The sequence below is a fragment of the Oncorhynchus clarkii genome, chromosome 16 (assembly GCF_045791955.1).
Source record: "Oncorhynchus clarkii lewisi isolate Uvic-CL-2024 chromosome 16, UVic_Ocla_1.0, whole genome shotgun sequence".
Lineage (NCBI taxonomy): Eukaryota > Metazoa > Chordata > Actinopteri > Salmoniformes > Salmonidae > Oncorhynchus > Oncorhynchus clarkii.
In genome coordinates, this window is record NC_092162.1 from 34,067,361 (window position 1) to 34,355,718 (window position 288,358).

At 42.7% G+C, this 288,358-nt stretch overlaps 3 protein-coding genes across 3 annotated transcripts; all 3 read right to left on the reverse strand.

Annotated features, from left to right (window-relative positions):
- Positions 1-21,782: 21,782 nt before the first annotated feature.
- Positions 21,783-36,262, reverse strand: LOC139368341 (zinc finger, CCCH-type with G patch domain). Its single transcript, XM_071107104.1, has 7 exons — positions 36,104-36,262; positions 34,935-35,581; positions 33,525-33,658; positions 29,570-29,734; positions 26,536-26,658; positions 25,519-25,960; positions 21,783-25,124 (listed from the first exon to the last, which is right to left on the reverse strand). Exons 2-7 carry the CDS (start codon positions 35,528-35,530, stop codon positions 24,986-24,988), a joined length of 1,599 nt encoding a protein of 532 aa, XP_070963205.1. The 5' UTR covers positions 35,531-35,581; positions 36,104-36,262; the 3' UTR covers positions 21,783-24,985.
- Positions 36,263-51,772: 15,510 nt separating this feature from the next.
- LOC139367571 (tumor necrosis factor receptor superfamily member 6B-like) lies at positions 51,773-53,659 on the reverse strand. Its single transcript, XM_071105825.1, has 4 exons — positions 53,541-53,659; positions 52,937-53,336; positions 52,600-52,782; positions 51,773-52,289 (listed from the first exon to the last, which is right to left on the reverse strand). The coding sequence occupies exons 1-4, from the start codon at positions 53,547-53,549 to the stop codon at positions 52,018-52,020; spliced, it is 864 nt and encodes a 287-aa protein (XP_070961926.1). The 5' UTR covers positions 53,550-53,659; the 3' UTR covers positions 51,773-52,017.
- A 47,391-nt stretch (positions 53,660-101,050) lies between these two features.
- On the reverse strand, positions 101,051-242,322 carry LOC139368344 (phosphatidylinositol 3,4,5-trisphosphate-dependent Rac exchanger 1 protein-like). Its single transcript, XM_071107108.1, has 40 exons — positions 241,833-242,322; positions 210,807-210,872; positions 210,437-210,559; positions 197,137-197,241; positions 195,239-195,340; positions 186,252-186,413; positions 178,581-178,714; positions 178,129-178,244; positions 176,475-176,624; positions 173,760-173,907; positions 168,704-168,804; positions 160,186-160,289; positions 159,641-159,690; positions 156,195-156,270; positions 155,975-156,047; positions 152,694-152,839; positions 140,934-141,026; positions 139,700-139,848; positions 137,658-137,743; positions 136,363-136,502; positions 134,046-134,160; positions 133,697-133,881; positions 130,275-130,436; positions 129,837-130,047; positions 127,058-127,337; positions 122,364-122,570; positions 119,224-119,312; positions 119,013-119,095; positions 118,408-118,498; positions 118,112-118,237; positions 117,921-117,962; positions 115,867-116,084; positions 114,282-114,384; positions 113,211-113,354; positions 105,666-105,780; positions 104,292-104,358; positions 103,972-104,147; positions 103,636-103,738; positions 103,060-103,127; positions 101,051-102,273 (listed from the first exon to the last, which is right to left on the reverse strand). The coding sequence occupies exons 1-40, from the start codon at positions 241,968-241,970 to the stop codon at positions 102,231-102,233; spliced, it is 4,890 nt and encodes a 1,629-aa protein (XP_070963209.1). The 5' UTR covers positions 241,971-242,322; the 3' UTR covers positions 101,051-102,230.
- Between the last annotated feature and the right edge of the window lie 46,036 nt (positions 242,323-288,358).

Below are 288,358 nucleotides of genomic sequence, written 5' to 3' on the forward strand. Positions count from 1 at the left end.
TGATACATTTATTACATCAATTTTCCATTATTGAAGTGGCTAGAGTTGAGTCAGTATGTTGGCAGCAGCCACTCAATGTTAGTGAAGGCTGTTTAACAGTCTGTTGGCCTTGAGATAGAAGCTGTTTTTCAGTCTCTCGGTCCTAGCTTTGATGCACCTGTACTGACCTCGCCTTCTGGATGATAGCGGGGTGAACAGGCAGAGGCTCGCGTTATTGTTGTTGTCCTTGATGATCTTTTTGGCCTTCCTGTGACATCGGATGCTGTAGGTGTCCTGGAGGGCAGGTATTTTGCCCCCGGTAATGCGTTGTCCAGACCTCACTACCCTCTGGAGAGCCTTACGGTTGTGGGCGTAGCAGTTGCTGTACCAGGCGGTGATACAGCCCGACAGGATGCTCTCGATTGTGCATCTGTAAAAGTCCTGACACCATACTCCGAGGGACCTCACCTCCTTCCTGTAGGCCGTCTCGTCGTTGTTGGTAATCAAGCCTACCACTGTAGTGTCATCTGCAAACTTGATGATTGGGTTGGAGGCGTGCATGGCCACACAGTCATGGGTGAACAGGGAGTACAGGAGAGGGCTGAGAACGCACCCTTGTGGGGCCCTAGTTTTGAGGATCAGCGGGGTGGAGATGTTGTTACCTACCCTCACCACCTGGGGGCGGCCCGTCAGGAAGTCCAGGACCCAGTTGCACAGGGCGGGGTCGAGACCCAGGGTCTCAAGCTTGATGACGAGTTTGGAGGGTACTATGGTGTTAAATGCTGAGCTGTAGTCGATGCAACTTGGCTAGCTAGCGAGCTAGTTCCAGTTAGTTTTCTCATCATGAATGTAAACAAATTTTAATTGTCACATGCTTCGTAAACAGCAGGTGGTCACCAAACAGTGAAATGCTTACTTATGGGCCCTTCCCAATAATGCAGAAAGATCCTGCAGATCCTCTCAAACTCTGTCAGGTTGGATGGGAGCTTTGCTGCACAGCTATTTTTAGATCTCTCCAGAGAGGTTTGGGCTCTGGCTGGGACACTCTAGGACATTCAGAGACTTGTCCCAAAGCCACTCCTGTGTTGTCTTGGCTGTGTACTTAGTGTTGTTGTCTGGTTGGAATTTGAACCTTCAACCCCAGTCGGAGGTCCTGAGTGCTCTGGAGCAGGTTTTCATCAAGGATCTCTCTGTTGTCGTGGAAAATTACATAATTAGTCATGCTATCCGTGTTTTACTGCTTAAAGAATAGTCTCTTATATGCTAGTGTCTTTTCTAACCTGATACAAACTCCTATTTGTGTGACTTAGTCATAAGACTGGGCGTATAGCTAAGATCCGTTTAGGTGTGATCGCAGCATGTGAGACATTACTATCTGCAGGAAGTCAGCTGTGTGGAACCTTGCTGGAAGCAGCACATTATAGTGTGAACTGTGACAAAACACAGCTATATGGTTGAGCCCTCGTGCTATCAACCTCGGGCTATCTGCACAGACAAACCAATCACCTTTTACACTATGTTCCACTCCTGTTTCCACACATCAGTTAAACTGCCACGTAAACTAAATACGTTGTACTTTTTCTATAAAAGCAGAGACCCAGAGTTTGTCAACTCTGAACCATTCTTGGTGATGGTTCATGGCTTCATTTTTGCAAATCTTATAAAAATGTTGTTTGAAAGAATCTGCAGTCTCTCTTCCTATAGATTTTCTTTGACAATTTGGCGACAAGGTTGGGATGCTACCTCCGCTTGCTGATTGCTCCCAGGGAGACTGAGGTTAACTGTGTGCAGGCTGCTGTGTTAAACGTGGCAGGGAGCCCCACTCTCCGACTAAGTGGAGCAGAAAAGGGACCCACCTTGGTTCAGTGAGTGGATATGTCATTCTGAACAGACACAATAAATTAAGAGTGAGACTGATTCTTTTAAACGTCATAGAAAATACTATTCTATAAACAGGTTGTGCACATTAGGTATTTTGTTGGAGCAGAAGAGACCCGTAGTTAGAAACTAGAGTCATGTCTGATTAGGGGCAGTCCTAGAATCTTTCATTAGGAAATCTTATAAAACAGACATCTTTAATTAAATACATAATTATAGGGTGACACTTTAGGAGCAGGGACATCTCCAATTGGGATCTTTTTGTTGAAATAAAAGTATCCTGGTCGGAGCAGAGGTTGTGTTTCTCTGTTGAAGTGGAAAAGCAGCCATGGGATGATATGACATGGTTATGAGTTATGTGATCCCTGGGCACAATCCTGAGCTATTCCTGATTAGAGTCTCTGATATTTATTAAAATACAAGGGGCAGGCAATAGGCAGGTTGAGGACAGGCAGACGTTTGTTAACCAGGTCAGTGTCTGAAAGGTATAGGGGGGCAGCCAGGCTCGAGGTCAGGGTAGGCAGAACCGGTCGGAAACCGGGTGGGCTAGAAAATAGAGCCTAGGAAAACCAGGAACGCAATAACACATGCTGGTGGGCTTGACAAGACAAGACAAACTGGCAACAGACAGTGGGTGCATACCTGGTTGACCGGGGTGCCGGCAGTGGAACTCGTCGATGAGGGCCAGGTCCAGAATGTCCTTAGTGGGGATCCAGCAGCTCGGGCCATATGCCTCCCAGCCAACCAGGTACTGGAAACCCCTGCCCGAGATGATAGAGGGGAGCCTGAGTCCGGTGGTGGTCCTCTTGTCGACGATACCAGGAGGCGGACGAACATCTGGGCAAAGGGTATGTTGACCTCTTCTTCTTGCTCTAGGAAGAGCGGGCTGATAACCCATGGAGCACTCAAAAGGCGAGAGCCCAGTGGCCAAGCAGGGAAGAGTGTTCTGGGCGTACTCCACCCATACAAGTTGCTTGCTCCAGGTGGCGGGGTTGGTCGAGACGAGGCACCTAAACGCATTCTCCAGTTCTACTGTTAGGATAGTGGTGTTGCCATCAGACGAAGGAAGCCAAGTGACAAAATCCAGGGATATATGTGACCAGGGACGATGAGGAACAGGGAGTGGCTGAAGGAGGCCATCCGGAGCTTGCTGCGGAGTCTTATTCTGAGCACACACCGTGCATGCGGTGAAGAATCCTGAGATGTCAGGAACCATACTGGGCCACCAAAACTGTTGTCGGAGGAATGCCAGGGTTCGACGGGAGCCGGGATGGCAGGTGAGCTTGGTGGAATGAGCCCATTCCAGGACCTGAGATTGGGCCCGAATCAGGGACAAACATTCGGTTTGACAGGAAGGGAATGGAAGGCACAAGGATGCAGCTTTTGGTCCTGGGCAGACCGCTGGGACAGGACGGCCCCCACTCAAACGTTAGAAGCATCGATCTCAACCACGAACTGATGGGACAGATCCGGATGGGGGCTGTAGTAAACTGACGCTTGAGGTCCAAAAACGCCCTGTCAGCAGCTGGCGACCATGTGAACGGCACCTTGGGAGAAGTGAGTGCTGAGAGGGAAGCCGCCAGGGTGCTGTATTCCCGAATGAAGAGACGTTAGAAATGAGCAAATCCCAGGAAATATTGCAGCTGCACTCTGGATGTGGATTGGGGCCAATCCCCCACCACCCTCACCTTTTCAAGATCTATCTGAACACTCCATTCAGCGATGACGTATCCCAGAAAGGAGATAGTGGAGCGGTGGAATTCACACTTCTCAGCTTTCACGAACAACTGGTTCTCTAGGAGGTGCTGAAGGACTTGTTGGACATAGAGGACGTGTTTTTGAGCAGAACTGGAGAAAACAAGGATGTCGTTGAGAACACAAATCTGTTCAACATGTCACGGAACACATCGTTGACCAGGGCCTGGAACATTGCGGAAGCGTTGGTGAGTCCAAACGGCATGACCAGGTACTCATCATGTTCACTAGCTGTGTTGAAGGCCATCTTCCACTCGTCTTCTTTGCATTTGGTAGATATTCCGAAGGTTCAACTTGGAAGAGATGGTTTCCCCCTGGATAGGTTCGAAAGTTGAGGAGAGGAGTGGTAGAGGGTAGCGATTCTTCACCATGATGCCATTGAGGCCTTGGTAGTCGATACATGGACGCAGGGTCTTGTCCTTTCTTTCCACAAAGAAGAACCCTGCGCCGGCAGGGGAAGCAGAAGGACGAATGTGCCGAGCAGCCAGAGAGTCCTCAATGTACTCCTCCATGGCCTTGGTCTCAGGGCCAGACAGGGAACATAGCCGCCCACGAGGCGGTGTGGTGCCCATGAGGAGATCAATAGCGCAATCGTAGGGACGATGCAGAGGGAGGTGGCACGAGCCTTGCTGAACATGCTCTAGTAATGTCTTGAAACCATGGTCAGGGCATCTCGACAGTGTATGGAGACCTTCCATAAGGCTCTGAAGTAGCTACTCATGTTCTTCAATGGTGACTCCCTGCAGGGAGACAGCGTTGCTGAACCGGTTCGAGTCTGCTGGGCCAGTCATGGCCAGTTTGTACTATAACGACACAGGGCGAGACCCAGATGCAGACACAGGTGGCAGATGGTTTGAGTGTCTAATATTTATTAAAATACAAGGGGCAGGCAATAGGCAGGCCGAGGACAGGCAGAAGTTCATTAACCAGGTCAGAGTCCGAAAGGTACAATGGGGCAGGCAGGCTCAAGGTCAGGGCACGCTGAATGGTCAGGCAGGCTCAGTGTCAGGGCAGGCAGAACAGGTCGGGAACCGGCAGGGCTAGAAAACAGAGACTAGGAAAAGATCATGGTGGAGGGAGACAAGCACAAAGACAGCTGAAACAAATCAGGGTGTGACACCTGCAGTAAAAGATAATAATAATAATAATAATAAACATCTTAAAAGAAAATGAATTAGTCAGTGCACTGATAAAATAGTTGGTTATTATTGGGAAACCAGCTATAAATTTAAACTCTACACGGAAATGTACATAGGAACTACCATGTGGGTACAACATTTTAAATTACATAGAGTAAATAAAAAATGTTTTGATGGAGACGAAATTACTAATTTTAAATTACAAGAAAGGAAGATGCTCCCAACCAAATAATTGTTTGTTTGGTGTGTTTGTTTTTGTTTCCTGCGTGTGTGTATTGATGAGAGATTTACATTATGGACAAACGATTGACCATATTTTGGTAATGTGTGTTGTCAACACATGATAGTGGTATAAGACATTAGGTCTCCCATATTCTCCAGTAGTAAATTGGCAGAGCTTCAGTATTGGTTCTAATACAAGGTATCAGGTGTCGTGACCAATTAAAAGGCACAAATACCATACCCACTTCCCTGGAGAGTAGTTATCGCTACCTTTGATTTTTTTTTCAATTGGCACATATTAAAACCATGAGAGAGGAAATCTAAACTGGACATTGTTGAGAAAGGAGCAGAAATAACCATCATACAAGAGGAAAACATTTATCAAAGCCATAGAGGCACTAAAAGAGCATTCTACCAATTCGGCTCGAATGTGGGAAAAAAATCTAATCATGGATAAAATTGGGCAGCATTTCCCTGCTGACGGAAAATTGCAATCTAATAAAGAATTCAGAGATGCTATAGTGAATTGGCACAATGACATGAAAGAACAATCAAAATGTCAATAAATCAGCATTTTGATGTTAGCGTTCTGTCAATAGAAAAGCAAAACTGATAAAACCAAGATTAGTATTTCACTCAGCATAAACACACTAACCGTAATATTTGTGAAGTAAATTGAGTATGTAGTGTGCTTATTTTTCTTAAGATACAAATTCATGAATTTAATTAATTATGACAAATGTTAAGACAATTTTGAGCAATGTTATTAAGTAATGACTTTTCAAATAAGTTACATTATACATTATATTGGTAGACAGTTTGTTAGTTACGCTATCCTTATGAACCTCAAAGCATATCATTAGAGCAGTATTAACCGGTAATACATGTTAGCTAGCTAACGTTAGTCGGCTACTAATACATTGAATATAGAGTTAAAGTCAGAAGTTTACATATTATTATGTTGGAGTCATTAAAACTTGTTTTTCAACTACTCCACAAATGTCTTGTTAACAATCAATAGTTTTGGCAAGACGGTTAGGACATCTACTTTGTGCATGACACAAGTCATTTTTCCAACAATTGGGGGGGGGGGGGGAGTAATTAAATTGTTGCCAGCAGCACAGTTAGTTATCCAAAGCATTGGTGACATGAAAAAAGCCTAACCAAGTCTGCTAGGGTGAGTAAAATGGTCAGAGTGAGGTGTTCTCTTACTTGTGTCTGGAAGTCTTGGGTGGTTGACTGCCTTTGTGAGGTCAGAACGCTTGGATCAAACCCTGCTCCTTGGCCAGAGAGGGCAGTGTTCGCTCTGACCAGTCTGAATTTCCAAACACTCAAATTCGTTAAATGTTGAACTAGTATTTTGTTATGATAGCAAGAGGCTGCATAGCAACAGCATCAACTTCTGGTAGACATGCACAGCTCAACTGAAAGGTTACTATTCGTTTACAGTATACTAAAATGAACTAATAGCATATAGTATGTAGTATATCCTCGTTAAGTATGTAGTATACAGTATATTAGTATAGGTATTCGAACACAGCTTGGGTATGTGAGTATGTTGGTAAAATGTGAACGTACAGTGGTTCCTCCTTTAAAAGTTGTGTCATACCGCGGTACACCTTGCGGTCTGCTGCAGCATTCTGTGGCACCTTATCTATTTATCAACCATGTTTTCTGTTAATGCAAGTTATTGCTAGTTCGACCACCAGGGGGCATCTTTGAGAAGCATTTAATAGTCTTCTATATTGGCATTACCAGATAATTTTTTTGTAGATGATGAGCGATCAGCAAAGGCATCATGGCACAACTGCTGGCATCACGGCACAACATCAACATCAGTCTAATTACAGTCAGAAGACAGTTGAATAAACTTGCGCAGACTTATCTTCTTTGGGACAGGGGGCAGCATTTTCACTTTTGGATGAATAGCTTGCCCAGAGTAAACTACCTCCTACTCAGTCCCAGATGCTAATATATGCATATTATTATTAGCACTGGATAGAAAACTCTGAAGTTTCTAAAACTGTTTGAATGATGTCTGTGAGTATAACAGAACTCATATGGCATGTAAAAACCTGAGAAAAAATCCAAACAGGAAGTGGGAAATCTGATTTTTGTAGTTTTTTAACTCAGCCCCTATCGAATATACAGTGGGACATGGGTTATGTTGCACTTCCTAAGGCTTCCACTAGATGTCAACCGTCTTTAGAACGGTGTTTCAGGCTGCTCCTGTGAAGGGGGGCCGGATGAGAGCTGTTTGACTAAGGGGTCTGGCAGCAGCCTCGTTCTCAGTCACGCGCATTTCACATGAGAGGTAGCTCTCTTTCCATTGCTTTTCTAAAGATTGAATTCTCCGGTTGGAACATTATTGAACATTTATGATAAAAACATCCTAATGATTGATTCTATACTTAGTTTGACAAGTTTCTTCAACCTGTAATACAACTTTTTGAACTTTTCGTCTTTTTGGACCTGAAAGTGTGTTTGGATTTGTTTACCAAATGCCCTCACAAAAGAAGCTATTTGGACATAAATTCTGTACATTATCGAACAAAACAAACATTGTGGAACTGCAATTCCTGGGAGTGCATTCTGATGAAGATCATCAAAGGTAAGTGAATATTTATAATGCTATTTTTGACTAATGCACTAATGCTAGTACTGCATCCCTGGGTTCGATCCCAGGCTGTGTTACAGCCGGCCATGACCGGGAGACCCATGGGACGGCGCACAATTGTCCCAGCGTCGTCCGGTTTAGGGGAGGGTTTGGCCGGCCGGGATGTCCTTGTCTCATCGTGCTCTAGCGACTCCTTGTGGCGTTCCGGTCAATCGAATTCAGTCATCAGTTCGACAGTGTTTCCTCCGTCACATTGGTGCAGCTGGATTCCGGGTTAAGTGAGCAGTATGTCAAGAAGCAGTGCGGCTTGGCTCTCGATCGTCGCCGAGTCCGTATGGGAAATGCAGCGATGAGATAAGATCGTAACTACTAATTGGATATCACGAAAAAGGGAGTAACTCCATGGTCCAAAATACATTTAATATATTGGCCATGCTGTCCATCCAGCATGACTTCTGCCGTGTTTAAAAAAAACTGGAAACTCAGATCTGGGAAATCTCAGATTTCAGTGAGTTCAAGACAACTGAGAACTCGGATAAAACTAACTCCGACTGGGAAAATACGGAAAATAATTTTGAACTGTCATCCAACTCTTTTTAGAGCCCAGATGAAGGACTGCTGCGCTATCTTCCTATTCAAGTGAGCACAGCACAACAAGGTGAGTTCAAAAATGTATTGTATGTAGCTAAAAAAGTAATACTAAGTATATGTTGTGTAATGAGTTAGTAGCTCATGTGCCTCACCCTAAAAAAATTATCCCTTTTCACCTCCTAACTTAGCCTACTGTTCTGCACATTTAGCCTATAACTTGTTTTAGATAAATGCCATCATCGAATACTGTAAGAGCTTTCCATGTCTGCTTATATTCCCACTTTATTTATCTTACAGTTCTGACTTGATGTACAGGGTGGAATACTGTAAAAACGGCCCATGTTCTGAATTCTGTCGCTGTACATTTCAAAAGTGCTCAACAAATATTGACTATGTCCGTCCTAGCTTGCTCGTTAATGTTTTAATTGAAATTACAGATCGCCTCTTCTACGCTCGTCGCTGCCAGACAAGACTCTGCTGATAGCCAGGTGTAGCAGTGGTAAGGGTTTGGGAATGCTGTTGGGATAGCTTTATGTAGGCCCTAACAGTTTGTCACCGTTATACTGCAATTAATGTATTGTTTAGTGTTGTGTAGTTTATTTGTGGTATGCATCTAAAAAAATGTTTTTGCATTTGCTCCACCAAGATTTACATGCTAAAATTGCCACTGCACAACCATGAGTCAATGCATGTTAGAAACACCTTTGGCAGGGATTAAGCTCTCTAAAGAGCTTTGCACACCTGGATTGTACAATATTTGCATTTTTTTATTTTTTATTCTTCAAGGCCAAATTGGTTGTTGATCATTGCTAGACAAACATTTTCAAATCGGGCCATATATTTTCAAACGTATTTAAGTCAAAACTGTAACTAGGTCACTCAGGAACATTCAATGTTATGTTGGTAAGCAACTCCAGTGTATAGTTTGTCTTTTAGGTTTTAGGTTATTGTCCTGCTGAAAGGTGAATTTGTCTCCCAGTATCTGTTGGGAAGCATACTGAACCAGGTTTTCCTCTAGGATGTTGCCTGTGCTTAGCTCTATTCCTGTTTTTTTTCTATCCACAAAAACTCCCTCGGCTTTGCCGATGACAAGCATACCCATAACATGATGCAACCAGCACCATGCTTGAAAATATGAAGAGTGGTACAAGAGTGTTGTGTTGGATTTGCCCCAAGCATAATGCTTTCTATTAAGGACATAAAGTTAATTTCTTAGCCAACATTTTAGCAATTTTACTTTAGTGTTTTTATTCTGTACAGGCTTTCTTCTTTTCACTCTGTCAATTAGGTTAGTTTTGTGGAGTAACTACAATGTTGTTGATCCACCCTCAATTTTCTCCTATCACAGCCATTAAAATCTGTAACTGTTTTAAGAATCCTTAAGAGTATATTGACACACCTGTGCGTCAATTTAATTAACACACTAAAACAATCTGTGTTAAGAAGTTGGCGGCCAGGCGGGTCATGTTTTGGAGGACGCATGTTTTGACCTTCGCCTTTCCCGAGCCCATCAAGGATTTGCAGCAATGATACAAGGTCATAACAAGCAATGGCAGAAAATGGGGTAAATAATATCAAAACAAAACAAAATATTTGGATACGCTACACCACTAGATGGCCCCATATCACACCATATCACAGATGGCCCCATATCACACCAGGGTTATAAGAACTGAACCCATGGTGTTCAGTTCATGGGGCCCTGAAATTTGGTATTTAAATGTCCTTAGCAGCTGTAAGTATCCTGTGCTCCGCAATCTGTGTTCAATGGTGTGTATTCTGCAGTGTATGTCTTATTTTATGTTTGGTAAGGGTGTGTGAGCCATGGGGTGCGTTCACCAGCACCTGACTCAAAGTATTTGTATTTATTATGGATCCCTCTACTCTTCCTGGGGTCCAGCAAAACTAAGGCAGTTTATACAATTTTAAAACATAACAATACATTCCCAGATTTCACAATACTCTGTGTGCCCTCAGGCCCCTACTCCACCACTACCACACATCTACAGTACTAAATCCATGTGTATTTTTAGTGTGTGTGTGTGTGTGTGTGTGTGTGTGTGTGTGTGTGTGTGTGTGTGTGTGTGTGTGTGTGTGTGTGTGTGTGTGTGTGTGTGTGTGTGTGTGTGTGTGCCTTGTTGATAGTGTTGTTAAGAAGGCTTTACTATAGACAGACTAGAAATTCTGGCTTTACTCAAAGTCAGTGGAATGTCGTTAGTAAAAATGGAAAAAATTCAAGGGGCCTAAACAGCTACACGGGGGAATTCCTGATTCTACCTGGATTATGTTTGATAGGCTTCCATTAAATAACACCCTCAATCATTTTATCTTCCATTTCTCTCAGCCAATCATCAGTCATTTGTGTAAGTGCTGTGCTTGTTGAGTGTCCTTCCCTATAAACGTGCTGAAAGTCTGTTGTCAAACCCTATTTTTTCCAGAAGTTTTCTAAGGGTTGGTAACAGGGTGATTGGTCAGCTATTTGAGCCAGTAAAGGGTGCTTTACAATTCTTGGGTAGCGGAATGACTTTAGCTTCCAAAATAGGAGTGGCAATATCATCCGCTATTATCCTCAGTAATTTTCCACCCAGATTGTCAGACCCCAGTGGCTTGTCATTGTTGATAGACAACAATAATTTTTTCACCTCTTCCACACTGACTTTACGGATTTCAAAAGTACAATTCTTGTTATTCATAATTTGGTCAGATATACTTGGATGTGTAGTGTCAGTGTTTGTTGCTGGCATGTCATCCCTTAGTTTGCTTATCTTGCCAATGAAGAAGTCATTAAAGTAGTTTGCAATATCAGTGGGTTTTTCCCCAAAATGTCATTTAAGGTGCCCCAAAGCTTTTTACTATCATTCTTTATATAATTTATCTTTGTTTCATAGTGTAGTTTCTTTTTCTTTAGTTTAGTCACCTGATTCCTTAATTTGCAGTACGTTTGCCAATCAGTTGTGCTGCCAGACTTAATTGCCATACCTTTTGCCTCATCCCTCTCAACCATACAATTTTTCAATTCCTCATCAATCCAAGGGGATTTAACAGTTTTTACCGTCATTTTCTTAATGAGTGCGTGCTTATTAGTAACTGGAAAATGTAGTTTCATAAATGCGTCAAGTACAGCGTCTGGTTGCTCCTCATTGCACACCACAGACCAGCAAATATTGTTTACATCATCAACACATGAAGTGCTGCTCAGTTGTGTTTTAAGAAACTTATGCCAGCCTACACATTGTAAATGAAAGACATCCTATGCTATAGTATTTTACAGCAGTAGTTCTCAACCCTGGGGGTCCGTGTGTGAAAGTGGTAATGTCAGCATTTCTTGAAGGAGTCATCCAAGCACTTGTGTTGAAAAACCTTGTCAATGGGATTTGAGGATGCCTCTCTGCAGTCACAGGTTCCGTTACAGAATACTAACAAGCCAATCTAACACATTCCATGATTACGTCCCAATAATCTCCCCATCCTCCTGAAGTGTGCACTTGTTCACCACAATTCCACACATTTAAAAGCATTGGATTAGTGTTGATGTGGGATAGAAGAAGTTTCCATATACTAGTCATTTCCTTTCAAATCCATGATTTGTACACACTTTAGGAGAAAGAGAAGATAATTCGGACGCACCCCATGACTGCCTGCAGGAGCCTGAGCATTCCACACATGGATTGTGCAACCTTTGCCCATTGTTCTTTTCAAAATTCTTCAAGCTCTGTCAAATTGGTTGTTGATCATTGCTAGACAACCATGTTCAGGTCTTGCCATAGATTTCAAGCAGATTTAAGTTAAAACTGTAACTCGGTCACTCAGGAACATTCACTGTTTTCTTGGTAAGCAACTCCAGTGTCTTTTTTATCCTTAACAACCCCATTCCTTAATAATTACAAGCATACCCATAACATGATGCAGCCACCCCTATTCTTGAAAATATGGAGAGTGGTTCTCACTGTTGTATTGGATTTGCCCCAAACATAACACTTTGTATTCAGGACAAAAAGTTAATTGCTTTGCCACATGTTTTGCACTATTACTTTAATGCCTTGTTGCAAACAGGATGCATGTTTTGTAATGTTTGTATGCTGTACTGGATTCCTTCTTTTCACTCTGTCAATTAGGTTAGTATTGTGGAGTAACTACAATGTTGTTGATCCATCCTCAATTTTCTCCTATCACAACCATTAAACTCTGTAACAGTTTTAAAGTCACCATTGGCCTCATGGTGAAATCCTTGAGCGGTTTCCTTCCTCTCCAGCAACTGAGTTAGGAAGGACGCCTGTATCTTTGTAGTGACTGGGTATATTGATACACCATCTAAGTGTAATTAATAACTTTACCATGCTTGAGTGGATATTTTATTTTTACCCAGCTACCAATATATGCCCTTTTTTGCAAGGCATTGGAAAACCTCGCCGGTCTTTAAAGTTGAATCTTTGTTTGAAATTCACTGCTCGACTGAGGGACCTTATAGATACTTGTATGTGTGGGGTACAGAGATGAGGTAGTCATTCAAAAATAATGTTAAACACTATTATTGCCCACAGAGTGAGTACAGGCACCTTATTCTGTGACTTGTTAATTAAGAAAATGTGTAGGCTTGTCACAACAAAGGGGCTGAACAGTAATTGACTCAATTGACTCAATTGTCATTTTTTATTAATTATTTTTTTTTTAATTGAGAAACATAATTCCACTTTGACGTGATGGGGTATTGTTTTTGGGCCAGTAACCCCCCCCCCCCCCCCCCAAAAAAAAAAAAAAAAATTATCTCAATTTAATCCATTTTAAATTCAGGCTGTAACGCAACCAAATGTTGAAAAAGTCAAGGGGTACAAATACTTTCTGAAGGTACTGTATCTCAATCAAATTATAACAAGTGTATTTATAAAGCCCTTTGTACATCAGTAGATGTCATAAAGTGCTATACAGAATCCCAGCCTAAAACCACAAACAGCAAGCAATGCAGATTTAGAAGCACTGTGGCTAGGGAAAACTCGCTAGAAAGGAAGGAACCTAGGAGGAAACCTAGGCTCTGAGGGGTGGCCAGTCCTCTTCTTGCTGTGTCGGGTGGAGATTATCAGAGTACATGGCCATTAAGACCAGATTTTTCTTCAAGATGTTCAAACGTTCATAGATGACCAGCAGGGTCAAATATTAATCATAGTGGTTGTAGAGGGTGCAACAGATCAGTACCTCAGGAGTAAATGTCAGTTAGCTTTTCAAAGCAGAACATTCAGAAGTCAAGACTGCAGGTGTAGTAGAGAGAGCGAGAAAGAGAGAGAATCGAAAACAGCAGGTCCGGGACAAGGTAGCATGTTCGGTGAACCGGTCAGAGTTCCATATCCGCAGGCAGAACAGTTAAAACTGGAGCAGAAGCATGATCAGGTCGACTGGGGACAACCAGGAGTCATCAGGCCAGGTAGTCCTGAGGCATGGTCCTAGGGCTTAGGTCCTCCGGGAGGGGAGGAAGAGAGAGAGAATTAGAGGGAGCCTACTTAAATTCACACAGGACACCAGATAAGACAGAAAAATTACACCAGATATAACAGACTGACCCTAGCCCCCCGGCACATAGACTATTGCAGCATAGATACTGGAAGCTGAAACAGGGGCGGTTGGGGGGGTACTGTGGCCCCGTCCGACGATACCCCCGGACAGGGCCAACCAGGCAGGATATAACCCCACCCATTTTGCCAAAGCACAGCCCCCACACCACTAGATGTATCAACAGACCACCAACTTACTACCCCGAGACAAGGCTGAGTACAGCCCACAAAGATCTTCTCCACCGCATGAGCCCGAAGGGGCACAAAAACGTACAGGAAGATCACGTACAGTGGCTTGCGAAAGTATTCACCCCCCTTGGCATTTTTCCTATTTTTTTGCCTTACAACCTGGAATTAAAATGGATTACATTTGATTTACACAACATGCCTACCACTTTGAAGATTAAAAATATTTTTTATTGTGAAACAAAGAAGAAATATGACCAAAAAAAACAGAAAACTTGAGCGTGTATAACTATTCACCCCTCCAAAGTTAATACTTTGTAGAGCCACCTTTTGCAGTAATTACAGCTGCAAGTCTCTTAGGGTATGTCTCTATAAGCTTGGCACATCTAGCCACTGGGATTTTTGCCCATTCTTCAAGGCAAAACTGCTCCAGCTCCTGCAAGTTGGATGGGTTCCTCTGGTGTACAGCAATCTTTAAGTCATACAGCAGATTTTCAATTAGATTGAGGTCTGGGCTTTGACTAGGCCATTCCAAGACATGTAAATGTTTCCCCTTAAACCACTCGAGTGTTGCCTTAGCAGTATGCTTAGGGCCACTGTCCTGCTGGAAGGTGAACGTCCGTCCCAGTCTCAAATCTCTGGAAGTATGAAACAGGTTTCCCTCAAGAATTTCCCTGTATTTAGCGCCATCCATCATTCCTTCAATTCTGACCAGTTTCCCAGTCCTTGGGGATGTTAGTCTCGGGGTGATGAGAGGTGTTGGGTATGCGCCAGACATAGCGTTTTCCTTGATGGCCAGAGTACCTTCTTCCATATGTTTGGGGAGTTTCCCACATGCCTTTTGGTGAACACCACTTGTGTTTGATTTTTTTTTCTTTAAGTAATGGCTTTTTTTCTGGTCACTCTTCCATAATGCCCAGCTCTGTGGAGTGTATGGCTTAAAGTGGTCCTATGGACAGATACTCCAATCTCCACTGTGGAGCTTTTCAGCTCCTTCAGGGTTATCTTTGGTCTTTGGTGGGTGGGCGGCCCTCTCTTGGCAGGTTTGTTGTGGTGCCATATTCTTTTCATTTTTTAAATAATGGATTTAATGGTGCTCCGTGGGTTGTTCAAAGTTTCTGATATTTTTTTATAACCCAATCCTGATCTGTACTTCTCTACAACTTTGTCCCTGACCTGTTTGGAGAGCTCATTGGTCTTCATGGTGCCACTTGCTTGGTGCTGCCCCTTGCTTAGTGGTGTTGCAGACTCTGGGGCCTTTCAGAACAGGTGTAAATTTACTGAGATCATGTAACGGATCATGTGACACTTAGATTGCACACAGGTGGACTCTATTTAACTAATTATGTGACTTCTGAAGGCAATTGGTTGCACCAGATCTTATTTAAGGGCTTCATAGCAAAGGGGGTGAATTCATATGCACGCACCGCTTTTCCATTTAGATTTTTTAAATAATCTTTGAAGCAAGTTATTTTTTTTATTTCACTTCACCAATTTGGACTATTTTGTGTACATCCATTACATGAAAATCCATTTAAATTACAGGTTGTAATGCAACAAAATAGGAAAAAACGCCAAGGGGGATGAATACTTTTGCAAGGCACTGTATGTAACTCAACCCACTCAAGTGAGAGATGGCATGGAGATAGCATGGAGAAGCACTAGTAAGACAGTGTCTCAGCCACATAATAGGGTCAGAGGCACAGAATTCCAGTGGAGAGAGGGGAGCCGGCCAGGCAGAGACAGCAAGGGCGGTTCGTCGCTCCAGTGCCTTGCCGTTCACCTTCGCACCCCTGGGCCAGACTACACTCAATCATAGGACCTAATGAAGAGATGAGCCTTCAATAAAGACTTAAAGGTCGAGACCTGAGTCTGTGTCTCTCACATGGATAGGCAGACGATTCCGTAAAAATGTATCTCTATAGGAGAAAGCCTATATTTGCTTAGAAATTCTAGGGACAATAAAGAGGCCTGCGTCTTATGACCATAGCGTACGTGTAGGCATGCACGGCTGGACCCAATCGGAAAGTATCTGTGCCTGAAATCTATATGGAATCACTTTTGTTTAAGCAAAAGCATGCGGCTGAGATGATGGGAAAGAGAAAGAGAGAGAAGAAGAAGAGAAGGAGAAGTGTCTGCACATGCACTTGCCCCCAGACATTCAGTATTTCACATATTTCGCAGTTCTATTAAGGAGGAAATCCTGCTAAGACTTCTTAGTCTCAGCAGTTTTCCTCCATCCTCTCGTTAAAGTTTCAAGTTGCCCCTAGTTATGGGTCTAGGATCAGTTTTCCCTACCCAAATCCTAACCTTTAACCATTAGTGGAGGAAATGTAAAACTGACCCAAGACCAATGTCTAGGGGAAACTTCATCCTACTCCCTATACAACACTGGAGCTGAGCTGCTTTTTAAATGCTGCCAGGAAAAAGCAGAGGATTGTGGGTGCAGCTATGCATACACCTCTCAGATGCACACTTAAAGAGAAGGCACATTCCGGACCATGAGGCTGGGCAAAACCAGCAACTGGAGTAATCTCAGTTTTGCCCGGTCATGTGCTGAATGTTTAAGGTGTGCTGTCAACTTCTACACTCCTCTTCCTCCATCCATTTGCATGTGTGTGGACACCGCACAGACACACAAAGTTAAACTACACTTACAGGTAGCCGAGTGGAGTGGCAGGTGGTTAGAGCGTTGGGCCAGTAACCGAAAGGTTGCTAGATTGAATCCCTGAGCTGACAAGGTAAAAATCTGTCGTTCTTAACCGACTTGCCTAGTTAAATAAAGGTTAAATAAAAATATATATACACACCTTTAACACATACAGTATGCTCACACCAGAGTTTGGCTCAATTTGATTTGAAGGCAGTCAATTCAGGAAGTAAACAAAAATTACAATTCGATACTGTAAAAAAAATTGCATTTATTTCAATGACTTCTCAATAAAACATTTCGGAAATCACTTCCTGAATTGACTGCCTTCAATTCGAATTGTGTTTGTTGTCAGGTACTATTTAATGAAGCCACCACAGGAGTGATGGTTGCTGATAATGGGCCTCTGTGCGCCTATGTAGGTAGATATTCCATTCAAAATCTGCCGTTTCCAGCTACAGTCATCATTTACAACATTAATAATGTCTACACTGTATTTCGGATCAATTTGATGTTATTTTAATGGACAAAAAATGTGCTTTTCTTTCAAAAACACGGACATTTCTAAGTGACAGCAAACTCTTGAACGGTAGTGTATGTCCCAGAGACATCCAACTGTCCCAAATATCTGGTTTTAATGCTCATTCTAGAATGCCCTTCTAGCCAATTAGAAAGAGTATTCAGCAATGCTGTGGTATAAATCCATCATGTAATGCTGCTATATACCAAGGTGCGGATTATGTCTACGGTGTATGATGCTGTCTATGGTGCTGAATCTGCATGATGGAGAAAAAGGGTTTTGATTCTATGGTGCATTGTATGGTACTGTTCATGGTGCTGAATCTGCGTTGTGTACTTCCCTCTGGCCCTGAATGTGGATCTGTCTGATACTGATCCGTTGTGCTTCTGACTCCTGATTTGGACTGTTGAACTAATTCCCTCTGTCAGTAAAGCCATGGCCCTGATTTGAAAAGTTCCATGAAGGGGAATTCAAGGGAAGCAATATAGTCTATTCTTCTACCTGAGCCCCCCAAATACACACACAACGCACGCAGGCAGACACACACACATCGCTTTTTTTGGTGAATATTTGGGGAGTAAAAAGGTATTCCCATTCAAAATCCTATTTTCCCTTACCCCTAACACTAACTCTCAACCTTAACTCCAAACCACTAACCCTAACCCTAAACCTAACTCCTAAACCTAACCCTAAAATGAACCCTACCCCTTAACCCTAGCCTTAACCCCAAACCATAAACCTAACCCTTTAACCTACAATAATTTTAACAAATTCAGGGCATGACAAAAGTCCTGTTCAAAAAATGTCTTATTTTCCTACCTCGTCAGGACATTCTGTTGACTTGTACACACACGCACGCACACACACACACACACACACACACACACACACACACACACACACACACACACACACACACACACACAACAAATCAAGTCTATGATCCAACGCAACCCCTATAAACGATTGGCTTCACTGTTAGCTAAGAGGAGAACTGTGGCACAGTTTCAGGAAAAGGAAAAACAATTACTATTTTACTGTATCCCCCATCCCCATAAATGTGCAAAAAGCCCCCCTACTACAGTAGTGCAATATTATCTCCTCCAATAGCACTGCCCGGATAACTGGGTGCTGCTAGGAAATTACAGTAGGTTGAGGCCCTCCATATTTCATGTTAATGCTTCCAGGTTAAATCGTAATATGATTTATCCTTTGGCTCACCAGCAGCCCCCCTCTCACCCCTCTCTCTCCCTCCCTCAAGCTGTTATTATCAAATCAAATCAAATTGTATTGGTCACATACACATGGTTAGCAGATGTTAATGCGAATGTAGCGAAATGCTTGTGCTTCTAGTTCCGACCGTGCAGTCATATCTAACAAGCAATAGACAATTTCACAACAACTACCTTATACACACAAGTGTAAATGAATGAATAAGAATATGTACATATAAATATAAACATTATGTAAACATTCCTGTGACATCGGGTGCTGTAGGTGTCCTGGAGGGCAGGTAGTTTGCCCCCGGTGATGCGTTGTGCAGACCTCACTACCCTCAGGAGAGCCTTACGGTTGTGGGCAGAGCAGTTGCTGTACCAGGTGGTGATACAGCCCGACAGGATGCTCTCGATTGTGCATCTGTAAAAGTTTGTGAGTGTTTTTGGTGACAAGCCAAATTTCTTCATTCTCCTGAGGTTAAACACGCTGTCTGTGTGGGTGGACCATTTCAGTTTGTCCGTGATGTGTACGCCGAGGAACTTAAAACTTTCCACCTTCTCCACTGCTGTCCCTTCGATGTGGATAGGGGGGTGCTCCCTATTTCCTGAAGTCCACAATCATCTCCTTTGTTTTGTTGACGTTGAGTGTGAGGTTATTTTCCTGACACCACACTCCGAGGGCCCTCACCTCCTCCCTGTAGGCCGTCTCGTCATTGTTGGTAATCAAGCCTACCACTGTACTGTTATCTGCAAACTTGATGATTGAGTTGGAGGCGTGCATGGCCACGCAGTCATGGGTGAACAGGGAGTACAGGAGGGGGGTAAGAACGCATCCTTGTGGGGCCCCAGTGTTGAGGATAAGCGGGGTGGAGATGTTGTTTCCTACCCTCACCACCTGGGGGCGGCCCTTCAGAAAGTCCAGTGTCTCGAGCTTAATGACCAGTTTGGAGGGTACTATGGTATTAAATGCTGAGCTGTAATCGATGAACAGCATTCTTACATAGGTTTTCCTCTTGTCCGGATGGGTTAGGGCAGTGTGCAGTGTGATTGCGTCGCCTGTGGACCTATTGGGGCGGTAAGCAAATTTGAGTGGGTCTAGGGTGTCAGGTAGGGTGGAGGTGATATGATCCTTGACTAGTCTCTCAAAGCACTTCATGATGTCGGAAGTGAGTGCTATAGTCGTTTAGCTCAGTTACCTTAGCTTTCTTGGGAACAGGAACAATGGTGGCCTTCTTGAAGCATGTGGGAACAGCAGACTGGGATAGGGATTGATTGAATATGTCCGTAAACACACCAGCCAGCTTGCTCTGAGGGCGTGGCTAGGGGCTAGGGGTGCAGTCTGGGCCGGCAGCCTTGCGAGGGTTAACACGTTTAAATGTTTTACTCACGTTGGCTGCGGTGAAGGAGAGCCCACAGGTTTTGGTAGCGGGCCGTGTCAGTGGCACTGTATCGTCCTCAAAGTGAGTGAAGAAGTTGTTTAGCTTGTCTGGGAGCAAGACGTTGGTGTCCGCAACAGGGCTGGTTTTCTTTTTGTAATCCGTGAATGACTGTAGACCCTGCCACATACGTCTCGTGTCTGAGCCGTTGAAATGCGACTCTACTTTGTCTCTATTCTGACGCTTCGCTCGTTTGATTGCCTTGCGGAGGGAATAGCTACACTGTTTGTATTCATGTTTCCAGTCGCCTTGCCATGATTAAAAGCAGTGGTTCGCGCTTTCAGTTTTGCGCGAATGCTGCCATCAATCCACGGTTTCTGGTTGGGGAAGGTTTTAATAGTCACCGTGGGTACAACATCACCTATGCACTTGCTAATAAACTCACTCACCGAATCAGCGTATTCATCAATATTGTTGTTCGACGCTATGCGGAACAAATCCCAGTCCACGTGATCGAAGCAATCTTTGGGAAACCGGGCCCAGGTCTTCACCTGCATATAATGAATGGATGGGCTTGACATGCACATATGCAGACACACTCAGAGGGGACATTGAAGGAGTTATTAGCTTGAAATGTTGAATATAGGTTCCTGAATTGGGCAGGTTAATAATAATAGAACAATGGAACCGTATGCAGCTCTGTCACCTACTACCCTAACAAAACATGTCAAAACCCATGTACCAAAAATTACTTATGGTCATCTTAGTACAGAAACTCTTCATATCCAAAGAAAATCCTCCTATAAGAACAGAAAGGGATGTGGTCAGGATAACGTAGAAAACCTGGATCTTTGCTAGGGGAGTGTTCAGTTTCAATATCAATGTAGGGAAATATCAGAAAACAGCCATTTGTGGTTCATCATGAAAAATCACATCCCTAAGACCTAATCATTATATTGATGTTTGTCCATCTGAAATTTGATTTGGCCTGATGACATATGCTCACAATCCTGAACAATTATCATGATCAGCAATAGGCATTCAAAGATAATTATGAAGTTCACAAATGTATTTTACAACCTGATGAATCACCACGAAATCTTAATTTCTGGTTACCAGTGTTTGGGTGATGAGTGAAATTGATTCTCAATTACATTTCAGGGGCAAGATTTTAATGACCTCTATTTAAAGTCTCAGCTGTTAGATATTGATTTTGATGATGGAACAAAAGTCATTTATCAATGAAAAGAGAACTTTGTTATATCAAAGTCTCTTTTTGATTAACAGAAAATAAAACATGGACAAGAGTTTTACAATTAAACTCTTGGATGGGCCTCCCGAGTGGCGCAGCGGTCTAAGGCACTGCATTGCAGTACTTGAGGCGTCACTACAGACCTGGCTGTGTCGCAGCCGGCCGCGACCGGAAGACCATTGAGGCGTCGCACAATTGGCCCAGCATTGTCCGGGTTAGGAGTTTGGCCGGCCGGGATATCCTTGTCCCATCGCGCTGTAGCGACTCCTTGTGGTGGGCCGAGCGCATACATGCTGACTTCGGTCGCCTGTGGTACGGTGTTTCCACCGTCCCACAGACACATTAGTGCAGCTGGCTTCCAGGATAATTGAGCAGTGTGTCAAGAAGCAGTGTGGCTTGGCAGGATCATGTTTCGGAGGACATATGGTTCTTGACCTCTCCCAAGGCCGTAGGTGAGTTGCAGTGATGTGACAAAACTGTAACTACCAATTGAATATCACATAAAAGGGGTACAAAAGAAATAAACAGTTCTGAAGATCTGTAATTGTAACGCTGCTATTCAAATGGGAATCTATTTAATAAATTCTGCAAACTTTCTAGTTGTTAAAATTGGATTTGAAACCACTGTGAATTTGATGAACACATTACGGGTTACCAGTAGTCTTATCAAAGCCTGTATGTCCATAGTACTCTGTCATACAAAAAACAACAGTGATAGAAGTACCAACGTAGTGATAGAAGTACCACTGGTGCTGAAACGCACAAGCCATCTGTTCATGTAATACTGTACTGTGAATTGTATGGAGTTCATCGTGCTGCTCAAATGTTCATCCACAAAACAACAAAATGCAAAACTCTGGAGTGCATTTAGATTTTTATTCAACTGTATGCTTGTGTGATGTTTTCATATATAGCTGATATGTCACATTACTTTGAGACTTATTTGTGTTATCATTACAGATATTAGTTATATTCAAATTCTAACATTGGATTTATTAGACTTCTATTTAAAGAAAATAAATTGTTTTAAAGTTGCCAATTTGTTTATTTCAGTCTAAACAGTCCATGTACATCAATTAAACACAAGAAACATCTTTGATACCTTTAGATTCGTGACTTTTGAATAAACAACTCTTCCATACCAAACTGCAGACAGAATGAATAAGTTAGATTTATTTTTTCAAAGCCCCCTGCTGTTGGACATCAATGATAGTATCTAATGTTACACCTGAAGGCCTGGACAGATGACCTCAAACCTGACCTAAGTACAACGACTGGATTTCCACTGCCTCAGCACAGGAACTAGCATTGATCTTTGTATAGAAAAACACAGACAGAAAAAAAACAGCCATTAAACACGAAATGGAAACGCACATTGTCTTTCAGGGTACTTCTGCTGACTGAAATAATAAAATCATTATTTATTTTTTGCTGTTGATACACAATATAGGGTAGAATGTGATTTCTTGATGGAATAATGATGGTCTCGATGAAAGCAAAATGTTAATTTCCATTACCAGAAAAGACACATATAGCATTTGAGTAAGACTATGTTCTGCATAATTGAAATAGTAAATGCTCATGCTATCTTAAATTATCAATGTCTTTTTAAAAGTGTGATATTATCAATCTCCTCTTCGTTGGTTTGCACTGTGATATTTAAATTGGTGGAAACACAAAAAGCAATAAGACTAAATAACTTAATTACCACTAAATGTCAGGTTATTTAATTAATCTTTGAGGAAAGAACAGACCTTCACTGTTAATAAACGTTGCGATTTTTCTTCCATCTTGATTTTCAAACGCTTTGATAAGTGATTAAGAATATCAGTTAAATGTGTCTGACGTTGAGTTGAATCTGATTAGACTAATAGATACTGGGTACAAGAGTATATCTGTGAAACCAGCGCAATGTTCTAACTCAAAACACCTGAACAAATGCAGTGAGCTTCGTTGCAGTCAATTATCTGCTGGGCTACTTACAGCCCCGTTCCCATTCATCACCTTCAAGCAATTAAATCCAGTCAAATCAGTTGTCACCAGAGCTACAGTGCTTTCAGAAAGAATTCAGACCCCTTGACTTTTCCCACAATTTGGTAGGTTACAGCCTTATTCTAAAATGGATTAAATCGTTTTTCACCATTAATCTACACACAATACTCCATAATGACAAAGCAAAAATAAGAATTTAGACATTTTTGCTCATTTATATATATATTTTTAAACATTCACATTTACATAAGTATACAAGCTTGGCACACCTGTATTCTCAATCTCTGTCAGGTTGGATGGGGAGCATTGCTGCACAGCTATTTTCAGGTCTCTCCAGAGATGTTCGATTGGGTTCAAGTCTGGGCTCTGGCTTGGCCACTCAAGGACATTCAGAGACTTGTCTCGAAGCCACTCCTGCGTTGTCCTGTTAGAAGGTGAACCTTCGCCCCAGTCTGAGATCCTGAGAGCTCTGGAGCAGGTTTTCAACAAGGATCTCTCTGTACTTTGCTCTGTTAATCTTTCCCTCGATCCTGACTAGTCTCCCAGTCCCTGCCCGCTGAAAAACACCCCCACAGCATGCTGCCACCACCATGATTTATCATGAGGATGGTGCCAGGTTTCCTCCAGAAGTGACACATGGCATTCAGGACAAAGTGTTCAATCTTGATTTCATCAGACCTGAGAATCTTGCTTCTCATGGTCTGAGAGTCTTTAGGTGCCTTTTGGCAACTCCAAGCGGGCTGTCATGTGCCTTTTACTGAGGATTGGCATCCGTCTGGCCACTTTACCGTAAAGGCCTGATTGGTGAAGTGTTGCAGAGATGATTGTCCTTCTGGAAGGTTCTCCCATCTCCACAGAAGAACTCTAAAGCTCTGTCAGAGTGACCATCAAGTTCCTGGTCACCTCCCTGACCAAGGCCCTTCTCGATTGCTCCGTTTGGCCAGGCGGCCACCTATAGGAAGAGCTCTTCCATTTAATAATGATGGAGGCCACTGTGTTCTTGGGGACCTTCAATGCGGCAGAAATGTTTTGGTACCCTTCCCCAGATCTGAGCCTCGACACAATCCTGTCTCGGAGCTGTCATTAAGGGGTATGGTATGTAGATTGCTGAGGATTTTAACACTCGAAAGGTCTCTGAACTCAAGGTTTCAATCCCCAAGTCAGTCAAAAATCTGAGGTGGGCGAGAGATCAATGCTGGCACCGGCATCTGTTCTAAATAATTCAAATTTCTTCTGACAAACCTGTCAAAGGTGCCATAAGAATAACAATATGAACACACAAGCATTTCTTGGGATACATTTTTTTTTATATCACGCTTAGGTTATGCATGAGGTTTATATTTACAAAGAATGGAAAATGTACAGTGAGTTCTGAAAACATTGGCAAAATAATAAAAATATTTATTTAAAGAAAGCTGTCCACTCCAAACTATATAACATAAGAAAATGGTTAGTTACATTGGTGGGACTTTTTATTTGATTTAACCTTAATTTAACTCGGCAAGTCAGTTAAGAACAAATTCTTATTTACAATGACGGCCTAGGAACAGTGGGTTAACTGTTTTGTTCAGAGGCAGAACGACAGATGTTTACCTTGTCAGCTCGGGGATTCAACCTAGAAACCTTTCGGTTACTGGCCCAACACTCTAACCACTAGGCTACCAGCCGCCCCAACTTGAAAAACAACATAAGAGAATTATGGACCTAAAACCAAAATCTGTCATATCCACTTATATGTAGCCGTCTCATCCATGATAAACAGTTTATCCAAGTGTGTCATGGCTCATCCTTTAACAACAAGAGGTTCATCAGCAACTGACCAACACTTAAAATCTCCACCACTGCAACCCATGTCGACATTTCATAAACAGAAAAGGACCGATATTAACAGAAATAACTCATGCATGGAGCCAGTTGACGACTCCAAAAAAAGGCAAAAGTCCAACAACCAGAGGCCTTAAGACAATCCAAAGTCTTTAGAGTCAAATGGATGAAATAAGCTTAAGGAGGCACCTCTCTCAGTTGACAAAAATTGTTTGTGGGTTCTAATCACTGGAGGACTGTGTGGTCAAAACTCTGTCATTTTCTTGTGAGTGTCAGCCTTCCTGTTCTCCCTCTGGGCCGAGAGCTCCTGGGCCTTCTGCTGGACCAGCAGGCTGCGGGCTGCAGACAGCTTCTCTTCCAGGTGAGTCACCATGGAAGAATCCCTGTGGGGACACAGAGGGAACAGTGGTTTAATAAGATCTACATAGACATGGGGGGGGGGGGAGTTGCTTTACAGACTTACACTGTAGAAGTTCATCTACAGAAGCAAAGTTGCTACAGAGGAAGAAAACTAAAGAGATCTAAGAGAGGGAGAGGCTGCATTGGGAGAATAGGGACCTACTAGATTTGTGATTTGCTGCAAATCCTAAACCCATCTCTAGTCAGCAAAGATCAAACTATCATTGACATGAGTTTAGACAACATTGTTTAACAACTACAGTATACTGCCATTCACATCTGATGGCCGGTGAAGTGCTCCTGTATGGCTGTTGGGCATCCATCTTATGATATGAGAGACGAGGTTAGTTGAGTTCCCAGGGTCCCTCCTTTCCTTACCTCCCAGTCCGTCGGCTCAGGGACTCTGTGAGTCTCTGGATCTCCCTCTCCGTCTGGGTCACCCTCTCTGCCGCCTGGAACAGCTTCACGTTCAGGTTTCTCTTGGTGCTCTTCCCCCCCTTGTAAGCCTCCACTCCGGCCCCTTGAGACGATGGAGTATGTGAGGGAGGCGGGCCACAAGTGCCTCCTGCCTCAGGGTTGGCGTCCCCGTTGCCCAGCTTGCGGTTCAGGAAGTCAAAGACGTTGTGGCACCCACCAGTGTTATGTGCACGAGCCTTTCTCGTTCTCTTATTGCGGCTCACCTTCTGCCCATCTTTGCCTTTGGCCACTTTGCTCTGCGTCTTCCTCGCAGTGAGCTCAGCACACTGGTCCAGAGATTTACCTTTGGGCAGGACCACCGCCAGCACTGGCTCCACCCGACCCTCTGACGTTTTACCCAGACCTGTAGAGGCACAGACGCATCTACTATGGGCTTGCTGGGAGCGGCAAATTGTGGCTTGTATCTCGAAAAGCAATTAAACTGAAAGCCTAAAACAATGGCCATTTGTGTGATGCTTTAAAGTGGATTTTAGGGTGTCAACTTGAAATGACCACAGTAAAATTGCTTTAAACTTACAGTACAAGTTGTATGGGACATTGCTTTTACTAATCCACACATTTCACAAATCTAGGGGGAGACTTAAGAGGGAGAGGCCCAAAACAACATTGCAGAGAACAATCAAGACTGAGCTCCATCAACACCAGCAGAGCTGGGGCATGGTGAAGAAGATGACCCGAGACTGACTGACAGAAGTGGAGACTGTTGCTGCACCTATGTGCCAGAGTGTTTCACTAATCCTTGACTGTGAACTAACCTTATAAATTGACAATTTCATTCACCAGAAAATATGTGCCACAAGGCAATATGAATTTGATTTTAGAGTAGCCCAACATTTTTCATTACATTGTGTTTTACAGTAAAGTATTACTTATCTGCATTGTCTCCATGTTTGTTGACTGATAATCACTTGTGTTTACCTTTCCCATATTCGTATCCCATTTTGAGCATGAGCTTGGAGCCTATGCCTCTTGTGTGTGCCTCCCAGCCACCAAAGGCAGAAGAACTTCCCGACAGCGCCCAATCCTCCTCTTGGGTTAAAACTGATGGGTCAATGAGAAGACAAACTCAATACTTTAGCTACATGCAGGGCATCTGTACAAAGAAACATTCAGCCAAGTTACTGTGTAAGTAGGTGTCATGTTATCCACTAATGTTTGTGGTTAGAGCGAAAGGAAAAACATAGATTCAAATGGGAAGCAAATTACAAATCAATAACATCCTCTATTTCTACATTAGGGTCGATTCCATGCCAGCATGCCCCAAAATATTTTTGGCATCTCAGATTGTTTATCGAAACGTTTAGGCCATTTCTTTGATCCGTGAACCGTACATGATACAAACACCACCTTGGAGTACAATGAGGGGGGCATGTATAGCTCTCAAAAGGGCCTAAAATGGACACTTTCATCATGCAAACACAGGGGTTATAAAAAAAAAACTATACCCCCTTTACTCCACTCACAGAGACGCGTACAAAGCTTTCCCTCTCCCCCCAAAAAAATGTTTGACACAAATGTAAAAATCATTTTAAACCTCCAACCTTCCAACAAAGTTATTTTGTGAGATTTGTCAAAACAATCTGTTATAACCAAAATAATTTCTGGCCATGCTGGGGTAGAGTCATCCATAACAATGTCTTTAAGGTAGCTGCATACCATTACATGGAAATCCTCAAGACAAAGCTGGGTCTACACCATAGAAACAGAATCCGGAGTCTATTCATACTGAACATACAGATGAAGTCAGAAGTTTACATACACCTTTGCCAAATACATTTAAACTCAGTTTTTCACAATTCCTGGCTTTTAATCCTAGTAAAAATTCTTAGGTATGCGAGCAAGGAGGCCTACAAACCTGACTCCGTTACACCAGCTCTGGCAGGAGAAAATGGGCCAAAATTCACCCAACTTATTGTGGGAAGCTTGTAGAAGGCTACCCGGAATGTTTGACCCAAGTTAAACAATTTAAAGGCAATACTACCAAATACTAATTGAGTGTATGTAAACTTCTGACCCACTGGGAATGTGATGAAAGAAATTTTAAAAAATCTACTATTGTGACATTTCACATTCTTAAAATAAAGTGGTGATCCTAACTGACATAAGACAGGGAATTTTTACTAGGATTAAATGTCAGGAATTGTGAAACAATTTGTTTAAATGTATTTGGCTAAGGTGTATGTAAACTTCCGACTTCAACTGTACGTTCGGTCACCGCACTAATTGATGAAACAGGTGACTGATGTGGTGTACTCCTCAATGCCATTGGATGAATCCTGGAACATATTCCAGTCTGTGCTAGCAAACCAGTACTGTAACTGAGCATCAGACCACTTCTGCATTGAGCGAGTCACTGGTACTTCCTGCTGTAGTTCTTGCTTTTAAGCAGGAGGATAGAATTTGCCAAATGGGGGGGGCGAGGGAAAGCTTTGTACGCGTCTCTGTGTGGAGTAAAGGGGTTATATATATCTATTTTTTTTATAACCCCCGTGTTTGCAAGTGACATGCTGGTCAAAATGAGGTAAAACGGATTAAGTTCAGGCATTAAAGTCCCCGGCCACTAGGAGCGCCGCTTCTGGGTGAGCATTCTCGTTTGCTTATGGCCTTAGTGCCTGCATCAGTTTGTGGTGGCAAATAGACATACTAAAAATAGATACATTCTCTAGGTGAATAGTGTGGTCTACAGCTTATCATGAGGTACTCTACCTCAGGCGAGCAAAACCGCAACACTTCTTTAATATTAGAGATCGCACACTAGCTCTTGTTGACAAATAGACACAGACCACCACCCCTTACCAGAGGTTGCTGTTCCGTCTTTCCGATGCACGGAAAACCCAGCCAACTGTATATTATCCATTAACTCGTTCAGCCACGACTCGTTGAAACATAAGAGATTTGTTTTTAATGTCCCGTCAGTAGGACAGTCTCAAACGGAGCTCATCCAGTTTACGGCAGCCACACCCTCCGGCTCCATTTGTAACGACAGCAGACCTCCACCCGAGGGATCATCTGAAACCATTCACCCGGACAGCTGATGAAACTGTGGGCACAGACTGCCAGAAACCTTCTCAGGGAAGCTCAACTGAGTGCTCGTCGTCCTCACCAGGGTCTTGACTTGACTGCAGTTCACCGTTGTAACCGACTTCAGTGGACAAATGCTCACCTTTGATGGCCATTGGTACGCTGGAGAAGTGTGTTCTTCACACTTTTCAACTGTACCGGCAAGATGGCAGACTGCATGTATGGCGTCGTGTGGGGGAGCGGTTTGCTGATGTCAATGTTGTGAACAGAGTGCCCCATGGTGGCGGTTGGGTTATGGTATGGGCAGACATAAGCTACGGACAATGAACGCAATTGCATTTTATCGATAGCAATTTGAATGCTCAAAGATACCTTGACGAGATCCTGAGGCCCATTGTCATGCCATTCATCCGCCACCATCACCTCATGTTTCAGAAGGATCTGTACACAATTACTGGAGGCTGAAAATGCCCCAATTCATTCACGGCCTGCATAATCACCAGACATATCACCCATTGAGCATGTTTGGGATGCTCTGGATTGACGTGTACGACAATGCGTTCCAGTTCCATATCCAGCAACTTCACACAGACATTGAAGAGGAGTGGGACAACATTCCACAATCAACAGCCTGATCAACTCTATGTGAAGGAGATGTGTCACGCTGCATGAGGCAAATGGTGGTAACACCAGATACTGACTGGTTTGCTGATCCACTCCCCTACATTTTTTAAAAGGCATCTGTGACCAACAAATGTATATCTGTATTCCCAGTCATGTGAAATCCATAGATTAGGGCCTAATTAATGTATTTAAACTGACTGATTTCCTTGTATGAACTTTTACTCAGTAAAAACTGACATTTTTGCAAGTTGCGTTTATATTTTTGTTCAGTGAATATGGTCTACAAATTGTTGAAAAAGGTACCTACCTATGGGGAACGCTGCTTCGCCCTCTCCGTTGTCATCATCCTCCGAGTCAGAGCAGGAGGGCAGGTCATCTTCTCTCAACGGTGGGATGACCCCGTCAGCCTCCACCATGACGTTCTTCAGCAAGGCCGAGTCGAACTTCACCGTGTAGAAATCATTGTCGATGTCTACTCAGACAGACAAGAGCATTTCAATCACCTTGGTTAGTGGAACACAGTAATATGAGCTGATCAGATGTTAATCTTGTCTACTACAAAACATTGACATGACACCCAACATGATGTAACTAATTTGGGACTCAATAGGCTACATCTCTAGTAGTGGGTAAAATTGAATGGGTTTGAGAAAGGCAATGCTTGTTATGCTGTATGTCAGCCATACTCAACAGGTGGGCCACAGTCCAGATCTGGACCCAGAACAGGGTCAATATAGATCACTGGGCATGACTTACAAAATAAGAAACAGTGCCTTCAGAAAGTACTCATACTCCTTGACTTATTCCAAGTTGTTGTATTACAACCTGAATTCAAAAAGGATCACCTATCTACACACACACACAAAATGACAGTGTTTTTTTTTTTTTTTTTTTATGTTAGCAAATTCATTCAAAATGAAATAAATAAATAATTTACACAAGTATTCACACCCGAGTCAAAACTTTTTAGAAGCACCTTTGTCTGCCATTACAGCTTTTGGCTTGTCAGTATCAGCTTTGCACAACTGGATTTGGGGATTTCCCATTCTTCTTTGCAGATTTTCTTAAGCTCTTAAATTGGACGGTGGTGAACAGCATTCAAGTCTTTCCACACATTTTCAATGGGATTCAAGTCTGGGCTTTGGCTGGGCCACTCAAGAACTTACACATTCTGGTTCTGAAGCCATTCCAGCGTTGCTTTAGCTGTATGCTTGGGGTCATTGTCCTGTTGGAATGTACATTTTCACCCCAGTCTAAGGTCGTTTGCACTCTGGATTAGGTTCTCGTCAAGGATTTGCTTGTACTTGGCTCCATTCATTGTTCCCTATCCTCACCAATCTCACAGTCCCTGCCACTGAAAAGCATCCTTATAGCATGATGCTACTGCACCCATGCTTCACAGTAGGGATGGTGTTAGATGGGTGATGAGCTGTGCTTGGTTTTCTCCAGACATAGTGCTTTGCATTCAGGCCAAAGAATTACATTTTTGTTTAATCTATCCACAGAAACTTTTGCCTTGTGCTCTGTCTTTCACGTGCCTTTTGGCAAACTCCAGTCATGCGTATTTTTCTCAGGACTTGCTTCCATATGGCCACTTATCAAATCAAATGTATTTAGAAAGCCCTTACGACCTCATCAGGTCTCAAAGTGCTGTACAGAACCCAGCCTAAAACCCAAAAGAGCAGGCAACACAGCTGTAGAAACATAGTGGCTAGGAAAAACTTCCCAGAAAAGGCCGGAACCTAGGAAGAAACCAGGCTCTGAGGGGTGGCCAGTCCTCTTTTGGCTGTGCTGGGGGAAGATATGAGTACAGGACATTAAGGCCAGATTGTTCTTCAAGATGTTCAAACGTTTATTATTTTGACCCTGCTTGTCATTTATAATCACAGGGGTTGCAACAGAGGTCAGCACCTCAGGAGTAAATGTCAGTTAGCTTTTCATAGCCGAGCATTCAGAGGTCGAAACAGCAGGTGAGAGAGAGCGTGAGCGAGTGAGACGAAAACAGCACTTCCATAAAGCCCAGATTGGTGAAATGCTGTAGAGACTATGGTCCTTTAGGCAGGTTGTCTCATCTCAGCCAAGGAACTCTGTAGTTCTGTCAGTGGTCATTGGGTTCATGGTCACCTCCCTGACCAAGGTCCTTCTTGTCCGGTTGTTCAGTTTGGCCAGTTCCATATTTTTTTTGACATTTCCTAATGACGGAGACAAGTGTGCTCTTGGACATTTTCATTACTCTAGAAATGGTTTTATACCCTCCCCAGATATGTCTCAACACAATTTTATCTCAGAGATCTACAAACAGTTCCTTATAGTTTCTGCTCTGACATGCACTGTCAGCTGTGGGACCTTATACAGACAGGTATGTTTCTTTCAAAATCATGTCCAAACAATTTAATTGGCCACAGGTGGTCTCCAATCAAGTTGCAGCAACACATCAAGAATGATCAGAGGAAATTGGATGCACCTGAACTCAATTTGGAGAGCTGTGAGTAATTGTAAATTACATCTGCATTTTATTTTCAATACATTTGGAGAAAACAAAATACAAAAACATGTTCACTTTGTCATTATGTGGTATTGTGTGAGGTAAAAATATATATTTAATCCATATTGAATTCAGGCTGTAACAACAAAATGTGGAACAAGTCAAGGGGTATGAATACTTTCTGAAGGCACTGAACAAAAAAAATAAACTCAACATGTTAGAGCTGAAATAAGACACCGTACCATACGCACAATTTTTTTATTTCTCTCAAATTGTGCCGAAATTTGTTTACGTCCCTGTTAGTGAGCATTTCTCCTTTGCCAAGATAATCCATTTACCTGACAAGTGTGGCATATCAATAAGCTAATTAAACAGCATGATCATTACACAGGTGCACCTTGTGCTGGGGACCATAAAAAGGTCACTAAAATGTGCAGTTGTGTCACACAACACAATGCCACAGATGTATCAAGTTGAGGGAGCGTGCAATTGGCATGCTGACTGCATGAATGTCCACCAGAGCTGTTGCCTGAGAATTTCTCTACCAACATAATTATAGAGAACTTGGCAGTATGTCCAACTGGCCTCACAAGCGCATGGGGTTATGATATGGGCAGGCATAAGATACGGACAATGAACCTAATTGCATTTTATCGATAGCAATTTCAATGCACAGAGATATAGTGATGAGATCCTGTGGCCTGCCCATTGTTGTGCCATTCATCCACCACCATTATCATGATAATGCATGGCCCCAGGTCGTAAGGATCTGTACACAATTCCTGAAAGATGAAAATGTCCCAGTTCTTCCATGGTCACCTATTAAGCATGTTTGGGATGCTCTAGATCGCCGTGTCTATCAGTGAGTTCCAGTTCCCGCAACTTCGTACCGCCATGGAAGAGGAGTGGGACAACATTCGAGAAGCCACAATCAACAGCCTGATCAACTCTATGACAAGGAGATGTGTCACGCTGCACGAGGCAAATGGTGGTCACACTGTTTTCTGATCCCCGCCCCTACTTTTTTTAAGGTATCTTTGACCAACAGATGCATATCTGTATTCCTAGTCATGTGAAATCCATAGATTAGGGCCTAATTAATTTATTTAAATTGACTGATTTCCTTGTATGAACTAACGCAGTAAAATCGCTGAAATTGTTGCATATTGCGGTTCAATTTTTTTGTTCAGTGTAAATGTTGCAGTTATCATGGCCAGGAGCCCTGACCCCCATTGATTTTGTTTAGTCCCTCAGGTATCATACCTTGTCGTGCTGCTACTCCAGTTTCTGCTGTTCTGCCTGTGGCTATGGAACCCTGACCTGTTCATCAAATGCTACCTTGTCCCAGACCTGTGGTTGTCCACTCCCCCTCTCTCTCTGCTATGAGAAGTTTTTCCTAGCCATCGTGTGACTACGTCTGCATTGCTTGCTCTTTGGGGTTTTAGGCTGGGTTCTGTATAAAGGTACTTTGTGACATCTGTGGATGTAAAAAGGGCTTTATAATACGATTGATTGATTGATATGAACACACATAAGACATGGCAAAATGTGTAGAATTGTGGGAAATTATCTTTAAAAAATTGCAACACTCTCTCTCGGCCAACAAGAGGGGTGCAAACAGTTTGGGGTTGCATAGGTTGCAAGGTGGGTGTTTGTTCCTATGCCGATAAATGACAATATCCATCCAGACATTTGTCACATAGAAAGCGTGTGACCGGACCTCCTCAAATAGTAGTTGAGTACCCCTGCTGTAGGTGATGGACAGTCAGTGACACACCTGTTATTTTGCCCGAGTACCAGATGCCGTCGTCTTGCCTGGCCAAGCAGGAGGAGCCCTCTTGAAGGTTAGTGAGGTTCGACTCCAGGAACTCTCTGAGCTCTGACACATACACCACCTCGCCATGGGAGAACCTACAGCACCAGAACAGGGGTCAGACGAGGGTCCTTACTGAGACGGCGTATCATAGCCAGGCAAAATAACATTGGGGAGAGTCGTCAAAAAGGGTTTCAATTGAACCGAAAATAATGTACAAAAGACTGCATGAAAGCTCAACACTTCAAACATTTTATGGCAATTAAAATGAAGTGTAAAATCACGTGGGGGTTGAGGAAAAATAAGGGGGTAACGTTATAATTTGAATGACAAAACAATAATGTTATTACTTCATCAGTTACAAAGGAAATGTGTGTTCTGCTTTCCTTCCAACCCTGTAAAAAGATATCCGTGTGAGATCATAGATAGGTTTTCCGTTAAAACGATAAGAAAAATGTATACAATTTGATGTGAATTAACAATGCAGCTGCGCTGAGCCAGCAACAGTTTAGGTCTCACGGTGCATCCCTTTCAGATGGTTAAGCATTGCACCTGAATTGCCGTACCTCAATTCTACCTCTCAAAGTTAGCATTTCCTTCTCATTTAACTTCTTAAAGTATTGCCATTCAAGACTTCGCTGCTGTCGCTTGCCTTTCTGCCATTTTTCCAATTGTTAATAATGACGACATAGTGGTGGAGAGTGGACTCCAAAATCATTTCTGAGTGTCAAGATTCCTTAGATTGAGTATTTTTGGAAGGGAGGAAACTGATTAGTTGCTGTACTTCCGAGAACATTCATATCTTTCATAGCGAGGGACAGTAAGAGGGGGGGGGCACTACGGCCATCCATCTCAATTTCTGGGCTTGCAATGTCTTGCAACATCAGTAAAACAGGGACTACCATCAGTGAATAGGGTAGGATATTCTACACGCAATAGAGCAAAAACTGAACACTCTCGCGTCATCAGTGAAGAGAAAGAGCAGGGGTGTAATCATTAGTCCAAACAGTTGCAAAACGTAACGTTCCGGTTTGCAACTAAAACTAGAGTTTTAAGAAACATTTGGAGAAATAATTGGCGTAATGAACAAGGCCCAGGCGAGCCAGCGCAAAGGAAAGAGAGGAGGGGGCAGGCTGAAAAAAAATGTGATGCACATTTCGCAAATTCACCAAAGTAGCCTAAAGTTTGCCTGTCCCCTCTGGTTTTATTTCAATTACATAACATTTCCCAGGCCTATCGTCTACTTCGGCTATCACATGGAAATTAACATGTTTTGTGATAACTGCAATGCGATTTGAATTTGGTTCCTGATTTTTCTTAACGTTAAGGATCACAATTTCATTTAAATGTTCACCCCTTAATAAAACCCTATACCTGCAGTTGTCTGCGAAGCGACACTTGTCCTCCAGGAAGAATGGGCAGGGCTTCATGGACTTCTGTGTGGGATGGACATACAGCACCCTCACCTGGGCCTCATTTCTGTCACAACTCTCTGTCCCCACGATCATTGCATTGTGGTACTCCAAAGTCCCCCAAGAGGTGCGGTAGGGTGCTCGCACTTTGGTGCCACTTAGCGCATCTACCTCTCCCTCCACCTCGCCATCATCCTCCACCTCGCCATCATCCTCCTCCATCTCATCTTCCCTATCTCTCATGTCTGAGCTACTTCCGGAAACCTCCCCCACTTCCGAGTAGAAGGCAGCAAACTCATTGTCCAAGCCACCGTTAGCTGGTGTGCCTGTGGCTAGCGACTGGAGCCCGTCGTCCTCTTCGAGAGTGGCTAGGAGCCGACTCTTCTTGACCGACACTAGGCTAGCTTCTGTGAGTTCTATCAGCTGAGAGAGGTCTTCTTTCAGTTTTAGCAGGTCAGCCTGCTGCGAGGGGTCCAGGCCGGCCAATAGGGCACTTTCCACCTGCTGCAGCTGGGCGCTGTAGGCCGTAATGGCTGTCTCCAGGGTTCCTTCGTCCATACTGGCCTGGGTGGGCAGCAACCACTGGTCAACATCTAGTTATGAAAGAGACTGTGGCACAAGAAAAGCTCATGAATAGGTGTGTCTGTGTCCATCATTAACATGTTGCATAACTAGGTCTGGATGTGCATCCATCAGCTAACTGACTTGCTAGGCTATGGCTAGAATAGTTAGCTATCATGCTTAGCTATAAAAACACCATGACATGAGCTCATCGGTGATACTGACAACAACGATTAGCTGAAGAACACTGAACTCCGTTCTCTTATATCGAAAGCAGATATAGCTAGGAGAAGAGTTGAGCGTTCCTCAGTTAGCGAATATGTCTACCTAGCTAACTAAATGAGCTAGTTAGCTAAATGAATCATGGGGGATAGCTAGCTAAGGTTACCTAGCCATATAACATTCAAAGTAAATGGCAAATCGTCAATTAGGAAGCTATCACAAATAATGCTGCTAGTTAGCAACACAATTAGCTAATGCAATGATAATCTAGCTAACAATTTATGCTATCTAGATGTTAAGTACCAGTAGCCAGCAGGCTAGCAATTCAATTAGAAACGTTATACTTACTTCGTGACATTCAACCCCTTTTCTACAAAAATGCCTATTGGGGGGAGAACTTTAAAGTCATGTTGCAAGAGAACACATAACAACAATAGAGGAAATTACAAGCAGGCCGCCGAAGATGTCCGTGCGAATGAAACGTAACCCGGAAGTAATTCATTTCCCACTGCGTCTTCACGAAATACAAGTATTTTGAAAGTATTATTATGGAATCATTAAACAGTGAAGAATTGGCAGAAAATATCAATTTATATAGGTTGACAATACGTTTTCTTCCATTTAGCAGATTTTATTTCAAGATACATATATTAAACAATCTTGACCGTTTCAAAAAGTGCTTCAACATAATGGATATGTGTAACTAATGTGTGTGTGTGATCAATCATGAGGACCCTATTTCCTGTAGCGCAATAAATCAATAAATGGACAAAATAAAGTAGTGTATCTCAGACTGTGTGATACTTTGGGTGCGTTAGTAAATGCACTACTTTCCCCAATGCTACACATTCCTTTGTCTCATGCCTTTCTGCACACTTCTCACACCTAGGAACCTCCTTCCTACACACTGCTGCTACATGCCCATAAGCTTGACACCTGTAACAACGTAATGTATTCGGCACAAAAGCTTGTCAAGGATAACTTAAAAATACTAACATCACTTTGTTGGTCAAAGACTCAACATCAAAAGTCAAAAGAACAGATAATAACTCTTCTATTTCACCACTCATGCCACCCTGTCTGCATCGCATCAAACGACGAGAATCACAAACACCGTGAATCTTTTTCTTCTGTTGGAGCACCTTCTCCCTCTGACCAGCAGAAACATAAACAATTATCACAAGACCACTTCTGGTTACCCTCACTGATTCCACAGCACCCAACTCTGTGTTCACCCACCCTGAAACCCCAAATAGATCAGCCAAAAGGCAAGGGTCCACTTTTTCCAAAAACTTCACTCATACTGTCACAGACTCATCTTTATCCTGACCCTCGATGCAGGCCTCGGGCTCCGAGAACTTTACCACACTTACCACCTCCGATACTTCACCCTCATTCACTACCATTTCCCCTCGTCTTCAGCTCACTCTGCTTACACTTTCTACCATTCTTCTTTAACAAACTCTGCCATTTTTAACTGACTCAAGCTCACCCTCTACCTCCCTCTCTCAAGACCTCCTCGGTCTCTCTTTTTCACTCCATTCCTCCTCCGTATTCCAATTATGAATCTCCTTATGCTAATACTGCACTTCTCCTGACATATTCCCTTCTCAAGGGATGCCATTTAACCGGCTGTCACAATCTCAGTAGAATCAAATCAAATCAAATTGTATTTGTCACATGCGCCGAATACAAAATACCTTAGAGTGAAATGCTTACTTACAAGCCCTTAACCAACAATGCAGTTTTAAGAAAAATAAGTGTTAAGTAAAAAATAGATAAGTACAAAATAAAACATTTAAAATGAAAGTAACAAATACTTAAAGAGCAGCAATAAAATATCAATAGCGAGGATGTATACAGAGGATGTATACAGGGGTACAGGTACAGAGTCAATGTGCGGGGGCACCGGTTAGTTGAGGTAATTGAGGTAATATGTACATGTAGAGTTTTTTTTCCACCTTTATTTAACCAGGTAAGGTAGTTAAGAACAAGTTCTCATTTGCAACTACGACCTGGCCAAGATAAAGCATATCAGTTCGACACATACAACAACACAGAGTTACACATGGAATGAACAAAACATACAGTAGAAAAAAAGAAAACAAAGTCTATATACAGTGAGTGCAAATTAGGTCAAATAAGTTAAGGCAATAAATAGGCCATGGTGGCGAAGTAATTACAATATGGCAATTAAACACTGGAATGGTAGATGTGCAAAAGATGGATGTGCAAGTAGAGATACTGTGGTGCAAAAGGAGCAAAATAAATAAATACAGTATGGGGATGAGGTAGATAGATGGGCTGTATACAGATGGGTTATGAACAGGTGCAGTGATCTGTGAGCTGCTCTGACAGCTGGTTCTTAAAGCTAGTGAGGGAGATAGGAATCTCCTGCTTCAGTGATTTTTGCAGTTCGTTCCAGGCAGTGGCTGCAGAGAACTGGAAGGAAAGGCGACCAGGAAGGAATTGACTTTGGGGGTGACCAGTGAGATATACCTGCTGGAGCGCGTGCTACGAGTGGGTGCTGCTATGGTGACCAGCGAGCTGAGATAGGGCAGGGCTTTACCTAGCAGAGACTTGTAGATAACCTGTAGCCAGTGGGTTTGGCAATGAGTATGAAGCGAGGGCCAGCCAACGAGAGTGTATAGGTCGCAGTGGTGAGTAGTGTATGGGGCTTTGGTGGCAAAACGGATGGCACTGTGATAGACTACATCCAGTTTGCTGAGTAGAGTGTTGGAGGCTATTTTATAGATGACATCGCCGAAGTCAAGGAGCGGTAGGATGGTCAGTTTTACAAGGGTATGTTTGGCAGCATGAGCAAAGGAAGCGTAGTTGCGAAATTGGAAGCTGATTCTAGATTTAATTGGAGATGCTTAATGTGAGTCTGGAAGGAGAGTTTACAGTCTAGCCAGACACCTAGATATTTGTAGTTATCCACATATTCTAAGTCAGAGCCGTCCAGAGTAGTGATGCTGGATGGGCGGGCAGGTGCAGCAATGATCGGTTGAATAGCATGCATTTAGTTTTATTTGCGTTTTAGAGCAGTTGGAGGCCACGGAAGGAGAGTTGTATGGCATTGAAGCTCGTCTGGAGATTAGTTAACACAGTGTCCAAAGAAGGGCCAGAAGTATACAGAATGGTGTCGTCTGCGTAGAGGTGGATCAGAGAATCACCAGCAGCAAGAGCAAGCAAGACATCATTGATGTATACAGAGAAGAGAGTTGGCCCGACAATTGAACCCTGTGGCACCCCCATAGAGACTGCCAGAGGTCCGGACAACAGGCCCTCCGATTTGACACACTGAGCTCTATCAGATAAGTAGTTGGTGAACCAGGCGAGGCAATAATTTGAGAAACCAAGGCTGTTGAGTCTGCCAATAAGAATGTGGTGATTGACAGTCGAAAGCCTTGGCCAGTTCGGTGAATACAGCTGCACAGTAATGTCTCTTATCGATGGCGGTTATGATATCGTTATGGACCTTGAGCGTGGCTGAGGTGCACCCATGACCAGCTCTGAAACCAGATTGCATAGCGGAGAAGGTACGATGTGATTCAAAATGGTCAGTAATCTGTTTGTTAACTTGGCTTTCGAAGACCTTAGAGATGCAGGGTAGGATAGATATAGGTCTGTAGCAGTTTGGGTCTAGAGTGTCTCCCCATTTGAAGAGGGGGATGACCGCGGCAGCTTTCCAATCTTTGGGAATCTCAGAAAGAGAGGTTGAACAGGCTAGTAATAGGGGTTGCAACAATTTCGGCAGATCATTTTAGAAAGAGAGGGTCCAGATTGTCTAGCCCGGCTGATTTGTAGGGTCCAGATTTTGCAGCTCTTTCAGAACATCAGCTGTCTGGATATGGGTGAAGGAGAAATGGTGGGGGCTTGGGCGGGTTGCTGTGGAGGGTGCCGGGCAGTTGACCGGCGTAGGGGTAGCCAGGTGGAAAGCATGGCCAGCCGTAGAGAAATGCTTATTGAAATTCTCAATTATAGTGGATTTGTCGGTTGTAACAGTGTTTCCTAGCCTCAGAGCAGTGGGTAGCTGGGAGGAGGTGCTCTTATTCTCCATGGACTTTACAATGTCTCAGAACTTTTTTGAGTTTGTACTGCAGGATGCAAATTTCTGTTTAAAAAAGCTAGCCTTTGCTTTCCTAACTTCCTGTGTATATTGGTTCCTAACTTCCCTGAAAAGTTGCATATCACGGGGCTATTCGATGCTAATGCAGAACGCCACAGTATGTTTTTGTGCTGGTCAAGGGCAGACAGGTCTGGAGTGAACCAAGGGCTATATCTATTCCTGGTTCTACATTTTTTGAATGGGGCATGCCTATTTAAGATGGTGAGGAAGGCACTTTTAAAGAATAACCAGGCATCCTCTACTGTCGGGATGAGGTCAATGTCATTCCAGGATACCCCGGCCAGGTCGATTAGAAAGCCCTGCTCGCAGAAGTGCTTTAGGGAGTGTTTGACAGTGATGAGGGGTGGTCGTTTGCTCGCAGACCCATTACGGATGCAGGCAATGAGGCAGTGATCGCTGAGATCTTGGTTGAAAACAGCAGAGGTGTATTTGGAGGGTGAGTTAGTTAGGATATCTATGAGGGTGCCCGTGTTTACAGATTTGGGGTTATATCTGGTAGGTTCATTGATAAATTGTGTGAGATTGACGGCATGAAGCTTAGATTGTAGGATGGCCGGGGTGTTAAGCATGTCCCAGTTTAGGTCACCTAGCAGCATGAGTTCAGAAGATAGATGGGGGGCAATCAAATCACATATGGTGCCGAGGGCACAGCTGGGGGCAGACGGTGGTCTATAGCAAGCGGCAACGGTGAGAGACTTGTTTCTGTAAAGGTACATTTTTAGAAGTAGAAGCTCAAATTGTTTGGGTACAGACCTGGATAGTAAGACAGAACTCTGCAGGTTATCTTTGCAGTAAATTGCAACACCGCCCCCTTTGGCAGTTCTATCTTGTTGGAAAATGTTATAGTTAGGAATGGAAATTTCAAGGTTTTTGGTGGTCTTCCTAAGCCAGGATTCAGACACGGCTAGGAAATCCGGATTGGTGGAGTGTGCGGTAGATACTGCAGTGGAGGTAGACACTGCAGGGCCTGGATTAACCTCTACATCACCAGAGGAACATAGGAGGAGTAGGATAAGGGTACGGCTAAAGGCTAATAGAACTGGACGCCTAGTACGTTCAGAACAGAGAGTAAAAGGAGCAGATTGCTGGGCACGGTAGAATACATTCAAGGCATAATGTACAGACAAAGGTTTAGTAGGATGTGAATACAGTGGGGGTAAACCTGTGCATATAGTGATAATGAAAGAGATATTGTCTCTAGAAATAGCATTTAAACCAGGTGATGTCACTGCGGGTGTGGGAGGTGGAACTGAATTGTTAGCCGAGGCGTGTTGAGCAGTGCTAGAGGCAATACAGTGAAATAAAACAATAGTTACAAACCAGAACAGCAATCGACACAGCATGGTGACGTTAGGGAAAGGCATGCGTAGCCGGGTGATCATACAAGTCCAGTGTGTGGCTTCAGGCAGCTAGGGGCATGGAGCTAGCAGGCTAACAGAAAGGCCTTAGAGGGATGACGCGACGGAGGAAAGTCTGTTGTGGCCCCCTCGTGCAGTTACATCAGCGGACGGATCAGCAGGGCTCCGTGTAGTAAATCAGGCCAATTGGCAAAATATGTATAGTGGCCGAAGAAATATGTCAGAAGGGCCTCTTAAGCCAGCAGTCCAATGTGCTTTAGATAGCTAGCAGGCCGCAGATTAGCGGCTGTGCATTCAGGGGTCGTTAGCTGCTATTATTCCAAGTGGATTTTTTTTTTATCGTAATAAAAATGTAAAAAAATTAATTAAAAAAAATAGGTTCAGAGCTTGCGGTAGGAATCCGGAGATATGGAGAAGAATAAGTCCGACTAGCTCTGATTTGAGTCGCACTGTACAGACTGGCGAGAGTTGTCCGGGATAAAGGTAGCTGATGACCGCTTGCAAAGGATAGCTAACTGCTAGCTAGTGGCTTCGGAATGTTTTCGATGCGCCTCGTAAGCCAACAGTCCTTTGTGCTCTAGACAGCTAGCATTCAGGGGACGTTAGCTGCGAAGGTCGGAAGGTGAGAAGGTTCAGAGCTTGTGATAGGAAAGCGGGGATATGGAGAGAAAAATAGGTCCGGTATGCTCTGATTGAATCGCGTTGTACAAACTGGCGAGAGCTTTCTGAGCTAGAGGTTAGCTGATGACCGTTTGCTGGCTAGTTAGCTGGCTGGTTTATGTTGGAGAGATTCTAGTATTAGAGCATCAAAGTTAAAGTGACTATGCAGAGATAATAAACAGAGAGAGGCAGCAGCGTAAAATAGGCAGGGCGGGGGGGGCAATGCAAATAGTCTGGGTAGCCATTTGATTAGCTGTTCAGGAGTCTTTTGGCTTGGGGGTAGAACTGGTTAAGAAGTCTTTTGAACCTAGACTTGGCGTTCCGGTACCTCTTGCTGTGCGGTATCAGAGATAACAGTCTAAAACTAGGGTGGCTGGAGCATCTGACAATTTTTAGGGCCTTCCTCTGACACAGCCTGGTATAGAGGTCCTGGCTGGCAGGAAGCTTGGCCGTATGCACTACCCTCTCTAGTGCCTTGCAGTTGGAGGCTGAGCAGTTGAAAAACCAGGTACTGATGCAACCAGTGAGGATGCTCTCAGTGGTGCAGCTGTATAATTTTTGAGGATCTGAGGACCCATGCCAAATCTTTTCAGTCTCCTGAGGGGGAATAGGCTTTGTCGTGCCCTCTTCACAACTGTCTTGGTGTGTTTGGTGCATGATAGTTTGTTGTTGTTCTGGACACCAAGGAACTTGAAGCTCTCAACCTGCTCAGCTAAACCCCCGTTGATGAGAATCGAGGCGTGCTCGGACCTCCTTTTCCTGTAGTCCACAATCCTCTAATTTGCCTTGATTACGTTGAGGGAGAGGTTGTTGTCCTGGCACCACACAGCTAGGTCTCTGACCTCCTCCCTAAAGGCTGTCTTATCATTGTAAATGATCAGGCCTACTACTGTTGTGTCATCGGCAAACTTGATGATGGTGTTGGAGTCGTGCCTGGCCATATAGTCATGAGTGAAAAGGGAGTACAGGAGAGGACTGAGCACGCACCCTTGAGGGGCCCCCGTGTTGAGGATCAGCGTAGCGGATGTGTTGTGACCTACCCTTATCACCTGGGGGCGGCCTGTCAGGAAGTCCAGCGTCCAGTTGCAGAGGGAGGTGTTTAGTCACAGGGTCCTTAGCTTAGTGATGAGCTTCGTGGGTTCCTTTTGTCCAGGTGGAAAAGAGCAGTGTGGAGTGCTTTTGAGATTGGAGCGCCACTTCTGAATGAGCATTTTCCTGTTTGCTTATGGCCTTATAGAGTTGCTTGAGTGTGGTCTTAGTGCCAGCATCGGCCTGTGGTGGTAAATAGACGGCTACGAATAATAAAGATGAGAACTCTCTTGGTAGATAGTATGGTCTACAGCTTATCATAAGGTACTCTACCTCAGGCGAGCAATACCACGAGACTTCTTTAATATTATACATTGCGCAACAGCTGATATTGACAAAAAGACACACCCTCACCCCTCGTCTTACCCTCGACGGTATTTCTCTGTTTTCCCGGTGAATTGAAAATCCCTCCAGCTATATAGTATCCGTGTCATCGTTCAGCCACAACTCGGTGAAACATAAGATGCTACAGATCTTAATGTCTGGGTGGTAGAATAATCGTAATCGTAGGTCATCCATTTTATTTTCCAATGATTGGATGTTAGCAAGTAGAATTGATGGCAGTGGGAGTTTACTCATTCGCCTACGGATTTTCAAAAGGCAGACTGATCTGCGTCCTCTTTTCCTCCGTCTTTTCTTCACGCAATGACAGGAATCTGGGCCTGTTCCCAGGAGAGCATAATATCTTTCTTGTCAGACTCATTAAAGGAAAAAGCTTCTTCCAGTTCGTGATGAGTAATCCCAGGTCTGATTTGGTGAAGTTATTTCCAGTCATTTTGTCAAAAATAATGTTCTTCCTACTTAGTAAAACAAATTTATATTTTACTACTAATGAACAAGGGGCAAACTAAAGACAAGACAACAAATATTAGATTTTACAATAATTGATTGTTGGTTATTGACAAGTATGTATATTGTTATTTACATGACCTTCAGTGAGTGGGCGAATCACTCTTGCATGTCTAGAAACCCTCGAGAGAAAATGTTGCATATCAAGAGATTGTCCATGTCGTGAGGATTCTCAGGTGTATTTGAATAAAATCTGTGCTTCTGAAATAGTCCATTGAAAGAGGGTATCTGTTTGTGTCACTGTGTGGGTTAAGACTTTTGTATATTGTGAGGATAATGTGCGCTATCAAGATTATCTTGATTAATGATAGTCCCACCTGGTTTCATGACCACACATGCGTGCAAAGATAAAAAGACAGCAGTGGCTGCTGTCAGTGACGTAACAAAGTAAATAAGTGAATAGGTTTTGTGTGGGCAGACAAAGCATGGAGCCCGGTGATGTGTATGTAATTTGCAGGGGTGACTACTAGTGATCCAAATTCCATTTTGTCCCAACCCCGATCCTATCAATCCAACCCTGAGTTAACTTTCAGTATCACTTTCAAAATAACTTGCATTACCTTCCAGTTTCTCCATAAAAATTTTCACCATTCCATTTTCATCCAAGCCCTAACCACATTATTAAACCTATCAATCCAACCCTGAGTTTACTTTCAGTATCACTTTCAAAATAACTGTCATTACCTTCCAGTTTCTCCATAAACATTTTCTCCATTCCATTTTCATCCAAGCCCTAACTACAGTATTAAACCTATCAATCCAACCCTGAGTTAACTTTCAGTATCACTTTCAAAATAACTGTCATTACCTTCCAGTTTCTCCATAAACGTAATAAACTAGAAAGTGAAAAAGAACACACAATAATATGCCAAGAAACATGCTGGATGTCTGGGAAAGAATACACACCATTAACCAGAATAGCACGAATCTGCAACATCCTAGAGTAACACTTTCCATAATAAACCACTTATGAGGTATTTCTAAACCGTTTGCTCACCATTTATTAATCACTACTCCCACATTTGTAAGCTAGTTATTCACACATGTATATATATTTCCTTGAACATCCTGTGTTCTGTGCTTGTTCTTTTGCCAGGTACAGCAGGAATGTCTACCAATGGCATGCTCATCTTTATTTTTTAGAAATTACACTGGTCACTCAAAACCTATATATATAAGTATTCATAAAGTATAAATAGTACTGACTTTAGATTACGGACTGCAAAAAGACTGGTTTATTCATGTGCTGAACACACAATGTATACATGCCTTAGGAATGGTTTATGACAGACGTTGAAATGTTTTACTTCCTAGATGTGAATGAATAAACACATTATTAGACAAAGAAGAAAATCACTGAGTAAATGCCTTAGATGAGCATTGGCTTACAATAATACATTATAGCCTAACTACATATTTCGAATTAGTTCATTTCAACTGTTCCCCCCTACACACTTTAGATAAGAGTGTAAATATTAGGCTACATGTAATTCAATTGAAGAAAACAGAGAGAAAAGGAGAGAGAGTGACTGCCAGTTCATTGATATTTTGCCTGTAGCCAATGGCTACATTAAGGAATTGGTGGTCTCTTTCATCCTCTCTCTCTGTTTTCTTCTACTGAATTCAATATACAACATTCTGTGTTTGTCAAAGAACAATGCTGAGACTATTTTATGTGGATATGGGTAGATTTCCAGTGCTGTGCTCCGCTTGACAGTGTTGTGTATGCGTATCTTTCTGCCAAAAATGCGGGAGAAGGTGGGCTTTTCCACTCTTCAGTGCATTGGCTATATGTAATGTAATCTGACATTAGAAGCGAATTAACATTGATAAAACAATGAAAATGCACAGACAGTCCCCTAATTCACCTTTATTGTTATACTTAAAGAGTTAATAAAATAATTGTATAAATGTCAAGTAGATGGATATTGCCTAACCTATGTAAGCCAATCTAACAACTTGATAGGCTATATTACAAGTAGCCTCGTGTCTAAATATTCATCCGAATCCCCCTTCCCTAATTAGCATACTATAGTAGGGATGAGTGCTGTGTTTGTGAGAAATTACAGATCATCTGCTGTGGTGCAGTCGAGGTAGGAAGAAAACAGAGAACGACTCTGACATGGATCATATACTACTGACAGTTATTTTGTCTGTATATTGTATAAGTCGGTACATTTAGCAGCATCGGCCTCAAGAGCCCTTTTTTGTTCTTTAACTTTTTCTTTTTGTTTTTCTGTTTTGACTGAGTGACTGACAGATTCAGAGCAGGTCTCATTCTCTTTTGTGATGCGCGTTTGACTTTAAATGTGAATTTGTGGCACAGCTCAGCCAATCAAAAAACAGGGCCCACTGGTCAACCTATAAATAATTCATATTATTATTATTTTGTCAGTTTCGACCAGCTCACCCTAATAAAAGATAGTCCGGCCAAAATTGCTAGACGGCCAATCTGTAAAGGCTGCGTACTGGTGGCAGGGAAGTCAGGCGCAGGAGAGTGAACTTGGTATAAACGGAGCAGTTTAATGAATATACAAAAACTCAGAATACCAAAATATACAATATAAAATAAGAGGGTGCAAAAACCGTGGCACACCAGAATGTAACTTGCACCAACACATACAACAAACAATCACCGACATGAACATGAGGGGAAACAGAGGGTTAAATACACAACATGCATTTGATGGGATTGGAACCAGGTGTGATGGAAGACCAGACAAAACCAATGGAAAATGAAAAATGGATCAGCGATAGCTAGAAGCGACCGCCCAACACCGCCCGAACAAGGAGAGGGACCGACTTCGGCGGAAACCGTGACACAATCTGCCCATTGTTCCTACTGGCTTCAACAGCAGAGATGAATGCTATTTCAACAGTTTTAAATGGTGTATGAAATTCTTCCTGGAAAATTACCATCTTGTGTAAGAAAATTGTCTTGGAAAATTACCATATTACTTTTCTATAATGACATCATAATGAAACTGAAATGTTGACCTTTGATGTTATGTCAAAGTTATAATTGAGATGATTAGGCTTCGAGTGTGTTTGATCAGTTTTCATGGGCACACTCTTTGTCACCGTCACACAGAGCCTTCGGAAAGTATTCAGACCCCTTAACTTTTTCCACATTTTTTTAGGTTACAGCCCTATTCTGAAATTGATTACATTGTTTTTTCCCTCAACAATCTACACATAAAACCCCGTAATGACAAATAATATATTTTTTAAAATGTTTGCTAATTTATTTAAAGTTTAAAAATATATATTGCATTTACATACAGTTGAAGTCAGAAGTTTACATACACCATAGCCAAATACATTTAAACTCAGTTTTTCACAATTCCTGACATTAAAACCTAGTAAAGAATTCCCTGCCTCAGGTCAGTTAGGATCACCACTTTATTTTCAGAATATGAAACGTCAGAATAATAGTAGAGAGAATTATTTATTTCAGCATTTATTTCCTTCATCATATTCCCAGTGGGTCAGAGGTTTACATTAGTATTTGGTAGGATTGCTTTTAATTGTTGAACTTCGATCAAATGTTTTGGTTAGCCTTCCTCAAGCTTCCCACAATAGGTTGGGTGAATTTTGGCCCATTCATACTGACGGAGGTGATATAACTGAGTCAGGTTCATCTGTCACTTCCTGATCAATGTCTTGAGATGTTGCTTCAATATTTCCACATCATTTTGTTCCTCATGAAGCCATCTATTTTGTGACGTGCACCAGTCCCTCCTGCAGCAAAGCACCCCCACAACATGATGCTGCCACCCACGTGCTTCAAGGTTGGGATGGTGTTCTTCAGCTTTCAAGCATCCCACTTTTTCCTCCAAACATAACGATGGTCATTATGGCCAAACAGTTCTATTTTTGTTTCATCAGACCAGAGGACATTTCTCCAAAAAGTATGATCTTTGTCCCCATGTGCAGTTGCAAACCGTAGTCTGGCCTTTTTATGCCGGTTTTGGAGCAGTGGCTTCTTCCTTGCTGAGCGGCCTTTCAGGTTATGCCAATATATGACTTGTTTTACTGTGGATATATATACTTTTGTACCTGATCCCAAGGATGAACCAAACTTGTGGAGGTCTACAATTTTTTTTGAGGTCTTGACTGATTTATTTTGATTTTCCCATGATGTCAAGCAAAGAGGCACTGAGTTTGAAGGTAGTACATCCACAGGTACACCTCCAATTGACTCAAATTATGTCAATTAGCCTTTCAGAGGCTTCTAAAGCCATGACATAATTTTCTGGATTTTTCCAAACTGTTTAAAGGCACAGTCGACTTAGTGTATGTAAACTTCTGACCCACTGGAATTGTGATACAGTGAAGTGAAATAATCTGACTGTGAACAATTGTTTGAAAAATTACTTGTGTCATGCACAAAGTAGATGTCCTAACCGACTTGCAAAACTATAGTTTGTTAAAAAGAAATTTGTGGAGTGGTTGAAAAATGAGTTTTAATGACTCCAACTTATGTGTATGTAAACTAACTTCAACTGTAAGTATTCAGACCTTTTACTCAGTACTTTGTTGAAGCACCTTTGGCAGCGATTACAGCCTCGAGTCTTCTTGGATATGACGCTACATGCTTGGCACACCTGTATTTGGGGAGTTTCTACCGTTCTTCTCTGCATTTCCCCTCAAGCTCTGTCAGGATGGATGGGGAGCGTTGCTGCACAGCTATTTTCAGGTCTGTCCAGAGATGTTAGATCGGGTTCAAGTCCAGGCTCTGGCTGGGACACTCAAGGACATTGAGAGACTTGTTCCAAAGCCACTCCTGCATTGGCTTGGCTGTGTGCTTAGGGTGTTTGTCCTGTTGGAAAGTGAACCTTCCCCCCAATCTGAGGTCCTGAGCGTTCTGGAGCAGGTTTTCATCAAGGATCTCTCTGTACATTGCTGCGTTCATCTTTCCCTCGATCCTGACTAGGCTCCCAGTCCCTGTCACTGAAAAACATCCCCACAGCATCCCCACAACATGATGCTGCCACCACCATGCTTCACCGTAGGGCCATCCCTGATAGGTTTCTTCCAGACGTGATGCTTGACATTTAGGCCAAGGAGTTGAATATTGGTTTCATCAGACATGAGAATCTTGTTTCTCATGGTCTGAGAGTCTTTAGGTGCCTTTTGGCGAACTCCACGCTGGCTGTCATGTACCTTTTACTGAGGGGCGGCTTCTGTCTTGGCCACTCTACCATAAAGGCCTGATTGGTGGAGTGCTGCAGAGATGGTAGTCCTTCTGGAAGTTTCTCCCATCTCCAGAGAGGGACTATAGAGCTCTGTGACCATCGGGTTCTTGGTCACCTCCCTGACCAAGGCCCTTCTCACCCAGTGGTTCTTAACTTTATAAACATAAGAATGATGCAGGCCACTGTGTTCTTGGGCACCTTCAATGCTGCAGAAATGTTTTGGAACCCTTCCCCAGAACTGTGCCTTGGCACAATTCTGTCTCAGTGTCACGTTCTGACCTTAGTTCCTTTGTTATGTCTTTGTTTTAGTTTGGTCAGGGCATGCGTTGGGGTGGGTAGTCTATGTTATTTTTTCTATGTTGTGGTTTTGTGTTTGGCCTGGTATGGTTCTCAATCATAGGCAGGTGTCGTTCGTTGTCTCTGAATGAGAATCATACTTAGGAGCTCTATGGACACTCAGAGCTCTATGGACAATTACTTCGACCTTGTGGCTCGGGTTTTTACTCTGACATGCACTGTCAACTCTGGGACCTTATATAGACATTTGTGTGACTTTGTCCAATCATTTGAATGTACCACAGGTGGACTCCAATCAAGTTGCAGAAACATCTCAAGGATGATCAATGGAAACAGGATGCACCTGAGATTAATTTCAAGTCTCAGCAAAGGGTTTGAATATTTATGTAAATAAGGTATCAGTTTTTTATTCGTAATAATATTTGCAAAAATGTCAAAAAAGCTGTTTTCACATAACATTATGGGTTATTATGTCTAGATTGCTGAGGATTTGTATTTATTTAATCCATTTAATATTAAGGCTGTAGTGTAACAAAATGTGGAAAAAGTCAAGGGGTCTGAATACCTTCCGAATGCACTGTATGTGTTCTGAGAGACTCTGCTTTTGATGGTGGAGTCATAATACCCAAACCATTCGGCTACAGACTGAAGTTGACACATCGGCGGTACCAACTTCAGGCTGTGTAAGGGCTTTTTGACCCGACCTTAACTCAATTGAGATGGTTTGGGATGAGTTGGACCGCAGAGTGAAGGAAAAGCAGCCAACAAGTTCTCAGCATATGCGGGAACTCCTTCAAGACTGTTGGAAAAGCATTCCAGGTTTTGGTTACTACATGATTCAATGTGTTATTTCATCGTTTTGATGTCTTCACTATTATTCTACAATGTAGAAAACAGTTAAAAAAAAAAAGAAAAACCCTTGAATGAGTAGGTGTGTCCAAACATTTGACTGGTACTGTACGTGTTCGTGAGAGTCGCTGCTTTCGATGGTGGGATCATATCCGTTTGGACGCTACAGACATTTTTGTGAGAAGACTGTAGCTCGGGCATCACTAGTTAACACAGCCACAAAGTATTAATCATGGCTAAACCCTGCCCATTTCTACAATTTATTTTGTTATTATAAACCTAACCCTAACATTAACCCCAACCACACTGCTAACCTTATGCCTAACCCTAACCTTAAATTAAGATCCAAAAGTTAAATGTTTTTGCCAATTTCGTCTTTGTGGCTGTGTTATCAAATGTAAACAGACATATTGTGATGGGGATGTATTTATCATGCTACTTAAATATATAGACTCTGTGGGTTAAAAAATACCATACTTGCCCAGAGGAACCAGGGTGACCACCTTTTGCAGGGTGAGTAAGTTTCAACATAGTTATATGTAATTACCAAGAGTTCCAAGTCAAGTCAGTACATGCCACTGGGATAGGAAAGGACTAACTCTGGACTTTGACAGCCACATAAGTGGATTGAAATGTTTGAGCATTTGAGTTGTAGGCTGCAGTTGATTTGTCCTACTGCTGATTCTTAGCATTAGCAGTGGCTACCAGATGCCATTTAACAGCAGATTTCATGGATTTGTGGATTCAAATGTCTAAGAACTTTCTGTTGGAGGTGCCAGTGCATTTGACCTACTACTTATAGGCTAGTGTTGATATTTAGTAGCAGTGGCTAATGTAATGCATGGAGACAATTTTTTATTTAACTAGGCAAGGCATTAAGAACAAATCCTTATTTACATTGACAGCCTAGGGAGAGTGGGTTTAACGTCCTTGTTTAGGTGCAGAATGACAGATTTGTACCTTGTCAGGTCAGGGATTAGATCGAGCAACCTTTCGGTTACAGGCCCAACGCTCTAAACACTATGCATGGCGCACAACATAATGATAAAACTACTGTTGTTAAATGTTTATTTCAATGCCAGGTGATAAGGTCATAGATGGAGAGTATCTGGAGGCTCATTTATAAAAAAAAATGTTTTATATCAAATAAAGTTGTTTCATTTTCATTTAGAGATCGCACAATTTCATGCAAAATCTAGGTAAATTGCAATTTTCTTTTTACATCAAGTTCAAGATTCATAAATCACATTGCTGCTGTGGATTTCATTGTAGGCACAATTTATAATCAAATCTGTGTTTACGATGGTTTTACAAATGAGGCCCTGCAGGTCTGTATGTTTTTATCAGGTGATGATGGGTCTTCGTCAGAGTAGGTAGTTTAGGACTGGAGGATTATTTTGGTACCAGTGACATGCATTGCCATTTGAAGTGCAGCATGACCTTTGATGGAACATCAACACCTACACCTAGAGTTCACCAACACCTACAGAGTTCACCAACACCTACAGAGTTCACCTACACCTACTGAGTTCACCAACACCAACAGAGTTCACCTACAGAGCTCAATGCACTTGACACACATGTATGATGTTTTGAGTGTTTATTTGTTTTAAAGGACAGGTTCACAATATTATGGACAGTTTCACAATAGGTTGTTTTTAATCTTTGACATATTTCTGAAAAAGACAGACCTCACATCAGCAGGAACTGAATAAATATACCTGTAATATATAGATACATATATATATACACACACATATATATATAAATACAGTATATATACACACATATATAGGCTTAAATAAAAATACATTTTACAATATATTAGTCCTATAAAGTCATATGAGGAAACCATTTTTTGACTTTACGTCTTAAATGGAGCAGCCCGTCTGTGTCCAGGATATCATGCATTCGATTCGCAAAAGGTTTGTTGTTGCTAGGTTTGTTCTTAATAGTTGTGAGAAGGTCTAGGACAGTTGACTTTTCTGTGAAGTTTTTCCCTGCACTCCTCCTGAGCACAGTCATCAGTCTTTTGTGCTTTCTTGATGTGAGGATCTGCAATCCCAGGAATTCCATCAACTCTCCATCACAGATAGCTTCATCTGAGTGATTGAGAGAGAGTGATAGAGAGAGTGTGAGTGAAGGAGTGAGAGAGAGAAAAGAGAGCAACCAAGACCATAATAATTGACTGTATTTCAATAAATGAGACCACCATTTGTGATAAACAAAAAGGCTTTTCAGTCAGTTTTAGTAGGTAAGAAGGTGACAACAACATACAATTCTTAAACTAGTCATTCAATACATGTTTTTTTTTATGTGTATCCAAAAGACTAAACAACTGCATGGACAGAATCTTCAAACGTTCAACATTTATTGTGGATTATACTGTTCAAAGTAACATCAATCTCTCACCTTCCTGTGTTATCGAACCACTCTTACAGGCTGAGCAGTAAACATCATGCCTGTCGTCGCCAGGTATAGTGGTGCGATCTGGAGTACACACAGTGAACTTCTGACATGATTTCCTGCTGGAGGAATCTGCAGAGAAGAAGCCCCCTCGGCAAGGTTCACATGTCACATCAGAGTATGCTGTTCCTGGAAAATAAGAATGTTGATCGTATAGCCTACATGGTGTATCATCCGCAAACCACAATAAAGGAAAACCCTGGTGGTGTGCAGAGTCAATTGGAAACATAGGGGTGGAAAAGGCATCTTTATTATGAAAGCCTAACATTATATTATCACTTACCATTAGAGAGCACCCCTTCGCCGGGCAGACACCTGCTGTGCCTTGAACATGATCCATGTCTCATGTAAAACCCGTCCTTGCACTCGCACTTTCGGTTGTGAAATTGGGTGCACTGCACGCTGACAAACTGATCATCCGTGCAAAAAATATTGCAGTATTGACACCGCTCGATGTAGTTCCAGATTTCTGTGTAGTGGGACTTTGGGCAAGGTTCGCATTCTGTCTTGCTGTCCTTCGTGCAACGCATCCGTAAGTGTGTTCCGGGAGGACATTTGTCGCATGTAAAGGAAACTCCTGTCACGTCATCTCTCCAGATGTAGGTCGGTGTAAGTGCGCCTGGCTCTGGCTCGTTGCCGCCACAGAGCGTGAATACCAGGAGCGGCAGAAAAAAATCGATCAGCTATTGGAAGAAAGAGCAGTGTTATAATTTAGAATCAATCATAACTTTTATGTAGGCTAGGTTACGTCTCATAGTATGGCTGTCCAATGCCATCAAATTACTATTTCATATGAGGCTATTCAGCTTCAAGAGTTACGGTATAATATACATTCATTCCTACAGGCACTGAAGAGGCCGGTATATTTGAGTAGAGAAATAACTCACCAGATACATTTCCCTCTCTAGTCAGCTAGCAACTGGTTTGTTCACCGTCTTTCGAGTGGATAAATAGGGATGATGACTCATTTCTCATGCTCAGTTCTCAAAAACATCCTGCCTTTTCGATAGTCTGGAACATATCACATGGTGTTGTCATTGCGTGCAACGAAATCATGTCGGTTGATTCAACTCAAGAGACCACATAGGTCACATATGTCAGAGTCAAGGCCCGCGGGCCACATCCGGCCCGCAAGAAGGTTTTTTACGGCCCCTGGGATGATCTTGATTTATTATTAGAACCGGCCCGCAGCAAGCCGGCAGCCCGCAGATCTTTTACACGCACCAATACTACATTTCCCACAATGCAAAGGTGACGCACCGAGCAGTAGGCTGCTTCATTTCAATATTTATTGGCACAGCAGTCGTCAGCATCACAGTAAAATTAACTTTCAGATACCCATCAAAAATGGCAAAACGGAAGGTGGATACTGAGAACCGGGGGTTTCAAACAAGGTGGGAGTCGGAGTATATGTTCACAAAGGTAGCTGGAAAACCTGTGTGTCTTCTGTGTGGAGAAAGTGTGGCGGTCCTGAAAGAGTATAATCTGAGACGACATTATGAAACGAAACACGCGGACACACACGCGGACGCAACTGTCAAGGCCAGTTTTATTTTGGCAGAAGAGATCGCTAAATCAGCCCGGCCATTTACGGAGGGGGATTTCATCAAAAACTGCATGATTAAAGTTTGTGACGAAGTTTGCCCAGAAAAAAGGCAACTCTTTTTAAATGTGAGTCTGAGCAGAAACACCATTGCCGAGAGAGTAGACCAGTTGTCCATCAATCTAAAAGAGCAGCTTGTGAAAAAGGGAAAAGATTTTATTGCATATTCCTTGGCTGTGGATGAGAGCACCGACATTTCTGACATTGCCCAGTTGTCAATTTTCATCCGCGGAGTGGACTCCAACCTAAGCGTGACAGAGGAGTTTTTGGCTTTACGTCCTATGCATGGCACAACTACGGGGCATGATTTGTATGAAGAGGTGTCAAGATGTGTAAATGAGATGGAGCTGCCTTGGGAAAAACTCGTGGGTTTGACAACCGACGGAGCACCTGCGATGTGTGGACACAGGAGCGGACTGGTGGCGAAGATACGGGAAAAGATGCAAGAGGAAAACGCGACAGGTGAGCTGACAGCTTATCATTGTATCATACACCAGGAAGCGTTGTGCGGTAAAGCCTTGAAAATGGAGCATGTAATGAGCATCATCACGCGCACAGTTAACTTTATCAGAGCCAAAGGTTTGAATCACCGCCAGTTCAAGGCATTTCTGACGGAGTTAGAAACGGAGCATGGTGATTTGCCTTATCACACAGAGGTGCGATGGCTAAGCCAGGGAAAGGTGCTTCAAAGATGTTTCGAGCTTCGTGAGGAGATTTGTCTGTTCTTGGACAGCAAAGGGAAAGACACAACACAACTCCGAGACGAAATGTTTCTGTGTGAAATGGCTTTTCTGTGTGACATTACGAGTCATCTGAATGCAATAAACTTGCAGCTGCAGGGTCGGGATCGTGTCATCTCTGATATGTACAGTACAGTGAAGGCATTTAAAACCAAACTGACTCTGTGGGAGACGCAGATGCGGAAAGAAAATTTGAGCCACTTTCCCAGCTGCCAGACCATGAAAGAGAAGCTCTCTACCAGTGCGTTCCCGAGCACACAGTTGGCTGATAAAATAGGTATGCTTGCCGCTGACTTTCGACGCCGATTTGCTGACTTTGAAGCACAAAAAAGCAGGTTGGAACTGCTCGGTAACCCATTTGCTGTTGACGTGGAAAGCTCACCACCAAACCTCCAAATGGAGTTGATTGACCTCCAATGCAATGATGCACTGAGGGCAAAATATGCGGCAGTGGGTGCTGCGGAGTTCGCCCGTTTCCTCCCCGGCACAATGCCCCAGCTGCGCATCCAGGCTGCTCAAACGTTGTCTATGTTTGGCAGCACATACCTGTGTGAACAACTGTTTTCTTTGATGAACCTGAACAAAACATCACACAGAAGTCGACTTACTGCTGAACACCTCCACTCAATTCTGAGGATTTCTTCAGCTCAGAGCCTTACCCCGAACATTGATGAACTTGTGGAAAAGATGGGACACCACCAAGTATCACCCTCAACCTCAAACAAGTGAACATTACTGTGCAATCACATATTTAGAGTTTTTACTCAGTTCAAGTTTAAAAGTTAAAATTTAATATTTGTTTTCACTGCATGTTACTTCTCCTTAAACAAAGTGTTGTTTTTGATTAATAGATTTTTGCACTTTATTTTTTTGTATTTCAATCCAATTATATTTTAAAAATATTTCAGTTGAGTGGATGATAGAAAATTGCTATTATTGTTTTTTCTTTGAAGTAAATTTAGCCCACTTTTGCTAAAATAGAAAATATAGTCTACTGATGGTGCCTTGAATACCGGTTTCTTTCATTTAATGTTCATGTTATGGGGATATTTATATAAAGGAAATTTGTCTTTTGTGTCTGTTGAAAATTAAAGATTACTGACAGAGCCATAAGAAAATATTGCTTTATTTATCTGATCATATTGTAATATATTTGTTAGGTTTTCAGTAGGTTCAATTAGGTTCACTAGACTATATGCGTCATTTAAAAAATTTTCAATGAACATTCGAACAGTCCGGCCCTCGTCTTGTAGCTGATTTTTTTATTTGGCCCTCCGTCCATTTGACTTTGACACCCCTGACATAGGTCATGTTTGCGTACCAACAATTGTCATCTTTCTTCCTAATCCACATGCACCCTATTCTCCACAAGGGCCTGCCATCATTTACTTTGAACTGGACTGTTTTTACAGGCAGTAGTGCCTGTCGTCATTCACTTTGAACTGGACTGTGTGTTTACAGGCAGTAGGGCCTGCCGTCATTCACTTTGAACTGGACTGTGTGTTTACAGGCAGTAGGGCCTGCCATCATTCACTTTGAACTGGACTGTGTGTTTACAGGCAGTAGGGCCTGTCATCATTCACTTTGAACTGGACTGTGTTTACAGGCAGTAGGGCCTGTCGTCATTCACTTTGAACTGGACTGTGTTTACAGGCAGTAGGGCCTGCCATCATTCACTTTGAACTGGACTGTGTTTACAGACAGTAGGGCCTGTCGTCATTCACTTGGAACTGGACTGTGTGTTGACAAGCAGTAGGGCCTACAGTCATTCACTTTGAGCTGGACTGTGTGTTTACAGGCAGTAGGGCCTGCCGTCATTCACTTGGAACTGGACTGTGTGTTGACAAGCAGTAGGGCCTACAGTCATTCACTTTGAGCTGGACTGTGTGTTGACAAGCAGTAGGGCCTACAGTCATTCACTTTGAGCTGGACTGTGTGTTGACAAGCAGTAGGGCCTACAGTCATTCACTTTGAGCTGGACTGTGTGTTTACAGGCAATTGAGGGTGTTCAAATGGTGACAACCTCTTCCTGTGGAATCCCTGAACTACACTCACACTCCAGAACTCCAGGGTCTTGTCCATCACAAGGTAAAAGAGGAAGAACACCGGCAAACCATGAGGGACCACACAGCCCAGATGCACAGCAGAAAGAAAAGGTCAAGAATAAGAATTAGGGTAATTTAGAAGAATATGTTGTGTAGTCCATATTGAAATGAAACAGACTGGCCGATCTGAGGAGCATCAGAGCCATGCAGTCTCTTGAATTCCAGGTAAGAGCCAGAGAATTCAGGGGCAAGTACATGGGTTGTTTTGAAATGCGGTGGCATTTGGGCATGGCATTTTGGATAAAAAAAAGCATTTTTGAAAAAATGATTCTAGGCTTTTTTGGGTACATCTTCCCATACTAAATCAACTAATATGACAGCTTAATTACTTTAAATATTTTTTTTACCACTATAAAACATTGTGCCAACAGTAGGACTAGTAACACCAATTAAACCTTTTAGGTTATTGAGGATTTTCTTAAATGAAGGCGGCAGATGCTCAAATCTAACCCTTTAAAAATGATGAATAATTTAAACACACCAAATTATCATAGACTCCTCAAATTTATGACATACTAAAAGGGTGGGATTAGCCTGCGCCTGACTTCTCTGCCGCCAGTACGCACTCATTACAACAAGTTCTCATTTGCAACTGCGACCTGGCCAAGACAAAGCAAAGCAGTTACGACACATAAAGCAACACAGAGTTACACATGGAATAAACAAACATACACTCAATAATACAGTAGAAAAAGTCTATATACAGCATGTGCAAATGAGGTAGGATAAGGGAGGTAAAGGTAATAAATAGGCCTGGTGGCGAAGTAATTACAGTACACACAGTGAGTGAAGATGAAATGTCAATCAAAGAGTTGAACGCTGATGAACTGTTTATTGATTCAGTGACACAGAAAAGTCAAATATCAGAGACAGAGCAAGCCTTTGTTGACAATGAGATAGGAACACAAGGCACAAAGCTAAAGTTCAAACTAGTGGTGCACAAGTAAACATTATTCCTCTGAATAAATACAGCAGCTTGTAGTACTGCATTTTATTATTTTGTACAAAGTGTGCAAAACAAGACAATTGGCAGCAGAGAACTGGAAGGAGAGGCGGCCAAAGGAAGAATTGGCTTTGGGGGTGACCAGTGAGATATACCTGCTGGAGTGCGTGCTACGGGTGGGTGCTGCTATGGTGACCAGTGAGCTGAGATAAGGGGGGCTTTACCTAGCAGAGACTTGTAGATGACCTGGAGCCAGTGGGTTTGGCGACGAGTATGAAGCGAGGGCCAGCCAACGAGAGCGTACAGGTCGCAGTGGTGGGTAGTATATGGGGCTTTGGTGACAAAACGGATGACACTGTGATAGACTGTATCCAATTTGTTGAGTAGAGTGTTGGAGGCTATTTTGTAAATGACATCGCTGAAGTTGAGGATCGGTAGGATGGTCAGTTTTACAAGTGTATGTTTGGCAGAATGAGTGAAGGATGCTTTGTTGCAAAATAGGAAGCCAATTCTAGATTTAATTTTGGATTGGAGATGTTTAATGTGAGTCTGGAAGGAGAGTTTCAGTCTAACCAGACACCTAGAATATGTGGACAACTACAAATACCTAAGTCAGAACCGTCCAGAGTAGTGATGCTGGACGGGCGGGCGGGTGCGGGCAGCGATCAGTTGAAGAGCATGCATTTAGTTTTACTTGCATTTAAGAGCAGTTGGAGGCCATGAAAGGAGAGTTGTATGGCATTGAAGCTCGTCTGGAGGTTAGTTAACACAGTGTCCAAAGCAGGGCCAGAGCGACATCATTGATGTACACAGAGAAGAGAGTCGGCCCGGGATTTGAACCCTGTGGCACCCCCATAGAGACTTCCAGAGGTCCGGACAACAATCCCTCCGATTTGGCACACTGAACTCTATCAGAGAAGTAATTGGTGAACAAAGCGAGGCAGTCATTTGAGAAACCAAGGATTTTGAGTCTGCCAATAAGAATGTGGTGATTGACAGAGTCGAAAGCCTTGGCCAGGTCGATGAATACAGCTGCACAGTAATGTCTCTTGTCGATGGCGGTTATAATATCGTTTAGGACCTTGAGCGTGGCTGAGGTGCACCCATGACCAACTCTGAAACCAGATTGCATTGCAGAGAAGGTATGGTGGGATTCGAAATGGTCGGTAATCTGTTTGTTAACTTGGTTTTCGAAAACCTTAGAAAGGCAGGGTAGGATAGCTATAGGTCTGTAGCAGTTTGGGTCTCGAGTGTCTCCCCCTTTGAAGAGGGGGATGACCGCGGCAGCTTTCCAATCTATGGGAATCAAATCAAATCAAATGTATTTATATAGCCCTTCGTACATCAGCTGATATCTCAAAGTGCTGTACAGAAACCCAGCCTAAAACCCCAAACAGCAAGCAATGCAGGTGTTGAAGCACGTTGGCTAGGAAAAACTCCCTAGAAAGGCCAAAACCTAGGAAGAAACCTAGAGAGGAACCAGGCTATGAGGGGTGGCCAGTCCTCTTCTGGCTGTGCCGGGTGGAGATTATAACAGAACATGGCCAAGATGTTCTAATGTTCATAAATGACCAGCATGGTCAAATAATAGATCTGGGACAGGTGAACAGGTCAGGATTCCATAGCCGCAGGCAGAACAGTTGAAACTGGAGCAGCAGCACGGCCAGGTGGACTGGGGACAGCAAGGAGTCATCATGCCAGGTAGTCCTGAGGCATGGTCCAAGGGCTCAGGTCCTCCGAGAGAGAGAAAGAAAGAGAGAGAGAATTAGAGAGAGCATGCTTAAATTCACACAGGACACCGGATAAGACAGGATAAGTACTCCAGATATAACAAACTGACCCTAGCCCCCCGACACAAACTACTGCAGCATAAATACTGGAGGTTGAGACAGGAGGGGTCAGGAGACATTGTGGCCCCATCCGATGATACCCCCGGACAGGGCCAAACAGGAAGGATATAACCCCACCCACTTTGCCAAAGCACCGTCCCCACACCACTAGAGGGATATCTTCAACCAACAACTTACCATCCTGAGACAAGGCCGAGTATAGACCACAAAGATCTTGGCCACGGCACAACCCAAGGGGGTTGTGAGGCAATACTAAAGAGAGTTTGAACAGGCTAGTAATAGGGGTTGCAACATTTTCAGCAGATACTTTTAGAAAGAGAGGGTCCAGCTTGTTTGTAGGGGACAAGATTTTGCAGCTCTTTCAGAACATCTGCTATCTGGATTTGTGTGAAGTAGAAATGGGGGAGGCTTGGGCGAGTTGCTGTGGGGAGTGGAGGGCTGTTTTTTGGCGCATACCGATATCCAATAATTTCCTTGGCAAAAAAAACCTGATACCGATACCCAATATTAAAATTTTTAGCGGCCATTTAAGCATTCTAGTATAGTTAAATAGTTAACACACACACGGACGCAGCGGTCTAAGACACTGCATCTCAGTGCAAGAAGCGTCACTACAGTCCCTGGTTTGAATCCAGGCTGTGTGAAGAATCAACAACAAGTGGGACACAATCATGAAGTGGAATGACATTTATTGGATATTTCAAACTTTTTTAACAAATCAAAAACTGAAAAATTGGGCGTGCAAAATTATTCAGCCCCTTTACTTTCAGTGCAGCAAACTCTCTCCAGAAGTTCAGTGAGGATCTCTGAATGATCCAATGTTGACCTAAATGACTAATGATGATAAATACAATCCACCTGTGTGTAATCAAGTCTCCGTATAAATGCACCTGCACTGTGATAGTCTCAGAGGTCCGTTAAAAGCGCAGAGAGCATCATGAAGAACAAGGAACACACCAGGCAGGTCCGAGATACTGTTGTGAAGAAGTTTAAAGCCGGATTTGGATACAAAAAGATTTCCCAAGCTTTAAACATCCCAAGGAGCACTGTGCAAGCGATAATATTGAAATGGAAGGAGTATCAGACCACTGCAAATCTACCAATTCCTGGCCGTCCCTCTAAACTTTCAGCTCATACAAGGAGAAGACTGATCAGAGATGCAGCCAAGAGGCCCATGATCACTCTGGATGAACTGCAGAGATCTACAGCTGAGGTGGGAGACTCTGTCCATAGGACAACAATCAGTCGTATATTGCACAAATCTGGCCTTTATGGAAGAGTGGCAAGAAGAAAGCCATTTCTTAAAGATATCCATAAAAAGTGTTGTTTAAAGTTTGCCACAAGCCACCTGGGAGACACACCAAACATGTGGAAGAAGGTGCTCTGGTCAGATGAAACCAAAATTGAACTTTTTGGCAACAATGCCATCACCCTGAACACACCATGACCACTGTCAAACATGGTGGTGGCAGCATCATGGTTTGGCCCTGCTTTTCTTCAGCAGGGACAGGGAAGATGGTTAAAATTGATGGGAAGATGGATGGAGCCAAATACAGGACCATTCTGGAAGAAAACCTGATGGAGTCTGCAAAAGACCTGAGACTGGGACGGAGATTTGTCTTCCAACAAGACAATGATCCAAAACATAAAGCAAAATCTACAATGGAATGGTTCAAAAATAAACATATCCAGGTGTTAGAATGGCCAAGTCAAAGTCCAGACCTGAATCCAATCGAGAATCTGTGGAAAGAACTGAAAACTGCTGTTCACAAATGCTCTCCATCCAACCTCACTGAGCTCGAGCTGTTTTGCAAGGAGGAATGGGAAAAAATTTCAGTCTCTCGATGTGCAAAACTGATCGAGACATACCCCAAGCGACTTACAGCTGTAATCGCAGCAAAAGGTGGCGCTACAAAGTATTAACTTAAGGGGACTGAATAATTTTGCACGCCCAATTTTTCAGTTTTTGATTTGTTAAAAAAGTTTGAAATATCCAATAAATGTCGTTCCACTTCATGATTGTGTCCCACTTGTTGTTGATTCTTCACAAAAAAATACAGTTTTTTATGTTTATGTTTGAAGCCTGAAATGTGGCAAAAGGTCGCAAAGTTCAAGGGGGCCGAATACTTTCGCAAGGCACTGTACCATGGCTAAGGGCTGTATCCAGGCACTCCGCTTTGCGTCGTGATAAGAACAGCCCTTAGCCGTGGTATATTGGCCATATACCACACCCCATCATGCTTTATTGCTTAAATATAAGTCATACAGGACAGGACTTGCAGTATACAGGACTTGCATTGCTTTATTATTGATAAACTAACTATGTAATTTTAAAGTATTGTTTCATGGTTGCAAAGGCAAGGGACTCAAAGAGGGAATTTAATCTGCAATTACATCATTATAACATCGGATTGTCATTAGTCATAGAACCACAGTCAAGACAAAACTCTGAGGCTACTATTTCTGTTCGACAGCAAGGCCCAGCCACTTGTCTGTCTATTTGAGAGGAATAATGGGCTAGGTTTTTGTGAGTGCAAAATTGATTGTGTTAAATCAAACGATGCACTGTGTCTAACTGTGATTGTGAGAATGCTACCACAGGGAACGCTACCAAAGGCATTATGAAGCAAAGCTAAATATGTTAACACAACCATCCAACATTTTGGTTTCCCAATATAGCCGTAATGTTTTCTTTGACCTGATGAAGACCCGAGAGGTCAAAATAAATGTTAAATAAATAAATGACATGGGAGTATACAATGCAGTGAGAGCAGTGTGTTGTACAGTACTACTACGGCAGGTTTTGACCTGTTAGTGTGTATCATAAACAAATAGCTAGGCACCCACTACTCCATAGTCTTTGTTTTGCAATCTATTCAAATCGGACCCATTGACACATAGTTTCCACACACCCACTTCAAAACAAGCCTGGGCCCATACTCAAAGACTTTCAGTGTGACAGAGAGGTAGACAGAGTGGTGGAGGTGCCCACCTGCAGTAGAACGCTGAGCGGAGTTGCATGTTGTCTGGACCCCGGTCGATGATGCTGACAAAGATCTAATCATGCTGAATCACATAGGGATTCTCCAGGCACACTTGCAATGGACTATGGGGGCGAGAGTTCAGGAGAAGAAGCGAACCCCCCGAAAAAGGAAACCACAGTCAGTGGAAAACACCAAAAAGAGAACTATGTGCTCTGATTTTAAGTCACTCTGTATAAGAGTCTACTAAATGACCAACATGCAAACGTCAAGACAAGTACGACTGAAAAATGACCTAAACAATATAACTGTGCAATGTTCTTATGTAGCTTTTTTACCTCAGCACCTCAGGTGATAAACAAAGATGACGGTTTATTTCACGTTATAGCTTTTTTTCACTCCTTTTTTAGGAGTCAATTTGGCACCTTAATAAAAAAGAACAAGACCCACACAGGCGTGTGTTTTTTTAGACAGACACCTCTCGGTCAGAGACGATGACACACTCACATTTGCATTTTGGAGGTAAAGAGGGACAGGTTCCAGCTGGTGAGGATAATGCTGCACACACCCTGCCTCACCAGCTCCTGCATTCTGAATCCAGGTGAGAAGCACCAGTAACTCTGAACACTTCCTGGAATACACCACCAGAAAACTACACACCACACAACCAATGGTTATCCAAAATCATGAAACCACCATCATCTTTCATTCAACTGGGGAACGAGAAGATAAACAAAACACAGCATAACTCTACATTGTGATTGTTATTATCTTGAGATCTAACGAAGATGCACCACTAACTCAGAACAATTCCTGGGGGAAACCATCGCAAGAAAACACCACACACAATGGTTACCAGAACCACCGTAACAAAACGAGAATTTTCATTCAACCCATTCATTTCATTCAGCATGTATTATTGTAACCTTGCTGCACACTACGGGTCCTAACATGAGCGCATACGTGCATAATACGCTCTGTCTAGCTCAGTTGCCTTCACAGAACATAATATTTTGGTTGTAGTATGGCAGGTTGACTTCTGTAAGAAGCTCCATCTCCGTGCTTAAAGCTACATAATGTAGTCCTGGGCCCATATCCACAAAGCATCTCAGAAAAGAAGTGCTGATCTAGGATCAGGTCCCCCGTGTCCATACAATGTTATTATGATATTAAATACTAAACTGATCCTAGCCCTGCTAATCTGACACGCTTTGTGAATACAGGCGCTTGTCTTGCAAATTGAGATTGAGGTGTACAGCATGCAGTACACACATGAAACATAATGTTTCCATGAAATATTATATTACATTACAGACATGACTGGATTATAAAATACAATGGAGTCCTCAAGAGAGTATTTTACATGGATGTAGCTCTAGTTCAGAGCTGTTTAGTGCTATATAATGTAGTCCTGGGGAGTATTAACCCATTTTTCTTTTTTTTACAGTGTCCTCAAGAGGAAAACTGACTCTGACTGTTACCTTCTCTTTTAGAGGCGTTTTGTTGTTTCTTATTATTTCTGGTGTCTTTATGGGACCTATGAGAAAGAATATATGTGCCAACCGTATTAAAACCATGCTTCAAATATACGATTTCTCCAGATATGTGGTAGTGACTGCCGTGCCTACTGCACACCTTATATTGAGTGGTGCTGGATTACATGTTAGGCTGCATATTTGCACCTTTGCCGCCCTCTTGTGGATTAAGCATGAACACCAGCTAGTGAGAGAAAAGATAAAAACGAGATAAATAAGAAAATACATGACATATTATTGCATGTATTGCAGATTGGACATACATTTTATTTATATATATTTTTTTAAAGACATTGTTCCTGATATAATGCTGAGCATTTTACTTTACTTCAATAATGTCTCCCTTCTCTTTCCCCCTCTTCTTTGTTTCTTAACCTGATCTGACTACCTTTTTATTTATTTGCAAAATAATTTTTCAAATAATTGTTTTAGGACGAAAAAAATAGGCTTTAAAAGTGCACAAACCTGAATTATGTCCGCAATTTCTGTAATCCAGTTGTGTTCATGTATATGCCTGGTAGTATTATCACCATCATTAACTATGTTCAGAGGCTCACAGTCAGCAGTCAAATTGATAATGTAAGGTACTAGAAAAGGCAGACATTTAAAAAAAATGGGAGGCGTAACTTGACTCTTAAGAACGCAATGAATCAGAACTTGAAACAAGTGGGCGTAACTCAATCATTTTTCAGAATTAGTCATCCTCTTGTAATTAGAGAATATCACATCAGATGGCCTAATAAAGGGAGAGCCATACGAACAGGTGGCAGAGAGACTCACTTCCACTTCACTCCAGGGCTTCAAAGATGGCGGTCTTGGTGTCGAACACCTCTGCAAAACCAGTGATGTATGAAGAGTTTAAGAGTTGTGCAGTTCAATCTCTGAGAGATTACACAGTGAAACCATTGGTCACATTCATTGGTGAAATATCATGCTTCTTATGCTAGTGTGTGAGGGTTACATGACAAATATTAAAATAAAAAAACAAAACTTATGTTTTAACCTGGTCAAACTTATGTTTTAACCTGGAATGAAAATATACAATACACTTTCAAATATAGAAAAAACGGTTTCAATTTCAATTTGAACAATGTAGTTTCTGTTTCTTCACAACAGAACCAATCATAGGCCTTCCCAACAATGGAACAGGGGAAAACTACTTCAAAGACATGCTAATGAATACTAGAGGACCAAAAAAATTGTTTCCAAATTGTGTGGCAGAGACAGGAGGATGCCACTGGAAGCATGTGCCTGAAATGAAAATAGAGATATAAGACATAGTGGGGCAAAAAAGTATTTAGTCAGACACCAATTGTGCAAGTTCTCCCACTTAAAAAGATGAGAGGCCTGTAATTTTCATCATAGGTACACTTCAACTATGACAGACAAAATGAGAGAAAAAAAATCCAGAAAATCACATTGTAGGATTTTTAATGAATTTATCCGTAAACACACCAGTCAGCTGGTCTGCGCATGCTCTAAGGACACAGCTAGGGATGCCTTCTGGGCCAGCAGCCTTGCGAGGGTTAACACGTTTAAATATTTTATTCACGTCGGCCAAGGAGAAGCTGAGAGGCGGGGCCGCAGTCCTTGTTAGCGGGCTGCGACAGTGGCACTGTATTATCCTTGAAGCTGGCAAAGAAGGTGTTTATGTTTGACGTCGGTGTCCGTGACGTGGCTGGCTTTCTGTTTGTAGTCCGTAATTTCCTGTAGACCCTGCCACATCTCGTGTCTGAGCCGTTGAATTGTGACTCCACCTCGTCCCTGTACCGGCATTTCGCTTGTTTGATTACCTTGCGGAGGGAAAAACTACAATGTTTATATGCAGACATATTCCCAGACCTCTTTCCATGGTTAAATGCGGTGGATCGCGCTTTCAGTTTTGCGTGAATGCCTCCACCCATCCATGGTTTCTGCTTAGTGTAGGTTTTAGTAGTCACAGTTGGTACATCTCCAATGCACTTCTTTATAAACTCACTCACAGAGTCAGTGTATAGGTCGATGTTGTTCTTTGAGGCTGACCGGAACATATTCCAGTCCGCATGATAAAACAATCTTGAAGCGTGGCTTCCAATTGGTCAGACCAGCATTGAATGGTTCTGGTCACTGGTACATCCTGTTTGAGTTTCTGCCTATAAGACAGTAGGAGCAAGATGGCGTCGTGGTCAGATTTGCCGAAGAGAGGGCGGGGGAGGGCTTTGTAGGCATCGCGGAAGTTAGAGTAGCAGTGATCGAGTGTCTGCTTGAGGGGGAATGTACACCGCTGTGACTGTAACTGACGAGAATTCTCTTGGTAGGTAAAATGGCCGGCATTTGATTGTAAGAAATTCTAGGTCAGGTGAGCAGAAGGACTTGAGTTCCTGTATGTTGTTATGATTACAGCATGAGTTGATAATCATGAAGCATACACCCCTGCCCTTCCTCTTCCCAGAGAGGTATTTATCTCTGTCGGCACAATTCATGGAGAAGCCTGGTGGCTGATCAGATTCCGACAACATATCCAGAGTGAGCCATGTTTCCGTGAAACAGAGAAGAGAATGTTACAATCTCTGAAAGGTAACCCTTGCTCGAATTTCGTCTACCTTGTTGTCAAGAGACTGGACATTGGCGAGTAGTATTCTCGGGAGCGGTGGGCGATGTGCACGTCTACAGAGCCTGACCAGGAGGCCGCTCCGTCTGCCCCTTCTGCAGCGGCGCCATCTTGCAAATACAGATTTGGGTCTACTGTTACCGGTTACAGTATAGTTATTCTTATACTTTCAGACAGATTACATGTATTTTGAGAAAGGACAGCCAATTTACCCTCAGTTTGTAGATCACTTATGATAGGGAAAACCCCACCACCCACTGGAGAAACAGACAACTGTCATATAGAGATTTAGAAAAAAGGTCCCTTACCTCTTAGATTTAGCTAGGTGAAGGCAGGTTTCCAGCGGGCAACATGGGTTTGGGTCCTGCTACAGCTATCCGGGTCACGGCCACATGAATTGTGGTGGCAGTCCGATCAACATACAAAAGCTTTATTTGAACATGCATGGGAAAACCACTTAGACTCGCTCTTTGCTCTCACAGACATTTATACAGACCCAGGATGGGTGGGGTGTTACACATGCTCTTCGAATGAGTCCGGTTCTTCTGCTTAGCAATAGATAACAGGCACAAGAGAAAGACATATCATACCAAGGACATGTCTACTCCCCCTGGGATATCAGGAACCATGAAAGATTGTTTCAGAGAAAGTTAGAAAAAAGGGCAGTTTAGAAACAGTATATTACAAAAGGGTAACTTGAAACAGTGTGATTGAGCATATCAGGGAACACACCTGCAGGGAATACACTGACTGCAGTGCATTGCGCGTGCATGCCTGCGAGAGAGAGAGAGACTGATCAGGCAGTGGCCAGATTGCCTAACACCTAGAGGAGAGCAGGTTGATCTCAGGTCTTCTCACAAAATCGTCTATAGGGTCTGAACGGTTTGGCCTAATAACACATTGGTGTTCTCTGTTTTGCTCTGGCACACCCACAGGCCACACAAGACTCGTCTGAATGTCCCCCGGTACCAGTTGAAAAAATGTATGGAAGTATAATGTACCTTATAATAATTATTTGTAGACTGTTTAGTGCCAAAAATAAGGGTTTAATACATGTAAATATATATATATACAGTACCAGTCAAAAGTTTGGACACACCTACTCATTCAAGGGTTATTCTTTACTTTTACTATTTTCTACATTGTAGAATAATAGTGAATATATCAACGCTATGAAATAACACATATGGAATCATGTAGTAACCAAAAAAGTGTTAACCTCTCTGAGCACGGAACCCGCTAGCGGGCTGAAATTCCACAACATACGGTGATCGCTACATAAATAGTCATATTAAACATTCATGAAAATGCAAGTGTCTCACATGTATCGAAAGCCTAGAATCTTGCTAATCCATCTGCGTTGTCAGATTTAAAAAAGGATTTACTGCGAAAGAATACGATGCGAATATCTGAGCATAGAGCCCCATAAAAATCAACTATTTCAACCAGCACAGACGTAACATATTCACAAACTGCATTAAAATAAATTGTTTACCTTTGACGATCTTTGTCTGTTTGCAATTCCAATGCTCATTGTTACATAATGAATGATCTTTTGTTTGATAAAATCAATTTTTATAGCCTAACACAAAACATTTTGTGAACCGCTTGTGTCGTGAATTCCGTCTCATTCCATTTTCGACGTCACATTCCAGGTAAATAACACACACAGAACGTGACTTTTCCAGTCATGTTTGGTTTCACTGCAATCAACTGGTTTGTTTGTAACACAATCAAACCTGATGGGTCATTTCGCGGGACGTATTGACTGAAAGAAACCGATTTGAAGACAAGTCATGACATCATTGTGCACCAATGATTTGCCTGCTGTTTCGTTGACCCAATGACCACTGATCGTCTTGAAATCTAGCTGGGTAGATAGCCAATGAGCTGAGGTAAACGGCAATAGGTCATGTTTATGTGTTGCAAGACCAACCCATGTAGTAAGCTCCAGCGTAAAGAGAGTAATTCGCTATTGAAGATTCATACCAGAAGGAGAAACACATATTACGCACTGCATTGTTTGGTAAACGCGCAGATTCTACTGTTTATATATCAATCATTATGGCGAATAAGTCAGGGAAAGCTAAATATAAGTCTAGATATACAGATGTACACACAATTTTAGAATAAATTGATTGGGAAAGTGAGACAGAGATTGTTGTAGGACGATTCATTTAGCGATTGTGGAGGAATATTTTTTGAACGGGAGAGGACATCGTTTTGGACTGGTAAGTACTTATCATGCTAATGCCCTTGTTTGAAATTAATAATATAAAATATTATTTGTGATTTGATTTTTTTTTTAGAAGCAATATATAAACATGTAATGTCATGAAATGTGAGATGCGTGTGTCTGCCGCCCCACCCCACCCCCAAATGAAATAGCCTATTTGAGGCTGTTGAGGGGAGGGCAGGCCCACAACAATGGCCAAAGTGAAATGGAGACAGTAGATACAGCTGGTCTGTTGTAATATAATAAAGACAGTAGATCTAGCTGGTCTGTCATAATATAATAGAGACAGTAGATCTAGCTGAAATGTCATAATATAAAAAGAGACAGTAGATCTAGCAGGTCATAATAATATATTCAATCTTATGTTCCCTGTACTCTATATATATATATATCTGTTTATTATACCTGTTGATACAGGGCTCATATGTGAAACTATTCTAACTGAAAATTTTATTTCACAGTGACACTGACTCTGAATGGCAGCCCCCAGGGCCAAGGTTTCCATCCCCCACTAAAGCTGGTTCATCCAGCTCCTGCCACAAGTGGTGTCCATCTGCCCAAATTTATTTCTGCAGAAATGGTTGTGCCTCTGGGCCAAAAGGGCACAGCATGGAGGCGTCACTGTGTTCTTTGCAAAATTAAGTTCCCCATCACCTGCGCCACATGCTTGGTGACCCTCTGTTTTACAGCAAAAAGACACTGCTATGCCACCTGGTATCGGCAGCACAATATTGTGTAGGGCTTTGGCAAAAGTGGGTGGGGTTATATCCTTTCTGTTTGGCCCTGTCTGGGGCTCTCATCGGATGGGGCCACAGTGTCTTCTGACCCCTCCTGTCTCAGCCTCCAGTATTTATGCTGCAGAAGTTTAGGCTAGGGTCAGTTTGTTATATCTGGAGTACTTCTTCTGTCTTATCCGGTGTCCTGTGTGAATTTAAGTATGCCCTCTCTAATTCTCTCTCTCGGAGGAGGACCTGAGCCCTAGGACCATGCGTCAGGACTACCTGGCATGATGACTCCTTGCTGTCCCCAGTCCACCTGGCCTTGCTGCTGTTCCAGTTTCAACTGTTCTGCCTGCGGCTATGGAGCCCTAAACTGTTCATATTTACTCTTGAGGTGCTGTCCTGTTGCATCCTCTACAACTACTGTGATTATTGTTATTTGACCCTGCTGGTCATCTATGAACGTTTGAAAATCTCGGCCATGTTCTGTTATAATCTCCACCCGGCACAGCCAGAAGAGGACTGGCCATCCCTCATAGCCTAGTTCCTCTCTAGGTTTCGGCCTTTCTAGGGAGTTTTTCCTAGCTTACCGTGCTTCTACACCTGCATTGCTTGCTGTTTGGGGTTTTAGGCTGGGTTTCTGTACAGCACTTTGAGATATTAGCTGATGTACGAAGGGCTCTATGAATAAATTTGATTTGATAGAGGACTGAGGGTCTTCCAAATATTGAAAGTGTGTAAATAGTTACCCATGTTATTTTGTAAATGTATATATTTTTTTCTTCATATTTTTTTCTCCATTTTTTGGGGTGTGTGTTAAGAATACCATTTGGGTATTTTGTATATTTGTTTCAAAATGTATACCTTCACCAATTTTGCCACTTCGGTACATTTGGGCTACTTGTGTGGGACACCTGGGTGATTTCATGATAAATATCATGTAGCACACTCATTTTGGAAGTTATCATTCTGAAACTTTGCACAAGTACTGTTGCCCTCTTATGTTTTTCAGTGAAATTGTCCCCATCATCCTATCTGAATGTTTGTTTTATCTTGTTCATTTTAAAGATGATGATATAAAAATAAAAAACATATGTTTTTTTTCATTGTATTATCTAAACCAGATCTATTGTGTTATAGTCTCCTACATTCAATTCACATTTACACAAACTTCAGTGTTTTATTTCAAATGGTACCAATAATATGCATATCCTTGGTTCTGTGCCTGAGCTACAGGCTGTTAGATTTGGGTATGTCTTCAGGCGGAAATTGAAGAAAGTAGGGTAGCTGTAAGAGGTTAACCCCTACAAGATCGGTGTCCTTCAACTGGGACAGTTGTTGCTCAATACGCCATAATGTGACTGCAATGATGTGGTAATTAACAGCCAATTCGGGGACATAGACAAGTCTTATATATGCAGAAAGCTTAAATTATTGTTAATCTAACTACACTGTCCAATTTACAGTAGCAATTAGAGCAAAGCGGTAAATAAAGTTCATCTGAAGGTAAATCTAGCTCTGATTTGTCATCCTGTGAGTCCCAGAGATAAAATGTAGCATAGATTTGTTTGTTAAAATCCATTTTTATTTTCAAATGTAGGGACTGGGTTCTACAGTTTGACCCAACTGCTGCCTCTGGCTACACCCACCCGGCCATCTAGATGTGTGAAGGTTAGTGTATTTTCTGTAGGGAAGCTAATGATCCATCATGCTTGACATTCCTGGGAGTGTGTAAATGTAAATTTTTTACTACCATAGCATTTTTGTATGTTCTCTATAGTTATGTACTTGAAAATGTAGAAATTTACCCATTCGGCACATTTGAGCAAACTCCTGGCAGACATGATACAAAATAATGTGCAGTTAACCTGTTGCGACGACCAAACCCGGATCCGGGATTCTATTTATAGACCTAAGCTCATTACCATAACGCAACGTTAACTATTCATGAAAATCGCAAATGAAATGAAATAAATATGCTAGCTCTCAAGCTTAGCCTTTTGTTAACAACACTGTCATCTCAGATTTTCAAAATATGCTTTTCAACCATAGGAAAACAATCATTTGTGTAACAGTAGCTAGCTAGCGTAGCATTTAGCGTTAGCATTAGCGTTAGCATTAGCGTTAGCATTTAGCAGGCAACTATCACAAAAACAAGTAAAGCCTTCAAATAAAATAACTTACCTTTGAAGAACTTCTGATGTTTTCAATGAGGAGACTCTCAGTTAGATAGCAGATGCTCCGTTTTTCCAAAAAGATTCTTTGTGTATTAGAAATAGCTCCGTTTTGTACATCACATTTGGCTACCAAAAAAAAAAAAAAAAAAAAAAAAAAAAAAAACGAAAATTCAGCCCTCAAAACGCGAACTTTTTTCCAAATTAACTCCATAATATCGACTGAAACATGGCAAACGTGGTTTAGAATCAATCCTCAAGGTGTTTTTCCACATATCTCTTCAATGATATATCCTTCGTGGAAGCCTGGTTTCTCCTTGCTCTCAAATGGAAAAATAATTGCACCTGGCTTTACGCTCCAATTTCGACGCAGGGACACCAGGCGGACACTTGGAAAATGTAGTCTCTTATGGTCAATCTTCCAATGATATGCCTACAAATACGTCACAATGCTGCTAACACTTTGGGGGAACGACAGAAAGTGTAGGCTCATTCCTTGCGCAATCACAGCCATATAAGGAGACAATGGAAAACAGAGCTTCAGAAATTCTGATCATTTCCTGGTTGATGCATCATCTTGGTTTGCCTGTAGAATGAGTTCTGGGGCACTTACAGACAATATCTTTGCAGATTCTGAAACTTCAGAGTGTTTTCTTTCAAAAACTGTCAAGAATATGCATAGTCGAGCATCTTTTCGTGACAAAATATCGCGCTTAAAACGGGAACGTTTTTTATCCAAAAATGAAATAGCGCCCCTAGAGATCAAAGAGGTTAAGTAATTCTTCACTGGTTCAGTCTGAAACTTTTCACACACACACTGCTGCCTTGTGGTCAACGTCTAAATTACATATAGAATCCAATCTCAATGTATTGCCTTTTACTTGCATTTCAAAGATGATAAAAAAAAATTGAAAATGCATGTTTTTTTGTTAGTATTATCTTTTACCAGATCTAATGTGTTATATTCTCCTACATTCATTTCACATTTCAACAAACTTCAAAGTGTTTTCTTTCAATGGTACCATGAATATGCATATCATTGCTTCTGGTATAGAGCAGATGTTAGATGTGGGATTTTAGGCGGAAATGGGAAAAAAGGGTCCGATCCTTACTTAAATTCTATGTTGAATCTCCAGTATGCATATGCATAAAAGTGTTCATCAAGCATTAGAATTGCGGCTTAAAATTCTACCTGGCTCGGATAGAAGGGATGTGCAGTTTTGGGAAATATGCAAATATGCAATTTAGAGAAGACATTTCAATATTTCAAATGACCGGAAGCACCATTTCCCAAAACCAGTTACAATCCAAAATATTTGAATGCAATTAGGGAATATTTATCTATTTATATTTATTTATGAACTGCATGGGTTATGCAACTGGGTATGTGGAGAGAGAAAGATAGATTTTAGGAGTATGAACGCAGAGACAATTAAATGTGACAGGAGTATTGGTTATAGATTTCAAAGCAGTTGCATACAACTTTCCATTTGAATACATGCGAACAGGCTACAAATAGGCTTGGCTCAGTCCATGGTGCTGAAGGGTGTGTCCTTCAACCACACCTACCCCCATGCCTCACAAGGTGCCACAAGGCTCCTTTCTCATAGACAACAAGGGAACAATTAGTGACAACTCAAATATACTGTATGTTGTGTGTATTAATGGGTATTTTTTCCCTCACTGTATGTAATGGGATGATCTTATAGGTCCTTATGGAAAACGTGTTCTTAAAACAGGACAGGATATTCTTTTTGGAAGTTTGGAATTTCAGTTTAGTACTAACTGGCCAATCAGTAATTTTGTGTCTATCCTTGCATCCACATATCCTGTGTGCGTGATATGTCTTCAGATCACTAACGCCTCCACCTCCCATCACCCCTTCTCTTGACAGACCACATCCAGCCCGTTAGATCTGATGGAGACTGCATCCCATCTGACTGAGTGCATCGTTCACTGTTTGATAACAAGGCAGCGGACAGCTTGCTCCCAGACATGGATACACAACCATATCGTCTCCCGTCAGTTACCATGGTGAGCACAAAATGAGGTAGGGGGCGTAGAAAGGCTCTATTATTTCAAGGATAGCCGCGTGCCTTATTGTAGATGGGGTGTAGGCTCGTGTTGATGCACTGTATGTTATAGACAAAGTTACCATAGTCACCTATCCCACCTATTGGCTAAACGTTAGGCTATTGAGAAAACGCTAAATATTCAATCAAACGGGTAAACATTTGATGGAATTAAACGTTGTAAAAACGATCTTCATTGTGAGATTAATAGGCTACTGGTCCAGATGCTGATGAGACCACTCATTTTGTCCCAATGTCACTTACTGTGAGTTACATTTTACAGTACAACTTGCATCACATCAAATAATGTTAGATCCTCAATATGACATAGGCTAAGCAATTTCTGAATAACATTGAGGCATTGAGTTAAATGTGGAAGACACATTTTGGTTGAATGCATTCAGTTGTGCAACTGACTAGGTATTCCATTTTCCCTTTTCCTTTCCATTTGAAATTAATACACTCTAAAAAGAAAAGGTTCCTTGAGTATCCTTTAGGGGTTCTTCAAATTGAAACTGTGGGGGAACCCCTATAAATTCTTCAAAAGAACCCTTTAAAAGGGTTCCTCAATTAACTAATTTTAATGTATCCTCACAACCCTTTGAATATCTTTTTGGGGTTCATTTTTTAACTACCCCCCTCTCCAATTATTAATAATATGCACAGCAAAACAACAATAACACTATTTTAGTTGTCAGTGTTTATTATGATTTTAGTGGCAAAGCAGAATAAAAAAATCTAAATATGAGGTAAACTCCCAGCAGAGCACCAAGTCCAATGGGTATATCCTCTGGCCTGTTGATGTTAATGTGTTGATGTTCTCCATATAAATAGCCAGAATGATTTGCAGTGCATGGTGATGGAACAAGTTTCCTGTTATAAGTGTGTGCTCCTGCTGTCCTTTCAAATTCAAATCCTAATGTTTCAGTTGGGCAGTCCTGCAAGAACCCCCACCAATTAAAGAGGTTCCTCGATGAACCCCACCTCCTATGGGGTTCTTGGAAGAACCTTTTCGGGCCATTTTCAGTGCCAAGAACCCGAAGTTCTCCTAAGAAAATAAGCAAAGGGTCAGTGGAGACAAACAGTTGAAGTCAGAAGTTTACATACACTTAGGCTGGGGTCATTAAAACTTGTTTTTCAACCACTCCGCAAATTTCTTGTTAACAAACTAGTTTTGGCAAGTCGGTTAGGACATCTACTTTGTGCATGACACAAGTCATTTTTCCAACAATTGTTTACAGACATATTATTTCACTTATAATTCACTGTATCACAATTCCAGTGGGTCAGAAGTTTACATACACTAAGTTGACTGTGCCTTTAAACAGCTTGGAAAATTCCAGAAAATGATGTCATGGCTTTAGAAGCTTCTGATAGGCTAATTGACATAATTTGAGTCAATTGGAGGTGTACCTGTGGATGTATTTCAAGACCTACCTTCAAACTCAGTGCCTCTTTGCTTGATATCATGGGAAAATCAAAAGAAATCAGCCAATCAGCCAAAAAATTGTAGACCTCCACAAGTCTGGTTCATCCTTGGGAGCAATTTCCAAATGCCTGTAGGTCCCACGTTCATCTGTACAAACAATAGTACCCAAGTATAAACACCATGGGACCACACAGCTGACATGTCGTGGATATTTCCTCTATTTACCAAATCATGAGCGCAAACCACACACAAGTCAGAGTTAGTTATCAAAGTCCATCTTTAATTATATGAGCTCTATCACAACCCTGTGACTCTCAGATCAATTCAGTGTCTATCAATGAATTCTCTGAGAGCCCCCTCTACATTGCAACTGAGATCCTTCAATAGCAAAGATCCACCCCCCCCCCCCCCCCCCCCCCATGACAAACCACAGGTCTTAGGAACTTACACAAAGAAAATACTTTACTTCAGAGAGGAGTATCCCCTAGCCAGACAGAGTTGGCTATAAATGATCGTTCAGTTTGGTCTCCTAAACAAAGCTCTTATTTAGTCCTTGGTACAAAATGGTACCAAGACATTACCCCCACCCTATGATATATATCAAATTGTCATTTAGATACAACCAATTCTAAATACAACCAATCCTGGACAAACTCACGGAGAGGAGAGTGAGGCTATAGGTCAACAAAAGAGGGAGCATAGAATGATTCCAGACACTGCCATCCTCCTCTCCCCGATGGGAAAAGTAGGGAGTGACCGGCACACAGACACAGTGGAGCAAAAGATATGTTTACACATGATGACACCTTGACCTCTCCCCTCTCTGCGGCCCAAACAACTTAGTCTTGACATAGAACAGATACTGCAACCCCACCACAGTATTATACAAAAATAACATTCTGATGAAAAGTAACTCATAAGAATATGATGAATATAAAACATCTTACCTATGTTACCAACCAATTCTGATTATTCCCCAGCACATACCGCTCAGGAATGAGACACGTTCTGTCTCCTAGAGGTGAACGTACTTTGGTGCGAAAAGTGCAAATCAATCCCAGAACAGCAAAGGACCTTGTGAAGATGCTGGAGGAAACGGGTACAAAAGTATCTATATCCACAGTAAAATGAGTCCTATATCGACATAACCTGAAAGGCCGCTCAGCAAGGAAGAAGCCACTGCTACAAAACCGGCATTAAAAAAAGACGGTCCACGGTTTGCAACTGCACATGGGGACAAAGATTGTACTTTTTGGAGAAATGTCCTCTGGTCTGATGAAACAAAAATATAACTGTTTGGCCATAATGATCATCGTTATGTTTGGAGGAAAATGGGGGAGGCTTGCAAGCCGAAGAACACCATCCCAAACATGAAGCACGGGGGTGGCAGCATCATGTTGTGGGGGTGCTTTGCTGCAGGAGGGACTGGTGCACTTCACAAAATAGATGGCATGATGAGGATGGAAAAGTATGTAGATATATTGAAGCAACATCTCAAGACATCAGTCAAGAAGTTAAAGCTTGGTTGCAAATGGGTCTTCCAAATGCACAATGATCACAAGCATACTTCAAGTTGTGGCAAAATGGCTTAAGGACAACAAAGTCAAGGTATTGGAGTGTCCATCACAAATACCTGACCTCAATCCTATAGAAGATTTGTGGGCAGAACTGAAAAGGCGTGTGCAAGCAAGGAGGCCTACAAACCTGATTTAGTTACACCAGCTCTGTGAGGAGGTATGGGCCAAAATTCACCCAATTTATTGTGGGAAGCTTGTGGAAGGCTACCCGACTCATTTGACCCAAGTTAAACAATTTAAAGGCAATGCTACCAAATACTAATTCAGTGTACATACACTTCTGACCCACTGGGAATGTGATGAAAGAAATAAAAGATGATATATATTTTATCTCTCTACTCTTATTCTGACATTTCACATTCTTAAAATTAAGTGATGATCCTAAATGACCTAAGACAGGGAATTTTTACAGGAATTGTTAAAAACTGAGTTGAAATCTTGTGTAACATTGTGTTGGTTCGCTAGGGACCCGTTGTCATTGTATTAAGTTTACAATCAATAACCTATACCATGTGTGTGTCTATCCTATGTTATCACTTAGTTTGTTAGTAATGATCAGTGCTTGGTATAGAATGATCAGTGAAACTCAGGTTTGTGCAGATTTTCGAATTATGCAACGTTCAGAATGAGCCTGATGAGGTAATAATTAATAATTTACTGGTTATTGATGTAAGATATATTTATATATCTTCAGAGTTAAGTTGGTCGATAGAAACTCGGTAAACAACTTTTCCCGTGGTCACTCAAATTCCTAATGAGTTAATTGTAACATGATTAATTTAATCAAATAATAATTAAACGTAGTAGGGAATTTTTAGATAAATAGCAGTCACTACATTAATGATAGTCACGTCACAAAACTTTTATACCAGTTAGGTGATTGTTGTATCTCTCATTCCTGCTGCTTATCTTTACCAACGATTTTGCTCAGACTCATTTGGTGTTGCAATCATTAACTCCTTCTGGAGTGCTCATTCACAAGGTTATTCCAACGTTTTAAATATTGGATTATTTTAACCTTTATACATACTTTTGCACTTGAGCTCTAACTCCCCTACATTGAAACTGAGTGGAAAATCATAACCAGGTGTTATCATCTAAAAATAGAGCTCTAATAGAGGTAGAAATTGGAAAGGTCACTCATATGAAACATTGAGAATGAACTGTACACCCCTCCCCCCACCAAAAGCACATATCTTGGAATGAGTTTCTCTCAAGCAGACAGCCATTGTAAAAACATATCTTTGCATTTGGATAGGAGGTGTAATCTTTAAGAGGGTGACCTCTGCTGAGCTTTAGCATATGGTAACATAACACAGGATCAGATCGAGAAAGAGAGGGATACAAAAGAGGATGAAAAAGAGGAAGGAAGGCTGACGTCCAGTCAGAGGACGTGCTGATGGTACTCAGACGAGAAGCCTCTCATCCCTCCCTCTCTCTCTTATCTCCCATTCGGCCCAGATGAGTGAACTCAATAACAATTCCTCCTTTTAAAAATGGTCTCATTTAGCAGGGAGGATGACCTAATGATGTCTGAGAACAATGAGGGGAGCAAGAGCAAAGCCTGGGTGATGTTTAAGCCCAGTCTTTTATTTATTCCTTCTTTCTCTTGCCCTGACATTTCATGTGTATTGAGTACTGTACATACCCTGCCCTTTATGATTTTAAACAGGCTTCAGCAAAGATACCTAAGTATGAACATTAAGACTGGTGAGTCGGTGACGCATTGTATCTCAGCATGCTGGCCTTACACTCTGGTCCTCGTCTCCACCCAATCAAAGTTGATGGGCTGTCCTTCAGTTGCCAGAAATCTGGCATCCTCTTCTATTTTTAAAGGCTCAGGATCAATAACGTATTACATGGATACTTATTTTCTCTTCTTTAGTTTACACCTGGATTTCTTTGACATGTCTTGATGTCCAGATACCGGACAACCTTAAGACGCTTCAGATTTGTCACACCCTGGTCTGTTTCACCTGTCCTTGTGATTGTCTCCACCCCCTCCAGGTGTTGCTTGTTTTCCCCAGTGTGTTTATCCCTGTGTTTCCTGTCTCTCTTTGCCAGTTCATCTTGTATGTTCCAAGTCAACCAGCGGTTTTCCCATACTCCTGCCTTTGTTATTCTCTTTTTTTCTAGTCCTCCCGGTTTTGAATCTTGCCTGTTCTGGACTCTGTACCCGCCTGCCTGACCATTCGGCCTGCCTTGACCACAAGCCTTTCTGCTACTCTGTACCTTTGGCCTTTTACCTGTCCACAACTATTCTCTTGCCTACTCCTTTTGGATTATTAAACAATGTAAGACTCCAACCATCTACCTCCTGTGTCTGCATCTGGGTCTCGCCTTGGTAACGGGTGGGGCCAGCTCTGCGCTCAAGACCGCCAGTGCGCCTCCAAGGCCCAGTGTATCCGGTGCCTCAGCCAAGGAAGAAGCCTCCTGGATGTCTCCCCAGCCCGGTGAGTCCTGTGCCTGCTCCCAGAGCCAGGTCTCCTGTGTGTCTCCCCAGCCCAGTGAGTCCTGTGCCTGCCTCCTGTCCGGAGCTGCCAGAGTCTCCCGCCTGTCCGGAGCTCTCTACGAGGGCCTTCAGTCCACGGTCGGCGGTGAGAGTCCCCGCTCTAGAGGCGTTACAGATGGAGCGGGGTCCACGGCCCTCACCAGAGCCGCCACCGCGGAGTAATGCCCACACAGACCCTCCCCGATAGGTTCAGGTTTTGCGGTACTGTCACGCCCTGACCGTAGAGAGGCTTTTATTCTCTATTTTGGTTAGACTAGGGTGGGCATGCTATGTTAATTTTCTATGTTTTGTATTTCTGTGTTGTTTGGCTGGGTATGGTTCTCAGTCACAGGCAGATTGTCTATCGTTGTCTCTGATTGAGAACCATACTTAGGTAGCTTTTTCCCACATGAGTGTTGTGGGTAGTTCATTTCTGTTTAGTGTTTCTTCACCTTTCAGGACTGTTTCGGTTATTCCCTTTGTTATTTTTGTATTTAGTGTTCAGTGTCAATAAACAACATGAACACGTACCACCTGCACCTTGGTCCTCACCTTCTTCCACCAACAGCCGTTACACCTTGGGTGATGAGTTCATGGGGATGAGTTCACGCCAACAAACGGTCAAAATAGGACCCGACTTACTATCATACAGAATTCCCAGCATGCCCCTGGGACAGGAGGAGTGAAGGAAAACATCAATGAGCCACTTTTAAGCCCATTCAATTGAAAGACCAACAGAAATGGCAATACCAGATGTGTCAATGCCTTTCTCATGCGCTAGCATAAACTTTGCTCTAAATTGGATGTTAGGACTTAAGATACACCACCACCATGACAAAAAACAGGTTGAGTGTGAAAGTTATCTCCTGGTAGATGTTGCCACAGATAGGCTCAGATTACCCTTTTGATGGCAAGAGCTGAAATGAGAGAGACAGAGAGAGGTTTATGGTTGTGAGGTCTGGGGTCCGCTCACCAACCAAGAATTCACAAAATGAGAAACACCAAATTGAGATTCTGCAAAAATATCCTCTGTGTACAACAGAACACCAAATAATGCATGCAGAGCAGAATTAGACCAATACCCGCTAATTATCAAAATCCAGAAAAGAGACGTTAAATTCTACAACCACCTAAAAGGAAGCGATTCACAAACCTTCCATAACAAAGCCATCACCTACAGAGAGATGCACCTGGAGAAGAGTCCCATAAGCAAGCTGGTCCTGGGGCTCTGTTCACAAACACAAACACACAGCCCCTGGACAGCAACACAATTAGACCCAACCAAATCATGAGAAAACAAAAAGATAATTACTTGACACATTGGAAAGAATTAACAAAAAAAACAGAGCAAACTAGAATGCTATTTGGCCCTAAACAGAGAGTACACAGTGGCAGAATACCTGACCACTGTGACTGACCCAAACTTAAGGAACGCTTTCACTATGTACAGACTCAGTGAGCATAGCCTTGCTATTTAGAAAGGCCGCTGTAGGCAGACATGGCTCTCAAGAGAAGACAGGCTATGTGCTCACTGCCCACAAAATGAGGTGGAAACTGAGCTGCACTTCTTAACCTTCTGCCCAATGTGTGACCGTATTAGACACATATTTCCCTCAATTACACAGATCAACAAAGAATTCGAAAACAAACCCAATTTTGCTAAACTCCCATATCTACTGGGTGAAATACCAGTGTGCCATCACAGCAGCAAGATTTGTGAACTGTTGCCACAAGAAAAGGTCAACCAGTAAGAACAAACACCATTGTCAATACAACCCATATTTATGCTTATTTATTTTCCCTTTTGTAATTTAACCATTTGTACATAGTTACAACACTGTATATATACATAATATGACATATGTAATGTCAATTCTTTTGAAACTTCTGTATGTGTAATGTTTACTGTAAATTTTTGTTTATTTCACTTTTGTATATTATCTACCTCACTTGCTTTGGCAATGTTAACATATGTTTCCCATGCCAATAAAGCCCCTTGAATTGAATTGAAATTGAGAGGTGAGAGAGAGGGACACAGTTAGAGAAGAAGATAGTTCCGGTTCAAATCCCAGGGCCGACAGGGGAAATCTGGCGGGAGAAGCTGGGTTGTTGGCATCAATATCTCATATGACACATACGCCCATTGTGCCCTTGAGAAAGACACTTCCTGCTAAAATAAGAACACTAAAAACAGAAAATCCTCAGAGCTCAGACTGTCTTGCGTCTAACATAGATAACTCCCAGTAAAGTAGCGGTACCAAGACATGGAGAATATTGTTGCCAGCTATTGTTTTTCAGCTCTGAGCTTATTGTTGCAATGGATGACCACAACAATAGAGGTGCTTTCCATTGCTCACTTCCTTAGCTACAATGACTGTAGCTCCATTACCCCACAGTCAGCATTGCTATGGGAAATGCTAAACAGTGAATATCTGTAAATTACTTCAAATTTGGAGTGGATTTCTTAGTTTATTAATGGGGTTTAGTTGTCAACATCAAACATATAAACAGGCAGTACACGGAAATAATATACCGAGGAGAGTACAACAAAGAAAGGACTAAGATTCTTCTGTCAAGATTTTTTAAGATGGAAAAAAATAGTTGCTCATTATATGGTCATTGACCAAAAAAAATCACATATCTTGAATTCTTTTTCCCAGAATTCTCTCTGAGCAGAGGTTAAAGCTGCGGTCCATAATTCAAACAACAAAACAGCCGCCTGCCACTTTTCTAGTAGTCAGCTGACATGGGGCTTGAGAAATGTAACCACTCTCAAATTCATAGACCGAGGTACTATATTTTGGGTATAGTGTAACTCAAATAATGGGCAATGACTATATATGAATGGACAAAGCCTACGATCATGATCATTTATTCCTATGTGAAGACTCAATAGTGCATTTGAAGCCAAGGAAGTCAGTTAAGATGGCGTGTCATGTGGGAGATTTATGTAGACATAACACTCCAGGAAGTAACGTTGCAGTCTAGCTCAGTGCTGCTCCCTCTAATTGATTATCTCAAGTTCAAAGCCGACCAGGATACTGCAGGCTGCCATTAACTACTAAATTATCCTTATAACTTATTCTGTGTATGATTTAAAAATACATCGGTTCAAGGACATACAGTACATCTGGTGCAATAGATTAAATGATTGGTACCATACTTGTCTTTGAATTTAAATTTTATTTACACAAAGATTGACCATGAAGATTTCCATGTTCCCATTCACTATAATTTGGGGATCCTGTTTTCTGCAAACAATGCCTGGAGTACTGCTGTCGGCCTTGAACTTGCTAATAAAAAAATACTCTGATCTTTAATATTATTTAGGGTTAGGAAAACATTTATTAAAAAATTGCTGAATAAAAAAAAAAGTGGTTTGAATAATGCTGAAAGTTGCCATATTAAATTATTCAATCCATGATCTATTGGAAGGAGAGAAGTGTACAATAGGGGTTGAACAGTAGTCTGTAAATGTACCCTAATAATCCCCAATAATCATAGAACTATTACAACGGTCCAGAAGTCGTGAACCGTGCTACAGATCTGCATGCCATAATGATTCAAATAGACTACACGTCCCAAATTATTGCACAACTTGTAATAAGTGATACTCTGGAACAAGCACACAAACATGACAGGAAAGAAAGGCAAACTAATGATGTAATGGAATGATGCAAAATTTAAGAAAACTGTCACTGACTTTAGTGTTAGTTATACGCACATACATTTATAACTAACAGTGTGCACTGATAGTGGCTAATATTTGCCACGATACAAATTGAAGAAAATAGTACAGTGAAACATCTGGGCATATAATGAAAACATATTATAGAAATAAGTCATAAATCAACTCAGTATAGGGTTAAACCTACAGTCATTTGCGTATGGCTACAGAAGCCTATAGCTTGGGTCTCCAAATTTCATTCAAAGTTTTAAGGCCAGCATTTCATGAACTTCACTGTGGAAAATAGGTTTTTGTTGATATGCTTCAGTTAGCTGCCATATGATTGATTTCAAATTTGTCTCCAGCAATCATAAGGTAAAATAGATCTAAAACAATTAATTTATATTTACAATCTCCTTATCCAAATGACTTAGTCACTTACCTAACTCTTATCAAAAGCTGTAATCAATTTGTAAATAACAGTGCATGGAGAATGGTGCTATTTCTAGCTGAAAAAATGAAGTAGATGTTTCACTTGGAACCAACAGGTTGCTCGACCTAATTCATTGTGCGTAAAGGTGGTGGAATTATGAGGGAATTAAGTCAAGGTCAGAATACAGGGTATCTGTAGACACACCTCCGCCACAAGGTCAGGATGCGTGTTGAGAGAAAAGTAATAAAAAGGGATTTACATACAATTTACGCAGGTTTAACCTGTGTCGGAATTCATGAGCCTAACATTGCTTCCTTCAGACCAATGATGATGAGTGTGTACTTGCATCAGGTGGTGCTCTTACCTGGGTTTGAAGCCACTCTCTGGTACCGTGGAAAATGGATGCTTCCAGCGCCACAAATACTACACAGGCAAAGGAAAGAAATCCCAACCCACAGGGCACACACTGGTTGAATCAACGTTGTTTCCAAGTCAGACCAGCGTGGAATAGATGTTGAATTAACGTCTGTACCAGTTGGGCTAGGCGTGCCTCAAGCGACCCATCTCGACAACATCCGGTGAAATTGCAGAGCGCTGATATTTAAATTAATCCCTTATCTTTGATGATCTTCATATGGTGGCACTCAGAAGACATTCATTTACTCAATAAATGTTCCTTTAGTTCGATAAAGTCTCTTTATATCCAAAAACTTCAGTTTTGTTCACGCGTTTTCTTCAGTAATCCACAGGCTCAAACGCAGTCAAAACAGGCAGACAAAAAAATCTAAATTGTACTCCTAAAGTTCATAGAAACATGTCAAACGATGTTTATATTCAATCCTCAGGTTGTTTTTAGCCTAAATGGTCTATTCAACCGGACAATAACATTGTCAATATAAAAGGTAAACAAGAAATGCACTCTCTCGGGATTGCGTATGAAAAAGCTCTGACACATCAGGGTCCACTCATTCAGACTGGTCTTAATCCCTCATTTATAAGAATACAAGCCTGAAACAATTTCTAAAGACTGTTGGCATCTAGTGGAAGGCATAGAAACTGCAAATTGAGTCCTAAGTCAATGGATACTGTAATAGCATTGAATAGAAAACTACAAAACCCACAAAAAAAACATCCTGAATGGATTTTTCTCAGGTTTTCGCCTGACAAATCAGTTCTGTTATACTCACCGACACTATTTTAACAGTTTTTGAAACTTTAGAGTGTTTTCTATCCAAACCTACCACATATATGCATATCATATCTTCTGGGCCCGAGTAGCAGGCCGTTTAATTTGGGCATGCTTTTCATCCAAAATTCCAAATGCTGCCCCCCTAACCTAGAGAAGTTAAAAGAGCCTTTGGTTGTGCATAGTGTAGTCTATGGTGTTGCCAGGGAACTGCACCCTATTCAAAGAAGGATTGCACACGGATTGCCTCTCTTGCTGCGTTGTTGGACCCCATCCTTGAAACATCCTGCAGAGCAGCAGACTCCTCCTCTGGCACATGGCGGCGAGTTTCAGATCCTCGAGTCCATCCTCATGAAGTTATGCAGGACACAGGTAGCCTTCACACACCTGAATTCCTCCAGGAGGCAGTCCCAGATGGCCCTGGTCACCCAACCTTGCAGTGCCCTACACGTTAACCATAGGCAATCGTTTTGAAGGAATCTCCAGTTACAATAAATCTGTAGGAATATGGAAGACAATGTAATTAGAATTTTACATCACCAGGTCAATGTGGATTACTGAAGTATAATATCCCTGATAACAAATCATGATAACATTGGATTGATAGATGCATGGGCACACATATGTGCATGTATGTGACAATAACAGGATCATAAAGGACAGCATCACAAATGAATACATAAATACCACTTGAAGCTTGATGATGAGTTGATCATTTGAAATCAGCTGTGCAGTGCTAAGGCACAAACAAAAAAGGTGCACCTCTGTTACTTACCCTACATTATTCATCTCATACGCATACGTATATACTGTACTCTATATCATCGACGGTATCCTTATGTAATACATGTATCACTAGCCACTTTATACTATGCCACTTTGTTTACATACTCATCTCATTTGTACATACTGTACCCGATACCATCTACTGTATCTTGCCTATGCTGCTCTGTACCATCACTCATTCATATATCCTTATGTACATATTCTTTATCCCCTTACACTGTGTACAAGACAGTAGTTTTGGAATTGTTAGTTAGATTACTTGTTATTACTGCATTGTCGGAACTAGAAGCACAAGCATTTCGCTACACTCGCATTAACATCTGCTAACCATGTGTATGTGACAAATAAAATTTGATTTGATTTGATTTGATTTCTGAGTCCCCAGGACTGAGAACCACTGCTCTTCATTGGGAACTCTTCATATGTTGACAGGCTTTCACAGCTCTCTTTATCTGAGGCCAGAAAACCTAACAAGAAACAGACTTCATTATAGTCAAACTACACCGTATTGAATATTATGTTACTGTCATCTCCATCCTCATTTCTAGGGACAGGAACTACACAAACGTACCTGCCCTAGCCAGTCCGAGAAAACACAGAGAGAAAGAACAACTTGTCAGATGGTGCATTGGAGACTGATGTGTTCCTGTCCTGTCTTTTCACAATACTATTGCAGATCAACATAAAAGCCTAAAAGACAGACGTGGTGTCGCTCTTCATTTCTTGGTTCTCCTGTGGTACATAAGAAACTTGCTACAGATTGGTGCCGTGACCCAGATCAACTGCAGCAGATCGCCGGGGGACCCCCTACACAGAACTGTATCGACATCACACGTTTAGAACATTTGAGGGCAAGGTGAACTTTGGACAATATGTTGCATACACCTCAGTTGTGTGACATTACAGAACAGGAGAGAGAAGACATATCAGGTGTTGGTGATAATGTACATGTTACTCCGGTTGGCATTACTGTGAGAGGTCCACAAGGTATTGCCACTGGGGTGGGGCGGGGGGCTCAGTTGGCCAGTATGGTGGAACAGTGCTAGAGCCAGTCCTCTTAGATACCCAGCAGCTGATATCTGGTGTGCCTAATGTTAGCAGTAGCCAACCAGGCAACGATAACAGTGAAGAGTCCCAGAAAGCCATAGGGGGTGAAAATGAAACCCCAACCCAATTGCAAGCCCTAGCAGAGTTAGTCAAACAACTGGGCAGGGAAATAGGAAATCAAGTTGCCGCTAGTCTAGCAGGGGCTGGTGCAAGCACTCCCCTCCCCAACCAATAGTAGAAATACCTGATTGGTCAAAGGTCAACCTAATTCTGAAGTCAGACGTCAGAGAACCACCCCACTTCTGGGGTGATAGCACAGACCGGTGCACAGTGACTGAATGGCAAAAACTTATGCAAGCTTACTTGAAAAAGAAGGGATGCAGTATATCAGAACAGGGGCAAGAGATACAGGATAGACTGATGGGGCGGGCTAAAATAATTGGGCTCCGTGGAAACCCTCTTGTTAACATAAGCAGAGACCCTGAAGCCATATACAGCACTTTGGAGAAGTAATCTCATCTACAATTCCATTGGGATACTTCTATGAAACCTTACCAAGACAGTCAGAGAGCTGCTTGGATTATTGGGTTAGACTGAACAAAGCAATTGACCAATGAGTGCTTGCAAAGACAGGTAAAAAGAGTGGATGATCCAGGTCATGAGGTGACCATGATGTTTGTTAAGCACTGCCCTGATCCAGCACTATTTGCCGCTCTTAGGTGCAGGCCTATTACAAATTGGACCGTTGGAGATTTGCAGGCAATGATTGACAGCCATCACAGAGACAAACAGTCAGCCAGACACAGGGCGCCAAGTACTGCCAAGGTAGAAGTTGTGATGACACCCAACGCTTGGTGTATGACTCAACAAGCAGTCGCTCATGATAATTCAGCCACACCCACTAACAGTGATCAGGCTCCATTGAACAACGTGATTTCTCTCCTGGAAAAGCTCCTGTCAACCCAGGAACAGAATCAAAGGAGAACTTCGGCCAAAATTCCACAAACTAATAAATTCTACAGGGACCAGCAGCTGTAAGGCCTCAGACCATTCAACTCAGTCCCACTGCTTTAAGGAGGGCTTATGCTTCAAGTGTCACAGGGCAAGCCACAGAGGCTTTGAATGTCCAGCAAGAAAACAAGTTGGAGAGGCAACTGACGAGGCTCCCCCTGGGCCCACTTTAAAAACTAACATGCTCACGCCAAGAGGGGGGCAGTGGGGGCTAACATGTTATACCCCCACAGAACACCACGGATATAAGGACTGGAAACAATGAAAACCGAGGCGATTTATCCGAAAATAGAGAGTAATGACAGTCTTTTCTATGTTCCAGTAATGATGCAAGAAATTGTAGAACTTCAAGCTCTGATAGATAGTGGGTATATGACCTGCACGTTGAGTGAGTCAGCTGAAGACACACTTCTGAGATGTAATGTGATAAAACCAGAGTCTAGAAAGCCAACTCAAGTAGTTATTGTAGGCTGTGGGGGCAACCAGGCACAGCCTAAGTATGAATATGACTTGGACATTGATCTTTTAGATTGCAAGATGGCAGTGTCTGTTTTAGTTGTACCTGGACAAACAGACGATATGATAGTTGGATCGAACGCCATAAAACACAATGCAACAGGTTAAGAAAACAAAGTGGTATTGGGACAGCCTCTCCAAACCTGCCAAAGGAGATTCACATGAACTTTTACTCAGCATGCTAGCCAACGTGAACCGCTGGCACGGTGACCAAATACCAGACAAAGTGGGAACTGTAATGCTCAAGCAGAGTGTGACTCTCATGCCTCAACATGAACATTTGGTCTGGGGAAAACTGAAAGAAAAAGGTGCCGCTATCAGTTGGTAGTACTGTAGTTATAGAGGCCACTACAGCACGATCTGCACCAAGAAATGTTCTAGTAGGACGCACTGTATGTCCTTTGAGGGGTAACAAGTGGGTACCCATGAAAGTGATCAACATGTTGGACCACCCTATTGTTCTCCACCGTAACACCAAGTTGGCTGATGTTCACCCATGCCTATCCCTAGAAGACCTAGAGCTTCAATGTTCAGTTAGTGGAAAAGGGACAAAGGAGTATCTACAAACGTTGGAAGAGTTGGGCTTAACAGAAGTTGACATAGTGTCCTGTGAAGTGTCTGATATGTGGAAAGGAAAACTAGTGGGCCTTATTGCTCAGTATGAAGGCATCTTCTCCAGGGACCGACTTGACTGTGGAGAAGCGAAGAATGTCATCCACCGTATCCGACTCAAAAATGAAAAGCCTTTCAGGCTGCCGTACAGGAGGGTCTCTCCATCCAACTACCAGAAACTGAGGCAGACGTTGGAGGTAATGGAGGAGCGGGGCATCATCCGAAAGTCCAGTAGTGAGTGGGCCTTCCCCTTGTCCTGGTTTGGAAGCCGTCAGGAGAGTTGAGAATTTGCACTGATTTCAGATGGTTGAACCAGAGGACAGAGAAGGATGCATACCCATTGCCCCATCAATCCGATGCTCTAGCTGCTTTGGGAGGGAACTACTTCTTCAGTACTATGGATTTGACTTCGGGATTCTACAACATCCCCATATATGAAGATGACCCCAAGTACACAGCGTGCACAACACCCACAGGTTTGTTTGAGTACAACAGAATGGCTCAGGGGTTATGTAACAGCCCAGCAACATTCGCCAGAATGATGACCTCGACCTTCGGCGACCAGACCTACTTGTCCCTCCTGTGCTACTTGGATGATCTCCTGGTTTTCGGGAAGAGTGAGCAGGAGCCCTGGACCGTCTTGAAATGGTGTTCTCCCGCCTTAAGGAACACAACCTGAAGCTGGCTCCAAAAAAATGTTACCTCCTCAGAAAATCTGTCAAGTTTTTAGGCCATATCGTCACGGCAGAGGGCATTACAACCGACCCAGGAAAAGTGTCTGCAATCAACGACATCACAGCAGCTGGAAAATGATGGGAAAACACCTTCACCCACCAAGGTCAGATCATTTCTTGGTATGGCAAACAATTATTCCCACTTCATTGTGAGTTTCTCAGGTTTAGCCAAACCACTGTTTCGTCTGATTGCAGGACAGAAAAGTAAGCGGAAAGGAGAAAAAGGAAAACCTCATGGCGAGACCCTAAAACGTCTGAAACCTGAAGACTGGACTACTGAATGTGAGGAGGCGCTGGAGAAGCTAAAATTTGCAGTCTCCCAGACAACTGTGCTGGCTCACCCGGACTTTAGCAGACCGTTTCTCCTATCAACAGACGCATCAATGGATGGCTTAGGTGCAGTACTTAGCCAGACATTTGAGGGTGAGAGTAGGCCCAGACCAGTAGCCTTTGCAAGCAAGACTCTGTCAAGGTCCCAGTCCCGTTACCCAGCACACAGATTAGAGTTCTTTGCTCTTAAGTGGGATGTGTGTGATCAGCCAAAGGGGGAACTTAAAGGGAATAGATTCACAGTCCTAACAGATAACAACCCCCTGACATGTATAATGACAAAACCAAAGCTAGACGCCTGTGAGCAACGGTGGGTCTCTAAACTGGCCGCCTTTGACTTTGACTTGAAGTACATCCCCGGGCCCCAGAATGTCCCAGCAGAATAGCCTACTGGTGGAGGGCTGCTATCCTTTCAGTTTTTTTTTTTTTACAGCGATAAATACATCAAGATAGCTAGCTAATATGAAGTTAGCTAAGTGAATTAAATATCACCGTCAACCTATCTATACAGTATGTGAAGTTGGCTAGATAGCTAACGTTAGCTAGCTAGCTCACGTGGGTTAGCCTGCACTGTAGCTAGTTAGCTAATACATTGTTTGTTTTCCATTTTCAAAATGTATTTACTTACTTGATTAGGTTCTCCCAGCCATGTGGACAATTGGAAACAGGGCAGCAAAGTTTGTTTGTCACCAGAGCGTTTTAGAGGATATTACTAGGGAACTATGTACACGTTTAATAACCAGACCTTCATACAAACTTGCTATGCTGAAATCTTAATGCACAATCAAACTTGCTGCCAGTACGCCCACAACGAGTTACAACGGGTGGCCTAAACTGCGTGCAGCAACTTCCCAAGTGCAGTGGACCTCCGCGTGGTGCTTTCTGAGCCCTTTATCAGTTGCACCCCGTCCCTGCTTAATTCGTGAGCCCCGGGGCCCAATCCTACCAAAGCTGACTTCGTGTTTCTTCTCTCCGGTTTGAGTTGGGTAAAGCACATCGTTGACATTTTTCTCCAACCTTCTAAGGACAAGGCAACGCAAACTGGGAGTTTTGAATCTCGTTGCTGCGGGAGGCATCACAGGTGAGGTGTGTATGTGCTCGTAAAGGCAGTTGGTGTCCCCCTGGAACAGCTGTTGCAATGTTCATGCGATTGCGAATCGGCAATGAGTATAGGCTTTTCTCTTCCGGCCATCTGACAAGCCCGGGTAGGGGGCAATGAGCTTTACATATTTTAGAATCTATAGGAAAACGTAAGCGAAATGTTAAAAATAGAATAGTGATGAAGTAGGCTAGGAAGCAAAATGTGTAGTAATACCAATACCTTAATGGTTTATGATCATTAGAGTGATGGCACATGGATTGTTTAGGATGATCTTAGATTTTAATTAACAAGTTGTACATTGTAGACAAGATTTATGTATGCAAGTGCACAGCCCCCAATGAATTGCTGTTCGAAAAATCTTAACTTCTCCATCTAAGAATCATTCCAATATCCTTATTTGCTATCACTCAAGTCTTGTTCCTCATTCCCCTCACACTATGACGAGGGAGAGCATATCCTAAGGCTTTTATTGTATGTTGCACACTAATACAATATGTATAACACCAGTCCAGTTTTTCTTAATCAAGACAATGGACACGTAAACCTAATCACCTGTGTGTTTCTCCCCTATAATGGTCTCGGTTGGGATTGAGAGTAAGGGGTACATGTTACAGCAATAATGCTCCCTCAATCATTTACTAAGTTAAGGCTTGGAGGGCCTCTAGAGATGGGACAGCAGCACTTACTAGACCTGTAAAATCAATGTACAAAGCTACCCAACACAGCAGCAGTATTTCCAAGAGATAGACAGCTGGGTATTTACCCGGTATCAAGAAAATGTGTGGGGACTTCATACTTACGCCTTAGAATTCAACACAATGTTTTGTGAAGAGCATTTTATTTTACTAGCTTGTTAAAGTTCAATTTACAATACTACTTTTAAAAATAAATATTTAAAAAAATGCAAATAAAGTATGTACAATGATGAGAAATCAGAACAAGTAAATGTTACATATTGACATTTTCCCCTCTACACCGACATACAGTACAGGATTCATTAGCTAATGACTGACATTGGAGCAACGCAAGATAGACACACTTATTACATGAATTTGACCAAGAGGCAGGATAGCTGTATACATTTCTATCAAGGGGCGAACTGGTAAGAGTGCAACATGTGATCAATTGATCACTTAGGGATGTCTTCTAACTTCTAAAGATGCAATTTAATATTTCCTGTTAAATTACAGCTATGCCAACATCAGAGGCTGTAAAGAGAATTTAAATCTGGGGTGTGTCTTTTGCAACAAACTGAAGTAAGCTTTTCCTAATTGGACAAGTTCAGGTAGCCCCTTCATTTTTCACGCTATTCTGTTCCATTTGATGCCTTATGAACACGACCCTGCAGAATTGGGACCTGACAAGAGCTTCTAAATAAAGTCAATAACAACAACGTCAGTGTGAATAAGCATGAACCAAAAATCTGTCCATTATTTAAAAAAATACAATGAATACAATTGTTTTTTTTTTTTTTTAGATTATATATATATATATATATATATTTTTTTACATTTAACCTTTATTTAACTAGGCAAGTCAGTTAAAGAACAAATTCTTATTTACAATGATGGCCCAGGAACAGTGAGTTAACTGCCTTGTTCAGGGGCAGAACGACAGATTTTTACCTTGTCAGCTCTGGGGATTGGATCTAGCAACCTTTTGGTTACTGGCCCAACGCGTTAACCACTAGGCTACCTGCCGCCCCAGGTAGCCTATAAAAATATTATAATTAAACAATAAGGCCCACGGAGTTGTGGTATATGGCCAACATACCACTGCTAAGGGCTTTTCTTATCACGACGCAACACGGAGTGCCTGGACACAGCCCTTAGCCGTGGTATATTGGCCATATACCATAAACCCCTGAGGTGCCTTATTGCTATTATAAACTGTTTACCAGTTTAGAGCAGTAAAAATACATGTTTTATCACACCTGTGGTTTACAGTCTGATATACCACGGTTGTCAGCATTCAGGGCTCAAACCACCCAGTTTATAATTTAAATTATAGCATTAACTCTGCTGCCAAAGGCATAGACCATATTCTATTGTCTCTGACAAAGACATTGGTTCCAGTAAGTATGTAAAAGAAAAATAACACAAAATCTTAATGAAAATAATGCTAATATGTTAATGTCAGTGATCCCTTTGTTGTTCTCATCCTCGGGCGGTTTACTGTACGTTGTGCTGACACTGCAGAGTGATTGGATGAATCCTTATACCATTTAAATATTGAAACATTCAGATTTCAAAGCAGCTAGATAGTTACAGCTACATTAAATACAAAATTGCAACAAGGTCTCCGCAAAACATTGGTTTGGTGAGTTGGCTGTCTCAACAGGAGGCAGTCTCCCACTATTAACAATTATATATTAATACTTTAAAAGGCTTCAAATATTCCAAACTTTTGACCAGGCGTGCGGATTGGCACACACAAACAGCTCTGAGATTAGACACGGTTACCTTGTTTCCTAGACTCGGATTAAAAGTTGTCTCCCTCCAGAGGAAATGACAAAGACAAAATCAAAACATGAAAAAAATTGAATAAGGAGGCTGCATGTAACGCTTATCAAGCCAATGCTCTAATACGATCTTTCAAGTTGAATAATAATGTTCGTTTCAATCTCTAAATATTCTGACCCATTCATAAAATTGACACATAGAAACTGAGTTTTACATGTTTTATTTACCTTGCTTCAAGTGGATGCTACTATCCAGCCCAGCCGCACTATCACAGTGCGAATGTAAAGACACTGCTCATCCAAAGTGGTAAATTAATGGGGTCCTTTGGAGAAAAATGTCTCTCTCACACACACAAGCAGACGTTTGGTGGCATGCATGTATAACAGGCGTCACTGTGCACACTAGTGTTGCGCCGTAATTGCTAATGTCCCATCCGCAACCACCAGACAATATTTTAAAAAGTGAAAATCTGAGGCCCGCACCTGACCCTAACCCGCTAATATAGAAAATGCGCTAAATTTACTGTATTTTGCCATTTATAAATGTGTTATTCAATGCATTTGATAAAATAATATTTGGGGGGATACCTAAAGGGGTCCTAAAATTCTAAATCAAATAGCTAAATGATCCATGATATCACCAACTTAAAACAATTCCATATGTTAGCGTAGTATCCCCTCCCACCAATGGCTTAGACTTTTAGAGGTTAATGACATTACCCATGGTGCTTTACTAACAGTATGTCCCCCTTATCCTTCTAATGAGGCTAATTACTTTGGGATCCTGGAGACCAGGGGCTATGAGTGTGTATGTTTCCCATGTCAAGCTGCCCTCCAAATTCGCTACAACACCGCTATTTTGCAGCCCATTATAAACACAGACTAAACCTATAGCGGCTCACTAGACCGAGTACCCATAACCTGTAGGCTAACAGTAGGTAACAGTAAACAGAGTTATCATCACTAGAACAGTACCCCATTCCTAAAATGGAGGACATGTTCACATCCTTAGCTGGAGGAGAATAATTCATCAAACTAGACATGAGTGATGCTTACCAGCAGATTGTGCTAGATGAAGATTCAAAGAAATATGTCACAGTGAACACACAAGGGACTATTCACCTAAGCCACGTTACCCTTTGGCATCAGCTCCAGTCCCACTATCTTCCAGCACACTATGGAGGAGATTCTACAGTATATTTCGATGATATTCTCCTGACAGGAAGAAATGATCAGGACCACATCCGAACACTGGACAGAGTGTTACAGCGACTGGAGGAGGCTGGGCTACGCTTGAAACGGAGAAAGTGCAGCGTCATGGAGAAGGAAGTGACATTCCTAGGACACAGGGTGGACGCTACTGGACAGCATCCAGTGCCAGAGAAAGTAAGAGCGGTGCAGGACGCACCAATGCCCACCAGTCACAGAACTGAAATTGTATCTGGGCCTATTGAACCATTACAATAGGTTTCCGACCGAATCTGTCGACACGATTGGCTCATATGCACAAGCTGCTGAGGAAGGACGAGCCATGGTGTTGGGGATCAGAACAACAAAAGGCTTTCAAGCTGTCAAAATAAATGTTGCAGTCGAGCAGAGTGTTAGTGCATTATGATGAAGGAAAATAACTGAAACTTTCCTGTGATGCCTCGCCCTACTGTATCACGCACTCTCCCTCCTACAGAGAATACCTATTCACAACTTGATGAGGAGGGATTAGCTATCATATTCTGGTGCAGAAGTTTCATCTACATGGGAAAGAAAATGTCATGGTAAGTTTCTATATGGCATTGCTTTGGGGATATCTGGTGTGTGTGTGTGTGTGTGTATCTGTTTGACTTCGTCTCCAAGGACCACATTAATTTAACACTTCATTGTATAGTGTAGGCAAAGCTAATCTCCCCCACACTCAATTTTTATTTTTCAAATGAATAAAGGCACATTTGAAAATATATATAAAAATCTAAATGTTAGTGTAAAAAAAAAAGTAAATAGAAGAATTGAAAATGTATCTATTATTCAATTTCAACACATTTATCAGATCATTAGACCGGTAAGCATTACAATGACCAAGGAGTTCTTTAAAAAACATGGCATGCCATTGCTACATTTAATACTGCATGATGTGTAGGCTGGAATGCTTTCAATTCTTGAATACCTGATATTATTGAGGAATACAAATGCTCCTTCCCAATACGATAAATAACTAATGCCTTCATATTGCAGTAATAGCACTTAAAAAACATTTTTTTTTAAGAGAAATGGCATGGCGGCTGACTCATCCTCAATCTGTCAATCTCCAAAGGGGAGCTCCCATGTCAATGGAAAATGGCTTATATACCACCAATCTACAAGTCAGGGGATAAATCGGATGTGGCCAACTACCATCCAGTGTCAATTCTATGCGCTATCTCCAAAGTGTTGGAAAGGCTGGTGCGCACACAGGTTGCTAACTATTTCTCACTCAACAGCCTATTGACAGCCTATCAAAGAGGTTTTTAGGAAGATACACAGCACATCTACAGCAGCGCAAAGGGTTGTGGAGGACATGACATTGGCTTATAACAGTCAGGCAGTCATTGTAGCAATCTTCTTGGATTTGAAGAAAGCTTTTGACACTGGCCACCAACACAAGTTCCTGAGGAAGCTGGAGAAACTAGGCTTTGACAGCACTGCAATCAAGTGGTTCACATCATACTTACAGGGGAGGAGTCAGTACACCAAACTGCAAGCCACGCAATCAGCCCAGGTACTTGTGGTGAATGGAGTACCACAAGGGAGTGAGCTTGGACCCCTGCTGTTCTGCATTTACATAAATTACCCCCCCCCCCCCCCCATCAGTGCTGGAGAATTGCCATATACATATACAGTGCATTCGGAAAGTATTCAGACCCCTTGACTTTTTTCCACATTTTGATACATTACAGCCTTATTCTACAATGGATTAAATAGTTGTTCCCCCCATCATCAATCTACACACAATACCCCATAATGACAAAGCAAAACAGGTTTTTAGGAATTTTTGCAAATGTATTAAACAAACTTCAGACCCTTTACCCAGTTTATTGTCCTGAGTCTTCTTGGGTATGACACTACAAGCTTGGCACACCTATATTTGGGGAGTTACTCGCATTCTTCCATGCAGATCCTCTCAAGCTCTGTCAGGTTGGATGGGGAGTGTTGCAGCACAGCTATTTTCAGGTCCCTCCAGAGATGTTTGATTCAGACTCTGGCTGGGCCACTCAAGGACATTCAAGGACATTCTGAAGCCACTCATGTCTTGTACTGGCTGTGTGCTTAGTGTCGTTGTCCTGTTGGAAGGTGAAACTTCGACCCAGTCCGAGGTCCTGAGCACTCTGGAGCAGGTTTTCATCAAGGATCTCTGTACTTTGCTTTTTCATCTTTCCCTCGATCCTGACCAGTCTCTGAAGAACATCCCCACAGCATGATGCTGCCACCACCATGCTTCACTGTAGGGATAGTGCCAGGTTTCCTCCAGACGTAAAGCTTGGCATTAAGGACAAAGAGTTCAATCTTCGTTTTATCAGACCAGAGAATCTTGTTTCTCATGATTGGCGAGTCCTTCAGGTGCCTTTTGGCAATCTCCAAGCAGGCTGTCATGTGCCTTTTACCTCATGAGGAGTGGCTTCCGGTTGGCCACCCTGCCATAAAGGCCTGATTGGTGGAGTCCTGCAGAGATGGTTGTCCTACGGGAAGGTTCTCCCATCTCCATAGAGGAACTCTGGAGCTCTGTCAGAGAGATACTTGGTCACCTTCCTGACCAAGGTCCTTCTCCCCCTTTTGCTCAGTTTGGCTGGGGGCGGCCAGCTCTAGGAAGAGTCGTGGTGGTTCCAACTTTTTCCTTTTAAGAATGATGGAGCACACTGTTCTTGGGGAACTTCACTGCTGCAGACAATTTTTATTACCCTTCCCAAATAAATCTAATTGGTCACAAACATTTTTAGCAGATAATGTGAGTGTAGCGAAATGCTTGTGATTCTAGTCTGACAGTGCAGTAATATCTAACAAATTCACAATGGCTACCTTATATACACAATGTAAGGGGATGGAATAAGAATATGTACATATAAATATATAGATGCACGATGCCCGTGCGGCATAGGCTAAATGCAATAGAAGGTATAAAATACAGTATATACATATGAGATGAGTAACATAGGATATGTAAACATTATTAAAGTGCCATTATTTAAAGTGACTAGTGATACCATTATTAAATCCATTTGTTAAAGTGGCCAGTGATTTGAGTCTGTATGTTGGCAGCAGCCTCTCTATGTTAGTGATGGCTGTTTCTGATGGCCTTGAGATTGAAAAACAGCTTCTATCTCTCGGTCCCAGCTTTGATGCACCTGTACTGACCTCACCTTCTGGATGATAGCGGGGTGAACAGGCAGTGGCTCGGGTGGTTGTTGTCCTTGATGATCTTTTTGGCCTTCCTGTGAGATCGGGTGCTGTAGGTGTCCTGGAGAGCAGGTAGTTTTCCCCCGGTGATGTGTTGTGCAGACCACACCAACCTCTGAAGAGCCTTGCGGTTGAGGGAGGTGCAGTTGCTGTACCAGCCTGTGATACAGCCCAACAAGATGCTCTCGATTGTGAATCTGTAGAAGTTTGTGAGGGTTTTAGGTGACAAGCCACATTTCTTCAGCCTCCTGAGGTTGAAGAGGCGCTGTTGCACCTTTTTCACCACACTGTCTGTGTGGGTGGACCATTTCAGGTTTGTCCGTGATGTGTATGCTGAGGAACTTTAAAAAAAAAACTTTCCACTTTCTCCACTACTGTCCCGTCGATGCGGATAGGTGGATGTTCCCTCTGCTGTTTCCTGAAGTCAACGATCATCTCCTTTTGTTTTGTTGACGTTGAGTGAGGTTATTTTCCTGACACCACACTCCGAGGGCCCTCACCTCCTCCCTGTAGGCTCTCATCATTGATGGTAATCAAGCCTACCACTGTAGTGTCGTCTGTAAACTTGATGATTGAGTTGAAGGCGTGCATGGCCACGCAGTCATGGGTAAACAGGGAGTACAGGAGAGGGCTGAGAACGCACCCTTGTGGGACCCCAGTGTTGCGGATCAGCGGGGTGGAGATGTTGTTTCCTACCTTCACTACCTGGGGGCGGCCCGTCAGAAAGTCCAGAACCCAGTCGCAAAGGGCTGGGTTGAGACCCAGGGTCTCAAACTTAATGATAAGTTTGGAGGGTACTATTGTGTTGAATGCTGAGCTGGTGTTGAATGCTGAGCTGCAGTCAATGAACAGCATTCTTACATAGACATTCCTCTTGTCCAGATGGGATAGGGCCGTGTGCAGTGTGATGACGATTGCATTGTCTGTGGACCTATTGGGGCAGTAAGTAAATTGGAGTGGGTCTAGGGTATCATGTAGGGTGGAGGTGTTATGATCCTTGACTAGTCTCTCAAAGCACTTCGTGATGACAGAAGTGAGTGCTATGGGGCGATTAGTCATTTAGTTCAGTTACCTTCGCTTTCTTGGGAACAGGAACAATGGTGGCCATCTTGAAGCATGTGGGGACAGCAGACTGGGATAGGGATTGATTGAATATGTCCGTAAACACACCAGCCAGCTGGTCTGCGCATGCTCTGAGGACGTGGCTAGGGATGCCGTCTGTGCAGGGATGCCGTCTGGGCTGGCAGCCTTGCGAGGGTTAACACGTTTAAATGTTTTACTTCCGTCGGCCACGTTGAGAGCCCATGGTCTTTGGGAGCTACATACGTCTCGTGTCTGAGACGTTTAATTGCGACTCCACCTTGTCCCGGCATTTCGCTTGTTTGATTGCCTTGCCGAGGGAATAACTACACTGTTTATATTCAGCCATATTCCCAGACCTCTTTTCATGGTTAAATGTGGTGGTTTGCGCTTTCAGTTTTGTGCGAATGCTGCCATCCATCCACAGTTTCTGGTTAGGGTAGGTTTTAATAGTCACAGTGGGTACAACACCTCCAATGCACTTCTTTATAAACTCACTCACCGAGTCAGCCTATACGTTGATGTTATTGTCTGAGGCTACCCGGAACATATCCCATTCCACGTGATCAAAGCAATCTTGAAGCATGGAATCTGATTGGTCAGACCAGCGTTGGATAGACAGACCTAAGCACGGACGCGACCTGCTTTAGTTTCTGCCAATAAGAGGGGAGCAACAAGATGGAGTCATGGTCAGATTTGCCTAAGGGAGGGCGGGGTAGGGCCTTGTACGCATCGCGGAAGTTAGAGTAGCAGTGGTCCAATGTTTTGCTCGAGAAGCTGAAACAATCAATGTTCTGGTAGAATTTCAGTAACCTTCTCAAATTAGTTATTTTTAAATCCCCAGCTACAATAAATGCAGCCGTAGTATATATGGTTTCCAGTTTACATAGAGTCCAGTGAAGTTCTTTCAGGGCCGTCGAGGTATCTGCTTGGGGGGAGACTATAATCAAAGATAATTTTCTTGTAAGATAATGGGGTCGGCTTTTCATTGTAAGGAATTCTAGGTCAGAGTAATATGCTCGGAAACGGTGGATGGTGTGCTCACCTTTTAAGTCTGACCAGGAGCCCGCTCTGTCTGCCTCTCCTGCGGCGATGACGTTGTTTTGGGTCGGCCTCTGGGATTAGAACCAATGTCCAGGGTGGAGGTCCAAACAAAGGATCTACTTCCGGAAAGTCGTATTCCTAGTCGTAATGTTGGCAAGTTGATGTTGCTCTTATATCCAATAGTTCTTCCCAGCTGTATGTAATAACACTTAAGATTTTCTGGGCTAATAATGTAAGAAATAATACATAAACCAATTACTGCATAGTTTCCTAAGGACAAAGGAGGGGACCATCTGTTGGCACCATCTTGCTCTTTTCTCAGATCTGTGCCGACCCAACCCTGTCTCGGAGATCTATGGACAATTCCTTCGACCTCATGGCTTGGTTTTTGCTCTGACATGCACTGTCAACTGTGCAACCTTCTTATAGGCAGGTGTGTGGCTTTCCAAATCATGTCCAATTAATTGAACTTAACACAGGTGGACTCCAATCAAGTTATAGAAAACATCTCAAGGATGGTCAATGGAAACAGGATGCACCTGAGCTCAATTTTGGGGCGGCAGGGTAGCCTAGGGTAGCCTAGTGGTTAGAGTGTTGGACTAGTAACCGGAAGGTTGCAAGTTCAAACCCCCGAGCTGACAAGGTACAAATCTGTCGTTCTGCCCCTGAACAGGCAGTTAACCCACTGTTCCTAGGCCGTCAATGAAAATAAGAATATGTTCTTAACTGACTTGCCTAGTTAAATAAAGATAAAATAAAATAACATTTTGAGTCTCATAGCAAAGGGTCTGAATACTTATGTCAATAAGGTATGTTTTTTAATTTTTTTTATACATTTTCAAACATCTAAAAAAACGTTTGCTTTTTCATTATGGGGTATGTAGATTGATGAGGCAAAAAAATATTTAATCTATTTTAGAATAAGGTCAAGGGGTCTGAATACTTTCAGAATGTACTGTATATGCAGATTACACAGTCCTTTACTACTCAGCAAATACCACAAGGGAGAGTGAGGAGTCAGTGTCAAACGACATCAAGAGGGCAGCAGCTTGGTTTGCTGACAACAAGCTCTCCCTACACCCTCAGAAAACCAAGGCAATGCTGTTTGGCAACCCACAAAAGCTGAGATACACAGGCAAAAGTACCACAATAACAGATGGACAAAACACGTATGAACTTGTAAACTTGGACCCACACCTACACTGGACTGAACACGCCAGCCTGGTCACAGGGAAACTACTGTCTGGGCTAAAAAGAGCAAGGGACTTTGTTTCCAAGGACATCATTCTGACAATTTACCACACCATAACAACTCACCTGGACTACTGTGCCACAGTATCGCTTCCCACCCTACATCAGGACAATAAGACAGGTCTTAACCGGCTACAGCGTATCATCAACAGGGCTGCTGGTATCATGACTGGGCATTCACGGAGGGAACACGTAAAAACAGAGTTTCTTCTGTAAAAAGCTGCAATCGAACCACTGACGGTCATGATCCATTACAACACCCCAGTGACTGTTTTCAACGACACACATCACAGACTGCCTGAATACATGTCAGACCTGTTCAGGTGGGAGTCTCCACCCATCCTCCGGGGGCACACCAGAGCAGCAGTCAAAGCCTCTGACCAATGGGACCCACATCTACTGGCACAACCATTAGCGAAAAATATGGCCTTTCAAGGCAGTCTGCAGTTCTTTGGACCATTGCTCTGGAACAAGCTTGACTGATCCACACGAGAGCTAGCTAGCATGTCAGCCTTCAAAAGAGCAGTACACATAGCTGTAATGTGAGCATTGTTTTGTATGTATGCTACCGCGTATGATGTGTGTGCTTCTGTGCATGCTGTGATTTTTGATGTGCTTTTGTATGTCAGCCTTCAAAAGAGCAGTACACATAGCTGTAATGTGAGCATTGTTTTGTATGTATGCTACCGCGTGATTTTTGATGTGCTTTTGTATGGGTATGCTGTATATGTTTTTATTGATTCTATGGAACCCAGGACTCCCTGGAAAACACTGACAATTGTTACTGAGTGGACCATCTTGGCTAAATAAATGAGCAGAGCGGAATAAAAACACAGCGATGCTTAGTCTCTTATAGATCTCCGTCTTCGGGTGGCAGACACAACTTGAAGAGCCTGTGGGAAGTAAAAATGGTTGAACATTATTTGAAGATCTGATATTTGTGTAGCCTGGTTCCAGATGTGTTTGTGCCATCTTGCAGAATCCCACAGCATGAAAGGATTTGAACCCAGGCTAGTACTGTGTAACTAAAGCCTTGTTCACACTGCAGGCCTTAATGCTCAAATCAATTTTGTTTTTCAAATCCGTTTTGGAATACTGACTGTCCAAACAGCAAGTTACAAGTGACCAGCAGTCCTGACATGGCTACGCTAGTTGTCATAGTAATGACAGGTGTGTGTGTAATGGTGTAGGTTGATTGGTGCTCGTGCTTGCTATCACTCAGAAGTTATGTAGTAGGCGAAGGTGACAACAATGCCTGCCATGGACATTTCCCAGTTACTTTGAATGTTCAAAATCATAGTGGAAGAACACTTTCAAAGCCTCAAAGGACAAGATGATCCAACTTTCAAAACAAGTCCTTTTTGCCTACTTCGCTAGCTAGGTAACTGTTTAGCTTTCTAAAATGTTCACTAATTTGTTTGTGAACAATTAACAAACTGGTTAGCTACCATATGTACTTGTCAAACTGTCAACAGAGTAGCAAGCAAGCTAAGATATGCAAAATAACAGTCTAAAAACCACTTGAGGGCAAACAAATCAGATTTGACCATTCACACGTGCTTTTTGACTGTTCAGACTACAGAAAAATGAACAGATTCGAATCAGAAATTGGATTCGAGTCACTTCAACCTGGCAATGTGAACAAGGCTTAAGATTGAACTCATTCCTGTTGTCTATACCTTGGGGCTGCGAGCGGCATCTGGTCCATCACTTTGAGGTTTTTAGCAGAAATCTCTACCCTGGTGCCCTATCAGAGAGAAGAGGGTTACACAATGTTTACATATTTAGACTGACAAGTGCCCACAGGGTTGCAGCTACTGTACCCAAATCTGCTGCTCAGAAAGTGTACTCAAAGTTATATTTCTACCTAATGTCTTTAGGTTGAGAGCGACCCACACCTATCGGGGAAAGACTACATTCAAACTTAATTTACCCATCCCACTGCATCGTTGTCCTGATGTACTGTACAGTATGTAGTGAATGTCTTATAATTCAGCTCAAAGCCCACGTTCAAAGTACAGTAGATTATTGTTTGTCAGTAAAGTACTTTTTTAGTCATGCTAAGTTGCTTCCTTTCATATTCCGTTTCCATTTTTGAGCCACTGGTCGTTAAAGATTAGCAAGGGGATAGAGAGAGATGTGGGCTGTATTCATTAGGCACCTTCGCTAAATGTTTTGCTACTGTGTACCCTAATGAATATGACCCAGAACTTAAATCTGTTGCTAGGCATGTAAAAAGGGTGTAGTTAGGGCACCTGTTTGCGCATGATGTCCATGGTCTGCATGATGCAGCGGGGCATGAGGCCGTGGTTCCGCGCCAGGATCATAGCCTGATCAAGGGTCACGCTCAGGGTGCACCTGCTCAACACAAAGGTCAGAATTCAGCAGGTCAAAGGTGTTTTGACTGTGTTATGATTACCTAATGGCAAGGAGTTGAAAATACACTGTTTTAAAGGGGTAAAGCATACTGTACGTAGTGCATGTCTAAGTACTACACCTGACATAGCAACACATAGATGTGCATGAGTGTTTGCTCCAGCTGACGCTAACTGGCAGTACTATCACATCACTTTCAAGGTCATACGACAGACCTTTGCATGCCAGTAGCACACATGGTGATATGGCAGGCGCCCAGGCGGTTGCACAGCTCGGAGGACACACACAGAACGCTGACGCCAGAGGGGTGGCCTGCGGCATTGGGATGCACGTTGACATATGACTGCATCAGACGACACAGGTCGTCCAGAGTGTTGAGGGGTCTTAGGAGCTGGGTAGGAGGGGGGGGGGGGGCAGAAGACAGGGGATTTAGGGGTAAAGACTACTAAAATAAGTACTCTAACTTTCCTTTCCGGTCAAAAGTACTGCCCCTGATCTTGTTTGTAAACAAAAAGTAGTTTTGATTTCTGTTTACCTGGTCTATCTTCTTAGCTGTGGTGTTGGAGTCGGTGGGAAGATTTGACTTCTCCAGGTAAAAAGCCCTGTAAGAACACAGTAAAGGGTTATAATAATTAATAATAATAATAACAGTTGTCGTTATTATATTTGCCCTATTTCACACATGTACAAGTGTTTGTTAATACACATGTATGAATTAGAAATGTGTGTTTTGCATATCTCACTCTCCCTGAGAAACCCTCGGAGAGTGTGGTCACGGCCAGGGTCTACCATTTGCTCAAGTCATCATTCAATATGACTGCTATTGAACAATTAATTCATCCATTGATATTCTCAATTTTCTCTATTTCCTGTAAAAACTTCACATCAACAAACGTCATCCACCTTCTAAAGCTAATACAGTAGTCAAACTAATCAGCAAAAGAACACCCCTTTATGCAAGTGGGTAGTACAACACAGTGGGTAGTACAACACAGTGGGAAGTACAACACAGTGGGAAGTACAACACAGTGGGAAGTACAACACAGTGGGAAGTACAACACAGTGGGTACCACAACACAGTGGGTAGTACAACACAGTGGGTAGTACAACACAGTGGGTAGTACAACACAGTGGGTAGTACAACACAGTGGGTACTACAACACAGTGGGAAGTACAACACAGTGGGAAGTACAACACAGTGGGTAGTACAACACAGTGGGAAGTACAACACAGTGGGTACTACAACACAGTGGGTAGTACAACACAGTGGGTACTACAACACAGTGGGTACTACAACACAGTGGGAAGTACAACACAGTGGGTACCACAACACAGTGGGTACCACAACACAGTGGGTACCACAACACAGTGGGTACCACAACACAGTGTGTAGTACAACACAGTGGGTAGTACAACACAGTGGGTAGTACAACACAGTGGGAAGTACAACACAGTGGGTAGTACAACACAGTGGGTACCACAACAATGGGTACCACAACACAGTGGGTACCACAACACAGTGGGTACTACAACACAGTGGGTACTACAACAGTGGGTACTACAACACATTGGGTACTACAACACATTGGGTACTACAACACAGTGGGTACTACAACACAGTGGGTACCACAACACAGTGGGTACTACAACACAGTGGGAAGTACCACAACACAGTGGGAAGTACCACAACACAGTGGGAAGTACCACAACACAGTGGGAAGTACCACAACACAGTGGGAAGTACCACAACACAGTGGGTACTACAACACAGTGGGTAGTACAACACAGTGGGTAGTACAACACAGTGGGTAGTACAACACAGTGGGTAGTACAACACAGTGGGTAGTACAACACAGTGGGTAGTACAACACATACTGTATAACACAATAGAAAGTGTGTGGGTTGCTACCTGAGTTTTCGGTAGTAGGCTTTGACCCTTTCCAGTGCGACGGCGTTGGTGCGTTGCTGGAACTCTTCTATGGACACGTAGTCTTGCTCGGACACTCCCTCTGGCCTCTCCAGGGCTGACCCAGGAACAGATATAACACAGTAAAAATGCAGTACATGCAGGCAAGCACATAGTCTTTCAGGCAGGCAAACACAGATACATACACAGAAAAGCACACACACGCACCTAGACAGACAGACACATTGCTAATATTATTTTATAATGGATAAAATGTACAAGTTTATACTCTGACAGCTGAATAAGACCACTGAACACAAAACTGTAATCAATACGAGTGGCCTGTAGGTGGCGACGACACCCAATTTAGACCTAGTTCTCTAGGTCTCCGACTGCAGAATGGTATTACATTACAGGCTTGTGCTTTGCAGCCACTGAACAATGTGAGCCTCCCTGTAGGGTTATTGTCCCAATTGGCACATGTGGATAGAAAATGAATGGTTCCCTAGCACAGAGAATCCAGCATAATTCCAGCCATTTATATGGACTCAACAAAGGTCGAAAGGACACTGCAGTGAAATAATAGCGAAGAGGAAGTAGATAAGTAGGCACAGAATACATTTCCTGGTTTTACGTCATAGTACGTTATTCAAATGGTAGTTATGACACAGTAAATGGCAATTACATAAGAAATACCCCAACATTAGTATTTTGTTTGTGACTATAGGAACTTTCACGCTTGCATTGTAACTAGAACATTACATATAAGCATCTAACCCGCGACTTACAACACACACGATGCAGCGCTGTCGTTCAGGCAACAGATGATCCGCTGTCAGCCACTGACTTGTCATTTCCACTCACCATTGTCATCAAATGGACTCATGCTACCCACAAATTCTGACTGAGCTCAATTGTCATAAAACGCATATACAGCGATGAGTTTCTCTCTCTTAAATACAAACTTACAATGAGGAGCGTCCACAATGGTGTTTTGTGTGTGGAAGTGCTTAGTAATGAGACTCGCATAAAGAAGAAATTAATAAAACGACAGGTCCTGACCAAACAGCCACAGCATGATGGTAAACCCAGGGAGGTCTTTCAGAACAGGGCAGCATGCTTCAGAAAACAGGGCTTCAACAGTGGAAAAGTAAGTCAGCTAGCAAGGCACTGTTGTCATTTTATAACCGGTGATGATCAGCAGTAATAAGGGAGTACTAACTAACTCTCATAGTGGTAGATGTGAATTTCTCTTTCAAACAACAGATAATAGCTAACATTTGCCAAAGCAAGCTAGCTACTGATGGTGCAACCCTAAGTAATAGTACATCTTACTGTAGAAATGACCAGGCCTACTGTACATCTTACTGTAGAAATAACCAGGCCTACTGTACATCTTACTGTAGAAATAACCAGGCCTACTGTACATCTTACTGTAGAAATGACCAGGCCTACTGTACATCTTACTGTAGAAATGACCAGGCCTACTGTACATCTTACTGTAGAAATGACCAGGCCTACTGTACATCTTACTGTAGAAATGACCAGGCCTACTGTACATCTTACTGTAGAAATGACCAGGCCTTACTGTATAAATTACTGTTGAAAACTAGTCTAGGTTAGAACTGCTTCTGTTAAAATTCAATAATAATTGTTATTCTGAACTGGAATAAACTGATTGAAGCAAGATGCTTTTTGAGGTAAACACACTCACAGTTCTGGGTTGCTCATCTACAGCAGGAAGCGGTCTCCTGCCTGTCTGATAACACATTCACACAGTTCTGGGTTGCTCATCTTCAGCAGGAAGCGGTCTCCTGCCTGACTGAGAAAGCAGTAGATGTTCTGGTCCAGTTTGGCACCACATACCTATTGTGAGTCAGAGTTCTCAACTCTGACGTACTTAAAAAACAAGTACAGGAACAGTTTCAAGGCTGAGCATGACCTCAGTGTTGTTAAAAACAGAGGCCAGAATAGACCTGCTCTCATTAGGACTGGGTGTGTTTTCTGGTCTACATCTGTGTGATGTAATCAATCTGTTTATTCCAGTTCAGAATTAAAATTATTTATTGTATTTTAATAGCAACAGATCCAACCTAGACAGATATGTAAGAGTGTTTTAAATGGGGGAAAATAAACATTCATACAGTTGAAGTCGGAAGTTTACATACACCTTAGCCAAATACATTTGAACTCAGTTTTTCACAATTCCTGACATTTAATCCTAGTAAAAAATTCCCTCTCTTAGGTCAGTTAGGATCACCACTTTATTTTAAGAATGTGAAATGTAAGAATAATAGTAGAGAGATATTTCAGCTTTTATTTCTTTCATCACATTCCCAGTGGGTCAGAAGTTTACATACACTTAATTAGTATTTGGTAGCATTGCCTTTAAATTGTTTAACTTGGGTCAAACATTTTGGGTAGCCTTCCACAAGCTTCCCACAATAAATTGGGTGAATTTTGGCCCATTCCTCCTGACAGAGCTGGTGTAAGTAAATCAGGTTTGTAGGCCTCCTTGCTTGCACACGCCTTTTCAGTTCTGCCCACAAATGTTCTATAGGATTGAGGTCAGGTCTTTGTGATGGACACTCCAATACCTTGACTTTGTTGTCCTTAAGCCATTTTTCCACAACTTACAAAGTATGATTGGGGTCATTGTGCATTTGGAAGACCCATTTGCGAACAAGCTTTAACTGATGTCTTGAGATGTTGCTTCAATATATCTACATAATTGTACATCGTCAGGATGCCATCTATTTTGTGAAGTGCACCAGTCCCTCCTGCAGCAAAGCACACGCACAACATGATGCTGCCACCCCTGTGCTTCACGTTTGGGATGGTATTCTTCGGCTTGCAAGCATCCCCCTTTTTCCTCCAAACATAACGATGGTCATTATGGCCAAACAGTTCTATACTTGTTTCATCAGACCAGAAGACATTTCTCCAAAAAGTACGATCTTTGTACCCATTGCAGTTGCAAACCGTAGTCTGCTGAGCGGCCTTTCAGGTCGATATAGGACTCGCTTTACTGTGGATATAGATACTTTTGTACCTGTTTCCTCCAGCATCTTCACAAGGTCCTTTGCTGCTGTTCTGGGATTGATTTGCACTTTTCACACCAACGTACGTTCATCTCTAGGAGACAGAACACGTCTCCTTCCTGAGCGGTATGATGGCTGCGTGGTCCCATGGTGTTTATACTTGCATACTATTGTTTGTACAGATGAATGCGGTACTTTCAGGTGTTTGGAAATTGCTCCCAAGGATGAACCAGACTTGTGGAGGTCTACAACTTATTTTCCTGATTTCTTGGCTGATTTCTTTTTGATTTTCCCATGATATCAAGCAAAAAGGCACTGAGTTTGAAGGTAGGCCTTGAAAAACATCCACAGGTACACCTCCAATTGACTCAAATTATGTCAATTAGCCTATCAGAAGCTTCTAAAGCCATGACATCATTTTCTGGAATTTTCCAAGCTGTTTTAAAGGCACAGTCAACTTAGTGTATGTAAACTTCTGACCCACTGGAATTGTGATACAGTGATTTATAAGTTAAATAATCTGTCTGTAAACAATTGTTGGAAAAATGACTTGTGTCATGCACAAAGTAGATGTCCTAACCGACTTGGCAAAACTATAGTTTGTTAACAAGAAATTTGTGGAGTGATTGTAAAACAAGTTTTAATGACTCCAACAAAAGTGTGTGTAAACTTCCGACTTCAACTGTAGATATTTATATGGATATTTAATTTCATTGTTATTTGTTTTTGTCTATATTGCATTTGTTTTAGGCATAAGGGCAATGAAATGTAGCGATATTTATGTATAGTTGCATGTTTTCCTAAGCTTGGGTCCCAGGAAAAACATAACTTCACATTTGGGTCCCTGGCAGAAAAAGTTTAAGAACCCCTGATCTAATCAGTAAGGAGAAAGGGATTTAGAGATACTGAGTAAAATACCTCTGTTGAACTTGATTATTATAGACACGTGGCCTGCATCCCAAATGGCACCCTACTCCCTAAATAATACATTCCTTTTGGCCACTAAATAGGGAGCCATTTGGGTCCCACACATGGTCAGTGTAGACAACCTATTCCCTATATTCTACATATATTCATATACATATATTCCCTACATTCTTATTTAGTATGTATTATAGTATTAGGGAATATTAGGGAATAGGGTGCCTGCCATGACTTATCCAGGCTAATGTTATAGGTAAATGTTCTATACATCTAATTGCTACCGTCTCTTTAAAACTGGGTACATATTTAAGATTATAGCAAATTGATAGGCATTATAAACTGTGTGGTTTGAGCCCTGAATGCTGATTGGCTGAGAGCTGTGCTATATCAGACTGCATACCACAGGTATGACAAAACATGTATTTTTACTCTTCTAATTACATTGCTAACCAGTTTATAATAGCAATAAGGCCCCTTGGGGGGTTGTGGTATATGGCCAATATACCACGGCTAAGGGCTGTATCCAAGCACTCCGGCTTTGCGTCGTGCATAACAACAGCCCTTAGCCCTGTTATATTGGCCATATACCACACCCCCTCGGGCCTCATTGCTTAATTATACTTCTGCATTGTGAAAGTCTGTATCTATGGACCTGCAACATATTTCCTGAAGGTGCCTCTAGTGCAGGGGTGTCAAAGTCAAATGGACGGAGGGCCAAATAAAAAAATCAGCTACAAGACGAGGGCCGGACTGTTCGAATGTTCATTGAAAATTTTTTAAATGACGCATATAGTCTAGTGAACCTAATTGAACCTACTGAAAACCTAACAAATATATTACAATATGATCAGATAAATAAAGCAATATTTTCTTATGGCTCTGTCAGTAATCTTTAATTTTCAACAGACACAAAAGACAAATTTCCTTTATATAAATATCCCCATAACATGAACATTAAATGAAAGAAACCGGTATTCAAGGCACCATCAGTAGACTATATTTTCTATTTTAGCAAAAGTGGGCTAAATTTACTTCAAAGAAAAAACAATAATAGCAATTTTCTATCATCCACTCAACTGAAATATTTTTAAAATATAATTGGATTGAAATACAAAAAAATAAAGTGCAAAAATCTATTAATCAAAAACAACACTTTGTTTAAGGAGAAGTAACATGCAGTGAAAACAAATATTAAATTTTAACTTTTAAACTTGAACTGAGTAAAAACTCTAAATATGTGATTGCACAGTAATGTTCACTTGTTTGAGGTTGAGGGTGATACTTGGTGGTGTCCCATCTTTTCCACAAGTTCATCAATGTTCGGGGTAAGGCTCTGAGCTGAAGAAATCCTCAGAATTGAGTGGAGGTGTTCAGCAGTAAGTCGACTTCTGTGTGATGTTTTGTTCAGGTTCATCAAAGAAAACAGTTGTTCACACAGGTATGTGCTGCCAAACATAGACAACGTTTGAGCAGCCTGGATGCGCAGCTGGGGCATTGTGCCGGGGAGGAAACGGGCGAACTCCGCAGCACCCACTGCCGCATATTTTGCCCTCAGTGCATCATTGCATTGGAGGTCAATCAACTCCATTTGGAGGTTTGGTGGTGAGCTTTCCACGTCAACAGCAAATGGGTTACCGAGCAGTTCCAACCTGCTTTTTTGTGCTTCAAAGTCAGCAAATCGGCGTCGAAAGTCAGCGGCAAGCATACCTATTTTATCAGCCAACTGTGTGCTCGGGAACGCACTGGTAGAGAGCTTCTCTTTCATGGTCTGGCAGCTGGGAAAGTGGCTCAAATTTTCTTTCCGCATCTGCGTCTCCCACAGAGTCAGTTTGGTTTTAAATGCCTTCACTGTACTGTACATATCAGAGATGACACGATCCCGACCCTGCAGCTGCAAGTTTATTGCATTCAGATGACTCGTAATGTCACACAGAAAAGCCATTTCACACAGAAACATTTCGTCTCGGAGTTGTGTTGTGTCTTTCCCTTTGCTGTCCAAGAACAGACAAATCTCCTCACGAAGCTCGAAACATCTTTGAAGCACCTTTCCCTGGCTTAGCCATCGCACCTCTGTGTGATAAGGCAAATCACCATGCTCCGTTTCTAACTCCGTCAGAAATGCCTTGAACTGGCGGTGATTCAAACCTTTGGCTCTGATAAAGTTAACTGTGCGCGTGATGATGCTCATTACATGCTCCATTTTCAAGGCTTTACCGCACAACGCTTCCTGGTGTATGATACAATGATAAGCTGTCAGCTCACCTGTCGCGTTTTCCTCTTGCATCTTTTCCCGTATCTTCGCCACCAGTCCGCTCCTGTGTCCACACATCGCAGGTGCTCCGTCGGTTGTCAAACCCACGAGTTTTTCCCAAGGCAGCTCCATCTCATTTACACATCTTGACACCTCTTCATACAAATCATGCCCCGTAGTTGTGCCATGCATAGGACGTAAAGCCAAAAACTCCTCTGTCACGCTTAGGTTGGAGTCCACTCCGCGGATGAAAATTGACAACTGGGCAATGTCAGAAATGTCGGTGCTCTCATCCACAGCCAAGGAATATGCAATAAAATCTTTTCCCTTTTTCACAAGCTGCTCTTTTAGATTGATGGACAACTGGTCTACTCTCTCGGCAATGGTGTTTCTGCTCAGACTCACATTTAAAAAGAGTTGCCTTTTTTCTGGGCAAACTTCGTCACAAACTTTAATCATGCAGTTTTTGATGAAATCCCCCTCCGTAAATGGCCGGGCTGATTTAGCGATCTCTTCTGCCAAAATAAAACTGGCCTTGACAGCAGCCTGGCCTTGTGATTTGGCTTTTTTGAACAGAGCCTGTCGAGATTTGAGGCCTCGTTTTAATTCCTCTGCCTTTTGTAGCCTTTGTTCCATGTCCATATTCTTGTTTTTGTCCGCGTGTTTCGTTTCATAATGTCGTCTCAGATTATACTCTTTCAGTACCGCCACACTTTCTCCACACAGAAGACACACAGGTTTTCCAGCTACCTTCGTGAACATATACTCCGACTCCCACCTTGTTTGAAACCCCCGGTTCTCAGTATCCACCTTCCGTTTTGCCATTTTTGATGGGTATCTGAAAGTTAATTTTACTGTGATGCTGACGACTGCTGTGCCAATAAATATTGAAATGAAGCAGCCTACTGCTCGGTGCGTCACCTTTGCATTGTGGGAAATGTAGTATTGGTGCGTGTAAAAGATCTGCGGGCTGCCGGCTTGCTGCGGGCCGGTTCTAATAATAAATCAAGATCATCCCAGGGGCCGTAAAAAACCTTCTTGCGGGCCGGATGTGGCCCGCGGGCCTTGACTCTGACATATGTGCTCTAGTGCATTTCATAAAATTAAATCCAATGCCATTTGACTCGACTCCAATTCAATTCATTAAACTGTGACTCAATGAGGTTTTGATGACCACCGCCTGGGCTCTAATTCAGCCAACTTTGTTTTGATGATGATTAGAATCAACTCAATTGAATTCAGCTAACTTTGATTTGATGATAATTCAAATTGACTCGACTCAACGGAGTTCAGCAAAATTTTGGACTAGCGGGCTGTTCTTTTCCTACTCACCGCTGGTGAAGAGTACAGTGTGCAGTTTGAGGCTGCCCCCATTCTGCAGGCGCGTGGGGAGCTCACTGAAGTGGCAGCTGTCCAGGTACATGGTGACCCTCAGGGCCTGCCGGTTGCCCTCCACGTGGTAACACACCGGCGTGTCTGGGGGAAAAAACCCACACGCTTCACAGAAATCCGCTGAGCTTTCACATTTGACCCCAAGGGGAGGTTAGTTATGGGGGTATTTTTCCCTTCAATTACCCATTGGCTTACTGATTGTCCTTATTGGCCTTACATTTACATTTGAGTCATTTAGCAGACACTCCTTCATAGAGCAACTTACAGTTAGAGTAGCCATCTTAAGCTAGGTGAGACAACCACATCACAGTCATAGTAAGTACATTTTCCTCAAATACAGCACTATTGGTTACTTCGTGTAAACTTGTTCATAGCTACTACTATGTTGCATATGACAATATCGGTATTCAGTGTAGTAAACTCTGCAACAGATAAACTATATTACTTAATCATCCCTAGGAACAACACAACTCCTGTGAGGTTAGCAGACCTTCTGAAGACCATCCACCTGTAATCCTTTGGGATTGGGTTTTAGACTTTTATGGAATCCTCCGCCTTCATAATGTTTACAAATGGCTCTACTAAACCGAGAGTTCAGGGGGGTTACTGAACAGGCTTTTATCAAATCAATACTGTCAGATGAGCTTATCGCCTCCACAAACTGTCTGCCTAAGCAACGGCAGCTACGATGTGCTGGTGCTAGTTAGCTAGACCGCGCCGTACTGCTAAACTGGGCCCATTTTCCAAAGAGGTATTTTGTATTGTGTGTGTGTTATGCTTACTGTTGAGCAGTAAGAATAGTACCTCCCCATTTTATCTGTGGCTTTCTCCCCGTAAATGGGAAATGCATCTGATGTGCTAAACACAGCAATCTCGGCTAACCATATTACAGTTAGTGAAAAGGGACATGTTGGGGATGCACAGGTCGTGTGTGTCTTCCTCCACCATGCGTAAACACAAGTCACAACTCTTTAAACTGGCCACCATTGCCATGGGAAAGGGTCTACTTACTTACAACCAGGCATTCATCTTCCAGCTGGCGGAAGAACACGGTGACTTTGTCCAGGTCCAACAGGGCTGCCTGGGTATCCTCCAGCATTGTCCTCTCCTCCTTCTACACAGCAGAGAGAAGACACAAATCTCAGCTAACAGGCCAGGGACCATATTCAGAAAGCGTCTCAGAGTAGGAGTGCGGAGCTTGAATTAGTTTAGCCTTTTAGATCAAAATGAATAAGATTATATGGACAGAAGGGACCTGATCCTAGATTAGCACTCATATTCTGAGGCTAATACTGAATATGTGACTCGTTTCAGGAAACTAGGCATATGTCACACGTCACTACTTCACAGGAGAGGCATTTGAACATAAACATATATTTGATCAAAATGTGTTTTTTTTTGACAGAAATGCCTTCTGGAACATGTGAATGTTCATGTGCGTTAATAACAAACTTCTATGCCATCTATAAATCAAATTGTTAAATTACGAGCCTAGTTGGTTTAGCTACAGAAATAGACAGGGCCTTCCTGCTAGCCATGATTGGCTGAGATAATGGATGGGATGGACATGCCGAGACATGAGTTCGGATTGGTAGCATGCATGAGCAGCTGTCAATAACATGAGCTGCTCAGTATGTGTAGGTAATCCTTTCAAACACTGCTTAAAAAAATAATAATCACAAAGTACTGCAAAAGTGTTGCTAATGCTCTCCACTTTCTGGAGGACGATCATGCCATGCTGACTCTGAAAATAAATCAGACAATGAGAAAATTCCTGATTTAGGTAAAAAACATTTTCATTGATCCCAGATCAACAGTGTTCTTGTCACGGAAGAATTTGATGGAGTTTTGAAATCTGTGGAATGCTCTGTGGAAGCAGAGTATGATATCTAAGGAGATGGAGAAAAATCTGCCGTTTGTTTGCAAATATGTGGAGAAAATCAAAAAGGGAACACATAGGTTGTTGTATAAAACTCCTGTCTCCGGATTACATCTTCAAACTAAGGGCAACCATGGCATCCGTGACAGAGAGGGAGAAGTGTTCATCCATGTACATGGGTAAGATAGTCTAGCTTGCTTCATTTTCAGATATTATACATTTTAAATTTCTTCAGAAAGTTGTTTTCATTGCAAGTTATTAAGCCTACTGTTAGCTAGCTAACGTTAGCTGGCTGGCTCACCAGCTAACATTACGTGTATGACCTGTATAGTAATATTATTAGTATCTCAGAAAGCCATTTGCATTGCTAGTGATAGCTAGCTAGCTAACTTTAGGCTAACATTGAACCTAGTTGGTTAGCATTAGCTACCTGCAGATTCATGCATGGTAGTAACGTTATGAGTTGGATTATGGTTCAATGTTTAGCTAGCTAGCTACATGTCTAAATAAAATACTTACTGGTCAAACTAAATCAAGCTCAAGTTAAGTATTTGACTCCGGTCTGCTGAGTCGAAAGGGAAATAAATCATACAGCATTAGTGTTTAACGTGTTCTCTTAATAATCAGAGCCTATTCATTCTGATGCGTGTTCTTTTACAGTATTTGGTTATTCTTCAAAGTATCCAGATATTCTTCCACCACAGTACCGGCTCTTACCACGTGGGGCGTCAGCGTTGCCTGGAAGTTGAGCAGCACGCCGATGGCAGCCGCCTGCTCCAGCCACTTACGGCTCGTGTCCTTGCAGTCTTCCTCGTACTCGCCAGCGTTGTTGAAGTGCGCCCGCAGCGCCGCCAGGAGCTGCTCGGCCAGTGTGCACACAGCGCTCACCGCACTCTGGCAGAAGATCACGTCCCGCTGCAGCTGCAGAGCCGTGTCTGGGGCCGAGAGGAGTGGAAGAGAGGAGTAAATACTTGTCTGTTAATTGTCGGTTTTCACATATACACTCTTCACAGGACATTTCAAAAACAGCAACATACAAACCATATGGAAGGTAGGGGACTATGCAAGTCATTAGACAGGCGGAGGGGTGGGGTTGAGAGAGAGAGAGGAATATAATCAAATCAAATTTTATTTGTCACATACACATGGTTAGCAGATGTTAATGCAAGTGTAGCGAAATGCTTGTGCTTCTAGTTCCGACAATGCAGTAATAACCAACGAGTAATCTAACTAACAATTTCAAAACTACTACCTTATACACACACACACAAGTGTAAAGGGATAAAGAATATGTACATAAAGATATATGAATGAGTGATGGTACAGAGCGGCATAGACAAGATACAGTAGATGGTATTGAGTGCAGTATATACATATGAGATGAGTATGTACACAAAGTGTCATAGTTTAAAGTGGCTAGTGATACATGTATTACATAAAGATGCAGTAGATGATATAGAGTACAGTATATACGTATACACGTATACATATGAGATAAATAATGTAGGGTATGTAAACATTAAGTAGCATTGTTTAAAGTGTCTAGTGATATTTTACATCAATTCCCATTATTAAAGTGGCTGGAGTTGAGTCAGTGTGTTGGCAGCAGCCACTCAATGTTAGTGGTGGCTGTTTAACAGTCTGATGGCCTTGAGATAGAAGCTGTTTTTCAGTCTCTTGGTCCCAGCTTTGATGCACCTGTACTGACCCCGCCTTCTGGATGATAGCGGGGTGAACAGGCAGTGGCTCGGGTGGTTGTTGTCCTTGATGATCTTTATGGCCTTCCTGTGACATCGGGTGGTGTAGATGTCCTGGAGGGCAGGTAGTTTGTCCCCGGTGATGCGTTGTGCAGACCTCACTACCCTCTGGAGAGCCTTACGGTTGTGGGCGGAGCAGTTGCCGTACCAGGCGGTGATACAGCCCGACAGGATGCTCTCGATTGTGCATCTGTAGAAGTTTGAGAGTGCTTTTGGTGACAAGCCGAATTTCTTCAGCCTCCTGAGGTTGAAGAAGCGCTGCTGCGCCTTCTTCACGATGCTGTCTGTGTGGGTGGACCAATTCAGTTTGTGATGTGTACGCCGAGGAACTTAAAACTTACTACCCTCTCCACTACTGTTCCATCGATGTGGATAGGGGGGTGTTCCCTCTGCTGTTTCCTGAAGTCCACAATCATCTCCTTAGTTTTGTTGACGTTGAGTGTGAGGTTATTTTCCTGACAGACACCACACTCCGAGGGCCCTCACCTCCTCCCTGTAGGCCGTCTCGTCGTTGTTGGTAATCAAGCCTACCACTGTTGTGTCGTCCGCAAACTTGATGATTGAGTTGGAGGCGTGCGTGGCCACGCAGTCGTGGGTGAACAGGGAGTACAGAAGAGGGCTCAGAACGCACCCTTGTGGGGCCCCAGTGTTGAGGATCAGCGGGGTGGAGATGTTGTTACCTACCCTCACCACCTGGGGGCGGCCCGTCAGGAAGTCCAGTACCCAGTTGCACAATGATAATAAAATAATGGAAAGAGGTGGGAGATAGGTTGGAGAAAGAGAGGTAAGGGAGGGGTAATTGCAAAAGAAAGAGGATATGACAGTGACAGACAATGAAAGAGAGAGGAGGGAAGGGTAAAAGAAAGAGTGAAAGAGGGTACATGAGACGGACGGTTGACAGGATTTTGACAACCGTTATTACTCTCAACCCAAAACACTGACATAAATACTGCATCTGTCTGGTCCCTCAGAGAAGTAAGACAATCAATCATCTAAATATGACACAAGGCTTACCTGAACATTTGAGCAGAGCCAGAAGCACCTGGTTCTTCCCATCTACAGAACAAGGAGGATTTTATTACCGGAGTGATCCACATGTGTTTCTGCAGTGTCTATGTGTGTGTGTCTGTGTTTGCGTGATGGGTGTGTTACACGTGGGTTTCTGCGGTGTGTGCATTTGTTATACGTATGTGTGTTTTACTGACCATCCACAAATCGTTGCAGGCTCTCCACCAGTGTCTTAATTGAGCTGGGCAGGTTCCAAGGGTCCTCCTGGATGTTCTTGTGGATGATGTGACAGTGCACCATCAAGTCTTCAGTGTGACGGAACTCTGCTCCGGAAACAGGGGGTTTCAATGATTTGGTTAATTACCAATATAAATGTTATGAGAATTCTTTAGTATAACACATCTATACACACACACATTCTCAGTGAACCCTGACAAACTCTAAACAAACATATACTCAGACATGTCTTACACACACAAAACGTAGCTGCTACCTGGCTCAGTGTGGTCAGGGTGAAAGTGCTTGGTCTCCTCGCAGGCCTTGGTCATGATGGGCCCTTTGAGCAGGCTGGTGATGGAGTCCACCTGCAGATCATAGTCACAACCAGTCAGACTTCAACACACAGAGACTGGTCATAGTCTCTCAGCCAGAGGAAACTAGGGCCCAGGAAATCGACGGGAGCCAAAATGGTGGTGTCCCTCGGGGAGTATGGGAGAGGTCAAAGGGCATGTGATATCGGTAAGAGTAGATGCAAGGAGGAACACAGGTCTGTGTGTGTGTGTGGAGAGAAAGGGCGAGAAAGACAGGATGACAAAGAGGAGAATAGAGAGATAGCACAACAAGGCAATGCACTACAGATGTAGACCAGACTGATTACTATTAACATTATGTTTCTGAGGGCTAATGGAAAAGGTGTGTGTGTGTGCACATGTGTACGCATAATATTAGTGCAGAACAGTATCTTCACTACACACGTGAACACAGTTTATTACAAAACAGAGTGAGAAGATTGAGAACAGCATTGCTACTGACTGATTACAGAGGTAATGGTAAAAGTAGTATTGTGGAAAAGATAGTGTTGCGGTAAAGACGGAGCACCTGGTTGAAAAGGTGCTCCAAACAGCCGTGCAGCTTGTCCTGCTTGTCAGAGGGAATGCTCATGTCACAGGGCAGCTCATCACCTGAGAGAGAGAGATGGAAGGGACATTGTGTACATTTTTCCACATAAGGCAAACCAACGTGATATTTTTTTAGCCTACAGGGGTCTGAACATCTTTGTCTAGTCGTTACTTTATTAATGGTTTCTTACCTGAACCCATCTCATCACTCCCCAGGTAAGAGCTGTTGCTACGTACACTTGTGTATGACAAGACGGAATCCCTGTTACTGTTACATTCACTGAAAACACGCAGAGAGCGAGAGAGATAGTTAGAAACAGTTGAAAAACAAACCCAGAGTACATTCATTCCCTACAGGAAAAAAACACAAGGTCAAATATGGAGTCTGTCTTGTAATTATAGGAAGAGCGAGCAGTAGTCAAATGCTTCTTACAAACATCAACTTACTTCATTGGCATGACTAAAATGCATTCCACTATAATGTCGTAAGGTGTGGCTACACCAATGTCCCAAAGAAGATTGTTAAAATAATACAGACCAGAAAAGTTGAAGTCAAATGATACTCAAACATTAAACAAAATCACATGCCTCCACAACACCAAAGTGTTTGCCTTAAAGGGACAGTCCAGAAAAAAATTACATTTAGATATGTTTCCATTTGGCAGTGGCTAGTTTAACAAAACCAACGTTTGGATTGCTGTCACTCCTTGTCCATAGACTGCTTTTTAAGGAAACATATGTAAATTTGCTGAACCTTCCCTTTAACCTTTCTAGGGCAGGCGTTCCGCTAACCCCCTCAACAACATTCCGCTGAAAAGGCAGTGAGCGAAATTCAAAAATATTTTTTAGAAATATGTAACTTTCACACATTAACAAGTCCAATACAGGAAATTAAAGATAAACCTCGTTAATCTACCCATCGTGTCCAATTTTAAAAATGCTTTACAGCGAAAGCACAACATATGATTATGATAGGTCATAGCCATGTCAAAAAAACCACACAGCCATTTTTCCAGCCAAAGATAGAAGTCACAAAAAGCAGAAATAGAGATAAAATGAATCACTAACCTTTGATGATCTTCATCAGATGACACCCATAGGACATCATGTTATACAATACATGTATGTTTTGTTCGATAATGTGCATATTTATATCCAAAAATCTCAGTTTACATTGGCGCGTTACGTGAAGTAATGTTTTGATTGTTTTGAAACATCCGGTGATTTTGCAGAAATACTCATAATAAACCTTGATAAAAGATACAACTGTTATTCACAGAATTAAAGATAGACTTCTCCTTAATACAACCGCTGTGCCAGATTTCAAAAAAACTTTACGGAAAAAGCATAATCTGAGAACGGCGCTCAGAGCCCAATCCAGCCAGAGAAATATCCGCCATTTTGGAGTCGACAGAAGCTAGAAATAACACCATAAATATTCATTTACCTTTGATGATCTTCATCAGAAGGCACTCCCAGGAATCCCAGTTCGACAATAAATTACTGATTTGTTCCATAAAGTTCCATAAAGTCCATCATTTAGCCACTTGTCGTTAACGTGTTCAGCCCAGTAATCCATCTTCAGGAGGCGCAGGCACTTCGTCCAGACAAAAACTCGAAAAGTTCCATTACAGTCCTTTAGAAACATGTCAAACGATGTATGGAATCAATCTTTAGAATGTTTTTAACATAAAATATCAATGATGTTCCAACCGGAGAATTCCTTTGTCTGAAGAAAAGCACTGGAACGAGAGGTAACTCTGTCGGGAGCGCGCGTCATGAGACCAAGGCACTATGCCAAACCACTGACTCAAACAGGTCTCATGAGCCCCTCCTTTATAGTAGAATCCTCATTCAAGTTTCTAAAGACGGTTGACATCTAGTGGAAGCCGTAGGAAGTACAACTTGACTCCATATAGACACTGTATTCGGTGGGCCAAGCTTTGAAAAACTACAAACCTCAGATGTCCTCACTTCCTGGTTGGATTTTTCTCAGGTTTTCACCTGCCATATGAGTTCTGTTATACTCACAGACACCATTCAAACAGTTTTAGAAATTCAGAGTGTTTTCTATCCAATACTAATAATAATATGCATATATTAGCATCTGGGACAGAGTAGGAGGCAGTTCACTCTGGGCACGCTATTGATCCAAAAGTGAAAATGCTGCCCCCTATCCAAAATAGTTAATGCTCAATAGTTATTCTCTAATTATCCCTACATTTTCAATGCATTTTAATAGGCAGCCCTACTGTTGTGAACATTTCTGTGTGCATTGAGGATTAAGGAGCCAGAAGTAGCATTGTCACCATGCATCGCACTTAATCACTTTTGTTTTACGATAATCATCCAGTTTGGCTCAGCAACTAATTGGCCCACACTGTGAACTGGAAACCACAGGCTCACTAAGCTTAGTGAGTTGTTTGTGAGTCGGGGTGTTGTCTCTATTATTGCCTTCCCTATAAACTGTGTGCATCTTAATGGGTCTGCCAATGGGATGCTGGATCATTCCCGTCGAGCTGGAACTGAAGTGCCAACCCTTACGTAAAACACACGGGAGTTTGGCCTTGATTATCTCCTCCGCATACACAGGCACTCTTGCGCACACACACATGCTCTCTGGGAGAGGGTTCCAAATTTAGTCGCGCCTCATGGTAGGTTTGGAGCAGCCTACCCTCTCCAGATGTGACGAGACTGACTGTCTGAGAGACAAACTAGACTGATGGCTCTGAGATACAAATAATATTACGACAAAGATTATACACGTAACGTTAGGTAGCAAGCCAGCCAGCTAACGTTAGCTAGCTAGCTAATAGTACACTTTAACTTGAAATGAAAACAACTTTCTGACAAAATTAGAAACATGTAATATTTGAAAATGTAGCTAGCTAATCTTACCCGTCCGTATACATGGATGGACGCTTCTCCCTCTCTGTCACGGATGCCATGGTTGGCCTTATTTTAAAGATGTAATCCGGAGACAGGCGTTTTGTCCATCTCCTTAGCTATCATACTGATTTCAAAACTCGATCTCTCGGCATGTCAAGCCCACTCATTATCTCAGCCAATCATGGCTAGCGGGAGGGTTGCTGACTTTTTCTGTGGCTAAACCAACTAGGCTCGTAATGTAACAAATGTTATTCCTATTTACAGACAGTATACGGCACATGAATGTTCACATGTTCCAGAAGGCATTTCTGCCAAAAAACACATTTTGATTTAAAAAAAAGTTAACATTCAAATGGCTCTACTGTGAATTAGTGACGCACAACATTCACCTAGTTTCCTGAAACGAGTCACCATTATATCTTGTCTTAAGTCTTTATCTTACCTGTAGGAGTCCCTGTAGCTCATGGTGTCTTGGCCCGAGTCCTCTTGGTCCTCTTCCGTCACCATGAAGCAGACCTTCTTGATGCCCCCGTGCTCCGCCTTTTCCTGGTCCCCCTCTTCGGGGGTCACGGAAGGGGGCTGAATGGCCTCGTAGGCTGGGGACTCGCTGCCCTGCGGCTGGGTGGGCTCCGTGATGGACAAAAGGAGGCTGTGATTCCCGCCGCCACATTGGAGGAATCACATGAAAAATAAGAGAAAGGGAACTATATAAGAAATATTCTCATAATGTGTGTCTTTTATGCACACACACACTTTGCTTTTGTAAGCGCACACTTAGTTTACACACACAGTTAAGAATGTTTTCCCTCCTCTCAATGGGGTTGTGGTTTCACAGCCTATTCCTGCTTGCCCAGTCCATGAACAGTTTTGGACTGAAGAATTCCCCCATTTATGAGAGAGAGATAGAGAATGTGTATCAGAGCTATTCAAATCAAATCAAACTTTGTAACATAACAATAACGAGGCTATATACAGGGGGTACCGATACCGAGTCAGTGTGTGGGGGTACAGGTTAGTTGAGGTAATTTGTACATGTAGGTTGGGGTAAAGTGACTATACATAAATAATAAACAGCGAGTAGCAGCAGTGTACAAAACAAATGAAGGGAGGGTGTCAATGTAAATAGTCTGGTGGTGATTTGAAGCTGTTAAGGAGCCTTTTGGTCCTAGACCTGGAGCTCCGGTACCGCTTGCCGTGCGGTAGCAGAGAGAAGTCTATGACTTGGGTGACTGGAGTCCGACAAATTTTATGGACTTTCCTCTGACACCGCCTATTAGAGTGGGGCAAATAAGTATTTAGTCAGCCACCAATTGTGCAAGTTCTACCACTTAAAAAGATGAGAGAAGCCTGTAATTTTCATCATAGGTACACTTCAACTATGACAGACAAAATGAAAAAAAAAATTATAATAATCACATTGTAGGATTTTTTATGAATTTATTTGCAAATTATGGTGGAACATAAGTATTTGGTCAATAACAAACGTTTATCTCAATACTTTGTTATATAACCTTTTTTGGCAATGACAGAGGTCAAACGTTTTCTGTAAGTCTTCACAAGGTTTTCACACACTGTTGCTGGTATTTTGGCCCATTCCTCCATGCAGATCTCCTCTAGAGCAGTGATGTTTTGGGGCTGTTGCTGGGCAACACGGACTTTCAACTCCCTCCAAAGATTTTCTATGGGGTTGAGATCTGGAGACTGGCTAGGCCACTCCAGGACCTTGAAATGCTTCTTACGAAGCCACTCCTTTGTTGCCCGGGCGGTGTGTTTGGGATCATTGTCATGCTGAAAGATCCAGCACGCTTAATCTTCAATGCCCTTGCTGATGGAAGGAGGTTTTCACTCAAAATCTCACGATACATGGCCCCATTCATTCTTTCCTTTACACGGATCAGTCGTCCTGGTCCCTTTGCAGAAAAAAAGCATGATGTTTCCACCCCCATGCTTCACAGTAGGTATGGTGTTCTTTGGATGCAACTCAGCATTCTTTGTCCTCCAAACACGACGAGTTGAGTTTTTACCAAAAAGTTATATTTTGGTTTCATCTGACCATATGACATTCTCCCAATCTTCTTCTGGATCATCCAAATGCTCTCTAGCAAACTTCAGACGGGCCTGGACATGTACTGGCTTAAGCAGGGGGACACGTCTGGCACTGCAGGATTTGAGTCCCTGGCGGCGTAGTGTGTTACTGATGGTAGGCTTTGTTACTTTGGTCCCAGTTCTCTGCAGGTCATTCACTAGGTCCCCCCGTGTGGTTCTGGGATTTTTGCTCACCGTTCTTGTGATCATTTTGACCACACAGGGTGAGATCTTGCGTGGAGCCCCAGATCGAAGGAGATTATCAGTGGTCTTGTATGTCTTCCATTTCCTAATAATGGCACCCACAGTTGATTTCTTCAAACCAAGCTGCTTACCTATTGCAGATTCAGTCTTCCCAGCCTGGTGCAGGTCTACAATTTTGTTTCTGGTGTCCTTTGACAGCTCTTTGGTCTTGGCCATAGTGGAGTTTGGAGTGTGACTGTTTGAGGTTGTGGACAGGTGTCTTTTATAAACAGGTGCCATTAATACAGGTAACGATAGGAGGACAGAGGAGCCTCTTAAAGAAGAAGTTACAGGTCTGTGAGAGCCAGAAATCTTGCTTGTTTGTAGGTGACCAAATACTTATTTTCCGCCATAATTTGCAAATAAATAAATAAAAAATCCTACAATGTGATTTTCTGGATTTCTTTCTCATTTTGTCTATCATAGTTGACGTGTGCCTATGATGAAAATTACAGGCCTCTCTCTTTTTAAGTGGGAGAACTTGCACAATTGGTGGCTGACTAAATACTTTTTGCCCCACTGTATATAGGTCCTGGATGGCAGGAAGCTTGGCCCCAGTGATGTACTGGGCCAAACGCACTACACTCTGTAGCGCCTAACGATCAGATGCCGAGCAGTTACCATATACCAGGCGGTGACGCAACCGGTTAGGATGCTCTCGATGGTGCAGCTGTAGAACTTTTCGAGGATCTAGGGACCCATGCCAAATCTTTTCATTCTCCTGAGGGGGAAAAGGTGTTGTCGTGCCCTCTTCACAACTGTCTTGGTATGTTTGGACCATTCTAGTTTGTTGGTAATGTGGACAACAAGGAACTTGAAACTCTCGACCCGCTCCACTACAGCCCCGTAAATGTTAATGGGTGCCTGTTTGGCCCACCTTTATTTATGTAGTCCACGATCAGCTCCTTTGTCTTGCTCACATTGAGGGAGCGGTTGTTGTCCTGGCACGACACTGTCAGTTCTCTGACCTCCCTATAGGTTGTCTTGTCGTTGTCGGTGATCAGGCCTACCACTGTTGTGTTGTCAGCAAACTTAATGATGGTGCTGGAGTCGTGTTTGGCCACACAGTCGTGGGTAAACAGGGAGTACAGGAGGGGACTAAGTACACGCCCCTGAGGGGCCCCCATGTTGAGGTTCAGCGTGGCAGACGTGTTGTTGCCTACCCTTACCATCTGGGGAGGCCTGCCAGGAAGTCCAGGATCCAGTTGCAGAGGGAGGTGTTTTGTCCCAGGGTCCTTAGCTTAGTGATGAGCTACGTGGGCACTATGGTGTTGAACGCTGAGCTGTAGTCAATGAACAGCATTCTCACATAGGTGTTCCTTTTGTCCAGGTGGGAAAAGGCAGTGTGGAGTACGAATGAGATTGCGTCATCTGTGGATCTGTTGGGGCAGTATGCGAATTGGAGTGGGTCTAGGGTATCCGGGAGGATGCTGTTGATGTGAACCATGACCAGACTTTTTTTTCTCCTCTGGTTGCACATGTGACATGCTGGTAAAAATGTGTTATAACTGATTTAAGTTTGCCTGCCTTAAAGTCCCCGGCCACTAGGAGCGTCGCTTCTGGATGAGCATTTTCTTGTTTGCTTATGGCCTTATAGAGTTGGTTGAGTGTGGTCTTAGTGCCAGCATCGGTCTGTGGTGATACGAATAAACAACTACGAATAATACAGATGAGAGCTCTCTTGGTAGATAGTGTGGTCTACAGCTTATCATAAGGTACTCTACCTCCACAGAGCAATAATATTAGACATCGTGCACCAGCTGTTATTGACAAAAAGACACACACCCCACTCCTCGTCTTACCAGACGTTATTCTCTGTTCTTCCAGTGCATGGAAAATCCCGCCAGCTCTATATTATCCGTGTCGTCATTCACCCACGACTCGGTGAAACATAAGATATGACAGTTTTTAATGTCCCATTGGTAGGAAAATCGTAGGTCATAAATTGTATTTTCCAATAATTGCATGTTAGCGAGTAGAACGGATGGCAGTGGGAGTTTACTCGCTCGCCTATGGATTCTCAGAAAGCAGCCTGACCTGCGGCCTCTTTTCCTGCGTCTTTTATTCAAGCAAATTCCCGGGATTTGGGCTTGTTCCCGGGAAAGCAGTGTATCCTTCTCGTTTGACTCGTTAATGGAAACGATTCCCGTTCTGGAATGCAGCGGGAATGACACGTCATGATGCAAAACCCGCCCACACCGGCTGTATTTCTGTCTGCTTGAACGGTGAATAGCTCATTTACAGCTGAAAACATAAAATGACCCCAGGAATAAATAGAACATCTCTCAGACATGCACAAATACAATATAGCATGCAAAATGGGTGACTCTTTCCTTTAAACAAGAAAAACAGGAAGCCGGACAAACAGGGCCAGGCCTCAGAAGACTGCCTGGGGACAACGGTTCCATAATATCTTGGCCTTTCATTTTCATGCAGAATAATAACACCCTTGATAAATACTGAGCAAAATTATATTGTATGCTAAAAAAAAAGAAGATAAATTATATATAGACATTAACCCCAAGCACACATCAAAATCCACAAAGAATTGATTAAGTGGGCAAAAAAATCTACATTTTGCAATGGCCATCTCAGTCTCAGGACTTGAATCACATTGGCAACCTGTGGTTTATAGAATAATTTTTACTCGTCTTTATCAAGTGTGTAAACATTTTTGGAACCCCACTGTATATTTGGCCACATTAAATGAGCTCGCGGAACGGAACGTGTCTGGCTCGAGGGCCACCGGATTGAGATCCCTGACGTACAGTAGGTACTTGGCAAGGATTTTCATATATGTGTACTTACACGTCTATCTGGGTGACGTACTGCCTCATCTCTTGCACGGCGATGTTCAGGCGGTTGTAGAGGCGGATGTAGGCTTCCTGGATCTCCATGTCTTCCTGTTTGAGCAGGAAGCTGAGGCCATTCCCCCGGTTGGCCTGCTGCATCCTGTCTGGGATGCCCTCTCCAGAGCCCGTGATGTCCTCCTCACCATCACCCTCCTCCCCGAGACCGCTGCAGTTGTAACACGGGGCACCCATGCTAGTCACACAGTGTTGGGTGTGAGACATGCGAGACAGGTTAGCTGTGGGGAGAGAGAAAATAAATAGATAAATAAATAGGAGGAAAAGTAAAGGAAGTGAAAGAGTATTAAAATAAGTGTCTACGTCTTTCAACTTGACGTTAGAATTTTTTATCAGAAAAGCTGCACGTCACATCGTGATGTCAGAAAAGGAGAGGTAAAAATAGGGACAGAGGGAGAGACAATCAACTTTCACTTCCAGAGACCTATACCTACACCACATGTTGAGCCTTCATACACAATAAAACTCTGGTGAATATACAACCTATAATTTTGACAAAAACAGTGTGCTTGTGTGTAAAGGGCCCATTACACATTACGCTGTTCTATGTACATTCTGCTGCCTTGAGAGTCATGAAAAAATGCCTAGAACATGATAAAAGCACAGTGAATAATCATGTCTAATTTACAATTCTACTTCCTGATCTAGAAGCCTATGGGTGTAATGTTAGCACATAATAGCACAGGCTATGATTAAGTCGAGGAACTGAGGAGAGAGGAAGGTTGAATCAATACTAACAATGCTAATCTTCCAGTCAGACATCTGGCTGTCTGTCTGTTGCAGCTTCCTCTGTCTCTTCCCGTCTTAGTGTTTCTCTGAGCCGTGTCAGAGCGGCCCGTGTGACGGGCCGAAAGGCAGGCTACCAAAACCGCAGAGACCGACAAAACACAGACAGGACAAGATGGGCCCATAGAGATACATAATGTTCCATTTAATTCTGAGGATGGGCCCAAGGGCTACACCTGTAAAATATCTCTCCCGCCGACCCTCTCTCCCCGCTCTGTTTCTCTCCCTTTCCCTGTCCATCTAAACAGTAAAGTAATCCAATGATCACCTTCTCTCCCCTCACTTTCTGAAGAATATTCCACCCTTGGTGTCTTGGAGGGACCGCTTTGATGACATTCACCAACACCCACAGAGAGGATGGCTAAACGTTTCAGAGTGGGGGTCGCCTGAGGCTAATGGTTGTTTAATGGGAAACCAATGGAGACGATTAGAGTGGTGGGATTACAACTACTTTACCGCAAATGTACTGTGGGAGTTGTCACTATATGTGGCTAAAGGCTAATTAACTCAGTTTGTTTCATCACAAGAGCTTATAAAGTAATTTGTACTGTGGGATTTAATTGATCAAAGATGGTATTTAGTTGAAATTATCTCTTTGTTTTAAGCTTTAAGGTGGATTATAGGCTAGCTCTGCACAATGTTGTAAAGGGGATCTTGGCTATTGTTGGCAAAACTCAACTGGGACTAGAATTCCACAAAATAACAGAACTGAGGCATTGACACAACTCTACAGAGTTGGTATAGAGCTGTGTAGTATGTGTGCTGCTGTACTGTTGTTCTATTTGTAATCTAAAGGTATGTGTGCGTATGAGTGTGTACTGTATGTGTGTACATGTACAGTAGTGGCAGTCGGTGCTGTTTAAGATGAGGGAGTGCAAATCTTTTTTATGAGCAAGGCCTTATTTCTGTTACAGCATATAGGAAGACTGTCGTATTCCATTCATCCAGCTTAATGTAACACCGATAGGTTTAGGCTACTACATGATACCCAAATGTTCCCTATATCCATCATGCGGTTGGCTACAATCTAGCCTATGAATTAAAGTTTTCAACGTATGTGCCCAGGTCGAGAGAAATTTGAGTCATCAAGGTGACAGACATTGACACATTCAATACCGCCTTGCACAATCTTACCTGCATCTAGCGGATCTAGGGTGTAATCATTGGTCCAACCGTTGCAAACAAGATTTTCTATTGGACAGTTTTACCAGCGGGCCCCAGTGGCAATAAATGAATACAACCAAAAGCTTTCCTAGGAAGAGTTCCAGTGTTGGATAGCCATAGCCAGCTAGCTAACATAGCATTCGTCTCTGTTTGAGTAGGCTGGACTATCAAGCTGAATTCACCAGCTAAGTACGTGTAAAACATTCTCTCACTTACTATGCTTGACAATATGGAGAGTGGTACTCAGTAATGTGTTGGATTGGCCCCCAAACATAACACTTTGTATTCAGGACAACAAATGAATTGCTTTGCCACATTTTTTGCAGCATTACTTTAGAGCCTTGTTGCAAACAGGATGCATGTTTTGTAATATTCTCCAATCACAGCCATTGAACTCTGTACCTGTTCAAAAGTCCTTCCTCTCTGGCAACTGCATCTTTGTAGTGACTGGGTTTATTGACACACCATCCAAAGTGTAATTAATAACTTCACCATTCTTAAAGGTATATTCAATGTCTTCTTTCTACCAATAGTGCCCTTCCTTGCAAGGCATTGGAAAACCTCCCTGGTCTTTGTGATCAATGAGGCAAAATTTCAAAAATCCATGCAACTTATTATGTGACTTGTTAAGCACATTTTTCCTCCTGAACTTATTTAGGCTTGCCTTAACCAAGGGGTTGAATAGTTATTGACTCAAGACATTTCAGCTTTTAATTTGTAATTAATTAGCACGCACACACACACACGCCTGCATTGTCTTTTCACCCCACCTTGGTTGGGGTCCAGGCCGTAGAAGGAGTTCTTGCGTCCGAAGCGGAAGCTGAAGGCCCTGCCAGACACCATGGTGGTTTTGGGGTGGGACACCTGCATCAGGTTGACGTGGCAGTTGGTGGGCACAAAGTCCATGCAGCCCAGTGGGTGGGTCAGTACGCCTGCCTGCTTGAATGTGGGGCACGCCTTTCTCCTCAGCTCCTGGGCAAACTGAAAACCACAGCTAATGAAAAACTGTATATTTACCACTATCACATAATGATGGATCAATAGTCACTGCTGATCTGAGTGTCTGTGTGTGTGGCGGGGGAGGGGGAGAGAGAAGGGGAGAAAGGAGTGAAAGAAGAGGGAGAAAGAGAGAGAGAGAGAACTTGAAGACATTTGTAGCTGCTCTTGCACTACAAAAGGGGCTATGAGGGATCCTGTAGATCCTGTACCTGCTGGTATCTGCTGATTCGCCGGCGGATGCTCTCCAGCTTGGTTTCACAGATGTTCCTGAACTCAAATTGGGGCATGGACATCACGCGGTCACTCTGCGAAATCAGCTGGCTGCAGTTACGCACAAAATGACTGTCGTCTCTTGCAAAGGCCTCCAGGATCTGACAGGGCAGAGTGTATGTTTTAAATCCCTTTGGGTTCAAGTTATTTGAAATGATTTTTGCATGGAGAGAAGAGCATAAAGCAACCTGGGAACCATTCACTCCTATTGTTCTCATCATAAATGCTAAATGGTAGAAATCATGGCTGTGGTTATGCAATACAGATAAAATCAAAGTTTATGTTTATGTTTATGCTAATGCTAGTAGACTACAACAACGGACATTTCCTGTTCCTTGACGGCCAAAGAAGCCTTCAGGCTATAGTGACTATCTGCATTGACCCGTCCATTTTATTTATTTATTATTATTATTATTTTTATCTCTGGCCAAGATAAAGCAAAGCAGTGCGACACAAACAACAACACAGAGTTACACATGGGATAAACAAACATACAGTCAATAATACAATAGAAAAAGTCTATATACAGTGTGTGCAAAAAATATATATACATGGGACACGACAAGACGAAGACAAAGACGTCTGACTGCACATTCTACACACTCACTCATCATTTCCTCACACACACACACACACATTCAAACATGCACTCACATACAATCATCATATACGCTGCTGCTACTCTGTTTATCATATATCCTGATGCCTAGTCACCTTACCCCTATACAGTTAAAGTCGGAAGTTAACATACACTTAGGTTGGAGTCACTAAAACTTGTTTTTCAACCACTCCACACATTTCTTGTTAACAAACTATAGTTTTGGTAAGTCGGTTAAGACATCTACTTTGAGCGTGACAAGTCATTTGTGGGCAGAATTGAAAAAGTGTGTACGAGCAAGGAGGCCTACAAACCTGACTCAGTTACATCAGCTCTATCAGGAGGAATGGGCCAAAATTCAACCAACTTGTGGGAAGCTTGTGGAAGGCTACCCGAAACATTTGACCCAAGTTAAACAATTTAAAGGCAATGCTACGAAATACTAATTGAGTGTATGTAAACTTCTGACCCACTGGGTGATGAAGGAAATAAAAGCTGAAAGAAATAATTATCTCTACTCCAAGATGGCCTAGCAGTCAGACGTCTTTGTCTTCGTCTTGTCGTGTCCCGTGTATATATATTTTTTGCACACACTGTATATAGACTTTTTCTATTGTATTATTGACTGTATGTTTGTTTATCCCATGCGTAACTCTGTGTTGTGGTTTGTGTCGCACTGCTTTGCTTTATCTTGGCCAGGTCGCAGTAAATGAGAACTTGTTCTCAACTGGCCTACCTGGTTACATTCTTAACATAAAGTGGTGATTCTAACTGACCTAAGACAGGTGATTTTTACTAGGATTAAAGGTCAGGAATTGTAAAGAACTGAGTTGAAATGTATTTGGCTAAGGTGTATGTAAACTTCCGACTTCAACTGTACATATCTAACCCTGCCACCCCAGTATCCCTGCACATGATAAATATGGTGTTTGCACTTACCATGTATATAGGTTTCTTACTGATTCGTGTTCTTCCTATTTCTAGTGTTTTTGTTCTACTTAAAAAATATACAGTGGGGCAAAAAAGTATTTAGTCAGCCACCAATTGTGCAAGTTCTCCCACTTAAAAAGATGAGGCCTGTAATTTTCATCATAGGTACACTTCAACTATGACAGACAAAATGAGAAAAAAATCCAGAAAATCACATTGTAGGATTTTTTATGAATTTATTTGCAAATTATGGTGGAAAATAAGTATTTGGTCACCTACAAACAAGCAAGATTTCTGGCTCTCACAGACCTGTAACTTCTTCTTTAAGAGGCTCCTCTGTCCTCCACTCGTTACCTGTTTTAATGGCACCTGTTTGAACTTATCATCAGTATAAAAGACACCTGTCCACAACCTCAAACAGTCACACTCCAAACTCCACTATGGCCAAGACCAAAGAACTGTCAAAGGACACCAGAAACAAAATTGTAGACCTGTACCAGGCTGGGAAGACTGAATCTGCAATAGGTAAGCAGCTTGGTTTGAAGAAATCAACTGTGGGAGCAATTATTAGGAAATGGAAGACATATAAGACCACTGATATTCTCCCTCGATCTGGGGCTCCTCGCAAGATCTCACCCCGTGGGGTCAAAATGATCACAAGAACGGTGAGCAAAAATACCAGAACCACACAGGGGGACCTAGTGAATGACCTGCAGAGAACTGGGACCAAAGTAACAAAGCCTACCATCAGTAACACACTACGCTGCCAGGGACTCAAATCCTGCAGTGCCAGACGTGTCCCCCTGCTTAAGCCAGTACATGTCCAGGCCCGTCTGAAGTTTGCTAGAGAGCATTTGGATGATCCAGAAGAAGATTGGGAGAATGTCATATGGTCAGATGAAACCAAAATATAACTTTTTGGTAAAAACTCAACTTGTCGTGTTTGGAGGACAAAGATGCTGAGTTGCATCCAAAGAACACCATAACTACTGTGAAGCATGGGGGTGGAAACATCATTCTTTGGGGCTGTTTTTCTGCAAAGGGACCAGGACAACTGATCCATGTAAAGGAAAGAATGAATGGGGCCATGTATCGTGAGATTTTGAGTGAAAACCTCCTTCCATCAGCAAGGGCATTGAAGATGAAACGTGGCTGGGTCTTTCATCATGACAATGATCCCAAACACACAGCCCGGGCATGAAGGAGTAGCTTCGTAAGAAGCATTTCAAGGCCCTGGAGTGGCCTAGCCAGTCTCCAGATCTCAACCCCATAGAAAATCTTTGGAGGGAGTTGAAAGTCCGTGTTGCCCAGCAACAGCCCCAAAACAAAATTGCTCTAGAGGAGATCTGCATGGAGGAATGGGCCAAAATACCAGCAACAGTGTGTGAAAACCTTGTGAAGACTTACAGAAAACGTTTGACCTCTGTCATTGCCAACAAAGGGTATATAACAAAGTATTGAGATAAACTTTTGTTATTGACCAAATACTTATTTTCCACCATAATTTGCAAATAAATTCATTAAAAATCCTACAATTTGATTTTCTGGATTTTTTTTCTCATTTTGCCTGTCATAGTTGAAGTGTACCTATAATGAAAATTACAGGCCTCTCATCTTTTTAAGTGGGAGAACTTGCACAATTGGTGTCTGACTAAATACTTTTTTGCCCCACTGTATATACTGCATTGTTTGGAAAGAGCAAGCAAAAAAAGCATGTCATTGTGCTAGCGTACATCACAATAAAAACATGACAATGAACCACATACTGCTGCTAGCATGATAAGCGTAGTGTTGGCATGCTAATACTACAAAAACAGTGTACATGTGCTGTACCTTCGCAGTAAGGCTGAAGCAGCCCTTGGGCTCCACCATCTTCTCCAGGACGTGGCACTTGATGCCAGCTGTACTGACATACTCGTACACCACGCCGTGCTCCAGGTGCACGTTGTCCACCGTCATGCTCACCAGGGGCACCGTGTCATCAGACAGAGACAGCTGGCTCAGGCCCCCCCTGTAGTCTGGATCGGACAAAGAGACGCTTTTGAGTACCTACTTTCATGTACACAGCTGTTAGCAGACAGACACAAACATACACAATCTCACCATAGAAGTATAAGGTACCTGATCCGTTCCCAATCTTTCTCTCTCTCTCACACACACACGGTGAGGTGGTGTACAGTACCTGTTCCGTTCCTGCCGTGCTCCTCATCTATGTCTGAGCATTTCTCTTCTGTGCAGGCCTTGAACGAGCCCCCCTCCTCCTCCACGTCCTCAAACGCACGGTACACCCACTGACACTGACAGGACACATGGAGGACACACACTGGTGTGTTTGTGTCTCTAGGTGTATAATATGCGTGCATACATTCAAGTGTGTGTCTAGGTTTCTGTGCAAGAGTGTGTTTGGAATCACATGTGCTTCTCTGGCAGTTAAAGAAGTTGTGTGTGAATGAAGTAAAAGAGACATTAGGATGTGCTCCAAACAGAGTTAAGCCAGGTTAAACATCAACAAAGCAGGGGATTGGACAGGAGGAGCCAGGTTAAACATCAACAAAGCAGGGGATTGGACAGGAGAAGCCAGGTTAAACATCAACAAAGCAGGGGATTGGACAGGAGGAGCCAGGTTAAACATCAACAAAGCAGGGGATTGGACAGGAGGAGCCAGGTTAAACATCAACAAAGCAGGGGATTGGACTGGAGGAGCCAGGTTAAACATCAACAAAGCAGGGGATTGGACAGGAGGAGCCAGGTTAAACATCAACAAAGCAGGGGTTTGAACAGGAGGAGCCAGGTTAAACATCAACAAAGCAGGGGATTGGACAGGAGGAGCCAGGTTAAACATCAACAAAGCAGGGGATTGGACAGGAGGAGCCAGGTTAAACATCAACAAAGCAGGGGATGGGACAGGAGGAGCCCGGTTAAACATCAACAAAGCAGGGGATGGGACAGGAGGAGCCAGGTTAAACATCAACAAAGCAGGGGATTGGACAAGAGGAGAGGAGCCAGAGTAAACATCTACAAAGGAGCTTCTAATAAAAGCACTCCATAGCAGAGGTGTGTACGAGTCAGACTCGAGTCACAAATATGATGACTTGCAACTCGACTTTCACCAATGACTCGTGACTTAACTTGGACATGAGCCTTTTGACTCGACCTGATTTGATACCCTCCCCAAGCCCAAATATATAAAAATATGCTATAAAAAAAGTGTGCAGCGCATCAACTCTTAATTTATCGGATTACAGTTTGAATCGGACAGCAGCCAATCAAATTGTGCCAGCGGAGAAAAAGTTGTGCGTGGCAGTGCAGAGGAACGTCTGCGGGGGAATTCAGATGGAGCCCTTGGAAAGATGATACCCAAAAATATTATTTTCGAATATAAAGATGACGCTGTATCAACAAAAAACGGATTGCAACTTGCAAAACAATCAGGAAGAAAATTAGACAGCGACGCAACAATATCCAACTTTGTTCGGCATTTGAAGCTGCACAAAGAATGGTAAGGCGTGGCGAATATAGCCGACAGCTATATATTTTATTACTTTGCTAGTGTCATGTAGGCTAGCGTAACATTAAATCAATGAGCCTCCACACAATCAGTGCGGGAACGTGATCATTGCACCCAAGATTGAGCTACAACTGGCTAGGCAGTTGGTAGCCTAAATCCTGCCTGATGTTCCTAAATCAAGGTTGGGCGATTGAGGTTATACGATTGTGTACAAGCATACATCACCCGATTTCGCCCCATAGCGAACCTCGATAGTTGATCACAATTGGGGGGGGGGGGGGGGGGGGTCTTTCTCATGGCTACCCATGTATTTCCATAGAAATATAACATTTATTTGTTATACTCGAAACTCAAAGTTTAGGACTTGAGACTTGACACTTAACGGTCTTGACTTGGGACTTGCCTGTCTTGACTTGGGACTGGACTTGGGACTTGAGTCTTACTTGTGACTTGTAAAACAATGACTTGGTCTCACCTCTGCTCCATAGTATACCCTGCACTGTCCCAAGCCGATAAAGCCAAAATATGTCATAGTAGGAAAATAAAAACAAGGGGAAAAGTAGGTATATTGGCAGTTCACTGTAAACAATAGAAGAGTGAAATTGAGGATGAAGAAGAACCCTGGTTGTGATGCATTAAACTAGTCAAACCCTTGCATGTGACACTGTAGAAGGGAACACACTACAGTAGTTTGATTGAAACACGTCTTGACACTGGTAGAAAAGTCACAATGGTACATCAGGCTAATACCATCATGGTTGAATCTCTGATCATGTATGTTTCCCTAATATTGTGCGTAAAGTACTAAAACAATGTTTGTCGTCAAATGTCTCTTTCTTAAAAAAAATAGACTCTCCCCATGTATTTGAATGCTTTGTTGACAGACAGTAAGAATCAGAGGGGGATGAGACAGGGATTGAACCCTGTTTTCCCAGTAGGGAGTCCCATGTATGTATGGATCCGGTAGCTCTGCACGCAAACTATGTCTCACCATGTCGGGCTGATCCTGCTGGTCGTGGTGGGAGGTGAAGTGCTCCAGGACCTCCTGGTAGTCGCTATGGTTCATGTTGTTGCCATTCACCTTCAGGATGCACTGACCTGGCTGGAGGCCTGCCACCGCCGCCTCCGACCCTATAATCACGCAGGGGTCAAAGTGGTCAGGGACACAGTTCTTATGTGTAACCCTGTAACCACCGATGTCACAGAATGTATGCATGTTGAATGAGTGTTTTTCTATAATAACAGCATGTGTACAATGTATCCTTATCTGGTCCATTCTGTACATATTTAGCTAATTCTATTTTATTTGGAGATCCCATCTGTTTTTATCATCTTCAAAGAATAAGGCATGTCCAAGACCATCTGCGCATCTCAGAAGTAGATAGGTGTGTGGCTTAGGTGGTAAAGCATGGCATTAGCAATACCAGGGTTTTGGGTTCAATTCCCGGGACCACCGATACATAAAATGTAAGCACACATTATGTCGCTTTGGATAAAAGCATCTGCTACATGGCATATAATTATTAGAAAGCTATGTGTTTAATAATAATTAAAGTTCCTATATTGTTTTGGTCCTCAAATAAGTTGTCTGGTAACACTTTAGCTGTGCCCTAAAATAAGAACAGATCTCCTGTCCCGTTTAAAAAAAAACAGGCCTAGCATAATTTCCCCAGTGATCCACCTCACACTAAGCACACGACTCCATAACTTCAGTTAAGCAGCCAACCCAAGCCAACCAAATCCCAGCCGTCAACCAGGATCCTGATTTAGGAGAAGAGAGAGGGAGCTGGGGAGTATGATATCATTCAGAAACTCCTATGGGGCCAGTAGCTGAAAGGAGCCTGCGTGTGTCTGTTCAGATCAGAGTGTATGAGCTCCCTCTGACATAATAAAAGAGAAGCAAGACCCCGGGTCGTGACTCCTTCTCCCTCAATGCAGCAGAAAATAGGCGGTCATGTTTCCTCCTTCCTTAACCAACTGTTTTACACATTTGGACCGATCCCTTGCTCGTGACTCAGTTGTAAATCTGTGTTTTTTCTTTCCTTTTTAAACGTACTTTGACCATAGCCTGGCCAACATGTGGTCCTAAAGAGCAGAGCCTCAAGAAACTGGAACTGAAGTTAACAGGTGCATGGCTGGCAGGTAACGCGTCATCCTATAATTTAATGATGATTAAGGAAGCCCAATCAGAAGAGTTGAATGTGGAAGACACATTTCAGTTCAATGCATTCAGTTGTACAACTGACTAGGTATCCCCCTTTCCCAATCAGAGAGGTTGTTACTCACCTTTCCTTACTGCATGTACATGAGGTGGGGCAGAGCCACTGAGTTTGAAGGACAGGGCATAGGGAGTGTCTGGAATCTTCACAATCCTATAACAACGAGAGTGTGTGTGTGTAGGTCAGTAGAGGCTCCTCAGAGGAGGAAGGGGAGGACCAGCGCCAGTGAATTTAAAACAATAGTGAAACATTAAAAAAGTTAACCCTTTTTAGATAAAACTATACTTAATATATTCACGTCACCAAATATTTGATTAAAACACACTGTTCTGCAATGAAGGCTACTGTAGCCGCCTCAACAGCATTTTATAAGATAGCATCATGTTGTAGCCGGAGGACAGGTAGTTTCCATCCTCCTCTGCGTACATTGACTTCAATACAAAACCTAGGAGGCTTGTCTTTCTCACCCCCTTTTCCATAGACTTCCACAGTAATTACGACATCAAAGCTCTTACAGCATGAACTGACATGTTGTCCATCCAATCAAAGGATCAGAAAATTAATCTAGTCCTGAAAGCATAAGCTACAGCTAACTAGCACTGCAGCACATAAAATGTGGTTAGTAATTGACTCAAAGAGAGAGAAAGTAGGCAGAACTGAAAAAGCGTGTGCGAGCAAGGAGGCATACAAACCTGACCAACCTACACCAGCTCTGTCAGGAGGAATGGGCCAAAATTCACCCAACTTATTGTGGGAAGCTTGTGGAAGGCTTCCTGAAACTTTTGACCCAAGTTAAACAATTTAAAGGCAATGCTACCAAATACTAATTGAGTGTATGTAAACTTCTGAACCACTGGGAATGTGATGAAAGAAATAAAAGCTGAAATAAATCACTCTACTATTTTTCTGACATTTCACATTCTTAAAATAAAGTGGTGATCCTAACTGACCTAAAACAGGGAATTTTTACTAGGATTAAATGTCAGGAATTGTTAAAAACTGAGTTTAAATGTATTTGGCTAAGGTGTATGTAAACTTCCAACTTCAACTGTACTTCGTACCCTTGCACATTGACTCGATACTGGTACCCCGTGTATATATAGGCAAGTTGTGCGCTCCCTCATCTACAGAAATAGCACTACAGCACTGCAAGTAAGATCTGTGGTAGGTCTGTAGCCGGTGGTATGTGTGTGCTGCATGTGTTCCCCGCTCGCTTCAGCCATCTGAGCAGAAGCCAAAATGCAACCTTCCTGTGCGAACAGGGTAAATAAAGGATATTGAATGACAGCAACATGAACACCTCCGTTCACCCAGAGACTTGGTGCTGCCATTTTGATCTGCTGCTGACCACGTTTTAGCCTTCTCCATTTACATTGTGTCATAGTTTACACACGGATTAGCCTACACTGGAATTCATTCAAATCCATGCACCATTTATGCAATAAACTGAGTTATATTTAGGCGCTTTATTTTTGGGGGTGCAATTCAGAAGGCTCTATGGGTCTGCTAATGGAGAACTAGTAAAGTCCCAGTGCACTGCTTTTGTAAAGTATTATTTTTCCCGATACTAATGTAATCTGATCCAGAAAATTGCCCATATGCGTTACGATACTCGTTTTCTGTGATCAGGTGTGTATTCATTCCGCCGATTCTGTTGAAAAACGTTTCTTAAACAGAAGCAAACAGAACAAAAACAGGGATAAACATACCTGTTCAATAGAAACTCGTTTGCAACTGGTGGACTAATGACTACACACTAGATCAGCTAGATGCAGGTAAGATTGTGCAAGGCGGTATTGAATGTGTCAATGTCTGTCACCTTGACTCAAATTTCTCCCTACCTGTTCACATACATTGTTAACTTTCATTCACAGGCTATTTTGTAGCCAACCACATGATGGATATAGGAACAATTTGAGTATCATGAAGTAGCCTAAACATTATGCTGGATGAATGGAATACGACAGTCTTCCAATATGCTGTAATAGAAATAAGGCCTTGCTCATAAAAAAATAATCGTCCTCCCTCATCTTAAACAGCACCGACTGCCACTAGTGTAGGTGTGTGGAGGATACTTGTCTGTGTGTATACACATGCCTGTGTACTCACTCCTTGGCCTTGGTGTTGACCAGCAGGCGTAAGGAGCGGCGGATGCAGAAGGCCTGGCTGATCATGGTCTCCACCTCCTGGAAGGGCCTGAGAAACACCAGGTCCTCGTTGATGGTGAAGATCTTCCTGCCCTCCTGCAGCCCCGCCATCTGGAGGGGAGGATGGAGAGAGACAACAACGGCAAAACATCAGGGTAGGTTGTCTCTTCATTTCTGGTATGTCAGTGTCCATTTTGTTTTTCAGATGTAAAATAGTATGAACAATTTTCTACCAGATTTCACTTATAAAACCTGGATAAGTGATGGAAATAGCAAAAAATAACATCTAAATGATCAAAAACACAGCTCTTCCCACGGCAGCCTTTATATCCTCTCTGGCTAGCGCAGGACACAGGGACCAGATCCACCAGTATGACACTTGGCTTTGGTTGTCTGGGGGGCTGGCTCTGGAGGACAGCCCAGAACAGGAAGGCACAGCGGCCCACTGAGTGAGTGAGTGTGCCTGCGTGCGTTTTCACATTTGTGTGTTCGGTATTCTCCCCGCAACACTCCCGGAGTCCCTGGCTCTCCCAGTTTTTTTCCCCCACTGGGCCCTGGGAATCAGCTGAGCCTCATTCACAACGCACACACACAGACGGACTCATTGTTTGGCCAGTCTCGGATACACACGCTCTGTGTCAGCCAGGGCCCAACTACACTGGCACTGTCTGGAGGGAGGAATAGAAGGGGGATGAGGAGGAGTGAGATGGAGTGGAAATGAGAGGGAGGAAAAATAGGGTAGGGGACACAGAGGGAGTGTGAGCGGTTCATTTTAGGAACTGTAAGGATGATGGTACAACTGTAGGCCTTAGGGCAGGAGGAATGAGTTGGAGTGGGCAGGCAGCGAGGGAGGGGAAGATAAGTAAGATATTAAGGAACACAGACAGTTAGGGTGCTGTAAGACTGTGTTTACCAATCCCTTCCTCAGGGATCCCCACACACACACACATCTACACACGCACACAGAGAGAGAGCTGAGATGGCAGTGGGGAGAATGTGAGCAGGCATGTCTAACAGCTCTGATCCTCACACTGAGAATAAAGTCCCCATGAGGAGAGAGACAGTACCACCACTGTCTCACACACTGGGACTAACGGGCTCTGTCAGTAAGGAGGAGGAAGCATAGGTGGGTGTGTATGTCGTCATCTATGTGTGTCTTTTACGTGTCTATGTGTGAGTGTTTATAGACTCCTCACCTCAGCGTGAGAGCCCTTGGTGACAGACCTCACCACGATGGCCTTGTTCTTCTCCTCAATCTCAAAGCCGTAGTCTTCCTCCTCCGGGTGGATCTATGGGGAGACAAAAAAACATCAACAAAGGAGCTTAGAAGGCATTGACCGACATTGATTAATTCATTCATGCATCAGAACAACGAACCAACAAAATCAGGACATTTTATCTGGCACTCTCTGTGCAGTCAATAACAAACAAATGACACAATGGCAATGACAGGCCTGCGTAAAATACGTACATCACATTTGGGTTTATTTGGGTCTATTCCATTACAGAGCAATAACGGGAGAGTCGCCAATTGCAAGGTGGGGGTTATTTCCCTTCTGCATATTTGTGATAAGATGGCTATCGCTAACGCCCGTCTGAGGAGACTGGTAACAGGAGAACGGCTAAAACAAATGGGCTCTGCAGCGTCAAAGAGCTGTGTGTGTGTTGGGGTCCATCACTTCAATCATGGCTGGAAAGACTAGGAAGGATTAGCATTTGAGCTAATCATTGGGGATGGGGAATCATGTCTACTTCCTACTTTGTTCTTCTGAAGAAACACTAGGGAAAGCTAATGCGTTAATGTTAGCCTGGCAATGTAACTCCAGTTTCCAGCCCTTTTCTTAAGGGGTTAAGGGGATTCGAAATTCCACTCATTCTTCCAGCACCTGTTGGTAAATGTGACAATTCTGATATTTTGTGTGTTTTTTAACACTTATCTACATAATGTCTCCACCATCATTTCCTATTATCGAAAACAGCTTCTGGACATCAGAATGCGATCACTAACCTCGATCTGGATGACAATTTCTACTTAAACAAGTCGGCAGCTCTGGACGTTCAGCTTACTCCATACCAGGCCCTAATGCCCCAGACTCGAAAGAGGAAGCGACGATGCAAAAGAGGCAGACGAGCCAGTACCCTGACGAGACAACGTTGGTGAGCAAATAAACCGCCTCTACCTTCCGTTCTATTGGAGAACATACAGTCACTAGAGAAGGAACCGGAGGAGCTCCGTTTGAGACTATCCTATCAATGGGACCTGAAGAACTGTAACATTCAAAGTTTCTCGTAGTTGTGGCTGAACAAGGACAATGCACATCTCATTGATGGTATGGATAATACATCTGGATAATACATCTTTAAGACCGGACAGCAGCCTCGGGTTAGACGAACGGAGGAGGGTTGTGTCTATTTCTTAACAGCAGGTGCAACGATTTCTAATGTCAAAAACAGTCAAGTTCTTGCTCGCTTGAGTTAGAATAGTTCATGATAGGCTGCAGACCATACTATTAACTTATTGGTGACAGGGGGCAGTATTTTCACGTCCGGATGAAATGCATGCCCAAATTCAACTGCCTGCTACTCATCACCAGAAGATAAGATATGCATATTTTTTTTATTTTTTTTGAGGTCACTCTTTTCAATGGGATTTCATTGGGAATTCAGATTTCTAAGGTACCTTCTTGCAGTTCCTATCACTTCCACTGGATGTCAACGGTCTTTAAAAATTAGTTGAGGTTTTTCCTTTGTGTAATGAAGAAGTACGGCCATCTTGAACAAGGGTCACTTGAAGTGTACTATTAGATAGAGGTGCGTGACCAGAAAGCATGCTACAGATTGTTTGACTCCTGTATTGAACACAGATCATCCCGTCTTCAATTTTATCGATTATTTACATTACAAAATACCTAAAGTTGTATTACAAAAGTAGTTTGAAATGTTTTGGCAAAGTTTACAGGTAACTTTTGAGATATTTTGTAGTCACGTTGCTCAAGTTGGAACCAGTGTTTTTCTGGATCAAACGCGCCAAATAAATGGACATTTTGGGTATATATATATCGACGGAATTAATCGAACAAAAGGACAATTTGTGATGTTTATGGGACATATTGGAGTTTCAACAAAAGAAGCTCGTCAAAGGTAAGGCATGAATTATATTTTTATTTCTGCGTTTTGTGTCGCGCCTGCAGGGTTGAAATATGCTTTCTCTTTGTTTACGGAGGTGCTATCCTCAGATAATAGCATAGTTTGCTTTCGCTGAAATGCCTTTTTGAAAATCTGACATGTTGGCTGGATTCACAACAAGTGTAGCTTTAATTTGCCATCTTGCATGTGATTTAATGAAAGTTTGATTTTTATAGTAATTTAATTGGTGCTCTGCATTTTCCCTGGCTTTTGGCCAGGTGGGACGCTAGCGTACCACATATCCCAGAGAGGTTAAGCAATATATCTTTCATAGCTGTCTATTTACCACGACACTAACCGATTCTGGCACTAAGAACGCACTCAACAAGCTGTATAGGCAAACAAGAAAATACATATCTCATGGCCAGTCATTTTAATGCAGGGAAACTGAAATCAGTTTGACCTCATATTTACCAGAAGGTCACCTGTGCAACAAGAGGCAATAAAACTCTAGACTACCTTTACTCCACATACAGAAACACATAGAAGGCTTGCCCTCCATTTGGCAAATCTGACCATAATGCTATATTTTGATTAATGCATACAAGCAAAAACTCAAAACAGGAAGTACCAGTGATGCTCAATATGGAAATGATCAGATAAAGCGGATGCTAATCTACAGGACAGCTTCACTAGCACAGACTGGAATATGTTCCAGGATTAATCGGCTAACATTCAACACATCCGTCCCGGCTTCATTAACTTCACTCGGGTAGGGGGCAGCATTCGGAAGATTGGATGAAAAGCATGCCCAAAATAAACTGCCTGCTCCTCAGGCCCAGATGCTAGGATATGCATATAATTAGTAGATTTGGATAGAAAACACTCTAAAGTTTCCAAATAATAAGTGTTCAAATAATGTCTGAGTATAACATAACTGATATGGCAGGCATAAACCTGAGGAAAATCCAACCAGGAAGTACTATTACTTTGAAAGGCTGTTTTTCCATTGAAAGCCTATCCACCATACAAAGACTTAGGACCCAGTTCACGATCTCTATGGCTTCCTCTACATGTGACCAGTCTTTAGGCATTGTTTCAGGCTTTTACTCTGAAAAATTAGGGAGATACAGCACTTTCAATGAGTGGGCAGTGGAAATTTCCAGACATGAGCCAAGCGCGTGATCGGGAGCGCGCATTTCATGATTACCTTTTCTATTGATTAAGCTTTTGTCCGGTTGAAATATTATTTACTGGATGTTGAAGGCGCGCATTGTGCCTTTGGGTTACTGAACTAAAACGCACCAACAAAACTGAGGTTTATGGACATAAAGTTTAACTTTATCGAACAAAACACACATTTATTGTGTAACATGAAGTCCTGTGAGTGCCATCTGATGAAGATCAAAGGTTAGTGATGAATTTAATTTGCTATTTCTGACTTTTGTGAGCCCTCTCCTTGGCTGGAAAATGTCTGTATGGTTTTCTGTGACTAGGCGCTGACCTAACATAATCGCGGTGTGCTTTCACCGTAAAGCCTTTTTGAAATCGGACACTGTGGTTGGATTTACAAGAAGTTTATCTTTAAAATGGTGGATAATACTTGTATGTTTGAGGAATTTTAATTATGGGATTTCTGTTTTGAATTTGGCGACCTGCAATTTCACTTGCTGTTGTCGAGGTGGGACGCTATCGTCCCACTGGTGCCAGACAGGTTAATAAGAGCATTAATGATGTTATCCCCACAATGACCGTACGTACATTTCTCAACCAGAAGACATGAATTAGAGGCAACATCCGCTATGAGCTAAAGGCTAGAGCTGCAGCTTTCAAGGAGCAGGACACCAATCCGGAAGCTTATAAGAAATCCACTATGACCTCCGACGAGCCATCAAACAGGCTAAGCATCAAAATAGGACTAAGATCCTTGCAAACCATCACAGATTACAATGGGAAACCCAACCACCCAGTGATGTGACCCTATCAGATGAGCTAAATGCCTTTTATGCTCACTTCGAGGCAAGCAACACTGAGCCATGCATATAAGAGTACCAGCTGTTCCGGATGATTGTGTGATCTCGCTCTCTGTAGCCAATGTGATTAAGACTTTTAAACAGGTTAACATTCACAAGGCCTCGGGGACTGACGGATTACCAGGACGCATACTCAGAGCATGCGCTGACCAGCTGGCAAGTGTCTTCACTGACATTTTCAACCTCTCCCTGACCCAGTCTGTAATACCTATATGTTTCAAGCACACCACCATAGTCCCTGTGCACAAGAATGCCAAGTGGACCTTTCAAAATTACTATAGTCCTGTAGTACTCAAATTGGTAGCCATGAAATGTTTTGAAACGCTGGTCATGGCTTACATCAACACCATCATCCCAGACACAGTCCAATTCGCATACCACCCCATCAAAACAAATCCAATTTTATTGGTCATATACACATATTTAGCAGAATGCTTGTTTTCGCTACACCTGTAATGCAACAGATCTACAGATGACGCAATCTCTATTGCCCTTTTCCACCTGGACAAGAGGAACACCTATGTGAGAATGCTGTTCATTGTCTACAGCTCAACATTGAACACCATAGTGCCCTTAAAGCTCACCACTAAGCTCAGGACCCTGCAACTGAACACCTCTATCTGCAACTAGATACTGGAATTCCTGAATGGCCGCCCCCAGGTGGTGAGGTTAGGGAACACATCCGCCACGCTGACCCTCAACACGGGCACCCCTCAGGTATGCATGTTCAGTCCCCTCCTGTAATACCTGTTCACTCATGACTGCGTGGCCGCGCACGACTCCAACACCATCAATAAGTTTGCTGACAACACGACGGTGGTAGGCCTGATCACAGATGATGATAAGACAGACTATATTGAGGAGGTCAGTGACAACAACCTCTCCCTCAACATCAGCTAGACAAAGGAGCTGATAGTGGACTACAGGAAACGCAGGGCTGTGCATGCCCCCATCCAAATCGACAGGGCTTTAGTGGAGCAGGTCGAGAGCTTCAAGTTCCTCAGTATCCACATCACTAAGGAATTAGCATGGTCCACACACACCAACACAGTTGTAAAGAGGGCACGACAATGCCTCTTCCCCCTCAGGAGGATGAAAAGATTTGGAATGGGCATTCAGATCCTCAAAATGTTCTACAGCTGCACCATTGAGAGCTTCTTGACTGGCTGCATCACCGCTTGGTATGACAACTGCTCAGCATCCAACCGCAAGGTGCTACAGAGGGTAGTGTGTGTAGCCCAGTACATCACTGGGGCTGAGCTCCCTGCCATCCAGGACCTCTATACAAGGAAGTGTCAGAGGAGTCACTATAAATTGTAAAATACTCGAGCTCAGGCTCTGTCGCAGCCGGCCGCGACCGGGAGGTCCATGGGGCGACTCACAATTGGCCTAGCATCGTCTGGGTTAGGGAGGGTTTGGCCGGCAGGGATATTCTTGTCTCCTCACGCGACTCCTGTGGAGGGCCGGGCGCAGTGCACGCTGACCAGGTCGCTAGGTGTACAGTGTCTAAGATTTTTTTCCCCTCTGGTTGTACATTTAACATCCTGGAAGAAATTTGGTAAACCGGATTTAAGTTTCCCTGCATTAAAGTCTCCGGCCAGTAGGAGCGCCACCTCTGGATGAGCATTTTCCTGTTTGCTTATGGCCCTATACAGCTCATTGAGTGCGGTGTTAGTGCCAGGATCAGTTCGTGGTGGTAAATAGACAGCTATGAAGAATATAGATTAAAAATCTCTTGGTAAATAGTGTGGTCTACAGCTTATCATGAGATGCTCTACCTCAGGCGGGCAAAACCTCAAGACATCCTTACTATTAGATTTCATGCACCAGCTGTTGTTTACAAATATACACAGAACCCTTGTCTTACCAGAGGCTGCTGTTCTCTTGCCGATACAGTGTAAAGCCCGCCAGATGCATGTTATTCATGTCGTCATTCAGCCACAACTCAGTGAAACACAAGATATTACAGTTTTAATGTCCCATTGGTAGAAAATAAAGGTGATCGTAGGTCGACCATTTTATTATCCAATGATTGTACGTTGGCTAATACGACCGATGGTAAAGGCAGATTACCCACTCTGTCGGATCCTTACAAGGCACCCAGACCTAAGTCCCCGATATCTCCGCCTCTTTCTCCTGCGAATGATGGGGATGAGGGCCTTGTCAGATGTCTGAAGTAAATCATTTGTGTCCGGCTAGTTAAAGAAAAAGTATTCTTCCAGTCCAAGATGATAAATCGCTGTCCTGAATATCTAGAAGCACTTTTCAGTCATATGAGACGGTGGCAGAAACATGATGTACAAATTAAGTTACAAAAAAAATGAGAAAAACACAATAGCACAATTTGTTGGGAACCTTTATGCACAAACTCTTTTGACTCATCATATATGCTGCTGCTACTGTTTATTATCTATTATGTTACCTAGTCAGTTTATTCCTAGTTATATGTGCATTCATACCTCTCCACACATTTCTTGTTAACAAACTATAGTTTTGGCAAGTCGGTTAGGACACCTACTTTGTGTATGACAAGTAATTTCCCCAATAATTGTTTACAGACAGATTATTTCAATTAAAATTCAATGTATCACAATTCCAGTGGGTCAGAGTTGACTGTGCCTTTAAACAGCTTGGAAAATTCCAGAAAATTATGTCATGGCTTTAGAAGCTTCTGATAGGCTAATTGACATCATTTGAGACAATTGGAGGTGTACCTGTGGATGTATTTCAAGACCTACTTTCAAACTCAGCTTGACATCATGGGAAAATCAAAAGAAAATCAGCCAAGACCTTGTAGAAATTGTAGACCTCACAAGTCTGGTTCATTTTTGGGAGCTATTTCCAAATGCCTGAAGGTACCACGTTCATCTGAACAAACAATAGTATGCAAGTATAAACACCATGGGACCACGTAGCCATCATACCGCTCAGGAAGGAAATGCATTGTCTCCTAAAGATGAATGTATTTTGGTGCGAAAAGTGCAAATCAATTCCAGAACAGCAGTTCAGGACCTTGTGAAGATGCTGGAGGAAACAGGTACAAAAGTATCTATATCCACAGTAAAACGAGTCCTATATCGACATATACTGTAAGGCCGCTCAGCAAGGAAGAAGCCGCTGCTCCAAAACCGCCATAAAAAAAGCCAGACTACGGTTTGCAACTGCACACGGGGACAAAGATCGTACTTTTTGGGGAAATGTCCTCTGGTCGGATGAAACAAAAATAGAACTGTTTGGCGATAATGACCATTGTTATGTTGAGGAAAAAGGGGGAGGCTTGCAAGCCGAAGAACACCATCCTAACCGTGAATCACGTGGGTGGCAGCATCATGTTGTCGGGGTGCTTTTCTGCAGGAGGGACTGGTGCACTTCACAAAATAGAAGGCATCATGAGGATGGACAATTATGTGGATCTATTGAAGCAACATCTCAAGACATCAGTCAGGAAGTTAAATCTTGGTCGCAAATGGGTCTTTCAAATGGACAATTACACCAAGCATACTTCCAAAGTTGTGGCAAAATAGCTTAAGGACAACAAAGTCAAGATATTGTAGTGGCCATCAAAGCCCTGACCTCAATCCTATAGAAAATTTGTCGGCAGAACTGAAAAAGTGTGTGCGAGCAAGGAGGCCTACAAACCTGACTCAGTTACACCAGCTCTGTCAGGAGGAATGGGCCAAAATTCACCCAATTTATTGTGGGAAGCTTTAAAGGCAATGCTACCAAATACTAATTGAGTGTATGTAAACTTCTGACCCACTGGGAATATGAAAGAAATAAAAGCTGAAATAAAATCACTCTACTATTATTCTGACATTTCACACTCTTAAAATAAAGTGGTGATCCTAACTGACCTAAGTCAGGGAATTCTTACTAGGATTAAATGTCAGGAATTGTGAAAAACTGAGTTGAAATGTATTTGGCTAAGGTGTGTGTAAACTTCCGACTTCAAATGTACTTCGTAACCCTGCACATTGACTCGATACTGGTATCCCGTGTATATATAGGTAAGTTGTCATTACTCATTGTGTATTTATTATTCTTTTAAATTTTCTCTCTGCATTTGTTGGGCTGGCCCCATAAGTAAGCATTTCACTGTTAGTGACAACATTTTATTTGAATCAGATTTGATTGGATAGGAGAGCCATTCGTAATTACCATCTTCACACACAGTTGGGGGGTTAATTCAATTCTAAGTACGGCTCACGCATGGAAACACGTAACGTTACGGCTCCTCTCTTGGAACATCTTTCTGAAATTACCCCCGTGGAGAAAATAATTATATCCATTTCAACTGAACTCATGACCGTTTGTGGGTGTTGATACTTGATTTTCCTTATATATATTGTATTATATAAGATATTTATATCTTAACCGTTTTATCAGAACTAATGTTGTCAAATGTTCGGTTTGAATATGAGCAAACTGTCAAGTGTATGTCGCCTCAAAAGCGACTGAACTCATTAGTTTGAATTGTTCTTCCTGATGGTCGCTTCCTATGAGACTTCCTTACACACACCGAAACACACACTGCTGATTTCCCAAAGACATCTGCCATTAATGGATCAGTTGGACTTCAAAGCCCTGTCTCATCTTCAAAGGAGATGTTTTGAGCTGCATCAGACACTGAGGGGATGAGATGTCTCCAAGTGCTCTCTGATACCCACAGCCAGATGTGGTTAAAGTCATCACACAAACATACGCACACACACACTTGGGCCTTGCAGAGTGAAGGGCATGGCTGTTTCTGATCATGCACAGACTTCTTAGGAAGTCAAAAACATGCTCCTCTAAATACCACTGTGTGACAGCTTATTGTTACAGCAGCGGACAAACCATTCAATGAATTACTGACTGGTAACAATGTACAGTGCTGTTACGTTCACACAAGTGTATGTGCTCATTTATGTGTGTGTACATTTGTGTGTGTGTGTGTGCGTTCATGTGTGTGTGTGTTGTGTGTTCGTGCTTATTTGTGTGTGTGTGTACATTTGTATGTGTGTGTGTACATTCATGTGTGTGTACGTTCATGTGTGTACGTTCATGTGCTTGCGTGTGTGTGCGTTCATGCGTGTGTGTGCGTTCATGTGTGTGTGTACGTTCGTGTGTGGACGTGTGTGCATTCTTGTGTGTTTGTGTGTGTGTGTGTACATTCATGTGTGTGTGTACGTTCATGTGCTTGTGTGCGTGCGTTCATGTGTGTGCGTGTGCGTGTGCGTTCATGTGTGTGTGTACGTTCATGTGTGTGTGTGTGTGTGTACACATTCATGTGTGTGTACATTCATGTATGTGTACGTTCATGTGCTTGCGTGTGTGTGCGTTCATGCGTGTGTGTGTGTGTGTTCATGTGTGTGTGTGTGTGTGTGTGTGTTCATGTGTGTGTGCGTGTGTGTACATGTGTGTGCGTTCATGTGTGTCTGTGTGCGTATAAGTGTGCGTGCGTTCATGTGTGTGTGTTCATGTGTGTGCGTGTACGTGTGTGCGCGTGTGTTCATGTGTGTGCGTTCATGTGTGTGCGTGTACGTGTGCGTTCGTGTGTGTGTGTGCGCATTCGTGTGTGGGGATACATTCTTGTGTGTGTGTATGTGTACATTCTTGTGTGTGTAGAGTGGTTCCTCCTTTAAAAGTTGTGTCATACTGCAGCAGCAGCATTCAATGGCACATTATTTAATTGTCAGACATTTTTACGTTAATGCAAGTTAGTGCTAGTTTGACCACCAGAGGGCAACTTTGAGAAGCATTTGACATTCTTCAATATTGGCTGTAATAGAGAATTCAAAACCTTTTTTGGAATAACGGTGTACATGGGACTGATTTTAAGAAATTTGGCTTAATTAATTGAATTTATATTATGGTGTTTCTATTCCGAGAAAAATGAAACCCTCAGTGTTGGAATGGAAAATATTGCGCTGTACAATGTGACGGTCGGGAGTGGGCTACAGCATAAGAGGATTGGAGGATTCTAAATTAATATCTAAGGGGCATAACATTTCCACATTATATCTAAAAATATTTTTTTTCAATGACATAACGCTCCACCAATAATTACATTTAGAGGATTGGAGGATTCTAAATGAATCTCTAATGGGCATTTTCCGTTAGATATTCTCACAGATCCTAAGGGGCTTTAATATAATTCTAAATTCATTAATAATAATAAATCGCTTTGTTAAAAAAGTAACGATATTTGAGATAATTTTGTTTTCAAAAAAACGACAGTGAGCGATTGTAATCTGAATAAAGGCCCAAATATAGCACTGCTAATAGCCATAATGATGCTGTACGTGACCATGTGTGTTTGAAAGAGTATTTGAGTAACCAGCAATTTGTTTGCCTTCCTTAGACAACTTTGTTCCAATAATTCTGTAAATCAGTGATATCTATTCCCATAGTAATTCGTTATGATCCATAACTAAATCAACATCTGCATTTTGAAAGAGTATTTTTAATCATTATTTTATGAACGAAAGCATAAAGATGCTGATGAAGAAATACAGTACATGCTTTTACATTTGGATAATAAAGCAATAAAGAAGATAAGCCACCTGCATTTGTTTATTAGGTTACTGTGCAGTGTGACATGTAAACGTAGCCTACAATACATACTATAGTAAACATGGAAATGCAGGCACGCAGGACACCAGGGTTCAATTCCCCAACGTGGAGGAAGGGGTAGGCTGTCCTTGTTAAAAATAATTTGTTCTTAACAGATTCCATGTGTTATTTCATAGTTGTGACGTCTTCACTATTATTCTACAATGTAGAAAAGAGTAAAGATAAAGACAAATCCTGAAATGAGTAGGTGTGTTCAAACTTTCGACTGGTATTTGATTAATATAATAGTTTCTCTATTTCAAGAAAAAACTAAAAACCCTCTGGGTTTCCATTAGGATGGAATGGAAAATATGGCGCTGCACAACGTGACGGTCGGCAGTACAGTACTGGGCTATTTAGCTTAAGAATCCCGATGTCATGTGGGCAAGGCACGCGGAAGACCGGGGTTTAATTCCCCGACGGGGAATGGATCCATAATTAAATAAACATCGGCATATTGAAAGAGTATTTTTATCATTATTTTATTAATGAAAGCATAAAGATGCTATTAGTTACATTGTTTTAGTTTGAACGTGCAGACTGATACTAAGAACAGAACAGTGGGAACATTTCCCTAGTCAGCGCCATTATTAGTGCAATGCCCCTTAAATATTTTGAAGAGGATTTAGTTTTCAAATAATGTAAAATGAGCGAGAAAAAAGCCATTCTTGAACATGGGGTGAGCCATTGTTACTAATGTGTAAATTAAGCCAGTTTGTTATTCTGAATTATTTATTTCTGATTTTAGGGGGAGAAAAAACAAAAACCTACAGTCATCTCATGGGTCTCCCAGTCAAGGCCAGCACAGGTATTGAACCAGCATCCGTAGCAACACAGCTTGCACTGCTATGCTGTCTTTTAGCCCATTGCGCTCAGGCGCTGTACAACGAGTGGCCTACAGTAATACAGTAAGAGCAAAATAATCTTAACATAAAATAAAATAATAAAAACCTTAGTGTAACAGTTTTAGTAAGTAATACTTAAGTCGTGCACAATTATCAGTTTCTAATTAGGTTTAAGTCGCCCATTCATTGTCAGTTAGAGACACAGTAGGACACAAAAGCATAATCAGTACTCTAACTCCCCCTTGTGTTGGTCTGGAGCAATGAAGTGGCAGGATACCATACTAAACCACAAGTTACCTCTAAATCCCGCAGCGTAAGCTCGCAACTTTTAAAGGAGGAACCATGTAATTACACTCACCACTAGGGACTTGACCAGGATGTTCTCGATGAGCTTAAAGTCGTTGCGCTGCAGCTGCTTGCTCTTGGAGTTGGTACCCTCCATCTCCTCGTCGGCGTAGAAACGAAAGAACTGCGACTCGTCTTTGAACTCGGTCTTCTCCAGAACTGTGACAAAGAGTTGAACTGAAGATAAATGTGGTTCACTTGAATAAATCTTTAACCGGAGTCTGCGTCTGAAAAGGAACATCACCCTGTTCCCTAGGTTGTATTTATTATGGATCCCCAAGGCAGCAGCTACTCTTCCTGGGGTCCGGCAAAATTAAGGTAGTTATACAATTTAGAAAACATTCCAATACATTCATTACAAAATTCACAACGCACCAGGTATGTGCCCTCAGGCCCATACTCCACTACCACATATCGACAACACAAAATCCATGTGCACGTGTGTGTATAGTGCGCATGTTATAATGTGTGGGTATGCATGTGTCTGTGCCTATGCTTGTGTTGCTTCACAGTCCCCGCTGTTCTAAAAGGTGTATTTTTATCTGTTAATTTTTGGGGGATTCTACTGCTGCATCAGTTACCTGATGTGGAATAGAGTTCCATGTAGTCATGGCTACATGTAGTACTGTGCACCTCCCATAGTCTGTTCTGGACTTGGGGACTGTGAAGAGACCTCTGGTGGCGTGTCTTGTGGGGTATGCATGGGTGTCTGAATGGGTGTCTGAGCTGTGTGCCTGTAGTTTAGACAGACATTTAAGATATATTTAGGATATGGCAAATATGAGTGGCAATATTTTCCGCCATTGTCCTCAGTAATTTTTCATCCAAGTTGTCAGACCCTGGTGGCTTGTCATTGTTGATAGACAACAAATTCAAAATGACTTGTCTTTCATAATTTGGTCAGATATACTTGGATGTGTAGTGTAAGCGTTTGTTGCTGGCATGTCAAGCCTAAATTTGCTAATCTTGCCAATGAAAAAATTATTTAAGTTGTAGCAATATCAGTTGGTTTTGTAAAGAATGAGCCACCTGGTTCAATGAATGTTGGAGCTGAGTTGACCTATTTTCCCCAAATGTCATTGAAGGTGCTCCAAAGCTTTTTACTATCATTCCTTATGTAATGTATCTTTATTTCAGTGTAGAGTCTTCTTTTTATTTAGTTTAGTCACGTGATTTCTCAATTTGCAGTACGTTATCCAATCGTTTGTGCTGCTTACTTGCCATTCCTTTTGCCTCATCCCTTTCAACCATACCATTTTTCAATTCCGCATCAATCCACAGGGATTTAACAGTTTTTACAGTCATTTTCTTAATGGCTGTATGCTTACTAGTAACTGGGATAAGCAATTTAATAAATGTGTCAAGTGCAGTGTCTGGTTGCTCCTCATTATACACCACGGACCAACAAATATTCTTTACAAAACTTTACAAAACTTATTGTATGACCTCTTATAAACTATATTAGGCCCAGCCTTTGGAACTTTGGTTTTCCTAGATGGTTAATATATTGTGATCACTACATACGATTAATCTGGATACTGCTTTTAAGCACATTTCTGCAGCATTAGTAAAGATCTTATCAATACATGTTGATGATTTCAATCCAGTGCTGTTTGTATCCTGCGCGACCCGGGCTGGCAAAATTCTGAATCATTGCTAATCTAATTCCCGCAATGCATACAAAGCCCTCCCTCGCCCTCATTTCAGCAAATCTGACCACGATTCCATTTTGTTGCTCCCAGCCTACAGACAGAAACTAAAACAGGAAACGCCCATGCTCGGGTCTGTTCAACGCTGGTCTGATTCCACGCTTCAAAATTGCTTCGATCACGTGGACTGAGATATGTTCCGGATAGCATCGAACACCAACATTGATTTATACACTGATTCGGTGAGCGAGTTTATTAGCAAGTGCATCGGTGATTTTGTACCCACGGTGACTTAAAACCTTCCCCAACCAGAACCCGTGGATTGATGGCAGCATTCTCGCGAACCACTGCTTTTAATCATTGCAAGGTGACCGGAAACTGTCCGCCAGCCTCCGTCCGTCCGTCTGACCGTCCGCCTCCGGTCGCCTCCGTCCGTCCGACAGCCTCCGTCCGACCGCCTCCGTCCGACCGCCGCGGTTATCAATAATGTTATAATCAAAACATAACGTTTGACATTCACAATTTCTTCCTCATAGGTGTCAGTTCGTCGGGCCGTCTGTCCACACGCCTCCGTCCATCCGCACGGCTCCGTCCGTTTGCCTGTCCAACAGCTCGCACGCCTCTGTCCGTCCGTCCGTCCGCCAGCCAGCCAGCTCGCACGCCTCCGTCCGTCCGCACACCTCCGTCCGCCTGCCCGCACGCCTCCGTCCGCCAGCCAGCACGCACGCCTCCGTCCGCCAGCCAGCCAGCACGCACGCCTCCGTCCGTCATGGGACATGTAGTATATTATGCTGGTTTGAGTGTGTTCGACGTTCCCGAGGAAATAGCTACCAAGAACAGGAATGTCTAGCCTAATTAAATCAGACCAGGCTATGGGATATGTTTGGGCTCTGGGAAGACCTTTAAAAGACGCTCAATGGTTCAATGCTATGACGTAGACCATGAGTGTGGAAACGCCAAACAGCTGCGTTCAGTGTATGTCTGACTGTGGTCTATGGTCGTCTGACTTGACTCAAATGTATTGATGTGGGACGACCTTCTACATTTACTGACTGTCATAAATGGGGCAAGTCCGAATTTGCACTTAACTCCAATTTACGTGGAAGTCTCCCGTTGACATCCATGCATGATTAAGTGAAAATTTGCCTGAAGTGAAAGTATGGATTCGTTCCAATGTGAATAGGAAACCTTTCTAGTGCCAGTTACAGTATGAAACAGAAATATGACAATGCAATACCAGGTGTTAATTGTTTATAAGAAAACAACCGAATGTGTATGACAACTGACACCTATGAGGAAGAAATTGTGAATGTCAAACGTTATGTTTTGATTATACCATCATTGATAACCGAATCGTATAACAAGAGGTATATTATGTTCTCTGGAAAAATATCCTGCTCAGAGAAACACTTGATCCCAAGCAGTAGAATCTTCCTACAAAAGTGGTTTTGCAGACCCAACATGCCCTTATTATGGTAGTAAATGCATTGTAGCATTGTCATAAATTAATTATATGAAATGATGTTAATGCCCTCTGACTATCTGCTCAGGGGAACATGAGCCTGATGAAAAATGTACTGCAATATCCCTGGTGTATATCCTCCAGTCAGTTATAACACATGACGTTGGTGTGTGTTGTACTGACCATGGTGCATGAAGCCGTTGTTGCACAGTCCGACCCCCATTGTCACCGCTTCCTCACGTGTGGAACAATCACCCTTGGAAACAGAATGAAGCAGTCACAATTAAGAGTGTCACCTGTTTACTTGTTGTTTTCACCTCGTTGACACAGTGGGGAGCGTGTGTGTGTGTGTGTGTGTGTGTGTGTGTGTGTGTGTGTGTGTGTGTGTGTGTGTGCACTGTACCTGTGACAAGAGCCAGTCCACAAGTTTGCTGGCAGGCAACACAGACTTGAAGGTTTTTAAATGGTAGTCTCTATCCCTGTAAGTGAAAAGGAGATGGGCGAGTAAGGATATGGTGTCATAAAACACCCATTCAAGCAAATCAGGTGCACACAAATAATCACACTTCCAAGATAGGGTTCTAGGATTTTTTTATATGGGAAGGCCAAGGGGGGACAACCAGCAAATTGTATCACAAATAGCATTGGCTTAAATACGATGCATTGTACTGAATAACGGTTTCAACTGTTTGTATATGCCCGGTAATCTATTCAAATACAGTTTAGGTCAGAAGTTTACATAAACTAGTTTTAATGACTCCAACCTAAGTGTATCAACCACTCCACAAATCTCTTGTTAACTTCTTGGTGGCAGTATGTTCACGTCCGGATGAAAAGCATGTCCAAAGTAAACTGCCTGCTACTCAGGCCCAGAAGCAAAGATATGTATATTATTAGTAGATTTGGATAGAAAACACTGTTTGAATGATGTCTGCAAGTATAACAGAACTTATTTGGCAGGCGAAACCCCGAGGACAAACCATTCAGATTTTTTTTTTTGATGTCTGTGTGTGTGTATATATATATATATATATATATACATATATATATACACACACACACAGTGGAACGACATTTATTGGATACTTCTAACTTTTTTAACAAATCAAAAACTGAAAAATTGGGCGTGCAAAATTATTCAGCCCCCTTAAGTTAATACTTTGTAGCGCCACCTTTTGCTGCGATTACAGCTGTAAGTAGCTTGGGGTATGTTTCTATCAGTTTTGCACATCGAGAGACTGACATTTTTTCCCATTCCTCCTTGCAAAACAGCTCGAGCTCAGTGAGGTTGGATGGAGAGCATTTGTGAACAGCAGTTTTCAGTTCTTTCCACAGATTCTCGATTGGATTCAGGTCTGGACTTTGACTTGGCCATTCTAACACCTGGATATGTTTATTTTTGAACCATTCCATTGTAGATTTTGCTTTATGTTTTGGATCATTGTCTTGTTGGAAGACAAATCTCCGTCCCAGTCTCAGGTCTTTTGCAGACTCCATCAGGTTTTCTTCCAGAATGGTCCTGTATTTGGCTCCATCCATCTTCCCATCAATTTTAACCATCTTCCCTGTCCCTGCTGAAGAAAAGCAGGCCCAAACCATGATGCTGCCACCACCATGTTTGACAGTGGGGATGGTGTGTTCAGTGTGATGAGCTGTGTTGCTTTTACGCCAAACATAACGTTTTGCATTGTTGCCAAAAAGTTCAATTTTGGTTTCATCTGACCAGAGCACCTTCTTCCACATGTTTGGTGTGTCTCCCAGGTGGCTTGTGGCAAACTTTAAACAACACGTTTTATGGATATCTTTAAGAAATGGCTTTCTTCTTGCCACTCTTCCATAAAGGCCAGATTTGTGCAATATACGACTGATTGTTGTCCTATGGACAGAGTCTCCCACCTCAGCTCTAGATCTCTGCAGTTCATCCAGAGTGATCATGGGCCTCTTGGCTGCATCTCTGATCAGTCTTCTCCTTGTATGAGCTGAAAGTTTAGAGGGACGGCCAGGTCTTGGTAGATTTGCAGTGGTCTGATACTCCTTCCATTTCAATATTATCGCTTGCACAGTGCTCCTTGGGATGTTTAAAGCTTGGGAAATCTTTTTGTATCCAAATCCGGCTTGGTGTGTTCCTTGTTCTTCATGATGCTCTCTGCGCTTTTAACGGACCTCTGAGACTATCACAGTGCAGGTGCATTTATACGGAGACTTGATTACACACAGGTGGATTGTATTTATCATCATTAGTCATTTAGGTCAACATTGGATCATTCAGAGATCCTCACTGAACTTCTGGAGAGAGTTTGCTGCACTGAAAGTAAAGGGGCTGAATAATTTTGCACGCCCAATTTTTCAGTTTTTGATTTGTTAAAAAAGTTTGAAATATCCAATAAATGTCGTTCCACTTCATGATTGTGTCCCACTTGTTGCTGATTCTTCACAAAAAAATAGAGTTTTATATCTTTATGTTTGAAGCCTGAAATGTGGCAAAAGGTCGCAAAGTTCGCAAGGCACTGTATTTGCATGGATATTATTTTACTGCTCTAGGGTTGTAGTTATTGTTTGATAACTTTATTTACTAGTGGTGCATGGGTCTAAGGCACTGCCTCTCAATGCTAGAGGTGTCACTACAGACACCCTGGTTCGAATCCAGGCTGTATCACAACCGGTCGTGATTGAGCGGCGCACAATTGGCCCAGAGTCGTCCGGGTTTGGCCGGTGTAGGCCGTCATTGTAAATAAGAATTTGTTCTAAACTCACTTGCCTAGTTAAATAAAGGTTAAATTAATTTATGTAATATATATATATATATATATATATATATATATATATTTATTTTTTTTTAAATGTTTTTTCTTTATGCGATGCGCAATGCAGAGAAAGCCAGAAGATGAATGATCATTTAATTACCATAGTGAATTTATAATGTCTGTTTATGTGTCAATTAATCCCCAAAGGGATGGGTTGCCAATTGCCGTTTTGACACAAAAATAAAACGTCTGTCATTCATTCATTGCAAATAGCACTTTTCGGTAGTGCTCAAAGCATGCCATTCCATGAGAGAAGCATTTATTTTTCAACTCGAAGGCCGGTTTTGGTAGTTAGGGGCAAGTCCTACTATCTAAACTAGGCCATTATTGTAAGAAAAAGAAATAAGCGATTCAGGAAGCACTGAAAGGATGTGGTTGGTTGGTTGTCACGTGACGGGCGGAAAACGTCGACAGTGTGTTTGCTCATAAATCTCACTGTGGTGACTAAGTACAGGGTGTTTCTGCAAGGCACTACTATGTGAACGATGACAAATTGACCCAAATGTAATGTTAAACGACAGTGTAGCACCCTCTATTCGACCATACAACCTCGGGGTTGTGGTCAGTCGTCACACTAAACATTTTAGAAAACCAAAATCTGTGTTCTTAAAACCTTGTACCTTGCCAGTCAACGGTTGGCATTCTGAACTGGCAGATTAGTTTTCACTAAACTGCATTGTAAATACCAAATGGGTCCAACATTGTTTCATAATGACAGGGTGACCAACATATTTCTATCAGTGTGATATTTTCCCAAACCCATTCTGTTAAGTATGAGACAGACACCCTGGCAACACCAATCAATGCCCCAGAGCAAGAGGGAGAGGCGGCGGTAGGACCGAAGCAGTGTGTGTGTGTGTGTGTGTGTGTGTGTGTGTGTGTGTGTGTGTGTGTGTGGAAGAAGGAAGAGGGACAAGATGGACAGGGGGAAGAAGAGAGATGAGGAAAAGGAAGAAACAGAGTAGGCAGAGAAAGAGGTGTAGGGGGAGGCGGAGGTGGAAAGGGGAGGAGGAAGAAATGGTGGAAGAGTAGGAGGGATACCTACTTGGCGACAGGGGTATACAGGCTGTGCAGACGACAGTAAAGCCTCACGCCCTACAAGAAGTAGAGAGAGAACACGTTTTGAGTCACTGTATCCTCAACAGGCAACCCTCAAAATCAGGGGCAAATTCTAACTTCAACTTAAGTCAAATTTGACCTGGTCTCCTATTGACATCACTGCATGACTTAGTGAACATTTGACTTAAGAAGAAGTCAGGATTCCCCTTGAGAGTTCAAAAGCAGAAGCAGTGCTGTAGGATGTTGGCTAAAGACACCTGGTGGAAGTGATCGTTTGCGCAACAAAACATGAGTCAGTCAGATGTGTTCAGACATCACTTAAAGCGCTGATCTCGTAACAGCGCTTGCCCTCCCCAAGTCCAACATCCCACAACTACTTTTCAGATGCCTGTTTATTTATGGCTTTGGTGCAAAACAAGAACTCTTGCTGTTTTTCATCTTGATATATTAACAGGGTTGGGGTCAATTCCATTTAAATTCAGACAATTCAATTTGACTGAATTGAAATGGAATTGATACCAACACAGATACCTTTGACATGATGTCCTCCATCTCGCTCCTGGCCTTGTAGGTGCCGTCATCGTACCGGAAACGGTAAAACACCGGCTCGTTCTTGAACTGGTGCTTGTCTGACACTTAAATGTCAAGAGAGAGAAAGAGAGAGAGAAAGAGAAAGAGACATGCTTAACATGAGCTCCTGATATATTCAATATTTTTTGGTTTTTAGAATGAGATACTATAATCAAGAAAGAATTCCAGACCAGAAGTGATGAACAACAACTCTATTCAATCAGAATAGGAAAATAATAACTGCGCCTCAAGGTAAGAAGTTTTGACTCTAGCTAGCTAGCTGGCTACACAACAAAGACCTAGCCAGCAGACTAACAAGCTAGCCAGAATAAACGAGCAGGAACAAACCTAGCAAGGGGAGTTAATACAACTACATCAAACGACCAAACTGAGTGAGTAAACCAGAAAGGAGCACGGACTAACTTTAAACATATCTTCTGTTTTTTTGTGTGAGGATTAGTCACTCTTTTTTATGTTTTTTGAGCTAAATTAGCACTAGCTAGCAACAGCAGCAGACAGACAAACTGGTTGCTATGGCAACGGGGCAGCAGGACAGAGCAGCAGCAGCAGAGCCCACAGGCACCATGTGCCCACTCCCCCTCAGCGCTGAATCCATTCTCTACCCTAAAGAGGCCAAACATGACACATCGAGGAAAGCTTTTAAACAGAAACTACTAAAGGGGAAGCCAGAAACCCTTTTCGCAGACCTCTACAAAAGGGCAGAGACTCAGGACAGGGCAGAGACTCGGGGGGAAGGCTAATATGGTATAAATCTGAACTAATTAAATCAATCGAATTGATCAAAACAGGAGAATTCTTCATCTCGTTAAAAATCAACAAGGAGTCTATCTTGACAGATAAAAACCGTCTTCCTCTGTGCCACATACATTCACCCCTCAGAGTCACCCTACTTCAATTAAGAGTTTCTCCATTCTAGAGGGGGAAATTAGTCACTTTCAGGCGCAAGGCAACATACTGGTTTGTGGAGACCTGAAGGCTAGAACAGCAGAAGAACAAGACACTATTATCAGTCATGGAGATAAACACCTACCAGGAAGCAACAACCTTTCCCTCCCCAAATACCCCCACAGAAACAACTATGACAAAGTGAAAAACAAAAATGGAGTACAGGTCGTGAAGCTCTGTCGAACACTGGGTCTGTACATAGTCAATGGTAGGCTGAGAGGGGACTCTTTTGGTAGGTACACCTACAGCTCATCCCTTGGCAGCAGCACTGTAGACTACTTCCTCACTGACCTAAACCCAGAGTCTCTCAGAGCCTTCACAGTCAGCCCACTAACACCTCTCTCAGACCACAGTGAAATCACAGTGTATCTGAGAAGAGCGGAACCCACCCATGAATCATCACAGCCCAATAAATTACATGGTACTAAAACAGGCCTATAGATGGAGTGCAAACAGTACAGACATCTACCAAAAAGCAATTAGTAGCCAAAAAATACAATCTCTCCTGGAGGTGTACATTTGGCAGTTTGGAACATAAACTTTATATTTGACAAATTAGCCTCTTTGGCTAATCTAAAGAAGCATAAGAGCAAACCAGAAATAACAGATAATGAAAAATGGTTTGATAATGATTGCAAAAATCGAAGTAATTGAGAAATACATCTATTCAGAAACACAGAGAACCAGACAACAAAAATGTACGCCTTCAATATGGGGAAACACTGAAGCAATACAAACACACCCTGAGAACAAAAAATAACAGCACATTAGAAAACAGCTGGATGTAATTGAGGAATCCATATAATCAAACCATTTCTAGGAGAATTGGAATAAATTAAACAAACTTCATCAGGAGGAATTGACAATCCAAAATGGGGATATGTGGAGAAATCACTTTGCAAACCTCTACAGCAATATAGGAAAGAGCCCAGAACAAAAAGATATTCAAGAAAAATGCTTGAATCAGCAGTCAAAGTCTATCAGAATCCTGTGGATACCCCAATAACAGAAGAATTATTGGAAAAACAATGCACTCTCAAACCCAAAAAGGCCTGTGGTGCTGATGGTATTTTAAATTCAAATTGGCTATACTCAAACTCTTCAACATTACCCTCACTGCAGGTATTTCCCCCGATATTTGGAGATTGATCACACCAATCTATAAAAATGGAGACAAATTTGACCCAAATAATTAGAGGAATTTGTTTTAACAGCAACTAGGGGAAAATTCTGTGCTGTGTTATAAATAGCAGACTACATCATTTCCTTAATGAACACAACGTTCTGAGCAGAAGCCAGATTGGATTTCTAAAAAATTATCATACAACAGACCACATTTACACCCTCCACACTAATTGACAAACAAGTCAACCAAAACAAAGGCAAAATCTACTCATGTTTTCTAGATATCAAAAAAGCATTTGGTTCAATTTGGCACAAAGGTATTTTTTTATATACTAATAGAAAGTGGTATTGGAGGGAAAATGTATGTTATTAAATCAATGTACACTAAAAACAAATGTGTGGTTAAAATTGGCAACACGCAAACCGAATTCTTCTCTCAGGGACATGAAGTGAAACAGGGCTGCCCAATAAGTCCAACACTATTTAACATCTACATTAATGAATTGGCAAAAACATTAGAAGAATCGGAAGCACCTGGTATCACCCTACACAACATTGAAATCAAGTGTCTGCTGTACGCAGATGACCTGGTGCTGTAACCCACTAAAAGAGGGGTTACAGCAGCACCTAGATTGTCTTCACAGGTTCTGTCAGACCTGGGCTCTGACCTTTAACCTAAAAAAAAACAAATATAATGATATTCCAAAAAAGGTCTGGAAATCAGGATGACAAATATAAATTATATTTGGACACAGTTCTATTAGAACACACCATATCTAGAATTAAATATCAGCAAGAGAGAGAGCGAGCGAGACGGGGGGGAGAGAGAGAGCGAGCGAGACGGGGGGAGAGAGCGAGCGAGCGAGACACGGGGGGGAGAGAGAGAGCGAGCGAGACACGGGGGGGAGAGAGAGAGCGAGCGAGACGGGGGGAGAGAGAGAGCGAGCGAGACGGGGGGGAGAGAGAGAGCGAGCGAGACGGGGGGGAGAGAGAGAGCGAGCGAGACGGGGGGGAGAGAGAGAGCGAGCGAGACGGGGGGGAGAGAGAGCGAGACGGGGGGGAGAGAGAGCGAGACGGGGGAGAGAGAGAGCGAGCGAGACGGGGGAGAGAGAGAGAGCGAGACGGGGGAGAGAGAGAGAGCGAGACGGGGGAGAGAGAGAGCGAGCGAGACGGGGGAGAGAGAGAGCGAGCGAGACGGGGGAGAGAGAGAGCGAGCGAGACGGGGGAGAGAGAGAGCGAGCGAGACGGGGGAGAGAGAGAGCGAGCGAGACGGGGGAGAGAGAGAGCGAGCGAGACGGGGGAGAGAGAGAGCGAGCGAGACGGGGGAGAGAGAGAGCGAGCGAGACGGGGGAGAGAGAGAGCGAGCGAGACGGGGGAGAGAGAGAGCGAGCGAGACGGGGGAGAGAGAGAGCGAGCGAGACGGGGGAGAGAGAGAGCGAGCGAGGAAGAGAGTGATAGAGATTGGGAAGAGAGAGCGAGATGGAGAGAGAGGGGGAGCGAGAGAAAGGCGGAGCGAGAGAGAGGGTTCAACAACTGATTGGTTCATTGGTTAAACATTCATCACTAATCATTGAACCAGTAGGGTTGCTACTGTGTATAGACTAACGCTTTCAGAACATCCATTGAGCCAGTGCAAAGGGAGACCCATTGAGAGCTCTCAAATCATAAATGAAAAGTCCAAAGGGGAAAACACAGGGAAATTGGTTTTGAGATGCTGATGACTCGACACACACAAATTGAGCTCCCCATAACAAAATAGGTCTCTCTCCCCTGCCTTCTTTCCCTGCCACTCTCTGCTGTCACCCTGAATCTCATTCTCCGTCACCTGTGCTCCCCTTGAGATCAGTGCCTAATGAGTGGCAGCCCTATACCCCAGAGGCAAAGCCATCACTGTCCCCATGTCCTATCCCACAACACCCCCCCCCCCCCCCCCAATCCAGTCAGTGTTGTCTTTGAGCCTACTGGGCCACTGTAGGCAGTGTCAAGAAATATGCAGGTTTCTCTCTGTTTTGGCGTGAGACGGCTCTCATAGCTTAGGTCTGTTATTGCGTTAGATGCAGGCAGGCCCCAAGTGATTTACTGTCAGCGCCAAATACATTGTGTGTGTGTGTGTGTGTGTGTGTGTGTGTGTTCTGTTATCAATGCATGATTTCTATCGGTAAACCTGTAACTAAGCTACTAAGTCTGCTGGTATAAACCTGGGGAAATGGTTTTGTAACTATTTATGAAAAATATTTATTATTTCTTTCTTTTTCCTACCATCCTACCATTCCTCATTGGATAGACACTGGAACCTCCATCAGAAGTTAGCCAGCTAACTAGCTACTAGCTAGTATTCATTGTTAGCCACTGCTAGCGGTCTTGACCTTGAGCTCGGACACCATCCAGCTTTAGCTAGGTCAATACCTGCCAGTCTGCAAAGCGCTATATGAACCCAGCGCATATCGGGTTGCTTTTCTCTACCACATCACCGGGTTCCTGCTGCAAGCTCTGGACCATTACACCGGATCATCGCAGCTAGCTAGCTGCAACCGATTGGCTATTGTTGGCTGACACCTCTGTCCCGAAGCAAGCACCAGTTAGCCTTGAGCTAGCCTCGAGCTAGGCCCATGTCCCGGCTAGCCGACGAAGTATACCAGCTAACTCTTGGCTAATATACAATAGTTGTGACTACCGAAAGGCTCCCTGACTCACCTATTGCTGCTCATTGGACCCTGTGATCACTCGGCTACACAGCTGATGCCTGCTGGACTGTTCACTAACACGGTACATAAATGTGTTTATCTGTCAGCCGCAGCCTTGAACTCAGGTCCTGTGTGAACCGGACTGACCCTCTCTGCCCATCCATCGCATTTACCCGTTATTGTCTTAGCTCTCCCGATCAACACCTGTGACTGCTTTGTGACCCTCTCTAATGTGAATATGCCTCGTCTACTGCTGTTTCGGAAAGTTCTTATTGTTTTACTTCACTGTAGAACCCTCAGTCCCACTCAACATGCCTTTTGTCCCACCCCCCACTCAAGCAGAGACCTCACCTGGCTTAACTGGTGCCTCCAGAGATGCAACCTCTCTCATCATCACTCAATGCCTAGGTTTACATCCACTGTACTCACATCCTACCATACCCTTCCTTGTCTGTACATTATGCCCTGAATCTATTCTACCACGCCCAGAAATCTGCTCTTTTTATTCTCTGTTCCCAATGCACTAGACGACCAGTTCTCATAGCCTTTGCCGTACCCTTCCTACTCCTCCTCTGTTCCTCTGGTGATGTTAACCCAGGCCCTGTAGCCCCCAGTACTACACCTATTCCCCAGGCGCTATCATTTGTTGACTTCTGTAACTGTAAAAGCCTTGATTTCATGCATGTTAACATCAGAAGCCTCCTCCCTAAGTTTGTTTTATCCACTGCTTTAGCATACTCCGCCAACCCTGATGTCCTAGCCATGTCTGAATCATGGCTTAGGAAGGCCACCAAAAATTCTGAAATTTTCATCCCCATCTACAACATTTTCCGTTAAGATAGAACTGCCAAGGGGGGAGGAGTTGCAATCTACAGCAGAGAGAGCCTGCAGAGTCTCGTCTTACTATCCAGGTCTGTGCCCACACAGTTCAAGCTTCTACTTTTAAAAATCCAATAAGTCTCTCACTGTTGCCGCTTGTTATAGACCCCCTCAGCCCTGGACACCATATGTGAATTGATTGCCCCCCAATCTATCTTCAGAGTTCGTACTGTTAGGTGACCTAAACTGGGACATGTTTAGCACCCCGGCAGTCCTACAATCTAAGCTTGATGCCCTCAATCTCACACAAATTATCAAGGAACCTACCAGGTAAAGCCGCAAACATGGGCACCCTCATAGATATCATCCTGACCAACTTTCCCTCTAAATACACCTCTGCTGTCTTCAACCAGGATCTCAGCAATCACTGCCTCATTGCCTGCGTCCGTATTGGGTCCGCGGTCAAACGACCAGCCCTCATTACTGTCAAATGCTGCCTAAAACACTTCAGCGAGCAGGCCTTTCTAATCGACCTGGCCTGGGTATCCTGGAAGGATATTGACCTCATCCCATCAGTCAAGGATGCCTGGTCCTTCATTAAAAGTAATTTCCTCACCATCTTAAATAAGCATACCCCTTTCAAAACATTTAGAACTAAGAACAGATATAGCCCTTGGTTCCCTCCAGACCTGACTGCCCTTGACCAGCACAAAAACATCCTGTGGTGTTCTGCATTAGCATCGAATAGCCCCCGCGATATGCAACTTTTCAGGGAAGTCAGGAACCAATACACACAGTCAGTTAGCCTTTGCTTTCCTAGCTTTTTCAAACAGAAATTTGCATCCTGTAGCACTAATTCCAAAAAGTTTCAGGACACTAAAGTCCATGGAGAATAAGAGCACCTCCTCCCAGCAGCCCACTACACTGAGGCTAGGAAACACTGTCACCACCAATAAATCTATGATAATTGAGAAATTCAAGAAGCATTTTTCTACAGCTGGCCATGCTTTCCACCTGGCTACCCCTACCCCAGCCAACAGCTCTGCACCCCTAGCAGCATCTTGCCCAAGCCCCCCCTTATCTTTTACCCAAATCGAGATAGCTGATGTTCTGAAAGTGCTGCAAAATCTGGACCCCTACAAATCAGCTGGGCTAGACAATATGGACTCTTTCTAAAATTATCTGCCGAAATTGTTGCAACCCCTTGTTGCAAAGCCTGTTCAACCTCTCCTTCATGTCGTTTGAGTTACCTAAAGATTGGAAAGCTGATGCGGTCATCACCCTCTTCAAAGGGGGAGACACTCTAGACCCAAACTGTTACAGACCTATATCCATCCTGCCCTGCCTTTCTAAAGTACTTGAAAGCCAAGTTAACAGACAGATGACTGACCATTTCGAATCTCACCGTACCTTCTCCACTATGCAATCTGGTTTCCGAGCTGGTCATGGGTGCACCTCAGCCATGCTCAAAGAGAGCTCAGAGTTCAGTGTGTCAAATCAGAGGGCCTGTTGTCCGGACCTCCGGCAGTCTATGGGGGTGCCACAGGGTTCAATTCTCAGGCCGACTCTTTTCTCTGTATACATCAATGATGTTGCTCTTGCTGCTGGTGATTCTCTGATCCACCTATATGCAGACGACACCCTTCAGTATACATCTGGCCCTTCTTTGGACACCGTTAACTAACCTCCAGACGAGCGTCAATGCCATACAACACTCCTTCCGTGGCCTCCAACTGCTCTTAAATGGAAGTAAAACTAAATGCATGCTCTTCAACTGATCGCTGCCCACACCTGCCCATCTGACTAGCATCACTACTCTGGACGGTTCTGGACGGCATCCAATGTGCTATCACAGTGCCATCTGTTTTATCACCAAAGCCCCATACACTACCCACCACTGCGACCTGTACGCTCTTGTTGGCTGGCCCTCACTTAATACTCGTTGCCAAACCCACTGGCTCCAGGTCATCTATTAGTCTTTGCCAGGTAAAGCTCTGCCTTATCTCAGCTCACTGGTCACCATAGCAGCACCCACCCGTAGCACGCGCTCCAGCAGGTATATCTCACTGATCATCCCCAAAGCCAATTCCTCTTTCGGCAACATCTCCTTCCAGTTCTCTGCTGCCAATGACTGGAACGAACTGCAAAAATCACTGAAGCTGGAGACTTATATCTCCCTCACTAACTTTAAACATCAGCTGTCAGAGCAGCTTACAGATCACTGCACCTGTACACAGCCCATCTGTAAACTACCTCATCCCCATGTTATTTATTTTTTTGCACCCTAGTATCTCTACTTGCACATCATCATCTGCACATTAACCCACCAGTGTTAAGAGGCAAAATAATTACAATTTAGCATTATGGCCTATTTATTGCCTTACCTCCCTAATCTTACTACATCTGCACACACGGTACATAGATATTTCTATTGTGTTACTGACTGTACATTTGTTTATGTGTTACTCTGTTGTTGTTTTTGTCCCACTGCTATGCTTTATCTTGGCCAGGTCGCAGTTGTAAATGAGAACTTGTCTCAACTGGCCTACCTGGTTAAATAAACATAAATGAAATATGGAGACAACAAGACAGGAGGGGAGTAAATAATTAATGAATAATATCAAATGAGACTGACAGAAGTGTGAGACTGAAAATACAATACAAACAAATACACCCATGAAGTGCAAATAATGAGGCATATGGAAAGAGAGAAGAGAATAAAGGAGAGTGGGAGGATTAGAGAGAAACATATATAGAACAAGAGAAGAGAGCAAGAGAGAGACAGAGAGAGAGAACGAGAACCAGAGAGAAAAAGTGAGGGGGGGGGGGGGGGTAAGCCAGAAAGAATGACAGAATGGTATGAAGGACAGAGTCTGTCCTCTCACCATGGTGGATGATTCCGTTCTCCAGCAGAGCTTGACCCAAGTTGACCCCCTCGTCTGGCGTGCTGATCTCTCCACTCTCCATCAGCCACGACACAAACTCACTGTGGTTACAAGGACACAACACTTTAGTATAATAAGGTGTAACAAAAATAAACATGGTGTTAAGAGTTTAAAAAGACTGACCAAATGCCATTTAGAAGATGCTTTCATCCAAAGTGAGTGCATACATTTTCTGTATAATGTGGCCCCAGCAGGAATCGAACCCTGAGCCACACAGATCCAATAGCATGGGATACAGTCAGACTGGACCCCAGGAAGACTAGCAGTCATCATGGCATCAGCAAATGGGGAACCCAATAATGAAATTAATGAATTATTCATTATTGAGATGCCCATTTCCTGATGCCATGATGACTGCTGGTCTTCCTGGTCTCCCTGGGGTCCAGCCTGACTTGTTTTTTCTCTGCCCGGACTACCCCTTAAGTACCTTCTCATGTGCATTTCAGTCTTTTCAAGTACCCCTAGGGGTCCTAGTACCCCTTGTTGGGAACCAATGGTATAGAGTACAGATATAGCTTTAGGCAAGGATAGTTCAAAATGAGAAGGGCAACTACAGTTCTGGGAGAGGCAAAGGTTGTGCAGGCTTTTTGTTTCAGCCTGGCATTGACACTACTGATTCTGGATATTAGTGCTATTCACCTTAGACCGTATGCAGTCACCTGAATTATATAATGGCACACACACACACACACACACACCTTTTAAAACCCATTGTAAACTGATAGGCGCTCCCAAAAGGTACGGAGGTGCCTTCTCTCTTCTCTTTCATTCATCTCTCCCACTTCCCTTCTTTATCCCCTATTCCACATCTCCTAACCCTTTCTATCCCTCTGCCCTTTCTCCCTTGCTCCCACTGTCCTCCCTACCACCAGCCTTAAACACCCTCTTTCTCGCTCTCACTCCCTCCAAAATGTGCCAATTTGTATTCATGGCTTTTGTAGCACCATTCATATACAAGGCTCCACATATTTAAATATAGCATTTTCTCTCCTCAGACTGTATTGTCCCTCTTGAGACACTGAGCAAACCAGATGTTTGGAGCAGATAAAATAACATTTCCCTCTGCTCAATGTTCCACGCCACTGAGCAAACTCAATATCCCATTGAACGACGAACAGTGAATGTGAGCGACTGTCTGAATATGTATGTGTGAGTGAGCATTTCTGAGAACGCAGGCTAAATATGCGATTCCTGTGTGTGTGTTCATGCAAAATGAGTGCTTGTATGTATGTATGAATGAACGCTCATGAGTAGTCCTGCCAAAGCAGGCTAAATGTGTCATTTGTGTGTGTGTGTGTGTGGGGGGGGGGGGGGGGGTGTACAATAAAGTTAAGGGATTATCTCAGTGTGTGTGTACTGTATGTGTGTGTGCATGCATATGAACACGTGTCTGTATTGGACATTCTGCACAGCATGCTACAATGCCATCTAAGTTAGCTATTGGATATACTACATCAGAGTCAACATGAGGTTTGCTTCGTCTTGAACAAGGAACTTGATATTGCAAATGTTGTTTCTATTGTGCAAGATACTAATCTGTCAAATGAATTAATCTTGTGAAAACCACATCAGTTTGCACATCCAGCATACACAAGATCTGGGTCGTATTCCATTACTGCACAACATAGCAAAACATAGAAACATGTTTTGTAACATAAAACTAAAACAAGTGTTTCTTATAGGACAATAAGATAAGAATTAAGGTAACCCTTCCATGTTTGGGCCTGTTTTCTTCCATTTCGTGCCAATGAATACTGTCCTGGTGCATTGCCAAACCCAAGATGCAATACAGGCACCAATGTGAGCAAAGAAACCTGCATTAGGAAATTGGCTGAGAAAGAGGAAGGCTAAAAGAAGAACCAAATATGACCAACTGCCTAAATACGACGTTGGAAAATGGTGGAATTAGGGAGCTACGAAGATAAATGGCACCGTGAAATTGTCATTCTGTACCGGATTCATTTAATCCAATAAGATTTAGTGACATCTCCTGAAGTGAGCTATGTTCATTTATAATAACATCAGTAACACAGAGAGGATGCATTCAATAAAAACAGGAAGGGAAGGATGCAGGGAGGGAGGGCTGTGTTTATATGGATGTCATACAAGGAAAACTACCAGAGTGGATGGACGGCTTGAGGTACGGAGGAGGAAGCAGTGAGCTGACAGGAGGGAAGAATGCTGCCCCTCGTGTTTATATGGATGTCATACAAGGAAAACTACCAGAGGGGATGGACGGCTTGAGGTTCGGAGGGGGAAGCAGTGAGCTGACAGGAGGGAAGAATGCTGCCCCTGGTGTTTATATGGATGTCATACAAGGAAAACTACCAGAGGGGATGGACGGCTTGAGGTACGGAGGAGGAAGCAGTGAGCTGACAGGAGGGAAGAATGCTGCCCCTCGTGTTTATATGGATGTCATACAAGGAAAACTACCAGAGGGGATGGACGGCTTGAGGTACGGAGGGGGAAGCAGTGAGCTGACAGGAGGGAAGAATGCTGCCCCTGGTGTTTATATGGATGTCATACAAGGAAAACTACCAGAGGGGATGGACGGCTTGAGGTACGGAGGAGGAAGCAGTGAGCTTGTTTGGGTACGGGACAGTCAGGACAGTGTGAAATGCTATTGTTTTTGGCATTATGAGTTATCTTATCAGTAGTACTTGGGAGGGCACTGATATGCATTGTAGGATTCTGTATCAAATTAATTTGGGGTCCAAATTCAACCTTATAAGACAGAATGACAACTGCCCCACACATAACGCCCATGGAATCGTACCTCCCTGACATGACATTTTACAGTTCTAAAGAAACTCATTAAATCCTTGTTAGGATGCTGACTGACTCCATAATGAATGCCTGGTGATCAACATCGTTTTCCTCCCTTTTTTCCCCCCCTTCCCCTGAAAGGAATCTCGCAAACACTTTGTTATGGAGCTGTGAGGCATGATGAAAAATGCATTACTTGCAGGCAAATCAGCCCTCATCGTTATTTCATGGCATTCAAAAGACTGGTGGGAAAGTAAAAAGGAGAGCGCAGCTCAGTCCAGTGGCTCGCTGTGTGCATGTGAGCATTGCTGAGAAAGCAGGCTAAATGTGTGATTCCTGTGTGTGTGTGTTCATGCAAAACGAGTGTGTGTTCATGAGCATTGCTGAGAAAGCAGTCTAAATGGGTCATTTCTGTGTGTGTGTTAATATCCAAATACAATGGCAAGAAAAAGTATGTGAATAAATTGGTCATCAAATTTGATCTGATCTTCCTCTAAGTCACAACAATACTCAAACAAAGTGTGCTTAAACTAGTAACACACACATTATTGTATTTTTCTTGTCTATATTGAATACATAATTTAAACATTCACAGTGTAGGTTGGAAAAAGTATGTGAACCCCTAGGCTAATGACTTCTCCAAAAGCTAATTGGAGTCAGGAGTCAGCTAACCTGGCGTCCAATCAATGAGATGAGATTGGAGACGTGGGTTAGAGCTGCCCTGCAATAAAAAAAACACTCACAAAATGTGAGTTTGCTATTCACATGAAGCATTGACTGAAGTGAACCATGCCTTGAACAAAAGAGATCTCAGAAGATCTAAGATTAAGAATTGTTGACTTGCATAAAGCTGGAAAGGGTTACAAACGTATCTCTAAAAGCCTTGACGTTCATCAGTCCACGGTAAGACAAATTGCATATAAATGGAGAAAGTTCAGCACTGTTGCTACTCTCCCAAGGAGTGGCCATCCTGCAAAGATGACTGCAAGAGCACAGTACAGAATGCTCAATGAGGTTAAGAAGAATCCTAGAGTGTCAGCTAAAGACTTACAGAAATCTCTGGAACATGGAAACAACTCTGTTGATGAGTCTACGATTCGTGAAACACTAAACAAGAATGGTGTTCATGGGAGGACACCACAGAAGAAGCCACTGCTGTCCAAAAAAACATTGCTGTACGTCTGAACTTTGCAAAAGAGCACCTGGATGTTCCACAGTTCTACTGGCAAAATATTATGTGGACAGATGAAATTAAAGTAGAGTTGTTTGGAAGGAACACACAACACTATGTGTGGAGCAAAACAGGCACAGCACACCACTTTGCCAATTGAAGCTCAACAGAAGTTGGGTGATGCAACAGGACAACAACCCAAAACACCGAAGTAAATCAACAACAGAATGGCTTCAACAGAAGAAAATACGCCTTCTGGAGTGGCCCAGTCAGAGTCCTGACCTCAACCCAATTTAAAATGCTGTGGCATGACCTTGAGAGCAGTTCACACCAGACATCCCAAGAATATTGCTGAACCGAAACAGTTTTGTAAAGAGGAATGGACCAAAATTCCTCCTGAACATTGTACAGGTCTGATCTACAACTACAGAAAATGTTTGGTTGAGGTTATTGCTGCCAAGGAGGGTCAACCAGTTATTAAATCCAAGGTTTCACATACTTTTCCCACCCTGCACTGTGAATGTTTACACGGTGTGTTCAATAAAGACATGAAAACATATTCTTGTTTGTGTGCTATTAGTTTAAGCAGACTGTGTTTGTCTATTGTTGTGACTTAGATGAAAACCATATCAAACTTTATGACCAATTTATGCAGAAATCCAGGTAATTCCAGAGGGTTCACATACTTTTTCTTGCCACTGTATATGTGTGTTCATGCAATGTTTGCGTGTTCCCTGCTGTGGAAGCAGACTAAAAGTGTGATCCCCACATGTGTGTTCGTGTGTGTGTGGGTTTGTGCGTATAACTGTGAAAGCAGGGTAAATGTATGATTCCTGTAGCATGTGTGTTCATGCTAATTCACAGACACACCTTGAGGGGAGGGTGTTCCAAATTATGCTCTGGCAGTTAAAGGGAAGGTCTCTTCTCTAATGAAGCTCTTTCTGTACTCGTTGGGAACCGTCGCCTCCAATGACAAAGTGCTTGGCTCCCAACACAGGGAGGAAAACCATTCCCAGACACCTCCCTCATCAGTTAATTATTCGGTGGGAAAGAACTCACTTTCCCATGAAGCACTTGGGCACGGTAGTCAGCTTTCGGCGCCGGTCCTTGATCAGGTGGCGGCTCTTGGTCATCATCATATGGTAAAGCTTCTCGCCTTTCTTGGCGATCATAACGTAGGCATCCCGCTCCATCCCAAGCTTCAGACCTGTTACCAACAGAGAAAAACTCAAGGGGTCAGACACCAAAGCATTTTGCATATGAAGTTCATGAGCCTGGTTATTATCGAAAGCCTAAGGTGTTAGAAACTGCAATCCATATTTGTCTAACCCAACTGTGAAATTGGTTTTCAGACGCAGGAAAGGAAGGGGAGAAAATATAGGGGTAAAGATAAATCCCTGTGTGGTGAGAGAGTGAACGAGAGAAAGACTGCATCCCTCCTCTCACTGCATAACAAGCCATGCTGATTCCCATGACTTGCACAGGGGGGCTGCAGCAGTCACAGCAGCCAAAAAAACAAGGCCCAACACCTAACCCTGATGAGGGACACCACCATTTCCTCCAGTCAGCCCTCTGACGTCTACGCGTTTCAGCCCCCAAGGGGGAGAGGCTGTCACGGGGCTGTCAGAAGACGCAATGCCCCTGCCTGCAGGGCCTCGTTGGGGAGTCTGGCACAGTACATGGGGCGTATGCCACCTCCTTCGGATGGAAATCCAGATGTTAATCTGTCTAGGTCTCGAACAATGTACTGTATCGACACTCGCCTGCCAATGTACTGTATCGACACTCACCTGCTAATATACTGTGTCGACACTCGCCTGCCAATGTACTGTATCGACACTCGCCTGCCAATTTACTGTATCGACACTCGCCTGCCAATGTACTGTGGCATCACTGAGCGTTTATATCTTTGGTGTAGCGCAGCAGTTATGTTTACCAAGCTGCAACACAACTGAGATGAGTAATAATGTTAAATTATGAAAAACATGTAGAGGCAATTCAAAACAACAGTTGATGTTGAGCCGTTGAAGGTCGACCATGCTCACAGAGCTACCAAACCATATACTGTAGGTAAAACTAGCTCTGTTCTAAACTCTACCGTGGGGCTCTCTGAGCTGCTAAACTACACGGTTGGGCTCTCTGAACCTTGGAGCTCCATCATCAGGCTCTCTGATTGGCTAAATTCCACTGTCCTGCTAAACCATGGGACTCTGACAATTCCAACTCAATTTGCGGGTGTGCCAGCGCTGGGTGCCGCTGATGGAGGTGGGGTTGGATTACACTTGACAGGAACTGGAGTAGACTCAAACAAAGAGTGCCATTGGACAGACTGGGGTCTGGTCCTGGTGCAAGGGGCCCCAACCCCGGGCTGCTGCCCCAGCTGTCAGTGCCTGACGAGAGACCCCCTCTTCCCACTCTCACAGGCACAGACTAACCGGCTTACATGCTAGCCCACTCATTTTCCCTCAATCGCCACAAAATCTTTGACAAGACAATCTCAGACCCATCCAGCTGCCAGGGCCAAAACAAATTGATCTGTCTTGGGAGTATTTAAAGGGGCCACAACCAAAACCTCCAACTGAAGTCCTTTTAAAGAGGTGTGCTGCGGGAACTGGAATCCAACAATGGGTCAGGTATCAATAGTAAAACAGGGATGAAAGGGATGTGCCGTGGATCTAATGGCCATGGTCAAACCTTCCAGATGTGGGCTAGGCCGGGGGTTCAGGGAGGGGGGTTGGGGTTGGGGTCGGCTGCACTGTGACTGATCTGGTATCTATTAGCCTCAGGTCAACTTCCGCCTAGCATAACCGGATACCCAGAATGTCCCTTGGTACTCTGGAAAGCTCCACTTCTCGACTGTAGCCACAGGATCAGGTACTGATACTGTGACCGCTCACTCAAGGCCATGCGTTAGGCTCATTCGCTACATTTCAAATATTCAATATTGTTGTACACAGCTAGAACCAGGTATGTTTTTTTGTTCAAAACCCTTGGCTGTTTAAGTTGAGTCATTGCCATTTGCATGCAGTTTGGGGAAAGCTGTTGTGATTTCTGCCTCCAATGCTATCAGGTATCACCAGGCATGCCTACAGGCACAGAATCCTGAAAAAGCCTTTCAAGCTTTATTGGCACGCTTGGTGCGTTACGGTTTCTGGCAAAGCTGCTGCTACTGCTCTTTTTCGGGCTCTGGCGAATAGTCTGTTTTTTTTGCACATCTCGATTTTTTTTTGTGAATTAACTGCTCCAGAAAGTGCTCTCTCTCGGGGGTGTTGATTAGAAAACATGGTCTCGTACTGCGTCGCATGAGGCGACTGGCTCTTTTCTTTGAATGTTAAACTCCAGGCTCTCACCTGCATACATTTGGCAAGGCAGGTCTAGGTCAACACGTCATGATCTTAAAGACTTTATTTATGAAACAAATGCTAGCTAGCTAGAGAGACTCTGGGTAGTAAGACATACTGCATCATAATCCACATACCATAAGCATACCACAACAGTCCTAGTGATGCACCAATTCATTTGCATGCCTGCGTGCGACAATTGGAGCTCTCACAACAGCCGGGAGGAATGATTTTGTTCCTTCTTGCAACGCTAACCATTTGTTTATCTGAACCATTATTGTGTTAGCAACACGTAGCGTAGCATTGCTGAGATACTGCATCAGTCGAGGAGGTCAGCCAGCACAACCAGAAAACATGAGAGCCTTCTTTCACACACTCCATGGAGGTGGGAGAGAAGGAGTGTGAGTGACATCCCTCTTTTCATTCTACTCACTCTCTCTCTGCTCTCGTTCCCTCAAGATGGCGTCGAGCCACTTCTGCTTGTCCTCTGCGTTCTTGGCCATGCAGACGAACCACTTGTTCTTGGCCGTGTTGTGGATCTTCCAGCCGTTGGTCACTGTGTAGTTGTTGCTGTGGTAGTCAGCTAAGAAAAGAGGTACATAACAAGTAAGGGACCATGGTACAGTACACACCCCATGACTCCTCTTCTTGAAATAAGCTTTATTTAATTTTTTAACCATAATTCTGTTGATTGACATTGATATCAATACTGTACTACCTTTTTAACTTGGTGATAAAAGATGCAGTGTTAATGAACTTGTGTTGACCTCAGTTGTAACAAACTTGGAGGGTAATAGAGCCTGCCTAGCCACACCAGTCTCTCACTCTCTCACTCTCTCACCAGCTATTTGGCTCCAGGTCACTAATGCATAATGAATGGGTTGGGGTAATGGAGTTGGATTAGTGTAATGTTAAAGGGTCACATAAATTGATGTGAAACCCCATGGCCCGGAGGGAGGCATAGGGAGAAATAATCATGTTTGGGTGTGCATGGGGAATGGTATCAAACAATAGTAGATGTAAGAGGATGATGCTACTGCATTCATCCAATGAAAGCAGTGTGACTGTATATACACACACACTCACCCGAAAAAAAAGGTCTCCTTGCGAACGAGGAACTGGCCTTCGCTTTGTTGTTTGTTTACATGTTGTCTAGCTGCAGTTGTCAGTGCATGTCAATGTTGTAATATTTAGTTGAAGAAAAAAATAGCCACTAGGTCTTGTCCTTATTACTGTAAAACTAATCAATGGAATGATGTAAAAGTGCAGTTGTCAACCTTAGACAAGCTAAGCTGGCAGTGTAGAGGACACATGACCTTGGTCCCACTATCAGGTTATACGGTCTCTCTGAGAAACGTGCAGAGAGAGAACATGTTTTCCTTTGTGATTTCCTCTGAAAGTACGAAGCGTCAGGCAGCAAATAACCCGTGGGGCACAGAGAAGAGGCATGTGAACCCAAGAAGAAGTGCATTCATACCTCTAAGGCCTACAGCTACAACTATAAACCCACTCACAGAAAACAACCAGACCTGGGTTCAAAGAGTACTTAAAATCTTTCAGATGCTTTGAACATTTCCTTGAGCCTGTCTGGAGTGCAATAACGGAGGGATTAGCATTTTAGGGGCTACTTCATTGGTTATATTGCCCCAGGCAAGCTCGATTAAGCACAACAAAAAATTATTTGAACGATTTTAACTACTATTTGAACACAAGACATGAAAAAAAAAACAGGCTGGTGTGCAATAAACCACATGAGCAAAACAGTGTTGTAAGTTGGTAAGTGCCAGTTCTTGCAACAGCATGCATCCCAGTAGTTCTAAGGTGTGAAATGCAGGTCGGTGCATCAGCTCTGAACCAATGTGCAGACAGCAGATTCATATAGTCACCTGACCATTTGTAAGCAGTTCAAACAAGAAAAACCTATGCAAGATTTTATTGCCACACCCAAATTGTTAACACTCATTAGCTTTGTATAATCTACTCTACCAGCTAATCTAGAAAGAAAGAAAATTACTGAATGGATGAATGAAAAGAGGGATGGATGGATGCTCCTATATGAACTGATGACTGGTGGGGCTGGCACGAACCTGTTCCATCCTCAACGTTTTCCACTTCCATCACCTCTGTGTTGATTCTTCCTCTGAACACGTACAGGGGGCCATTGATGGACTTGGTCCTCTTTGTGGATTTCTTCCCAGTTACCCTACGAAATGTAACATAAAATTGTGAAAATGTGTTACTCCTGCTCAGAAAAAAGTGTGTTGGCAACTTTGAAAAATCAACAATTATACAGTGCTCAAGCACACACAGGCATAAGTACGCACACACACACACACACACACACGTTAGTTTGACTTGTTTTGTTTGCATATAAAATGAGCTTGGTACACACTACACAAACAGGATTTGGTGATTTACTCAGTTTTTCCACGTCTGGCTTCTTTCTATGGTGACTTCTCGTCAATGAATGAAAACACATTCCTGCCACTTTCCTGAGGTGCATGACTCCATCACTCCTTCCCTTCCTACCCAATCTCACCTGGACTTCCTCTTGCAGTAGACCAGGAGGTTGTCAAACAGGAAGAAGACTCTCTCTTGGATGTTGCCGGCGGAGATCTTGAGCAGGTTGCCGTGGAGCAGCAGCTCGGTGCAGATGTCAGTCAGATTGGTGCCCTGACAGTCAAGAGAGGGTGGCAATTAGATCACTGGTGCCCGTCAATCTCTCAAATCAAATCATATTTGTCACATGCTTCGTAAACAACAGATGTAGACTAGAAGTGAAATGCTTACTTATGGGCCCTTCCCAACAATGCAGAGGAACATTTAAAAAATAATAAACACAAGGGATAAATACAATGTGAGTAACGTTAACTTGGCTATATACACGGGTTACCAGTAAGTCCATGTTCAGAGGTACGAGGTAAATATGTACATGTAGGTAGGGGTAAAGTGACTAGGCAACAAGTTGGATGATAAACAGGAGCACCAGTGTATGTGATCAATCAAAATAGTTAGTGCAAAAAATGGTCAATACAAATAGGCTAGCTATTTAGTTAACTATTTAGCAGTCTTATGAACAGTCTTAAGCTGTTCAGGGTCCTGTCGGTTCCAGATTTGGTGCATCAAAACCTCTAGACATGCGGTAGCAGATGGAACAGTCGGACTTGGGTGGCTGGAGTTTTGGAACATCGTCTGACACCGCCTGGTATAGAGGTCCTGGATGGCAGGGAGCTCGGCCCAAGTGATGTACTGGGCCTTGTGGTAAGATGCCAAGCGGTTGCCATCCCAAACGGTGATGCAGCCAGTCAAGATGCTCTCAACGATGCAGCCACAGGAGTCACTAGTGCACGATGGGACAAGAACATCCTTTCAGGCCAAACCCTCCCCTAACCCGGACGGCGCTGGGACAATTGTGCGCCTTCCCACGGGTCTCCCGGTCGCGGCCGGCTGCGACAGAGCCTGGAATAGCCTCTTCTATGCTTCACTGTGGAAACCACACATGCAGAGATACTCTGTTCACCTACTCTGCGTCTCACAAAGACACAGTGGTTGGAACCAAAAATCTCTAATTTTGACTCATCAGACCAAAGGACAGATTTCCACCAGTCTAATGTTCATCGCTCGTGTTTCTTGGCGCACGCAAGTCTCTTCTTATTATCAGTGTCCTTCAGTAGTGGTTTCTTTGCAGCAATTCAACCATGAAGGCCTGATTCACGCAGTCTCCTCAGAACAGTTGATGTTGAGATGTGTCGGTTACTTTAACTCTGACGCATTTATTTGGGCTGCAATCTGAGGTGCAGATAACTAATGAACTTATACTCTGCAGCAGAGGTAACTCTGGGTCTTCCTTTCCTGTGGCAGTCCTCATGAGAGCCAGCTTCATCATAGCGCTTGATAGTTTCTTCAAGTGCAGACTCTCAAACTATCAGAGTTCTTGATTGACTGACCCTCATGTCTTAAAGTAATGATGGATTGTCATTTCTCTTTGCTTATTTGAGCTGTTCTTGCCATAAAATGGACTTGGTCTTTTACCAAATAAGGCTATCTTCTGAATACCAACCCTACCTTGTCACAACCCAACTGATTGGCTCAAACGCATTAAGGAATAAATTCAACAAATTAACTTAACCTCTAGTAACTCCCCATCCCAGGTGCGGGAGCATAATCATCGACTGACACTAATTAGCATAACGCAACAGACATAAATATTCCTAGAAAATATTCCTATTCATGAAAATCACAAGTGAAATATATTGAGACACGGCTTAGCCTTTTGTTAATCACCCTGTCATCTCCGATTTTCAAAATATGCTTTACAGCCAAAGCTAGACAAGCATGTGTAAGTTTATCGATAGCCTAGCATAGCATTTTGTCCAGCTAGCAGCAGGTAACTTGGTCAGAATAGCAATCAAATTAAATCGTTTACCTTTGATGAGCTTCGGATGTTTTTACTCACGAGACTCCCAGTTAGATAGCCAATGTTCCTTTTTTCCAAAAATATTATTTTTGTAGGCGAAATAGCTCCGTTTGTTCTTCACGTTTGGCTGAGAAATCGTCCTGAAATTGCAGTCACGAAAACACCTAAAAATATTCCAAATTAGCTCCATAATAAATCGACAGAAACATGGCAAATGTTGTTTATAATCAATCCTCAAGGTGTTTTTCAAATATCTATTCGATAAAATATCCACCAGGATAATTGGTTTTTCAATAGGACCGATTGGAATAATGGCTACCTCTGTGTTTTACGCGAGAATCACTCTGGGAGCCATCAGGTGACCAGTTGCGCAATGTAGCCGCTTACGGGTATTCTTCAACATAAATGCGTAAAACTACGTCACAATGCTTTAGACACCTTGGGGAATACGGAGAAAAGGTAATCTGGTTGGTAGCCCATTCACTGCTCAATAGGGACGCATTGGAACGCAGAGCTTTCAAAAGATGAGTCACTTCCGGATTGGATTTCTCTCAGGCTTTTGCCTGCAATATCAGTTCTGTTATACTCACAGACAATATTTTTACAGTTTTGGAAACGTTAGAGTGTTTTCTATCCTAAGCTGTCAATTATATGCATATTCTAGCATCTTGTCCTGACAAAATATCCCGTCTACTACGGGAATGTTATTTTTCCAAAAATGAAAATACTGCCCCCTAGTCACAAAAGGTACAAGGCACACCTGTTAATTGAAATGCATTTCAGGTGACTGCCAACAGTGTGCAAAGCTGTCATCAAGGCAACGGGTGGCAACATTGAAGAATCTCCAATATAAATATTTTTGGTTACTACATGATTCCATGCATGTAATTTCATAGTTTTGATGTAGAAAACAGTCAAAATACAGAAAACCCCAGGAATGAGTAGGTGTGTGAAACTTTTGGGAGGGTGGGTGGGTGGGTGTCTTGTTAACAAACTATAGTTTTGGCAAGTCAGTTAGGACTTCTACTTTGTGTATGACAAGTAATTTCTTCAACAATTGTTTACAGACAGATAATTTCACTTAGAAATTCACTGTATCACAATTCCAGTGGATAGGAAGTTTACACACACTAAGTTGACTGTGCCTTTAAAAAGCATGGAAAATGTTTTAAAAAATGATGTCATGGCTTTAGAAGCTTCCGATAGGCTAATTGACATAATTTGAGTCAATTGGAGGTGTACCTGTGGATGTATTTCAAGGCCTACCTTCAAACTCGGTGCATCTTTCCATGACTTCATGTGAAAATCAAAAGAAAAATCAGCCAAGACCTCAGAATTTTTTTTGTAGACCTCCATAAGTCTGGTTCATCCTTGGGAACAATTTCCAAACGCCTGAAGGTACCACGTTCATCTGTACAAAGAATAGTACGCAAGTATAAACACCATGGGACCACGCAGCTGTCATACCACTCAGGAAGGAGACACGTTCTGTCTCCTAGAGATTAACGTACTTTGGTACGAAAAGTGCAAATAAATCCCAGAACAACAGTAAAGGACCTTGTGAAGATACTGGAGGACACAGGTACAAGAGTGTCTATATCCACAGTAAAACGAGTCCTATATCGACATAACCTGAAAGGCCGCTCAGCAAGGAAGAAGCCACTGCTTCCAAAACCGCCATACAAAAAGCCAGACTAGGGTTTGCAACTGAACTTGGGGACGAAAATTTTACTTTTTGGAGAAATGTCCTCTGGTCTGATGAAACAGAAATAGAACTGTTTGGCCAGAATGACCATCGTTATGGTAGGAGGAAAAAGGGGGAGGCTTGCAAGCTGAAGAACACCATCCCAACCGTGAAGCACGGGGGTGGCAGCATCATGTTGTGGGGGTGCTTTGCTGCAGCAGGGACGGGTGCACTTCAAAATAGATGGCATCATGAGGATGTACAATTATGTGGATATATTGAAGCAACATCTCAAGACATCAGTCAGGAAGTTAATGCTTGGTCGCAAATGGGTCTTCCAAATGGTCAATGACCCCAGGCATACTTCCAAAGTTGTGGCAAAATGGCTTAAGGACAACAAAGTCAAGGTATTCGAGCGGCCATCACAAAGCCCTGACCTCAATCCTATAGAACATTTGTGGGCAGAACTGAAAAAGCATGTGCGAGCAAGGAGGCCTACAAAGCCTACACCAGCTCTGTCAAGAGGATTGGGCCAAAATTCACCCAACTTGTTGTGGGAAGCTTGTGGAAGGCTACCCGAAACGTTTGACCCAGGTTAAACAATTTAAAGGCAATGCTACCAAATACTAATTGAGTGTATGTAAACTTCTGACCCACTGGGAATGTGATGAAATAAATAAAAGTTGAAAGAAATCACTCTACTAGTATTCTGATATTTCACATTCTTAAAATAAAGTGGTGATCCTAACTGACCTAAAACTGGGAATTGTTACTAGGATTAAATGTCAGGAATTGTGAAAAACTGATTTTAAATGTAATTGGCTAAGGTGCATGTAAACCACCGACTTCAACTGAATGTATACATGCATGTGGCATAATGTATTTACAGTTTTATTCATGTTTTCAAGTACTGCTGACAAATAATGCCTTCTGATTCTTGCATAGATTGTATTGATTCCTATGGTGTGTGTAAAATACTTTTCTGAAAGTTGTACTGATTATAATGAGCTAATGCTAAGCTATTTGCCAGCTATGTGTGGCGCCATGTTTGTTGACATTACATAATGCATTCTGGGTATCACCTAAACGTCTGCTTGACCAAAGATGTTGTAATGGAGCTTAAGGAATGGTTCACTCATCTTTCGTGTAAACTTCCGGAAGTGAATGAAGGGAAGGTAGCTGACACACCTCCTTCAACATGCACACCGCAAACAGACCAAACTCATCTAGTCTCCTCTCTCTTTGGTTGACACAAAAAACAAACAGAGGCGCACACAAACTACCCCATCGTCGGATTACTTTTGTCTTATAGAAAGTTTTTTACTCAATTATTTGGATCAATGGTGAGCTCACCCGTAATGTGACGAATTATAAATAGTAATTGCTATTAGCTAATTCATATTGTAGTTTCTATCAGCCGGGAGTTAGCTAACTATGACCACTTGTGTTACGTCAATCTTTCCTCAGTTAGCACTAGGACTAATGTAGCCTACATTTTCCGGTTCTGACGATTGTGTTATGCTGTCGCTACTTCTGTGAATGTCTGAACATTGCATCCAAAAATAAACTGGTCACATTCAGGACATAACTTTTTAAGGACTGTTCTTGTGCAAAAGGTTTCTGTGAAAAAACAGTGTGGCTAGCTCACATGCTGACTGTTGCGTCCATCAAAACTGGACGTTCTAAATAAGCATTCTAATCACACCGGTTTGAGCGTAGCTGCAGGGATAACAGTAGAATGATCACACCTGTTTGTTGGTATGTGTGAAAACGTTAAGTGCGAAAAACACTTCTGTTTGTGTTGCTTCTTATGGAAAACAAACCAGTCTCACGGTTTCACAGGAAATAAAACCTTGGTGGCCTTTCAATGTCAAAGTTGAACGGCCGAAAATCGACCAACAAGGAGTCTTGTCAAACTAAACGGGAAAAACTGTTCGCTTAGCATGTCTCTCAAACCGCATTTCAGGCGCGTCTGAATACCTGGCTATTTCACTTGTCCTTCTTTAAGCCACCCACACGTTTTCAATTGAGAGATTCAACTTGTTTCATAACTCATTATCATTCAGGCTACATATTAAAGTCTCTCTGATTAGCTTTGTAGCTTTAGAAGCTGGATAACATCATCCAGTATGTGCTAAATGCTCTAATATGACTTGGTATGTGGCCAATTAACCTTTGACAACTTAGTTGAACTTTAGGTCCATTCATCACAATTTAGTCATTAGATGTGACATTTGTAAGTCAGTATTTTTAGGGTTATACACTACTACAAAATGTAAACAAGAAAGCTAAAGGAATTTTCAAAGGTTGACCAATGGGATTTCAGCTGTGACGTTAATTACGTATGGGGGTGCATGTGAAATTGCACCCTAAGGGCCCTGGTCGAAAGTAGTGCACTATATAGGGCCCCCATACTCAACTGGAAGACCGGAATGGTACCCAGAATGGGATCAATATGGACAGCAGGTTCCAAAATGTATTTATTTAGTCAGGCTTCAAACCCTGGTATCATATAAACAAACATAAGACATGGAAGACTGCGTAGAACTGCAGGAAATGAGCTTAAAAAGCAAAATTGTGGGAAATTAGCTTTGTGCATTTTTTATGTTCTCTCCACCAACAAGAGGTGTGTGAACAGTTTCGGGTCGAGTGGGTTGCGAGGTGGGGGTTTGTTACTACGATGATAAATTACATTATCCATCCGGACCTTTGGCACCTAGGAAATGTGTGCGACAGGACCTTCTCAAATAGTACTTGGGTACCCCTTGATATAGGGAATAGTGCACAAAAATAAGTGCCATTTCAGGTCAGATGGATTCCAACCAGCCTAGCAGACATAAGGTTTCGCCAGATCAATCCAATTCCATGTTTAACTGGGCAGAAAGCCAGGTGGTGGATGGAGGGATAGTGGGGGCTGTCTGTCTATCAGGGCAACGGTAATGCGGCTGGGCCTTGATTCCGCACTACTACATTCCCATTATGAGTGGAGACGTAATTAAACTGGAACATGGGGGAGTGGAGAAAGTAGAACTAATGGGCTAAAGATGGAGTGCTTACAGGGAGCAAGGAAGGGCAGTGCCTTTCATGAGACTGTGATACGCAAGAGTGTAGACGGCAACTCTATGTCCCGTTACTCGTTCATCCTAATACTGCTAGGGGTCAATGCAAACTGATATGAGAGAACCAATCGCAAACGCAGATGTCCAACTGCCCCCACGTCAGTAGGTAGAATTGAATTAGAGACATTGGAGGAAAAAAACGACAATCACATTCCTATATCAACACAACACATTGATCTGTGGAAGGGACCGCAATGACATCGTGACATTGGGCAGGGTGCCTGTTGGCCTTCCCTTGGCTCTTGAGCGAGTGGATTGTCCTCTCGGGGGCCGAGGGGAGTCAGGAGACATGGGCTCTGTTGTGGAGGGTGAGGGATGTGTGAAAAAAATCACTGGGCACCCCACTCCACTCCACTCCCAAGCCCTATCCATGCACTGTGCACGCTGGTGATTTGGGAGGCTGGAGGAGCGTTTTACCTTCACGGAAAATGAAATGGTGCTCAGTGGACTCTCGAAAACTGGCCAAAGCTTTTTAGCAACAGCCGTGACAGAGTGGGGATGGGGTCAATGAGGTGGACAGTGTGTGCGTGTGTACAGTATACGTGTGTGAGAGATCGAGCTAGAAAGAGAGTGGGGAAAATCCAATGACAAAACTCCAAACTCAGAGCTTCCCTTTTCCATCCCTTTCAGGTCACATGTCCCATTTCTATAAAAAAGGAGAACCTTGCCCTTTTCTCTCTCTCTCTCAAACCATCTTCATCTGACTCTCATCCATCTTCATCTCAGACCTCTCAATCTCTCCTCACCTCCCACCCCTCTCTCGCTCTCATCCTTCTCATTTTTATATTACACCTCCTTTCTCTCTTTTCACCTTTTCATGTCCCTCTCACCCTTCTATCACCCCTCATCCTTTTGGAACGCTTCTCTCCCCCCTTTTCTCACCTTCGAGCACTGTTCTCTGCCCTCACTCCCATCCGCTCTACCTCCACCAATGGTGATCTTTAGGGTGCATCCTAGCGCCATGGCCTAAAATAGGATAGTATCCCTCACCTCCCAGCCCTCGATGTGCGACTGTAGCTGCTCCAGGGCCTCCAGTTTCTCCATCTGCCTCTTGGTCTCGTTGATGTTGGAGCACACTGCCTTCATGGCCTGCAGGGCCTCCTCGACCGCAGGGTAGTCCGAGTGCTTCTTGGGCGTCCGCTTCAGCAGCTCCTAGTGGGGGGAGAGAGAGTAGGGAATAAAGACCATAAGGGGATGATGGCAAAGAGTCAAAATGTCTTCAGTAGTACTACAGTACATAAACAGTATTTGAAAATGTTTCAGATATCATCCAGCGCACCAGGGCTGTTAAGCACCATGCTCATTATGTGGAAGTTGAATGTAGAAGTTGAAAAAGAGAGAAGTTGGACTTGGGGTGGAAAATGGCGATCATAAATAGTCCTCAACTGGCAGCTTCATGAAATCGTACCGGCAAAACAACAGTCTCAACGTCAACAGTGAAGAGGCGACTCCGGGATGCTGGCCTTCTAGACAAAGATCCTCTGTCCGGTGTCTTTTGCCCACCTTAATCTTTTCTTTTTATTGGCCAGTCTGAGATATGGCTTTTTCTTTGCAACTCTGCCTAGAAGGCCAGAATCCCGGAGTCGCCTCTTCACTGTTGACGTTGAGACTGGTGTTTTGTGGGTACTATTTAATGGGGTGGCAGGTAGCCTAGTGATTAGAGTGTTGGGCCAGTGACTGAAAGGTTGCTAGATCGAATCCCGGAGCTGACAAGCTAAAAAATCTGTTCAGGGGCAGAACTGTTCTTAGGCTGTCATTGTAAATAAGAATTTGTTCTTAACTGACTTGCCTGGTTAAATAAAGGTTAAATAATATAAATAAAAATTAAGGTGCCAGTTGAGGACTTGTGAGGCGTCTGTTTCTCAAACTAGACACTCTAATGTACTTGTCCTGTTGCTCAGTTGTGCACCAGGGCCTCCCACGTCTCTTTCTATTCTGGTTAGGTTAGTTTGTGTTGTGAAGGGAGTAGTACACATTGTATGAGATCTTCAGTTTCTTGGCAATTTCTCAAGGAATAGCCTTCATTTCTCAGAACAAGAATAGACTGACGAGTTACAGAAGAAAGGTCTTTGTTTCTGGCTATTTTGAGCCTGTAATCAAACCCACAAATGCTGATGCTCCAGATACTCAACTAGTCTACAGAAGGCAAGTTTTATTGTTTCTTTAATCAGAACAACAGTTTTCAGCTGTGCTAACATATTGCAAAATAGTTTCCTAATAATCAATTAGCCTTTTAAAATGATAAACTTGGATTAGCTAACACAACATGCCAATGGAACACAGGAGTGATTGTTGCTGATAATGGGCCTCTGTACACCTATGTAGATATTCCTTTTTTAAAAACAATCTTCCGTTTCCAGCTACAATAGTCATTTACAACGTCTACAGTGTATTTCTGATCAATTTAATGTTATTTTAATGGACAACAAAAAATGTGCTTATCTTTAAAAAAAAAAGACATTTATAAAAGTGACCCCAAACTTTTGAACGGTAGTGTATATAAATGGAGGCAGGCAAATACCTTTTACTGAGCTGTGTAAATACAGATTGACAGGGGTGAGACAATTAATTTTAATTTCTCAATGTTATTTTGTTGTTTACAGGTCTACTATCATTCTGACCCTATGCAGCCAGGTCCCATCTACTATCCTTCTGACCCTATGTAGCCAGGTCCCATCTACTATCCCTTTGACCCTATGCAGCCAGGTCCCATCTACTATCCTTCTGACCCTATGCAGCCAGGTCCCATCTACTATCCTTCTGACCCTATGTAGCCAGGTCCCATCTACTATCCTTCTGACCCTATGTAGCCAGGTCCCATCTACTATCCTTCTGACCCTATGTAGCCAGGTCCCATCTACTATCCTTCTGACCCTATGTAGCCAGGTCCCATCTACTATCCTTCTGACCCTATGTAGCCAGGTCCCATCTACTATCCTTCTGACCCTATGTAGCCAGGTCCCATCTACTTTTTAACTCCTCGCAAGTGTGGCTTGTTTGGTGTCTGCTGTGAAGGAAAACCACAACAAGTCAACTACTTGATTGATGAAGGCAAGTCATCCAGCAAAGGCAGCAGCGCAGTCATTAACTACATGCACAATTTCTTCACCAACTAGGGAGTTGGGGAAACACGTGGACCCGAATTGTGATAACTGCGGTGGCCAAAACAAGAACAAGTTTGCACAAAGCTGACATCCTTCCTCCCAAAGATGGTGTGCCTGTACAAGCACCACCTGGACTGGACACAGCTAGACAAACTTACCTTTTTGAGAAGATCAGGGAGTTTTGTAACAAAGAGGCTATAGACGTCACATGCCCTGCACCAAAGTCAAAGGCAGGACAGAAACAGGATCTCCAAATATAGATTCCCCTGTTCATGCGTGGTTCAGAGGATCCAGTCATCAGCACTATCTGCAATGCCTCTATTCAAATGACTCTCCTAACACACATGCATACGTTGCTGCTACAATTTTTTTTACTACTGCTCAGCCACTTTACCCCTGATTGTATGCATATAACTACCTTGTCTATCACTGATATCGTTATTGATATCGTTCATGTACATACTGCATATTATTTTATTTATATTGACACTTTCTGATATTGCTACTCTGCAAGTAACCATTTGGCTGGTTACTGTTTATGTACTGTACATGTGCACCTCACTCAGGTTTCAACTCCGGTTGCATGAACTTATGTATGGACTACTATGTGAATGTACTGCTGTGAAGGCATTTGGGCAATGGTGTAAAGTACTACAGCAAAAATACTTTAAAGTACTACTTACGTATTTGTTGGGGGGTATCTGTACATTACTTTACTATTTATACTTTTGGCAACTTCACTTCACTACATTTCGAAATGAATAATGTCCTTTTCACTCATTTTCCCTGACACCCAAAGGTACTTGTTACATTTTGACAGGAAAATTGTCCAATTCACATACTTATCAAGAGAACATCCCTGGTCATCCCTACTGCATCTGATCTGGAAGACTCATTAAACACAAATGCTTTGTTTGTAAATTATGTCTGCGTGTTGGAGTGTGCCCCTGGCTATCCGTCAATAAAAAAATAAAGAAATTGAGCCGTCTGGTTTAATATAAGGAATTTGAGATAAGTATCAAAAGAAAAAGTATAAATTAAGTATCACAAGTAATTGTACTTAAGTATATTTAAAACAAAATACTTTTAGACTTTTACTCTAGTAGTATTTTACTGGGTGACTTTTACTTCAGTCATTTTCTATTAAGGTATCTTTACATTTACTTAACCTCTCTGCGCACCGATCCCATTAGCGTGATAAAATTCGACAACATATGGTGATCGCTACATAAATAGTCATATTAAACATTCATGAAAATACAAGTGTTTCACAAGTTTCGAAAGCCTAGAATCTTGCTAATCCAACTGCGTTGTCAGATTTAAGAAAGGATTTACTGCTAAAGAGTACGATGCGATTATCTGAGGATAGGGCCCCATAAAAATCAACTATTTCAATTAGCACAGGCGTAACAAAATGACAAACTGCAATAAAATTATTTGTTTACCTTTGACGATCTTCCTCTGTTTACAATCCCAATGCTCATTGTTACACAATGAATGGTCTTTTGTTTGATAAAATCCATTTTATAGCCTAACACGAAACATTTTGTGAACCGCTTGTGTCGTGAATTTCGTCTCATTCCATTTGACGACACATTTGATGTAAATACACACACTAAACGTGAATTTTCCAGTCATGTTTGGTTTCATTGCAATCAACTGGTTTGTTTGTAACACAACCAAACGTGATGGGTCATTTCGCGAGACGTATTGACTGAAAGAAACCGATTTGAAGACAACAAGTAATGACATCATTGTGCAACAATGATATGACCGCAGTTTCGTTGATTGACTGTATTTTAACCCAATGACCACTGATCGTCTTGAAACCTAGCTGGGTAGATAGCCAATGAGCTGAGGTAAACGACAATATGTAATGTTTATGTGTTGGAAGACCAACCCATGTAGTAAACTCTGGCGTAAAGAGGGTCATTCGCCATTGAAGTTTCATACCGGAAGGAGCAACGCATGTTACGCACAGTGTTGTTTTGGTAAAGCGCATTTTCAGCTGTTTATATATCAATCAGTATGGCGACTAAGTCAGGGAAAGCTAAATCTAAGTCTAGATATACAGATGTACACAGAATTTTAGAAGAAATTGATCGGGAAAGTGAGACAGAGATTGTTGTAGGACGATTCATTTAGCGATTCCCAAATGGATGAATATTTTTTGAACAGAGAGGACATCGTTTTGGACTGGTAAGTTCTTCTCATGCTAATGCCGTTGTTTGAAATTAATAATATAAAATAGTGATTTGTAAAAATATGAGTAGCAATATATAAAAATGTAATGTAATGAAATGTGAGATGCGTGTGTCTGCCGCCCCAACCCACCCCCACATTAAATAGCCTATTTGAGGCTGTTGAGGGGAGGACAGGCCCACAACAATGGCCAAAGTGAAATGGAGACAGTAGATACAGCTGGTCTGTTGTAATATAATAAAGACAGTAGATCTAGCTGGTCTGTCATAATATAAATGAGACAGTAGATCTAGCAGGTCTATAATAATATATTCAACCTTATGTTCCCTGTACTCATATATATATGTGTGTTTATTATACCTGTCGATACAGGGCTCATATGTGAAACTATTCTAACTGAATATTTTCACAATGACACTGACTCCGAATGGGAGCCCCCAGTGCCAAGGTGTCCATCCCCCACTGAAGCTGGTTCATTCAGCTCCTGTCACAAGTGGGGTTCATCTGCCCAAATGTATTTCTGCAGGCATGGATGTGCCTCAGGGCCAAAAGGGCACAGCATGGAGGCGTCGCTGTGTTCTTTGCAAAATTAAGTCCCCCATCACCTGCATCACATGCTTGGTGACCCTCTGCTTTACAGCAGAAAAAGACTGCTATGGCACCTGGAATCAGCAGCACAACATTGTGTAGAGGTCTGAGGGTCTTCCAAATATTGAAAGTGTTATTTTGTAAATGTATATTAAAAAAATCATGTTTTTTCTCCATTGTTTGGGGGGGGGGGGTGGGGGGGGGGGGGGGGGGGGGGGGGTTAGAGTACCATTTTGGTATTTTGTATATAGTTATTCCATTCAAAATGTATAACTTCACCAATTTGGCCACTTGGGTACATTTGGGCTACTTGTGTGGGACACCTGGGTAACTTCATGATAAATGTCATGTAGCACACTCATTTTGGAAGTTATCATTCTGAAACTTTGCACAAGTACTGTTGCCCTCTTGTTTTTCACTTAAATTGTCCCCATCTGAATGTTTGTTCTGTCTTGTTCATTTTAAAGATACAACAATAAAAATGAAAAAATATATGTTTTTTTCATTGTATTATCTAAACCAGATCTATTGTGTTATATTATCCTACATTCAATTCACATTTACACAAACTTCAGAGTGTTTTCTTTCAAATGAGATTTGGGTCTTCAGGCAGAAATTGAAAAAAGTAGGGGGGGAAGCTGTAAGAGGTTAATGCATTTCTGTGATTATTTAGTTAGTTAGTAAATAAATGATTTGTGTATGGATGATTCATAGTTTAGGCTGGGTTCGTGCAGATAACCAACGATTTACGATGTTTGGAATGAGACTGACGTGAGGTAAAGAATAATGAATTAATAGAAGACTAATTAATCAGATATCAAATATCTGGAGAGTTCTATTCGGAAAATTTAAACTTTGTAATCTGAAGATTTTCCGTGGTGCCCCGACTTCCTAGTTAATTCAATTTACATGATTAGTTCAATCACGTAATAATAATTACAGAGAACTGATTTGATAAACTAAGTCTTTACCTTTAATGTGCCAAAGGCACGACAGCATAATCTAATATTTAGAAAATATATTTTTTTATCTGGACACTGTTTACCTAGAATTTTTCCTTATTGTAGGCTACTACCACTTTTAGTCTTAATCTTTACTACACTACTCACTGTTTAGCACATGACCTCACATGTGAATCCTTAAAGAGATGGGTGGGACTGGCTTAAGAGGGTGAACAATGCTGAATGGGTGTAGACAAAGGAGAGCTCACCAGTAGGTACCATACGTTCAAAGGCCCTTTTCTCAAAAGTGAGTTTACAAGTTTAACCAACATTCAAAGCAGAATTACTTTCCCATTGTTCCTCAAAAATGCAGTGTATAATATACCATTTTGTAGCTCTGATTCACTACTTTTTACTAATGTAAAAAAAAAAACATTTCCAATTTTGCTACATAAGACCGAATCCAGGTGGTGAGTCACATATACTAGATATGTGTAAACTTTGTTTTGATTTAGAATGGACCAATATCATGCACCTGTCTCAAAACAGAATAGCTGTATTTATTTTATACTCTTGTTGTAAAGAGAAGCAATGTGCTCAATATTAGGAAAGTTGAGAAATAAATATAGTATGCCTAGCCTATAGAAAGCTGATTCGATCCTCGTCTCTTTAATAGAGACCATCACTCTGTTTTCTTACAATTGCATAGCCTATAGAAATGTTGTGCAACATGAGTTCATGGGCTCTCATGAAGTGTTTGATTAGATTTTAGCATACATTTGCATTGATGTTAGAGTGATTAGAGGGACAATAGAGTGCTGAGTACCAGGCAGTTAACAAGTTTGGTAGGCTACTAATGACCAGCAGCATCATCAGAGCTTGGAGAAACCTAATGACTGTGCCGAAAATGGTCATATGAAATTTGACTGTCTTCATGACCACCGGTGTGGCGGTATATTACAGTCACCCGCAACAGCCCTAGTAATGCTTCCATATGCCTATTGACAACTGTGCACTTGAGGCTGGACTCTGATTTAGAGTGGGGGGGGCATGTTCAGATTTTCACATGATTCCATTGGGGGGAGGGGGGGGGGGGAGCAGTCCAGTTCCCTGGTGCTGAAATTGAGAAAACTCCCAGCTGAGTAAAAGCACTCAGTGCAAAGTTGCAGCGGGTTAGTTGGCTGATTGAGAGGGACACAAGTTAGAGCAGTCTGAGTATCTCCTCTACTGTATTACTGCCCTATCATTGTGAGTCTGAAACAGGCTCAGGTTGTTTTATATACACCAACGCAGCCGTCGGTTATGTTGGAGAGCAACAATCTTCTGAATAGCAGCCACATGCTTTTTAGTTGTTCTGCTGATGTCTGACAATGGCTTGGCATTTATAGTGTTCCAGGTGTTTCCAATTTGTACCAGATAAGATTCAGCTTGGGATAAACCGAATCTTGACAAAATGTTACAAATACATACAGTACCAGTCAAAAGTTTAGACACACATACTAAAAACGACAGTCCATCATTACCTTAAGACATGAAGGTTAGTCAATCTGGAAAAAGTCAAGAAATTTGAAAGTTTCTTCAAGTGCAGTCGCAAAAACTGAACACCAATAAGAAGGTCACCAATAAGAAGAAGAGACTTGCTTGGGCCAAGAAACATGAGCAATGGACAGGACATTAGACCGGTGGAAATCTGTCCTTTGGTGAGATTTTTAGTTCCAACCGCTGTGTCTTTGTGAGACGCAGAGTAGGTGAAGATGATCTCTACATGTGTGGTTCCCACCGTGAAGCATGGAGGTGGTGGTGTGATGGTGCTTTGCTGGTGACACTGTCAGTGATTTATTTAGAATTCAAAGCATATTTAACCAGCATGGATACCACAGCATTCTGCAGCGATACATCAACCCATCTGGTTTGCGCTTAGTGGACTATCATTTGTTTTTCCAACAGCACAATGGCCCAACACACCTCCAGGCTGTGTAAGGGCTTTTTGACCAATAAAGAGTGATGGGTGCTGCATAAGATGACCTGGCTACCACAATCACTCGACCTCAACCCAATTGAGATGGTGTGGGATGATTTGAACTGCAGAGTGAAGGAAAAGCAGCCAACAAGTGCTCAGCATATGTGGGAACTCCAGCTGGAAAAGCATTCCAGGTGAAGCTGGTGGAGAGAATGCCAAGAGTGGGCAAAACTGTCAATCAAGGCAAAGGCTGGCTACTTTGAAATATAAAATATATTTGTTTAGCACTTTCGGTTACTAGATGATTCCATATGTGTTATTTCATAGTTTTGTTGTCTTCACTATTATTCCACAATGTAGAAATTTATACACCCTTGAATGAGTAGGTGTCCAAACTTTTGACTGGTACTGTATTTCAAATATTACATTACCCAAATTAAACATTTATCATCATATGATCATGCCCGTTCACACAAAACTCAATATATAATTCTTAAACCATTTATTAGTGTGGTAAGGCAGAAAATACGCCTAACAATGCACTTTGGCTGCTTTATGAGTGGTCTGGATCACTAACAATGACAACGCTATACGAAGGCTTTGGGAAATGAGGCACGGGGCCAAGCTTGCCAAAAGCATCTTAAGGCGAAGTTCAGCATTAGAACCATAGGTTCTAACGATGAACCAAGATGATTTTAGGAAACCAGGCTCTGGTCTTTACGCACGGTTGCGCATCAGAGTTTCAAAAGGATGTGTCATATACTATAGGTCCGTGGACAGAGCTCTTTTTTTTATATAATACCTTATTATTGATGTAGCTTATAGGCTTCATCACAAATGACCAGATCCTGACATAGACAAAACTAAAAACTGTTCTCTATTGGTCATGACCACTGTATAGATCATTGGTAATGATGTGCAAATTTACCAGGACAAATGTAAAAACTGCAGTGGAACTGGCTTTCTTGTAATTTAATATTTACTTTAGACAGTAAAAACTACAAAAAATAAACTGTTTGGGTTGTTTGATTTCAGATTCAAATGAAGTAATCAAAGAATGACCTTTTTTTTATATATATCTTGACATCTAATAGGAAATATTAATTGGTCATAAAGTACACTGCCCCTCTGACTTGGAGGCAGGACTGAGTTACATTCTCCTTGGGGTTAGCAGGACCTTACCTTCAGTAAGAGGGGGTACTTGCAGATTCTCTGAATGGGTGATAGTAGGTGCCCCTCCAGGGGAATGTCTGTGCTCTTCTTCCCTCCCAACAGCATACAGTGCTGGAACACAAAAAGATTTGAACAAAAACTAATTTATTAATGTGGGACATCTACGGTCCTGTAAAATTACACATTTCCTTTTTGTGATTCTTTACTATTCTTCTCAAACTAACTTGGTAACTCCACTAAAGTGATTATGTAAAATGGTTAAGGGCAAGAAGCAAAATCCAAAACACCATAGAAAGTCTTCTCAGCCACATTAATGACCTCCATGGGGGTCGGGTGGCATACTGGAACTAAAGTCATGCTTCAAAGATTAAACCGAGAAATCAGTTAGGTGGTGAAACCCTTCTGAGGAGAATTATTCAGATGCATGAGAGCGAGAAAGATGGAGATAAAGCTGGTGGGTTCTACTCTTCTCTGTGCTCTAAGTCCCCAAGGGTAAGCAAGGGCAGCGTTCACCAGACCAAAGTAGATACACCAGAATACTACAGTGGAGAAAACAGAAAGCACATCATTGGTCAGTATAGGGAACGCATTTCCTTTTAATCACAATCCACTGCATCCGCCTATGTCGCACTTCCGCATCTGCGGTGAACCGTGACAGAGCTACAGCGGTGTTTGTCAGACCATGAGACATCTCGGTCTTCTCACAGAATCGTCTGTAGCATCCGAACAGTTTGGCCTACAAATTACTATTATGACCCATCTATGAGACTCTCACAAACACGATGGTGTTGTCCATTTTGCTCAACGACCTCCACAAGTGTCAGGAGACTCGTCTGAGGTCGGTATAGCCGATCTGCCAACTTCTGTCTGGGATACACAGTAATATGACCCATCTGTGCAAAGGTGGGACTCTAGGATGTCAACAGGCCTCACAAGACATATCTGAAGAAACCCCGGTACCAGTTGAAAAAGGAATGGGTCGTGACCCGATTCAGGAAACTAGGCGTATGTCTCAAGTCACGACTTCACAGGAGAGCCGTTTGAATGTAAAAAAAAAAATAGTTATATCAAAATGCGTTTTTTGGTGGAAATGCCTTCTTGAACATGTGAACTTTCATGTGCCTTAAAATCAAACTTGTATGCCATCTGTAAATACAAATACAATTGTTAACCTTCCCACTAGCCATGATTGGCTGAGATAATGAGTGGGCTGGACATGCCGAGAGATGAGTTTGGATTGGTCTGCCATATAGAAGGCTTTGGTCTATTTGAGCTCGTCAGTCTGTTTTGGTAATGCTGTCGAACGCGGCTTTTTAAAATATGTATTGTGTCGTGGAGCTGCATAAGTGTTCTCCACTTTCTGAAAGATCAAGTTTTGAAATCAATGGAATTAGAGTATGATAGTTAAAGAGATGGAGAAAACACCCGTCTCCAGATGACATCTTCAAACTAATGGCAACCGTGGTATGGCATTCCTGACAGGGAGACGCGTCCATCATGCATGATGATGTATACAGGTAAGATAGTCTAGCGTTCGCTAGCAAACATAAGCTAGTCAGACAAAAATGTGACTTGAGTAGAAGTACCCCATGTAATTTTACACTAGCAGCCTGGGAGAAAATGTACAGAACACAACTAGAGCAAGTTCAGGTCAGTCAATAACCAGACGGAGGAAGCACATCGGGGTCAACAAGGCTCAGATCTTCCATCCAGCTGTGCCAATGCACTGCAGCTGGCACCGAGCATGACATCACCATTGGAAGCACAGTCAAAGGCAGTTCCTGTGTTCATTGTTCATAAGCGGAAGAAGAGTTGACATGATGAGAGAGAGTGATAATAGGCAAGAGAAAGAGACAAAAGGAGATGCGTGAAAAGGAGACAAATTGTGTGAGCGGTGGGATCCTCACCAGGAGGAAGGTCCTGATTTCGGGGATCTTGTTGAGCTCCATCAGCAGCCGCAGGGCCTTCTCGTTGTTACTGCAGTACTCCCCATACACAGAGAACCGCCCCTTCTGAAAGTTGGAGGAAGAAACAACAAGTCATTCAGTGCCCGATCTGATCTAGCTAGTGGATATACTGTACGGTCAAATAGGTTTGGCCACTGAAGGCTTTCCTCGTGAACACTTAGTAATATGATACCTGTGATAAACATAGATGCATTATTCATCTACCATTAGAAACAATGTATAGGCTTAGGCAATCACTCTCTCAGCATTCAATTTAGGCTACAGCCCCAAACTCCAGATAGACCCCTGTGTTATAAACTAGCATTCAGGAAGTAAAACCAGATTCAGTGCTGGGCCACTGCATTCTACGGTTGGTTCCCAAAATGCTGCTGCTGTCACCCGAAACAGTGCAGGAAATTAAATCCTAGCCCGAGTGTGCAAGGTTAGCATAACTTCACAACCAACAAATTACGCTCACTCTCTCAAAAAGCCAGATGTGTGCATTTAAAAACATTTGTTTTTGTTCGCCATTAGAATATTGAGCATGAGGTAAGAATGCTGCACATCAGGCATCCAATGTTAAAAACATGATGTAATTGTGAAAATTCTAATGGGACAAAGTATTGTAAAAGGTAACCATCTGCTCCATTGGTCTCAGTATCTCCCTCTGTTTCCCTGTTGCTCTCACTCTCTTTTCTAAATTCCAACTCTCACAGCTTTTTGGATACATTGACTTGATATACCAACTCAAGAAGCTAGGCTGCTATAGTCTAATCTAGCCTTCCATCCTCCAAATCTCATGACTGTGTCAGGTCCACACGGCAATGCAGCGGGGGGAATTTTTTGGGGACCGGGGCTCTGCTGCCCAACACACACACACACACACACACAGGGCAACAAAGTCTGAGGCATTCCCTCAACCATCAGGAATACCAACAGTCTTGAAGGAGTTCTCACATACAGTTGAAGTTGGAAGTTTACATACACTTAGGTTGGTCATTAAAACTCGCTTTTCAACCACTCCACAAATTTCTTGTTAAACTATAGTTTTGGCAAGTCGGTTAGGACATCTACTTTGTTTATGATATGTACTTCCGGCGCCGACAGAGATGGTTGCCTCGCTTCGCGTTCCTAGGAAACTATGCAGTATTTTGTTTTTTAATGTGTTATTTCTTACATTGTTACCCCAGGAAATTTGAGGTTTTATTACATACAGCCGGGAGGAACTAATGGATGTAAGAGCAACGTCAACTCCCCAACATTACGACCAGGAATACGACTTTCCCGAAGCAGAACCTCTGTTTGGTCCACAGTGCCACCAGGACAATGTATCAAAATCCCAGCCGGCGACCCAAAACAACGGCACCGCAGAAGGGGCAGACGGAGCGGTCTTCTGGTCAGGCTCCGTAGTCGGGCACATCGCACACCACTCCCGAGCATACTACTCGCCAATGTCCAGTCTCTTGACAACAAGGTAGACGAAAACCGAGCAAGGGTTGCCTCCCAGAGAGACATCAGAGATTGTAACGTTCTTTGTTTCACGGAAACATGGCTCACTCGGGATACATCAGAGTCGGTACAGCCACCTGGCTTCTTCACGCATCGCACCGACAGAAACAAACATCTCTCTGGTAAGAAGAAGGGGGTGTATGCCTTATGATTAACGAGACGTGGCTTGATCATAACATACAGGAACTCAAGTCCTTTAGTTCACCTGACCTAGAACTCCTTACAATCAAATGCCGAGCACATTATCTACCAATAGAATTCTCTGTGATTATGATTGAAGTCGTGTATATTCCCCCCAAACAGACAGACGGATCCTGAAAAAACTAGATCCATGTAAACTGGAAACCACATATCCTGAGGCTTCATTATTTTAGCTGGGGATTTTCACAAGGCTAATCTGAAAACAAGGCTCCCTGAATTTTATCAGCATATCGAATGCCCAACTCGGGTTGGCAAAACCTCAAAACCTCATCAAATCATTGTTATTCTAACTTCCGCAACGCATATAAAGCCCTTCCCCGCCCTCCTTTCGGAAAATCTGACCACGACTCCATTTAGTTGCTCCCAGCCTATAGACAGAAACTAAAGCTTGAAACTGCTGCTCCAGTTTCAACTGTTCTGCCTGTGATTATTATTATTTGACCATGCTGGACATTTATGAACATTTGAACATCTTGGCCATGTTCTGTTATAATCTCCACCCGGCACAGCCAGAAGAGGACTGGCCACCCCACATAGCCTGTTTTTTTCCTAGGTTTTGGCCTTTCTAGGGAGTTTTTCCTAGCCACCGTGCTTCTACACCTGAATTGCTTGCTGTTTGGGGTTTTAGGCTGGGTTTCTGTACAGCACTTTGAGATATCAGCTGATGTACGAAGGGCTATATAAATAAATTTGATTTGATTTAAAGCAGGAAGAGCCCGTGCTCAGGTCTGTTCAACGCTGGTCCGACCAATCGGAATCCACGCTTCAAGATTGCTTTGATCACGTGGACTGGGATATGTTCCGCAAAGCATCGGACAATAACATTGATGAATACGCCGATTCGGTGAGCGAGTATATTAGCAAGTGCATCAGTGATGTTGTTCCCACAGAGTCTATTAAAACATTCCCCAACCAGAAACCCTGGATTGATGGCAGCATTCGCGCAAAACTGAAAGCGCGAACCACTGCCTTTAATTAGGGCAAGGTGATTGGAAACATGACCGAATACAAAGAGTGTAGCTACTCCCTCCCCAAGGCAATCAAACAAGCTAAGCATCAATATAGAGACAGAGTAGAGTCTCAATTCAAAGGCTCAGACACGAGAGGTATGTGGCAGGGTCTAAATTCAATCACGGATTACAAAATGAAAACCAGCCCCGTCGAGGACCACGATGTCTTGCTCCCAGACAAACTAAACAACTTCTTTGCTCGCTTTGAGGACAATACAGTGCCACTAACACGGCCCTCTACCAAAACCTGCGGGCTCTCCTTCACTGCAGCCAACGTGAGTAAAACACCTAAACGTGTTATCCCTCGCAAGTCTGACGGCCCAGACGGCATCCCCAGCCGCGTCCTCAGTGCATGTGCAGACCACCTGGCTGGTGTGTTTACGGACATATTCAATCAATCCTTATCCCGGTCTGCTGTTCCCACATGCGTCAAGAGGACCACCATTGTTACTGTTCCCAAGAAAGCGAAGGTAACTGAGCTAAATGACTATCGCCCCGTAGCACTCACTTCCATCATCATGAAGTGCTTTGAGAGACTTGTCAAGGACCATATCACCTCCAACCTACCTGACACCCTAGACCCACTCCACTTTGATAACCGCCCCAATAGGTCCACAGACGACGCAATCGCCATCACACTGCCCTAACCCACCTGGACAAGAGGAACACCTATGTAAGAATGCTGTTCATCGACTACAGCTCAGCATTTAACACCATAGTACCCTCCAAACTCGTCATTAATCTTCAGACCCTGGGTCTCGACCCCGCCCTGTGCAACTGGGTCCTGGACTTCCTGACGGGCCGCCCCCAGGAGGTGAGGGAAGGAAACAACATCTCCACCCAGCTGATCCTCAACACTGGGGCCCCACAAGGGTGCAGTCTCAGCCCTCTCCTGTACTCCCTGTTCACCAATGACTGCGTGGCCATGCACACCTCCAACTCAATCATCAAGTTTGCAGACGACACTAGATTGGTAGGCTTGATTACCAACAACAACGAGACGGCCTACAGGGAGGAGGTGAGGGCCCTCGGAGTGTGGTGTCAGGGAAATAATCTCACACGTCAACAAAACAAAAAGGAGATGATCGTGGACTTCAGGAAACAGAAGAGGGAGCACCCACCTATCCACATCGACGGGACAGTAGTGGAGATGGTGGAAAGTTTTAAGTTCCTTAAAGTACACATCAATTTTAAGTACACATCATTGAAATGGTCCACCCACACAGACAGCGTGGTGACAAAGGCGCAGCAGTGCCTCTTCAACCTCAGGAGGCTGAAGAAATTCAGCTTGTCACCAGAAACACACAAACTTCTACAGATGCACAATTGAGAGCATCCTGTCGGGCTGTATCACCGCCTGGTACGACAACTGCTCCACCCACAACCGTAAGGCTCTCCTGAGGGTAGTGCGGTCTGCACAACGTATCACCGGGGGCAAACTACCTGCCCTCCAGGACCCCTACACTCCATGATGTCACAGGAAGGCCAAAATTATCATCAGGACAAGATTCCCCCACTGCCACCATAGTTCACCCCACTATCATCCAGAAAGAGAGGTCAGTACAGATGCATCAAAGCAGGGACCGAGAGACTGAAAATCAGCTTCTATCTCAAGGCAATCAGACTGTTAAACAGCCATAACTAACATTGAGTGGCTGCTGTCAACATACTGACTCATCTCTAGCCACTTTAATAATTAAAAAATGTATGTAATAAACGTGTATCACTAGCCACTTTAAACAATGCCACTTTATATAATGTTTACATACCCTACATTACTCATCTCATATGTATATACTGAACTCTATACCATCTACTGCATCTTGCCTATGCCGTTCGGCCATCGCTCATTTATATATTTTATGTACATATTCTTATTCATTCCTTTACACTTGTGTGTATAAGGTAGTTTTTGTGAAATTGTTAGGTTAGATGACTTGTTAGATATTACTGCATGGTCGGAACAAGAAGCACAAGCATTTTGCTATACTCGCATTAACATCTGCTAACCATGTGCATGTACAAAAAAAATACATTTTGATTTGATAGGTAATTTTTCCAACAATTGTTTACAGACAGATTATTTCAATTATAATTCACTGTATCACAATTCCAGTGGGTCAGAAGTTTACATACACTAAGTTGACTGTGCCTTTAATAAACAGCTTGGAAAATTCCAGAAAATTATGTCATGCCTTTAGAAGCTTCTGATGGGCTAATTGACAACATTTGAGTCAATTGGAGGTATACTTGTTGATGTATTTCAAGGCCTACCTTCAAACTCAGTGCCTCAGTGCCACATCATGTGAAAATCAAAAGAAATCAGCCAAGATCTCTGAAAAAACAATGGTAGACATGCAAAAGTCTGGTTCATCTTTGGGAGCAATTTCCAAATGCTTGAAGGTACCACGCTCATCTGTACAAACAATAGTACGCAAGTATAAACACCATGGGACCACGCAACCGTCAAACCGCTCCGGAAGGAGACACGTTCCGTCTCCTAGAGATGAACGTACTTAAGCGCAAAAGTGCAAATCAATCCCAGAACAGCAAAGGACTTGTGAAGATGCTGGAGGAAACAAGTACAAAAGTATCTATATCCACAGCAAAACGAGTCCTATATCAACATAACCTGAAAGGACGCTCAGCAAGGAAGAAGTCACTGCTCCAAAACCACCATAAAAAAGCCAGACTACGGTTTGTAACTACACATGCGGACAAAGATCATACTTTTTGGGGAAATGTCCTCTGGTCTGATGAAGCAAAAAATAGAACTGTTTGGCCATAATGACCATCTTTATGTTTAGAGGAAAAAGGGGGAGGCTTGCAAGCCGAAGAACACCATCCCAACCATGAAGCACGGGGGTGGCAACATCATGTTGTGGGGGTGCTTTGCTGCAGGAGGGACTGGTGCACTTCACAAAATAAATGGCTTCATGAGGATGTACAATTATGTGGATATATTGAAGCAACATCTCAAGATATCAGTCAGTAAGTTGAAGCTTGGTTGCAAATGGGTCTTCCAAATGGACAATGACCCCAAGCATACTTCCAAAGTTGTGGCAAAATGGCTTAAGGACAACAAAGTCAAGGCATTTGAGTGGACATCACAAAGCCCGAAAATTTGCGGGCAGAACTGAAGAAGTGTGTGCGAGCAAGGAGGCCTACAAACCTGACTCCGTTACACAAGCTCTGTCAAGAGGAATGGGCCAACCAATTATGGGAAGCTTGTGGAAGGCTCCTGGAAATGTTTGACCCAAGTTAAACAATTTAAAGGCAATGCTACCAAATATTGAGCATATGTAGACTTCTGACCCACTGGGAATGTGATGAAAGAAATAAAAGCTGAAATAAATAATTTTTCTACTATTTTTCTAACATTTCACATTCTTAAAATAAAGTGGTGACCCTAACTGACCTAAAACAGGGAATGTTTATTTGGATTAAATGTCAGGAATTATGAAAAATGTATTTGGCTAAGGTGTATGTAAACTTCCGACTTCGACTGTATGTTGAGGAATTGCTTTTTGCTGTGAATTCTGAGGGTGGTAACTAACTTTGTGACTGCACTTGAATAAACTGTCAAAGTTCTTGACATTTTCCGGATTGACCGGGTCGTAAAGTAATGACTGACTGTCGTTTGTTACCAAATAGGGCTATCTTCTGTATACCACCCTACAACACAACTGATTGGCTCAAACGCATTAAGGAAAGAAATTCCACAAAAGTACTTTTAACAAGCCACACCTGTAAATTGAAATATATTCCAAGTGACTACCTCATGAAGCTGGTTGAGAGAATGCCAAGAGTGTGCAGAGCTGTCATCAAGGCAAAGGGTGGCTACGTTGAAATCTAAAACATTTTTTTTTATTTGTTTAACACTTTTTTAGTTACTGCATGATACCATATGTGTTATTTTAATAGTTTTGATGTCTTCACTATTATTCTGCAATGTAGAAAATCGTAAAAATAAAGAAAGCCTGGAATGTAGGTTTGTCCAAACTTTTTACTGGTACTGTAACTACCTGTATCTAACGTTGATGTGGTTGTTACTGACAAGAAGCACATGGCTGAGCTATTTGATCACCAATTCTTTAAGTCAGGATTCCTTTTTGACTCCATGCCTCCTTGCCCATCCAACATTTCTTCACCTCACACTAATGTGACTATCCCTGATGCTTCTCCCCCTTTTTCCCAAGCTCTTCATACAAAGTTTTTCCCTGCAGGCAGTCACTGAGTACGATATGCTAAAGGACCTCCTGAAACTTGACCCCAAAAACACATTAGGGTCAGATGGTTTAGACCCTTACTTCTTTAAGATTGCTGCTCCTACCTATCATCGCCAAGCCTATCTCCAACCTTTTTAATCCCGTCTCTCCTTTCTGGGGAGGTTCCCATTGCTTGGAAGGCAGCCGGTTCGGATCGTCCTTTATTTAAAGGGGAGATCAAGCTGATCCTAACTGTTATAGGGCCATTTCTATTTTGCCCTATTTATTAAAAGTGTTGGAAAAACTTGTCAATAATCAACTGACAGGCTTTCTTGAGGTTTATGGTATGCAAATCTGGTTTCTACTCAGGTTATGGATGTGTCACTGCAACCTTAAAAAGGTCCTCAATGATGTCACCATTGCCCTTGATTCTAAGCAACGTTGTGCTGCTATTTTTATTGACTTGGCCAAAGCTTTTGATACGGTAGACCATTCTCTTTTTGTGGGCCGGGCTAAGGAGTATTGTTGTCTTTGATGGGTCTTTGGCCTGGTCTGCACTCTCTCGAAGAGTGCAGTGTATAAAGTAAAAATGTCTCAGCCATTGCCCATCACCAAGGGAGTACCACTAGGCTCAATCCTAGGACCCACGCTTTTCTCAATTTACATCAACAACATAGCTCAGGCAGTAGGAAGCTCTCTCATCCATTTATATGCAGATGATACAGTCTTATACTCAGCTGGCCCCTCTCCGGATAATGTGTTAAATGCTCTACAACAAAGCTTTTTTAGTGTCCAAGCTTTCTCTACCCTTAACCTTGTTCTGAACACCTCTGAAACAAAAAGGTCATATGGTTTGGTCAGAAGAATGCCCCTCTCCCTACGTGTGATTACTACCTCGGAGGGTTTAGAGCTTGAGGTAGTCACCTCAAACAAGTACTTGGGAGTATGGCAAGACTTGGTTTCTTCTATTGTAATCACTCCTCTTTCACCCCAGCTGCCAAACTAACCCTGATTCAGATGACCATCCTACCCATGCTAGATTACGGAGACAATTTATAGATCGGCAGGTAAAGGTGAGTGGCTAGATGTTCTTTACCATTCGGCCATCAGATTTGCCACCAATGCTCCTTATAGGACACATCACTGCACTCTAAACTCTTCTGTAAACTGGTCATCTCTATATACCCGTCGCAAGATCCACTGGTTGATGCTTATTTATAAAACCCTCTTAGGCCTCACTTCCTCCCCATCTGTGATATCTACTTCAGCCCTCATCCAACACCCGTTCTGCCAGTCACATTTTGTTAAAGGTCCCCAAATGACACACATCCCTGGGTCGCTCTTCTTTTCAGTTTGCTGCATCTAGCGACTGGAACGAGCTGCAACAAACACTCAAACTGGACAGTTTTATCTCAATCTCTTCATTCAAAGACTCAATCACATACACTCAGTTGTGGCTGCTTTGAGTGATGTATTGTTGTCTCTACCTTCTTGCCCTTTGTGCTGTTGTCTGTACCCAATAATGTTTGTACCATGTTTTGTGTTGCTAACATGTTGTGTTGTTATGTGTTTCTGCCTTGCTGTGTTGTCATGTGTTTCTGCCTTGCTGTGTTGTCATGCGTTTCTGCCTTGCTGTGTTGTCATGCGTTTCTGCCTTGCTGTGTTGTCATGCGTTTCTGCCTTGCTGTGTTGTCATGCGTTTCTGCCTTGCTGTGTTGTCATGCGTTTCTGCCTTGCTGTGTTGTCATGCGTTTCTGCCTTGCTGTGTTGTCATGCGTTTCTGCCTTGCTGTGTTGTCATGCGTTTCTGCCTTGCTGTGTTGTCATGCGTTTCTGCCTTGCTGTGTTGTCATGCGTTTCTGCCTTGCTGTGTTGTCATGCGTTTCTGCCTTGCTGTGTTGTCATGCGTTTCTGCCTTGCTGTGTTGTCATGCGTTTCTGCCTTGCTGTGTTGTCATGCGTTTCTGCCTTGCTGTGTTGTCATGCGTTTCTGCCTTGCTGTGTTGTCATGCGTTTCTGCCTTGCTGTGTTGTCATGCGTTTCTGCCTTGCTGTGTTGTCATGCGTTTCTGCCTTGCTGTGTTGTCATGCGTTTCTGCCTTGCTGTGTTGTCATGCGTTTCTGCCTTGCTGTGTTGTCATGCGTTTCTGCCTTGCTGTGTTGTCATGCGTTTCTGCCTTGCTGTGTTGTCATGCGTTTCTGCCTTGCTGTGTTGTCATGCGTTTCTGCCTTGCTGTGTTGTCATGCGTTTCTGCCTTGCTGTGTTGTCATGCGTTTCTGCCTTGCTGTGTTGTCATGCGTTTCTGCCTTGCTGTGTTGTCATGCGTTTCTGCCTTGCTGTGTTGTCATGCGTTTCTGCCTTGCTGTGTTGTCATGCGTTTCTGCCTTGCTGTGTTGTCATGCGTTTCTGCCTTGCTGTGTTGTCATGCGTTTCTGCCTTGCTGTGTTGTCATGCGTTTCTGCCTTGCTGTGTTGTCATGCGTTTCTGCCTTGCTGTGTTGTCATGCGTTTCTGCCTTGCTGTGTTGTCTTAGGTCTCCCTCAATCCAATATGGCGTAGCAGTCAGACGCATTTGTCCTTCGTCTTGTCGTGTCCCATGTGTATATACATTTTTATATGTTGTTCTTCGAATATCTTTTTATATTTTTCTAAAACCTTACTTCAAAATACTCTCCTGCAACCCGCCTCACCCAATGTGGTGTGGACCTGATTTTTCTCTAACGTATTTTCTTAACCTTTTACTGGAATCTCTCCAACATAAACTAGCCAGCTAAAGGTCATCAGCTAACCTCTAGCTCGGAAAGCTCTCGCCAGTTTGTCCAACGCGATTCAACCAGAGCATACCGGACCTATTTTTTTCTCTCCATATCCCCGGATTCCTATCGCAAGCTCCGAACCTTCTCACCTTCCGACCTTCGCAGCTAACGTCCCCTGAATGCTAGCTGTCTAGAGCACAACGGACTGTTGGCTTACGAGGCCCATTGAATACATTCCGAAGCCACTAGCTAGCAGTCAGCTATCCTTTGCTAGCGGTCATCAGCTACCTTTATCCCGGACAACTCTCGCCAGTCTGTACAGCGCGACTTAAACCAGAGCTAGTCGGACTTATTCTTCTCGATATCTCCAGATTCCTACCGCAAGCTCTGAATCTATTTTTTTTTAAATGACATTTTTTTATGATATTTTGTATTTTTTTCCACCTGGAATTATAGCAGCTAATGACCCCTGAACGCACAGCCGCTAATCTGCGGCCTGCTAGCTATCTAAAGTACATTGGACTGCTGGCTTAAGAGGCCCTTCGGACATATTTCTTCAGACACTATACATATTTTGCCAATTGGCCTGGTTTACCACACGGAGCCCTGCTGATCCGTCCGCTCATGTAACTGCACGAGGGGGCCACAAAAGACTTCCCTCCATCACGTCATCCCTCTAAGGCCTTTCTGTTAGCCTGCTAGCCCCATGCCGCTAGCTGCCTGAAGACACGCACTGGACTTGTATGATCACCCGGCTACGCATGCCTTTCCCAAACGTCACCATGCCGTGCCGATTGCTGTTCTGGTTTGTAACTATAGTTTTATTTCACTGTAGAGCCTCTAGCACTGCTCAACACGCCTCGGCTAACAATTTAGTTCCACCCCCCCAACAACGCAGTGACATCACCTGATTTAAATGCTATTTCTAGAGACAATATCTCTTTCATTATCACTATAAGCACAGGTTTATCCCCACTGTATTCACATCCTACTATACCTTTGTCTGTACATAATGCCTTGAAAATATTCTACCGTGCCCAGAAATCTGCTCCTTTTACTCTATTCTGAAAGTAATAGGCGTCCAGTTCTGTTAGTCTTTAGCCGTACCCTTATCCTACTCCTCCTCTGTTGATGTAGAGGTTAAACCAGGCCCTGCAGTGTCTACCTCCACTCCCATCCCCCAGGCTCTCTCATTTGTTGACTTCTGCAACCGTAAAAGCCTTGGTTTCGTGCATGTTAACATTAGAAGCCTCCTCCCTAAGTTTGTTTTATTCACTGCCCTAGCACACTCCACCAATCCGGATGTCCTAGCCGTGTCTGAATCCTGGCTTAGGAAGACCACCAAAAACCTTGACATTTTCATTCCTAACTATAAAATTTTCCGACAAGATAGAACTGCCAAAGGGGGCGGTGTCGCAATTTACTGCAAAGATAGAACTATGCAGGTTGTCTTATTATCCAGGTCTGTACCCAAACAATTTGAGCTTCTACTTCTAAAAATGTACCTTTCCAGAAACAAGTCTCACCGTTGCCGCTTGCTATAGACCACCCCTCTGCCCCCAGCTGTGCCCTCGACACCATATGTGATTTGATTGCCCCCCATTTATCTTCTGAGCTCGTGCTGCTAGGTGACCTAAACTGGGACATGCATCGGCCCCGGCCATCCTACAATCTAAGCTTGATGCCCTCAATCTCACACAATTTATCAATGAACCTGCTACAGACCTATATCTATCCTACATCCTAAGGTCTTCGAAAGCCAAGTTAACAAACAGATTACTGACCATTTTGAATCACATCGTACCTTCTCCGCTATGCAATCTGGTTTCCGAGCTGGTCATGGGTGCACCTCAGCCACGCTCAAGGTCCTTAACGATATCATAACCGCCATCGATAAGAGACATTGCAGCTGTATTCATCGACCTGGCCAAGGCTTTCGACTCTGTCAATCACCACATTCTTATTGGCAGACTCAACAGCCTTGGTTTCTCAAATGATTGCCTCGTCTGGTTCACCAACTATTTCTCTGATAGAGCTCAGTGTGTCAAATCGGAGGGACGAGCTTCAATGCCATACAACTCTCCTTCTGTGGCCTCCAACTGATCTTAAATGCAAATAAAACTAAATGCATGCTATTCAACCGATCATTGCCCGCACCTGCCCGCCCATTCAGCATCACTACTCTGGACGGCTCTGACTTAGAATACGTGGATAACTACAAATACCTAGGTGTCTGGCTAGACTGTAAACTCTCCTTCCAGACTCACATTAAGCATATCCAACAAAAATTAAATCTAGAACCGGCTATTTCGCAACAAAGCATCCTTCACTCATGCTGCTAAACATACCCTCGTAAAACTGACCATCCTACCGCTCCTTGACTTCGGCGATGTCATCTATAAAATAGCCTCCAACACTCTACTCAGCAAACTGGATGTAGTCTATCACAGTGCCATCCGTTTTGTCACCAAAACCCCATATGTGGAATACTTGGGATGCCTCTCACTTTCTCAGGTACTACTGCACAGCCCGATTTACTATAACTTATTGAAAAACCTTATTATAGAATATTTTAGTTGGGTAAAAAAATGACAGGTGAGTCTCTCAATCATTGAAATTCTGAAGTTGAAAGATGTTAATTGAGAAGTTTAAGGCATTTCGAAATCCGTTCAATTGATACAACGAACAATGATAATACTGACCGAGCTTTCCCTTTGAACAAACACCATTCACAGCATACTTTCCGTCAAGTGAATTAATGTTCCATTCAATGTATCTTATTCTACAAAGTCCCCTCAGTGTGTGTGTGTCCGTGACTTGTCCCATTGATGACTGACACTCTCTCTTCCCCCAACAAAGGCAGTTATTGGTTCTCCCCAAGGGCCAAATTAGTTCAAAAAGGGTGGGATAAGGAGGAGGGAGGAAGAGAAGGCGGGAGGAGGAAATCAATCTGCTGAAGGGGATGTAAGTAAGCATCTCACCGTAAGGTTGTATTCGGCGCATGTGACAAATACATTTTGATTTGATGCCAGTGACAGGGGCCTTGCATGGGGCTGGCAGGCAACAGATATTTTATCTTATTTAATTAGGCAAGTCAGATAAGAGTTAATTCTTATTTTCAATGATTGCCTAGGAACAGTGGGTTAACTGCCTTGTTCAGGGGCAGAACAACAGATTTTTACCTGGTCAGCTCAGGGATTTGATCTTGCAACCTTTCAGTTACTAGTCCAACGATCTAACCACTAGGCTACCTGCCACCCCAGATAGAGGGGTCTTTCTGGTTAACAGGATACAGGCTTTTTGAGGGGCTGGGGGAGTGAAATGGGGGGGGGGGAGTGGATTGTGTATATCATGTGAAAGAGAGAGTTGGAGGGCTTTTACATTCTCAGCCATCTTGAAGGTTAATCCTCAACAAGTAGAGCTGACTGTGTGTGTGTGTGAGTGTGTTTATGATCATGCCGGTCTCTCTGTGTGTGTGTGTGTGTGTGTGTGTGTGTGAGACTGTGTTTATGATCATGCCGGTCTCTGTGTGTGTATACACGTGTGCGTGTGTGTGTGAATGGAAGTGTGTGTCACTCACAAACTGGAGGAAGACATGTCCAAGGCCGTGCCCAGGCTGCGGCTCCGGCTGCAGGCTGGCCTCCACTGCAGACAGAACCTCTTTGTGAACGTCCAGGATGGACTCGATGTTGGAAAACAGGGTCTGTGGTAGCAGAGACATACACTCCCAGTACTTCGGTCATTTCAACGCTTCACTTTGTATTAAAAATTGTGACACACATACTCACCCAAGGTCAGTATCTTATAAAGCATGTCGATGTTAACTATTATCAAAGCGTTACAGTGCCACAATACACTTTTCTCTGTGCAGAAGAGATTACAAGGCGATTATGGCCCAAACATCTACAGGATAATCCTGACGGTTTAAAAAAGGCAAAGGTCATATTTACCTTGACATGCTCAGGTGACAGACATTGTTGCTCCTCTGCAGTTTGTCGGATTCTGTGCAAAAAGGCCTGCATGGGTAGTAGAGGAAATACAAAAATGCTGGTTCAAGTCCGGTCTTACCGTCATAGGTTTGTTTACAGCAATAGGCTGTAAGTTTACTTTAGTTTTAAGGTTAAGGTTGGTGGTGAATATCCTGGTCTCACGCAGACGCATACAGTGCAAGAATGAAGACCCAAATGTGCTACACCCTTGTTTACCTTTGCCTCAGTACCTTACAGGTATCTAGGAATCTGTATGAATGTAACTACTGTATACTGTAGGTCTTTGCTACAGAAGCCATTCAAACCAACGTATGTGGGAAACCGTCTCCCTGGAGAAATGTTGACCCGTCACTCAAATACTGACAAGAGAAAAGAAAAAGAGATGTGGGAAAGCGTGCCTCCTCAGTCTCTCTTTCCCTATCCCGTCTCCTCTCGGTTTGTCTGACTCGAAACTTCCACTCATAGCTTGACAACGTAGGAGCGGTGTCTGGATATTATTTTTTTAGCAGCACTTACAATAACTGAGATTGTTAATGACAACTAATGAAACCTAAAGAGAAAGTCTGAAGATGGGGAAATAACACCAACGTGGAAACAGATTTCTCAACTGCCTTTTGCAATGTTGACCCAAACTTCTTGTGGGGTTTGGTGGCACTGTTTTACACCTTCCCATTCCTAGCCACAGTGACAGAGCAGGGTCGTTCCACCTCAAACTGAACAAGAAAAAGGATTGACACCCACCAGTAAAGATTTTTCTGAAATCGTTTGTTGTTAGAAACAGTTATTAGCATTCCTGACAACGAGTATTTAGTATCAGTTGTCAGGGTCTGACAAGTAGTATGGAGCTGTGGCTCGGCGTATTGCTTCTTCATCCTACGTCACCTATCCCCAGTGAACGTTTTTTTCCCCCTGTTCAGAGGAATTAGTCATTGAAGTTCATGTTCTATCCTACATCCTGATATTACCAGATTCTGACCACTAGATGGTGCCGCTTTTGCTATTAGGTGATACATTTTTTTTAAAGATACCCCACAAGCTCAATGTTAAAAGGGAGAGTTCACCCAAATGACAAAATGATATATTGGTTTCCTTACCATGTAAGCAGGCTTTTGACTAGGTTCGACAGCAGTCACTGTTTCAAATGCCAACTTTAACATTTGTGGCACAAATCCAATGCAAGTTAATGGTACCTATATTAGCATTTTCACACTTCATTTAAAAATCATCCTAAAGTATTTAAACCTGTATTGTGTAAGTCAATGGTGTTACTTATAGATAATCTGGCTACGAAGCGTGAAAATGCTTCAAGCATTGCTCTGCTTATGACTTCAAGCCTATCAACTCCCGAGATTAGGCTGGTGTAACTGATGTGAAATGGCTAGCTGGTTAGCGGGGTGCGCTAATAGCGTTTCAAACGTCACTCGCTCAGACTTGGAGTAGTTGTTCCCCTTGCTCTGTGAGGGACGCGGCTTTTGTGGAGCGATGGGAAACACTGCTTCGAGGGTGGCTGTTGTCGATGTGTTCCTGGTTCGGAAGCTATACTGTTACACTGGCAACACTAAAGTGCCTAAAAGAACATCCAATAGTCAAAGGTATTTAAATACAAATCGTAGAGAGAGAAATAGTGCTATAATTCCTATAATAACTACAACCTAAAACTTCTCACCTGGGAATATTAAAGACTCAACGTTAAAAGGAACCACCAGCTTTCATATGTTCTCATGTTCTGAGCAAGGAACTTAAACGTTAGCTTTCTTACATGGCACATATTGCACTTTCTTCTCCAAATCAGTGACTTTCAACGTGGCACTGTCACAGGATGCCACTTTTCCAACAAGTCAGTTCATCAAGTTTCTACCCTGCTGGAGCTGCCCCGGTCAACTGTAAGTGCTGTTACTGTGAAGTGGAAATATCTAGGAGCAGCAACGGCTCAGCTGCGAAGTGGTAGGCCACACAAGCTCACAGAATAACAGTGCTGAAGCACGTAAAAATTGTCTGTCCTCGGTTGCAACACTCACTACCGAGTTCCGAACTGCCTCTGGAAACAACATCTGCACAAGAACTGTCCGCCGGGAGCTTCATGAAATGGATTTCCAACAGCCGCACACAAGATCACTACGCGCAACGAGTTCCCTGGAGTGATGAATCACACTTCACCATCTGGCAGTCCGATGGACAAATCTGCGTTTGGTGGATGCCAGGAGAACGCTACCTGCCCCAATGCACAGTGCAACTGTAAAGTTTGGTGGAGGAGGAATAGTGGTCTGGGGCTGTTTTTTTATGGTTCGGACTAGGCCCCTTAGTTCCAGTGAAGGGAAATCGTAACGCTAAAGCGTACAATTAAGGTTAAGATGGCGCCGGAGCAGAAGGCAGATGTTTTACATGCCCCCAACCAATTGTGTTATTTTGTTTGTTTATAACTTATTTTTTTACTCATTTTGTAAATAATGTTTTGCTGCTGTTGTCTCTTATGACCGAAAATAACTTCTAGACATCAGGACTGCGACCAGCAGAATCCTTTTTCTTCCTTCACGACTCTGACAAGCCCGAGGCGGAGAATATACAGCTCCCTCGGGAACAGGCCCCGACCCCCGTGATCTGCGTGAAGAGGAGGCGGAGAAAAAGGCCGGAGAGTGGGCTGCCTTCTGAGAATTCGAAGGCAATCGAATAAACCACCACCTCCCTCAATTCTGCTAGCAAACATGGAATCTTTGGACGATAAAATCGGTGAGTTACGGGGAAGATTAAACAACGGGACAATAACTAACATCTTATGCTTCACGGAGGCGTGGCTGAATGACGACAATATCAACATACACCTGGCTGGATATACGATGTACCGGCAGGATAGAACAGCGGCGTCTGGTAAGACAAGGAGCGGAGGATTATTTATTTTTGTAAATAACAGCTGGTGCACAATATCTAAGGAAGTCTCGAGTTATTGCTCGCCTGAGGTTGAGTATATCATAAGCTGTAGACCACACTACCTACCGAGAGAGTTCTCATCAGTATTCTTCATAGCTGTTTACATACCACCCCAGTCAGGAGGTTGGCACTAAGATCGCATTGAATGAGCTGTATCCACCATAAGCAAACAAGAAAACGCTCAACCAGAGGGGACGCTCTTAGTTGCTGGGGACTTTAATGTAGGGAAACTTAAATCCATTTTACCACATTTCTATCAGCATGTTAAATGTGCAACCAGAGGGAAAATAACTCTGGACCGCCTATACTCCACACACAGAGATGCATACAAACCTCTCCCTCACAGTCCAGTTTGCAAATCTGACCATACTTCAATCCTCCTCATTCTAGCTTACAAGCTAAAATTAAAGCAGGATGCACCCGTGACTAGATCAATAAAAAAAGTGGTCAGATGAAGCAGATGCTAAGCTACAGGACTGTTTTGCTAGCACAGACTGCAATATGTTCCGGGATTCCTCCAATGGCATTGAGGAGTACACCACATCTGTCATTGGCTTCATCAATAAGTGCTTTGATGACGTCATCCCCACAGTGACCATATGTACATACCCCAACCAGAAGCCATGGATTACAGGCAACATCCGCACTGAGCTAAAGGCTAGAGCTGCCGCTTTCAAGGAGCGGGACTGTAACCCGGAAGCTTATAAGAAATCCCGCTATGCCCTTCGACGAACTATCAAACAGGCAAAGCCTCGATAAAGGACGAAGATCGAGTCGTACTACACCGGCTCTGATGCTCGTCGGATGTGGCAAGGCTTGCAAACCATTACAGACTACAAAGGGAAGCACAGCCGAGAGCTGCCCAGTGACACGAGCCTACCAGACGAACTAGACTACTTTATGCTCACTTCGAGGCAAATAACACTGCCACATACATGAGACCACCAGCTGTACCAGAAGACTGTGCGATCACGCTCTCTGCAGCTAACATGAGTAAGACCTTTAAACAAATCAACATTCACAAGGCCGCAGGGCCAGACGGATTACCAGGACGTGTACTGTGAGCATGCGCTGAACAACTGGCAAGTGTCTTCACTGACATTTTCAGCCTCTCCCTGTCCGAGTCTGTAATCTCTACATGTTTCAAGCAGACCACCAGAGTCCCTGTGCCCAAGAATACTAAGGTAACCTGCCTAAATGTCTACCGACCCAAAGCACTCACGTCTGTAGCCATGAATTGCTTTGAAAGGCTGGTCACGGTTCAGATCAACACCATCATCCCAGAAACCCTAGACCCACTCCAATTTGCATACCGCCCAAACAGATCCACAGATGATGCAATCTCTATTGCACTCCACACTGTCCTTTCCCACCTGGAAAAAAGGAACACCTATGTAAGAATGCTATTCATTGACTACAGCTCAGCGTTCAACACCATATTGCCCTCAGAGCTTATCAATAAGCTAAGGACCCTGGGACTAAACACCTCCCTCTGCAACTGGATCCAGGACTTCCTGCTGAACCACCCCCAGGTGGTAAAGGGAGGTAACAACACATCCCCCACGCTGATCCTCAACACAGGGGCCTCTCAGGGGTGTGTGCTCAGTCCCCTCCTGTACTCCCTGTTCACTCATGATTGCACGGCCAGGCATGACTCCAACACCATCATTACATTTTCCGATGACACAACAATGGTAGGCCTGATCACCGACAACGAGACTACAGGGAGGTGGTCAGAGAACTGGCCGTGTGTTGCCAGGACAACAACCTGTCCCTCAACGTAATCAAGACAAAGGAGATGATTGTGGACTACAGAAAAAAGAGGACCGAGCATGCCCCCATTCACGTTGACAGGGCTGCAGTGGAGCATGTTGAGAGCTTCAAGTTTCTTGGTGTCCAAATCACCAACAAACTAACATGGTCCAAGCACACCAAGACAGTCGTGAAGTGGGCACAACAAAACCTAATACCCCTCAGGAGACTGAAAAGATTTGGCATGGGTCCTCAGATCCTCAAAAAAGGTTCTACAGCTGCACCATTGAGAGCATCCTGACTGTTTGCATCACTGTCTGGTATGGCAACTGCTCGGCCTCCAACCGCAAGGCACTACAGAGGGTAGTGTGAATGGCCCAGTACATCCCTGGGGCCAAGCTTCCTGCCACCCAGGACCTCTATACCAGGCAGTGTCAAAGGAAGGCCCTAAAAATTGTTAAAAACTCCAGCCACCCTAGTCATAGACTGTTCTCTCTGCTACCGCACGGCAAGCGGTACCGGAGCACCAAGTCTAGGTCCAAGAGACTTCTAAACAGCTTCTACCCCCAAGCCATAAGACTCCTGAACATCTAGTTAAATGACTACCCAGACTATTTGCATTGCCCCCCTCTCCACACCAATGCCACTCGGTGTTGTCATCCATGCATAGTCACTTTAATAACTCTACCTACATGTACATATTACCTAAACTAACCAGTGCCACCGCACACTGACTCTGTACCGGCACCCCCTTGTATTTATTGTTATTTTTTACTGCTGCTCTTTAATTACTTATTACTTTAATCTCTTATTCTTATCCATATTTTGGGGGGGAAACTGCACTGTTGGTTAGGGGCTCATAAGTAGGTATTTCATTGTAAGGTTGTTACCTGTTGAATACCTGTTGTATTCGGCGCATGTGACTAATATAATTTGATTTGACAATGACATTCTGTGCTTCAACTTTGTGGCAACAGTTTGGGGAAGGCCCTTTCCTGTTTTAGCATGACAATGCCTCCTTGCTCAAAGCGAGGTCTATACATAAATTATTTGTCGAGATCTGTGTGGAAGAACTTGACTGGCCTGCACAGAGCCCTGACCTCAACTCCATTGAACATGTTTGGGATTAATTGGAATGCCGACTGCAAGCCAGGCCTAATCACCCAACATCAGTGCCCGACCTCGCTAATGCTCGTGGCTGAATGGAAGCAAGTCCCCACAGCAATGTTCCAACATCTAGTGGAAAGCCTTGCCATGAGAGTGGAGGCTGTTATAGCAGCGAAGGGGGACCAACTCCATATTAATGTCCATGATTTTGGAATGAGATGTTTGATGAAGTGTCCACATACTTTTGGGCACAGTGTATATTTACTGATTATTATATGAACCCTATAAATTAAAAATGAGCAATTTTGGGTGCAATCAATTAGCTTAATTTCTCAGAAGTCAAATTATATATTTTAACAAATCATTTTGCAGGAATGCTAACTTCTGTTTCTAACTAAAGAAACGATTTCAGAACAAAATCGGAGATGGTGGGTGTCACGTCTTGCTGAAATGACATGGAACGACGCACACAAACACATCATCCTTTAATGAATGACCGACACTACTTATCACACATCAGCATTATTATTAGTATTTTTTTAAATACAATGGAATGGGAGAGCAGGGCAGGTGAAAGCATGAGTGTCTTTGGTAACACCTTATTTGTGTTCTTCATAGTTCGTACAACTGCACTGTGGATGGTCTCGCTCCTAAACTTCTAAATGTGCCACACAGATGTGGAAGAAAGAGGGAGATGGTACAAATGTGCGACACCACAAGCAACAAAGAGGTCCTTTCAGTGTCTGCATTATGCCCCATCACCTGGGCTGTATTGGCTATCGGCAGTGTTGCGTTACTAAACGACTAGACTTGTTTATTGGAAGAGAAGAGGAGAAGTTTGTCAATCTCCAAGCGCTGCCACCAGCATAACTGAGCAGGGGTGGTAAAGGGCAGATCAGATAACAATTAAAAGAAAACAATCTGTGGGGGGCAAACGGGACAGTAGCACACAGAGATGTGAGGAGAGTCAGTGTCCCACTGAAAAAAGCAGACAAAGCAATGTGGATCGAGTAGGCAGCCCAGATTCATGCTGACAGAAAATGCTCCAGTGAACACGTCTTCAAAGTTACAAATAGTAAACAGGGTTGGTGTCAAATACATTTCCCCCCTCAGTCAAATGAATTGAACTGACCCAAACCATGATCGCAAGAGACCCGCCACTGTATACAGTACGTCATCCACTGTGCTCTTATAGATGGCTCAAAATTGCATGCAGACTCAATTTAGTTGGGTCGTCAATACATCATGTGCTAATAACAGCACGTCAAATAGTACTCTGACAGGGCCACGAAGTTCCTTTTGGAGATCCTCATTCAGGTGATTAAATGGTCTGCTACTGTACGGTGGAAGAGCTGTTGAATGGAGCAGAGCAGCAATATTGCACACCAGGGTCTGTAGCCAGAAGGACTATGGGGTTGTAAGGTTGAATTTGCTCATATGGAACTCCCAAAGGAGATCCGCTCCAACCTGCTTGTTCTCTAGCCTCGCTTGCCAGATAAATGAACGCCAAACATTCAAGTACTTATGTACAACTTGGTGTCAGTAAGATAAATACTATGAATCATAGCTACAACACTGAATGCCTGATAAGATCAACCTCCGATCAAATGTCCTATCCTGGTCATTCTCCATGAAACCATTAAAATACCATGGCAGTAATGATTTTAAATATAAAACAGTAAAATAACAAAATATCATAATAAAAGATAGTGTTCTCTACCTTGCACAAAGAGTCATTTCAAATCAAATCTAAGTTTGTCACGTGCGCCGAATACAACAGGTGTAGACCCTACAGTGAAATGCTTACTTACAGGCTCTAACCAATAGTGCAAAAAAAGGTATTAGGTGAACAATAGGTAAGTAAAGAAATAAAACAACAGTAAAAAGACAGGCTAAATACAGTAGAGAGGCTATAAAAGTAGCGAGGCTACATACAGACACCGGTTAGTCAGGCTGATTGAGGTAACATAGGAATGAATTATTTTGGTATTTTATTGCATTTTCTGCAGAAATTCTCATTACCGCAACAGATCCAGCTCTGTGTGAATGTATGTTATATTGTAATTTAAACAGAGTGAAATGAAAATATTCTGAGAAAAAAAGTATGGATTTTCTACTGGATGTTTTCAAAATGACAGAATAATTATTAACTGAATATTCATGTATCATAATAAGGAAAAAATATTGGAAAAATTAAGTGTACATGACTGATGTTCTCATCCTCCGCAACATTTTTGTAGGACTGTTTACACAGAGAATTTTAAATAAAGTTTGATTTTGAATGAAGCAACACATCTGCCACTACCTTCAAGATGGCTACCAGGTAAGCAGATGTCTTTGTATTTCTCCAGTTAAAAGTTAAATATTCTCTTGTCAGACTGTGTACACGACAGTATTGATTATCATTACCGATACAGGTAGTTTTCCACATTTAGATTTTTTTTAAATGAAAACATACTTCATTGTCTAATTATGTACATTGAGTAAAAATTTGCTTAGTCATCATGTCTTCTCTATTGTTAGCAAAACATGCTAAGTTTCCTCATCCTTCGCAACACCATTCTCACTTAGTCTCCCTTACCGCTGCAATTTACGGCCAGTTGCGGTAGAGAGAACTTCTATTTCGGTAATGAGAATTTAATCATACAGACTATATTTTTTAAATATAATGAACTATTAAAGTTAAATATTATTTACTAACTTGATATTTTGCTTTATTTCTTTGTTTAATTGCAGACAGTCAGCTAGTGATAAAAAGAAAGCTTTAGCGAAGGCTGACAAAATTCAGAGAAAAAGTTTACACCAAACCAGAACTGCTGGAAGAGTACAGAAGGAAGGACAGAGAGAGGTCACATACAGTGTCTATAGGAAGTCATTACCCTACAGTGTTATGAAGTCTACACATGCACGCTAACACATCCACCACACACACATAGTAAGCCATTTAGTTTATCCTATAGGATGTCCACACACAGTGTAAGCCAGTCAGTCCCTTCTATAGGATGCACACACACGCTCAGTAAGCCAGTCAGTCCCTTCTATAGGATGCACACACACGGTCAGTAAGCCAGTCAGTCCCTTCTATAGGATGCACACACACGGTCAGTAAGCCATTCAGTCCCTTCTATAGGATGCACACACACGGTCAGTAAGCCATTCAGTCCCTTCTATAGGATGCACACACACTGTCAGTAAGCCATTCAGTCTCTTCTATAGGATGACGTGTCCATAACAGTGAGATTTTTCCCATGTTTTGAGACATGCTCATTTCATGTCGTGCCTCCTTTCCATTTCCAGATATCAAAAACGAAAGCAGAATTGTAAAATCAAGAAAACTCAAGATCCGACAAAGAAGCAACATGAAAATAAAAGTGTCTGAAAACGCAGTTATCACAGAGGAAAGAAACAGCTGACAGCTGTTGGACATAACACCATCAAGCCAGGAAGATGATACACTTCAACATGTTCAAGAAGCAAAATGAAGACGTTATTCAACATCTTCAAGAAGACACAGCCTCCAAGAGAACAGCCCTTCTCACCTCAGCAGGTAAATGTCCCTGCCATCAACTCAACTCTTAAAAGAAGAGACATCTCTACAGACACCAGGACCAATGAATACATCTACCCTAAAGGAATCACCCAAGAAGAGGAACAGAAGAAAGAAAACTATCACAATTGAGGTCAAAGTTGCGCGACACAGAAGAGAAGCTGCTGGAGAGGACCAAAGAGATAGTCAATCTAAAGAAGACTCTGAGATGATGGCCAAGAGGAAGCAGGTAATTGTCAACATGAAAGGCAGAGGTCCAAAAGAAAACGACAGAGGTCATCAGAGAACATTACCAAATAACAGCCAGAGAAGACTAATGTGCAACAGCCGCTTCGTTCGTCAAGATGAAGTCTCCACTGTAATAACTGGGAAATCCAGAGAAATTCAGAGAAAGGGCCAGATATTCCGTAAGAGATCTTTAAATGGACACTATGGCTAATCTTCATAGAACATTTATGTCTGAGAATCCAAGGCACAACCTTTCCAAGGCTCAATTCTTTACATTTAAGCCATTTTGGATTGGCCAGCGAAGAAAACTGGCTTGAAGACAAAGAAGCTGCACCAGCTTGGGGTCATAGAAACATCATCCCCAAGGGACACTGTACAGGCCAGTGTGTGTAGTGACGATGACATGTGCTGTTCTAATGTGTTTGTATGTGTTGTTGTTATGTGTTCTCTGTTTTTAGCCTGCGTTTTTAGCCTACTTTTGAAGCACTGCAAAATTAAATTGATTGAACTTGAATCCATGATTGTGCCAATAGTCTAATTTATTTTCTACATTAAATGTTATGTTAAAACCATGTCTTAGTATACTTATTATCATTATCGAAATCAACCTCATTTCCGAAACCTACAGTGCCTTGCGAAAGTATTCGGCCCCCTTGAACTTTGCGACCTTTTGCCACATTTCAGGTTTCAAACATAAAGATATAAAACTGTATTTTTTTGTGAAGAATCAACAACAAGTGGGACACAATCATGAAGTGGAACGACATTTATTGGATATTTCAAACTTTTTTAACAAATCAAAAACTGAAAAATTGGGCGTGCAAAATTATTCAGCCCCCTTAAGTTAATACTTTGTAGCGCCACCTTTTGCTGCGATTACAGCTGTAAGTCGCTTGGGGTATGTCTCTATCAGTTTTGCACATCGAGAGACTGAATTTTTTTCCCATTCCTCTTTGCAAAACAGCTCGATCTCAGTGAGGTTGGATGGAGAGCATTTGTGAACAGCAGTTTTCAGTTCTTTCCACAGATTCTCGATTGGATTCAGGTCTGGACTTTGACTTGGCCATTCTAACACCTGGATATGTTTATTTTTGAACCATTCCATTGTAGATTTTGCTTTATGTTTTGGATCATTGTATTGTTGGAAGACAAATCTCCGTCCCAGTCTCAGGTCTTTTGCAGACTCCATCAGGTTTTCTTCCAGAATGGTCCTGTATTTGGCTCCATCCATCTTCCCATCAATTTTAACCATCTTCCCTGTCCCTGCTGAAGAAAAGCAGGCCCAAACCATGATGCTGCCACCACCATGTTTGACAGTGGGGATGGTGTGTTCAGGGTGATGAGCTGTGTTGCTTTTACGCCAAACATAACGTTTTGCATTGTTGCCAAAAAGTTCAATTTTGGTTTCATCTGACCAGAGCACCTTTTTCCACATGTTTGGTGTGTCTCCCAGGTGGCTTGTGGCAAACTTTAAACGACACTTTTTATGGATATCTTTAAGAAATGGCTTTCTTCTTGCCACTCTTCCATAAAGGCCAGATTTGTGCAATATACGACTGATTGTTGTCCTATGGACAGAGTCTCCCACCTCAGCTCTAGATCTCTGCAGTTCATCCAGAGTGATCATGGGCCTCTTGGCTGCATCTCTGATCAGTCTTCTCCTTGTATGAGCTGAAAGTTTAGAGGGACGGCCAGGTCTTGGTAGATTTGCAGTGGTCTGATACTCCTTCCATTTCAATATTATCGCTTGCACAGTGCTCCTTGGGATGTTTAAAGCTTGGGAAATATTTTTGTATCCAAATCCGGCTTTAAACTTCTTCACAACAGTATCTCGGACCTGCCTGGTGTGTTCCTTGTTCTTCATGATGCTCTCTGCGCTTTTAACGGACCTCTGAGACTATCACAGTGCAGGTGCATTTGTACGGAGACTTGATTACACACAGGTGGATTGTATTTATCATCATTAGTCATTTAGGTCAACATTGGATCATTCAGAGATCCTCACTGAACTTCTGGAGAGAGTTTGCTGCACTGAAAGTAAAGGGGCTGAATAATTTTGCACGCCCAATTTTTCAGTTTTTGATTTGTTAAAAAAGTTTTAAATATCCAATAAATGTCGTTCCACTTCATGATTGTGTCCCACTTGTTGTTGATTCTTCACAAAAAAATACAGTTTTATATCTTTATGTTTGAAGCCTGAAATGTGGCAAAAGGTCGCAAAGTTCAAGGGGCCGAATACTTTTGCAAGGCACTGTATGTATCATTACGGCAACAGTGGTTCATTTTATGTTAATTTAATGAAAGGAAAAATAGTAGTTCTCTTTTAAATGCAGGCTTGCCAAATTCAGGCTTGCTACATATTTTTCAAAATTATGTCAGGTTTCAATAGAATATAAAAAAATATTAGGTTGTAGATTGCAGAAGGTGTTGCGGTAATAAGAATGTCAAAATCAAATAAATGTTTAAAATTTAAAAACATATTATTTTATAGTTTCAAGTAACTGTGCATGACTGTTAATAATCACACACACAAAAAATGGAAAATGTATTAGCTTTCCTAATGGTCTTGATCTTTTCAGACCATTGTGGTAATGAGCTTTTTAAGGACATGTTTTGGAAAATATGTTCAAAAAAAAGGTTCGAATTTTCAGTAAATGTTTTTAAATTAATGCTCAAACACTTTAGACCTTGTTATTAAAGATTTCATGTTTGAAATCTTTGAAACCAAAATTTCATAAGAATCACCCATCTGCTAGCAACATGTTATACAGTACGGAGGAGTATCGCTTGTGGTAATTGAGTCTTCAACCATGTGTGCATTGCCTCGAGTGGAACTTGGTTTCCAGTGTGCGTTCTGGACAAGGACAATACTTTATTGATTGTTTGAGAGCCAAAGAGACTTGCACTCTCTGTCACTGTTGAGTCTATAACACACTCAGCACGCAACCATCCCTTCCCACCTGAGTATATATATTTTTTTGCAGAGTAGCTTGTACAAGCCCAGTTGCAAAGGATTTACTGCGGTTTGTCTTTTCTTTGTTGGTGCTTCTGTGATGCTCAAAAAGGAAGTGAAAACAGAGCAGTCAGATTTTACAAAAAGCCACAGATATTTTTTTCTGTGTCTTTGAAAAAAAGTTGATTATTTTCAAGCTAGATACGCAGTGACTGGCTTGCGACACAAAAGTAGCAAGGAGGATGTCCCGTGACAGGAAGTGAAGCTTTGTGAAGAGGAAGTGTGCGAGTCCAATCGTGCCATACATGAACAGAATTTGTGGTTTTGCACAAACTCACTGCAAGGAGCCAAGATAGAGCTTCAGAGTGTACAGTATTGTGCTGTAGTAAAAATGTATACAGTTCTTATACCACAGCATTGTTGAATACTTGTTTCTGATTGACTAGAAGGGCATTCTAGAATAGACATTAAAACCAGATAACCGGACAGTTGGAAAATATACACTGCTCAAAAAATTAAAGGGAACACTAAAATAACACATCCTAGATCTGAATGAATGAAATATTCTTATTAATTATTTTTTTTTTACATAGTTGAATGTGCTGACAACAAAATCACACAAAAATTATCAATGGAAATCAAATTTATCAACCCATGGAGGTCTGGATTTGGAGTCACACTCAAAATGAAAGTGGAAAACCACACTACAGGCTGATCCAACTTTGATGTAATGTCCTTAAAACAAGTCAAAATGAGGCTCAGTAGTGTGTGTGGCCTCCACGGGCCTGTATTCCCTCCCTACAATGCCAGGGCATTTTCCTGATGAGGTGGCGGATGGTCTCCTGAGGGATCTCCTCCCAGACCTGGACTAAAGCATCCGCCAACTCCTGGACAGTCTGTGGTGCAACGTGGCGTTGGTGGATGGAGCGAGACATGATGTCCCAGATGTGCTCAATTGGATTCAGGTCTGGGGAACGGGCGGGCCAGCCCATAGCATCAATGCCTTCTGCTGACACACTCCAGCCACATGAGGTCTAGCATTGTCTTGCATTAGGAGGAACCCAGGGCCAACCACACCAGCATATGGTCTCACAAGGGGTCTGAGGATCTCATCTCGGTACCTAATGGCAGTCAGGCTACCTCTGGCGAGCACATGGAGGGCTGTGCGGCCCCCTAAAGAAATGCCACCCCACACCATGACTGACCCACCACCAAACCGGTCATGCTGGAGGATGTTGCAGGCCGCAGAACGTTCTCCACGGCATCTCCAGACTCTGTCACGTCTGTCACATGTGCTCAGTGTGAACTTGCTTTCATCTGTGAAGAGCATAGGGCGCCAGTGGCGAATTTGCCAATCTTGGTGTTCTCTGGCAAATGCCAAACGCCCTGCACGGTGTTGGGCTGTAAGCCCATCTCCGTCTCATGCTACCACTAGAGTGAAAGCACCGCCAGCATTCAAAAGTGACCAAAACATCAGCCAGGAAGCATAGGAACTGAGATGTGGTCTGTGGTTATCACCTGCAGAACCACTCCTTTATTGGGGGTGTCTTGCTAATTGCCTATAATTTCCACCTGTTGTCTATTCCATTTGCACAACAGCATGTACATTTTATTGTCAATCAGCGTTGCTTCCTAAGTGGACAATTTGATATTACAGAAGTGTGATTGACTTGGAGTTACATTGTGTTGTTTAAGTGTTCTTTTTATTTTTTTGAGCAGTGTATATATATTTTAAAATCAGGACAACTTGCAATCATGACGCAAAAACCACGTACAGTCTGCATGTGTAGTTGCGACAAAGTTACAGAAAGCTAAACCATCACCCACACAAACTGAAATTGTATACATTGTAAACGCAGGTCCAATGAGGGAAAAACCTAGCTAGCTAGCATTGATTGGATTTTGCAGGTATCTTTAGGGAGCATCTGATGACTTAACGTGGTGAGTGATGAACATGAATTTCTCCTGTTCTCTTGTAATTTGACCAGCTGTTTTTTTTTTACCTTCATTTAACTAGGCAAGTCAGTTAAGAACAAATTCTTATTTACAATGACGGCCTACCAAAAGGCCTCCTGCGGGGATGGGGGGCTGGAATACAAATAAATTCTATAAAAATATAGGACAATATAGGACACATCACAACAAGATAGACAACACTACATAAAGAGAGACCTAAGACAACTACATAGCAAGGCAGCAACACAACATGGTAGCAACACAACATGGCAGCAGCACAGGGTACAAACATTACATCACACAAAGCAGCCACAACTGTCAGTAAGTGTCCATGAGTCTTTGAATATTTTAGAATTTGGTTGGCAGGTTTGCTAGCAACAAACTACTTATCTAGCTTCTAGCCTAGTGTTTGATATGCAATCTCCTCTTAATTAACAGTCAGTGTTGACGAGTGTCCTGACGAGAAGGCACACCTTTCTAGCTATGCCAGGCAAAATCGGGCATTATCAGCTCATTGATATGGATGAATCCAAATGAACTTCAATAGAAAAACAGCTACATTGCAGTTATTCTGGCTGCAGAGGTATTGACTTTGTAGCCATAGCTTGTTGGCTAGCTAGCAGCAAGCAAGCGATAAGAACGTTCCCAGCAAACGAAAAATAAAGCACGAACGACTGAGTCACATCCTTAAATATTGAACTTTTTTTATTTTACCTTTATTTAACCAGGTAAGCTAGTTGAGAACAAGTTCTCATTTGCAACTGCGACCTGGCCAAGATAAAGCATAGCAGTTCGACACATACAACAACACAGAGTTACACATGGAATGAACAAAACATACAGTCAATAATACAGTAGAAGAAAACAAAGTCTATAAACAGTGAGTGCAAATAAGGTCAAATAAGGGAGTTATAAGGCAATAAATAGGCCATGGTGGCGAAGTAATTACAATATGGCAATTAAACACTGGAATGGTAGATGTGCAAAAGATGAATGAGCAAGTAGAGATACTGTGGTGCAAAAGGAGCAAAATAAATAAATACAGTATGGGAATGAGGTAGATAGATGGGCTGTATAAAGATGGGCTATGAACAGGTTCAGTGATCTGTGAGCTGCTCTGACAGATGGTTCTTAAAGCTAGTGAGGGAGATGAGAATCTCCAGAACGACTGGGTCGCAACTCTAGCAACCAAAAGATAGGAGAATTAGCTTATAAATATCAATGAGAAAAAGGTTTTACCAGTAAATGTGTGCTTTCATATGGCTCTTTGCAACTGTGGTATAGTGGGATAAACACCTGTGTTCTGTACATTACCTTGGAAAATTGCACTCCTCAAAAGGGACCTGGCGACGGTGTCATCCAAGGTTATGTACAGAACGGTACCGTTTATCCCTTACATGTTGGAGACTTGAAAGATGGGAAATGATCATAGCATTAGGACAATAGAATTGCAGTATTGTGACATTTACACATATTCCCAAAAGTCGTAGGCCAACAGATAAGATGAATTCAACACAGGCCAAAATACAACTCTTGATTGGTTAGGGAGCGCAACAAATCCTCAGATGCAGATAAGAGCCATAAGGCTTATGACTGTGCCCTTATTTCCACTTCCCCATGCTGTCATGTCATAGATAAAGATGGAGACCATTGGAAGCTAGTAGCACCACAAACTAGCCAACTCCCAACCATCCCCACAGCTGGAGAGATAGCATTTCTCTGCCACAAACTGCTGGTGGCGCACTCAGTCAAACCCAGGGAGGGCATGGTCCAGTCTCATATGACTTGCAGCCAAAAGGGTCATGTGAGTTGGTCTCCGAATTTGCCATTTGTTGTGACTTAGCAAAGCGAGGAAGGGCCAGATATACGGGTGTCCACGAGCAGACGCACTTATGCTGGCATTGGGTTCCGCGTTCACTCATCTGGAGAGTGACAAGAGGGTGAAAAGGCCTGCTGCCTTCAACGTCTGCCCTGGGTCGGGTTCACTGGCCTGGACTGGGTTCATTTTGAAACGGAGCAATGAAAAATGTCATTTCTTATTGGAAGTCTAGGTAGTAGGCTACCTGTTCGGTTTCAAAACGTTCTTTACTGTTTTGTTCCTACTGAACACACCCCTGGTTCTAAAGACACATTCCGGTGCCCAAAGCGAGAAGCCAGTCTGACTACAAGTGATCCCTCTTGAGCTGTGACGGAAGACTCTCGGGAGATTAACAATACCTTTAAATCATTTTCTGAAAAATTATATGCATCAGAGTATCCTCCTGAAACTGATACCCAGGCTAGCTTTTTAGATATATTGGGAAACTCTAATCTTTCAGATGAATCTAAGGATATTCTTAATTCTGAGCTGACTGTGGAGGAAATTTCCAATGCAATTGATAGTATGAGGGAATCTGGTCCAGATGGGCTGCCCATTGACATCTACAAGAGATTTAAGAACAAACTGTGCACTCCCTTTCCAGGAGATGTTTTTGGAATCTTACGAAAATGGTCTCCTGCCCCCTTCTTTGACAGCTCTGATCACTCCATACCAAACGTGATCGCTATCATGCTATTTCACTTTTGAATTCTGACACTAAGGTTCTTTGGAAAGCATTTGTGAGGAGGTTGGAGGATTTTCATCCGGATGTGGTGGGTTGAGACCAAAATGGCTTTATTCAAGGTCGTCAAGGAATAAATAATGTTAGGAGAATGCTAAATGTTCTGCTTCCAGCCTAAATTGGGTCGTCAGACACTGCGATCCTGTCGTTGGACACAGAGAAGGCCCTGGACAGGGTTGAGTAACCCTACCTCTGAAGTGTTAACCCGTTTTGGTTGTGGTGAGAGCTTTTGTAAATGGATAATGGCACTAAATACAAATCACAATGCAGAGATCCTTACTACTAATACGGTATCTAAACCTTTCAACATCTGCAGGGGTTCTAGGAAGGGCTGCCCTCTTTCTCCTCTCCTGTTTATCCTAGCCATTGAGCCTCTAGCCATAGATGTTAAGTCCCACCCCAATATTTCAGGTATCAGAATAGATCAGATGGAACATCGAATTGCCCTCTATGCAGACGATGTCATTTTGTTTCTTACAGACTTGTGCAATTCCATATCCGCACTTCGGACCTTATCAAAGAGTTTGGGGTGTTCTCGGGATACAAAATAAATAATGCAAAATCCTCAATTATGATGCTAAAGGAGGAGGAAAGACGTAGACTTACACCTCTGACTTGTTTTTTTAATGCTACACCGGAATGCTTTACAGATCTCGGAATTCGTAATGTGCCAGAGATTGACTGCATAGTCTCAATTAACTATGCACCTGTCGTATATTCAATAACTCAATCGAGGCCTCCCGGGTGGCTCAGTGGTTAAGGGCGCTGTACCAAACGTGATCGCTATCATGCTATTTCACTTTTGAATTCTGACACTAAGGTTCTTTGGAAAGCATTTGTGAGCCAGCGCCAGCTGTGCCATCAGAGTCCCTGGGTTCGCGCCCAGGCTCTGTCGTAACCGGCCGCGACTGGGAGGTCCGTGGGGCGACGCACAATTGGCCTAGCGTCGTCCGGGTTAGGGAGGGATTGGTCGGTAGGGATCTCCTTGTCTCATCGTGCACCAGCGACTCCTGTGGCGGGCCGGGCGCAGTGCACGCTAGCCAAGGTTGCCAGGTGCACGGTGTAGCCTCCGACACATTGGTGCGGCTGGCTTCCGGGTTGGAGGCGCGCTGTGTTAAGAAGCAGTACGGCTGGTTGGGTTGTGTATCGGAGGACGCAGCCTTCGTCTCTCCCGTTGTAGTTGTAGCAATGAGACAAGATAGTAGCTACTACAACAATTGGATACCACGAAAAAGGGGTAAAAAAAAATTATAAAAAAATAACTCAATCGATACATGGTCATCTTTACCTACTGTATATCTTTAAATTGGCCGGATTAACAGTGTGAAAATCAATGTCCTCCCAAAACTGTTGTATTTATTTCAGAACGTTCTCTTGCCACCGCCTCTTTACAAGGCTTAAAAAGACATTCACTATATTTATCTGGAATAACAGACTGGAATAACAGACATCTCAGAGTTCACTTGTCCTTATTGTACCTACCGTATGACAGAGCTCCATTTGCCTAATATCCAGTGGTACGACTGGGCAGCTCAGCTTCGCACTGCTATGTACTATTTTACCTCAGTCTCTCTCCCTACGTGGATGGAGATTGAAATGTCTTCAGTTTTACCCAAATTACCCCTTAACCTCTACATTTACTCAGCTAATATCAAGACACAAAAAAAATAATACGATCAACGTTTGAGGTGCGGAAGTTCTTTGGTGAAATGCATTCTTTGTCATGTTTTAGTCCTATCTGGGGAAACCACAGTTTCACTCCTGGGAGAACTGATCCGGGTTGGGCAGCAAGGGTTTAAGGAAAGTTCAAGACCTGTATAAAGAAGGTATTTTCATGTCATTTGAAGAAATATGACGTTCCTAGAAAACATTTGTTTTATATTTATAGCTAAGGAGCTTCCTCACGGCTGTAAAACCCCTTCTGTCCACTTTAGAAAATACGATCTCAACCCATTGTAATGGTAAGGGTAGAATTTCAGCTCTATACAATACGCTAGAGTTTGGCTCAAACAGATCCTCTGCCAACAAACTCTCTCTCCACACTCCAAGACTAAGGCTCAGAATGTGAATATTCTGCAAAACAATTGGTTTATGCAAACATATGTAACCCCTGCTAAGTTAAATATGTTTAATAGTACAATTCCAGATATATGCTACAAGCACAATCATTCTAAAGGGGACTCTGTTTCATTGTCTGTGGGACTGTGAAAATTCAAGATTTTTGGAAGGAGGTATTATCACATATTATATCCCAAATAGTATCAGTAAAATTGCCTCTCTATCCCAAAGTGTTCATCCTGGGGTTGTACCCAATCAATCCTCATCTAAAGAACCAAGTGCAAACACTTATAGATATGGGGTGGCAGGTAGCCTAGTGGTTAGAGCGTTGGACTAGTAACCAAAAGGTTGCAGAATTGAATCCTCAAGCTGACAAGGTAAAAATCTGTCGCTCTGCCCCTGAACAAGGCAGTTAACTCACTGTTCCCAGGCCGTTATTGAAAATAAGAATTTGTTCTTAACGGACTTGCCTAGTTAAATAAAAGGTAAAAAAAAAATAGCTGGTTGTAGGGAAAACGCTTGATAGCTCTTGCCTGTGAAAGTGTGAACACTTCTAGTATTGCCCAATGGCTTAGGGAAATGTCATCTTGCCTGTGAAAGTGTGAACACTTCTAGTATTGCCCAATGGCTTAGGGAAATGTCATCTTGCCTAACTATGGAAAAGATAACACGGTTAAGGGTAAAACGAGACATTTTTGAAAAGGTTCGGGGCCATTTTTGGATTTTGTTGAGCAGAGTGATGTGGGTGAAATATTGGCTAATGAAGAGAACTCTGGGTAGTGTACTATGCTTTGTGTGCATGTGGGGTGGTTGTGAGAGATATCCAATTGGCTTGTGGCACTGTGTTTCATCTAAAATATATCCCAAATATGTTCTATCCTATTGGATCAGACCACTGTAAAATGTTATTTTATGCTTCTGTAACACTTGTCTTAGGATGTTTCACTATTTATTTATTTTTAGTTGCTGTTAATTTGTGGTTTTTGCAGTTGTTTTTTTTCATGTAATTTTTCTGCTTATATACACACACACATCTCGTTAAAAAGAAGAGGAAAGGGCTCCATTTAAAGGGATTGTACATTGGTTGTTGACACTATGAAAATGTTAACCTGATTCAGTTAAAGATGCACTATGTAGAAATTGCTGCGCCATTTCCTGGTTGCTAAAATTCTAATTGTTTGCCTAAGGTCAGTGTGACAAAACAAGCAACTATAGTGTAGAGAATCTTTGTACCATCTAAACCACTGAAATATATTTTTAGCGGTTTGAAGCAGTGTACAAAAACAAAAGTAAGATGCAAAAACAAACTTAAGAACGGGAAGCCTATACATAGCGCACATAGAACCAATCTACCGCACCTTAGACTTGCTTTCAATGCGAATGACAGATCTATAACTAACATTTCTATGTGAATTTTGCCAGCTCGCCCAGAAATGTAGATATTGCAGCTTTAACAGGATTAATAAGGGCATTCATGGGATAATGAGGGTTGGTGATCATTCTAGAGTAGTTTTATCCCAGCACCTTGACCAGGAGCCCTCGACTTCACTACCTTATGATTGAAACAGGGGAAGGGTTGAAGAGGGGCACTTCTTGGCTGATTTGTCTTAAAAGGATGTTCTATTTCGGTTCTATTCTGGCGTTGGACTCAACTGAACATGACCCCTTTGTCTGTGTATCGACATTTCTTGCAAAACTCGAGAGCTGCACACAGTCACATTGACACAGTGAACCTCTCCAAAGATCAACAGTGAAACATCACAGCGTCTGACTGGATTTGTCAAAAGCTCTTAAGTCCTACTGTTAAGTCACCGTCATTCGTCTACCCACATCCTCTCTCCACTGCACAAGCAGTGATGTTTGCATTTACACAAGGAGACCAAAAAAGGACAAGCCTTTTTCGGTCCTTTACTCAGAACAGTAGCAGGGATATGCAGAAAAAATTATGTGAAACTAAAAGGAGAACTGGGGTATTAAAAAAAGAACAAAATGAAATATTTTGATATTTCTATATGATCAATCGATAAATAATATAGACCTACATGCAACAGTAGGTATTGGTTGCGCTTTTCAAAATGATTTTACATGGAGGGCTAATTCACATGTCTAAATACTTAGAACCACTATACTAATAAATAACCACATTTATATTTAGATTATTTCATTAACATGCATTATTTCAAGTTATTCCCTTGGAGCGCAATATTACACTGTTAAAAAAAGAATATGCCTAAATTGGGCACACCTATAAAATTGGGCAATTGACAGCATCTATGGACTATGTGTTCATTGACAAATGACCGTTAAAATATTTTATGCAACATTAAAAATCGACAAGTGACTCGACACCTATTGTACCAAAAGCAATATAGAGTTGTTGAACAGGGTGATGTTAATATTATAAAAATGTTGCTTCTAAAGAACCATCACACTACACTGTATGATTCAGTACAATATGCCTATCACAATATTCCCAATACTAGAATTAGTAAAAAAAGAATAAAAAAAAGGGGGGTTATGCATGCCAACATATTAGGAGGTATACGCCGGGATTTTGGAAATGAGGCCCTTTAGAGCAATGACTGGAAGTCTATGGGTATCTGAAAGTATTCTACCCATAGACCTCCAATGCTAACGCTAGTTAGCATTGGCTAGCGAAACTACCTCTATCTTCCTTCATACTGGACACAGAGAGAGTAATAATGGACATACAGTAAGTTCATCTGACTCTGAGGAAGTAGATAAAAGGGCCTCATTGCCAAAATCCCGTAGTATTCTTTTAAGAGTAAGAAAAGTGCAAAAATTATAAAATGTTTTACTATTGCAACATGATGTACAATCACATTCACAGAGGTTGTCTGAAGTTAACATCTCCTCGCAAATGGCTATTCCCAATCATTTGCAACCATGTCAATGAGCATCATCACTTTCCTTTGCGATACCTCACTTAGTCAGCACGGGGATTTGAACCAGTGTACTTTTTGGTTACTGGCCCAATACTCTTAACCGCTAGGCTACCTGCCACCCCTACTGGTGCATTGCCATTAAGGATTTATTCCAGTATTTCACCAAAAAGGCTTAGACTTTTCAGTTTCCATCTAAACTTTTTTTAGTCTTGACCTTTTCTGAGATGCATTGTGGATACGGGCCCAGGCCTAAAGGGGAAAAGCAGATGTCATAAAAAGGTCCGCTCAGCCGTTGTGGATACGGGCCCAGGCCTAAAGGGGAAAAGCAGATGTCATAAAAGGGTCCGCTCAGCCGTTGTGGATACGGGCCCAGACTTGAAGGGGAAAAGCAGAAGTCACAAAAGGGTCCGCTCAGCCATTGTGGATACGGGCCCAGGCCTGAAGGGGAAAAGCAGAAGTCACAAAAGGGGCCGCTCAGCCGTTGTGGATACGGGCCCAGACTTGAAGGGGAAAAGCAGAAGTCACAAAAGGGTCCGCTCAGCCGTTGTGGATACGGGCCCAGACTTGAAGGGGAAAAGCAGAAGTCACAAAAGGGTCCGCTCAGCCATTGTGGAGGGTAAAATAAAAATAAATAGAGCCTAACAGCGCAAAAGAGGGGATGGATGAGGGCAGGCGAAAAGGGTGGCATGTACTTTTGCAGTGAATTGTATCGACACTGAAGTGCTCCATGGTCTCGCTCATTCCTCCACTATTAAGCAAAGGAAATGGCAGTCCTTTTGTGACTGTAGTAGAAGTGCACCAGTGCCTGGCATTACATCTGGGTATGAATTACAAACATGGGCAAAGTGAAACAACTATGCGCATCATATGGTTCTCTTCGCTATGAGTGAAAGAGTGTGTGGGTTCACATCAAACTGCTCTGCACGTTCTCAACTACACCATAATCGGAACAGTAATTGGGGTGCAACAAGCACCAGCTCAAGAGGTCCAAGGTCAGTCAGTTGTGCAACTTAGACCCCTATTTCACCCTCTGGTAGGTTCATTGTAAGCTAGTATGGCAGAAGAGAGCAAGTGAGTAATTTGAATCTACAAGAACATTGAGATACTGTAGACCGCCCTATGGGACTCCCAATCACAGCCGGATGTGACTCAGCCTGGATTCGAACCAGGGACTGTAGTAACACCTCTTGCACTGAGATGCAGTGCCTGGTCTGAAGTTGAGGGCAACAGGACACTCCAACATGCTCTTTGTTTATCGAGATGAGAGGCAGGACTGTTTGCTACATCTGCTCATTCATGTTAATAATCCATTTGTGGATTGAAAGGGAATCATGGCTGTGACATTGAGAGTTTCAGACGGAGCACATCCTTCCTTTACGTCGGACAAAAGAATGACTGCGGGTGTGAAATGCATGGGAAACATATGGAAGGAAACCACAATTGGCTACATTGCATCTTTCAAAATATAAGCCTTGCACTTCTCATAGTTGAATTAGGGGCCCAACATCACATCGGGCAACAGGATTGGAAGTATCTACTGGGCAAGAGAAAGGAATATACAGTATCTCATAAGAGACCTGTATTGCTCATATTTCTAAATACAAGCTACCAACCCATCCCATCGGGAGAGGGCCATGATTCGTAATGGGGTAGAAGTCTCCCACAGTAGTGTAGCAGGTCTTACATAACCAAGCACAGGGATGGAGGTCGAGGGGGAAGAGACTGGTACAAAAATTGAGTGTTTTCCTGTTTGCGCACCAGCAATAGCTGCATCAGCACTTATAAGCTATAGCCTACGACGAGCACCAGCCCAGCTCAGTCACAAGAGACCCTGGTTAGGGTTGCAAAGGGTTGGAAACTTTACGGTAAATTTCCAAAACTGTTCCATGGGAAGTTAAGCTCTGGAATTTGGGGAATTCTGCTTAAATTAATCAAAAAAAGTTAGCTTATAACAGTGAACCTTTTTTTGTGGGATACACAAGGCAATTCTAGGTCTTGTGGCATATTTTGGTTAAACTATCCCCAATTCAATGGAATTGCAACCTTCTGCATGCACAGTGCAGTCCACTCTTCCATCGCATGTACAGCTGATTCTCCAGATCTTGCACACTAATGACATGCAATTGAGCCCACACTACTACACTGTGTGAGCCAAGGACTACATGCTTTCTGGTAGGTTTTGATTACAATACTGGGTGGGGGAATATATTTTATATGACATACATGATTTTGGGGATGAGGTAGGTATGGGATAAGGTAGGTAGATTGGGTGGACTATTTACAGATGGACTATGTACAGCTGCAGCGATCGGTTAGCTGCTCAGATAGCTGATGTTTAAAGTTAGTGAGGGAAATGTAAATCTCCAGCTTCAGCCATTTTTGCAATTCGTTCCAGTCACTGGCAGCAGAGAACTGGAATGAAAGGCAGCCAAAGGAGGTGTTGGCTTTGGGGATGACCAGTGAGATGTATCTTACAAAGGAGTTGTTTAATCTAACTGCTTAACTAAATCTGTACATGGAATTGTATTTGTTTTTATAAATGTTTGTCTTTACAGGAAAATGCCACGTGCACTATCTGATGTGTGGAGACATTTCACTGTAGCTAATGTAGAAGGAAAAGCTGTGAACATTTGCAAATAATGTGCCTAATCATATGTGAAGAATGCAACAAAGATGCAGAATCATCTGGCCAAGTGCATAAAGTTCCCTCAGCGCTCACATCAAGAAACCTCTGACAAAAGTCCCTCTACTTCTATTCGAGGTGAAAATGATGAATCAGACACCTTATCGATAGCAACAGCTCATGGTTCTCCTGGAATCAGTAGTTGTTTTGACTCAAATGGAGGAAAGTAGTCAGAAATGCTGATGAATGTCTTGCTCGAGCTGTGTATGCAACTGGTTCACCTCTGATGCTCACAGGCAATGTGTATTGGAAGAGATTACTAAATGTTCTTCACCCAGCATACACCCATCCAACCAGACATGCTTTATCTACTCATTTGCTGGATGCAGAGTTCAGAGGTCAAGTGAAGGTCAAGCAAATCAGAGAAAGCAGACTGTATTGCAATCATCTCTGATGGAGGGGGGGGGGGGGGGTTGAATGGTCGTGGGCAAGGAATACTTAACTACATCATCTCCACCCCTAAACCAGTATTTTAAAAAGAGCACAGACACACCAGTCTCTACATTGCAGATGAGCTGAAGGCAGTCATCAATGACCTTGGGCCACAGAGGGTATTTGCACTGGTGACAGACAATGCTGCGAACATGAGCTTGGTCAAAAGTGGAGGAGTCCTACCCTCACGTCACACCCATTGGCTGTGCTGCTCATGCTTTGAATCTGCTCCTCAAGAACATCATGGCACTGAAAACAATGGATACACTCTACAAAGAGCCAAGGAAATGGTTAGGTATGTGAAGGGTAATCAAGTCATAGCAGCAATCTACCTCACCAAGCAAAGTGAGAAGAATAAGAGCACCACATTGAAGCTGCCCAGCAACACCCATTGGGGTGGTGTTGTCATCATGTTTGACAGTCTCATGGAGGGTGTAAGAGAATAAATCCATACTGCCCTGCCTACTTCACTGTTGTCCTAAGCAGAGGACACTGCAGTTATGAAACACATCGAAAAGCAAGAAAACTTCTGCCTGACGCCCATACACACCACAGCGTACATGTTGGACCCCAAGTATGCAGGCAAGAGCATCCTGTCTAGTGTAGAGATCAACAAAGCTTATGGTGTCATCACTACCGTGTCTCACCCCCTTGGCCTGGATGAGGGCAAGGTTCTTGGCAATCTGACAAAGTACACTTCCAAGCAAGGGCTTTGGGATGGAGATGCAATATGGCAGTTGTGCCAACATATCTTAGCAGCCACCTGGTGGAAGGGACTTTGTGGATCTGAGGCTCAAATTAAACTTGTTTAATTTTGTCACATGCACTGAATACAATAAGTGTAAACTTTACCGTTGAAATGCTTACTTGCAAGCCCTTAACCAACAGTGCAGTTCAAGAAGAGTTAAGAAAATATTTACCAAGTAGACTAAATTAAAAAGTAATAATAAAAATGAACACAATAAGAATAATGAGGCTATATACAGGGGGCACCAGTACCGAGTCAGTGTGCAGGGGTACAGGCTAGTTGAGGTAATATGTACATGTAGGTGGGGGTGAAGTGACTATGCATAGATAACAAACAGCAAGTAGCAGCAGTGTACAAAAGGGAGGTGGGGGGGGGGGGGTTCCAATGTAAATTGTCCGGTGGAGATTTTATTAATTTTTCAGCAGGCTTATGGCTTGGGAGTAGAAGCTGTTGAGGAGCCTTTTGGTCCTAGACTTGGCGCTCCGGTACCGCTTGCCGTGCAGTAGCAGAGAAAACAGTCTATAACTTGGGTATCTGGAGTCTCTGATAATTTTATGGGCTTTCCTCAGACACCGCCTATTATATAGGTCCTGGACGGCAAGAAGCTTGGCCCCAGTGATGTACTGGGCCATTCGCACTTGAAAATCTCGACCCGCTCCACTACAGCCCCGTTGATGTGAATGGAGGCCTGTTCGGCCCGCCTTTCCTGTAGTCCACGATCAGCTCCTTTGTCTTGCTCAAATTGAGAGGTTGTTGTCCTGGCACCATACTGCCAGTTCTTTGACCTCCTTCCTATAGGCAGCCTCATTGTTGTCGGTGATCAGACTGTCGTATCGTCAGCAAACTTAATGATGTTGGAGTCATGTTTGGCTACGCAGTTGTTGGTGAACTGTGAATACAGGAGGGGACTAATTACACACCCCTGAGGGGCCCCAGTGTTAAGGATCAGAGTGGCAGACGTATTGTTGTCTACTCTTACCACCTGGGGGCGGCCTGTCAGGAAGTCCAGGAGCCAGTTGCAGAGTGAGGTGTTTAGTCCCAGAGTTCTTAGCTTAATGATGAGCTTCGTGGGCACTATGGTGTTGAACACTGAGCTGTAGTCAATGAACAGCATTCTCACACAGGTGTTCCTTTTGTCCAGGTGAGGAAGGCAGTGTGGAGTATGATAGAGATTGCGTCATCTGTGGATCTGTTGGGGCGGTATACGAATTGGAGTGGGTCTTGGGTGTCCGGGAGGATGATGTTGATGTGAGCCACAAACAGCCTTTCAAGGCACTTCATGGTTACCGACGTAAGTTCCACAGGGCGGTAATCATTTAGGCAGGTTACCTTCACTCCCTTGGGCACAGGGACAATGGTGGTCTGCTTGAAACATGTAGGGATTACAGACTCGGTCAGGGAGAGGTTGAAAATGTCAGTGAAGACACTTGACAGTTGGTCCACGCATGCTTTGAGTAAGTGTCCTGGTAATCCGTCTCCTTCCCTTGTTGCCTCCATCATCCTCCATATCCCACCAAACAAAACTTTAGTTTCTAGACTATCATTTTATAGATGCATGTTGAAGACGTTTTTGGGAGATGCGATGGATCATTATTTTTTGTTGTTCAGTGAAATCATCCCATGTGAAGAGTCAACTCATTTAATTAAAGTTTAAATCATACCTAAAAAATATATAAATTATATTAGAAGGATTTAATCATTTGCAAGTATGTCTACTTATGATAAGGTAAAAGGTTTGTCTCCATATGATATGGTAAATATATCCAATGCAAAAAAACATCTACATTTAAATGGTATTAATAATATTTGCATTTATTTCCATTAATTCCCATTGAAAGTTTCCACCTCTGAATATTCCCCAAAATATGCATCCCTAGGCACAAGCATTTCACTACACACGCAATAACATTTGCTAAAAAGGTGTATGCAACCAATAAGATTTGATTTGTATCAATAACACGGCCAATCACTACACTTGTTAAGTTCTCTACACAACCTTTTCAATTCACTCCACTTCCACAACCAGTAGAGATGAAACACTTGAGTGTATCGCAGATACAAGCAACATGGCATGAAATGGCAATCCTCCTGTATCAGCCTCCAGTATTTATGCTGCAGTAGTTTATGAGTCGGGGGACTAGGGTCAGTCTGTTACATCTGGAGTATTTCTCCGGTCTTATCCGGTGTCCTGTGTGAATTTAAGTATGCTCTCTCTAATTCTCTCCTTCTCTCGGAGGAGGACCTGAGCCCTAAGACCATGCCCCAGGACTACCTGGCCTGATGACTCCTTGCTGTCCCCAGTCCACCTGGCCGTGCTGCTGCTCCAGTTTCAACTGTTCTGCCTGCGGCTATGGAACCCTGACCTGTTCATCTGACGTGCTACCTGTCCCAGACCTGCTGTTTTAAACTCTAGAGACAGCAGGAGCGGTAGAGATACTCTCAATGATTGGCTATGAAAAGCCAACTGACATTTAATCCTGAGGTGCTGACTTGTTGCACCCTCGACAACTACTGTGATTATTAATATTTGACCATGCTGGTCATCTATGAACATTTGAACATCTTGGCCATGTTCTGTTATAATCTCCACCCGGAACAGCCAGAAGAGGACTGGCACCCCTCATAGCCTGGTTCCTCTCTAGGTTTCTTCCTAGGTTCTGGATTTTCTAGGGAGTTTTTCCTAGCCACCGTGCTTCTACAACTGCATTGCTTGCTGTTTGGGGTTTTAGGCTGGGTTTCTGTACAGCACTTTTATATATCAGCTGATGTAAGAAGGGCTATATAAATACATTTGATTTAAAATTGAATAAATAAATTAAGAAATCCCCTTTTTTGTAGCCTGCCCACAGCGGGGGGTAAAATTATCCTTAATCTTACCCTCTCCCCCACAATCCTCCTCTCTCGGCCGTGCGCATCGCCAACAGTCATATTTTGGTCTCGTGCCTTTCTCTCACTCACTTCTGCTTTAAGGGCTGTAAAGTTCACGGCTCATTGAGAGGCTCACATAGGCGGAAGCTGTCTCGCTACGGGGAGGCTAGTCGGTCTCTCCTCAGCTCCGTCAAAAAGGTGCCGCAGACAGGAAGAAAGACAAGAGACCAGACACTCTGTTGTCTTGTCTGTAGGTCTGACGAGCTTGGTTCCATTTAAAACTACTGACAGAAGTCTCTCCATACATGACACTTTGTCTTGGGGTTGTTGGAAATCTTGTACTATGCTGTGCTTTCTAACGTTATTGAAAAACCAACTGAAACTGAAGATTCGGTGAAAAACAGAGGGTTCCATCATGACAGGGTATAGTGTCCAATGCATCTCATATTGCTACTAGTCTGTATGTGAGAATCCTGAACATTCAACTAGCTCTGGGTTAGTTGAATGTACAGCTTTTTTAGTACAGCTTGTCCTCTGAATCAGGACCTTTTAATTGGCCCAGTAGTAAAGAAGCATGTCCAATTGGAGGGGAGGGTCTTTGTAATCATCTCATTTGGGTGTTCCCAACTTAGGTCGCTGAACGTGTATTAAAATCAATTATAAATATCATTTTACGAGCAGTTAGCTCTTTCAAGTCAGTTTGCTGTTGCTGCAACAATTATGTTCACCCCCACTATTTAATGTGCGTTTGCATGAGTGGGGTTTTTGAGTGGAGCTTTTCTGAAGTGGATATAGGGACGCGGTGGTTGGTATCATGTTGAGAGGTGACGTGACGCGCTGGAGATGACAGATTGTAGAGGCCATCTGGAAGTCTTGATGTGTGTCCACTGTGACAGATCAGTTGGACAGGGAAGGGATAGCTGTAAGATCCGGAATGTTCCAATATGATACGGGCCTCAGATCTGCCGGTGATGTAAGACATCGGGTAATTTGTACATCTCCACTCCATACTACAGCCCCTTTTATAGCGGTTCACTAGATACGATTACATGCTAACATTTAGATTTATGTAGAGCAATCGGAAGTTATCTACACAGTATAGCTTCAGAATATAGTGTAGAATGGATAAAAGGTACAAACACTAAGTGATACAACAGGAGATGTGTGTGTGTGTGTGTGTGTGTGTGTAATATATATATATATATATATATGCGTGTGTGTGTGCTTCAAGCCATAGGATGCCACACTTCGAAGTTACTCAGGCCGACATAAGCCATTAGCAGCGTCACTGAGACCTGCTAAGAAGATGGCTTGTGGGAAGTGAATTAGCGCCCTGGCATGCTATTATGGTCAGAATAGGATCAAAGCAGACACCCACCCACTGGTTCTGAATCAGACAAGAGGAAGGACCAGTCAGAGACAGTACCGTAGCCAATAAACAGACCAGAATCAGCTGAACAACGTCTCTAAATTGATGGGATACAATTACGCATCTTCTGATCAGATGGCATCTTGTAGGGCTGAGTGATTAACCAAATGTTGGTTATTTTTACACACAACTGATGTCAGTTCAATTATTCGAATTCCATGTTGTTCTGGTGTTTTTCTTCCTGTGAGCTCAATGCACGCTGCAGTTTCTCTTGAAATAAAATAATATCATGCATGAACTGTGCGATGCAGAAGGGAGTTGTTTCCAACTGGCAAATGTTCTACATAGTTCAGCGCAGAAAAGGTGATACCCGACTATAATGAGCATAATCACGGCTACTTGTCCAGTCTGTGTTTCTTGTATGGTTGCTATGTAAAATACAAAAAAATGCGCGATCAAGAGGACACAGAGACCAGTTGCTTGGCGAGGTATTGATATTCACTAGAACAGTGATTTTGTCAGACAGCATAGGCAGCAGATCTATGGAGATGAGGTGAAGTGACCGCTCCCCCAAAATTAAATGCAGAAAAGCGCCGCTCTAAACAGAAGGGTAAAGCTACAAATTTAAAACCAGACAGGATGTTGGATTGTGTTTTAGGTGCAACAAATAAACTAGTGATTCATGCTAGGGCATTCAGCAGCTGTAGAAAGCCAGCCTTGCCTTCACTTTCTCGTAAAGGTGTTTGTTGCCATCACTTTGTGACATGATCCAACAGCTGAACAATACAAATACCATGCTTGGCAAGCAGACTAACACAAACTCAGTTAATGCCAAAAGCGTGAACAGAAACTTACCGACTGAAGGAAAAGCAATACCCGAACGTAATCCCTCTCGGTGTTCAAGATTTCATGTAAAACACAGAGCCTCAAGCGTTGCTCGCGGTCCGACTCTTTGGTGCTGTGAAGGACGCGGTTCTGTTGCCCCTCTTCCATGATTGATCTTTATCCAAAAAAGTACGGGAAAACAAGTCTTTCAGTTATTCTTTATACTTGGGTCACTGCAAAAGTATCCCGAGTTAGTTGCAGTTTAAATCCATTTTGCAACACCGTATTTTCAAACCCAAACACGGATGCGCAATAGGCTTTACATGAACTTAACCAAAAGTATTAAAACAAAAGCACACGTCTTGATGAACTTTTTTGTTCTTTCTTGAAAAGACTGAAGCCACAATAAATGACGAAGGACTCCAGATCGATTTGATTGATCCGATTCTCGGACAAGAAAAGACAACTTCAGATAAGAATCTTACAGCTCATGAACTATCAGAGGAGAGCTAAAACACAAGCTCTCAGGTTGGTTAGTTGAGGAGACAATACACGATGTAATCAGTACTAGTTCCGCAGAAGGCAGTCTGAAAAGTGCCTGTTGTCCTCTTCTCGGCTTCTGTTGGGACTAAGCGCAGTGCCAACGCTGGTGCAAGTGGTAGCTTTCAGAAGTGCTGCAGTGTAGGGGCCGACCACCTGTAGGTTAAATTAGCATAACGAATGCATGTTCAATATCGAATCATTAATTCAGCACCTACAACATATGCTATACCCAATTCTTCTTTCAATAAGGCAGCCTAATTAATAATTTACTTTACGCATAAAGTGCCATGGTTTGTCCAGGCCCATTAAACAATTGAACAAGTCGAGGCTGCAAATGAAGTTGACAGTTTTAGGAATACAATGTAATATTTTAGATGATTGTTGTTATTTAATTTATGAAGAGGTTCTGAACCAACTGGCTCAAGTGTTAAAACGCTGCATGGTCAATCCAAGGTCTCCATTGGCCGTGCAGCGTTTAGGGAGATACGGCCTCTGAAGAAATCAGGCATTCATACGTCTTGCTCTTCGTGAAGCAGCACAGTGGTTGAACAGAGCTGTTGTCAGCACAGAGTGGTTGAACAGAGCTGTTGTCAGCACAGAGCTGTTGAACAGAGCTGTTGTCAACGCGGAGCGGTTGAACAGAGCTGTTGTCAACGCGGAGCGGTTGAACAGAGCTGTTGTCAGCACAGAGCGGTTGAACAGAGCTGTTGTCAGCGGGGAGCGGTTGAACAGAGCTGTTGTCAGCGGGGAGCAGTTGAACAGAGCTGTTGTCAGCATGGAGAAGTTGAACAGAGCTGTTGTCAGCACAGAGCGGTTGAACAGAGCTGTTGTCAGCACGGAGCGGTTGAACAGAGCTGTTGTCAGCGGGGAGCGGTTGAACAGAGCTGTTGTGAGCACAGAGTGGTTGAACAGAGCTGTTGTCAGCACAGAGCGGTTGAACAGAGCTGTTGTCAGCACAGAGCGGTTGAACAGAGCTGTTGTCAGCACAGAGCGGTTGAACAGAGCTGTTGTCAGCACGTAGCAGTTGAACAGAGCTGTTGTCAGCGGGGAGCAGTTGAACAGAGCTGTTGTGAGCACAGAGCGGTTGAACAGAGCTGTTGTCAGCACGTAGCAGTTGAACAGAGCTGTTGTCAGCGGGGAGCAGTTGAACAGAGCTGTTGTGAGCACAGAGCAGTTGAACAGAGCTGTTGTCAGCACAGAGCGGTTGAACAGAGCTGTTGTCAGCACGTAGCAGTTGAACAGAGCTGTTGTCAGCGGGGAGCAGTTGAACAGAGCTGTTGTGAGCACAGAGCGGTTGAACAGAGCTGTTGTCAGCACGTAGCAGTTGAACAGAGCTGTTGTCAGCGGGGAGCAGTTGAACAGAGCTGTTGTGAGCACAGAGCAGTTGAACAGAGCTGTTGTCAGCACAGAGCGGTTGAACAGAGCTGTTGTCAGCACAGAGAGGTTGAAAAGAGCTGTTGTCAGCACGGAGCGGTTGAACAGAGCTGTTGTCAGCACGGAGCGGTTGAACAGAGCTGTTGTCAGCACGGAGCGGTTGAACAGAGCTGTTGTCAGCAGGGAGCGGTTGAACAGAGCTGTTGTCAAGGAAACGAGTTTGTGTTTATACAGGACATCCCGCCACCACCTACAGTCAACCAATCATGTCAATGCGGTGCGATACTGAGCCCTCCACTGTTACAATATTTTGGAGTCGCATGGAGATGCTGGGCAGAGTTGTATTTGGCCTCTGCGTGCCCCCTGAGGCTCCGCGATTGCATCACACGGAGCCTCCGACCACATTTTTGAATGAAACATAAGTTGGTTTTAAGTTGAGCACAAAGCAGGAGCCGTGTTGAATTTAAAAATATGAGAGTGGACTCATTCATAGCACAGCAGCAAACTCTTACAACTTTGGGTCAAATTAAAGTGTCAAACGAGTAAAATTCCAATGATTGAGAGAACGTTAAGTGTGTTTTTACTATATTCCTCAAATGTTGGTTAAAATTTTAAGAAATAAAAATATAATGAATGCAGGTTACATTATTATCCACTGTGATTCTAGTTGCATACAATTTTCTTTGCCTTTTCAAATGAGGAACGCAACAGACAACTGATATGCCTCACTTTATATTTACAGTGGGGCAAAAAAGTATTTAGTCAGCCACCAATTGTGCAAGTTCTCCCACTTAAAAAGATGAGAGAGGCCTGTAATTTTCATCATAGGTACACTTCAACTATGACAGACAAAATGAGAAAAGAAAATCCAGAAAATCACATTGTAGGATTTTTAATTAATTAATTTGCAAATTATGGTGGAAAATAAGTATTTGGTCAATAACAAAAGTTTATCTCAATACTTTGTTATATACCCTTTGTTGGCAATGACAGAGGTCAAACATTTTCGGTATGTCTTCACAAGGTTTTCACACACTGTTGCTGGTATTTTGGCCCATTCCTCCATGCAGATCTCCTCTAGAGCAGTGATGTTTTGGGGCTGTTGCTGGGCAACATGGATTTTCAACTCCCTCCAAAGGTTTCCTATGGGGTTGAGATCTGGAGACTGGCTAGGCCACTCCAGGACCTTGAAATGCTTCTTACGAAGCCACTCCTTTGTTACCCGGGCGGTGTGTTTGGGATCATTGTCATGCTGAAAGACCCAGCCACATTTCATCTTCAATGCTCTTGCTGATGGAAGGAGGTTTTCACTCAAAATCTCACGATACATGGCCCTATTCATTCTTTCCTTTACACAGATCAGTCGTCCTGGTCCCCTTGCAGAAAAACAGCCACAAAGCATGATGTTTCCACCCCCATGCTTCACAGTAGGTATGGTGTTCTTTGGATGCAACTCAGCATTCTTTGTCCTCCAAACACGACGAGTTGAGTTTTTACCAAAAAGTTATATTTTGGTTTGATCTGACCATATGACATTCTCCCAATCTTCTTCTGGATCATCCAGATGCTCTCTAGCAAACTTCAGACAGGCCTGGACATGTACTGGCTTAAGCAGGGGGACACGTCTGGCACTGCAGGATTTGAGTCCCTGACGGCGTAGTGTGTTACTGATGGTAGGCTTTGTTACTTTGGTCCCAGCTCTCTGCAGGTCATTCACTAGGTCCCCCCATGTGGTTCTGGGATTTTTGCTCACCGTTCTTGTGATCATTTTGACCACACAGGGTGAGATCTTGCGTGGAGCCCCAGATGGAGGGAGATTATCAGTGGTCTTGTATGTCTTCCATTTCCTAATAATTGCTGCCACAGTTGATTTCTTCAAACCAAGCTGCTTACCTATTGCAGATTCAGTCTTCCCAGCCTGGTGCAGGTCTACAATTTTGTTTCTGGTGTCCTTTGACAGCTCTTTGGTCTTGGCCATAGTGGAGTTTGGAGTGTGACTGTTTGAGGTTGTGGACAGGTGTCTTTTATACTGATAACAAGTTCAAACAGGTGCCATTAATACAGGTAACAAGGGGAGGACAGAGGAGCCTCTTAAAGAAGAAGTTACAGGTCTGTGAGAGCCAGACATCTTGCTTGTTTGTAGGTGACCAAATACTTATTTTACACCATAATTTGCAAATAAATTCATAAACAATTCTACAATGTGATTTTCTGGATTTTTTCTCTCTCATTTTGTCTGTCATAGTTGAAGTATAACTATGATGGAAATTACAGGCCTCTCTCATCTTTTTAAATGGGAGAACTTGCACAATTGGTGGCTGACTAAATACTTTTTTGCCCCACTGTACATATAATTCTTGCTTTCTGTACATCACAAGCTATGTCCTTAAAATTGTCCATAAAATATTTAATATTACTGAACAACAAATAAGTAATTTATGCAGGAGCGCAATTTTGGTTGTAGAAGTGGGTGTGGCATGTTTTTTTCTTCTTCAGTCAGATAAACACTCCAAACAGCCTACCCAACCGCTTTGAGGCATCTGCATGGTCCTAAAGAACACCGGTGCCTCGTTTTGTAAAACATTCCAATGATAAAACTCGGGTGGAACAGTTGCACCCCTGAATTGATAAGATGAAGTATTGACTGTATGCAACTGCTTTGATTAATTCATATTCCACACTTCTTTTCCTTCGCTATATGCAAAAATTACATAAAAATCATAAACCATCCAAAAGGGACATGATCTATTTCAATGATAGTAAATAAAATAAAATAAACAATTTTAGTCAATCACATTTCACAAGATAAAACTCTTCCTTGAGTATACAGTGGCAAGAAAAAGTATGTGAACCCTTATGAATTACCTGGATTTCTGCATAAATTTGTCATAACATTTGATCTTCTTGGTCACAACAATAGACAAACAGTTTGCTTAAACTAATAACACACAAACAATTATACGTTTGTTTTTATTGAACACACCATGTAAACATTCACAGTGCAGGATGAGAAAAGTATGTGAACCCTTGGATTTAATAATTAGTTGACCCTCTCTTTGGCAGCAATAACCTCAACCAAACATTTTCTGTAGTTGTAGATCAGACCTGTACAACGGTCAGGAGGAATGTTGGTCCATTCCTCTTTACAAAACTGTTTCAGTTCAGCAATATTCTTGGGATGTCTGGTGTGAACTGCTCTCAAGGTCATGCCACAGCATTTTAAATTGGGTTGAGGTCAGGACTCTGACTGGGCCACTCCAGAAGGCGTATTTTCTTCTGTTGAAGCCATTCTGTTTACTTCTGTGTTTTGGGTCGTTGTCCTGTTGCATCACCCAACTTCTGTTGAGCTTCAATTGGTGGACAGATAGCCTTACATTCTCCTGCAAATTGTCTTGATAAACTTGGGAATTCATTTTTCAGTCGATGAAAGCAAGCTGTCCAGGCAGGCCCTGAGGCAACAAAGCAGCCCCAAATCATCATGCTTCCTCCACCATACTTTACAGTTGGGATGAGGTTTTGATGGTGGTGCGATGTGATGTTTTTTCTACACACATAGTGTTGTGTGTTCCTTCCAAACAACTCTACTTTAGTTTAATTTGTCCACAGAATATTTTGCCAGTAGTTTCATGGAACATCCAGGTGCTCTTTCGTGAACTTCAGATGTGCAGCAGTGGGTTTTTTGGACAGCAGTGGCTTCTTCCATGGTGTCCTCCCATGAAAACCATTCTTGTTTAGTGATTTACGAATCGTAGACTCGCCAGAGATGTTAGCACCTTCCAGAGATTTCTGTATGTCTTTAGCTGAAACACTAGGATTCTTCTTAATCTCATTGAGCATTCTGCGCTGTGCTCTTGCAGTCGTCTTTGCAGGACGGCCACTCATAGGGAGAGTAGCAACAAAGCTGAACTTTCTCCATTTATAGACGATTTGTCTTACCATGTACTGATGAACATCAAGCTTTATGCAAGTCAACAATTCTTAGATCTTCTGAGATCTCTTTTGTTCGAGGCATGGTTCACATCAGGTAAGATGATGTGAATAGCAAACTCACATTTTGTGAGTGTTTTTTAGGGCAGCTCTAACCAACGTCTCCAGTCTCATTGATTGGACGCCAGATTAGCTGACTCCTGACTCCGATTAGCTTTTGGAGAAGTCATTAGCCTAGGGGTTCACATACTTTTCCCAACCTACACTGAATGTTTAAATATTCAATATAGACAAGAACAATACAATAATTTGTGTGTTATTAGTTTAAGCACACTATGTTTGTCTATTGTTGTGACTTAGAGGAAGGTCAGATACATTCCTTTTTTTTTAACCAATTTATGTGGAAATCCAGGTAATTCCAAAGGGTTCATCTACTTTTTCTTGCAACTGTATTTCCAAACAACAACAAAAAATACAATATATGAGAAAATAAATGTGCACAGTGCATTAAGACTTCCCATATGAAACATTAAAGAAACATGTTTGGTTGTTTTATCCTCTTCAATCTTTGCGATAAATAACTTCACTTTATTACAGGTAGACAGTAAAGGGTTCACTTCAGAGCTTTTCAAAGTACAGTAAGTAAACCAAATCAGTCAGCTAATTGCAATACGCAAAGTAAACTCATGACTGTATAGATGGAATAAACATTTTGTTCATTTGCAGTGAATATGAAAATCAGTTCAATCAGAGCATTTTCTGATTCCAAATCATATGCAAATTTGCTTCACCTTTTGTTATTAAAACTAAACTATCAGTAAACTTTGCCATCCAGTAAATGCTTTCGCCCAATGGTTTGTTTGTAGGGAATGAGAAAGAAAAAAAATAAGATCATCCTGAGACATCTCACATTCAAAGAGACCAAAACATCCTCAGTACCCAAGGTGCATTTCTGATAAAGAGCAATGCCTGGACACTTCTGACAAAAAAAGTGTGCCATCTTCAGAATGAAGTATAATCATGTGCCTTTACCAGAAAGGATGTATGCTTTCCTTCTCTAGAAACATAGTCATGAGACAGTTGATGACTGGTGTTGCATCACACATACAGTATAGACATCCCTTTGCATGGGATGGAGATGAGCAAATACACCTCAGATGCTAAATTCACCTCTCCAAAGTTGGCTCACACTTACAGTGCAATATGACCTAATAATCAAAATGGTTCAGAGCCTGAAAGACTAATACTGGTCTACTTCATTGTAAGAACAATATCTGTGCACCCTGTTAGCAGCTGACAAACATTAAAGGGATGGTTGGTAAAAAAATAAAATAATAACTCAACCATTTGAATACAAAGGTGAAGTACCCCTTTAAATGCCTTGGGTTATTTTTTATTAGACTTCAGGTTGTTTCAGAATTGTTTTAAACTGACAAATTCCCAATATTGCTGCTTTGTTCAATTCCATTTTCTCAATGACAGGGAAGACTTTGTACAGATACATATGAGGATGTAAAAACCTTCTTTTAAACCAGTTATTACATCAGATGTAAACACTTTCAAAGTAATATATGGACCCATAGTGTAAAATGTATGAAATCCAACTGCAGTCCACTAGATTAAGGATTTATATCTCCACTATATCTGCATGATTCTTTCCTTCTCCGTCCTCTCCCTAGCTGTGTTGATATGATACACTTCAAATTATCAAGAAGTTAACCTATATTTTGAGTCTGGTCCATCTACATAAAAACTGACTCTCTAAAATTGAGGATTTGAAGGCCAATAACGTTATTCACTCTTCATTACAATGTAAAATAAAAAAAATTGCCAACGAGTAGACTATTCTATTGCAATTAAAGAGCATCAGAAACTGATACCACGAAGCATAGACTGATAATGATGTGTAGCAACTCTTCAATGCCAAGTGCCCAGAACTGGAGCTTATTGGCCACCAAAAGACAGGCTCAGATGTGTGCGTACGTCAAATCTACTGCTTGCACAAGGTACCTCTTTTTGTTACACTTTGCTCTCAACGTCTGTGGCAGCAAAGTGTTTGATATAAATAATAAAATATAACCTTATAAATATAGATAATCTAGGGCTGTGTATGTGTGTGTACACGTGGCTGGTTGTCCGTTACTGTGTGCATGTGTTTTTCTCTGTGTTAGTGTTTTTCAAGGAGGGGGGGTCAAAGGTGAATAGGCCTCCCCTCCCCCACCTCCTGGAAGAGTGAGGTGTAGAACTCCGGGTTCAGCAGCTTGTTGCAGTAGCGGTGCACATGCTGTACGTCTCACTCTCAAGCCACTTCTACCGGCACACGTTGATCACCGTCTGCCGCACCAGGAACCCTGGGAAAAAAATGAGAATAAAGTAAGACCATGAGCCAAATACCTAAGTGAAATGGGACTAGACTTTAGATGACAAAACCGTTAACTGCCGACACCTGTCAGCATTCAGTTGACTTCAGTTTATTTAGTAAACAAACACTTTGATAAAAAAAATATGGAAATCTGATTACCGCAACAGAGGAGACATTAAGGGCAAATGGGTTGAATGCAGCTTAATTAACATAAATGACAATAAGACCGTAGCATTTAATCTAGAGACAAGGGTAGAGAGAGAGTGGTCACCTAGTGTTCTGTCGCTGACCACTATGCCGTCCACGAGGGGAATGACCATGCTGAACTTGCCCATGGCCCTGTGGAGCCTGACCCGGAACAAACCCATCCTCAGGAGGTGGATGACAATCAGAGGCATGTCCTTCTCCAGGAACCCCGACCTGGGGAGGTAGGGGGAAGAGAAAATTGGCGTTCTATTCAAAAGCAAATTTGTGTTGCAGGGGATTTTAGGGCGTCATAACTGAAAATGTCCACAGTGGTAACCTACTGAAATTGTCATTCTACTTGACATGAATAAAAAATATTCCTGACTGCTGAAATGATCATGTCTATACCGATGAACTATTATAGGGGCTACTTAGAAATAACTAAGAAGGATATAACTGTCAAGAGGAAGGCATCCCTTTTAAATATTTGCTTGTACATCTGGCTCTTCAGTACATTACTCCTTTCACTATAACGGACAGCCATGTTTGGTGTGTTAGCCTGACTATGAGCCTGAGGGTTACTGTTTGGTTGGGCGTGGGCCTCAGGACTTGCAGGAAGTGCTGTTGTTAGGGTTCACCTCCAAACCTGTGCTGGTTTCCACCAAGAGATTAGACAAGTAACGTTAAAGGTGCAATCTGGTATTCAAACAACAACAAACCCAAACAGCTGAGTAATGGCGTTGGAGAAATGTAACCACTCTAAAATACATAGACAGAGGTTGATACAAGGACTGATTCATCCTTGAGATCAAAGTGATCTGAGAAATCTCAGCGCTGATGACAATACCAAAACAACCCTTTGTTAAATCAAATCTGTTTTCATGTAGGATTGTGAGTTAGTTACCCTTTGGGAAGCTGATAAGTTGTCTGAATAATTGGGGAAGAGCTCCAGTGTTAGGTTGGGTTGCTTCAGTAAACAAGGCAGGAGGTCTGCGTGTGTGTCCACCTTCACTTTCGAGTTACTGTGCACAGAGGAATCCTCTGCAAGTACAAAAAGAGCCATAAGCCATCCAGAGATGGGCAAAACTGTGTCTTCAAATAGGTTGCATTAAAGAGACATTACACTCAACACTAAGTTTGTCATATGTTTTACACGTCAAAAGTGATCCATTGAGATAAGACATCTAGGACATCTGTTCAGTAGCTTTAGTTATATGCACAAATCCAAATCTGGAAAACTTAGATTTTGGAGAATGTCCTTTTAAGACAAAATACAATTACAGTTTAATACAACCTACAGGTATATGCAAATGCTGACCTGTGGAGTCTGTCATTGATTAAACTACAAAGGCAATCTCAGTCAGAGCATCGGCATAGTACAGCACCTTCTTTTCCCCGTTGAACACAGAACCACCTGGATCCGCCGGTGTCGCTGCCTCTTCTGTGAGGACAGAGCAAATATGGAAGTATTAACCGTTCACCTTGTCTGAGATATAGGCTCTGTTCCAACCCCATCTTAATACTTAGTATGATGCAATCTGCAGTGGGTCGTCCTTTAAAAGTTGCAGTGTACTGCAGCACAGCTTGCATGGTGCCACAGAATTCTATGGCACGTTATTTAAGTGCTAGTTTAACCACCAGAGGGCATCTTTGAGAAGCATTTGATAGCCTTTAATAGTGGCTGTTCCAGAGAACTTAAAACCTTTCTTGTAAGAACATTGTATATGGGACTGATTTTAAGACATTTTGCTTAATTCATTTGCTTAATATTATGGTGTTTCTATTACAAGAAATGAAAAACCCTCTGGGTTTCTGTTAGGATGGAACAGAAAATATGGCGCTGTACAATGTGGTCGGGAGTAGGCTACAGTACCAGGTTATTTAGCTAAAGAATACCTGTGTCATGCGGGCACACTTTTAACAGAACATTACTCAACACTGGTGAGACTCATGTCGCCTACGGTAGGCCTACAGTATATCGACAAATATGACGTGACTCTGCCAATAATTACATATAGAGGATTCTAAACTAAAACCAAAAGCTGCCTCATGGGTCTCCCGGTGGCGAACGGCACGGGCATCGAACCTGCATCTGTAGAACGCAGTTTGCACTGTGCTGCACCACTCGGGAGCCGCAATCCACAAAGTATCAAAATACAGAGAGGTGTTTGTAAGGTATATTGTCCTGCTAACAGCCCATAATGGGCTATTATAATACTGTACATGGTGTCCAGGTCAGGATAACCAGAACATTTCTTTATTAAAGACTGTCAGAAAGAATGTTGGTTCTAATTTATTTTGATCCAAAGCCATGAATGAGTGAATCACTCAGCTTTATGTAGGTGCCGAGGCTATATGACTGTGCCATCAACTTGATAATGTATAACGATATTTTGGAGGTAATTTCATTTTTTTAAAAACATAAGTGAGCGTTTGTAATCTGAATAAAGGCCAAAATAACGCTGGGCCAGTTGTGCACCGCTGTATGGGTCTCCTAATCACAGTCGGATGTGATACATAATAATAATAATAATACTTTTTGTTGTATTATTTTTTTGTCTTTTCTGGTGGATTAAACTAAAATTGCAACCAATCACGGCCAACCAAACTAAGAAATACATTTGATGATAGAATTCTTCCCCTACCCTCCTTCTAGGCAAGTCTATTGTCCAGCTATCTGCTAATAGCCATAATGGCACTGTACAACGTGACCATGTGTGTTTGAAAGAGTGTTTTCCAGTAAGCAACCATTTGTTTACCCTCATTAGACAACTTTGTTCCAATATTTCTGTAATTCAGTGATATTTATTCCCACAGTAATTCATTATGGCCTTACAACTAAATAAACATCTGCATTTTTAAAGAGTATTTTTATCATTATTGTATTAACGAAAGCATAATGATGCAGGTGAAGAAATACAGTACTATACAGTATATGCTTTTTCATTTGGATATTAAAGCATTTAAAGCATTTAAAGCATTTTGAAGATAAGCCACCTGCATTTGTTTATTAGGCTACTGTGCAGTCTGACAAGTACACAGCCTACAATACATACTGTAGTAAACATGGGAAAGTGCTTAATTCCTTCCATAAGGGAGAGCAGGCCATGTCCAGACTTTCTCGGTGACCTCAAGTACCAATTAACTCTGTCAACTTCTTCGGGATCGTGTCCCGTCTACGGGACAGTTGTAAATCATGTAGCCCAATGTGTCATGGACGCGGATTTTAGCGTGGAATAAAATGTTGGTACATATAAGTGTCTGATATCTACTGAAACCTTGAATTATTGTTAATCTAACTGCATTGTTCAATTTACTGTAGCTGTTACGGCAAGGAAATGCCATGCTATTGTTTGAGGGGATCAACAAAACACTTGTTTCACCGTGACAGGCTTGATACATTCACATCTAAAGGTGAAATAATTACTTACATTCTGAAATCTTGCTCTGATTTGTCATCCTAAGGGTCCCAAAGATAACATGTCGTGTCGTTTTGTTAGATAAAATCATTTTTCATACCCTAAAAAGGTCCATATAGCATGCACGATCAATTTTGTATTTCCACTAATTCAACTTGCAAAGAAAGAAATCTGTGAAAATCTACCGCTAAACATCGTTTCAACCAGTCAAATTACGTTGGGATTTATTCCTCAGACACCCTAACAGTTATCCAGTCATTACTAAATCGTTCGGCATTCGTTATGTCCAATAGGAAGCCCATTTTAGAAAGGTACCTATGGCATCAATGCGCGCCAACGACACGGGCGGTGTTCACTTGATTGACTGAATCTTTGTCAAATGAGCACCAATCGTCTTCAAACGAAGCTAGCTAGATAGCCAATGAGCTGTGCGTGAGTATGCAGAAACCTGTATCCGTCGCACATTCGTTGAACTTACCTTGCGCGCCAGGAGGCAAGTTCCTTTTGGCCATTTATGCAAGAATATGGCGAAGTGCATTTGCATATCTGTGAGTTATGAAAACTAAGTGTTTTGCAAATGTTGAACTTACAACATGGCTACTAATACTTGAAAAGCTCAATCAAAGTCCAAGTATAAAGATTTTGGAAGATATTCTTGCAGAAAAATGTAAGACAACAGCTAAAGGAGAGGATGCTAACGTTACCTGCTAATGTTACCTTAGACTGGTAAGTGAAATCCGAGTCTTTGTATTTATATTCTTTAATATTGTAAATCCGAAAGCCACAACATGTCAAAGTCAACATACAATACACATTGGGCACCCGACTGGCACAGTCGTCTAACACACTGCAGTACCTGGTTCGAATCCAGGCTGCATCACATCCGGCCGTGATTTTTGGGAGTCCCATAGGGAGGCGCACAATTGGACCAGCGTCGTCCAGGTTTGGCCGGGGTAGGCGTCATTGTAAATAAGAATTTGTACTGACTTGCCTAGTTCAATACAGGTTCATTAAAAAATAATAATCATTGGTACCGCTGAAAGGGACTTGGGACCAGCAGCACAATCTTGTGTAGAGGGCGTGTTGTAAGATCAGTCATTGTAAATAATGTGTGCATTTTATTTTACTTATTATTATTTATTTTTACTTTGTTTGTGGTGTGTTCACTTATGACATTAGATCAGTTTTGTCTGCTAACTTATCTTATCTTAAATATTTATCTTAAATATTATCTTAAATATTTCACCTCTGTGTTTGGTCTCCTGTTAGTACATTTTATGTAGGGAAGCTAATGATCTATAATGTTTGACATTCCTGGGAGTGTGTAAACTTGTATTTTTTTATTAGCATAGCATTTTTGTATGTTTTCTATAGTTTTGTTCTTGAAAATGTATCAATGTACCAATTCGGCCACTTGGGTATATTTGGACAAATTGCGAAGGACACCTGGGTGACTTCATACTAAATGTCATGTAGCTTGCTCATTCTTCAAGTTATCAGTCTGAAACGTTGCACATACACTGGTGCCCTCTTGTGGACACCATCTAAATTACATCCAGCTTCACGGCTGAATGTGTGACCTTTCACTTCCATTTCAGAGATGATGGTACAACAAAAATACATAGTATTTTCTTCTACCAGATCTATTGTGTTATTCTCCTACATTCATTTCACACGCATGCCTCTTGGAGGATGGAACGCAACAAGGCCTCTTTCCTAAGCACTCCCAAGGTGCCTTCCCCCCTGGGAACAAATTAAACAGAATAATACAAACAATTTCAATAATCAAAAGTCCTTTTGACATTAACATACTTCAGCAGGACCCGGCTACTAAATACTTACAACATCAAAGAGAAACTCACTCACTCATATCAGCTGTCGCCCGTATCGCTGCCCTCAGAGAATGTTTCTCTTTCTGCTGGTCTGCCTTCAATGACTCGATCTCAGTCTTCAAAGTTTGAATCTCACCCATGAGCCCCTTCATCAGATGAGCACAATGGTAACGCCCTGAGCTCCCCATAGATAAGTGGCCTATGATAGAAACGCTAGATCAATTATGAATTAATAGTGATTCCAACACACAAATGCTGCAAAACTAACCGCTTTCTTGGCAACCATGCGCTTTTTCGGTGCAGCCTGTTATCCAGCCCTTTGTCCACTGATCTCCACGCATGGTTGTATGCTCTGCAAAAACACATTCACATTTTTAGTACACAATTTTCTTTGTTTTATTTTTATTTAACCTTTTAATTTAATTATCGATTTTATTACACAGTATGCCTACACATTGATAGGCTATATACAAAACCAAAATACCTTCTTAGTTTTGGGGATCCTTTCAGCTCCGGCCCATTTTCAAGTCCTCTCGTGGTTATGGTCCTAACCCTGGAACGGGTAGCGTCCCGTGACTGACGTCTTTAGTGAGAGGTCTAATGCTTTGATATTTAATATATTCATATTCATTGATATTCATATCTAAGGGGCATTTTTCACGCCTTTATTAGTTACATTGTTTTAGTTTGAACATGCAGACTGGCACTAAGAACAGCAATGCCCCTTAAAGTGTTGCTCGGTGCTAGCCAGTGGGACAGGGTGGGGATCCCCCTTCCTCCTTCTCCCTTCCCCATGGGCAAGATCCGTCTTCTGTGCCCGGATCTGCGGCCTATCCCGTGCCCCCTGCCCTCGTACATTGAACCTCTATTTCAGTCGATACAGCTGGAGAACTGCAAGTCAACTCCATTGTGCGCCACACGGGAGCCATGACCAATAATAACAGGGTAAATAATATACAGTTGAAGTCGGAAGTTTACATACACCTTAGCCAAGTACATTTAAACTCAGTTTTTCACAATTCCTGACATTTAATCCTCGTAAAAATGCCCTGTCTTAGGATGACCACTTTATTTTAAGAATGTGAAATGTAAGAATAATAGTATAGAGAAGGATTTATTTCAGCTTTTATTTCTTTCATCACATTCCCAGTGAGTCAGAAGTTTACATACACTCAATTAGTATTTGATAGCATTGCCTTTAAATTGTTTAACTTGGGTCAAATGTTTCGGGTAGCCTTCCATAAGCTTCCCACAATAAGTTGGGTGAATTTTGGCCCATTCCTCCGGACAGAGCTGGTGTAACTGAGTCAGGTTTGTAAGGTCTCCTTGCTTGTACACGCTTTTTCAGCTCTGCCCATATGTTTTCTATGGGATTGAGGTCAGGGCTCTGTGATGGCCACTCCAATGCCTTGACTTTGTTGTCCTTAAGCCATTTTTCCACAACTTTTAAAGTATGCTTGGGGTCATTGTCCATTTGGAAGACCCATTTGTGACTACACTTTAACTGATTTTTTTATTATTATTATTATTTTTTTTCACCTTTATTTAACCAGGTAGGCTAGTTGAGAACAAGTTCTCATTTGCAACTGCTACCTGGCCAAGATAAAGCATAGCAGTGTGAACAGACAACACAGAGTTACACATGGAGTAAACAATTAACAAGTCAATAATACAGTAGAAAAAAGGAGAGTCTATATACATTGTGTGCAAAAGGCATGAGGAGGTAGGCGAATAATTACAATTTTGCAGATTAACATTGGAGTGATAAATGATCAGATGGTCATGTACAGGTAGAGATATTGGTGTGCAAAAGAGCAGAAAATAAAATAAATAAAAACAGTATGGGGATGAGGTAGGTAAAAATGGGTGGGCTATTTACCGATAGACTATGTACAGCTGCAGCGATCGGTTAGCTGCTCAGATAGCAGATGTTTGAAGTTGGTGAGGGAGATAAAAGTCTTCAGCGATTTTTGCAATTCGTTCCAGTCACAGGCAGCAGAGAACTGGAACGAAAGGCGGACAAATGAGGTGTTGGCTTTAGGGATGATCAGTGAGATACACCTGCTGGAGCGCGTGTTACGGGTCGGTGTTGCCATCGTGACCAGTGAACTGAGATAAGGCGGAGCTTTACCTAGCATGGACTTGTAGATGACCTGGAGCCAGTGGGTCTGGCGACGAATATGTAGCGAGGGCCAGCCGACTAGAGCATACAGGTCGCAGTGGTGGGTGGTATAAGGTGCTTTAGTGACAAAACGGATGGCTTGAGATGTTGCTTCAATATACCCACATCATTTTCCTCCCTCATGATGCCATCAATTTTGTGAAGTGCACCAGTCGTAAACCGTAGTCTGACTTTTTTTATGGTGGTTTTGGAACAGTGGCTTCTTCCTTGCTGAGCGGCCTTTGAGGTTATGTCGATATAGGACTCGTCTTACTGTGGATATAGATACTTTGTACTTGTTTCCTCCAGCATCTTCACAAGGTCCTTTGCTGTTGTTCTGGGATTGATTTGCACTTTTCGCACCAAAGTACGTTCATCTCTTTACACTGATAACAAGTTCAAACAGGTGCCATTAATACAGGTAACGAGTGGAGGACAGAGGAGCCTCTTAAAGAATAAGTTACAGGTCTGTGAGAGCCAGAAATCTTGCTTGTTTGTAGGTGACCAAATACTTATTTTCCACCATAATTTGCAAATAAATTCATAAAAAATCCTACATTGTGATTTTCTGCATTTTTTTTCTCATTTTGTCTGTCATAGTTGAAGTGTACCTATGATGAAAATTACAGGCCTCTCTCATATTTTTAAGTGGGAGATAACAGGCCCATAACAGGCCCAGGCAGTAACTATGTTAATCAGGATGAGTATTCACTTTGACGCCAGTCCAGTGTTTGTACATTAGTAGCACAGATTGCTAGCTAGCTAGTCAAACTACCTTGCTGGCTAGATAGCCAGGTAACGCTAACAAAGTTAGAATGTGATGAGGTTAGGCCTGCTCGCTTGGTGAAGTGTACTTTTGATTTTTTACTTATTTAAAATACACTGTTGCCTACTTTCTCTCACGTTGTGAATGATGTTCAATGAGCAGGTTGTAGAGCACCCTCTTCAGGGAACCATTGAATTTGTTTTAAATGACCGCAAAGGAGCAGATGTATTGGTTCATTCTATGTTCATAAGATCAGCGCTTTATCAGTGGATTAAAGACCGATACAAATATTTCGGTGAAGGCTAATAATCGGCTGATAATATTGGTCAACTGGTTTATCGTTCGGGCTCTAATGTTATTCTAATCAAATGAATGGCATGGTTAAAGCGAAACACAGTGCCCCGGCTTTGATATAATACAGCCCTCAGTAACCCTCAGTTAGATAGTGAGGAAGAAACGTAACAATGTGAGTATACTCCATGGAGTCTGATTTTTTATTTTTTATTTCTTTTAATCTCAGCTACAAGTGAATGAGACAACTCTGGACAAAATGAATAACAAAGGAAACGTTTATCTATGTAATGTACTGTAGGTTGCACATGGTTTTTTAACAACTAACAGAAAGAAAAGACACAGTATAGGGAAATAAAAACTATAAAATGAACAAAGACAAAGCTGCAATAAAAAGTTTGACAAAAAAACAAAAGAGACACGGAGGTGCCAGATCTGGTTGACCTTTGACCTGTCTGTCTCCGAAAGGATGGGACAACTCCCGCGTGGGTGATTATATTTCAGCATGCATGGCACACACACTTCATCCTGTCAGTTCATAGACGACACTTGATTCCACATCAATAAGAATGTACCACAGTAGCTGGTCTGTCTCCATAAGCGTGGGTAACATTATCATTTTACTCTCTTTATTCTCCACATCTAGGGTTTTGTTTTGTCCAAAAGTCATTCACTTTAGAATAAGTTTACATTCAATTTGGACAGTGATAAGAGCTGCGTTCCAATATGCCAAACTACTTTGGCCCTGCTGTCCCTGCATTCTTTCCTTTATGATCATGGATAGTAGAAAAAACTGGGTAGGTGAGAGAAATAAGATGAACATGTTATCAAGGTACTTTCATATCATTGGTCATGTCAGAGAGGATATGAGAAGACTAGGATAATCAAGAGTCTATTGGGGTCATGGTGGGGTCAACATTGTCTCTCACACCTCCTTGTTGACTATGTCGTCCAGGTCTGGAATGCAGACGTCAGCTTTGACCAGGGGGATCTTGTCCACCTCCTCTGGGAAGGGCCTCTGCTTGACGTTGTAGCGGATCCCCACGTCATCCTTGGACACTGGGCTGCCCTCTGGGACAAACACCTGCTGTAGGAGAGGAGAGGATGTTCAATTAGTGTTTATTATTATTATTATTATATAATACTGGGTATAACAGTTGTGTATTACTATAAGAGTAGAGTATGGAATCAGCAGAGATTTGAGAAATACTAGTTGGTGTAACAGCTACCACAAAATAAAGCCTCAAACATTTGAGGATGCAAATAATCGCTTGTTATTGTAGTTTGCTAGCCATTTCATTTCTAACATTTTCCTATCGGTAATAGGGAAAGCACCCCCTTACACTAATCATTTTGTATGGAAGCAAAGCTCTCATACCCTTTCCACACTACTGAGCTGAGCTAAGCAAAGCCACGCTAAATTGTACTATGACAATATCAGAGCCAGAACAGTAAGGTTTGGGTTATTAAGGTAGTGTGAAAGGTTATACTCTGTGTGCCTCACAGACAGACTAAGGTGGACCAGTGGGCCAACTAACTGGTCTCCCCCTCTGGTTGACCCGTGCTCCTCTGGGCTGGTGGAAGAGCTGCATGGTCCAGGTGTGTCGGCCGGTCACGCCCCGGATCAGGAAAGCCACTGACGGGCCGGGGTCTGCAGAGAGCGGAGAAGCAGTTACACCAGGGTTCCCAGTGCTTGAGGCTAAATGGGTGCCTGACTAGCCATCTGCCATTGAGATGCCTACTCACTTTCATAAGCCACTGTCCTATTTGCATTTATGTATCTGACTTATTTTGCTGTTCATTGTACCAGGTGAGTGTCATGATTGAGAAACTTAGCAAAACAAGCTTGATTTTGAGTAAAAAAAGCAACACAAGCATAAACCAACAGACACGGCAATACGACAAAAACAACAGCAACATGCAACTACTCTTACAACTGACAACAGTTAATAAACCTAGTTGTTACATGTCAAAATCAATGCAGTGCACTATGCTTGTAGTGAATGTGGTTATAGTATGTGGTTATAGTGCTTATAGTGAATAAATTGTCCTGCACAGATGTGATCGCTATAAGAGGAATGTACAGTAGCTGCAGTCTATCCAAATAAAGTGAGTTTATCCAAATAAAGTGAAAGCCCAGCTCTTTTTAAAAAAGGGAGGTCTGGTTTTGTCAGTTCTGCTCAGTCCCACTCACTCTGCTCATTGCCCAACGGTTGCTCCAGCATGGCCAGGATGACTGAGTTGTCCAGGACAAAGTAGCAGAGGTTTCTGGGTCCCGTGGCTTTGAGGCGGGCGTAGCGTATCGGAGTATCCTCGTTCAGCAGGCTGCAGGTGGAGGCTGGGCCACTGGGGGAGGGGAAGGCCCCCAGGACCTGGATGATACAGGACAACAACAACAAAACCAACGAGAGAGAGAGGAGGTTGGTTACAAAGTGGCTACCCAGACAGGAGCAATTAACAGTATTAATTTAGTTATTATTGGACATGTGCAATTTTGGGCAAAAATACAAGGGTCATGTTCATCAAGGTACACCGTAGCAAAGTGTTTTGAAACAGAAAACAAAAATATATTTGTTAATGGACAAGTCTGGGCAGATACACCCTGTATCAACCATTTTCCTTCATTTTTATGCCTAATGAACACAACCCAGGTGTTTAGTGCACTGTGCTGGTTTTAGAATCTCACCAGGAGAGGGTGGCCTCGGCTGCATCCTTAACCCTAATAGAGGCCGGGATGTGCTCCTTCCCTCTCTTGTGCCTCACCTCCTGCTCTTGTTTAGACTTGCTGCCTGAGATACCCATCTCTACGATCTACAACACCTCCACCTGACAGAGAGAGAGACACAGGTCAAATACAGGCAAAACTACACACATGGTCAATACCTCAGACATGGTCCTACAACAAACATATTGGTCATACATGGTTAATAAACAAATAGACAAATATAGTGAGGTCCAAAGGTATTTGGACAGTGACATGTTTTGTTGTTTTGGCTCTGTATTCCAGTACTTTGTGATTTCATCCAAATCGGGTGAACCGTTGAAAAAATTACTGTTGGATGCATTTGCAGTTTGTTTTGGTTGTGTTTTTAAGATTATTTTGCCTAATAGAAATGTAAATAATGTAGTGTGTTATTTTGAAGTCACGTTTATTGTAATTAGAATGTGTTTCTAAACACTGCTTCATTAACATGGATTCGACCATATTTATGGATAATCATGAATTAATTAATCATGAAGAGTGTGAAAGAGAAATGCTAACTTCCCCTGTTATTGGTAATGGTGAGAGGTTGGCACGTCTTGGGGGTATGATATAAAATGCTAACCTCCCTTGGTATTAGTAATGGTGAGAGGTTGGCACGTCTTGGGGGTATGATATAAATTGCTAACCTCCCCTGGTATTGGTAATGGTGAGAGGTTAGCATGTCTTGGGGGTATGATATAAAATGCTAACCTCCCCTGTTATTGTAATGGTGAGAGGTTAGCATGTCTTGGGGGTATGATATAAAATGCTAACTTCCCCTGTTATTGTAATGGTGAGAGGTTAGCATGTCTTGGGGGTATGATATAAAATGCTAACCTCCCCTGTTATTGGTAATGGTGAGAGGTTAGCATGTCTTGGGGGTATGATATAAAATGCTAACCTCCCCTGTTATTGGTAATGGTGAGAGGTTAGCATGTATTGGGGGTATGATATAAAATTCTAACCTCCCCTGTTATTGGTAGGTTCCTGAGAAACAGCCACGAACTGTCATGTATCACTGCCCATCAGTGGCGATTTTAGCATGTAAATCATGTGGTGCAAACTCCCCATTTTTTTTAGATACATGCCAGCAAAGCCATTACACAACACAACACTAAACAATACATGAATCACACTATAAATCAAATTTCTTTATATAGCCCTTCTTACATCAGCTGATATCTCAAAGTGCCATACAGAAACCCAGCCTAAAACCCCAAACAGCAAGCAATGCAGGTGTAGAAGCATGGTGGCTAGGAAAAACTCCCTAGAAAGGCCAGAACCTAGGAAGAAACCTAGAGAGGAACCAGGCTATGAGGGGTGGTCAATCTTCTTCTGGCTGTGCCGGGTGGAGATTATAACAGAACGTTGCCAAGATGTTCAAATGTTCATAGATGACCAGCGGGGTCAAATAATAATAATCACAGTGGTTGTCGAGGGTGCAACAGGTCAGCACCTCAGGAGTAAATGTCAGTTGGCTTTTCATAGCCGATCATTGAGAGTATCTCTACCGCTCCTGCTGTCTCTAGAGAGTTGAAAACAGCAGGCCTGGGACCGGTAGCACGTCCGGAGAACAGGTCAGGGCTCCACAGCCAGAGGCAGAACAGTTGAAACTGGAGCAGCAGCACGGCCAGGTGGACTGGGGACAGCAAGGAGTCATCAGGCCAGGTAGTCCTGATGCATGGTCCTAGGGCTCAGGTCCCCGAGAGAAAGAGAATTAAAGAGCATACTTAAATTCACACAGGACACCGGATAAGACAGGAGAAATACTCCAGATATAACAGGCTGACCCTAGCCTGTCGGGACCCTAGACACATAAACTACTGCAGCATAAATACTGGAGGCTGAGACAGGAGGGGTCGGGAGACACTGTGGCCCCGTCTGACGAAACCCACAGGACGGGCCAACCAGGCATGATATAACCCCACCCACTTTGCCAAAGCACAGCCCCCACACCACTAGAGGGATATCTTCAACCACCAACTTACCATCCTGAGGCAAGGCCGAGTAAAGCCCGCAAAGATCTCCGCCACAGCACAACCCAAGGGGGGTGCCAACCCAGACAGGAAGATCATGTCAGTGACTCAACCCACTCAAGTGACGCACCCCTCCTAGTGACGGCATGGAAGAGCACCAGTAAGCCAGTGACTCAGCCCCTGTAATAGGGTTAGAGGCAGAGAATTCCAGTGGAGAGAGGGGAACTGGCCCAGCAGAGACAGCAAGGGCGGTTCGTTGCTCCAGTGCCTTTCCGTTCACCTTCACACTTCTGGGCCAGACTACACTCAATCATAGGACCTACTGAAGAGATGACTCTTCAATAAAGACTTAAAGGTTGAGACCGAGTCTGCATCTCTCACATGGGTAGGCAGACTATTCCATAAAAATGGAGTTCTATAGGAGAAAGCCCTGCCTCCAGCTGTTTGCTTAGAAATTCTAGGGACAGTTAGGAGGCCTGCGTCTTGTGACCGTAGCGTACGTGTAGGTATGTACGGCAGGACCAAATCGGAAAGATGGGTAGGAGCAAGCCCATGTAATGCTTTGTAGGTTATCAGTAAAACCTTAATCAGCCCTTGCCTTAGCAGGAAGCTACTTTAGAGAGGCTAGCACTGGAGTAATATGATCAAATTTTTTTGTTCTAGTCAAGATTCTAGCAGCCGTGTTTATCACTAACTTAAGTTTATTTAGTGCCTTATCCGGGTAACTCGAATGTAGAGCATTGCAGTAGTCTAACCTAGAAGTGACAAAAGCATGGATGAATTTTTCCGCCTAATTTTTGGACAGGAAGTGTCTGATTTTTGCAATGTTACGTAGATGGAAAAAAGCTGTCCTTTCAGGCTTTCAGCGATGGCAACCTTGGGCTTCACCATGTTTCATAGAAATGTACAGATGTGTGTCTTCCGCATAGCAGTGAAAGTTAACATTATGTTTCCGAATGACATCACTGAGGTGTGAAAACAATTGTGGTCCTAAAACGGAACCTTGAGGAACACCGAAATGTCCAGTTGATTTGTCAGAGGACAAACCATCCACAGAGACAAACTGAAACTTTCCAATCTCCAAAAGAATGTGGTGATCGATGGTATCAAAAGCGGCACTAAGGTCTAGGAGCACGATGACGGGAGCACAGCCTCGGTCTGGCGCCATTTAAAGGCCAAGCACAGGAAGCAGACATAATAAATGGTGGTCCGATAGTCCAGGATTATGAGGGAAAAACAAGATCCACAACATTTTTTCCACGGGACAAAACTAGGTCCAGAGTATGACTGGCAGAGTAAGTCCGGAAACATGTTGGACAAAACGCACTGAGTCGATGGCTAGCGCTGCAGTACAGTGCCCTTAAACCACTGCGCCACCCGGGAGGCCTGCGTCTTGTTTGTTGAAGAAAAAAATCGTAGTCTAATCTGAGGTGAGGGATCGCGGTCCTGATATCCAGAAGCTAGTTTTTGCCGTAAGATACGGTTGCAGCACTACAGAGCGCAGTGCCTACGGCCCAGTACATCACTAGGGCTAAGCTGCCTGCAATCCAGGACCTCTACACCAGGTGGTGTCAGAGGAAGGCCCTATACATTGTCAAAGACCCCAGCCACCCCAGTCATAGACTGTTCTCTAAGCTACCGCATGGTAAGGGGTACCGGAGTGCCAAGTCTAGGACAAAAAGGCTTCTCAACAGTTTTTACCCCCAAGCCATAAGATTCCTGAACAGGTTCTCAAATGGCTACCCATACTATTTGCATTGTGTGCCCCCCAACCCCTCTTTTTACACTGCTGCTACTCTGTTTATCATATATGCATAGTCACTTTAACTATACATTCATGTACATACTACCTCAATTGGGCCAACCAACAAGTGCTCCCGCACATTGGCTAACTGGGCTATCTGCATTGTGCCCACCCACCACCCGCCAATCCCTATTTTACGCTACTGCTACTCTCTGTTCATCATATATGCATAGTCACTTTAACCATATCTACATGTACATACTACCTCAATCAGCCTGACTAACCGTTGTCTGTATTTAGCCTCGCTACTTTTATAGCCTCACTACTGTATATAACCTGTATTTTTACTGTTGTTTCATTTCTTTACCTACCTATTGTTTACCTAATACATTTTTTGCACTATTGGTTAGATCCTGTAAGTAAACATTTCACTGTAAGGTCTAAACCTGTTGTATACATGATTTGATATGGTTAATAGTTTAACCAGGAGGTGAGGCCTCATTTAACACAGTAAATTCATCAGGCTTAAGCCATGTTTCAGTCAGGCCAATCACATCAAGATTATGATCAGTGATTAGTTCATTGACTATAACTGCCTTGGAAGATTCCTCTCATAGCTTGATTTCCGACTCTACGGGGATCAATGACACCTTCAAATCTTTCTATTCCTTCATGTATATGTCTGAATTTCCATCAGATACTGCCAATATGACCACATTTTTGGGTGAACTGGAGACTCCCACAGTTGAGGCTAAAACTGCAGATGACCTTGATTCCCCTCTCAGCCTTGAAGTTATTCAGTCTATCAAGTCAGTGCAGAGCAGCAAGGCTCCAGGGCCTGATGGGTTTCCAACTGTGTTATTTAAGAAATTCTATACCAATTTAGATAAAAGTAAAGGGGCTATGTATAATTGACTCAATTGAACGTGGCTCGTTGCCACCTACCCTAACACAGGCTTCAATAGTGCTTCTTAAGAAGGGAAAAGGCCCCACTTCCTGTTCTTCATTTAGCCCCCTAAGTCTCCTTAATGTGGATGTAAAGGCGAAGGTGATAGCGAGGCGTCTGGAAGTCGTCTTACCAGGACTCATATCACAGGAACAAACCGGCTTTATAAAGGACAGATATTCATTTTTTTAACATTCGGACGTTGTTTAACATGATTTATTCTAAACAATCCTCCAACTCCCCGGGGTGGTAATCTCCCTAGACGCAGAAAAGGCATTCAACAGAATTGAGTGGGAGTACCTATTTGCTTTTCTTAAAGTGTGGATTTGGATACAAATTTAGCTCATGGATCAAGCTCTTGTATACTTCGCCCCAGCCAGTGTCTGTACCAATGACACCTGTTCGGATTATTTTGCCCTGGAACGTGAGACACGCCAAGGCTGCCCACTGTCCCCTTTATTATTTCTCGTCACCGATGAGCTTTACAGGCATCCTCCTCTTTCCAAGGTGTAACACGGGAAGCAGTTGAACATAGATTATCATAATATGCAGATGATTTGTTACTCTATGTAAATAACCCGGTAACTTGTTTACTTTCGATCCTTTCTACTCTGGAGATCTTTGGCTCCTTCTCCGGTTACAAGCTGAATCTCCAGAAAAGTGAGTGCTTCCCAGTCAATCCAGCAGCGCTACAGATCCAGCAGACAGACTTGTCCTTACAGCTTAGCCGCTCTGGTTTCAAATACCTTGGAGTGAACGTAACTCGTTCATTACATGCTCTTTTTTCGCTCCCCTTCTTTCGCAAATTAAAACTGATTTTCCGATAGGAAGGATTAATGCTGTAAAAAGGATCAATCCTCTAGTGCTTTCCACACTTAAGATTTGGTACCAGTTTTGACAACATTTTTACATTCATACATATTGATAAAATACACAGATAGATCTGAGAAATTACTGCTTTTTGTCAAAGTAATAGAGTCAATATGCCATTCCAGGCTTGACAAGGGGGTGGGGCAGGGAAGCCAGAAAATTGGGAGGAGACACAATGCCTAATTTGAAGGTAACGGAAAAAGTGAGATGGAGGCAAAGAGTATTTAAAGGCCAAGTTGGGAAAACTAGAAAAATATATAAAATATATAAAATATATTTACACAAGTCTTGGAAGGACTTAATGCTTTCTCTTACTGGACAAGGAAATGTACAGAAAGCAGTAATTTCTCAGATCTATCTGTGTATTTTGTCATTGAACAAACACTCCACTAACATTAAATCCGCTTGGGAACAGGAAATGGGTGTTGAATTTACACATGAGTGGTGGGATGAGGCAATTGATAGAGTACGCTCCACTACATCTTGTGCTCGTCTTGGTCTCGTACAGTTTAAGGTTTTACTGAGGGTGCATTTTTCCAAATCCAGATTGACTTCTGCGGAAGTCGTTGCCTCTCCTTGTTCGGGCGGTGCTCGGCGGTCGACGTCACCGGTCTTCTAGCCATCATTGATCCATTTTTTCCATTGGTTTTGTCTTGTCTTCCCACACACCTGGTTTCAATCCCATTCATTACCTGTTGTGTATTTAACCCTCTGTTTCCCCTCATGTCTTGGTCAGAGATTGTTTTATGTCAGTGTTGTTTTATGGTTGTATAGGTACGCGATGGGTCCTCGTACCCATGTTTATTTATGTATGTACATATTAGTGTTTGGAGAATGTTAAGTGGGCATTTATTAAAAGACTCCATTTACACTCCATTTGACTCTCCTGCACCTGAGTTCCCTGCCACCTATACACACGACTCTGACACTGGCATATATACAAATGTAAATTATGAGTGTGATAGATGTGACTAAGGTCACATGGTGAAACATGACATGTTCATTCAATGCTCTAAACTACAAAATTACTGGGATTCTATTTTTTAACTCTATCTGAGGTGCTTGAAATTAACCTGCAGCCTTGTCCCTTGATAGCTGTTTTTGGTATTCCAGAAGACTTGTTCTCCTTGGACCCCAAACATGCCGATATTGTTGCTTTTACATCCTTATTAGCTCAACGTAGAATTCTTCTCCAGTGGAAGTCTGCTCAGCCCCCCTCTACTTCTCAACGGCTCAACGATGTAATGTTCTTCCTAAAGCTGGAGAAAAGTAAGTATTCTCATAGGGGTTCCAATGATACATTTGTTAGAAAATGGCAACAATTATATCATACTTTAATGGCTTGCAGAGGCTCCCCTCCGATAAGATGCTGTAAGATTTCCCAGTAGGTATTACCAGTAGTCATTACATAATAGGTACAGTCATCAATATAATGCTATCAAGTTCAAGCAAGTTTGTCTTAGGTTTACTGATCATTTATTTATGTTTTTGTATTTTGAATCTGTATTGTTGTTTGTACCCCCCCATATTCTTGTTTATTTGTTGTGAATTTTCTAGGACTGAATTGAGGGAGGGAGTGGGATGGCTATATGTGGTGATCAGGGTGGGTGGTTGGGAGGGAGGGAATCGAGGTGGGTGGACTGAGGTAGGGAAGGGACTAGGTGGGTGGACTGAGGGAGGGAAGTGACTAGGTGGGTTGGGTGGATGTGTTGTATGGAGGGAGGGTGGTTGGGATATGGTACAATCTTTGTACTTAGATTGATGTACATTTTGTAAAACTTTAATAAAAAAATATTTTTAAAAAGACAACAAAAAGGGTTTCTTAAATAATCCCACAGTCGCCCCCCCTCGCACCCCATCCTGTCTGCACCATCCACTCACTTACAGATCAGTGATTATGTCATGGAAGGACAGTACATTGACTGCATCACACCACCAGGGGGTGGACTTCTACCTTGTTACATTCATACTGTAGATATCCTATGATAACGTGCATGTGACTTAAAAATGTTCTGAATGTGTTATGTTCTCTCATCTCTGAATGCAACCATTCTCAATGCTCTCTTTGTATTATTGCTCTCATGTAACATTATTCATGGTCCAAAGTCTTCATAATAATTATTTGTAAAGTGGCTCATATAATATCAGGGGTTTCCAGTATGTTCCTTTACATTGTATTTTCTCCAAAGCATAGCACATAATTACTTACATTTCTTGCCTTCATCATTCTTTGCCCTTATTATTACCAAGTTTGAGGATATGGTCATGGTAGCTTTGACTGTACCCTTTCCCTGTTTAAAATTGCTGTAATATTCTCTCCAATGACAGATGCCTTACGACTATTTTGAACTCATGCCAGCAACAAAGTTATTTTATCTCTCTGTCACTCTTATGGCCTCACAGGACACTCAAATTCAAAGGATATTACAAAAAATTGAAATCTTTCCAGATTTGTTCGAGGAAATTTGTTTTGTTTGAACACAGCAAGAACAAGACCGAAAGGATATACAGTATACCTGAGAGTGTACTAGATGAAAATACTGGTGTTTGTTGCTCTTTTAATAACATTGAGGGTGTCCTTGATGATCCAATATTATGTATTTGAAATATATTTCATACAAAATGGATGCAAGAGAAATTTGTCAAATGAGTGTTCATGCTCTTCTTCTTGAGCAAGGCTTCAAGGTTGGTAGACATATTAAACCTTTTACCCATACTTAAAATAAATATTTAAGCGTTAATTCCGGTGAAGGATATATTGGCAGTGTTGCTCGTCGAGGGCCGGCAAACCGTGCCAATATATCCTCCAAACCCCTGCTTCGAGGGCATTGTCGCTTTAATTCAACAGTTACCAGCATATGTAAAAAATTATTGACATTTTCATTAACTTTATTTTGATTCATTTATTCATACTATTTCATCCTTCCACAAGGCTATAGTCCTGGGGTTGCTATCCAGGCCGGATGGTCATTTGTTCAATTGGAATTTTTTGCCAGTCAAGGTTCACAAGTCGCTCATTGGATTGACAGGTTGCTATGGCAAACAAAAATGGTTGCTATGGAGGCTCTCCCCCTTGCTTGCTAGAAAACCACCCACTGGGTACACACATTTTAAGAAAGTGAAATGTCAGAATAATAGTAGAGCGAATTATTTATTTAAACTTGTATTTCTTTCATCACATTTCCAGTGGGTCAGAAGTACACATACATTCAATTCATATTTGGTATCATTGCCTTTAAACTGTTTAACTTGGGTCAAATGTTTCAGGTAGCCATCCACAAGCTTCACACAATAAGTTGGGTGAATTTCGTCCCTGAGCTGTCCGTGAGCCGGTGTAACTGACTCAGCTTTGTAGGCCTCCTTGATCGCAAATGCTTTTTTCAGTTCTGCCCACAACTTTTCTATAGGATTGAGGTCAGGGCTTTGTGATGGCCCCTCGAATACCTTGATTTTGTCCATAAGCTATTGTGCCACAACTTTGGAAGTATGCTTGGGGTCATTGTCCATTTGGGAGACCAGTTTGCGACCAAGCTTTAACTTCCTGACTGCTGTCTTGATGTTGCTTCAATATATCCACATCATTTTCCCTCCTCATGAAGCCATCTATTTTGTGAAGTGCACTAGTCCCTCCTGCAGGAATGCACCCCCACAACATGATGCTGCCACCCCCGTGCTTCACGGTTGGGATGGTGTTCTTTGGCTTGGAAGACTCCCCCTTTTTCCTCCAAGCATAACAATGGTCATTATGGCCAAACAGTTATATTTTTGTTTCAACAGACCAGAGGTCATTTCTCCAAAAAGTACGATCCTTGACCCCATGTGCAGTTGCAAACCGTAGTCAGGCTTTTTTTATGGCGGTTTTGGAGCAGTGGCTTCCTTGCTGAGCGGCCTTTCAGGTTATGTCGATATAGGACTTTTTTTTACTATGGATACAGATACTTTTGTACCTGTTTCCTCCAGCATCTTCACAAGGTCCTTTGCTGTTGTTCTGGGATTGATTTACACTTTTCGCACCAAAGTACGTTTATCTCTAGGAAACAGAATGCATCTCTTTCCTGAGTGGTATAACGGCTGCGTGGTCCATGGTGTTTATACCTGTGTACTATTGTTTGTACAGATGAACGTGGTACCTTCAGGAAATTGCTATAAAGGATGAACCAGACTTGTGGAGGTGTATCATTTTTTCTGAGGTCTTGGCTGATTTCTTTTGATTTTCCCATGATGTCAAGCAAATAGGCACTGAGTTTGAAGGTAGGCCATGAAATACATCAACAGGTACACCTCCAATTGACTCAAATGATGTCAATAGCCTATCAGAAGCTTCTAAAGCCATGAAATCATTTTCTGGAATATTCTAAGCTGTTTAAAGGTCAACTTTAGTGTATGTAAAAGTCAACTTAGTGTATGTAAACTTCTGACCCACTGCCATACAGTGAAATAATATTTCTGTAAACAATTGTTCGAAAAATGACCTGTGTCATGCACAGTAGATGTCCTAACCGACTTTCCAAAACCATAGCTTGTTAACAAGAAATTTGTGGAGTGGTTGAAAAACGAGTTTTAATGACTCCAACCTAAGTGTATGTAAACTTCTGACTTCAACTGTAAATACATTGACTTAATTTGACTAACAGGTTGTTACATCAATCTAATAATCAGAACTGTGTATACATTGAACATTTCAATGTGAATTCTATATAGAAAAGTAAAATGTGAAGCCACAGTCCAATGACTGTAGCCTGAACAGTGACTCCTACTGGTATATGAGGAGTAATGCACTTCAGTGAAAACAAGTTTACCATCCTGATGGCTAACTCTCAGTACCCTTTGGAAACAAGCTGTGTACATTTCAGCTGAGCTATTATGTCAACACATTTAGACATTGATCAGCTTCCATACTCATTTGCGTAGACTACCTAAATAACATTAAATAGTTGAAAGTAACTTACACAAGCTGTATGTGACAGTATTTTGGGAGTGAGGTTGGGTTTATGCAGGCTAAGTCGACATCTGATTTTCCCAACAAAAGAAACCATTTCAATGTGTAGCCAGGTATACTATCATTCATCATTCATTCATTCATGGTTGACTGGATCTTTGGAAGTTTAGAAGTAGGTACCATTAGCCCTATAAAGAGGATGCCAAATTCATGATAATAATACACTTTCACCTTTGGATATTGTCTTGTATATGAAGGCTGGTTGCTTGATTTCAGATTTAATCTACATGTTGGATTCACGTCTCCATCGCAACCAAAAATCCAAGCTGAAAAATAGGACTAAATCAAACTTTATTTCTTGCATTTAAAGTTTGATTTGATTTAGTTATATTCTTTGACTTAGATTTTTGGTTGAGATGGAGACGTGAATATAACATAATCATTCATTTGTAGACATTTGTAGTCATTCATTTGTAGACAGACTGAATCGTGAACCCAACCAAATATCAAATTGCATTACCCCTCATATACCAGTAGTAGTCACTCGTCAGGCAGGAATTGATAGACTGGATTCACATACTGTAAGAAGAAACACTGCAGCCCTTTTTATTGACCTGTCTGTCATGTACTGTCATGTTGTGTCTTGTCTCTGTCCTTTCCCTTCACCCTGTCTCCCTCTGCTGGTCGTTGTTAGGTTACCTTTTCTCCCCCGCTTTCCCCCAGCTGTTCCTTGTCTCCTCTGACTACCCATTCACCCCGTTTCCCACCTGTTCCCTTTTTCCCTCTGATTAGGTCCCTATATCTCTCTCTGTTTCTGTTCCTGTCCTTGTCGGATTCTTGTTTGTTGTGTTTCATGCCTGAGCCAGACTATCGTCATGTTTGCTGTAACCTTGTCCTGTCCTGTCGGAATCTGCCGGTCTATCTGAGCCTACCTATGTTTGGTTATTAAAGAAGCTCTGTTTAAGTTAGTTCGCTTTTGGGTCCTCATTCACTCACCGTAACACTGTCTGTCTAAAGCCTTCGACACTGTGGATTACTAATTACTTATTCAGAGGCTTTTATCAATTGGCCTGCATCTAGCTGGTTTAAACATTTATTTAAAGGACAGAACGCAGTATGTTTATTGCGTGATAAATAAGGTTTTCTGGACATAACAAATGGTGTCCCACAGGGATCAATTCTTGTTCCCATTCTTTTCACCAGTTGTGACTCGCCACCTGTACTAGGTCTTTGTAGCAAAATTTGAAATGGTGTTTTTTACATTGGTATAAAAATGGTATATCATACATTGCATTTGAGGAAAAATGGGAAAGTATTTCTGCTTTGAAAGTTTATCAACTTGTAAACTCACTTTTGAGAAAATCACCTTTTAAATGTTTTGGTATCTTGTGAAGAACTATTCTTTGTATACACCCATTCAGCATTGTTTACACCCTCTTAAGATTTAGCCCCACCCATCTATTTTTGCTCTCGGAGAGCTCACTTGACGCTATGGCCATGATTTGTTTACCTCAGGATAACATGAAAACAGCCTAACCAGCTCCGCTGGAAACATTTCATTATGCTTTTTTGCAGACGTTTACTGACACCGGCCATATTCAAGTGAGTTGTGCACACGTCACATAATGTTAGCTAACGAGCCAGCCAGAAAACGTTAGCTTGTTAAACAACAATGAACAAAGTGCTACAGTGCTGGGAGCTAACCAACCAGGTTCAATGTTAGCTAGCTAACATTAGACTCTAACCTGAACAGCACATGGCTGGGAAATGGATAACAACATCAGCTAAGGAGCCAGCCAGTTAATGTTAGTCTCTAACTAGAACAGCACATGGCTTTGGGAAATAGATAATAACATCAGCTAGGAAGCCAGCTAGCTAACGTTAGTCTCTAACTAGAACAGCACATGGCTCTGGGAAATGGATAATAACATCAGCTAGGGAGCCAGCTAGCTAACGTTAGTATCTTACTAGAACAGTACACGGCTCTGGGAAATGGATAATAACGTCAGCTAGGGAGCCAACCAGATAACGTTAGCTAGCTAGCTAACAGTACACTTTGGCTTGAAATGAAACCACTTTCTGTCAAAATTAGAAACGTGTAATATCTGAAAATGTAGCTAGCTAACGCTAGACTATCTTACCTGTATACATCATCATGCATGATGGACACATCTCCCTGTCAGGAATGCCATATCACAGTTGCCCTTAGCTTGAAGATATAATCCAGAGACAGGTGCCTGTTCAGCTGGCATACCCCACAGTGCCATAGCACAGGGCAGTGGCATACACCACAGTGCCATCTGCATACAGGTAAAACTTTTTAGTGTTTATATTTTTACATAAAGCAATATTGTAATTTACATAGAGCAATATTGTTAATCTAAAAAAAGTTTTACCTGTATGTAGCCCTGTGGTGTATGATATTGACACCACAGCTGACCAGGCTCTGTAAGAGCTTCAGTCTGCCTTTATTGCCCTGCAGAAAGTCTTTGTTGAACTGAAATTGGTAGTTCATGGAGTTAGAACCTAGTATATATTATTTTCCAAATCATGTAAAAATGTATCTGATGATTTATACGTACTTTAGATGCCCTCATTGATTGTGTCCCCGCTTATAAATATCTGGGCATTTGGATTGACGAAAATGTTTCAAAAAGCATGTTGATGAATTAGTTAAGAAATTAAGAAATAAAAAAAGGCTTCTTCGATAGGAACAGGTTCTGTCTTTGGTTAAATAACAGACAACAAATAATTCAGTAAACATTCATTCCGGTTAATGACTATGGCGTTACTTTCTACATAACCTAACGTAGCAGGTGGTAAAGAAAACGCCTGAGCGGAGTTCGCACATTCGCTTTTCAGTCGAAAAGGAAGCTAGGTTGAATTAACTGTATCCCTGAAAACCCGGATACATCCGGCAGTTTACAACTCCGCTGAGGGTGTCGTCTCTATGAATGCAGCTGCCACTGTATTGAAGCCACTGGACACAGTTTACCATAGCACATTGCTCTTTATTACGGGTAATAGGTTCAGTACACATCATTGCATTTTGTATCAGAGTAGGCTTGCCCTCATTGAAGTCTCAAAGATTGACGCATTGCGCTCTTTTTGTTTCTATAGCCCTCTTACATAAACTTCCGCCATATCTTAACTCATTGTTAACCTTCAGACGTTTAAGTTACCAGACCCGGATTCAGGGATGGCTAACCCTGGAGATCCCTTCAACCTCTACAGTTAGGTAACTCTGCATTTCGTTTTCTTGCATCCCTCATATGGAATGATCTCCAAAAAGTCCTTAAAGTTATTGGATTTGGTCCCTCTAGGACAATTCCGACAGATGCTAGAGGGCCTTTTTTACTAATGATTGTGTTATTGCTTTTATGTTTTTGTGTTTGCTTTTCATGTATTATGTAATTGATGTACAGTGCATTCGGAAAGTATTAAGACCCCTTGACTTTTCTCACATTTTGTTTCAGCCTTATTCTAAAATTAAATTATATTTTTCTTCATCAATCTACACACAATACAGCATAATTATGAAGCAAAAACTGGTTTTTAGAAATGTTTGCGAATGTATAATTATTTTTTTAAATATCAGATTTACATAAGTATTCAGACCCTTTACTTTGAAGAAGCGATTACAGCCTCGAGTCTTCTTTGATATGACACTACAAGCTTGGCACACCTGTATTTGGGGAGTTTCTCATTCTTCTCTGCAGATTCTCTCAAGCTCTGTCAGGTTGGATGGGGAGTGTCGCTGCACAGCTATTTTCAGGTCTCTCCAGAGATGTTTGATCAGGTTCAAGTCCGGGCTCTGGATGGGCCACTCAAGGACATTCAGAGATTTGTCCCAAAGCTACTCCTGCGTTGTCTTGGCTGTGTGCTTAGGATCATTGTCATTGTCCTGTTGGATGGTGAACCTTTTTGATCCTGAGTGCTCTGGAGCAGGGTTTCATTAAGGATCTCTGTACTTTGCGCCGTTCATTTTTCCCTTGATCCTTACTAGTCTCCCAGTCCCTGCCGCTGAATAACATCCCCACAGCATGATGCTGTCACCACCATACTTCACTATAGGGATGGTGACAGGTTTCCTCCAGACATAACGCTTGGTATTCAGGCCAAAGAGTTCAATCTTGGTTTCATTTTGTTCCATTCTGCTAGCAGAAGTGCAATCTTTGGAGAATAACATTGATGACCTACGCGCCAGATTAAACTACCAACTACCATTCAAAACTGTAATATCTTATGCTTCACGGCGTCGTGGCTGAACGACGACACTATCAACATACAGCTGGCTGGTTATACGCTGTATCAGCAGGATAGAACAGCGACGTCTGGTAAGACAAGGGGCGGTGGACTATGTACTTTTGTTAATAACAGCTGGTGCATGATATCTAAGGAAGTCTCGAGCTATTGATCGCCTGAGTTATAGTATCTCATGATAAGCTGTAGACCACACTATCTACCGAGAGAGTTTATCTATATTTTTCAAAGCTGTTTACATACCACCACGTTCAGAGTCTGGCAATAAGACAGCACTCAATGAGCTGTATTCCGCCACAAGCAAACAAGAAAACGCTCACCCAGACGCGGTGCTCCTAGTAGCCGGGGACTTTAATGCAGGGAAACTTAAATCCGTTATACCAAATTTCTATCAGCATGTTAAATATGCAACCAGAGGGAAAAAAACTCTGGAACACCTTTACTCAACACACGCATACAAAGAGAGACGCATACAAAGATGTCCCTCGCCCTCCATTTGGCAATCTGACCATAATTCTATCCTCCTCATTCCTGCTTACATTTAAAAATTAAAGCAGGAAGCAACAGTGTTTAGATCAATAAAAAAGTGGTCAGATGAAGCAGATGCTAAGCTACAGGACTGTTTTTCTAGCACAGACTGGAATATGTTCTGGGATTCCTCCGATGGCATTGAGAAGTACACCACATCAGTCATTAGCTTCATCAATAAGTGCATCTATGACGTACGTACATACCAGAAGCCATGGATTACAGGCAACATCCACACTGAGCTAAAGGCTAGAGCTTCTGCTTTCAAGGAGCGTTGTTCTGACCCGGAAGCTTATAAAAAAATCCCGCTATGCCCTCAGACGAACCATCAAATAGGCAAAGTGTCAATACAGGACTAAGACTGAATCGTACTACACCGGCTCTGATGCTCATCGGATGTGGTAGGGATTGCAAACCATTACAGACTACAAAGGGAAGCACAGCCGAGAGCTGCCAGTGACACGAGCCAACCAGACGAGCTCAACTACTTCTATGCTCGCTTCGAGGCAAATAACACTGAAACATGCTTGAGAGCACCAGCTGTTCCGGAAGACTATGATCACGCTCTCCGCAGCCGATGTGAGTAAGACCTTTATACAGGTCAACATTCACAAGGCCACAGGGCCAGACAGGTTACCAGGACGTGTACTGCGAGCATGTGCTGACCAACTGGCATGTGTCTTCACTGACATTTTTAACCTCTCTTTGTCTGAGTCTGTAATACCAACATGTTTTAAGCAGACCACCATAGTGCCTGTGCCCAAGAATACTAAGGTAACCAGCCTAAATGACTACCATCCCATAGCACTCATGTCTGTAGCCGTGAAGTGCTTTGAAAGTCTGATCATGGCTCACATCAACACCATTATCCCAGAAACCCTAGACCCACTTCAATTTGTATACCACCCCAACATATCCACAGATGATGCAATCTCTATTGCACTCCACACTGCCCTTTCCCACCTGAACAAAGGGAACACCTATGTGAGAATGCTATTCATTGACAACAGCTCAGCGTTCAACACCATAGTGCCCTCAAAGCTCATGTATAAGGTAAAGATCCTGGGACTAAACACCTCCCTCTGCAACTGGATCCTGGACTTCCTAATGGGCCGCATCCCAGGTGGTCATGGTAGGTAACAACACACCCGCTACGCTGATCCTCAACACAGGGGCCCCTCAGGGGTGCATGCTTAGTCCCCTCCTGTACTCTCTGTTCACTCATGATTGCACGGCCAGGCATGACTCCAACACCATCATTAAGTTTGCCGATGACATAACAGTGGTAGGCCTGATCACCGACAATGACGAAACAGCCTATAGGGAGGAGGTCAGAGACATGGCCGTGTGGTGCCAGGACAACATCCTCTCCCTCAATTTGATCAAGACAAAGGAGATGATTGTGGATAACAGGAAAAGGAGGACAGAACACACCCCCATTCTCATCAACCTGCAGTGGAACAGGTTGAGAGCTTCAAGTTCCTTGGTGTCCACATCACCACAAACTAACATGTTCCAAGCACACCAAGACAGTCGTGAAGAGGGCACGACAAAACCTATTACCCCTCAGGAGACTGAAAAGACATGGCATGGGTCCTCAGATCCTCAAAAGGTACCTGGTATGGCAACAGCTCGACCTCCGACCGCAAGGCACTACATAGGGTAGTGCGAACGGCCCAGTACATCACTGGGGCCAAGCTCCCTGACATCCAGGACCTCTATACCAGGCAGTGTCAGAGGATGGCCCTATAAATTGTCAAATACTCCAGCCACCCTAGTCATAGACTGGTCTCTCTGCTACCGCATGGCAAGCGGTACCGGAGTGCCAAGTCTAGGTCCAAGAGGCTTCTAAACATCTTCTACCCCAAGCCATAAGACTCCTGAACTCTTAATCAAATGGCTACCCAGACTATTTGCATTGCCCCCCTGTTTGCATTGCCCCCCCCCTCCTGTTTGACCCTCTTACACCACTGCTACTCTAAGAGCTTTGCACACCTGGATAGTACAATATTTGTACATTACTATTTGTAATTGTTCTTCAGGCTCTGCCTTGTCAGTTGTTGTTCATTGCTAGACAACCATTTATGTCTTGCTATAGATTTTCAAGACGATTGATGTCAAAACAAGGCCACTCAGAAACATTCTCTGTCATCTTGGTAATCAACTCCAGTGTGTATTTGGCCTTGTGTTTTAGGTTATTATCCTGCTGAAAGGTACATTTGTCTCCTAGTATCTGTCGGAAAGCAGACTGAACCAGGTTTTCCTCTAGGATTTTACCTGTGCTTAGCTCTTCCGTTTCTTTTTATCTCCCCCAAAAAACCTTCCTTGCCGATGACAAGCATACCCATAACATGATGTTGCCACCACCATGCTTGAAATATGAAGAGTGGTACATGTGTTGTGTTGGATTTGCCCCAAACATTACACTTTGTATTCAGGACATAAAGTTAATTTCTATGCATTTTTTTGTTGCAATTTTAATTTAGTTCCTTATTGCAAACAGGATGATTACAATGTTGCTGATCCATCCTCACTTTTCTTCTATCACAGCCATTAAATTATATTTTAAAGTCACCACTGGCCTCATGGTGAAACCCCTGAGCAGTTTCCTTCCTCTTCAGCAACTGAGTTAGGAAGGACACCTGTATCTTTGTATTGACTGGGTGTATTGATTTTTATTTTTTTATATTTTTTATTTCACCTTTATTTAACCAGGTAGGCTAGTTGAGAACAAGTTCTCATTTCCAACTGCGACCTGGCCAAGATAAAGCATAGCAGTGTGAACAGACAACACAGAGTTACACATGGAGTAAACAATTAACAAGTCAATAACACAATAGAAAAAAAGAGAGTCTATATACATTGTGTGCAAAAGGCATGAGGAGGTAGGCAAATAATTACAATTTTGCAGATTAACACTGGAGTGATAAATGATCAGATGTACAGGTAGAGATATTGGTGTGCAAAAGAGCAGAAAAGTAAATAAATATAAACAGTATGGGGATGAGGTAGGTAAAATTGGGTGGGCTATTTACCGATAGACTATGTACAGCTACAGCAATTGGTTAGCTGCTCAGATAGCAGATGTTTGAAGTTGGTGAGGGAGATAAAGTCTCCAACTTCAGCGATTTTTGCAATTCTTTCCAGTCACAGGCAGCAGAGAACTGGAACGAAAGGCGGCCAAATGAGGTGTTGGCTTTAGGGATGATCAGATAAACCTGCTGGAGCACGTGCTACAGGTGGGTGTTGCCATCGTGACCAGTGAACTGAGGCGGAGCTTTACCTAGCATGGACTTGTAGATGACCTGGAGCCAGTTGGAGCCTGGTGACGAATATGTAGCGAGGGCCATCCGACTAGATCATACAGGTCACAGTGGTGGGTGGTATTTTATTTTTTTACCTATGCAAGTCAGTTAAGAACAAATTCTTATTTTCAATGATGGCCTAGGAACAGTGGGTTAACTGCCAGTTCAGGGGCAGAATGACAGATTTGTACCTTGTCAGCTCGGGGGTTTGAACTTGCAACCTTTTGGTTCCTAGTCCAACGCTCTAACCACTAGGCTACCCTGCCACCCCAAGGTGTAAGGTGCTTTAGTAACAAAACAGATGGCACTGTGATAAACTGCATCCAGATTGCTGAGTAGACTATTGGAAGCTATTTTGTAGATGACATCGCCGAAGTCGAGGATCGGTAGGATAGTCAGTTTTACTAGGGTAAGTTTGGCGGCGTGAGTGAAGGAGGCTTTGTTGCGGAATAGAAAGCCGACTCTAGATTTGATTTTAGATTGGAGATGTTTGATATGAGTCTGGAATATGAGTTTACAGTCTAGCCAGACACCTAGGTACTTATAGATGTCCACATATTCTAGGTCGGAACATCCAGGGTGTTGATGCTAGTCGGGCGTGCGGTTGCAGGCAGCGAACGGTTGAAAAGCATGCATTTGGTTTTACTAGCGTTTAAGAGCAGTTGGAGGCCACGGAAGGAGTGTTGTATGGCATTGAAGCTCGTTTGGAGGTTAGATAGCACAGGATACACCATCAAAAGGGATATTCATTGTCTTTGTTTATGCAGAAAAAAGCATAATAAATGTGTGTTGCATTCTGAAAATGCAGGTGTACAGACCATTACATTCAATTTCCAGTTCCAAATGTTTATTTTAAACAGACTCGCTGTGATTATCCAAAAACGTTAAAACTGTTCAAACCACAAGCTTTCTCTCTGCGGCGCTGCTCGGAGGGTGAGTGTAGCAGGAGTAGCTGTCAGTGGCATTTTCATTGCTAGGTTACATTTAAACCGGGGGAATATTTTAAGAAAAAAGCTTGACTGAATGGAATGGCTAGCCAACATAAACAATGACGAGCCAATTAACACAAAGAACACTACTAGGGTTCTTTAACCCTTCTGCAAATCGAAATGAAAGTGAGACAGAGACTGCGAGAGACACTGTGACAAAGAATGTGACAGACAGAGAAAATTACAGACTGCAGCTACAGAGATAGCTAGGAAAGAGGAGACTGCAGCTAATGATAATGGCCCACAGAAACAGCTTAAATTGAAGGAAGAAGTAGTAGATGGTGTGAAAGGGAAACATATGTTTTGCTCTTTGTGAGGTACCCTTCAGTCGGGTACCACCTACACCAGGGTTCCCCAACTGGCCGAATTTGGGCAGCGGATGGTTTTCTCCAAGGGATTGTAATGTAAGAAATCTGTTCCAAAGTATTCCCACGCATAATAGAAAGACACATTATCATATACAAATGTAAGCAAAAATGTGAAATTATTATATTTTAGCCAAACATCGTTCTAGCAATATTCGTATCAAAGGGTTTTGATTTGAAGAAGGTTGGACTGGGCAGCAATGGTGCAAGTGTCATGACTGAAACGCAGGGGGTGAGATTGTAGGAGAGAAACAGTGGTGCACATTGTGCTGCGCTTGTGGCCTCAGATGCATCAAAAGGAACAGAGAAAATTGCCCGATACAAAGCAACCCAGTGCTGTGAGGTGGCTGTCCATATCCAGAACAGCCGAGGGAATTCACTCCAATTGGCCTGCGCTGGTGATGGAGATGGAAGAGGGCGCAGCAACAAAGAGAAATCTAATCACCGAGGTCCTGCTGAAACGAATCAAGACAGAGAGCTTCGTAGCAATAACTCACTTCTTGCTAGATCAGCAGAATGAATACACCTCTTATCACATGCAAACACAGTTCACTTTCATAGCAACCACATACAAACAGCATGATCACACCATGGTGAGGCTGGAAGACAGCTAATTTCCGTCCTCCTCTGGGTACATTGACTTCAATACAAAACCTAAGAGGCTCATTGTCCTCACCGCCTTTCATAGACTTACACAGTAATTATGACAACGTTTGGACGACGTCCTCCAACTATCAGAACTCTTGCAGCATGAACTGACATATTGTCCATCCAATCAAAGGATCAGAGAATGAATCGAGTATTGAAAGAATAAGCTACAGCTAACTAGCTAGCTAGTGGTGAGTAGTTGACTCAAAGCGAGAGAAAGACAATAGTTTAACAGTTTTGAACAAATTCATTTCTTTAATAATGAAAGAGAAGGTAGAGAGAGCTAGCTATATTTATTTTCCTTTTTTCACTTTCACTTTCGTAGCTAGCGAATGCAAACACCCAGCTCAAACGGAGAGGGATGCTATGTTAGCTAGCTGGCTATGGGTATCCAAAACTGGAACTCTTCCAAGTCAAGCTAAGCTTTTGTTTTTATTAATTTAGTGCCACCAGGGCCCACTGGTGTAACTGCTAAACTGCTTGCTGATGGTACACTGTGCTGCATTATTGTGCCGGGTTTACTAACACGCTAGTTATAGTAGCAATGTTGACTATGACATTAGCTAATATAGTGACAATGATTTAGGCTATGTGTAGTGGTGAGCGGTTATGATATTAAGGTTTGGCTTGGAAAGGTTTTTTCGTCTGGTCACAGATAGTTGATGAGTTGTCCACTGTCCACAAGCAAAGGGAAAAGGTGAGAGGAGGAGAGCGAGTAGATGTGGTAAGGAATTATACAACGAGCAAAGTGATCATGTTGTTTGTATGTGGCTGCTATGAAAGTGAACTGTGTTTGCGTGTGATCAGGGGTGTCTTCATTCCACCGATGGGGGCACTGGAGGCTGCACATTTTATTTTGGTAGGTCACAAGCCATTTTTGACCAGGGTGCTAAAATGAGTAAATATATACTGAACAAAAATATAAACACAAAAAATATAAACATAACATGCAACACTTTCCATGATTTTTCTGAGTTACAGTTCATATAAGGAAATCAGTCAATTGAAATGCATTAATTAGGCCCAAAACTATGGATTTCACATGACTGGGCAGGGGTCGTGGAGTGCATAGGCCCATCCACTTAGGAGCCAGGCCCACCTACTGGGGAGCCAGGCCCAGCCAATCAGAATTAGTTTTTTCTCCAGAAAAGGGCTTTATTACAGACAGAAATACTTATAAGTTTCATTAACTGTCCTGGTGGCTGGTCTCATGATCCCGCGGGTGTGGAGGTCCTGGGCTGGTGTGGTTACATGTGGTCTGAGGTTGTGAGGCCGGTTGGACTTACTACCAAATTTTCTATAACAACATTGGAGGTGGCTTATGGTAAAGAAATTAATATTACATTTTCTGGCAACAATTCTTTGCCAATTGCACGCTCCCTCAAAACTTAAGACATCTGTGGCATTGTGTTGTGTGACAAACCTGCACATTTTAGAGTGGCCTTTTATTGTCCCCAGCACAAGGTGCACCTGTGTAACAATCATGCTGTTTAATCAGCTTCTTGATATGCCACACCTTTCAGGTGGGTGTATTTTTTTGGCAGAGGAGAAATTCTCAGTAAGAGGGATGTAACACATTTGTACACAGCAGACTAGTTAATTTGCTAAAGTTCAAACCAGAGTTTGATTATTTGTTACATTGTGGTTACAATGAAGAATGTAAAATAATTCAATTCAATTAATCCTATTCCTAATGAATTAATCAGATACGTGTAATGTGCTTGTCATTTTTACAATGCACCTATAGCGTTCTTATTTCATCAACACTAACGACTACAAGAATATTGAGGCTAAAATATCGCTCAGATTATGTGATTATAATGTTTTCACATAGCACCCTCTTGAACTGACCCATATTGTCCTGCTTTCTAGAACACTGAGTATGTATTTATCGTCCTTTTGTTTAATTAGAATGCAGGGGAACTCTATTAAAGTGCAGATTTTGTTGAGGGTCTGTGTTTTGAAAATGCAGACTTTTGAAAGCTAACTCGAGTCCATGCAATTTATTATATGACTTGTTCAGCAAATTTTTACTCCTGAACTTATTTAGGCTTGCCATAACAAAGGGGTTAAAAACGTATTGACTGAAAACATTGCAGCTTTAAATTTTTTTGTAATTACTAAACATTTCTAAAAACATAATTCCACTTTGACATTATGGGATATTGTTTGTAGGACAGTGACAAAACATCTCACTTAAATCAATTATAAGTTGAGGCTGTGACACAACAGAATGTGGAACAAGTCAAGGGGTGTGAATACTTTCTGAAGGCACTCTACCATAACGGCGCAGGGTCCTTCTTTGTGGAGAAGAAGGACACAACCCTGCATCGTGTACTGACTAACGGGGCCTGAATGACATCACAGTTAAAAAAACGTTACTCGCTTCCACTCATCGCCTAAGCTTTCGAGCCTCTCCATCTTCTCTAAGTTGGACTTCCGAAACACCTACCATCTAGTACAGATATGGCAAGGGGATGAGTGGAAGACAGCCTTTAACATGGCTAGCGGACACTACGAATTCCTGGTGATGCCGTTCGGACTGACCAACTCTCCTGCTGTGTTCCAGGCCCTGATAAACAACTTTCTCCAGGACATGTTGAACCGGTACGTCTACCTTGATGACATCCTCGTGTTTTCCCACTCGGCTCAAGAACATGTCATCCATGTCAGACAAGTCCTCCAGCTTCTTCCCGAGAACCAACTGTTCGTCGAAGCGGAAAAATGCAAATTCCATCGCTCCACCATCTCCTTCCTTGGGTACATCATAGCTGCAGGCAACATGAAGATGGATTCTGAAAAGGTGAGAGCGGGGTGGATTGGCCGCAACCCACCTCCAGAGTGCAGCTTCAACGCTTCCTGGGGTTCACCAATTTCTACCGCCGGTTCATCCGGGGCTACAGCACCGGGCTTCCCCTCATGTCAGCTCTCACCTCTCCCAAGGTCCCGTTTACATGGTCTCCAGCTGCAGACAAGGCGTTCTTGGACCTAATGCACCAACCAAGCATCAGTTGATTGCTTTTTTCAAATACAATATATTTTTCACATTGATTCCACATCACAATACATTGACAAATTGCATTGAAACAACATTGATTCAACCATTTAGTTTTGTTTTACTCTTTTTTTCTATTTACATTTCTTTGTATATGTCCATAAAAATGATGCTGGTTCATGATTTTGGCTGGCTGAGATAAGCTGTATGTTTCATCCTGACATGTTATGGGAGTGCAATTCAAAATTTAAACAAGGCAAAAGTAAACATGTCACCCACCACAAATTATGTATCGGCCCCCTTAGGCCTATCAGTGTAATTTGGTTAATGACGGATCTCTACTGCAAGACGCATCATTCACCCAAGTTTCGTCCAAATTGGGCCAGCGGTGTCAGATATTGCATGTGACTAATGTACTTACAGTTGATTACCTTAGCGCCGCCCTTAGGCCAATTAGTGTAATTTTGTAAATGCCGGATTTCTATGCCAAAAAGTTTAATCAAAATCGGGCCAGGGCTGTTTAAGATATCGTGTGTGACTAACATAAGAAGGTACTAACGTACCACGGACAGAGACAGATCCAGTACTAACGGCTGGAGACAAATGTACAGTCCCCACCCTGATTTCAATGTGGAGGACAGCAATGTTAAAAACTTCGGAGAGACAGACAACAGGGTTTATACAAATCTCTACTGTTGCAAACCAAATGCTAGCAAAAAGCAAGGGGAGTTGTCTACAGTAGGTGCTTTTTTACAGTGGAGATTTATAAAAAAAAGTTTATAAATTGCATGGCTGGGGAGATAAGACAGTGAATTGAGAAGTGAGATGGAAACTTAATAGGCATTTCAATGTCATAGCCTTAGCCAGTGTTAAGTCTAGTCGTGAAATAGACACGGATTGGTTTTAACTAATCAGCATCCAGGATTAGGCCCACCTGATGTATACATATCCATATTTCAACTTCCTCTTTGCATGTTATTGCTGTGCCCCCTTCACATTAAGGCAAATTACCTATTATTTAGCTTTTATACTTTTTACAGTGAATAGGCCAAAAAAATCCATATTTGGTTTATACAGAGTTCAATATGTATGTTTTTTGTATGTATACTCTGACAATGTCACGACTTCCGCCGAAGTTGGCTCCCCTGCCTGTTCGGGCGGTGCTCGGCGGTCGTCGTCACCGTCCTACTAGCCACCATCGATCCCTTTTTCGTTTGTCTGTTGGTTTTGTCTTATTAGTTTCACCTGTGTGTATTTTAGTTTATTGACGTCCTTATTTATAGTAGGTTGTCCCGCCCTTGTTTCGTGCGGGATTGTTTTGGTTTCATGTATTTTAGTGAATACGTATTGTGTTATTTGCTCCGATATATCTTAATCCTGTGTTGGATTATTTCACCCTGTTTTCGGGTTTTCAGTGTTTGTTCCGGAGAATAAACTATCGACTCACTGCACCTGCTCTCTGCGCTTGATTCCACCTACCTTGTTAATACGTGACAGAATCCCGCACCAGTTATGGAATCAGCAGGAGCAGCCGCGTCTCCTCTCCCATCGATGGAGGAGAGAGTCCTCCACCACACCAGCGTGCTCCATCGGATTGGTTCTGCCATGGACCAAATGATGGAGAGGATGGATCGATGGGAGAGGAGTGGTCTTCCCACATCATCGCTAGCACCCCCTTCTCCAGCACCTCCTGTTCCTGCGACCACATCTGGCTCCGGGGCTCTGCGGTTGACACTCCCACGGGAGTATGACGGAACGGCGGCTGGGTGCCAGGGTTTCCTCCTTCAACTGGAGCTATACCTGGCTACCGTGCGTCCTGCTCCCTCTGGAGAGGAGAGCGTGAGCGCCCTCGTCTCCTGCTTGACTGGGCGAGCCCTCGAGTGGGCCAACGCAGTATGGAATGGCCCGGACTCGGCGAGGGATAATTACCCAGAGTTCACCCGCCGATTCCGAGCTGTTTTTGACCATCCACCAGAGGGTCGGGCGGCGGGTGAACGGCTGTTCCACCTGCGGCAGGAGACGAGGAGCGCTCAGGACTTTGCTCTGGAGTTCAGGACCTTGGCCGCAGGAGCAGGATGGAACGACAGGGCCTTGGTCGACCATTTCAGATGCAGTCTCAGGGAGGACGTCCGCAGGGAGCTGGCATGTCGGGACACCACCTGCACACTGGATGAGCTCATTGACTTGGCTATCCGTCTCGACAATCTGCTGGCTGCTCGCGGGCGTTCGGATCAGGCCCTGTCGTTTCCACTTCCCAGCCCTCCTGCCCCTATCCCTATGGAATTAGGAGGGGCAGCTTCGAGGGAGACCGGAGGAGGAGTGTCCTCCTGCACCAGTTGTGGTCGACGAGGGCACACGTCAGACCGGTGCTGGAGGAACTCGTCTGGGAGTCGGGAGGGCAGGCGGAGCACTGCTCGATCACCCCAGGTGAGTAAGCACCAGACTCACCCAGAGCCTCCTGTCGGTCATGTGTATGTTTTGATTTCTTTCCCTGGGTTTTTTCCCTCTCTACAGCATAAGGCGCTAGTCGATTCAGGCGCAGCTGGGAATTTCATGGATCGTGGGCTTGCGTTAAGGCTAGGGATTCCCCTGGTGTCGGTAGATCAACCTTTCCCCGTGCACTCATTAGATAGCCGACCATTAGGGTCAGGAGTGATTAGGGAGGCTACGGTGCCACTGGACATGGTAACGCAGGGGGATCATAAGGAGCAGATTAGTCTGTTCCTTATAGATTCACCTGCGTTTCCGGTGGTGTTGGGGGTTCCCTGGTTAGCTCAACACAACCCGGTGATTTCCTGGCGACAGGGGGCTCTTAAGGGGTGGTCAGAGGAGTGTTCAGGTAGGTGTAGAGGAGTTGCCGTTGGTGCGACTACGGTGGAGAGTCCAGACCAAGTTTCCACCGTGCGCATTCCCTCTGAATATGCCGATTTGGCTATCGCCTTCAGTAAAAAGAAGGCGACCCAATTACCACCTCATCGTCGAGAGGACTGCGTGATAAACCTTCTGGAGAACGCTGCACTTCCTAGGAGTCACGTGTATCCATTGTCCCAGGAGGAGACGGTAGCGATGGAAACATACGTTACTGAATCACTGAGACAGGGGTACATTCGGCCCTCCGCATCACCCGTCTCCTCGAGCTTCTTTTTTGTGAAGAAGAAGGATGGAGGTCTGCGTCCGTGCATTGATTATAGAGGTCTAAATTCCATCACAGTGGGGTTTAGTTACCCACTACCTCTCATCGCCACGGCGGTGGAATCATTTCACGGGGCGCGCTTCTTCACAAAACTGGACCTGAGGAGCGCGTATAATCTGGTGCGTATCCGAGGAGGGGATGAGTGGAAAACTGCATTCAGTACTACATCTGGTCATTATGAGTACCGCGTC

Coding starts and splice junctions, on each gene's coding strand:
- LOC139368344 (XM_071107108.1), bottom strand. CDS start 241,970: ATGGAAGAGGGGCAACAGAACCGCGTCCTTCACAGCACCAAAGAGTCG. Junction 139,849..140,933: donor CCAAGGGCTCTCACGCTGAG/GTGAGGAGTCTA, acceptor CCTCCCCTCCAG/ATGGCGGGGCTGCAGGAGGG. Junction 116,085..117,920: donor GGCTCTGCTCAAATGTTCAG/GTAAGCCTTGTG, acceptor TCTCGGCCCCAG/ACACGGCTCTGCAGCTGCAG.
- LOC139368341 (XM_071107104.1), bottom strand. CDS start 35,530: ATGGACGAAGGAACCCTGGAGACAGCCATTACGGCCTACAGCGCCCAG. Junction 26,659..29,569: donor CGAAGCAGCGTTCCCCATAG/GTAGGTACCTTT, acceptor TTGACCCATCAG/TTTTAACCCAAGAGGAGGAT. Junction 25,961..26,535: donor GGGATACGAATATGGGAAAG/GTAAACACAAGT, acceptor GTGCCTCTACAG/GTCTGGGTAAAACGTCAGAG.
- LOC139367571 (XM_071105825.1), bottom strand. Junction 52,783..52,936: donor CGAAGGGGTGCTCTCTAATG/GTAAGTGATAAT, acceptor CTTATTTTCCAG/GAACAGCATACTCTGATGTG. Junction 52,290..52,599: donor TGGTTCGATAACACAGGAAG/GTGAGAGATTGA, acceptor TCAATCACTCAG/ATGAAGCTATCTGTGATGGA.